The sequence below is a fragment of the Cheilinus undulatus genome, linkage group 18 (assembly GCF_018320785.1).
Source record: "Cheilinus undulatus linkage group 18, ASM1832078v1, whole genome shotgun sequence".
Taxonomy (NCBI): domain Eukaryota; kingdom Metazoa; phylum Chordata; class Actinopteri; order Labriformes; family Labridae; genus Cheilinus; species Cheilinus undulatus.
This window is the reverse complement of record NC_054882.1, coordinates 13,632,226-13,920,583: the sequence shown is the minus strand read 5'-3', so window position 1 is coordinate 13,920,583 and position 288,358 is coordinate 13,632,226. Positions and strand designations below refer to the sequence as shown.

At 40.1% G+C, this 288,358-nt stretch overlaps 4 protein-coding genes and 2 long non-coding RNA genes across 10 annotated transcripts; 4 read left to right on the top strand and 2 right to left on the bottom strand.

Annotated features, from left to right (window-relative positions):
- Positions 1–36,720: 36,720 nt before the first annotated feature.
- htr1d (5-hydroxytryptamine (serotonin) receptor 1D, G protein-coupled) lies at positions 36,721–73,271 on the top strand. The gene is made up of 2 exons (XM_041813062.1): positions 36,721–36,840; positions 71,000–73,271. The coding sequence occupies exon 2, from the start codon at positions 71,751–71,753 to the stop codon at positions 72,897–72,899; it is 1,149 nt and encodes a 382-aa protein (XP_041668996.1). The 5' UTR covers positions 36,721–36,840; positions 71,000–71,750; the 3' UTR covers positions 72,900–73,271.
- A 53,807-nt stretch (positions 73,272–127,078) lies between these two features.
- On the top strand, positions 127,079–160,791 carry ppp2r5ca (protein phosphatase 2, regulatory subunit B', gamma a). Of its 3 annotated transcripts, none has more exons than XM_041812833.1 (14): positions 127,079–127,260; positions 140,036–140,235; positions 144,827–144,937; positions 147,539–147,631; positions 147,722–147,852; positions 147,935–147,994; positions 148,080–148,188; positions 148,461–148,514; positions 150,050–150,220; positions 150,312–150,439; positions 151,811–151,912; positions 152,083–152,155; positions 155,334–155,450; positions 157,949–160,791. In XM_041812833.1, exons 1-14 carry the CDS (start codon positions 127,167–127,169, stop codon positions 158,081–158,083), a joined length of 1,578 nt encoding a protein of 525 aa, XP_041668767.1. In that variant the 5' UTR covers positions 127,079–127,166; the 3' UTR covers positions 158,084–160,791. The 3 variants fall into 3 exon arrangements, with proteins under 3 accessions (XP_041668767.1, XP_041668769.1, XP_041668768.1); XM_041812835.1 differs by having other exon boundaries at positions 155,369–155,450; positions 157,949–158,080; XM_041812834.1 differs by lacking the exon at positions 155,334–155,450.
- A 519-nt stretch (positions 160,792–161,310) lies between these two features.
- Positions 161,311–176,755, bottom strand: LOC121526312. Its single transcript, XR_005993307.1, has 3 exons — positions 176,677–176,755; positions 173,948–174,046; positions 161,311–161,444 (listed from the first exon to the last, which is right to left on the bottom strand). It is a non-coding gene; the product is annotated as an uncharacterized LOC121526312 (long non-coding RNA).
- A 30-nt stretch (positions 176,756–176,785) lies between these two features.
- Positions 176,786–251,743, top strand: LOC121526311. 3 transcript variants are annotated; one of them, XR_005993305.1, is made up of 5 exons: positions 176,786–176,902; positions 178,701–178,770; positions 179,163–179,228; positions 199,728–199,756; positions 249,794–251,743. It is a non-coding gene; the product is annotated as an uncharacterized LOC121526311 (long non-coding RNA). The 3 variants fall into 3 exon arrangements; XR_005993303.1 differs by having other exon boundaries at positions 178,701–178,779; XR_005993304.1 differs by lacking the exon at positions 249,794–251,743 and adding an exon at positions 211,101–211,357 and having other exon boundaries at positions 178,701–178,779.
- On the top strand, positions 234,711–236,254 carry dio3a (iodothyronine deiodinase 3a). The gene has a single exon (XM_041812837.1). The coding sequence runs from the start codon at positions 235,095–235,097 to the stop codon at positions 235,881–235,883; it is 789 nt and encodes a 262-aa protein (XP_041668771.1). The 5' UTR covers positions 234,711–235,094; the 3' UTR covers positions 235,884–236,254.
- A 1,221-nt stretch (positions 251,744–252,964) lies between the features above and the next one.
- Positions 252,965–268,265, bottom strand: LOC121526309 (protein delta homolog 1). The gene is made up of 7 exons (XM_041812836.1): positions 268,111–268,265; positions 267,971–267,985; positions 267,682–267,762; positions 267,418–267,481; positions 266,840–266,970; positions 262,834–262,975; positions 252,965–253,949 (listed from the first exon to the last, which is right to left on the bottom strand). Exons 3-7 carry the CDS (start codon positions 267,731–267,733, stop codon positions 253,160–253,162), a joined length of 1,179 nt encoding a protein of 392 aa, XP_041668770.1. The 5' UTR covers positions 267,734–267,762; positions 267,971–267,985; positions 268,111–268,265; the 3' UTR covers positions 252,965–253,159.
- Between the last annotated feature and the right edge of the window lie 20,093 nt (positions 268,266–288,358).

Below are 288,358 nucleotides of genomic sequence, written 5' to 3'. Positions count from 1 at the left end.
AAGAGAGTTGTGGTTCTTCTCCAAGCTCCCTCTGTCCTGTATTGCTGAGGCTACACCCAGCAACCCTCCCCAGGAAACACAGTAAAGTGTTCAATCTGTAATGTCATTCTTTAGGTTACTGATGATTGTGGAGGAGGGTTGAAATATAGACATCATTTCCCTGTTGGTCAGCTGTTTTTTGTTTAATTTTGAGCAAGCGACCTAGAAACCAAGAAACTAAGAAACTAACCAACCAAGAAACCAAGAAACCAACCAACCAACCAGCCATCCAGCCATCCAGCCAGCCAATCAACCACTCAACCTGCCTAGAACCCAACCAACTGTCTGGCCAACCAACCAACCAAGCTGCCTACAAACCAACTTACCAACCAGCTAACCAGCCAACCATAATCAACCAACCAAAAAACAATCAAAAACCAACCAACCAGTTAACAACCCAGCAACAAAGTAAAGCCCCTTTATCTGAGGATGGACTTGTAAGGTTTTGCCTGGACTGTTAGACTTGTGGTTGCTTCAGGAGCACCATTGCCTCAATAGATGGTACAGTTTTCCTAAAATGATAGAGTTTGAGTCCTGGTTTACTCTGTGTTTGTAGGAACTTGTGTGTCCTGCATGACTCACTAAACGCCTCATCCAGAAAATACACCAACTCACAATAACATTTTCAGTGATTTAAAAACAAAATTCCCTTCAGCCTTTAAACGTGGTCCTCAGTGGCATGACTATATCTTACAAACGGGCAAAAATATTGTATTTGAGCTGCTGTGCTCTTAGCTAAACCATCGGCGCCAACAAACTAACCCTCCTGAAAACCGTAATTGGTGATAGTTGCAGGAATGGGTGAAAGGTTGAAACAGCTTGACAATGACAGGTATCAAAGCCTCTCCAGCTCTGGCTGCCGGCCCAACATACTGCTGCTGACAAGCATACGGTGTCGTTGTTATAAATGGGCCCTGAGTGGCTAACCTTTGATCTCACTGAATTAGTGATCGCGCTCACAGAGCCAACACACACCTGCCTGTGGCGGACGGCTCTGCCTCCCACATTCACTCACACTGGTATTTGGATCATGGAGAAACAGTGAGAGGGTGGGAACAGAAGGTGATAAATGAGTTAGGGGGAAAGAGAGGTGGTGGTGGGGGGTTTGTAGAGGCTGACACATAGGGAGGTACAAATATAAGCTGACATAAATGCATAAAAATGCACTCCACTTTTCAGAAAAGTAATTAAAATGTCATCCCCTCCATGCTTTTTAGCCTCTACAACATCGGTCTGCTCAAGTGAAATATTTACACCACTACAGCTCAGACTGGGTAGAAACTTTACAGAAATTCAGAGGATGAACCACAGAGATTCCAGTGATATGACTTTACCTGTGGTACCACATGTCAAACCTTTCATTTCCAGTTAATTACCCAAACATCTACCTTTTAAAAGTTGTGCATGAACATCCATGGATTTTATAATTCACTTTAGCTGAAGAAAGTTCAGAATGTCAAATGTGCAGAGTGAGTGAGTCTAATAAAGAAGAGCCTGATATTTGGAGGCTTATTTCTCATGGAACTGCTTTCAGACCGGGTGTGTTTTAAATTTAAGTAGATAAATAAATAAAAAAGTGAAAATAACATGAAGGGGCTGTCTTTAAAGAAACCTACTGGGAGTATTTGGTGCCACTGAACACTACACCAAAAACCTCTCTGACGCTCACTCCTCCCCATGAGATTTAAAGCTTCATCACTTCATGCAGAGCAACATAAAAGCCAGACTGCGGATTTGCTGAAATACCTCTTGCTGAAATCACCTGCTGCGTGCTAAAACCAGTAATCTGTGCTGTATGGCAACGAATTACCCTCTCAAGTCATGTGAAGGAGACAATTTGATGGCAAAATTGGACTAATTTAGCTGTCAATGTGCTTTGATTCTTGTGGCACTAAGTCTAACCTTGAAGACAGCCCGGCTGTTAGCAGGAACACGGAGATCTTTGAGCTTACTCACTGATGGGATGTGACACTTCGACCAGAGAGTCACAGAGAAGAAGAAACACCAAGAGTCGAAAATGTAGATATGGTACATTGAGATCATAAAAGAAATCTGCAAATTAATTCATAGGGTCTTAAGAGACGCACGCTACAATCTTTCATGCAATCAGAAATGTTATTTGGAAAAACAGACGGTCAAGAGTCGGTGGAAGAGCACGATAAAAACCATTCATTTGACATTTTCCTACTCTGCTTCCATTCTTCAAATTATTATGTGTCCATCCAGGGATTTTAAAAGGTTGCTGAGGGTTTCTCACCAGCGCTTTAACCCCTGACTCCCTGTAGTGACTTAAATTGAGTTCAAGACCCTGATCCCAGTCTACAGAGCCATAATCCCTCACCATAGGACTCCACCAAACATGCATGTTCCCTCTCACTGGTAGAAAATCTGCAAGATTCCTCACTACATTTTCTCATGAATGGATGGGAACTTTTTTTTTAAGCACAGTTCCTTCAAATTTAGTGAACTAAATCCAGGACTTTATTTGTGTCGAGTCATGCCAAGACAGGATTTGGACCCTGCCTGGCTGGGAACAGCACCAATAACTTTGGCACACCCTTTGAAACTAATAAAATCTGTGAGTTATTTTTGTAAAAGTTGAAGTCCGCATTCAAATATCCAAATAAAGCACAGGCTGGAGCTTAATCTGGATCTTAATCTGGAGTTCGATGAAAGTACAAATTTATTTCTTTTGAATCTTTAAAATGAAAGCTTTATCTACAATATTTGCCATATGATCTCTTTTTAGGCCTATTAAAATGGAAAATGATGTTAATAAAACAGTTTCTTTGGAGGTGCTTAGAGCGAACAGCTTGCTGAAACAGATGCCGAGGAGAAACACCTTTGCCTGTTTCGTAATGTGCATGAAGTCAGTGAGTGGGATCCACAGCAGGTGCTTGAATAAATTTGAAATAAATTATTTGTAAAATCACTGTTTCTGCAGCAGGTGTATCCCTCCTTGTTAAAAGGAGTCTTCCTTCTAAAAGTCTCAAAGTTTTAACTTACTGTTTTACGTGCATTCATTTATGCAAATAGGATTATGAATGGGATTAGCTAAAACAGATGGCCAAGGCTGACTATGGGGGAAAGCTTTCTGGGGCCCAGCTTAATCTGGAGCCCATGGACATGCATCTGAAATACAGAAAAAATAAAAACAGGGTTAATGCATCCTTTTTAACAGTGGCTCTCAACTGGTCAGGCATCCAGACTCACCACCTCCTCCTTAAGAGAAATCACGACCCAAATTCTCAAAACATTCTTGATTCATTTCATGACTGTCAGTTAATCAGTATTCTTGGCTACCATTACACCATGAAGACAAAAGAACGCTCCAAAAATGTTGATATTTGGACACTAAATAGAAAAAATTTTTGACCAAAGAGATGGGACAAAACAAACATGGTTTGCATGCATCTTATTTCACTCCATTCTCCTGAGATAGCGTGGAAGTTTGGTAAATTCTCTAAGAATTTCCATGTTATCTTGGGTAAACCAGTGTTATCTCACAACAAAAGTGAGATAAATAGGTAGAAATCTTGAGAAAAATACTTAATTTTACTCATAATCACAGGAAAACCTAAAAAAAATTCATGTATGATATGTCCAATTAGGGCTTCTGTATGTTCTGTTCCCGGTAGACTAGTCATGGTTTAGGGAAAGCAGAAGGGAAACAAATTCAGAAATATTCTAAATGAAATCCTGTTTATCAGCGCTCAGGACCTCCAGAGCCCTACCCTAAACCCAGTGGAAAATCTCTGGGGAGACCTGAAAATGGCTGTCCGCCGACGATCCCCATCCAACCTGTCTGAGCTGAAGAGGAATTGCAAAGAATGGCAGAAAATCCCCTAATCCAGGTGGGCAAAGCTTGTCATATTCAAAAGACGCAAGGCTGTAATTGCTGCCAAAGGTGCTTCAAATGGTCTGAATACTTATGTCAGTGTGATAATTCAGATTTTTTATTTTTAATTAATCTGCTAAATTTCTAAAATTCTGTTAGTACTCTGTCATGATGGAGTACTGAGTGTAGATTAATGAGAGAAAATAGATTTAAACAGCTGTAGCATCAGGATGTAACATCCCAATAAATTAAGAGGGGTCTGAATAATTACTTAATGACTTTAAGAATGGGCCAGTTGAGCCTGTCTCCCATTCACTGTTTTGCTAAACTGAGCGTACTGGTTGCTCACTCTGGCTCTGAATTTGTCATATGAAAATGTCTCATATGCCATGTTACTCTCGGTTATAAAGAAACCCCTTCTAAATACACAAACACATGCACACTCACAAACTATTTTCATAAAACCAACTGTTCTCTTGGATGTAAATCATAAGTCGATCCTGTGGGAGCTGCAAAGTGCTGGAGTGAGATTTTAAGTGATTTTGGATCACTTTACCAACAGCCTGGGGCCAGTCATAAATGTGGGAATATTATAAATGTGGTAAATGTTTAATTGAAATACTCAGTCTTTTTCTTTAAAACTTCTATTTCAGACTTTTAACTGCTTTTACAATAAATCTCTGGAGTACAGCCCCGCCTGATAAAAACTATTTCCTAACGCCTTCCGTCAATCTCACACTTACTTATGCATTTTATCTTTCTCAGGCTTTCACTCCGTCTTCCTCAAGTGACTGTGAGATCAGATAGAATAAACTCAGGAAGCATATGCTGATTTATTCACCCACCCCTGCTGTTAGCAGCTTGCTGTGCCAACAGCACATTACCAGGGAATTACAGTATCCTGTAATTACTCATTCACATTCATAACATTTCCAAATCATCTCTCCATCTGTTTGAGGTCACAACTTCAGGGCTTTGAGCAGAGATTTCTAAATATCCATATCCTTTAAGCATCAATAAAATGCATTATAGTTTTTCCAGCGTTTCACACAGTCTCTGTGTTAACAAAGAAGTCATTAAAATTCAGAAAAGTAAGAACAGCTCGGCCTACCAGAGGACAAGGCCACTGCACTAACTTTGGGCAGAATTTGCAACTGGTATGATGCAATGGTCAGGCAACATAATCACACTAAATACTTCATGAAAAATGCAATGATCACTGAAGTATTGCTGCACAGGTGTTAGTAGCAAGGACACACAAACACAAAGAACAGTGCTATGATAGTGTAGAGTGAAATATTACCTAAAAGAGCTCTGGATAATGGGTTTTTTTCTTTTTTATTAGGGAGAAAGAAGATGTCTAGGATGGAGAAGAGAGCAGGGACAAGGGCAAGATGAAGATGATGGAATAGAAGAAAGCCGGGATTTAGAGCAAGACGAGGATGATGGAGGAGAAAAAGCAGGGAACAAGAACAAGATAAGGATAATGGAGGTGAAGACAGCAGGCAAAGAACAAGATGAGGATGATGGAGGAGAGGAAAGCAGGGGTAGAGAGCAAGATGAGGACGATGGAGTATGAGAAGGCAGTTACAGAGAACAAGATGAGGATGAGGAAGGAGTAGAAAGCAGGGATAGAGAGCAAGATGAGGACGATAGAGGAGAATAAGGTAGGGATAGAGGGCAGAATGAGGATGATGGAGGAGTAGAAAGCAGAGATATAGAGCAAGATGAGGATTATATTACTCTATATTATGTGGAAGTTGTAGTTAAAAAAATAAAATGCATAGATATTATCAAAACTGCAATATTTTTTGCTTTGCTGGCTGGCTATGGGGGGTCCGTGTAGCTTTCTTTCTGGGAGCTCAAAACCCCTAGCTATGCCCCTGTTATGAGCACTACATACCTATATGTTGGTGTAGCTTTGCAGTACTTGGCCTAAATGCTAGCGTGAAGTGGGATTTCTATTCTGGTCCTGCCACATTCTGCTTGTTTGTATAAAAAGTTTGCAGGAGGCGAGGCAGCCAGTATATCTCCACCTTTACAGAGAAATGTAAGTGTTCATGTATGGCTTAATACAGCATAATGGAGGAGTATCCTTTAAACTTAGCCCTGAACCAAAATACAGCAGGAAGTACCTGACTGCATCCCTCACACTGAACATGGCACATAAACAGCGTGTGGATGAGGGCCAGCGCTCTGCTGTGACAGTCTGTCTTGTTTTAACACCCTTCATCAAACTCAGGCTGACACCTTCAAATGTGACTATTACACCTGTCGTCGTTCATCTCTGGAGCTGCAGCGTCTCCCCTTGAACTGAGAGTCACAGGAGTAACAGACTGTGAATGTACCCACACAGAGACTGCACAGCAATATGAAGTCACTTGAGGTCGTTTTGTCAGCCTAACCTAGATCTGCCTGAATTTAAACCCTGAACATGATGGTGTCGGATGTCTTTGTTTCATATGAGATTATTTGCAAAACTCTGGAATGGATCTTGGTTGCAGAAAAAAAATAAAAATAAAAACATGAGTTGGAGATCGACTGCAACTGTAGTTTCACTGGTGCTCTAAAAGTAACATTATTTTAATCTAGTGAAAAATTGATGGTCAGCACTGTAGCTCAGGCTAATTTATCATTATACAAGTGAAAAAAACCCATCATCAATATTTAGCTGTTTTTTCAAGGACTACAGAAATGCAGCACCCATGAAAATGTAAAAGCATGTAAATCCTGCAGAATCACACTCATTAAGTAAACCTACAAATACATCCACAGGACATCCCACTGTGAGAGGAGTTCCTCCTGTAGGCTCTGTTATTAGTTCATGCAGTTGGGATTTTAGCTCATTAAAAAAAGATCATGGAAGCTCTGTTTTGACTTCGGCTCTCATTTATCTACAGTAATAACCGTGCATGACTTAAAGCTTATATGCACTGTGCTGCACTTCTATTAACAGCTTCATAACTGTCCTGAAAGACTTGTGTTGCTCTGCAAGGCTGGTTGTGCAACTTCTCCCAACACATCAATGTTCAGCTAAGCAATTTATTCACTGGCTGTAGAGACATGACTGGGACCTCTCTGTTTACTCCGCCTTCAAGCCAAGAACTTCACACTAAATGTTCTTGTGTTTAGATTTTTGTCTGCACATTCTCTAGTTTGATGAATAAGACTCTTTAAAAGTGAAATGAGTTTAAATCATCCTCTCACTCTCATAAATACCCATCATTTCTAACTGTTATAATTTCTCTCTTGCTCTTTTCTAGCATGCAGACATTTTATATCTACACACAGCCGGAGTAAACAAATCTGTGTTTGCAGACAAACGGCAGCTGTTTGGTTAGCCAGCAAGTAGCGACGAAGCTAATCTGGGGGCTAACATCTGTGTTTACTTGTGTTTAGATTTTGGGAAATGCAGGATTTTTTTTTAACTTTTAGACAGGCTCATTGCCTGAGTAGTGCAAAGTTAGATGCAGTCAGAATGCCACATTTATGAAGTCCCAGGTTGAAAAAACATCTTTGAATTTCATCCTGAATTGGTCAGGTGTTATGGTATTGACATAATTTTTATTCAGCAGAGACCAGGTCTTCCTCGCACCCACAGCATTTCTCCAGGTTTAGTCAGTTTTCTAACAGTGACACAATCTGTGGGATTTTTACTTTTATAATAGGGGCCCTTCTTTTGTAGGTAAAACTAATATTTTGATAATGCAATACTTCAAAGTAATCTGACACGCCAGACAGACTCTTTCATATCTCCATGGTATGGATTTTTTTTCACATAAATCTGGGAAAGCTCTCATAGAAAGCATGGGAAGAGCAGGACATTTAAAACAATTCTCGGAAGGTGATTGGAGGAAAATTCTTTCGGAGGAAGGTTTATTCTGTCACATTCATGACGGGCCAATTAGAGCAACAAGACAAAATGAGGTTGTACGTATGCTCTTCTCTTGAGCTGACAGGCTATTGCTGCAATAGATTGCTAACGGCGGAACGTCTAGGTGAATAAAATGTACCCTGAGGCCGGTCAGGAGACGTTCAAAAACGTCTTCTCTGCAGAGACAAGCTCTCGGTGTAGCTCTGCGCTCTTGTTTTAAAAATAAATGTGGTCAAGTTCTGATTACACTGCTGCTTTCCTACATCCAAGCTAACGGCTACTAACCTTGCAAAGCAGATGGATATGCCTGTTTCCTTGTTTTTCACTGGCGAATCCATTCTTCTTTCTCACTTGTTAAGATATTGTTGAAGACCGCAATCACAGACCATCCTTCTGATATATAAACAGGAAGTCATGCCCATTTGAGACACAGTAAATGTCATAGAATTAAAATACTCTATTCAACATCACCTAAAAATAGAGAGAGTCAAAAGAGGGTGATCCAGAGGGTGAATGCTGCAATGCTAAAGTTAGCTTTCAAAGTTAGCATCACAGAAAGCTAATGTGTTCACCGTCCCACTGCGTAAGCTTCCAGCCAATCATAATGTGTTACATCATCAAAAGGCACAGGACCCAGTCTGTCAGCACAGACACACCATCATATGAAATGCTCCATGTGCTCAAACTACAATACTGAAATGTTGTGAAAAATAATACAAACACTGACGTAAAGATTAATGTCAGATGGTCCCTGTATACTTAAAAAGTTTATAAAGCTTTAATTTACAATTAATCCACAAAATCACCATGGATCGTTGGATGCACAGTCATGTTTCTTTGCCTTTATCTGTACTGTTCAATGTTATTTTTGCAGGTTGTCGTCTTGGTATTGATATAAGGATTGCATGAATGGAGGATCTGAACGGGGAAATTTATGTCCGGAAGCTGAGCTGCTGAAAAAGTGTGAAGTCACTGTTGAATCTATTAGAGGCAACAAAGATGACACACTAGAAGTTACTACACACATCACTGATGCTGTGATATTTTTTTCATAGGCAGGTAAACTCCCCTTCTTGTTATGACCTCCTGTATTTTACACTGGGGAGAACATTGTTCTCTTTTTAATGCGGTCCTCTGATGACATTTTTATTATTCTGCTGACGCATACACAGATTATTAAATAATACTTGTGACTCATTTATTTGCCCTCTGTGTCCAGTTCTGCTCTAACTGCAGCCTCCTCTTCTCCTCAGACTCCAACAGGATGGTGAGTCTAGGAGTTGAGGGAAGAAAGCTGTTCTAGGCTGGTGACTTCAGGATGGAGGTTTAATTTCAGTTTGATGAGATTTAATGGAAATACCAGAAAGCCACCTGTTTCTAGGGAAGTGTGAGCTTAGCCAATCACATTCAGTGCTGAGAGACATGTGACTCTTTTTAAATTGGACCAAGGCTCTGAGTCAAACTGGGCATGACCTGAGGTTACACAGCATAAGATGGGGTAGTCAGGCGTTTGTGTGCTGTAATGCACCTTGAACCAATCTGAGCTGAAAGCATTTGGACAATAATTCCTGCTGCTCTGCATCTTTTTAATGGTTGTAAGGGTTTGGAACAAGCAAAACCTCTGCAGTTAAAACCTAAGCTAATGTGTAAGTGCTTAAAAGTGCAGTCCCATAAGTGTCTACTAGAGGCTGGCTGCAGAAGCACTGCAAGTCACATGCCCACTCCATGTTAACATCCAGTTTTATACTACAGAAACATATTTACAGCCTGGTTAAATAATCAATTTTGGTTGCAATAGTTTGGAATAGATTGCCTCTTTTTGGGCCCACATTACATTTTAATCACTTTCCTTTGGAGTCATTATTGTTACAAAATTCTGTTTGTGCTCTAAATGTCTGCTTGCTCTTAAATCCTCTGATACTGAATGAAATGTAACAGTCTTAGCTTTCTGCTCATCTTGTCCTGTACTTAGAAATGCTGTCAAACATACTACAACCCCAGTTCCAAAAATGTTGGGTTGCTGTCTAAAAGGTAAATAAAAACGGAAATTAATGATTGTCAAATCTCATAAACCCAAATTTAATTCACAATAGAACATAAACAACATACCAGGTGTTAACCCTGAGACATTTTACTATTTCATTAAAACATGAGCTCATTTTGAAATGGCAGCAAGTAGGGACCGAGCCAAGTTTACCATTATGTAACATCCCCTCTTCTTTTAACAACAGTAAACGTCTGGTAGAGAAATGTTGTCCCATTCTTGTCTGATGAAAGATTCAAGCTGCTGGGTCTCCATTGTTAGATTTTTCCTTTCCCACTTCTCCAAATGTTTTCTGTTGGATAAAGGTCTGGACTGCTGGAAGGCCGGTTCAGAAGCCATGTTGTTGAGATGGATGTTGTATGTGGTTCAGCATTGTCTTGCTGAAATAGTCAAGTCCTTCCCTGAAAGAGACGGTGTCTGGATAGGAGGATATGTTGCTCTAAAATCTCTATCTTTTCAGCATTGATAATTCCTTTCCAGATGTGTAAGCTAACCACGCCATCGGCACTAATGCAACCCCACAGACCTTTGGCCTCTCTGACAGAGATAAGGTGACAGTTGTTTCAGGAATTAAAAAAAACTGAAATCAATAATTTTCTTTGCTGATGATCTTGTTTGCTTTTGTTGGTCTGATAGACGCATCAATATCCACTTCTGTGTGTTCATTACTAACTAAAAACCCTCCTTATACAAGCTTTAAAGGAAAAATCTGCAGATATTGTACTTCTTGTTGCCATCTTTTCAATCCAGATCCAAAACCAACACTGCCTTGATCCCTATAACAAATATCATCTGTGTACCAGAGCCCGTTGTAGCTTAATCTGTCCTCTCATAAAGCTTCATCATTTCTAAGACTTAATAAGACATTTATGTGGCACACTATAGTTTATTTGAGTCCATCTGACAGTGCTCAGCTGCTATAAATACAGTAGGGCACCAAATTATTCCACAGATGAAACTAGTCCCCGACTAATGTTTTACTTTCTGCTTCTTTCTATGGTTTTATTCTTTATTTCCTCATTGAAGCACCTTATTAATCCAGTGACCTTTTGAGACCTGCCTGTGTATCTGTTGGATTTTACTGTGCATTTATTTCTGTTGACTATTTGCATTTTCTTCTTGTTTTTCCCTTTTGATGTCTGATTTTGTCGACTGCTGACTGTTTGGCCTGACTATTAATGATGATGATGTTGTTACTCTGAGAGGCTCTGGAAGCTCACTGCAAGTTAAGGAGACATCTTTTCCTGTTTAATTGGATATGATTTGGAACTGATCTGGTCTCATTGGAGAGAATTCCCACTTATTTGGAATAGGGGTTGTAGTGGTTAGACCTCCATGCTAAAGCTGGGTGTACATTATGTGATTTCAGGCTGACTCTGAAAGTTATTCCTGCTGTTGTCATGATGACTTGTGAGGTGGTCTTACAGTTTTCAAAGGCAAAAATACCCCAAAGTTGAGGATTCTGCTCTTGGTTCTTTCTGTACTCACCGTAGTAGTGTCTGGAGTCGTATGACCAAAATATCAAACATGTCAGAAATCTGTCTGATCAGTCAGCAGTCAGAGCAACTGATTGGGCCGTTGTCAGGTTGTTGTCAGCCATTGTAGCGTCCTGTTCACAGCACAACAGACGACGCATAGTCTGACAGTTGGTGCGACTTCCAGGTGAGTCGTGTGACTCAAAATTCATGGCTGAACAGCAGACCCTAAAAAACAAAACAATGAATTCAATGAATGAAGAGCATGTTTTTACTCTGATGGTAAAAAATACACTCAGGAAAAACAAAATTAGACTTTTTAAGTAAAATATTTCTAATTCTGCAGGAAGATTTTTCCTGTGCAGGGACACATTCAGGCAAAGTTTTTAAAAAGCTCATAGAGAAACAGCACAAATTAAAAGCCTTCGCTCACAGTGAATGAGTGGTCTGCTTCTAAAAAGTTGTCCAGCTTGGTTCAGTACAGTTCTGCAACCGTTTAGCACATCAAACTTTGATCTTGCCACAGGAGATGCCATCTAGCCTCGCTGGTAGTTATTTTACTCCATTTTCTTGAGAAAACATGACATTGTGATAATTCCTCTAAGAATTTCCTTGTTATCTAGGGTAAATCAGCTTCATTTCCCAACAAAAAAGGAGTTTAGGTGGAAATCTTGAGAAAAATACTGAATTTTACTCATAATCGTCCCTGGCCCACATTCGTGATCCACTAGAAAGAGCTTTGTGACCCACTTTTGTGTCCCAACCCACCAGTTGAGAACCTGAGAACCACTGCTCTACAACAAAGAACGACTGCTGTAATGTGTTCAGAGTGACATGTTTATTATGACATGTGTATGACCTCAGATCAACGCGTATTTGCGTGGGTCATCAACTACATTTGTACAAGGGCCAGTTTTTAATTGGAAGACAGTGAATGGGTCGGGCTTCCCGAAAATTCAATTTAAATAAATATTTTGGCTCAATTAACAGTTAATTGTTATATTAATATTTTTTTCCTTCAAAAATGTAAATAATGTTTTGCATTTGGCTGTGAGATCCATGTCAATGGCCTAAAATACAGCTGCCACTAGGGGGCGATTGTGATATCTTTTGGCTGTACACTCCTAGGGTTGGCATGTTGTCATCACTGGGTTTGATGCTAAAATGCTGTGTTGTGATTGGTGGGGAAAACGGTCAGGAAACCAGCCTACTGTGGGTCTGTGGCAGGAAAAACAGAACTCTAAAAGTGACTGAATTAGAAAGCTGACATGGAAAACAGCCGCTTTTATCAAGAACGAATTCACGAGTATGTCTTTATCATGCTTCATATTCACTAACTAACTAACTAACTATAATGACTGACAGGTGGATTTCTGAAAATGGATCCAACATTTAAAGCCAAATATTTTTTTTAGATACCCTTTAGAAAAACATGTAAATGTAGCTCAGGTTCCTCACATTTCTCTGGATCTTTGCTGAGATGTTTCTACATTGATTGTAGAGATGTGTTGCTGCTAGAATCAGCTGTTTTTCATCAGTACCACTTACTCTTCTAGCCTTAAGTCCCTACTTTTTTGAGATGTGTTGCTGCCAATAAATTCAACATGAGCTGATATTTTTCATGAAATGGCAAAAATGTCTCATTTTCAACATCTGATATGTTGTTTATTTTCTATTGTTTTCACGTCCCCTGGCTGACTAAGTTAAGTTTTCTTTATTTTCTCCTCATGTTTCCCAGTCTTGTCATTTCATTTTTATTTTGTATACTTACCTTGTGTCTCTCTTCCAGATCACTCCTTGCTGTCCATCTCTACCTGTTCCCTGCAGCTGTAATCACCTCATGTGTTTCACCTGCACATAATTGTCTGAGTGTCTCCACCTGGTGATCCTCATCTGGGCTTGTCTTCCCTCTCCTTGTGTATTCAAACCATTCACTCCCTTCCTTCTGTGCGAGATCGTCTTGTATTACTCCCCGTGTGCATTACTTTCGAGCCTCACTATCCTGATAGGTCCTTCATGTTTTGACCCAGTTACTGTCCTTAGTTTGTGAGTTTTGCCTGCCTTATTTTTGTACTTTTGCCTGTGCTGACTGACCTCCTGTGAACCGAACTTTGCTTTCATTGAACGGATTGAGACTTTTTCCCTGTCTTGAGTCTACTTGTTGGTCCTTTACTTGGCATGTTGTTACAATTGTGAATAAATTATGACATTTGAAGATTGTTGACTTCTATTTTTATTTGCACCTCAGACAGCTACCCAACTACTTTGGAATGGGGGTTGTAACATTACAGTTATCAGCGCTGTGAAAAGCAGCTTTGTATTTAAGACTATTTCTCAGGTTTTTGGGTGAAAAATACAGAATATGACTGAAGTTCATTCTAAATGAGGAGCAAATGTGAAAGTGTTTGCATATCAGCATAAAGTCCTCGACTCAAGAGCAATCACAGCAGGAGGACGTCTGTGTTTTTTTTTTTTCCTAGAAAATCCACAAAAATTATTCATGGATTTTTTTTTCCTCAACAGGAAGAAGGGGAGGTGGAAATAGGAAAGCGTATTAGCAGTATTAATTTGAGCCATAGGTTGTGAGGTGGAGCCTGCTAATGAAAACAACAGGGGGAATTTAATTTGGATAATCATGTTTTGCTGACATGAACATTTGTTTAGGCTTGTTACTGAAACTTAACTAAAGCTGCAGTGGAAAAGGAAGAAAACCAACATTAAAAGCCTTCAGGATTTAAATCAACTCTACTTTTAGAAGATCTAATACCCGGCAGAGTGTTGATTTTTGCTTATTCATATAATTTTATCTCAGCTTTAAGGATAAGAAGAGCTTTGTCTCCTGAGTTAATCAGACATTCTGACTGCAGCGGCAGCATCCTCTGGAGATTAAAGGCTTTTCCACCAACGGTTAGTGTTGCAGTGCTGAACTCTGGACAGATGATTTAAAAAGAGCTTTCCCATTAGGAGCTAGTGTAGGAGTTGACTCAATACGTGGCCGGTGTCTTGCTTCGTCACCGTGTCTGCTTCACTAAAACAAACAAACTGATAATGAGGAAAGCGGACGATAAATCTCAGGGTGCACTTTGTTTGAATACTTCCTCAAAGTAGAAGGAAGTTTAAAGATAATGAGGTGAAGTTACCTGGATCTTGGCGGCAGACGATCTGTTTATCTAACAGTCGGAAAAAAACAGCATGCACTCTGGGAAACGGAGACATTTTATTTCTTTGTTACTGGTACGAAGCAAATCAGTGCCTTTGTTCCTCCACGTACGGGGCATCAGTGTGTTTCTTTGTCCCACTGCTATTTATATTAGAGATTAGCATAGCAATGGTCAATAGTTATTAGCATAAGATGCTCTCAGCTGCAGGAATGTTTTCTGTTTCAGCTCTGGGGGGATCCTGAAGAGTTTCACAACAAAGAAAGGCAGAGATATTACAGTTTTATGTTTATTATTTGGTTCATAAAAGATTATTTTTAAGCATATTCGTATAGAAGACAAGACCCTGTCTACATAAAGTATTACATCTAGTGGACAGCCTCATGCACGCTCATCCATCAGTCATTGACATTCTACACACACGGTTGGCTCCAGTGAGGAAAACAAATGGCTCCAAATCAAGACATCTTTTAGAATCGCCAACAGTCAATATTCTAAATGAACAGCACAAAAGACAAGAAGTGTTGGTCAAGTTTGATCCCAATTCCAAAAAATTTGGGTTGCTACCTAAAATGCAAATAGAAACAGAAGTCAATGATTGCCAAATCTCATAAACCCATATTTTATTCACAATAGAACAAACAGAATAGCAACACATCTCAAAAAAGTAGAGACGATGCAACAAAAGGCTTGAAAACTGAGTGGTACTGATGAAAAATAGCTGGAGGAGCATTTTGCAACTAATAAGGTTAATTTGCAACAAGTCAGTAACGTGACTGGATATAAATGGAGCATTTTGGAGAGGCAGAGTCTCTCAGAAGTTAAGATGGGCAGAGGTTCACCAATCTGCAAAAGTGGTGTCTTTTGCAACCCCATACCATCAGAGGCCATACCATGCAGGCTTGAGAACTGTGCCAGGATAACAACGTGACTGTCCCTCTCCTCTTTGGTACACGGGACTGTGGTTTCTGAAAAGAATTTCAAGTTTGAATTCCTCTGACCTCAGAACAGTTTTCCATTTTCTTAGCCCATTCTAAATTAGCTTTGTTGGTGGCATGGTCAGTAATTTCTGAAAGTGTCCCTGGGCCCATGCAGTGATTTCCAGTGCAGAATCATGCCTGTTTTTACTGCAGTGGCCCCTGAGGGCCCCAAGATCACCAGCATCTAATACTGACCTTCAGACTCGTCCCTTGCTCACAGAGATTTCTCCATATTCTGTGAATCTTTTAATGATTTTAAAGACTGTAGATGGTGGGATATTCAAAGTCTTTATAATTTTACATCAAGTCATTTTATGAAATTGTTCCACAATTTTAAGATGCATGAATGTGATAAAATATGGAATTATGAGATTTGCAATTCATTTCGGTCTTTTTTCATATTTATATTTTACACAGCGCACCATTTTTTTTAAAAATTGAGATTGTGTAATATGTTCTCAGGCTGGAAGCAGCTCCCCTCTGCTGGGAACTCTCCCTGGAGCCTGTCAAGTAAAAAGCATGATGCCAACACAGACCAAGACACCAGGCCTTGATTTTAAAGTCAGAGTTTTCTGTGTCACAAACTGTCTAGACCTTACCACCTTCTTACCACTGTTTTTTTTTTTAATGTATTACCTGTGAATGTGCCTGCAGCCCTTATAGATATCAAGCATGTAGCTTTAGCTCAGGCAGGCCATGGAGTCAGGCGCTGCCATGTATTTGAGATCAACTGATCACACAAAAGCGACTCATCAACTGATTTGCTTTTGACTAATTTCAGTCATGCTGCCATATTTAAGCTGCTCTATCCTGGCCTCTACAAGCTGCTTTTTGCAACCCTCCTCCACCCTAGCCCCTCTTTTATGCCATATCTGACTTAATCAATGCCATTCTGTTGTCACTGATGCCTGCTTTGCTCTGGTTTTATTGCTGCTTTTCTCCCTGTGTCAGGCTCTCTTTGTAGGTACAGGAAGGGCAGGGAATTATGCTAATAAAGTGGGAAAAAAAACTTAAATTATGAGTGTTTCTTGATAGAGTATATTGATTTGACTTTGCTTTGATCTGGCCAAATACTAAATATTGACACTCATACTTATAGCTGTCTCTAATCAGCCAAACCACATCATTAATACCAGGTGTAGATTGCCTCTCACTCTTTACCCTAACATTGGTCTTCTAAACCAGTAAAATATCATCCATAACCTCTAAAAATCTATTAAACTCCACTGATTGAATTCCCTGACTGCACAGATGGAGCTACAGTCTAATTTGCAACTAATGCAGATTCATTTAAGTGTAAGAAGATACACAAAACACCAACAGGAGAGTGTTTACAGAGAGCAGATTGTTTCTGTGAATGTGCTGTACCCACAGCTCAGCTCTGTGCTGTTCAATGACATAATGAACAGATGCTGACAAAGTCAACACAAACAAAACACAGTGCGAATAAGGGCACGACTAAAATCACCATCATCGCATGAATCCATCTGGGAGACCACATATAAACCTCTTTACGCTCACCAACCGTTTGATTATATCAAGATATAAGATAGTGTGTCAGGAAATAAACGCAGCTAGTGGAAAATCAGCATTTTAAATACATCCGACTGATCTTTTCCAGTAGTAAATGCACAGTATGATGTTAAAGGCAATGTTTCAGTTATTTATAGCAGTATTATGTGTTTCATCTGTGGTCATTTTTACATGACAGTGATTTCACCTGAAAGCTATGACCTTTTGTTGCTGGTGTTTTGGGTGCAGGAAAATGGAACATTTTGAAAACTGGTTCCAGGGTGCAAACTTGTTTTTGTTGTCTCTGGTCAAGATGACCATCAGTCCTCATGAACTTCAGCTATTTAGAACTACCAGACATCTGCTTCAGATCACATAGAGTATGACAATAATCTGCATTTAAAGGGATACTTCAACATTTTGGCAAATTCGTCCATTGCCATAATCCCTATAGTCTTAGTAATAGGTTTGTTACCTTCAGTTGTCGGTGCAAGCTGTTTTTAGATCAGCCGCTGCCGAGTTCGGACCTGCTGTGCCAACTCAATGTAAGCAGACGGTATTCCGGCTTTCCCTCATCAAACTCATCAAATACACAATCCAACAACTCCAAAACGCTCTCGTGGACAAGTTGTGACCTGCACATTCACCACGCTATGAAATAATAACGTACAATTATGTAACATTATGACGTGGAACTATTTCTTGAGTAAACCACCGGGCGGAGTGACACAGTGCAGCAGCCATGCATGGAGTATAGTTCTGGCTTTGCATTTAGCTTTAAAACATCTCCGTCTGGTAATGTTCCATGATTATTTCATAGCGTGGTGGCATTGCTCCATTAATTATACACCACCTTTAAACTCCAATGAAAACTGAGTCTTACCATCAGTTGTCCCATAATAGTCCTCACAGACTGATGATCTCAACTGTAACCTTCCCTAAAACAGTAAATCCAACCATTATGGTTTCTTTGGAATAGTCCTGAAGAAAGACACCGCATCCACTGTGGATAGTTCACATCCATGGCTCTTCCTACATTGCTGCTGATTAGCCAGGACCTCCCAAGCACGAGCATCGAGATTCGCATTCTCAGACCTAGCCTGATGCAATCTAGCCAATCCATATGCTTTGTAAGATAAGCTTTTAATACCAGGGATGCACATCACCAAGGACCTGATCCCCCATAATAAAGAAGCTCCATCACTGCTTGTATTTCTGACTTAAGTATACTGGCCTTACCTCATTCCACAGGTGTGTGATGAGGGAGTTCTCAAGTCCTGCATAAAGGTGTGGTAAACCAGCTGATCGGATGCAAACAGGTGAAATTTTCACAGAGGATCAGCAGCAGCAGCAGCATCCACTATTAGTGGCATGTCAATAGCATGTGCAGGAGTAAGGCTCCCTGTATCATAAAAGACCCCACCGTGCAAACAGGCACTCTATCTCCATCACCTCAGGCAGGAGATTGAACAGCATCAGGACATCAAGCTGCACACACAGACTTTTCAGACTATTGTTTCAATTGTTTTTTGGTATTACCTTATGCTGCTACCTGGTTTATGCATCCATCTTTACTGCTAGTGCACAATTCAAAACATGCAAATCTGGGCACCAGTGTTTCTCGGCTGGTGGAGCATGTGTCCGTGTACAGAGGGTGGAACCCACAGCCTGCAGTCACAGGATCAGGTTCTGGTCTTGGTGCTGTTTGGTGCATGTTTTCCTCTTCTCTCTCTCCTGGTGTTTCCTGTCTGTCTTCAGCTGTCCTGTCTGAATAACGGCAAAAAGACAAAAAATATCATTTTTAAAAAAGTGCAAATCACAATCATTATTTGTGACTTGATTTTGTATTATTGAATCTATTTTAGTGTAGTGTTGTCCTTAACTGGGATCCTAATGCCTCCTTTTCTCCTTTTCTCTTATGTACCATATGATTCAGAATGATAATAAACCTCCTTGATTCCTTTGTTCAGCCTCAATAGAAAATCTCTGCAGCTATAGGATAGATTTTAACAAGAGCTCTGTGCCATGCAAACGTCCAATTCCTTGTCCAGTCAGCATTTAGTGGTCGCTTTGCTTGGTTGGAGTTGAACTGACAGACTTTAGGTTAGGAGCCAAGTTCTCGGAGCCTTCAGTGTCAGCTGGCGTACGGATTAATGAGCTGATCCTGATTCCATCTTTTCCACCACCCAGCACAACTGTGAGTTACAGGAGCCACACTAGACCTAATGCCTCAGTTTAATGTGTGAGAGAGGGCAGGTGTGCATGGCTTTGTGACTGATTGGACTCGACAGTGTTAACTACATCAGACAGGCGAGTCATGTGGAGTTGGCTTGACCCCAGGGCAAACTAAGAGGAGGAATCCTTCAGGGATCTAGATTCATGCATTATATAAAGATTCTGGTCATGCATGTGTGAAATATACTCCTCTTGGTGTTATCTTCCTAGTTTATGGCTTTAATTTTTACAATAGGTCCAACATTTCACTTGGGGTTTTTAAATCCTGTTTCAGGGACAGCCTTAAAGCAAATTAGACCAGATCATGTAGCTGTGGTTTTAACCCTGGGTTAAAGAGAAGCGTGTTCACCATCACCTCAGAGGAGTTTAGTTAATGGGGCCCTGTCACAGTTATTTATAATCCATTCAGCAAAAGAACACTCATTAGTGGCTTGCCATGGAGACAGGTCCCATCATGCATCCTGTGGACACAGAGAGCCACTAACTCCAATCACTGTCCATGTGTCAAAGCTGGGAAAGGAGCATGGTCTGTCTGAAAGCCTGGCATACACTAAACAATACTTAAAATCTTAATTTTTAGGCACATAGTGACAGGTTTAACAGTTTTGTTGTTGCAATATGTGCAATATGATGACTACCAACAGCACACCACATACTAGCAGATAAAGTTGGAGGGGCAGAAAAGGAGAACAGATGTCGAAAACATGATTTACTGGACTCTTTATCAGAGACAAATATAAAGAAGAAACTGGAGCAATTTAATAAGGTACAAAATTAAACTCCAACATTGGGGCTTGTATTGTGTCTTCATCAGAGATGCAATGCACGTTGAAATGTGAGGCTATTTTACCCTCAAAATTTCACATACTCCACCTGCACAGCAACTGGCGTACAAAGCACACATGCATATTGCTCCTTTTCTAATGAATCTTTGCAGTTTCACAGCACATACTCTGGTTCACATCCACTACATGCCAGAAGCGCCTTTCTGCTCCTCTATGCTTGAGACAAGCATCTTCTCTGTGGAGGTGACAGCTAAATCACATCACACAGAGCTGGTTAAGTAGAAAATAATGCACAGACTCCTTAAGGTGAATGATCACTATATATCCACATGATGTCCCAAACAGTGGCTTGTGCCACAGGTCATCAGATGCATTAAGCTGTGTTTCTCCGTGCATCACTTTAGAAATGCATCAAGTGGGTGAGGGTGCCAGCTGGAGCAAAACTGCAGGGCACACGCAATTCTGTGGATTGTAAATATGTGGAATAAGTGGCCTAGCACCATCAGAAAATCTGATCTTTCTCACTTTGGTTTAAAGGGGGACTCAGGTCTAACATCATTCAGATTATCTTGTTGTGTGTAACACACCGTAGGTTATCTTATGAAGTAGGCTTTTCTTTGTACATCTGACCATTCGTTACAGGACAAATGCTTCTGTTGAAGCAATAGACTGTAGAAAGAATTGGACAAAGCCTATGTGACGTCAGCTTACAATAGGTGGACTCAAACTGCTTTTGAAGCCAATCTGCAGCGGCTTCCATATTGAAATCGCTGTCTCAACCGAACTTTGGATCAACCTAACAGCATGCCTACTAAGCTCAACTTCCTGAGGTCTTTCCTATATATAATTTTAACAGTTGTGGTGCAACCCCCCCCCCCCCCCCCCCACAGTGAGAGCACATGAAGACATTAGCTAATGAAACATGTTTGTTTTTTAGAACAAGGCTGCAAAACAGTTTATTTCTTGTGTAAAAACCGGCTTTTAACAGGTGTTCAGACAGGACTTCTGGTGTTCCTCTCGCCAGCCTCAAGTGGACACTCGCTGTATTACAATATTTTTGCACTTCTGTATTGGCTTCATTTTTCAGGGACAGAGGTTGCGAGAGGTTAGTTCAAGCCCATTAAGTGTGAGTAAAATTTCTCCTAAGGTTAAAGTGACCTCCAATTTCCACATACACTAGCTGCACCACGCTCCACAGTGTAGCAATTTAACTCAACCTGAAGAAAAGCGACCTCACATACAAGAAGCGTGTCTGGAGTTGTGGCATGCAGCCCTTAACAGCTTGAGACAAGAGGGCCCAAGATCACGGAAGAACTATCAGTTCACAGTATGTCAGCATGATGATTCCATGATCTTATTGATTCTTCCGTGGGTGAGTGCATTATGCGATCAAAAGGTTTGTTTGCTACAGAGGATGTGTGGTTTCGTGTAAAATTTTGTTTTTCACCTCAAAAGTTAACTTTCCCTCATCAGTGGCATCATAGCAGCTCTGTGACCTTCTGACCTCCAATGACCTTTTGTTTGTGCTGCACAACGAGACATGATATTGATAAAGTGATGATTTAGGAACACAAGTCTGTGCATTGTGTTGTATTTTGAAGCTGACCAGATACTTTGCATGTTGGTTGGATCAATTTGCTCTTTGTGGATTGATGCAGTTGGGCATTTTCCAATACCTGCTGCATAACTCCAACAAAGCAGAGCGGCATGGCGCTTCTGGGATGCACTGAAGCCGCTCTGGAGCGAAGGCAGTGGAACTGCTCTGATTGATTAGAGAGGGAACAATTTACTCGACAGTGCTTCACTAGTGGATCATGGTGAAGCTGTTGTATGTGGAAATTGGAGGTAAGGTTGGGAGTCCTCTGTCAAAGACAAAGCTAATGAGTATTTGTTGGCTCCCTTTTGAACAGTTACAGTAAAGCTAACCCCCCTGGAGAGCAAGTTGGCTCACCCTATGGACAAGTTTGTAAGTTTATCGTAAAGTTGACTTGCACGGAGAATGGCATGCCTTTTTAGAGCCAGCGTATGTCAGCCATGTTATTTATTACCCAGGTGTGGTTGCAAGCCCCAGATATTTATTTATGTGCCTGCAAACAAAAATAGAAAGCTGGCATAACCCCAGGATATAAGCATTGAAATAGGGGGAAAAGTTATTTTTTAAGTTTTAAGTAAAAATTTAAACCAGCTCTGAAATTTTCTGCACTCTCTTGAGGTCGTATTTACACTGAGAACATGTTGTTCTACACGGTGTTATAAGAGTAATATTTAATGTCCTTGTAGGCATGCATCAAGGAGTTTCATTACCAGGAAGACCACAACAACCCTGAGGCCACAGCTTAAATAATGGCTGATGTGAAATCCTGGTTCATGTGAAGGTGAGGAGACAGAAAGGAGCTGGACTGGTGTTGTGTTGGGATTTCAGAATGTCAGAATGAATGGACAAAACACATCCTTAGACACTGATGCTTTTTACGCATCATTACAGTAGAGTTAGAGTTAAATACAGTAAATCTGTTACAGCAGTTTTAGCAGTATTTCTAACATATAAGCAGAGAAATAAGAGACACATGTAAAACACAGTGCTGTACAGCTTCAACCTTCAGACTGATGTTACTGTTGACATCAATATCAGAACAAGGATGTAGTCAAGACTGTGAGTTTCCACACAATGAATGATGACAATGTGCTTCCGTAGGACAAGGTGTTTTTGTTTGCAGCCTTGGAAACCACAACAGAAACACAGTCCTGTATGAGCATCAGTCTAGTGCTGCTTTGCAGACTGTCTGTGGTGTAACTGTCCTTAATTCCTTCTACAAATATCAAGAAACAATGTCCTTACGTTATCAGTCTTACACTAAACCGATTGCTAATAGCAGACATGAATTCATACCTTATTTTAAACAAAATCTCATATCTATCACATCAGAGAACACCGTTCTCCTGCGCAGAAATCCTCTACCTTTACTACCTCAAGTTTTCTCTGATATTTTCCTGTGAAACGCCACGCTCTGTCTGCACATAAACTTGAAAATGACACGTCAAAAGACGAATGCCCTGTGATATCATGACAAACAGCTTTAGACAGCCATCTTTAATCTGTACTCCATTTGCATGATCCACTAAAAAGCAAAATTTTCGCTGAAGTACCGCTGGAATACAAAGCAGCTTATTTACTCAGGCTCTAATACTCTTGTATTCATCCTCTCTACTTCATAAATAATCATTTGTTTTTGTCATCGTGTGCACCAAAAGTTGCATTTTGCTGTTTGACTCAGTGTTGTATAATAATCTAGTAAACCGCGTAGGAAGCTAGCTGTCAGCTACCCTCAAATTAACTGCTGCCAATCTTTGTGCTGGAAAAGCTGCTTTTAAGACTTATTTAGGATTTAGGAGAAGATAGGTGTTATGTAAGAAAAACAGCAGTTTGACAAAGACGATATGAGTTGTGATAAATACACTTATTTGTATTACATAGAATATGAGCAACATATAAGGATGGGTGTGACCTGGGTGTGTCCCTATAGAGGTTGTACAGTTTGTCTAAGTGGGAAGAGACCCTGGGGTAGATCAAGAACTTCCCTAAGGGATTTTATAACTCTTCTGGATTGACAACACTGGATGATCCCCAAGGAGGAATTTGGAAAATGTCACTCTGGAGAGGAATGTCTGGGTTTACCAGCTTAGCCTGCAGAAGAAAATGAAGGGATTTATAGATATGGATAATTTGGGCGTCAGAAGATTCATCTCCTGTTTTCTGGGCTGTTTTGGCAACAGTTTGCACAAAAAATTAAGTAAGTAAACATGGAGTTTTGGAGCAAATTTTTAAGTTAGCTGTGGACTGCTGACCCAATCATGTTAGGAGCTTTTATTGAGCTATAAGCTGCTATTACAGACCAGATAGGCTGCTTTATATCTCCATTGCATGGATATATTTCACAATCATCTGGGAAAGCTCCCATATAAAGCATTTGGAAAGAGCAGGACTTTTAAAGAAAATTAACAGAAAATGATTGATCAAACATGTCGTCACATTCATTAACAGCCAGTCACAGCAACAAGACAAAATTAGGTAGTATGAAGTAACCCGAGATGGCAGCCATGTTTCTAGTATACATACAGCGGAGCTTGTTGGTGGATAAAACTCATGCCGAGGTCAGTCTAGAGAAATGCAAAAATGTCTTACCAACTGTTATCATACGAGTGAGTCATTCTCTTGGTATTGAAATTTCTTTCTTTGCAGTTGTCACTTAACAGATATATGCCTTGGAAAAAATGCCTAGGTACTGACCTTGGTGATCTTAATTAAGGCCCAAGCACTGACCCCAGAGCGAGGGCCCTATTGATACTGTGAGTACTTAGTTTAGATTATTTCAGCCCTTTGTGGCTTGTTTTTGGAGCCTTAACATGCCTAAAAAATCTCAATAAAACCTTCCAGAAAATTGACCCCCAGTGGAGTTTTATTTCTAATAGTGGAATTGTGCAAGAATATGGCACAGGGGCCCCAAATGTGAGAGAGGGGACTGAGTAAGAGCTATATGCATGAAAATTGGTACAAGTATGTATCATGACAAGGTGAAAAAAAAAAGTCTCTTTGAGCCATCCTCTAAAATGTACAGGAAACACGCTATAAACCATTTTTGTTTCATTTTTGGTCAAATTTAGGCATTTTTTGCTGATTGACAAGTTTCATATTTTTTCATACTCCTCTGAGGGATTTAACCCAATTAATTCAAGACTTTTTTTTTTTTGCTCATTCTAGGCTAGCTGGAGATCAAATGTTATTAAAATCTTGCGTTTTCACCATAGGGCGGGGCCATGACCAGGGGCCAAATTTGGAAAACTGTGCTTCTGCTTTTTTGCTGTGTTGCACGTTAAAAATTATACATAACTGTGCAGTGCTTACCTCAATTATCATCAAAATTCACAAGGATGATCTGACCTTGATCCTGAATACATTGGTTCATCAATTTTATTACTTTGCCACAGCGCCCCCTTCTGATATTGCAACACAGCAACACCAAAGTTACTCTTTAGACTAACGCTGCTCAACACTGGTTATCACACATCCAATATTTTTTAGATTGTCCAGGTGTTGCAGAAACAGGATAGACTGAAACAAACAATTCAAGCCCACCACCACTTATTCTTACATGTGTTTAAACAGATAGGTAATAGATAATGGGTACAAGCTTGAGGATAATAATAAATACTCTATGGGATAAACAGGTGATATTTCCCCCCCTTTATCAGTAGCATTATGAGGAGTGATGTCCAATAAAACCCTGACACATCTTTGTTTGGCTCGGTGATGTATGACTTGATGAGAGAAGAAGCAGGATGAGCGTGCACATTACCGTCTGTTGGAGACTTACCAAGAGGGAACCAGATATCTTTATTGCCTCTCCAATTTAAACACTCGGCCCCTCCCTGTTAGTAAAGCTCAGAACAAAGGCATTATTGTGTTATTACAAGATCCAACAAGCCAAACACATCCCTCAGTGCTGGCTGCGTACTGGACAGAGGAGATGGAAGGTTTTTTTTATAAAACTCTACATTAAAGTCAACTTTTAGCGGAAATCCATAACTTTCCCAAATGTTTTCCACTTCTGGAAAGTGCAGCTTGTGGATCAATGCAGAGCTATATTGAACAGCACACATGCGCCATGCTTTGAATATAAAATGTCAACGCATAAGGGATTACTAAGAATTTCTAGAGTTCATTGACTCTTTTGATTTTCTTCTCTTTGCACGCATGCGAAGCCAAAAAGGCGACTTTACTCACAGTAAATAATTCAGCATTTTGTCTGCTGAATTACCAAGCTCCTGATCAGATCCTTTCTCAGAAAGTCTCCATGCTGTGCATATATGCAAGTTTTATAACAGGTGAAGGTGTGTATAGCTGATGAAATGTTCATTCTTCACAGTGCATTTGCAAGAAAAATAGTGACTTCACCATCTTCAGTCCATGATATCATGAAAAGATTCAGAGAAGCTGAAGAAATCTCTGCATGAAAACCAACACTGAATGCCTGTGACCTTCAATCCCTCAGGCAGAGCTGCATTAAAACCCAGCATCATTCTGTGATGGATATTACAAAACTGACTCTCAGAAACCACAGTCAGATAATACAGAATGTTGCTGCAAGTATTAATGTAAGGTAAGACTCTATTGTTCAAAGTGAAAGCCTTATAACAACGATATCTAGAAGCAAGGCCATCTTCTCTGGACCCAAGCTCATCTGAGATGGACTGAGCTAAAGTGGGAAAGCTTGATGTGGTCTGATGAGTCCATATTTCAAAGAATAACAGCTGCCAAGTCATCTGGGCTGAAGAGGAAAAGGTCCATCCAGACTGTTAAAAGCCAACATTTGTAATGGTGTGGGGGTGTATTATGGCTGTTTCAGACTGGCAGTGTGTTTTGCAGCATGCAGCTGTGGCGTGGGTCCGCTTTGCATGCACCATCACGGCTTTCATACCAGGTATGAGTGTGTGGCATGTTGGCCGCATCTCTGCTGTCAGGGCTCCAGCATTCTTCATAAGTCTAACCTTAGTAAACCTCCTTACAAGTAACTTGATTCAGAGGATAATGGAACTTTGCCAGGAACCAAAATAGAAGCATTCTGCACAAATGATGGGAGTTTCTCCAAACAAATGCAAAACCAGGCTTTTAATTTAAAAAGTACATACCAGAAGTGTCCTTACTGTGTTTATCTCACCTATGGTGTATTGTGGACACAGAAAGTTTCACTAATAGTGGAAGTTTAGAGAACAAGTTTTCACAGACACATTTAAGCGTGTGTCCTTCATCAGGGTCCTCAAGGAAAAACTGCAAACATATGTGGACGTACATATTTGCTACAACAAGGTAAATGTGGCTCTTTTGTGTCTATTTAGCCACGTCCAGAAAAAAAATTAATTACAAACTTACGAATCATGACCCAAATTTCAAATAATTTATTTTTTCAATAATACATGTTTAGTTAATAAATAATGTTGCAGTTTGGATCATGGCTGGAATAAAATATTTGAGTGAAGAAGAGATGGGACATAACTAACCTGTTTAACATCCCTTTTCCCCACAATTGCATCTAATTTTTTTTCCCAATTTACTGAGATCTTGAGAAATAACCTCATCCTGGGAAAAGCAGCTTTTTTATTGCAAGACAAGAAGATGAATGTGTTGAAGTATTAAGAAAATATATAAATCTACCCATTATTATAATAAACAGAGTAGAGGAAATGTACGGATGCATGGCCACTAGAAAGGCAGCACTTTATGGACCTTTTGCCACAATTTTTTCCAGACACACATTCCGAATGACTGAAAACAGCTTCGGGACTCACTTTTGGGATGCGACCCACCAGTTTGGAACCACAGCTCTAGATCCCACGCCCATAGGGCGTGCATATCAGGCGTGTGAGACGCGACACTCCCACAGGTGGTCAAAAAGCCCTGACCTGTTGACATGCAAACAAACTGAAAATCAAGTCATGTCGCAGCCAAGACGTGTGCCTGAGAAATCTGTTAGTACCAGTGGCATGGGTAACATGCAAATATGTAATGGCACCACTGATACTGACAGGCAGGTTTTGAAGCAATACATGCTTCCATTCAGATGACATCTTTTTGCTATTTTTTGCCAAGCAACATTCCGCAAGAGTTACAACAGCACAGTCAAAGATTGCAGACATGCCTACATGCAGTCCTGACCTGTCTCCTATTGAAAATGTATGGCTTGTTATGAAGTGCAAAATAAAAAATGGAAACCCTGAGCAACTTAAAATGTACGTCAAACAAGAATGTGAGAATCCCATTTGCATTACTTTGACCGTGTCTTCAGTTCTCATACAATTAAAGAGTACTGTTCGAGGAAAAGGTTTTGTAACACCGTAGTAAACATGCTTATGTCCCAGGTTTTTTGGAACACGTTGCAGGAATCAAATTCAGAATGTGTATATGTTTCTACCAAACAATGAAGGGCTTTGTGTGGTATTCAGTTGAAGGTGGGAAATTGTAAATTGCTGTGCACATTTTGCACAACGTCCTAACTTTTTTGGAATTTGTAGTAGAAGACAAGGAAAATGATAAATACAGACTTTATTTGGTACAGGAAGAAATAATAACTGCCCAGCTGAATATAAACAGTATTGCAGTGGAGAATAATATTGCACTATTAGAATGGAAAGTATTACAGTATTGATTGGAGGAATGTGCTGGTGTGGGGTGGATGAGTGCATGCTGGAGTTCAGTTTGGTTATGTCTCTGGGGAATAAATTCTCTTTAAACCTGTTTGCTCTTGTTCTGATGGACCCATAAACGCCTGCCAGAGGGCAACAGGTCAAACCGAGATGTGGGCCGTTCCTCCACATGCTGCCCCGCTTAACCATTGGCGGTTAGAAATGTCATTCATGAGACTTCATGTTATTAGACATGACACCATGTAAGCCTGGCTTTACACTGATACCAGGGTGCATGGTGCATGGATAAGCATTATTACATTTATACTGCTGATCGTCTGATTTGGTATTCTGGTTTTCAGGAACTCTTATATTATTACGTGCCACCTCAGATATTAAAGATCTTTTATTTATAGCTCCAATGACATGAGTGCTATTACTCTGAAAAAGTGCAACGAAAGCTGAATGGAGAAGTTGATTAATGTTTTATCTTTTAATGGGATTTGTGACAACATATAAGAAAGTTTTAGAGTCTGGTCAGCCTTATTCTATCTGAGTTATATTTGATTCTCAGATGCAGAACTTCCTACAGACTGCTGAAGTTCACAGCTTTGTTTGCTGAAATCAGTCAAAAGAAGACGCTCCCTCTGGATCCTCGCCTGAATGCTAATGTCCGCTTGTTTTTGTGAACTGTGGCTCTCCTCCCAAAAATGCACCAACTTCTCAAACCCTTTATAAATTTTAATAGTTCTGAGAGACAAAACAAAAGCCTTTGCAGCTTCCAATTTCACTGTTTCCTGTTGGCTGCATCACAACACAACAGACATTTCTGTTAATAAGAAAAGGAGCTGCTGTACAGATAACCCAAAGGCAATATGGCTTCTGAGATGTGTTGATTTCCTGATTGTTCACCATGAAAACAAATCCTTACAGCGCTGGTGAGGTACAAAGGCCAACGGGATGAGAAAATGCTGCAAACGTGATAAAAGCAGAGGAAAGACTGTTGTTAAAAACTAAGAGGAGGAGACAAAAACACAAAACACAACATCCTGAGATGCTGAAACAGTTTTAACATTAAAATAAAGGTTTTAGATGTCAGTCTGCCTCTAAACAGCCTAAAAACGCTCATTCTCTACTAACCTGTTGTTCTCCAGTAAAACATATTACAGTTGTTCAACTCCTGATGCAACAAGAGCAACTATACAGAAACTCTGACATTGGAGACGTCACTTTAAAATATTAACAAACCCTCAGTTAGCTCGGTATGTTGTTTTGGTGGCTTAAATATAACCTAACCTTTCTTTTTATAATCCATCCGTCCATCCTCTTCCGCTTATCCAGTGTCGCAGTGACAGCAGGGGAAGCAAGTCAACCTAGACGTCCCTCTCCCCCGCAACACTTTCCACTTCCTTCCTAGGGATTCCAAGGTGCTCTCAGGCCAGATGGGATATATAATCCCTCCAGCAAGTTCTGGGCCTGCCTCAGGGTCTCCTCCCAGTACGACGTGCCCCGAAGACCTCCCCAGGAAGATGCCCAGGATTCATCCTGATCAGATGCCCGAACCACCTCAACTGACTCCCTTCGACATGAAGGAGCAGCGGTTCTACTTCATGACCATAGGTGAGGGTTGTGATAGCTTGACTGGCAAATTGAAAGCTTCGCCTTTTGGCTCAGCTCCTTCTTCACCACAACGGTACAGAACCTGCAAAACTGCTGACACTGCACCAATCCACCTGTCAATCTCACAATCCGTTTTATCCTCACTTGTGAACAAGACCCCAAGATACTTGGACTCCTTTACTTGGGGAAAAGACTCCCACCTTTTTCCAGCAGAGGATCATTGTCTTAGACTTGGCCTCTTTTTATAATACTAAACTTAATCTCTATAGATTTCTATGGCGGATTTCTATATCTTATCCAGAGTGGACATTTGTGGAAAGTAATACTCATTCTTGAGATACCACGCTCAAAGATGAAGAACAGACATTTAGCCCAATGGCATTGACTACACAAATCTAATCACTTCATCTGTGCGTAAGAGTGGGCGTTTGTGCAATGTGCACAAATGTCCCATGATGCAAAGATGTAATAAAAAAATCACAAAAGTGTTGTAGTCAAGATCATACTGTCCGAGTCCAGAGCGCACCAAGACAAGACCAAAACTTTTGGGGGTTGAGATGAAGACTGAGACACATAAAAAATAAATTTTAAAACAATCATCACAAAGTTGAACAGTAAAAGAGCACTCTTTCTTTAATTCTCATTTGCTTTTAGATAAATCTGACAGGAAAAAAACAAGGTGTCTGCAACTCTGTTTTCAAAGCCCCACAAACCAAAAATCTCAAATCTTAGCAAACTAGTTCAACTAACTTCTTGTCAAAAATAAACACTTGTATGTATTAAAAAGCCACTGAAAAGTCTGGAGTTGTTATAAATATCTTAAAATAAGATGTTTATCTAGATTTGTCAGGTGAAAGGAGCCTAAAATAAATATTAAGAGTGATTTCTGAGCAGAAATAAGATAGACTGGTTTAAGATCCGAGTTTTTCAGGTGTCTGACACATAAGGCACTTTAATAGATTTCCAAGGAGGCAGAACAGTCAGAGACCTAACAGCAGCTGTTAAAAGTCAAATTACATTATAAACCAATCAGGAAAAATTCAATTGAAAATGACATCATACGCCCAGCTAGAGCAAAATTCAGTGAAAAAATTCTCAAAACTCTGAGCTCACCACCATGAGTAAACAAACACATATGGTTGCTAAAGACCACAAAACGTACTCTCAGAAGTCCCATTTCTTCTCATGGGAAATAAAGATTTAAAGAAGAGCTTGGTTGCATTTAAGAAACATACCAGACTGCAGCATTTTGTGACTCAAATGTGCAAGGTGGGGTCTCATTATACAGTAGCACCCCCTCTACTGAAATCCCTCTAAAATGGTGCAGAGGAGGCAGGAACTGACAGCACCATGAGTGCCAGGTTTTGTGGTCTCGTGATGGTGGTCTTGCTCTTGGTCTTGATAGAAAATCACAGAAAAGCCAGTCTGAGGCCAAGACAAGGCAGAGATATCCAAAATGTGGTGTCAAGACCATTCTCAGGTACTACAACACAAGCTTTGTTGTTGATTTTCTAAATCTTGATCACTCCATCCTTGAGTCAGAGCGGACATTTGTGCGACATATGCCAAAATTACAAATTGGATTCTTGAGAGAACATGCTCATAGGCAAGGGATGTACATGAGGCTCAAAAACCTTGACCCATGGCCCCTGATCTTGAAATTTAGTCATTTCATCCATGTGCCAGAGAAAATTTGTTTGCATAGTAGAAGTAAAAAACCCTTAAAACATTATATAGAAAATCTGTTTAATACCAAGGGATGAACATGAGGCCCGATGATACTGACCTTTATCACTGACTACACAATTCGCCCGTTTCCGTGTTTCTCACTAACGAATCCATCTTGCAAAGCACCCATCTGAACAGAGTGGGCCCTGTAAGAAAGTAACAGGACCAATCAGGAGTAAGAGGCAGTACTCCCGGCGTGGTGGAGTCGTAACATAAGCCAGCAGCGACAAGAGGCCGGTGCAGGTATGGCGGAAGAGATTAGTGTAGATGCAGCTATAGCGTCAGTTTTATCCGATTTTGATGACATTGGATTCAGGAAAGGTCTAATCATCACGTGTTTTGTTGCTGTGATTGGCCCATAAAGAAAAGGCCCTGTCCTTTCCCAAACACCATCTATGGGAGGTTTTCCAGATGGATGTGTCAAACAAATCCATCTGACATGTCAGGTTACACTTGTGCAATGTTGCACAACTATTCCCCAATGCAATGGCGTGATATTGCAAGCCCAATGACATTAGGCTTTGTCCTTGACTTCCCAAATCTAATGGGTTCATCCCTGACTCAGAGTAGACATTTGTGCGAAGGTTGACAATGATGCTTGCCATGATTTTGCAAGCATCAACAAACAAGGGATGAACATGAGGACCAAGGACCTTGACCCTTCACTTAGGTTGATTACCAAGTAAGAGCAATTTTTGTGTGCGAAGTCTAGAGACAAGATCCTGTGATATTTCATTCACACACAGCCTGGATAGATAGATAGAGGGGGAGATATGAAGACAAACATCACCAGCAACGAGGCATAAAGCCTCCACACAGACAAACTGTGACCACCCATTTAGAGAGAAATACACAGATCTAAACTGCAGAACAATCCTGTGTGTGCTTCATCTCATTCCTGTGCAGTCTCTGAATAGGATCAAAGACAAATCTCTCCATTTAAAACCTCAGCACTTTTAATTTCCACTTAAAACAGCCTGTAGAGTGTGTGTTTGTGTGTGTGTTCCGACATGTGTGCAAGTGATGTGCACCATTTCTCCATTAACATTTTCTATACTTGGAGAGCCTGCTAATTAGCTTTCAAGGAGCTGGTATCGATTCAATTAAAGATAAAATATACAGAAGATGTGCGAGAAAAACAGACGCTCAGTCAAAGCATTTAATGAACTAACAAGTTCACTTGGTCCTGTGAATTAAAATGGATGGTGTTGTATTAATTTAACATTTATTCACTCTTAAAAGTACACTGTTTCAGAGGGGATAAATCTTCTGATATATCAACCACACATAGTTTTTTCATCAACATATTGACTGCTGCATTCTCTATTGGTGTTTTTAGCTCATGTCTGCATGTTACAGGGATGTGAACTTCATGCTTCAAGAAGAAGCTGTTAAGGGCTGCTTTAAATGTCGGGGGGCTCTTTGGCTGTGCGCTTAGTTTGTGCCCCCTCCATCCATCCAGAAACTTCCCCAGGGGTTCGAATAGTTTCCTCACGGCTGCTGAGACTGGCCCTGAAAAATCTCACCACATAACTCACTAGTGATGCAAAGTTAACAGAAGAATAAATGACAGCTGGGTTAATCACCCATGGCATTTTATGGATTTTCCTCCACAGGAAGTTATCCAAATCTTTTGGAAAAAGAGCTCATGGTAACATGAAAAATTGCCGTCAACACAGAGGTTTCTGCTGCCTTTACCAATGGAGGAGGGTGGGAGGGCATGAAAACTAACAGGTTAAGTTTTCTATGTGTCTACAAATGTGTAAAAGTGGAGAGGGATTAACCTGAGATCATGGAGATCCAGGATAGATTGTTAAGGCTTGGAGACATGGTGGTAAGCAATGAGGGGCAATAAAATAAACTAAAGGTAAAACTACAGAATAGTAAGTATGGTGTTTATGAAAAATGTGTAAGATTATAAAATATAGGCCTATGAACCTGACAGTCACTGGTGGACTCTGGCCTCTGGTGCCCTAATGTTCAGAAACCAGCACAGAAGCACCATCTTCGATGCCCCCTAAGACGTATAACTTGATGAAGCACACTCAAGGAAGAGTGATCTTCCAGTGGAAAAACACATGACTAAGTGCCATCCAGAGTGCCCCTGCAGTGGACAATATGTGATAAGGGGCCTCCAGGGGACCTTTCCAGGTGAAAAAGTGTCTTCCATGGTGACGTTCCAGGTGGCACTGGCCCTCAATGGTGCCCTTTCAGGTGGCAATGCAAGACAAAGAGCAATCCAGGGACCCTTGAAGATGTCAGTGCATGATAAGGTGCCCTTTCGGTTGCCCTTCCAGGTGAAGAAGTGTCCTTTAAGGTGGAAATACATCATAAATGGTGCACGAGGGTGCCCTTTTTGGTGTCAATAAATGATAAAGTGCCCTCTAAAGTGCCCTTTTAGGATGCAACACTAGAGGATGTGCCCTCCAGGGTTCCCTCTCAGGTGGAACAATGCCTCCCAGGGTGACCTTTCAGGTGGCAAAGTGTATCCCAGGGTGCTCTTCCCGTGAACAACTCATGACAAGGTGCCAGCCAGAATGCCATACTATATTGCCAAAAGTATTTGCTCACCACCCTTACTTGCATATGAACTTAAGTGACATCCAATTCTTCATCCGTAGGGTTTAATATGACATGGGTCCACCCTTTGCAGCTATAACAGCTTCAACTCTTTTGGGAAGGCTTTCCACAAGGGTTAGGAGTATGTTTATGGGAATTTTTGACCGTTTTTCCAGAAGTGCATTTGTGAGGTGACGCACTGATGTTGGACGAGGAGGCCTGGCTCTCAGTCTCTGCTCTTATTCATCCCAAAGGTGTTCTATCAGGTTGAGGTCAGGACTCTGTGCAGGCCAGTCAAGTTCATCCACACCAAACTTTCTCATCCATGTCTTTATGGACCTTGCTTTGTGCACTGGTGCACAGTCATGTTGGAACAGGAAGGAGCCATCCCAAAACTGTTCTTACAAAGTTGGGAGCATGGAATTGTCCAAAATCTCTTGGTATGCTGAAGCATTTAGAGTTCCTTTCACTGGAACTAAGGGGCCAAGCCCAGCTCCTGATAAACAAGCCCACACCATAATCCCCCCTCCACCAAACTTTACACTTTGCACAATGCAGTCAGACAAGTACCGTTCTCCTGGCAACCGCCAAACCCAGACTTATCCACCAGATTGCCAGATGGAGAAGCGTGATCACTCCAGAGAACGCGTCTCCACTGCTCTAGAGTCCAGTGGCGGCGTGCTTTACACCACTGCATCTGACGCTTTGCATTGCACTTGGTGATGTATGGCTTGGATGCAGCTACTCGGCCATGGAAACCCATTCCACGAAGCTCTCTACGCACTGTTCTTGAGCTACTCTGAAGGCCACATGAAGTTTGGAGGTCTCTGCAGAAAGTTGGTGACCTCTGCGCACTATGCACCTCAGCATCCGCTGACCCCGCTCCGTCATGTTACGTGGCCTACCACTTTGTGGCTGAGTTGCTGTCATTCCCAATCACTTCCACTTTGTCATAATACCACTGACAGTTGGCTGTGGAATATTTAGGAACGAGGAAATTTCCCAACTGGACTTGTTGCACAGGTGGCATCCTATCACAGTACCATGCTGGAATTCACTGAGTTCCTGAGAGCGACCCATTCTTTCACAGATGTTTGTAGAAACAGTCTGCATGCCTAGGTGCTTTTTTTATACACCTGTGGCCATGGAAGTGATTGGAACACCTGATTTCAATAATCTGGATGGCTGAGTGAATACTTTTGGCAATACAGTGCAGCTTAACAGTCAGATTGTTCTCTCTAGAAAGTGAACATGGAATACACAGAAGAATCTTTATGGGGTTTTTATGGACTCTGCTGAGTATTGGATGTTTTTTTCGATCCCCATATCCAAAGCACTAATCAGCTAATGGACACCTTACCAGACCATATCTGTTACTTTCTCTTAATCTTTATTTATGAGTCTCAAAATTCAGTGGTCAAATAAGTTGTTTTAAAAATAACAATTTGTCTCTGTAAGTCATTAAAGATGTTTGCTCTTTGGTTTCTTTCACTTTAAAGTTAATCCAAGCCTTCTTTGCAGACATGTCACATTGCATTGTTGAGAGCGTTACCCTTACATCTATTTCCCCTGTAATAATGTATGCTGCATCAGCATTACAGCAACATTACAGCTTGTATCATGTCAACACTGCATCCTGTATCATGCCAACGCTGCATCAACATATGAGTAAATTGTGTGGCCAAAGTTTTTACAAATCATGAAATTTTGATGAAACTAAAGCAGTGCAAGTTCTGTAAAACACAAGACTGCTGATGCTGCAGGTTTAGAGGAAAGAGCAGAAAATCATTGAGGTAAGTTTGTGCTTTTTAACCCCACTGCAAACACACAAAAAAACACTGTAGCCTCTTAGAATCTAGATTATCACCGCTTAGATTCTGTGCAAAAGCAAAGCAATTCCTCTTAAAGTCTTCTCTGGGTCAGACTGTTTTTGGAGCATTACCCCTTTAAGGTCTGGAATAAAGAGGAAACATCAAATCTGGAAAATGTGGTGGAAAAAAGGTGCCAGGAGAACAAACCAGATAAGAAAATATGTCAAATATCATTAATCATGTTCAGTCATATGTATGTAAGAGTCCTAAAGAAAGGAAAAGTTGCTGTGGAACAATTTTAACCCTTAGTGCCCTCCTAGGAGTCCATGAACCTGATCCTGGGAACATCCAGTCTACATCCTTTAACACAAACAAGGCAGAGCTGGCTGATCCAGCGCGCTGATACAATCCGCACCCAGTATGGATCCACCACGTAGCCAGTCCCAGTAAACCGACCCAGAAACGCAGATTTAAAGCTACTTGTTGACGTCTTTGGAGTCTCCACAGGAGCAGGCTGAACAGGAACACCGGGAAGCAGCCATGCGTCTCACCGTGGGGGTTTGACAGCGGATATCACAACTCACAACGAGCTGCGCCCTCATGGATGAAATGGATCTGCACATTTTTTACACTCTCCGCACATTTTTACGCTTGAACTCGCCGGAAAAGGCTGCTTTCGAACTAACTGTTGCCATAGGAGCGGGATGTCATAAATCAGAGTTGGTGGGACTTCTGAAATGAGAGGTCTTAAATGCGTTTGGCTGCTGTGTTCATACACAAACACGCACGCGCCACCTGCTAGTGGAGACGTGAAGCAGCTTCAGCAGCTACACCTCCAGAAGCTGTCCGCTGGTTCCCTCTGAATGTAACCACTCTCTGCTCCACTCGTTTCGTATCGGACGTGCGTAAAAGATGGACATCGCTGCCAGGATTCCCTGAAATATTTTGTGCTCCGTTTCTATCAAAGAAAAGAGAAGGGCATCATCAACTAATGGGAACATTTGGTGAGTTTTGCGATATTTTCCTCTTTTATACGCCTTTTGTATGTTGCCATTACGCACGGAACTCAGTGCGCAGAGATGCTCTTATAGGGTAGAAATCGATACAGAATCAACACTTAATTGTACAAGCAAGGTAAATATGTGTAATAAATGTGCCAGAGAAACAACAGAGCATGAAAAGGTCACTCGTGATGACTTTTGATGGCACTATTCAAGTCCCATGAGGTCAATTTTAAAGAAACCTTCAGAGGGGAACACATGTCAGCCAATAAGAAGGTCACTGAAAGTGCAGATTTACACAAGAACAATACTGAGTCCCTATGGGATAGCAGGAGGAGCTTTATAGGGGTCTGAAGTGAAAGATGCATGCGTAAAAAGACAACATCAAGCAGACAGAACCCTACATGAAGCCGGGGTGTACCAAAACTGAATGATTGCATGAGATAAAAGTTGAAAAAGATGCTTCATTATAAGGAGAATCTAAAATACAAATTTCAGCTATTTAAGGGTTTTAATTGCAGCTTGGGGAAACTTTACAAATCTGCTTGTTTGCAAATTTATTTTGAAGCAGTATCAGAATAAGGTTGACTCTAGTCCTGGTATCTCCTTACATCTGGTTGGTAAAGAGGTCCATGAGGAGTAAATCGCAGTGATTCTGCAATGTATGAGCACATTTGTGGCACATGCAGCTGGATTCATTTAATAGATGTGGGGTAGCAGAGTGAAAAGTCATAGTAATATTGATCATAAGTCAACCAATAATGCTTGGATACCTTTGGGGCACTATTAAACATACATGTTGTGCTACATTGGTGTTAATTGGCTGCTTGTGGATAAGATTCAAACAATCCAGAGAACATGAAATGTTGGAATAACAGCAGAATATGCTTTTCCTGTGTTCTCCTGAGGTTTAAACAAACTCATCATCTCTGGTATTTCTTTTTCTGTCCTTGGAGCATGTGTGAGAGATGCTCTTTAAAATCAAGGAGAATCAGCATGACCGTGCTCTGATGAAAGGTATCTCTCAGCACACAATGTCCCTTCAAGAGAGAGGGGTTTCCTCTCTCTCCCCTATCCTCTCACACTCAAACACACGCAATCCTGCACACATGCACCCTAACTACCAGGGTGTGACAGAGGACGTAAGATTGAATCAATTGAAACTCATATTCACACCCCCTCAGCGTGTTTAACAATACCACTGCCTTTAAACAAGTGGAACAATGAGTGTTGGCTCATGATCAACTGAATGTGTAATTTTCTGACACAATGATGGAGGAGTTTTCTCCCTCATCTAGGGCACGAGAGAGAGCGCATAACAAAAAGAGGATCATTTGTAGCTCATTAGGCAGAAGATGAAGTTCTGGTTTAATAATTGATGTTGGAAAAGGCAATTAATGACTGAGGGCTTCAAGAGTGCAACCAGAGTTACACAGCTCTCTCTAATAATGCCTTTTAAACATAGGATGAAAAAGAAAAATGCCATTACCCTAACTCTCAGTCACTCGCCTGCAGCAGCATGATTTCTAACCTACAGAAAATTGAGCTGAAAGTGAAATCCAGAACTGCTTTACTAGCTAACTACTGCTCTGGGCTGCAAATCACTGAGCGGTAGAAATAAGTCAAGGGGTGTTGGTTTAGGAGGGTGTGAGATGGTGAAGTCATATTTTATTCACTTTAAAACCAAACAGAAGAGATACACTAACAATCACTCAGAAATGTGTGGTTTTACGGGTTCAACTGGAACAACTGAGGAGAGTTCTGAACCAGAAACAAGAGGGCAGAGGTAAGTTACAGGCGGTTTGTGATCACGTGATTCTGCATTGGGGTCAGGAAGTGTGTGTGTGTGGGGGGGCTGTTAGGAAGAATGGGAACGGAGGAAAGTTAGTACTTTACAGCTCTAAATGGATTGGGTTTGCATGCAGTTTGCATGACCCTACGCTTTAAAAAACACTGATTTTTTTCTACACGGTTTACCAGATTTACCAATCAATATCACAAATACTAAGTCCTGCAGACCCCCTAGCATTGCCTAGCCAGATGAAAGAAGACCAGAGTCTTGACAAGTCTAGTACTGAGCTAAGAGGCCAGTACAAGGCCCTTTAACCCTCTGAGCACTAATTTTTAACCATTGTGTTAAAAATGTCCTGGACTTTTTGTCTTAAAAGCCTGTAAAACATCAAGTCAAGCTCTAAACATCCTTTTTTTCAGGACGACCTGGGCTTTAAGAATATGTGTGCTGCATTAATGTCACTGGAATTAAAAAAAAAGTTATGGGACTATAAAGACAAAACAAAAAGCTGAAGATATTCAGGTATAACTCAAAGTAAATATTAATTACTAAGAGGTTTTGTTTTACATACTTGTTCTCCTATCTTTTGGGGACCTTAAAGTGAATGAACAATCATTCTGTCTTTGATAAATTTACATATCTATAAAAAAAGAAGAAGAAAAAAAAACAGTCCTTACACTTTTGGAATTTGAGTCATTATTAAAAACAGCTCCTGTCTGTCGTGTCTTGTGACTTTTCAGGGCATTCAAAGATTAAATACACATCAGTTAGTCCAATACCGATTGTCTTGTCATTTAGTTTCAAATCCATTTTTGATCATGTCTTCCACTAGCTACCATATCAAGTTCCCAAACAGATGTCACATGGGCTGTGACAACCGACTGCAGGCTTCTCTATCGTCCAGTCATGCTTTCCCATGTGTAAACACTTAAAAACTGAAGAAGAGAGCCTGAATGACTTTTAATGGAGAGACAAAGACACAGAGAGGCCGTGACATGTCCCTATGTGTCTCTGCAGACAGGAAGTGCTTTGAATGGCACATAATCAGCCAATATGAAGATATGTCAATATGAAGAAGTGCACAGACATTTTTTGTGAAAATGTGATTGTTTTAATATTTTTTTCCAAAGAATGACTTTTTTTCACATTTAAGTTCCCAAGAGATGGGAGAACTAGTTTGTGCAAAAAAGTCTTAGTCATTAACGTTTACCCTTACCCCCCTAAGACATCTCAGAGGTCCCCAAAACATGCCCGTGACGTTTGCTGCAGAAAAAAAACGCTCCAGTATTGGATTTTTGCATGTCTTGAAGCCCCTCTGTTTCAGCCCTGCTCAGAACGAGCTGTTTCTGTGTCTGTGTGTTTAAATGTTAATGAGCTGTCTGACTCCGCCCCTCTAAGGAAATATATGTGGCTTAATGGAATGGCTGTCCTGACAGGAGTATCAGGAGAGAGGACAGGACTTTCTTCCAAGTGGGGGGGCCAACTGAACCTGGGGCTGGGCTAACTCCCCACATGACATCATGAGGGGAAAAGCTGACAACGGCTTGTTTCAGCACACATTTTCTGAAAGGTGGAGAAAGAGAGCGGGGAGGGAATTGATTTTTCTGATTGTTGTGGGGATTATGGACAGGCCAAGGGCACATGTTTTTGTTAGAAAAGCCTGAAAAAGTGTATTTGAATTATATGTGACCTTTAATACAGAAAAATCTTTAATTTCCGCCTAGTTTCTTTGTTTGGCTTCATAGTCCCATCACTTTTTAAAATTCCAGTGACATTAATGCAGCACACATATTCTTAAAGCCCAGGCTGTCCTGAAGAAAAGGATGTTTAGAGCTTGACTGTTCAACAGGGTTGATGTTTTTCAAGCTTTTTAAGACAAAAAGTCCAGGAGAGACTAAATCATTGGAAAGACCAAATATATATTTGTCATGTTTAGAATACAGTTGCCATCACTTGATCTGAACTCATGGACTTACTGTTAAAAAATTACAAAGAATTTTGAGTGTTTCAGACCTGGAGGCATTAAAGGGAGGACAATAATGAGTTACATTACAGAAAAAGGTCCTCTGACACAGCAGGTAAAGGTTTCTTATTATAATTCACAGGCAGAACCTCAGCAGCACACACTGTGATCATTAGAGTGTAAACTTTCAAGACATTAGAGTCTAGTGTTCTGTATATTTGCTCCGCTCTGACTGTGTTAGATGAAAGTTATCATAACTCAGGACCTGGAGGTGATTCACCGACACACTGCATCAAAAATGTGTTTTTTCCAGACTCTTCTCCAACACATCACACACCAAATACACTTGAGATAATTTAGCACTATGTGCTTCATTATTTAGACTCTTCTGTTTACAGTAGAGCAACACGTGAGCCTCAGCTGAGCAGATGGTGAGGCAGAAGACTTTACAGTTCAGCTGTTAAACACCTCGCCGCTCTTTTTACCTTTGTCGAAACACTTTGAAGGATCCCAGCAGACTAGAATGACACCTTATCAGCAGCAGGACATACCAGTATGGGGCTAATAACCAGGAGCTACCAGTGATGCAATGAGGAAGAGGAGAACTCATTTATTTGTCCAACTGCTGATATGAGGGAGTGCAAACACTTACTGGCAGAGTAAATGTGTTTGAGTCAATAAAGAGGACTGAGACAGTGTGACAGGAAATCTCAATGCCACTTACTGTTCTTTTATTGAAGCCAACATGTTTGCAGTAATAGTACACGTGGTAAGAAGACAGAACACTCCAATCAGAGCAGAATAAAGCTAACATACTAAACTGTTCAGTATAGGTGTTTTAAGTTTCAGGCTATTAAAGAGTGAAACTGAACAAGAGCCAGTAGTTACCTGATTAAAGGCATCTAAACTCTGAATTGCCTTTAGGCAGGACTATCTGATTTCTCTAACAAGTCACCTGGGACTCACAAAGCTGATTGAATTTAACAACAGTTTTAGTCCTGGAGTAGAAATGGGCAGAATAAAACAAACTTCACTGCCATCTATGAGGAGAGCCTCACCTCTGTTTATACTAATGGCTTCATATTTTCTGTTAAACCATCATTGGCTCTGAGTTTGTAAATATGACTGTGGTACTGACCTGCTAATGTAAAAGCACTGATATAGTGCATTTTCACCAAGTGATTTAATGTCCATCCAGCTTTGCCCATAGTGATGGGAATTTCATCTCTTTTCAGAGATCTGGATCATTTGGCTCTGCTCAGTGAGTAGAGATGGTCTTTGGCTCCCAAATGACTCTTTATTTAGCACAATTTTGATTTGTTAATGTCCAAAATGAAAAAAAAGAAACTGGCTCATATTTACATAAAGGAGCCAACTCTTATTATGAATGTTTTGTGTTTGTACATACTGTTCAGCATCTAGATCCTTGATCCAGGCTTTGCTGATGATGCTGTGATCCTTGCAGAAACTCTAGATGGGGGCTCTCAACTTTCTAGGTGAGGAGGCTGAAGCGTTGGGAATTCATGTCTCCTGAGGCAAAACAAAGAACCAGGCATAAAGGGATGCCTTAGATGCTGCCATTGAATCTGTGAATGGTCTGTGAATGGAAGTTGTAGAGCAGTTCACCTGTCTTGGCAGTGTAATCCATCAGTGTTAATTTCGTCGACTAAAACTATGATTAAAAATGTTCGTCGACAGCCATTTTATCCATGACCAAAACTAGACTAAGATGAGCCAATGATCTGTGATGACTAAAACTGACAAAAAGTAAATTTAGTTTTTGCCGGACATTAAAAATCCATGATATTTCTCCACTGTAGATAAATCTGAAAAAAAAAAAACAATCAATGCAGCTGGGGGCGCAGGTGGCCAAGTGGTTAAGGCGCGCCCCATGTATGCGGACGGCCCGGGTTTGAATCTGGCCGGAGGCCCTTTACCGCATGTCTCTTCCCCGCTCTCATCCTTGTTTCCAACTCCACTATCCACTATCCTCCTCTATCAAATAAAGGCACAAAAATGCCCAAAATAAAACTTAAAAAAGTACTCTTGTGGGGCCTGAATGCCCACTGATGGCCAGTGGTGCCAACTAGACTCCTTTGTGATGACCTCTCTATGGCACATTTTTGAGGGGCTCAGGCGAGCAGGAATGGGAAGGGAAATCTGTCTAATGCAACAATGGCAGCAACACTTTTACAGGCACTTGGCACGCAATCCTGGGCCTGATCCAGCTCACTGCATACTGGGTGGCTAGGTGGCCTGCTGGTTCAGACACTGGAGATGGCCCCTACAGGGGGCAGCTGGGATGATACCTGGAGAGCACAGGCCTGGAGGATGGCCATCAGGACCAAGGTTGATGTGGTGAGGTGCTGAAACCAGCCTATGCTCCCATACCTGAGCTGACCAGTTCAGTGTTGTGTGTGAGCATGTTAAATAAGCGCTATCATTGGGCGGTGCTCATATTTATGGTGAACTTTGAACTGATCAGTTAATTTTCCAAAACATGAACAAAAGTTTGGATGTGGTTCAGTCTGAAGCTGCTGAACATCTCTTCATAACCTGAGAGATGCAGGAAGTTGTTGAGGTGAGAGTACTTGCATTTTCACATGATACTTCTGAAATATTTGATAGTTCCTCTGTCGCTGCATTAACTTGAAAAGCTGCTACGCTTTTTCTCTGTACCTGTGCTAAACTTTCATTTCTACTTTATCTAAATGATGAAAAACATCAGAGAAACGTTTACCTTTAAAATGTATCAGCATTGCTAATATCACTACTTTACATCTAGAGGATTTTTAAAAACAGAGCAGAGATGTTTGTGAGAGGTAGAAGCTGACGTGTCTCGTCCCTCCGCTCTCATTGCACCTATAGCAACAATCTTTCTTCATGTGTTTTGTTATGCCTGCTTCTTCCTCTTCTTTGTTGCTTCTTTAAAAGTAGTGGGTAAACAGTTTTGAGCTTTTCTGCCACCTAGATTGGCAGGTTATATTGTTATTGTGGGGATGCTGAGCATCCACGCTATTGATGTTCGCGTTGGCAATTTTGTTTATTTTTCTTCTTCCTTGTGGCTATCTCCTCCTTCAGACTTTGTTGTATAGACACCGTTGAAACTGTAAAAAATTCTGTTTCTTCGTCATTCGACTGCTATGACTTTTCTCATTTCTATTATACTCATCTCATCTACTATTATAATTTTTTAGAAATAGCTATCTATTTATACTTTTTTTCAGCTATTTCTATGCTTTTTCGGCCATTGAATGCAATTTTTAGCTACTTTAAGGCCAAAATCAGCTATTTCAATGCTATTTTCAGCTATTTTAAGGCTACTTTCAGCTATTTTTTGGCTATTTTCAGCTTTTTTGGGCTACTTTCAGCTAATTTTATCCTTTTTTGAGATATTGAATGCCATTTTCAGCTACTTTTATGCCATTTAATGCTATTTTTATGCTATTTTCAGCTGTTTATATGCTTTTTCAGCCTTTGAATGTAATATGCAGCTACCTTTAGGCCACGATCAGCTATTTTTATGCTATTTTCAGCTGTTTTAAGGCTACTTTCAGGTATTTTTAGGCAATTTTGAGCTTTTTTAGGCTACTTTTAGCTATTTTTATCCTTTTGTGAGCAATTGAATGCCATTTTCAGCTTCTTTTATGCCATTTTATGCTATTTTAATGTTATTTTCAGCTATTTTTGTGCTTTTGGCTATTTCAGCAGTTCTTCCACAATTTAGCTCTCAGCATCCCCACGCAATTTCAGCTGAAATTGCAATTTTGATCTAGTTTGTGATTGCCATTTTTTCTCATTCAGACCAGAGACTAGAAGGAATTCAGACATATTTGTCACGTGACTATGCGCACCAAACCTTGGCACAAATACTAGCGCTGAACACCTCCACCATTTTTGTTGTAGTTGGCAGATTTGAAGGTCTATACCCAGGCCAAACCATAGGATATGATCCTAATATTTAACCAATCAGCAGTGGCATCCAGATCAGAAATGAGCTACAATCAGAGCAAGAATTATAAACATAGCAGCATCATGGTCCTTAATGACAAACAATCATGCAGCTGGAGAAATGTAATCAATGTCAGGATGAAGTAGAAACATGAGGCAGGACAGTCTGCTGTTGAACAGCTGTGAAGATATAAAGATATTCTGTAGATTGAACTGAATAAAATGCAGAAATATACTGTAAGTGAGGAGACATGAGAAAAGACTCAACTGTGACACAGAGCCAGGGGTCACTTGAGATCTAGAGGCACAATAAAACAATCAGGAAGCATTAAATCCAGAAACAAGAGCCATAACAGAGAACCAGAGGTAGAACACAACATGTTTGCTGCACGCTCCGCTGATCATCAGTCAGCTGGTGTGGAGTCAGCCAAGAGGAGACTGAGGAGCTGTTGTTATCTCGGTTGAGATTACCCTCCAAATGCTCTGGAGATTACTCTGCTGAAGTAGTGCTTCAACACAAAAGCTCAGAGATGCCAAAACATCCCTGGTTTCTGCAGTCAGGGCACCTGAACTGAAATACAAATTTTCAGAGAAAAACATCACATTTTTAGGAACATTTCAGGTCTGAAGCATTGAAAAGAAAGGTTATAAATAATGGGGAAATATCCTTTAATCATTGACACCAACTGTTATTTTAAGGCACAATATGTAGAATTTATGCACTGAAATGTCTACATTCATTCATTACCAAAATATTTAATAAATGTACATGCAATGCATGATAATTTGACGGTAAATAACAACAACTAAGGAAATGTGCAGGAGAAGCCATAGCAACCCATATGGGCTTGCCTAGTGACCCTCCTAACTCCAAATATGTTGTAAGGGAACAGCTACTGTAGGCCAGAGGGCTGCTTGAGCCGAGCACACACTAAAAGACTTCTTAAATATTAATTTAATCCCTGCTGGATCATCCACAGTCAACTGTAAGTGATATTATTAGAAAGTGGAAGAGTTTAGGAACAACAGCAATTCAGCAAAGAAACAAAAGACCATCAACAAATGCTAAGACGCATGGTGCATAAAAGTCGTCAACGCTCTGCTGATTCCAGAGAGTTCTGAACTTCCTCTGCCATTAATGTAAATACTAAAACTGTGCGGTGGGAACATTATGCATAGTTTTCCATGACCAGGAAGCTGTATGCAAGCCTCACATGACCAAGGCAAATGCCAAATGTCAGATGGAGCAGTGGAAATGTGTTCTGTGCAGTGTTTGACAGTTAGATGGGTGAGTCTGGGTTTGGAGGATGCTGGGAGAACATTACCTGTCTGACTGTGAAGTTTGATGGAGGAGGGATAATGATATGGGGCTGTTTTTCAGGGTTTGGGCTCGGCCCCTTATCTCTAGTGAAGGCTAATCTTAATGCTTCAGTATACCAAGACATTTTGGAACATGCTATGCTTCCAACTGTGTTGCAACAGTTTGGAAAAGCCCTTTTCATTTCCAACATGACTGTGCCCCAGTGGGACTATAAAGCCCGAACCTGAGTGGCTCGCATCGAGCACCTTTGGGATGAACTGGAACAGGGACTGCAAACCAGTTCTTGTCCAACATCATAAACGCCCTACAGCAGGAACGGGCACAGTTTCCCACAGAAACACTCAAAAATGTTGTGGAAAGCTTTCCAAGAAGAGTGGGGGCTGTTATAGCTGCAAAAGGGGGCAACTCCATATTAAAAAACATGGATTTGAAGACAATATTACTACAGTCCCAGTTGGTGTAATGGACTGCTAGTATTCTCTGTCATTGGTGCCCCTGTAACACGGACCTCCGCCCCAGCCTTTTATTCTGGTAATGTTGTGGCCCCACTAGACATTTCCAGGTCGATTAGAGACCAGACATATGGCTCAGCTCTGTAACATAAAGTATATGTACCAAACAACAAACCACCATTTTTGGTTCATTGATGAATTTCACATAATGAGGGAGAAAAGCTATCAAAAAGTGACTTTCCTGCTGTAAGCTACTTACAAAGTGTCCTGGAATCATCACTTGTGCAAGATTTGTGATGTATGTGATAGAAGCCTTGCCCTCCGTTCGCTCTGCTTCGACCCCTCAGAGTCTTTATTTCACGTTTCTCTGAAATTCTTTCATCAAATCCTCCTGTCTGTGTTTATGCTGCTTAGTTTTTGCTTCACACTGGAATTAAAGCTTTACAGAAAAGCAAGACTGTATCAGTGGTAATCCCACTGGATTTACAGCCAGGATTATTCCCAAGGGATTGAACTCAGTGAGAGAAATCAGTCTTCCAGTCACCAAATAATAAATCTGTCTCCTTCTCCCCCTCTATCATCATTCATACCTCAGCTGAGAGGACAATCCACTTTATTATTCTGTCTCAAAGAGATGTTAATCATGCTTTGTTTTTATTCTGGATGATTTCCTCTCAGAGACCCATGTGTGAGTGTTTTGATGTTTTTTCTCGATCTTTCTGTCCTTTCCCCATTCCATTCATTCTCCAATCTTCCTCCTTTTGTGTTTTCATTTCCGTATCCCTCAGTGTCTGACCAATCAACAGCAATGAGACTCATTAGAGCTGACCCCTGCAGATGAAAATCATAATTATAGATTATCTAATCATGATAATGCATGAAACAGACTGTGGGGCTTCATACCAGAATATATAGGACACTCTTGACTCTCACAGCCACTCAGACCATTAGTGGTCAGTGTTTCCAGATTGACTGCTTGTTGAAAGGTGCCTCTTTCCATTACTTAAAGCCAGGAAGCTGTCTGCATCCACAGAGAGTCTGTCACAGGGAGAAATGTTGAGAGAATACAACCTTTATTTGCACAATTTCCCTGTTTGTACTTTGGGCATGGTTCAGTGTCTACTTTAAAATGAACTGATTGGATTTTGGTGCTCAAGAGACGGTTGATGTGACCCCGTGTTATCTCAGTAATACATGAAAGGGATTTAATAAGATCTGGTTTGTTTTTTATTCTTTATTCATCTGTGAGACCGAGGCCATCCATAATCAATTAGAGGACAATCTCCCTGGGCTCAGCCCATGACAGATGTTTTCTGCTATCATCTCCTCCTGTTAATGATTCAGGTGCATCCTCCTTTGTGTGGAGGAAGTCTGCCACTGTTCTGTGTCACAACTCATGTATTCTTTCTTATATTTTCAATACATAAAAACATCTCCAAGGACAGCTGAATTACCCAGTATGTTTGCATGTTGTTAGAAAAGAAGGATTTATTGTTATTCCATTTAAAACAGAATTTTATAAAGCCGGAATAGTTCAGCCTTGAATCTATGCTCTCGCCTACATCAGTGATCATCAACTCCATTCACACAAGGGCCAGCTTTTTCTTGACAGATGCTGTGGGGGGCGGATATTGAAATAAATTAAACTAAAATCAATATATTCTTGTAAAAATATTGTTCCTTTAAAAATGAACGTAACTTTTAAGAGTGAGGCAATATACTTATCACCTGTCCTGAAGCCAGCCACAAGGGGGCGATTGAGATATTCTAGCTACATATTTCTGGAGCCCTCTTGATGTCTATCGCTGAATTTGATGCTATTAAGCTGTGTCCTGATTGGTCAAATACACACGCAGGAAACCAATCTTTTGTGTAAATTCTCAGAAAAAAAAAACCTCTCCAACATGCCACTTTAATCAAGACAGGATGGAAGTATTTTTTTCATGCCAAATTACAGAAATCCAAGGCTATTTGCTTCTTGTTTGAAAAGTCACTGAGTTGAATGTTTTATTCAAACTTATAAAATAAAATAAAGTATAAGAATAAGAATGCATGCCATATTTTTTCCTTCTCAGATTTTTGTGAATTTAATTTTCCTCCAGGGGCCGGATGGGAAGCCATGGGGGGCCTGATGTGGCCCCTGGGCCTCCAGTTGATGATCACTTGCCTGCGTCTTTGTTTTGTGTAGCCTAAATCTATGCAGAGGTGCCTGATGTGCACGTGCTTGAAAATGTGCCACTGATGCAGACTTCAAACCCTGTGATTGGTCCGCTGGGTAGCATCGGTTGACAGCCAATCTCCAAGTGTCTACATGCATATTATGTGTGCTTTAGTGTCAGATAAAGGGCTAGAGAAGACCAGTCAGTTCATCAAATCCACCTGCTGACATCTAGAAGTTGTGTGTTGGAAATACATTCCTTATCAATGTCTCTGAGTGGCTGAAAAAGCTGGGAAAACTTCCCCTCATCCTCAGCCTGAACTGATTCAGTGGCTGTACATTCCATATCCTCCAGTGTCCTCTCGTTTCTTTTTTTGTGATAACTGCAGTGAATCAACTGCTGTCTATTATTTACAAACTCCGACATCATGTGCACAATTTTGGTTGCCAGACACGCCAACACACAAGTATGTAGTGCTCACAGTGGCGGAGGCCTCTCTGGTCAATATGATAAGCTGTTAGTCCAATTTAAATCATAAACTCAGCCCAAACAGTAAGGAAAGTCATGTTTGGTAGATTATTTCTTTGTTGCAACAATGCTTCTTGTCAATAATGTCAATCTTGTCTTATACCATTGAAAAGTCCCCAGGTGCTGACAGTCAGGTACCTGTGAGCAAGGGCCCTGCTACAGTTGTCTTCAGGTGCAATTCAGAGAGTGTCATCTCCTCTGTTCTCTGTTTGTAATAGAAAATTCAATGCCAGAAGAAGACGAGAAACAGCATTTAATGAGTGAATTTTCATAATTCACTGCTGCTCACTCTCTCTCTCATTGTTGAAATACTTTCTTTCTTTTTCAAATTCTTGATTCCTTTGACACCATTAATCAATAAAAATTTAAGATTATATTAATTAAAGGTGTGATATGAAGATAATAATGAAAAACCTCAATCAGGTTAAAGCTCACCTGATAGTTTGTGATTGTGCACACAGACTTGAGCCGATAGTTGGTTTGAAATGTGTTATTTCTCCTTCCTTGTCTCTTCTGTTTAGCTCACACATGGACACATAACAGAGAGGTTTCAAAGCCTCCACTATTTTTCCCAGGATTAGATTTCAGACGCTTCTTTGAACACAGGGCTGTTGGCGCCCCTCTGTCACTTCTTAAATCTGCCCATTGACTTAATTGACAGCCCATTTTCTCTGTCAGAAACTTGAGCCTAATTTTGTTTTCAAAACACAGACTCAAGATGTCAGGGTTTTTAAACTTTAAAATAAGGTTCCACACAATTTCTGCGGGGTTCTGCAATGCTTGATGGATCTATCTAATTTAACTGACAGTTAAATCAATATTTCAATTCCATGAGGCCTTCAGCTGTCTGTGGTACACTCATCGACAGGCCTTTTCCCCTTTATTAAAAACTTCAGTTGGTTAAAAATACAAGGAATGCAATAAAATGGATAATTTTGGAGCTTTAATTTATGCAAAACTATTTGCATACGTGTACACAGATCTGTACTCAAATCTGTAATTGTGTGCACAGATTGGCAAATGTGTAGACCCATTTCTTTATTGTGTTCTTAGTTTATTTTGGTTGAGGAAACTTACTCTTTTGTTTTATGCTGTCAACATACCCACAAGACATCAATAAGAACTAAATTTGCCTCTCAATTGACTGTCATAAATACGTGACTTTAACAACACTTCAGCCGTGCATAATCTGCAAATGCGTACTAAGATCTTTAGGTCTAAAAGGACAGGGTTTTGTTGTCCTCAGTGCAGCCTTACAGGCAAGGCTGCCTGCCTCATTGCACATGGACCAGTATTTAATGCTGAGCCAGGCAGCAGTTTACACCTAATTAAATCTTTTTACTTATTTGCAAATTTTTCACACATTTGTGCATGCGTATGCAGATCTGTACATGGGTTTGCAGATGTGTACACGCATTTGCAGAACTATACATGCTTTCGAGGAACTTTGCACATATTTGCATATCTGTATGTGTATTTGCATATCTGTACATGCTTTTGCAGATCTGTGTACGTATTTGCAGATCTGTTCACACATTTGTAGATTTGTACATGCTTTTGAAGGTCTGAACATGCGCTTTGCACCTATTTGCAGATCTGTACATGCATTTACAGATCCGTACACACTTTTGAAGATCTGTACACACATTGCAGATCTGCACATGCATTTGCAAGTCTGCACATGCTTTTGAAGCTCTATATACACATTTGCAGATCCTTACATGTGTTTGTAGAACTGTACACACATTTTCAGATCCGTACATGCATTTGAAAATCTCTACTCACATTTGAAGATCTGTACATGAATTTTCAGATCTGTGAATTCATTTGCAGATCTGTACACACATTTGTAAATCTGTGTAGGCATTTGCAGATTTGTGCACAGATCTATGCATGCATGTGAAATACTTTTTCAACAGTAATAGCTTCACAGATAAGGGCTACAATGAAAAAAAAATGATAGCAGATGTGTAGTGATCTGAATTAATTTCAATGTAAGAAATAAGTTTAATAGTGCAGAATGACTGCATTTTTAAAGAGCACTACTTAAAGCCTAAAATGCATAATCTAAGTTCTGAAAGTAAAGGAATAAAACAACTGATAATCAAAACACAAAGTGTTTGTTCTTGGCACGGACCATGCAGTGGGTTGATGAGATTGTTCACAAGCTGCTGAAAATCAAATCAGCCCACATGTTCGTCTCTGCTGAGATTCCTCCACACCAAATCATCTGGTTTTGTTGTAGGTAGACAGAAAAATCTCTCCCTGCTGCAGCTCACTGCCCTCACAACATGTATGGTGCTGCAGGACTCAATTCACGTTCCAATTTCAGCAAACATGCTCACCCTTCGGCCATACAAGTGTTAATGCTTTTTTTCACTGCTATGTCGATGACACCCTCGTATTTCTCTGTGAAAACCCCAGCCTCTGTGTAACCCAGTCTGACTGACAGTATGTTACTTCTTAGCAGTAGTAATTTAGAATATGGATAAATCAAATGATAGGAATCTGAAGTGCTTGGCCTGTGCACTCTACAGATGAAGGAAGGGGTTGGACTAAAAATTTCAGCCTTCAAACAGGAACAGGTCTCCTTTTTAAACATCTAAAATACTTAATTAAGTCTTTGTAGTGTTCTTTATATTGAAAAAGAAAACCATTAACCCCTGCTGCAAGTTTATTTCTCATCTTAATGTATATTCACTTTTACCATTCTCATGTTTCCATGTCTTTAGATTTATGTAAAACAGGATGTTATTTTCATCATGTGTCATCTTCATTATCCTTCTCTGCAGTCTTTGTATCATTGTTTCTCGTCAAGCTGTGAAACATGAACCTCAGAGAGGCTTTCATGTTTTCCTTTTCAGCTCTCGTCTTCTGGACAGATTTTTTTTTCCAACTCATGATTTTATAGACAGAAAAGATGTTTCTGCTCAAGCAGTGATCATGCCATTGTTCGGAATGTTAACTCAGTTTAAATTTAGAACATTTTAAATCTTTTTTTATACTTTGGGACCTGGCTATTCTGGTGAAAAATGTATAGACTTATGCACAGTTAAGTAGAGCAAAGGTAAGGCCCTTTAACTGGACTACTTTTATAAACTTTTCTAATGGAAATAAGTCAGACTCTGCAGCAGTAGGTGGATATTTGCCCCCTTTCAGCTTGTTACTATTGTACCTTCATTGCATACCAATTATTTAGAAGATTAAGGTCCACGGGACCTTCCTGGACGTGGCCGCAAGAGGAAAATTGGTAACACATTGGAGATGGATACTAGGAATGGAAACCAAAGAGCCCAGAATAACTTCCAAAGAGATTAGAGGTCAACTCCAAGGTCAAGGTACATCAATGTCAGAACACACCATCTGTCGCTATTTGAGCCGAAGTGGACTTAAGGGAAAAACACAAAAAAGGACTCCATTGTTGAAAGAAAATCATAATAAAGGTGGAAACGAATTTGCCAAAATGCCCATTGGCAAGTCACAAAGCTTCTGGGAGAATGTCCTTTGGAAAGATGAGACAAAACTGGAGCTTTTTTGACAGTCGCATCAGCTCTAAGTTCACAGATGCAAACATGAAGCATCCAAAGAAAAGAAGACTGTACTGTAGCTACTGTGAAACATAGAGGAGGCTTGGTTATGTTCTGGGGCTTTGCTGCATCTGGCGCAGGCAGTCCTGAATCTGTGCATGAAATGTCAAGACTATCAAGGCATTCTGGAGCCAAATGAGCTGCCCAGTGTCAGAAAGCTTGGTCTCAGTCTTAGGTCATGGGGCCTTCAACAGGACAATGAGCCTTAACGCTCCAGACTATTCTGAAGTGGCCCTCTATGAGCCCTGTTCTTAATTCTATTGAACATTTGTGGAAGGAGCTGAAACATGAAGTCTGCAAAAGAAATGCCTGATTTTTATCAGTTTATTTTCAGTACATTTCAATTTATCATCACTTGTCAGTTTTAGGTTATTTCAGTGACTATTTTGGGTTTTTCTTTCTTTAACCGAAGGGTACAAACTCTTTAGTCCATGTGTGTATGACTTCTGTCAGCACAGACTCCAGGGTCACATGATGTCAGCTCCTACAACTCTACTGTCTGAGATGGACCTGACACAGTGCAGGCTCACGGGAGAGAGTAAATGGCCCAGGGCTACACTACAGTCTGACTCCTCTTACAGCACGAGTCAGCAGAGCCAGCATTCACCTGTCTGAACACTGTGACTTTTGAAGACAGCGCTTTGTCAGCAAGAGAGAACTGTGTCCCTACTGCAAACTTAAAATACTGACTATATTTTATTTTCTTATGTGGTGTGTAGTTGGAATGAAATAAAACTATTCTGTATTGGGATATTTTGGAAAACACTGCTAATTTCAGTGGACAGTTCAGCAAGGGCAGAGGTTTTATGGGAGCTCTAGCATTTTGACTTGGATTTTAAACACTCTAAGCCACAGACCTAAACGTCAGAGGAACAAGGGAGACTAAACAAAAGAGGATAATGGAGAAAATCTATGAGGTAACATTTAAGAGCCTAACTCATCAAAGCCGGGAACGTGTTGAGAACTATTCAAAATAAAATCTTTCTGTACAAAGAAAGGGAGTTTCTTCAAAGAAATGCTAAAGCAGACTTTTACTTTGAAAAGCACAAACTAGAACTGCACTCATACTGTGCTTGTCTTTCCTGTGACATAGTCTATTGGTGTGAAAACAGAAAGCTTCACTGATAAAAGTTTAGAGAACAACTTTATTAAACAGGCGCATTTAGACTTGTTGCCTTCATCAGGGTCATCAAGAAACACGCCGTAATCATATTCTACCAATGTGGACATGCATATGTGCTACAACAAGATAAAAGTCTCTCTATCATTTTCCTGTCTATTATGGTCCACAATCACGCAGAAAAAATAGGTGATAGGTAAAAAAATAGATTCTCTGTGCCTGAGCTACAGGCACTTGAGACACGGTGCACATGCAGGCAGTCTGAAAGCCTTGTTAACATGCAAACTAAAAAATCAAGTTGTGGCGCAGCTGAGACACGCTAGGAATGCTTCCAGTCTGAAATGGGCTAAAGAGGCTGTGCCAAAAAGACTGCATCTGAATCACAGAGCGTGTACAAACGGGAAATACACGGTAACTGCACACAAAATGCATGCAAACTATTCAGCCAATTAAACAGCAGCCTATCCTTTTAAAATAAATGCTAATGCGGGTAGGGGAAAAATTTAGTGCAAAATTTCTTGACTAACATGCAAATCAGCCTCATGACAAACAACACCTAATCCACAAAGGCCAGTGATAACCACAACAGGGGGTAGAAGTGGTGCAATATAACACCAAATGAAACGAGGCATTACACTGTGACCTGCTGTTAATTCTCACAGTAAAATATTGATTCATGCAGCCAAAACTAATCTAAATCACACACTTTTATCTAATGATCATCTAATGCAGTGTTTCCCAACCATTTTTCCATGGCGCTCCCCCTACATGTACCTCAGAAAAGCAGCGCCCCCCCAGGACCAGAGAGAGAAGTAAAAGTGACATACTGCTGCCAAAAAAAAAAGGCCTATGCATGTGTTTCTTATCAAAAGAACTTATCAGAAGAACTCCTTAATAACTGCTTTATCATGGTTTAAGTCAATATTTGCAAATCTAATTTTGGCAGCCTCAGAGCAGACAAAGCCTTGCGCCCCCCCTAAGATCTTTGGTGCCCCCCCGGGGGGTCCCAGACCCCCGGTTGAGAACCAATGATCTAATGTGCCAACAGGTGTGCATTTCATAGCTTGTCTCTGCACAAACAAGTTCCCTGTCCAACTTTAGTTTTTCTCTATCTCAAGCTGTCATTGTGTTGTTGGTGACCTAAACACACAGTGACTGATACGCCACTTGGCCTGCAGCAAAACATGCAAAATGTGTGCTCCGTTGGCAACATTTATCAATAGTACATATCATCAGGCTTGCAGGCAGCACTTTCAGGACTGCAGATTCAGGACCACATCTCTTGGACCCAGGTTTTTCCACCCAACGAAGTGGAGGAGCATTGCAATTAATCAAGTTGCAGCAGTTAATGGACATCAGATTGAGGACTTGTGTTTTTAGCTGGAGTTGGCACAACTTTGATAGGCAGAAATCTAAAGTTGACTCGAAGTACTTTTTTAATGTTAGTATTGTTTTTCTTTAGTTTATATAACTGTTGTTTAGTTGTGTATCCATATTCTTTCCACTATCATTTTGACTGCTAAAAAAATATTCTTTTTTGGGTACAGACTCTCAAACTCCTTTATTCAATTTGACTTGTTTTAGTTTAATAAGTTTTTGTTCTACTAACTCTATTGTCTTGAAAAACCTCATTCTGAAAGACTTGAGCATAATTAACTCATTAAGTACCACGCCCTGATTGTCATCCATCGCTGTCGTGAGTTGTAGCAATTACAGTAGCTAGCAATCTGTATTTAAAAGAATGCCCATAAACAACGTGCATATGCACAAGCAGGGTCCTTGATCTAAGGTCCTGAATCTGCGGTTCGGAAACTGCCGCCCGCAAGCCTGCAGATACACCCTTCTCAAATTTCTGGACATGTTAGTGTCTGCGTATGATCATTGCAGATTCTTCAGAGGATTCTTTGCAAAAGAGAAGCTGTAAGGTGTAAAGCTCCCACTAGAGTTGGCGCTATTAGCACTGTGCAAAAAATCTGAATGTATCTGCTCTTAAGAGCTAAAACTTACATAGTCAGGGGCGTGGCTGAGTTGACTGATAGTAGGGTGATTTGCAGCTGAATCAGCATTTCTAATATGGTGATGTCTCAGAGTTTGTGTCTGGTGTATGGTTTTCCCTGCTGCAGTGTTTCTCTGCTCTCTGCCTGTGTGGAAGCAGAAATAAAAGGTTTACTTTCAGTCCAGCTCTCTGAATCAAAGGCCTGATGGGAGCATACAACCTAGTGATTGTAGTGAGTGTTGTTTCTTCACATATATGTTTGACCTTCGTGTGTATTGAATTTTGAAGTTGTTTGAGACTTGTCAACTTTTCTGGCAATGTTAACAATTGTTGGGGCCTTGTTTTTGGTCTTCAATCCAAGTTTTTATAAGCATCTGTAAAATTTAAGCTCCTGTGAGGAACTCTCCAGCCAGCCCTCCTCGTATCCACCACATACAAAGCAAGATTAATCCTCGCTGTTTTCCTGGACGGTAGTGTCTGCTGCAGACCCAGCGGTGGGGTATTCACACCAAACGGACACTGGCTGCTACACTTCAGGCTCCAGTGGCTTCTTTACTGGTGTAGTTCTCAGGAATCACTGTAAAACTCTCTCTAGCTCTTAGGTTTCGTCTGCATGCTTTCTCTGCTGTGTTGTCTCTCACTACTTGGCTCTTATCTTCCTTTTCCACCCGCGTCTCACACCTGTTGCTCGCTCGCTGCAGCCTGAGGCTCGTCACTGTGTGCTCTTCGGGGGCAGTAGGAAAAACAGATGCATGCGATAACACAGTAATCTTCGGGACACAATGATTGAAAATGCAATATGCAAACAATAACGCAACTAAATCATTAAAAAAAACACGCAAACAGGCAGTAAAATACAAAAAAAATGCAACAAAAGGAAAAGTAAAGATGCAAGCAGCACATCAGCACTGACCCTGTGACACTTCCTCATCATTCAGAGTCAGGAGCTCCTGAGATTCGTTCTTTTGTCTGTGTGCATTTATTCACTCAGGTTCTCACATGTCCAAGTGGCAGCTGAAGTAAGCTTCCTCCTGTGTGGCTTTCAGGAAAAGGCAAACAACATCCATAACATGAGCATATTTGAACAGCTTGACATAACTGCTGTTACAGTCATTTTATTTGTGTACACAGAAAACTGCAGAGTGGCCGGCCCTGTGGGGCCCCTGTGTTCAGGAAAGCCTGAGACTTTATCATCAAAGCTCTCTAAGCTGAACGTAGGCCTCAGATAAGATGGTTCAATAGAGTTACACGAGGAGGAATTGTTCTCTGAGACAAGTGGATGTTCCTTCATCTGTACAAACGAAGCATCTGTATGTAGCTGAGTGGACATGCAGGTCATTCAGAGTGTTTCCAGATCCCCTTCACTTTCTTCTATTTTCTTATATCACAGCCTGATGCTGCAGTGGAATAAATTAATTTTTATTCTCAATAATCTCCACTCAGTACCCCAACATGACAAAGTGAAAACAGAATTTAAATAATGCCAATTTTACTAAAAATAAAAACCAGAATTATCACATTGACGTCAGGTTTTTATATTAGTATACAGAGCTCAGGCTCTGCCCATTTCTCTGATCTTTGCTGAGATGTTTCTGCACCTTGATTGGAGTCCAGCTGTGCTAAACTGAACTGATTGGACATGATTTGGAAAGGCACACATCTCTCCATAGAAGGCCTCACAGCTGACAATGATATCAGAGCAAAAACCAAGACAGGAGGTCAAAGGAACTGCAGAGCTCAGAAGAAGAAGTTTGGACTAATCAGGACTCTTCCAGAGCTGGTCACCATCGGGGAGAAGGGCCTTAGTAAGAGAAGAGACCAAGAACCTGATGATCACTCTTACTGAGATCCTGAGATCCTGTATGGAGATGAGACAAAGTTCCAGGAGGACTACCATCACTGCAGCCCTCCACTGATCTGGGCTTTATGGCAGAGTGACTGGACAGTAGGGTTGGGTATTGTTTGGGGTTTTTCCGATACTGGTGTTAAATCGATGCTTTTTATACACTGCTGGTGCCTAAACGGAGCCTGAATTGTACTTCTGAAGATAAAGACTTTAAATATTTAAAAAAACAAACAAAAAAAAGGGTTAGACTGGCAAGAAGGTCACAAAATTATCCAGATAAAGTGGTGAAAAGGGGTTGGAGAGTGGCAAAAATGGATGATAAGTGTACAAAGAGAATAAAACATGCAGTGAAAGTGGTTTAAAGGGGTTAAAGAAGCCCAAAGGGGCAAAAAATATCAGAAGTGGGTTAAAACTGGCAAAAATACAGCAGAAATAGCCTGGCAAAGTAGTGAAAAGGGGTCAAAGGGTGGCACACAGGGGCAATAAGTTGCAAAAAACTGTTAAAGAGTGGCAAAATGTCCAAACGTGTAAAAATGATCAAAAAAGGGTTTAGAGTGGCAAAAAATGTTGCAGAAATGGCCAAATGAAGTAGCGGTGAAAAGAGGTTAACAAGTGTAAACTAGAAAAGCACTTGGTGAGCGCAGACCTCCGCCATAAGCCCTATCTCCTAATAGTGAAGAATCTGTTAAAAACATTCCTGGATCTGTCCCAATGTGCCTCCCACTACAGTGAGGCAAAGCATTGGCTTTTCTGTGGGTGGACTGTCATGGTGGAAGCATTGCCTGCCCGTGCCAACAGATGCACTGACAGTCTCACCCATGGTCTCACTGGATGACTGGAAGTCATGGCAGAAGGTGAATATTCCTCTATTCCTCCCAGCATTGTGAGAAATCTTGCTACGATTTGCTGTCTTTCTCTCTTTTACACTCCGACCCGTCTCCTCGACCGGGCATGCGTCTTTCAAACTCTATAAACTCCAAAACTTTGAATAGAAACACACCCGAAATACTGCTGGGATTGAAGTTACTCATGTCCGCCATCTCCTGGTGTAAAGCGGTAACAGCGCAGCCCTCCGCCATTAGTCCTATCTCCAAATAGTAAAGAATCTTTTAAAAATTTCTGGATCCAGACGGTGATCCGGATCACTCCCAAAATCTAATGAGTTTTTCCTAATGCCATTACTGCCATTTCCTGAAAATTTCATTAAAATCCGTCCACAACTTTTTGAGTTATGTTGCTAACAAACTAACTAACAAACTAACTAACTGACACACCAACCCGATCACATAACCTCCTTGGCGGAGGTAAAACGAGTTAATACTGTTATAAATCACAACTGGGGAGGGCTCATTATCTGGGATTATCAGGGGCTCAGCCAGTTCTATGGCAGGCCTGTCTCTTTGTGGCTGGCTGCTTCATAGATAATAGGGATAGATCTCACTGGTAATGCCTGAAAATGACCTGCATTTTGAAAGAAAATACTCATACATTAATATGTTAATCAGACCAAAATATTTGTTTAATTTTTGTTTATTTGAAAGTCCAGCCCCCAGAGTCTCTGTCAAAACTAAATCTGGCCCTTGTGCAAATGGACTTGATGACCCGTGGTCTATAAGTTTTGATATCCTATATAGAATAAATGCATCAGTGTGTCAGACTGAAATATTTTGCAACTATGTAAATCCTTCAAAGCATTCTTGAGATGCTGCATTCAAAAGAAAGGGATGAACATAAGCCCCAGTGACTTTGCATATGGACAAACAACCTGAAACCATAAAGCCTGGCTGCGGCCAGCACAGAGGCAGAAAAACTTCAGGGAGCAGACATGAAGAGCCTTATAAGTAATTTAAAGACTTGTTGATTCTTAGTCCACTGCTGTGATCCAACACAGGACAGACTTCCTAGAATGTATGTTTTATTTAGTTAAATCACAGCCTACACTTAAGAATTTAAAGTTCTTTATCTGCACTACAGATTTGAACCAGATCCATATATGTCCTGTCTTCTCCCCTCCTCCTCCTCCTCCTTTTCCTCACAGATACATATATTTTCACATAGCCAGCTGTGACAGATAATCCCTGCATCAGCTCTTCCCAAGCCCACTCTCTATGAAGGGCCTCTCAGGTGTCCTAGATCTGCACTGGACCGGTTTCCCTCTTAAAGGGTCATGCATATATAGTGAGGAGTATGTACCAGTGGAGTGGAAAACATTGGTGGGAGGGTTGTCTCCGCAGTGGGAGGCTTTGAAAGTTTATTTTAGTCAGAGATGAATGCTGCAAGAAAATGTCATAAGCCACACTGTTTAAACATGCAGCTATGTTTCCTTAATTAAATGCACAACTTCTTATAAAATCATTATTTTTCTGCTAAACTGTGCAGTTAGTAGCAATCTGCTGGTTTTATACGTGCTTCCAGAGGAGCTCAGATTATCCTTCCAGCCGCTTTAATGAGTTCTATGTTTGTGCCCAGAGGTTGGTGCAGACCGCTGTCACCACTGCGCTCCAGTCCCTCACAGCCTCGCTGCAGTTCATTTACCCACACAGGAGTCCGTCTCCATAAATCAATGAACCTGTGAAGCCCCTTTAGTGTCCCCCTGTGTTCCTGCGAGGATTAATTTGTATTTTATGCTCATCCTTGCTTACATTTGTGTGTGTGTGTGTGTGGGTGGATAGTTGGAGGGTGGTGCAGTCAGTGCATGTATGTGTGTAGTACATGGGCATGTTTGTGCACACATGCAGCCCACACGGCTCCAGAATAACACCCACTCTTAACGCTCTGAGCCATCGGCAAACAACAGAGACGAGATAAATCTCCTCCAGAAATAATGTGCTTGCAATTTCCTGAATTGCAGCACAACGGGGCAGCATGTCGCAATTCACACACACTGGTCATTCAAAAAATCCATTATTCTGTTTTACTGCCAGTGTAACATCCATGGACTCTTATCTCTCCTCTGTCTGCATTTATTGCATTTACTCTAGCTATTTTATCTGTATTTTGACAAACATCAGCCCTGAAATCATGTTCAAACATTCCCACTAATCCATATTTAATAGTTTGATTTTTCCTACATGATGCAGCCCAGCTATCTATTATTCAGTATTTGTCGGGAGTGTTGCAAACTGCATTGAAAAATGTTATTCTGTCATAAATCAAATAACAGTAAACTGGAATGAATGCTGAACCTAATGGTGGGAAAAGCGAGCCAAATACTTTGGCAGTGCATGCTTGGCTGTTGAACAATAAAACAATTCAGCTCACCATTTTGCATCAGTTGGACAATTGAATATATTCTGCAGCCATGAGGGGATTATATTCAGTTAGAAAATTCATTTTAAATAAAAAATGTAGACACACATTTTTAAACAAACACAAAAGTAGATTTTAAGCTTTTCATCAGTCCCATTATCCTTGATTAGTGAGGAGGAACTACACTATAAAGACAAAAGTATTCGGCCTCCAACAGGGAATGTAATGACAATATATATTTAAATACTTTAATACAGAGTTGGCCCCCTTTCACAGCTTTAACTGCCTCCACTCTTCTTGGAAGGCTTTTCAAAGCAAGAGCTAAAACTTACTCACGAGTGTTTCTGAGGGAATTTGTGCCCATTCAGTCACACACTGGGTTATGGCTGTTTGGTCACAGGTGGGTAGATTTGACCTAATTTTGGATTAGAAATGGTGTCCCAGCAAAATAGGTTGCTTAATGGGCAGGGGAAAGGGGGAGTGACACTGCCATTCCAAATTTTGGGGTGAATTTTCCCATCATGCTTTAAGTGGGCTGTTTCACGTTGTTTAAGAAATTTTAGATGCATTTGTGTGTTTAGATTTTCTGTGTTGCACACTAATCATTGTTGGGACTATTTGGTCATGTTTTTAAGTTAAGATAAGACCAAGGGGCAACCTCTGGTCCTGAAAAATGAAGCCAGTGTTGAAGTGCAAAAATATTGCAGTACGTCGAGTGTCCACTTTAAGTTGGCTGCAGGAACACTGGAAGTCCCGTCTGAACACATGTTAAATTTTTTTTTTTTTTACACAAGACATAAACTGGTTTACAGCCTGGTTCAAAAAACCAAACATGTCTCATTAGCTAATGTCTTGATGTGCTCTCACTGTACAGGGTTGGAATGTTTTGATCGATTGGCACATCTCATTTGATTGACAGATAGCTTGACAGGCAGACACTACCTCCAGAAGGACAGCTTTAGTGCTACCTGAGCTGACAGGAAGTCAAGCTCAGTGGGCAGGCTCTTGTCTGCCATTAGGTTGATCCAAAGCTCGGGACGAGCGATTTCAATATGGAGCACGCCGGCTTCAAAAGCTGTTTGAGTCCTCCTATAGTAAGCAGGCGGCTGACGTCACACAGGTTTTGTCCAATTCTTTCTACAGTCTATAGTTAAGATTTTCTTTATTAATCTCTAAGGGAAATTCACAGTTTACACTCTATTGTTGAACATGCTACACACACACATACTGTAGGCCGAATCACATGCAAATGCACATGCGACAGTACTCACATCTCCAGCTACCAGACCAAAGTAAGTGGTCCAACCGGGACTTGAATCAAGCTACTGCTGCCCCCTTTTGGTGAATTATTGTTGTTTTTAAGTTAAACACTTGTGCACCATGAATGAGATCATCCACTAAGTTGATCACGTTCTGACTGTGGAAGGAGAAGGGTACTTCAGGGACAACAATGAAGACTGCAAACTCAGCCTGCTACCACAGCCTGGCCTGTCATTTATTTAGAATTTATTTTTGTACTCTTGCTTTTACATTTACATTTTAACCCAAACAGCCTAGTAAGTTTGACCCAATTTTTGGGACAAAAACATAACCCAACTGGCTGGGTCAAGCCCATAACCCAACCCCGTTGAGTTGAAATAACTCCGGGTTGGGTCAGACCCATTTGGACTCAGCATTGGGTTACCTAAATAACCCAGATTGTCATTTTTTTACCCAGCTGTTCGAAGAGACTTCTGTAGAACATTTATGAGGTCAGGCACTGATGTTGAACCAGAAGGCCTGGCTCACAATCTCTGTTCCAGTACACCCAAAAGGCTACCACATTCATTTGGCCTTATAATTCACCCACAAAAACCCATGGATCTGTAGTCTTAGTCACATGAATAACCACATTTCCCTACTCTGGGCTGAAGAAGCAAAGAGAAACAGTAATTTTTCTGAGACTCTTTAGTGAAAATCAGTCTGATGGTCTATGGTAGTCAACGAAAACCTGAAACACAATCCCAGGAAAAACACTAACTCCTCATTTAAGCTTATCTGATTAGAATAAAAGGATTATTGTGGAGCTACAATGGACTGTTCTCATACCTCCTCCTTCTCCTTAACGTTTATTAGATAATCAATCCTAAACCTCCCTCCTCATTGATGTAAACTTCCATCCCCCACCTACCCACACACGCCTCAAAGTGCGTGTCCGTGCTCACCCACCGTTTCAGGCACACTTGAGCAAACAACAGACATTAGCTGAAAGCTCTCCCTCCTTTGAGTTAAATCAATTAGCCTTTTTTTCTGCAGCATTGTTTGCAGGTCTGGCGAGTACAGGGGGGTTTAACAGTCTCTCCAGACCAACAAACAGACTGTGTTCATGCTGCAGCATCTGCTGGGATTTGGTCCAGACCTGAGGAGGATGAATTAAATTTGTAGTGAATGGGGTGTAATGCAACTGAGCACAACAAGGGAGGGCTATGTAAATATTTTGTGTATGTTAATTGATGATCTGGCATTGTACAGAATTTTTTTAAGCTATCTCTTAAATATGATAAATATTCATATATTCATCTCATCAGACTGGGCCATGCAATGTTGTAATGAATCTTCAAAGCCAGATGTAGAAGTTTCGCACAAACAGTACAGAGCCTAAATTAGGCGAGGCCTGTTCCTGATTGAGCTTCTTTTCCTCTCGTTCATTCATTTATTATGAAGAACATTATCTGATTTTGTTGTGAGCCAGACCCCGAGGAGATTGGCCTCGTCCTCAACTTGTTTGATGAGTAAACAGATAAGCTCTTCAGATCATTGATCATGTGCGCTACTGTAAACGTGTTTGGGAAATGAGAGGAATCAGAGAGCAAAGTATGGCTGCTTCAGATAGAGACTAGTGAAGGAATTGGTCTTGCTTTGCTTTGTTCTAAATAACAATACATATGGACACTTTTAATTTCCCCTTCTAAAACAAATTGAGTGGTAGAAACTCACTTAGTTCAAAGTTGAAAGGATGCTGCCATCCATCCATCCATCCATCCATCCATCCATCTTCTTCTGCTTATTCAAGGTCGGGTCATGGTGGCAGCAGCTTAAGCAGGGAAGCCCAGACTTCCCTCTCCCCGGCCACTTCGTCCAGCTCTTACCGGGATCCCAAGGTGTTCCCAGGTCAGCCGAGAGACAGTCCTGGGTCCTGGGTCTTCCCCGGGGTGTCCTCCCAGTGGGACCTGACCAGAACACCTCACCAGGGAGGCATCCAGGAAGCATCTGGACCAGATGCCCGAGCCACCTCATCTGGCCCCTCTCGACGTGGAGGAGCAGCGGCTCTACTCCAAGTCCATCCCGGATGGCTGAGCTTCTCATCCTATCTCTAAGGGAGAGCCCAGACAACCTGCGGAGGAAGCTCATTTCGGCCTCCTGTATCCACGATCTTGTTATTTCGGTCACAACCCACAGCTTGTGACCATAGGTGAGGGTAGGAACGTAGATTGACTGGTAAATCGAGAGCTTTGCCTTTCGACTCAGCTCTTTCTCCACCACAACAGATCGATGCAGAGATCGCATCACTGCTGATGCCGCACCAATCCACCTGTCAGTCTCACGCTGAGATTGCTGCGTAAAATGAAAATAAAACCAGAATAAACCTTGGGTTAAGGGTTGAGTTGAGCCAATAAAAAATGTTCCAAATCTTCTCTGTCAATGCCAAGCTGCTGTCTCTTGTTTTGGGCGTCTGGTACCTGCTGAAAATCAGTAGGATAGTCATTTGTTTGGATTGCAAAGTGCAAAAAATTGCAATACTGCGAGTGTCCACTTGAGGCTGGCTGCAGGAACACCAGAAGTCCCATACACAACACATGTTAAAAAGCTGTTGTTTTTTTTTTACACTAGAAATAAACTGGTTTACAGCCTGGTTCAAAAAACCAAACGTCTCATTAGCTAATGTTTTCAAGTCCACTCACTGTACGGGGGGGAGAATTATTTTGTACCACAATTGTTTTGATTATACTGAGGAAAAACCTCACTGCGCACTGATTGGCGCTCCTCATTTGATTGACAGATAGCTTGACCGGCAGAAGCTACCTATCTGTCAACCAGAATGCTAGCTAGCTAGCTGAAAAGGAAGTCAAGTTAGTAGGCGGGCTGTAAGATTGATCCAAAGTTCGGTTGAGACAGCTATTTCAATATGGAAGCCCCCCCAGATTGGCTTCAAAAGGTGTTTAAGTCTGCCTATTGTGATCAGATGGCTGACGTCACACAAGCTTTGTCCAATTGTTTTTATAGTCTATGGTCCCTCTCCGCAGGTTTGTCAGGGACCAGCTCTTGGAAGAGTGTTAGTTGGTCCAAACTCCTTCCATGTGATCATTCTTGAGGCCACTGTGCTCTTGGCAACCTTCAGAGCAGCAGAAATGTTTCTGTAGACTTCCTCAGATCTGTGCCTGTTCTGCAGCTCTGCAGTTCCTTTGACCTCATAACTTGATTTTTTTCTCTGATATCATTGTCAGCTGTGAGGCCTTCTATAGAGAGCTGTGTGTCTTTCCAAATCATGTCCAATCAGTTCAATTTAGCACAGGTGGACTCCAACCAAGGTGTAGAAACATCTCAGCAAACATCCAGAGAAATGGAGGAGTCTGAGCTACATTTACAGAGTTGTTGCAAAGTCTGAATCCTTGTGTCAATGTGAGATTTCAGTTTTTAAATCTAAAATTCCATTTTCACTTTGTCATGATGGGGTTCTGAGTGGAGATTAATGAGAATAAAAATGATTTGTTTTCAACTGTAGCATCAGGCTGTTTATTCATCTAAACTCCACCATCCAAACAAACATGTGCACCTCCGCTCTCTTAATAACCCAGCTCTTCTGCTCAGCCTCCTGCAGCTACAGTCATAAAATCAGTGCCTCATCATATGTCAGTATTATTTAGCTGTGCATTTCATGCATAACTCAATTTACGTTTAGAAATCTGTCAGATAACATCAACAGCTCCATCTGTAGAAAACTATTTAAAGACATAACTTTTTTCCATACACTAATAATAACATACTCTCAGGTATATACAGGCAGGTACACACAGGTCACAGACATACGGGAAAAATTTAAAAAAGGGATTTATCAGTGTTTTGCATATCATCATATTCTGTTCCGTCCCAACTTTCCAGGAATTCTGATTGCACAGCTGCACTGTAATACTGTCAATATAAAACAGGATTCCTTTAAAATGCTAAATACTTGTAGGTAAGCTTGAGCGTAATTACAGCTTAGCAGCAGGACAGAGCATTGATACCTGTCTGTATCACTCCTGTCTCCACTGATGCAGTCAGATGCGACTGTACTGTAGTCAGACTCAGGGAGGCTTAAGGCCGGCTCAGACTACACGATTTTTTTGGTCGTTCACGACGGCACTATGTCAGACTATGCAACCAAAATCTTGCCCCATCTTGGCTGACAGCCTGGCCACACAACAAGAGTGATCCAGATGGCTCAGCGTGTGCTGACGTCACCACTGTCTCCACGACTGAGTGTGAGTTCACAGGTTGTCAGGGGGTGGGCCAAAGAGTGTCAATCACTCTACACCTGAAGTGCTCTGTGTGATTATAGCGGTCTTTTGCTCAAAAAAGGAAAATAAGAAGCGATGATGGATTGGATTATTGATAATAAGTATGGATGTATCAAGAGAAGGACAATATGGACTGGCTGTCCTTCAGGTAGAACTTAAGGTATGCATGTGATAACGTGAAAACAAAAACAAAATTTACATAGTTTTAGGAAATAAAAGGGGATAAAAGTGGTAACTCTTGTAAATAATGATGCAAAGATAAAGAGCAAATGTTCTCCTGTTGTTAGACGTCAGGATTCATGTCGTTGACGTCAGGTTAGGGTGTCAAACTAAACGACGATGTACGAAAAATTCTGACATGCTAGTCTTGTAGAATCGTGGTCGTGAGGAATTGTAAGGAGTGTTGAACGCGTCGTTAATTACGTCACACTACAAGACGGTTTGTCGTTCCCGACTCTCAAAATCGGGCCCGAGTTTTGATGACGAGCTGCGACGTCACAGTCGGGCTTAAATCTGGCTGAATTTGTGTAGTCTGAGCTGGCCTTTAGTCTATCAGCTCTATAATAGAGTTTCAACCCATGTTTTCTCCCTGGAATCCATACTACATTGGAAACAAACAAAAAATGAGGAGCACAGATATTTTTGAGCAATATCCAGCAGTAAAAGATATAAAAAAATACAAAAAAAAACAGGTTGACGTGCTTTTTCTTTATATAAACAATCATGACAAGTAAACTAAATTATAAAGTACTAAATAGAAATAAATTTCTAAGAAAATTGAGGGATTTTGGGCACTTTCATTAGAATTTTTCATCATTTTATCATCAAAGATGTCCTGTAAAAACTGAAAACTGTAAACAGAGCTGCTCCCCCACCATGCCTGCCCATTACACAGTAACCATACAGAGCTGTATCTGTCTTGCAGCATTATTAAAATTCATAAAAGCTGCAGTGCAGATCAGCAGAGCTCAGTTGGACCAGCATTTATGTGTTTGGGTACGTGTGGATGTTCAGCACGTGTTTGTCTGCATCGGGACTCTGTGCCCTTTTCTTCTGCTGTCCAAGAATATGAGCAGATCTTTGATGTGGGGCTCGTTGTTTTCTACCCTCATGGCCATTTGAATGTCACGGTGCAGGATGAAACCAGAAGAAAGACATGTTTATAGATCATGTTTACTGTACACGATGTAAGACGCTTTCTGCGTGTTCTGTTGTCACATTTCCAGATGATAAGTTGAGCTTTAAAGTTGAATGCTTCAACCCTTTTTAATGAATCAGCTTTATTGTGCAGCATGTTGGATAACTACTGACAAATATTTCATTTTTTATCCCTGAAATTGTTGAATAACAACAGTCATACACTCCTGAGAATCTCTAAATGAATGGCTAAACAGACAAGGTTGTTTTCATCTACTGTTTAATGTTCCCATTATTGCCACCAACCATGCACAACAATCCCCCCTCCAGATCCATGGCTGCCAATCAGCTCCTGATTAAATGAAGAATTGCATCAGGAACAAACAATTAAAAAAAAAATCATCCCTGACAACTGCTAATGTTCTGGTGGGAGGAGGTGTTAACTGTGAAAAAGGAAACATGTGTAATTACTTTGGCAGACATGGATGTTTGTTTTTCAGCAGCCTTTATATTCCAACATCACTTCATAGCTGCTGATGTGTGAAGACGAAACAGTCCTCAGGAAATAATTAACAGCTGTATAAATCATGTTTAGACAACAACATCTTTAGTATTTTCCTCCTAAACCTTGCCTTTTAACAGCAGAGAAAGCAGAGATGCAATATTAGAACAAATACATTATTGCAAAGTGTGCACCGTATATCACAGTGTTCCTCCCTGATGGATGATGAAGTGAGGGGGTTTCTCCTGATGAATCCATCAATGTCACACCTACTATATGTTTTCCTTCCAAACTGAAAGTGGTCAGTATCCGTGCTGTCGGTTTTACATTAATAATACATTAAGGCTCAGATGTTGATGTTGAAGGCTGGAGGGAGGACAAGACCTCTGCAGTGATTAACAGTCATCTCCAGTCTTCATTCCCACCGGGACATGGAGCCGCATTTCCACATTCAGTTCCTTTGATTGTACATGAAACAAAGTCAGCTCATCCTCCCACCATGATTCTGGTTTTCTTAGCCGGCGGCTGCGGGGTCAGGTCGTCTTTCTGATCTAAAGTCTTCTGCACAGGACATTTTTGTGAGAAGGTATTTGATAAGCTGTCCTTTGCATCTTTAGAGCCAAAAATCAGCATTTTAGATTTAGGTCTGTAGTCAACCAAAGAAAAACTTGGTCATCCTGATGTACATCCGATTACTGACTATGCGATTGGCTGTACAGGTAAAAATTTAAATAAAAAACCCTCTCTTTGACCTCCTCATTGCATCCCCTCTGGTAGTCTAAATCAGTGGCTCTCAATGTGGGGGTTGGGGCTAGTGACCAAACTATTCGAGATCAAGACATGCCCGAGACCAGAGTACACCAAGACCAAGACACTCAAAATGTAGTCTCGTCCTTTAACACTAGTCAGGACCACCTTGGGCTCACAAGATGCTGAGAGGGTGTCACTAGATGGCTTCCAAAATATATTATTTAATGATTTTAAATTGTAAATTATACCCATTTTGATAAAATGTATGCATAAAATGAATTCAGTATCAAATAAAAAGATGGTCATTCGGTGAGAATTATGCTGAAATCAAAGTTAGTTTCAGTTAGCGCGACCTCTGTTGTAGTGTGATGGTCTGGATCAGGACCTGGATCACTTGTATAACTGATTGAACCATTAATTCTGCTCTCTACCAGAAAATCCTGAAGAAGAATGTCTGGCCGTCAGTTCATGACCTCAAGGTCAAGCACACTTAGGTTATAGAGCAGGACAACGATCCCAAACACCAGCAAGTCCACCTCTGAAAGGACTACTAAAACTAAATGCAGGTTTTGGAGTGGTCTAGTCAAAGTCTAGACTTAAATCTGAGAAAACAGGCCATTCATGTTGGAAATCCCTCCAATGTGGCTTAATTAAAACAATTCTGCAAAAAAGAATGGGCCAAAATTCCTCCATGGTGATATGAAAGACTCATACTTGAAGTTGTTGTCACCAAGGATGGAATAACCAGTTTGGTCTCGAAAACTCTTTTCATACATTTAACCATTTTATTGCAAAATAGTTCTGTAGTTTTACTTGGCAGAGAAGGCTCTAAAGATGCTCCCTGGGTTAGTCAAGCAGCATGGCTAGAAACCTCGATATGGATAGACACATTCATGACGATGCATACTGAACACAGTAAAATTAGATCAAAAGCAATTAATCCATAGTAGCAGGAATCTGAATATGAAGGTGCAACATGCTTTATGTTATAAAGGAGGAGGCTGGGGTGGAGGAGGTTAAGCTTTGCCAGCAGCAGCAGCAGTGTGAGGCATCTGCATAAATGCATTTAAATACACCGCTGGGTTAAGAGAAAGAGCTGCGATTGGCTGTGGGAACAGGAATAATTAGGATCAGCTGGTCATCAGGGGGTATGACTACTGTGTCCTACATGAACTAATGCTGAGCTTCATTTATTAGGTGTAGGGGACAATGGCTTTTTCACACAGTGCCAGGTAGGTTTAGATGTTTTTTCCCCCCGTAATGAATAAAATTATAACTTAAAAACTTATTTTGTATTCTTTCAGGTTATCTTAGTCTTATGTTGAAATTAGTCTGATGATGTGAAACATTTAAGTGCAAAAACTGAGAAATCAGGAAGGGGAAAATACCTTTTTTCGTAGCACTGCATGTAGAGGTAATGGGCTGCAATCAGGTTGTCCATGTGCATCTGTGGCTTCTTTGCAGTGACTTACTGTTTTGGAGCCTTGTCCTTTGCCTTGCTTAACTTTCTGTTCTTCTAGATTCATTTTCCAGGCCTGTGTGAATGTATGATGAATAAAAATGTATTTTTCAATCTACCTCATAAACCTTAGACTTTGATAAATCAAAACAATAAAGAAAACAGCTTAACAAAGCCGAGTCATACCATTTTTAATTAAATTTCCTTATATCACAATTAGAAACTGTTGCTGGAGGGCCTTCATAGTCTATAAAGAGATTCTTTATCCTCTTTAGAGAAAGAGAAGCAGATTAACACTCTTAGACATTTTTAATTAGATTTTTTTCATTTTATCATACATTCATGCACCTATATTTCTATATTTTTTACCTCGTTGTAAGCGCCATCATATTAGGGCTTCAAAATGAGTCTTTTTCTGTAATCTCAAACCATCAGACAACCAGGGTGATCATTTCTAGTGAAGAAAACTCCAGCAGCCAGGAAATTACCCCCAAAAAAGTTTGAAATAGCAAAGCAGAAAGGTTCTAATTGTTACAAAAGTGTTAAATTTGACTTACATGGAGATGCTAATGTGATAGTTTCTAAAATGCAATCATTCAGAATAACGGTTGGAGGCGTGTGGGTGTCAAGTCTGTGTATGGAGTCATTTTGCTCCATTTACAGGTCGAGGTGCAGATCACGGGTTTGTTCATGTATATTTATTACCCTTTATGTATGGGATTTGTCATGTAGGTGGTTTGTTTGTGTTTGCATGGAGGATGGCAGCACGGTGAACTTACTAATCTTCCTGTTTGTCCTTTTTTCCTCACTCAGAATGAAGATGCTGTTGGACGGTGAAAGTGGAAGGAAACACAAAAGCATTTAACACTGCAAAGCTTACAGCAAACTTCTGTGAAACTGCCAAAAGCTGTATGGATATCAAATTATCTACAAGCTGGATCATTTGTCTTCGTCTGTCTTTCATGGGGGATGTAGCTGTTCTGTTCTGGCTTTCTAATATTTTCCAAGGCGACATCAAGTTTGGTCCCAAAAAAATAAACTCAATTTCGGTGGCCTCACGCCGTCTTTACTAGAGATAAAAGAAAGAGACAACAAGCAAACCTGTGCATCTGTCGTCATCTCCTTCCTACATGCAGCTCCCCGCTCAGCTTTATTGAAAAGGAGGAGCCCATTAACGCATTTGATAGATAGGAAAGGCTCGGTCTGAAGGTGTTGCCGCGTGCTGGCTGCCGGTTGGAGATGAGATAAGAGAACAGCGAAGAGAGAAAAGAAGTGCCAGTCTGACCAGAGCTGAATACAAATTAGGATTCTTGTCCCCTGCTGCAACAAAAGTGAGACGAATCAATATCAGGGAGGCAAAATGGACCAATTAGGCCACTTCAATTACAGGGGCATTAGCTGGGAACTAAAATGATGGAATTAGATGTTTGCTAAAGGTGGATATGAAATCACATTGCAATACAAAGGATGGGAAATAATGAAGGAGGGCGACTGACCACGTGCAGTCTAAGCTAACGATGTTCCGGCGGCTCTGAAAGGAACTTCTAACAGCAGCAGAGGCGACATGGAGCTGGATAATAGCTCGCTGGATTTCTTCACCAGCAACTTCACAGAGTTACCCAACAACAATACGACCCCACCATGGAGCGAGGCCACGCTTCTCGGCCTCCAGATCTCCCTGTCTGCAGTTTTAGCGCTCGTCACGCTGGCTACCATGCTTTCAAACGCCTTTGTCATCGCCACCATCTTTCTGACCCGCAAGCTCCACACACCTGCTAACTTTCTGATCGGCTCGCTCGCCGTGACAGACCTGCTTGTGTCCATTCTAGTCATGCCGATTAGCATCCTCTACACTGTTAGCAAGACGTGGTCGCTGGGGCAGATCGTTTGTGACATCTGGCTGTCATCTGACATCACCTTCTGCACCGCCTCCATCCTGCACCTGTGTGTGATCGCGCTAGACCGCTACTGGGCCATCACGGATGCTCTGGAGTACTCCAAACGCCGCACCATGCGCCGGGCGGCGATCATGGTCGGAGTAGTGTGGGTGATCTCCATATCGATCTCAATGCCTCCTCTTTTCTGGCGGCAGGCCAAGGCCCACGAGGAGCTGACGGAGTGCATGGTGAATACAGATCAGATCTCTTACACTCTCTACTCCACTTTTGGCGCCTTCTACGTGCCAACAGTGCTCCTCATCATCCTCTACGGACGAATCTACGTGGCCGCACGCTCCCGCATCTTCAAGACGCCATCCGCCGGGAAGCGCTTCACCACGGCGCAGCTCATCCAGACCTCAGCTGGCTCGTCTCTCTGTTCTCTTAACTCTGCCTCCAACCAGGAAGCACACCTACACGCTCTCGCAGCAGGAGGAGGCGGAGGAGGAGGGTCGCCTCTGTTCATGAACAGTGTGAAAGTGAAGCTGGCAGACAGCGTGCTGGAGAGGAAGCGGCTGTGTGCGGCTCGGGAGAGGAAGGCAACCAAGACGCTGGGCATCATCCTGGGCGCGTTCATCATCTGCTGGCTCCCGTTCTTCGTCGGCACGCTCGTCATGGCGATTTGCAAAGAGTGCTGGTTCGACCCTGTGCTTTTTGATATATTCACCTGGCTGGGTTACCTGAACTCCCTCATCAATCCTGTCATCTACACCGCCTTCAACGATGAGTTCAAACAGGCCTTTCAGAAACTCATCAAGTTCAGACGATTCACCTAAAAAACAATGGATTAAAACTCTGGAAAAGACAAAGATATTTATGATGATAGAAGTGCTGTACACTTGAATCTCCCTTCTTGTAATCACATGAAAATTGTGGTTTCTTTTTACATCAAACAGCTCTGTGCCATAGCTCTTTACAGACCTGCTCATTTCCTCCAAAGACTCCTGCATGCATGCTAAAAAGAGAAAAACCCCTAATCATCTTAAAAAGATTTGAAGTTAATTTTTGTGTCACATGGACACTGCTGTTATCAAAGATTTAAAAAGAGCAAAGATTTGGTGTATTATTGTATAAAGGGAACAAACTCAGAGAGATTTAATCCAGTGAAAATGAAAAGCCATGAAATATGTGTCGTCTTAATCTGTGTCATTCTGTAAGCTGCTGCTCCCTTATTCTGTGGTACAGTAAAGTACTTGGAACAACAAAGTCTGCAGATTCACTACAACTCTCTCTTTATGCAATTATATCTGAACGGAGCAGGGTGTGAGTGTGACTTTACCGTAATTTATGCCTGTTTAAGGGTTTGAGGGTTGTCAAGTGTTTGACATTTATACACGCTGTCCTTCACTGAGGCTTGTCTCGTCATTACAGAGACTGGAATTGAAGCACCGTCTTCACTCTGAATTTAAAGTAGCTCAAGATGCCGTGACAACAAATAAACCCTTCCAAAATGTGGAGTAAAAGATGGGCTAAAAAAAAGGTGAAGCACAGGAATAGGGGGAAATTAAGAGTCCAGGTTAGTGTGGGAAAACTAACTGGCTGGAAACTGAGTTGAAAGTTATTAGATGTGATTTTGTAAAAGCCATAAATAGTGTTTAATTTAAGTTTATTCATTTATCATGTCAGTTATCATCTGTTCTGAGAGAGGATGTCACAATAGCTGGAGGAAAAGATGCTAGAGTGGAAGTTGTAGGACAGTTGCATCAGATTAGAAGTAGGTCGAGGCAGTGGGGCTGCATTGAAAAAAAGTTTAACCGTACCATATTTCATAATTCATGTCAGGTATGGGAGCATATGCCGGTTTGGCACATTGCCGCTTCAACCTTGGCCTTGCTCTGGACTCCTGTTGGCCATTGTCCAGTCCAGCTCCAAGCCAATCCACCAGGCAGAGTCCTGCACAGGTCAAATTTTGCAAACCCATATCTGCCTGCACCTGTAGAGCTCAGAACCAAAACCTGACCATTTTCCTGCAATTATCCCAATCCACCCACACCTGTGATTAAACACAACTAGAGACCTGCGTGGGACTCTTTTTGTAATCCCACACCTGTAGCATGTGGCGTCCGGCCCCGCCCCCGACCGCACCAGCACGTGTGTCACATGTGACCTACACCCCACACAGATTATGATAATCCATGTTGAACATTCAGAATGACAGACAGTGAGTTTAGTTAAAGGTAATATTGATATGATCCTTTAAGCAGCATCCTGATGAAGTTCCCTCCCTGAATGAGGAATAGCCTAAAAAAACAACCACGTCCCTGTCATGCGTAACAGTGCCACACAAGGATTAAAAAAACAACCAGGGGTTTCAGGCTGATTTAACTCCTGGTTATGGCTTAGTAATGTAAAAGTCACTTTTAGCAACCTTACTTAGACATCATTTATTTTAAAGTCATGCAGATATGGAATCGCTTCCTAATCTCTGGAAATTTTGTGCATCAAGAAAACTGCAGCGCATTTTCATCTGCTCTTACTGGCTAATCTTTACTCTATGCCATGATGTCACCATCCTCATCATTACACGCTTAGTGGGATAAGGCCAGTTTGCAGGGAAATGCTTTTTTCCCTAAATGACTGCATAATGGCTCAATGTCTCTGCACGTTGATGCATATGTGTGTGCCTTTTGACTTGTTTAGAGAATTTTATTGCACACCCTTTTTGCTGTGTGATGCTGGCAACATGGAGACAGACCCATATTCAAACATATTTACACAGCACTTGTAGCAAAACAGCAATTAAACAGTAATTTCTCAGTGGATGATTCTAACAGAGATATGTGACACATCTCCTGTATTATCTTGTTTGATAAGAGCATGGAGAAGTGCTTTAAAGAGAGCTGACTCTGATCAGGGATCATGGAGTAGCTGTATTATCTCATCCAAATACGTTTCCCTGTGGGCGTGATGCAACAGAGTCTCAAGTCTGACTTCAGAGGTCCCTGACTGATAACTTGGAGCAACATTTTGGGATTTCACATTTAGTCTAGACATATATATTTGACATTTCATGGCACCATTTTCAAACCAGAACACCTAAAAAGTCTTCTGAGAGGTATCAAGGGCAATTGGAGCAATGGTGTGGCATACAGGTCAACACAGACACACTGCCAATTAAAGCAGTGAGATATTGGATATTCAAGTCAAGGGCCTGTGTCCAGAGCTGCAAAAAAAAAAAAAAAATGCAGTCCACTCAATGTCCTTAAAGCTAATTTAAGACACAGATATGGGCGGAGCTTCTGTCCCAACTAGGCATTCATTCACCCATTTTCTGCTTACAGATATGGACCAAACATTGCAATATCACCATTAAAAATGGGGGCAGTGGAACTTTATGGAAATTTCAGATGAAAAGCTGTCAAATATTGTGGGAGTTAGAAACTTTGAACACATCAATAATGTTAGCCCTCCTAGGCTCAGAGACAGACCACTACAGAACAGCTGGGCGGAGGATGGACAGCAGGAGAGGTGGAGGTCCTTGGGAGACAGGACCCTTTTAACATCCACCCCAACGTAACAGACACTCATGAATATCTGAGCTGTGATGGTTATCATTTAAAACACAGATCTATTTTTGTGAGCGTAAATGTACAGACAATCTATTAACAGACTAGTGTTGAGTTGGCATCATCTCAATGTGCCGTTTACCCTCCTCTGAACATCCTGGAACTAAAATTATACTTTTTTTTGAGTCCACTTTTGAAAAATTAAAACTGTTGGAACAGATCTAAAATAATATTCAAAGCAGTTTGTTGGATGAGTTTAAGCTGTTGGCTTTTTAACAACACCTCCTCTACTTCAGTGGTACCCAAACTGGGGTCCAGATCCCCCTAGGTGGGGTGCCGAGCAGGCTCTGTCTGCTTAGAGGTAGTCAAAATTAGATTCTCCAGTAATAATTAAATTAATGATAAAATGCTTACTGGACAGTTTGTTCAAGGGTTTGTAGATAAAACTGAGTAAAAATAATGTTTCCTCACTTTGAAACAGCAGAATACTGACATCCTTTTTATTCAGGTGGTGTGGAAATTAAAATTTATGTTAATTTTTACAGAAATGTGTCACTGTTTTGTGCAGGTTTTGGGGGAGGTCAGATATTTTTAGGATAAAAGTAGGAGTGCTCAGAGGAAAACCATTGGCAGACTGTTTGATTGGATGCATGAAAAGAAATGGCTGACCCCATATTTGTCTCTTCATTGGCACACTTCTTAGTTCACATGTAGAAGGTCCATTCATCCATTTTCTATACTGCTTATCCCTTTGGGGGTTGCGGGGGGGCTGGAGCCTATCCCAGCTGGCATTGGGTGAGAGGTGGTGTACACCCTGGACTGGTCGCCAGTCAATCACAGGGCTGACAAATAGAGACAGACAGCGGGTATGCTCATATTCACACCTGCGGCCAATTTTAATTTCATAGATAAATTACACAGCCTGATGCATGAAAATTATACAAATCATACACTATATTGCCAAAAATATTTGCTCAGCTGCCTTGACTCGCATATGAGCTTAAGTGACATCCAGTTCTTCATCCACAGGGTTTAATATGACGTCGGTCCACCCTTTGCAGCTACAACAGCTTCAGCTCTTCTGGGAAGGCTTTCCACAAGGTTTAGGAGTGTGTTTATGGGAATTTATGAATGTTCTTCCAGAAGCGCATTTGTAAGGTCACGCACTGATGTTGGACATGAAGGCCTGGCACTCAGTCTTCACTCTAATTTATCCCAAAGGTGTTGAAGTCGGGACTCAGGACTTTTTTTGTGCACTGGTGCACAGTCATGTTGGAACAGTAAGGGGCCATCCCAAAACTGTTCCCAAAAAGTTGGGAGCATGGAATTGTCCAAAATCTCTTGGTATGCTGAAGCATTCAGAGATCTTTTTACTGGAACTAAGGGGCCAAGCCCAGCTCCTGGAAAACAAGCCCACACCATAATCCCCCCTCCACCAAACTTTACACTTGGCACAATGCAGTCAGACAAGTACCGTTCTCCTGGCAACTGCCAAACCCAGACTTATCCATCATATTGCCAGATGGAGAAGCGCGATTCGTCACTCCAGAGAATGCGTCTTCACTGCTCTGGAGTCCAGTGGCGGCGTGCTTTACACCACTGCATCCAACGCTTTGCATCACACTTGGTGTTGTATGGCTTGGATGCAGCTACTCGGCCATGGAAACCCATTCCATGAAGCTCTCTACGCACTGTTCTTGAGCTACTCTGAAGGCCATGTGAAGTTTGGAGGTCTATAGCAATTGACTCTGCAGAAAATTGGCGACCTCTGCGCACTATGCACCTCAGCATCCGCTGATCCTGCTCTGTCATTTTACGTGGCGTACCACTTTGTGGCTCTGTTGCTGTCGTTCCCAGTCACTTCCACTTTGTTATAATACCACTGACATTTGACTGTGGAATATTTAGGAGCGAGGAAATTTCACAACTGGACTTGTTGCCTAGGTGGCATCCTATCACAGTACCACGCTGAAATTCACTGAGCTCCTGAGAGCGACCCAATCTTTCACAAATGTTTGTAGAAACAGTCTGCATGCCTAGGTGCTTGATTTTATACACCTGTGGCCATGGAAGTGATTGGAACACCTGATTTTAATTATTTGAATGGGTGAGTGAATACTTTTGGCAATATAGTGTATCAAGTCAAACTAAAATGTGTCAAAAGTTTAACGAAATTTGACCAAAAAAAAACATGGATTTATGCATGTTTCCACCCATGAATGTTACACAAGTATGATGACTTGACAATTCAAGCAATGGGTGGCGCTACTCTAGAAAAAATGTAAGAATTCTGCAGAACAAGAGGGCTGAATGCCACTTGCATTCAAACTTGACTCTTCACAGTTGGAAGATGAAGCCAAAATGGAAATCTGTGCCCAAAACCGCTGCTCCTCAAGAGTTCTGGTGAGGCTGGCTGCAGAGGCAGTGGAAGTCACAGACACCCATGTTAAAATGTCCATTTGCACAGCAGGACTAAACATGTTTACAGATTGATGCAACGAAATTACTGGGGTTGCAAAAAATAATTGGGGCTCTGCATCTGGTATCTGGTTTTAAGCAGCTTTATAAAACCCTGCTCCACAGCTGTAACAGGGCTTTGTATTTGTATTTTAACCATAAATCATAGATAATAACTTAGACTATATCATGTCTAAAAACATCGATATTTGAAAAACTCCAGCCCTACGTCAGTGCATACCTTCTATTAGGATACTGAGTTCTGCATCGTTAGGGACATGGCTGATCTGTACATTGTTGTCAGGAGTCTTAAGACCGACTTCAGCTCCACCTCTTTGTCTTCTATTAGTTTATCTAAAGTACCTTTGAGTCTGTGTTTTCAGTTTTAGCAGCTGCCTTGGATTGGCCTCTGGAGCCTCCCTCAGTGACCACATGGCCAATGACACTCAACCTCTGTGTGATATTTTCTACAGTCTATTGTTGCATGATGGTCCAAGGATTTGATCTCGAAAGCTTGTGCAGACAGGAGTATTTCATCTAAGACTAGGAGGAGTTCTACTGACAGACCTGGATGCTTATTTGAGTGTGTTAATCCACAGACGTCAGCAGTTATTGGCTAAATGTTTCACTTTGAAAAGTTGTTCTTTAATCAATAGTCCAACTTTTCCACCTCCTTCAAGCATTAAAACTTACTTTCAGTACCACAAAGTTACGGGATTTGCAGCCAAGTTTTTAAAGCCTAAATTAAAACATCATATAAAGTGGTGGAGGGAACGCCACTAGAGACGTAATGCATTTCATAAAAACTCTGGAAACTTCATAACATATTATATTTTCAGGTTCAATCTTCCATTCACCTTTGAGTATGCAGCAGTAACATGCTGAATAATTTAATACCTAAACTTGAGTCTCTATTGGATTCTGCCATGGAAATAAACAAAAACTTTGGGTTATTATTTCGAGGGTCTTTTGACTCTTCCTGTTCTCTTCAGAGGAGCGTGAGACAAATTAAGCCTGAATTCTAGTATGACGCATCAGAAACCATCCAGGAGTGAAGGGGCGTTGTCTAAAGCCTGAACCAGAATCTGAGCTGATTTTTCCTGCTACAGCAAAGACGTGAGAAAGCATTAGAAATGTGCTGCTTTTGAACAGTTTTTTCCAATAACATAGAAGCTGAGATCATGTCATCAATGGAAGAAATAAAGGTAGAAAATACAAGATACAGACACAAATGTAAAGATGTGTCCACACTAATGTAACAGCTGTGATAGTGAGTGGAAACCGTATCTGTGTTTACTGCAGGTCAGTTTTAATCATCCATCCGTAGAATAAAAATGTATTTTACATGCCTGATTGTCAGTGATAATGTAATATGAGTCTTTAATCAGTAAAATTAACCAAGAGGGCGTCAAAAAGAGCGAGTTGGATGACCTTCACCTGTTTGTTGGATGCAGCATTTTCAGGAAGGCCGCCTGCTGTGGTCACAGCTCAGTGAGTGCCAGCTACCTGAAATGTGCTGCAGGTTTCAGTTTAAGAGGCAGAAAAATATTGTTATTTATGACATTGTAATTTTGTTTGTACTTTTAAATTTGATAAATGACTGAATGGAGATTTGTTTGATAAATGTGCATCTCAACCTGATGTACTTACAATACGTCTGCCCCCGTGGGCATGGGGGGGGATAAATCTGTTTTTCTTTTCTTTTATAAAGTTTAGATAAAGTGGGGAAAGCCATGCCAAAAACATGGCCAGGATCATGCTTCAAACCTTTGATTACTGCATCGAGGACTGCTGTCTCTTTATAGGTGCCTGCACTAACAACAGAGCTAAACTAAATCTCTCCGTTTCTCAACCATCTTTGTGTTTCTACAGGAGCTGCTACTATCTGTCTCCAGCATGTGCCAGAAGCACTTCTTCACTCTGCTCCGACTGAGAAATGCATCAAGTTTGATGACAGCTAAAGGTTTATGCAGCCTTGATTGCTCCGTCTATAGCAGGGGTTTCCAAACTTTTCTGCACTTAACCCTGACAATAACAACGTCAGAGACCGCAGACCATCACCTTACCTGGAAGTGGTTAAAGCATAAGATGTTCAAAGCATCATGCATGAATTTACATTTAGGAAGTTTTTACACACTTTAATTACATGTAAGCACAAATCTCACTGAGCTACAGTTTAAATGTAAACTGGACTACATTTTAAAGTATTTCTTTGCACTATTGGAAACCATATACACTTGAAATCAAGGCAAATTTCTCCTTTTTTTGGGAAGCATCCCACAGCCTCCCCTCAGAGTCTTGTGACCACCCTAGGGGGGCTTGACCCCCACTTTGGCAACGACTGCTCTACAACATCAAGAGAATTGAGAGTCTGCAGACGGCACATCTGGGACGTTGTCTCTGTCAGGATGGAAATATACGTAAAAACTTTCAAAATAGATTAGATCCAACTTCTGTTTAGGGTTAATGTAAGAGTTATGATACCAAAAGTTAAAACCTGATTACAAATAGTTTAATAAAGCTGAAAAACAGTCTACTTACATGAAAAAGCTTGTCCTCCATGAAATCATTCTGATGCAGGAAAGGTTGTTTGTATAATGCCGTTACCTGCATAAGCTAGGAAAATATCGTAGCTTATGCAGACTGACAGAGATGGCGTCTCACACGAATGGTGTGTGAGGGGCTGTCAGAGACGTCGGATCTGCAGTTAAACCATCTTAAGAGTATCAGACCCTACCTGAAAGAGCATCAACTGCTGCAACTCATGACTTTGTACCAGAGGTGGGTAGTAATGCGTTACATTTACTCTGTTACATGTACTTGAGTAGTTTTTTCAAAAAATCCTACTTCTGAGAGTGGTTATTGAGCAGAGTATTTTTAACTCCTACTCTGCTACATCTGTGATGAAAAAACTATACTTCTACTCCATTACTTTAGGCAATACACTGGTCTATAATTATTTCTATTAATCATTTTTTAAACTCAGCTGAGCTCTCACAGCAGAGTGAGGTAAAATCCTCAGCACCACAGAGTAAACGGAGAAGTGACCCCTCCCCCTTAACTATCAACAGTTGGAGATAATGGCTGAAGATGTAATACCTGCGTCGTCTTCAGAGGAGTATGTTCATCCCTGGTCCAACATCAAGACTCTTTGCCTTTCAAACGATGAGAACAACAGCCACATAATGTGCTGCCTACTGTGTCTACCTAAAACAGTGGAAATCTCAAACTTCAAAAATAGCACGTTAAATCTAAGAAAGCACGTTATGGTAAGTAAGCTAAACAAGCTAACAACTGCACTGCTGGTTAGCTAAATGACAGTTCAAATCTCTGTTTTAACTTGCAGACTGCAAAGACACAGTTGTGCCAGTGATAAATGACGTCATGTGTCCAACCACCTATGCAACTCTGCCACAAATGTGATTCTACATGGCATTAATTAACGTTACATCATAGGTGATACTATGTGTGTGTGGCTTATCCCTTATATCAGTGATTATACCTAACATGGTTGTGACGTGAGGCTAGTGGGCCAAAGTTGTCTCTGCAATGCAATATGTTTTAATAGATTGCACAAAATGAAGTTACTCATGAAATTACTCACTACCTGAGTAATCCTTTAATAAGGTACTTTTTTACTCTTACTCAAGTACTTATTTTAATGAGTACTTTTACTTCTACTTGAGTAATTATCATTGTTAAGTAACAGTAATTTTACTTGAGTACTGTAACTCCTGTGCACACACATTTGAACCTCTGCAGATGATCCAGAACACTGTGCACAGTTCTACTGTGACCTTGTGATCTTGTCTCCAGCTGCTCCGAGATGTGCTCCGCTTCAGAGAGAACACCACCGAGCGAGGGCATGGGTCAGTCCATGCAGTCAAACATGAGAGAGGAGTCAACTTTCAGCACTTTTGCAGCACAAACACAGAGTGACCTAATGGACTTCCACCCGTCTCTGTCATCAATTCTTCATGCCCATCTCTCAGCGAGCTTCTACGTATGCATTTATTTATATACTGTATAAATATACAGGTCTCTAGGATACCTGCAGTTCTCTCAGCCTGTCTGCACTGGTCCAAACCAGTGGAGTGATTGAAATAGTCATACTGGGTCAGTCAGACTGCATTTAATACACAGGAAACAGTGCTGAAGACTAGCTTAGATACTGGAAAAGAAGCATTAATTATTAATGTGCAATTTATTCTTTAGATACTGTGTGGTTTATTGATGGCAGTGCAGGTTCACCTCATTGGTCCACACAGACATGAGCTACATCAACATTAACTGGATGGATTGATTAAATGTTTCACCTAAAGATGGAATTCTGCAGACTTCACTAAACACTGGGCTTTTTCCTTTATTGCTAGCATTATTATTGTTTAAATATACCTATATGACTGAAGGGATCCTCTCAAAATTTGTGGTAATTCCTAAGTTGCACATGCAGAAACATACTGCAAAGGAAGTTTTTTACATTTTAATGCCAAATGATTCTGAAATAAGCACCTCTTTGTAACAAACAGGGAATGTGTTGCAAATGAGTAATCAGTTTGAATCACATTTCTATTGTGAATCGACTCATGACCCCCAGAATCAGAATCGAAACTGAACTGAATTGTGAGATATTGAAATATGCACATTTCTAGTCAGTAGGGCCAGGAAATGGAATAAAAGTTGCACAGCATTGAGGTGTAGTACTGCAGAGCAATGCAGACAATCTAATGCACAAGTATGCTCTGTTCTTGATGGCGTTCGCCACTGCGGCATTGTTAGTGCAGAAGAATAAACCAGGCTTCAGGCTGTAAACCTAAATACTCTCTCTGTGGGAAAGTACAAATAGCCTTAAGCCTTCAGAGTCATGCATAAACCAGTTCATACATATATCATACAAATGATTCAGTTCAACATGAGCTAATGTAACCTTTACTATATGCATTTAAGAGCAGTGAATGTACAGATATATAGATATACAGGTATACAGAATAAGCAGATGGCAGATGGATATGCCCCTCTCCGTGTCTCACCATTTTGGCCCGGTTAGAAAGTGACAGGACCAATCAGCCACGAGAGGCATGGTGGAGTCGTGACGTAAGCAAGCAGCAACAAGAGGTCGGTGCAGTTATGGCAGAAGACGTTAGCTTGGATGCTGCTAAAGCTCCAGTTATATCATAACTTGATGACATTTCTTTGTTTAAAGAAGAAGAAAGAACAGTAGTGAGTTGTTTTCTTTTAAAAACGACAAAGGTCGTGTACTGACATATCTATAGTCGCCATAGTTTGCATTATGCACTGCGGTCCTATATGGCGTTTACTCCTTGGTAACGGTGACGACGTCACGTTTTGTTGCTCTGATTGGCCTGTAAAGATGTGACAGACAGAACTCTCATCCAATCACCTCCTGAGTTTTTTTTTGTAAGGCTCTGCCCTTTCCCAAACACTGTATATCGAAGGTTTTCCAGATGGATGCGTGAAAAAAAATCCATCTTGCATGTCAGGTTAATTTAACACAGCTTAACAAAACCTAATTATCAGAATAAAAGAGCGGCAAAAAAGATAATTCTATTAGCTCTGCTGCTATTGATTTACGCCGCTGGGCATCACTGAGCATACAAAGCTGTCTAAACCAATTAGTCTTCAGGAGAAACTGAGATAAAGGGAGGAATATGTCCAAAGATCAGGCACTAAAGAGAAGCAAATGCCACGTTAATGCTACATTTTTGGTTTGGATCAAAATCCCTGATCTCTCGATTTAAAATAAAAATGAAAAAGCATAACAGAAAATAAATGACCGCAGCAGCTAAAGATGAAGTCAGGCTGCCTTTAACAGGGAAACCAAAGGTCAGGATGTGTTTAACCTCGTGGGATGGAGACTGTCACTGCTAGACTGGTGTGAGGAGGAAAGCTGAGAAGAAAACAGTTGGAGGAGGGGAGGTGGATGGAAACAGAGAGATACAGCCCTGCAAAGAAAACAAAACACAGCAAAATTAGCCCCCAGAGACAGAGCCAAAGAGGCGCTGTTAACCATGTCAGACTAAAGGGTAATAAGGTGCCACTTCAACAAATACATGTTACACAGAAAGCTAAAAATACCAAGTCCAAGAGTCTGATGCATTTTTATGAATAAAGAGTATAATGTGACTCCCAAGTCTACATTTTATTCCAAGCAAACAAGCACATCTATAGTAAATACCGAGCTGGCATTAAAACAAGGCAGATATGGAGACCAAGAACACTTCTTAGTAATGAACCTGGATAAAACAAAGCATCTGACCCTGTGTTTAATTGGCATGCTCCATTTATTCAAACTGTCTCTGCTGCCTCATCCTGAGGTTGTCTCACTCAGGTAAATCCATATTAAAATGCCTCTTCACATAAACTCCATCATTAATAACGCTTCATGATAATGTTATACTATCACTGTTTTGACTAAAGGAGCACTGTCTAGTTTAAAGAAGGGAACCATCAGATCCCAGGGATAGAAATATGACATGTAACGTAATTGTTGTTCAGGTAGGGTCTGAAAAATGTATAGTGATTTATATACATTCAGATTTTAATGACAAGAAAAAGAGTTATGTTTGTGGCTATGTGAATCAGTAGAGTCCAGATCTAACACAATAAATAGGCCATTTCTAGCCATTTGTAAATGTATTAACTGTGTAACTTTAGGCAAATTGCTATTGCAAATCTGAGGCCACAGGCTTCAAGTAGGGATGCGTGATATTTGCATCAATGCATAGGCTGATAATAACAGTCGATACAGGCCAATGTGTAGAGCAGATACAGGCCGATTTTTACAGCAGATACAGGCTGATTTACAGCACATATAGGCCAATATTTACAGTGGATATAGGGATACATTTACAGCTGATGCAGGTCAGTATTTACAGTGGATATAGGGATACATTTACAGCTGATGCAGGTCAATATTTACAGTGGATATAGGGATACATTTACAGCTGATGCAGGTCAATATTTACAGTGGATATAGGGATACATTTACAGCTGATGCAGGTCAATATTTACCGTGGATATAGGGATACATTTACAGCTAATGCAGGCCAATATTTACTTACAATATAGGCCATATTTACACCTGATATAGACTGATATTTAATGCAGGTATAGGCGAATATTCACAGTCGATATAGGCCCATATTAACACTTTATAAAGACAGATATTTACATTTAATCTAGGCCAATATTAACACTTTATAAAGACAGATATTTACATTTAATCTAGGCCAATATTTACAGCTGATATAGGCAGATATTTACTGCCATTATAGACTGATATATTTATGTCCAATATAGACAGATATTTATGGCTGATATAATGGGTATAGAGTTCTGCAGAACTGTCCATCTTCGAAGACCCATAAGTATGTGTAAAGCAGCTATGTCTGCCAATACCGATATCATGGCAATACTTTGCATCCCTAATTTCAAGGATTGATTAACATTAACATATAAAATCATTTTTATAAACTGAGATATGGCATTAATGTGTCTTTAATGATTTTTATTTAGAACATACTAAGCTGACCTCTAACATGGCTTTAAAACTGAAAACCCAAATATGAAGCAGTCTAAAAGTTTGACTTTCTAATAATCTAGAACATTCAAAAATTGATATCATTAATAAAAGTGCATTAAAAATTCCAGTAGCTACACCATTAACAATCTATTTAATGCTGCATATACAGCAAAGTGCAAGGAGAGCTTCTTTTTTCAGAATAATTGACCTTTTTTGCTGTTTCTCTCCACACAGTTTGTGATATTTATTTTGACTTTCATAGTGGAGGGCTGTATTGGGACTGGAGTACAAATCTTCTGCTTTTATTGTGTTTCACTGTAGGTGATGGTCTTGAATATCTAGAGCTTTTAATGATAAAATAAATGTAATATGGGGAAAGATTGTGATTTTTAAAACTTGATGCATTGTAAAAGATGAATGCTTCCTGAAGGATTGTTCAGTTTTTCTGCCCATAAAACTATATAAATGAGTTAAAAAGACATTTCAAACAGGGATGCATTTATTTGCTTGTTATTAAAAAACCCCTTCAAATAATTTTGTACATTTGTCTGTGAGGAGTGTTCCATCCAAACCTTCTGGCTATGGGCTTTATTTATTTGTTCTAGTCTGAAGAAAAGTTGCAGAAGGTTTGAAAGCAAATATACAGAGTATAAATTATGTACTCCTTCTCTCCATGAGACAGAGAGCTGTCAATACGTGGCTCACGCTGTGATTAACAAGCACATATAGAATCTGACAAGCTGCTTTCCAGCTGTACTCACTGAGACTAAAACACATGAATATTCAGCCTGGTCTAGATGTATGACCATCCACACACACTCATGAAAAACCCCTGTAGTAACTCAACATACATGATCACAAACATGAGACTTTAAAGATTCATGAGGATGCATAAATATTTTACATTTTATGTGAAGTGTAAGACACTCGAGCCAAGCCATTCAGAGGTACGGAGGGCAGGGAGGAAACATAAAGGCGGGGTAATGAAATGAAAAGAATAAACTGCTTTAGAGTGAAATCAATTCAAGTGAAACAACACCACGCTAGTGTGGGAGTATACAGCTTTCCCTGTAAGGAGGCAGAGCTTTTTTTCTCCGTCCTGTGAGACAAGAATGAGTGTGAGGAAAGAAATGGCAAAACCACCCTTGACAGTAACTTATTTATACTAAATTAAATGTACTCAGAGCTTACAGAAATCCACCGATACCAAGAGATGCAAAAGCACAAACTTTCTTCCCTTCTTAAAAGCAATTGTAAAAACATTCTTTGTGTTTAAATTTACCCAGAGTTCTGTTTCTCTATTGTCTCACATTAGAAGTTGCACCTGTGCATTCATTCCTCTTCTTGACAGGAAGTAGGAACTCCTGAGCACTACGACGGTGCGGCTCAAAGTGCTTTACAAACCTGCCAACAAGGCTTGCACAACACTTCAACATTTTTGGAAGTAAGTTTCATAGGTTTAAGAAATCTATTCATCTAAGCGTCTAACATTAAAGGTCACATATTTTACCCTTTTGAGACAAGTTTATATTGCTCTCAGAGATCCCCATAACATGCCTGTGAAGTTTGTTGCTGAAATAACACTCCTGTATTACATTTTTGCAAGTCTAAAAACCCCTCTGTTTCAGCCCTGCTCAGAACGAGCCACCCCTGACTCCTCCCCTCTCGGGAAACGGATGTGGCTCAATGGAGGATCAGGAGAGGAGGGTGGAACTTTTCTTCCAAGTGGGGAGGGCCAACCGAACCTGGGGGCGGGGCTAACTCCCCTCATGATATCATGAGGGCAAATCTTGACAATGGTTTGTTCCAGCACACATTTTCTCTTCTGTCTTTCTGCATCTCCCTCTTCTCTATTTCCATGTCTACTCTTTTATCTGCATGTCCCTTTACTCTTTTCCTGCATTCCCCTCCTTCCCTACTACATCTCCATCTTGTCCATCCTCCTCTTTTTTCTGCATCCTCCTCATCTGCCTGCATGTCCCTCTTCTTCTGTTCCTGCATTCCCCTCTTACAACTCTGTATTCTTCTTCTGCAGCTTTGTTTTTTCTGTATCTTCCTCTTCTCTATATCTCCATCTCCAACTACACTTTATCTGCATCCTCCTCTCTTTTCTTCCAGCCTGTCCCTCTTCATTTTTCTGCATCCTCCTCTAGTCTCTTTCCTTATTCCCCTCCTTTCCTATTAGATATCTGTCTTGTCTTTTTCTGCATCTCCCTCCTCTGTCATCCTGTATCCTCTGCTTTTGTCTGCTTTTTTCTCTCCCTCTGTCTCTTCACATTTCCAACACAGCTGCAGCAGGTGGCTGTTCAACATGAGTCTGATTCTGCTGAAGATTTTGCTTTGCTTGCCATTGTAACTTTGCTAAATGCTGCACAGTGTTGAGCTCATGATGGATTAGTCTTTGGCCTTTATTAATAACAAGAGTACAGTCTAGACTGGTCCTTTTTGTGAGATAACACTGGTAATGATTGGTGCTATACAGCTAAACATTTGATGATTGAGTTAAAATCACCATGCTAATTGACTTAGCCTGTTAAAGGCATTTTACATTTGTGATAGCATAAAGCTAGTGAACAAAGATGGTACCCACCTGGAGAATCCTGCACCAGCTGCTACTAGTGGGGACCAACATTAGCCAGCTTCATTACTGAGGAGAGAGAGAAACAGGAGCGTTAGGAGCTTGTTTTGAAAGACCTGGAACTTCTGTTAGCTTGTAAATAGAGCACACATTTAATAAACCAAGTAAACCCTGAGATCAGTGTCACCAGGCAAGACTCTTACAGTATCCACATGAAATAAATAAGTGATGGCTGTAGATTGTTTCCAGGATTACTTTGTTCTTTTCCCTCCGTGTGTGTACAAACTCGGCCAACGCCTTCTTAACACAACACAGAATTCATATTTTATGAATGCAGCCCGAGCTGCAGGAGTCCCTTAAAACATTAGTTTAAAACATTTATCAGCTTCACATGGCACAAGGTTAGTCTGAGAGTTTCTAACGTGTCAGGGTTTATCTCTTCAGGTGTGATGGGAGTTCTTACTAGCAACTTTGTGCTAGCTCTTCAACTTATAACCCCGACAAACAACCGTACTAGGACTTTGTTTTGACAGGATGGAGGATTAAGATTCTGTTAGGAACAGTTTGGCCTAAAGGGAGAGCGCTGAGTGTTTGCTGATTCCACTAGAAAATACAGATTGGATTGAAGGTTAACCATGCAAGAAAATCGACTCGGAGGCAGCAGTGTTGTAGAGTAGGGGGAGTATGGCTGGAGGATTTAAAACATGATAAATAGCTGCGAGGGCAGTATCCAGTAAATCAGTACAAAATGAGAATGAGGGAAATCATCTCTCACTCTAGTTATCCTCAAGCAATGCAGAGCTTACTTTACCTCATCAGTTTTTGGTGGAAATATAGTGGGCTATCTGAATGTTTGAAATAAACAGTGACATTCTAATAATCCTAAAAGCAGAGATGAAGTTTAGAAATGTATAATTGAAAAATCTTTCAGGTTTGAGACTTGATAAATTTTGGACCAAACAACTCTTCAGATATTTATAGGCTGTTTTCCCTCTGTTTGCTCCATCTGCCTCAGACGGTGTAAACACATGACTAAGAGGGACACTTCCCAGTACCAGAGGTTTAGCATTTATAACCAAAAATCACCAGTATAGGTCATTCATGCAGGCAGGTTGTCGTGACCAGTGCTCTGGTGCCAGTTTGTAGCTTCACTGTGATTGTCCTGAAGCTTTTATCCAATGAAAACAAACCACTGCCTGCACAACATTCAAACTTACTGTGTGCACACTTGCAAGTGTAAAATTTGAAGTCAGTACTTTCAATAGCATACTTTTAATTGCACACTTACCAAAAACCACTTTAATATGCACACTTAAAAAGTTCATAGGTGAAAACTTTGGGATTCAAACTTAAAAGTGCATTCTTATGAAAGCACCATTTCAATTGGACAGATACAGGTGCATACTTTAAAGTGCACACTTACAGGTTGATAAGTGACCAATTTTAATGGCATTCTTATGGATAAGTATACACCTTTGAGTGCACACAATAAAGTGCAAACTTCCTAAAACAACACAGTGTTCACTTTCAAGTGCACACTCTTAGGGACACACCCTTGAATGCAATCTTTCCATTAGAACTTGTAAGTGTACACCATTATGTTCACATTTTAAGACCATACATCTAAATCTATGAGCACACAATTTTATGTACACTCTTTGAAGAACAAACTCTCACAGTCACGATTTAATGTGCACACTTTAAAATGCACACAGTGTTCACTTTCAGGTCCATTTTCAAGTGCAAACTCTTAAGGGCATGCTCTTGAATGCAATATTTCATTTAGACCTTTGTACACACTTTTGGGTACACACTTTAAAATCCCGACATTCCAGTCCATGAGCCCACAATTCCAAGCGCATTCTATAAAAGGCATGATTTCAAGTACATGATTTAAAATGTACACTTTCAAGTGCGTACTCTTAAAGGCACACGCTTGAGTGCAAACTCTCAATCAGAACTTATAAGTGTACAATTTTACTTTTAAGACCATACATCCAGTCCATGAGCACACAATTTCAAGTACACTCTTTAAAGGGGATAATTTCAAGCATGTACTCTTAAAAGCACACCTTTAAATGCAATCTTTCAATTAGAACTTTTTAGAAGTGCACACTATTGAGTGCACACTTTTAAGACTTTACATTCCAGACTGTGAGCACACAATTGCATGTGCACTTCTTAAAGAGCTTACTTTCTTATACTCTTAAGGGCACAACCTTGAATGAGGTCTTTTGATTGGAACATTTAGAAGTGCACACTATTAAGTACCGGCTTTTAAGACCCTACATTTCAGACTGTGAGCACACAATTTCATGTGCACTCCTTGAAGTGCACATTTTCAAAGGCATGACTTAAAGTGCACACTTGAAAGCCCAAACTACTTCAAGTGTAAACTTTAAAAGGCAAACTTTTAACTGCAAATTTTAATTACAGAATATAAGTGCACTTTTTCAAGTTCAGCACTTATAACTGCACATTTCAGGAGATAAGTAAACAGCTTCAAGTGAAGAAAACTATACTTTTAACTGAACATTTAGAGTGCACACCTTCTAAAACAAAATTGCACACTTTTGTGCACCCACAATGCAAGCAGTGTTCACTTTCAAGTGCATACTCTTAAGGACACACCCTTGAATGTAGTCTTTCAATGAGAACTTTTTAGAAGTGCACACTATTAAGTTCACACTTTCAGGACCACATTCCATCCATGAGCACAAAATTTCAATTGTGCTCTTTAAAGGGCACAAATTAAGAGTGCACACAGTGTTCATTTTCAGGTGCGTAAGTGCACACTTTCATGTGCATACTCTTAAAAGAACCCTTCAATGCAATCTTTTAATCAGAAATTATAAGTGTCAACAATCAAAGCACATTTAAAAGACCATACATCCAGTCCATGAGCACAAAATTTAAAATGCACTTTTTGAAGGGCGCACTTTCACGTACACGATTTAATGTGCACACTTTAAAATACACACAGTGTTAACTTTCAGGTGCATACTTGCACGCTTTCAAGTGCATGCTCTTTAAAGCACACCCTTGAATGCAATCTTTCAATTAGAACTTTTTAGAAGTGCACACAGCAAACAGTTTCAAGCGCACTCTTTAAAGGTCGCACCTTCAAGGGCACCATTTAAAGTACACACTTTAAAGCCCTATGTACACTTTAAGTGGTATACTTTCAGCTGCACGATTTCAATTACATCATATAAGTGCACTCTTTTAAGATCAACACTTTCAACTGCACATTTTCAAGAGATAAGTAAACAGCTTCAAGTGAATAAAAATGCACTTTTGATTGCAAGTACACATTTAGAGTGTGCACTTTCAAAGTAAGCACTTTCGTGCTTACTTTCAATGGCACCCTTTTAAATGGTTTGGAAGTACTTACAATGCTTTACCTTGCTTTTCCCCTGTAATTACCTATATCTGTTTGACCATAATGTGCTGTGCTTTGTGTTATATCAAAATGCTTAATGCTTAAATGCTTACACCATAAAACTTCAAACAAAAGATGACACAGATTAAGTGCTGAGTCTCTTTTATTAGCCAACTGTTGCAGCACATTTCAACATATAAATGCCAGTCTCACTTGGACATGTGTGTCAGAGTGATGTAACACTCCTGTTTTAAATTCAGATTAATTCACTGAAGAACATATCTGTTAGAACATGCCCACTGTCTTTCTAGATAAAGCTCAGCTGAACCTTTCATGTGTGGAGAAAGTTTTTAAATGCACTACTTGTGGGGCACTCACACAGAAGCAATATATATTTTGCTAAGAGGCTTTTCATCTTTGCTATCCCATTTTTGTCTCTGATACTTACAGCACTTACAAAAGCTAGACTTTCTGGTCCCATTTGCAAACAGTTTGGACCTTTTATCCTTTAAAAAGGGTTTCCATAAAAGCTGAAAATTTTCAAGCACTCCCTTGGAGAGCTCTTTGTCCCTCTTTAGCCTCTTTCCTGTCTTTCAAAAAGATCTTTGATGCAGTAGTTTAGTTCTGACTCATGAACTCTGCAGTCAGAGGGAAGTCTCGTGGTAACATTTCTGCAAATCTAAAAACTTAATGGTGTATTTTGTGGAATTAACTGTCAAATTGTTGTACTGTTAGCAGACTCAAGAAATTTAAGACAAATACAGGGTAATATAACCTTTTCTTTATGTGAACGTGTTCGAATTGCACCGAAGTATGAGCCTCCTCAGTCTCACATAAGCAACTTAAGCAGATATTGTACAAATGTTCAAGTGAACAAGTTATTCTTATTTCAACAAACAAACTTGTTTAAAAAAACATCAACCCATTTTCTACACCACTTATCTCAAGGGGGGTCGTTGGGGCTGAAGCGTATCCCAGCTATCATTTGGCGAGAAGCAGTGTACACCCTAGACTGGTTGTCAGTCAATCATAGGGTTGAAATAGAGAGAGACAACCAGAACACTCACATATACAGGCAATTTAGAGCATGTCTTTGGTGGTGGGAGGAAGCTGGAGTACCTGGAGAGAGCCCACACGGGCATGAGGAGAACATGCAAACTCAACAGTTCTAACCCTGCAGCCCCTTCATGTGAACACGCTATTCTTGTTTTAAAAAAAACTGGGACAGACGGTGAAGTAAGTAGACCCAGACGTCCTTATCCCTAGCAGTGTTTCCCAGTTCCTCCTGGGGGATTCGGAGGTGTCCCCAGGCCAGATGGAATATATAATTCCTCCAGTTCTGGGTCTCTTCCCAGTTGGACATGCGTGGAAGACCTCCAAAGGGAGGCAACCAGGAGGCATCCTGACTGAACCACCTTCACTGGCTCTTTTCAATTCAAAGCCACTGTATCTCTACTTCAAGCTCTCTCTGGACGTCTGAACTGCTCCCCCTCTCTCTAAGGCCTTGTCCACATGGAGACAAAGACGATATATTTCCATTTCGTTTTGAAAAAGTTTTCCATAAATATGGGATCGTTTCAGGTAATGTCCGTGTAAGCACGGAACCATTCAAAATGACTGAAAACGCTGTAGTATATATGCCAAGCCTGTAAGTGGTGCTGTAACCCAACCATGGAAATGCACCCAAAGAAAGAAGAAGATTATGGGGAACTGACCCAAACTTTCTCCTGCTTGCCCTTCTGGTTGTTCTCCATGGTGGATTTAAGAACATCTGGTGTATGCTGTTCTTGGTGGTAAAGGAGCATCAGGTTTTGCTGTAAAAGCCAAAATAAGCTCAATAGGTTCTGCAGCACGAACACAACCCTGTAATCTCCCATTGTTGTTTTGGTTTGACCCGCACATGTGGCTTAAGTGGGCTATGCTATAAAGATGTAATCGTTTCAAAAAAGATGCGGTTGGCTGTCCACACAGAGACAAAATGGTAATCATGCACAGATTTTTTTTCACTCTGGGACCCATTTCAAAAAGTAGCGTTTACGGTCTCTCAAAATGCAGTTTCTGTGCGGATGAAACATTGATATGACAAAAAATGTTTGCGTATACTCCAGAATTCGTCTCCATGTGGGAGGGGCCTAAGGTTGAGCCCAGACACCCTGTGGAGAAAACTAATTTCAGCTGTTGTATCTGTGATTTCTTTCTTTCAGTCATTAGAGTTCATGACCATAGATGAGAGCTGGAACATACTGTAGATTGACGATCAGTTGAAAGCTCTGCCTTCCATCTCTGGGTTAGGGTTTGGGTTAGGCTCCCTGTACGGTACGGTACAGCACCTGCAAAACTGCTGGTGCTGCACCAATCAGGGTCTCAATCTTGCAGTCCATTCTACCCTCACTTGTGAACAAGACCCTGAGATACTTGAACTCCTTCACTTGGTGCAAAGACACCCCGCCCACCCAGAGAGCAATCCACCAAATAAAATGCTAAAAGCCACAAAAGCTAGCAACCGGTTGCAACGCAAGTCAATAAACTGAACATGAATTATGCCTGTTGGTAAAACAATGTTTACCAGGTTAGTCCCATTGAGATCTGAGATCTCTTCCTTTAGGAGGATCTGACCAATCAGTGCTCAAAATGTTGTGGTGACCTCAGATCTCAGGAGTGGGCACTGCCACCCTGGGCCACCCTCTGAAAACATCCCTGGTCACTTGTTTCAGGCTGAGTTTTTATCCCTGGGTTTTAGAAAGTGGGCTGCCTCAAAATGACTGCATTTGCAGTTGTACTGTATAAAGCAATGACACAATTAGCCTCATGGTATTCTCTTCTTCGGGGCATCTGTGAGGTGCTGGATAGAAAAAGGTCAAGGGATTAGGGGCAACTTAAGGCTACCGTGACATTTTGGGTGCTGCAGGCTTTGGCAATTAGCAAACACATGGTAGATAAAGTCTTTCTAAAGGAAATGTGCAGTCACAGTGGACTTACTGGACCTATGTTGTTAACAGACATGCCTGTTTATGTTGTAAATGTAATGTCAGTGTTCATGTCAGGCAGCATAACAATGAACATGTGGAAAATGCTCTTTCCTTTTTCTACAAATGCATGTGTTTACATACATAAGGTCATAGGTCAGAAACACAAAGACAGGCTGCCTTGAGGAATCTACAGTGACGGTGCATACGGTTCATAACAATATTAATCATGCCGAGGAGCTCCTGGAAGTCAAAAAGCAGTGTTTTAGACTGAGAGGAGAGAAAAAAAGAGGCCCAAACAGCCCGGAGGTTCCAGTCTAAATTCATCCTTTTGGAGCAGATGAACCACGTCTGAACTCAAAAAGAATGAGGCATGGCAATCATCTTAAATTAATGAAGAATTACTTTCACTCTTCAAATTATTTAAAGCAGATGTTTTCAAAGCCGCTGCATCAGGAGTTGGGCAATATAACAAATTAAATAACCTCCCGGTTCCCTTTTAGCATTATTTCTAATTCATGCTCCCTTGACTGGAGAGGGAAGAAGGGAAACCTGAAGGTGATATAATTTTAATCATGACCTCCAGTTCATTTGAATTTTACACGATGTTAGAGCCATGAAATACTCCTCTCATGGGACAGACACAGCAAACACATGGCTGCCTTCATACTGTTTTGTATTTAATTAACAGAAATTGTAAGGAGGAGACATTTTGCTTCTTATCCTTATTTTAAAGAAACGAGAAAAAAGGCATTAATTATTCAGAGGCAATTATTTCACGCACGTCTTTTCTTAGAACATCAAAAATGTTGCTGCAATATATGAGCTTCATCTTGGCAATATTCTGTCGTATTCCTCTAGAGACATAAAGCATAATGGAAAAAATACATTTCTGAGTTGTTATTTTTGATATAACTTTGATTTCCTACCATGCTTTTTAAATTCTACCAGCTCTAACACAACAAAAGAAAACTCATAATCGATTTTGGAGTTCTTTTCCTGAGCATTGATGTCCTCTTTTATGTCTGTCACCGCTATCGAGCTCTCTTTATCGACGCAGGCAAAAAGCTGCTTCAGTTGCAGCTTGAATTCAATTACAATAGGACTTTGCCATCAGTATTGGGCAACGGCGGCACTGCTGAGTGGACATCAGGGCAGCACTGATCCTCCCACGCTCTCCTGTGACAGCTCCAATAAATACTTCAGCGCTCCTGCTCCTTATCCGGCAGGACGCTCCTCCAGGGATACAGAAAGTCTTGTTTGCAGGCCCACACTGCTGCAGTTCTGTAAATCAAATTTATGGCAAAACTTAGTGGAAGACAAAAGAGCAGAGGTTCTGCTGGATGTTTGTGGTGACACATACAGGTGCTCTTGGAAAACTTTAGGTTTGTTTAGTCTATTGCCGTGGGCCTCTTGCTCCAAGGGGCCTTAATATAGACATTATATGTGCATCACATATTAGATGTATGGTGCTGTGAAAAGTATTTACCTAATTTCTGATCTTTTTTTAGTATATTTGTCAAACTTGAGTATTTCAGATCTTCAAAACTAATTTGAATTTTAGACAAAGATAACCTAAAGAAATACAGAAGTCAGTTATTATGGTCAGTTTTCTAAGAGAGAAGGCCATCCAAACCTACCTGGCTTTATGTGAAAGAGTCATTAACCCTCCTTGTTAAATCACAAGTTAACTGTGATTAACCACAGTTTATTGGAAAGCTGAGTTTAATTTCTCTATCCACATCCAAGCCTGATTACTGCCAGACCTGTTGAATCCAGAAATCCCTTAAATAGAACCTGTCTGACAAAGTGAAGTAGACTAAAAGATCTCCAGGATATCATGGCACCATCTAAAGAAATTCAAGAACAGATGAGAAACAAGGTCATTGACTTCTTTCAGTCTGAAAAGGGTCATGGGGACATTTCTAATGCTTTTGGATTCTAGTGAACCACAGTGAGAACCATTGCCCACAAATAGGGAAAACTTGGTGCAGTGTTGAACCTTCCCAGGAGTGGCTGGTCTACCAAAATGACACCAAGAGTGCATGGACAACTCATCCAGGAGGTCTCAAAGGATCCATAAACATCTATATCCCTGCAGGCATCACTTGACTCTAGTGAAGCCTGCAGGTTCATGACCTCAACCACAAGCACACTTGGAATGGACTAAAAGAACTGAACGGAGGTTTTGGAGTGGCCTAGAAAAAGTCCACAGTGATGTGAAGGACTCACTGACTGCCACCAAGGGTGGAAGAACCAGATATTAGGGTTAGGGGGGCAATGGCTTTTTCACATAGGGCCAGTTAGGTTGAATGGTTTTTTCCCTTAATAAATGAAATTATCATTACAGCCAAGCACAGAGAGAGCCATTATCCACAAATGGAGAAAACTTGGAACAGTGGTGAACCTTCCCAGGAGTGGCCGGCTGACCAAAATGACTCCAAGAGTGCATCAACAACTCAACCAGGAGGTCCCAAAAGAAGCCAGATCAACATCTGAAGACCTGCAAGCTTCACTTGATTCAGTTAAGGTCAGTTTTCATGATTCAACAATAAGGAAGAGACCAGGCACACATTTGACTAAAAACTTTGTAATCCCAAAGACTTTTGGGAAAATATTCTGAGGACTGACCAAACTGAAGTTAAAACTTTAATTGTTTCACCTGGAGTAAAACTATCACAGCATTTCATCTACAGATCATCAGACCAACAGGCAAACATTGTGGGGGTAGTGTGATGGTCTGGACAAGAACCTGGACCACTTGTTGTAACTGATGGAACCATGAGTTCTGCTCTCTACCAGAAAATCCTGAAGGAGAATGTCCGGCCACCAGTTCACGACCTCAACTTTAAGCACACTTGGGTTATGGAGCAGGACAACGATCCAGTACACACCAGCAAGTCCATGGACTGAGATGCTGTGGCATGACCTTAAAAACCCTCCAATGTGGATGAATTAAAACAATTCTGCAGAGAAGAGTGGGCCAAAATCCCTCAACAGAGAAACTGTTGCTTGCAGTTGTTGCCGCCAAGGATGCAACAACTAGTTATTAGGTTTAAGGGGCAATGACTTTTTGCAGTACTGTATATCTATATGGATATTTAGATGTTTCTGTAGATAGATATGTTTTAGATTAATTAAAGAATAAAGAAAGCCCTGCTACCACATTTATAACGGCTGTACCTAGGCAGACCGATCTCAGATTCTTAGATTTTATTGCAACTCTAAGTTACTTCTTGGGAGGTGCAGGTTTATTTACAGTTTCTGCTGCAAAAAAACATTCAATACTGGTGGAAAAAGATGCAGAAGCTGTTGACATAAATACACTCAGGTTACAGAACAATACAGTAGAAGAGAACATATATTAGTCCAGAAGCAGGTTTGTTTTCTCCCTCTGCTCCTGCCACAGTCAACTTCTCAGAGCAAAACATCCTGAACTTTCCTGAAAACCTGCTCTTCCCTTCCAGGCAAGTCACACTGGCACTCACAGAAACACACGAAAACAAGAACACACAGAGTCAACCATCAGAACATGATCTACCTAAAGGGCAACTCAAAATCCTTCTAGAAATTCCTCCCTGCTCCTACTTAGCCAGATAAATAATTTCCTCCTATCTTTGTGAGGCGCTGCCATATAACCATGGGGTGAGATAAAACGGTGGAGTCATTACCACACTCACCACCCTGCCTGCGAAGTAACAGTGGGACTAATTAGTGTGGAATGGCAAAACAAAAAAGCCCGTTATGTGCATATTTTCAAATTCTCCATTAAAGCTTATTATAGGAATCAGTACCTGGCATGAATCATATTCTACATGCTTTAATCTGTGCCTGGAGCTGAAGGCAGTGCCCAAAAAAATGTTCATTTCAGCGATAAAGGGTTTTAAGAATAAATGATTAAACCCTCATTAGCAATCTCCCACACACAGTTTCATATAATTATGTAATTACTGCTTAAAATGCTGCCTATTTACATGCTGATGATTTATGATTAAATGCTCATGTTATAATCCGCTCATGTTCTTTTTTATCCTCAAAGCTGCAGATATGAAACATCCTTTTTCTCCATCAGGCTGAGGTCTGAATGTCAAATTTAAATTCTTCTGTCTTTAAGCTGATTTTGAACTTCATTCAGATGGTGGAGCCGCTCCAGACTTCTGTCTCTGCAGTACTCCAGTACATTTATAGGTCAAGCTGGATGGTATCGGACTGGAGGCACGAGTGCAGCCTTTCATCGATGAGGAAACGCCGGCCTTTCTGCCAACCTCTGTCTCAGTCTGCAGCCGCCTGTATTAGCCAGATTAGCCCGGGCGGCTGGCTCGATTTCTGACCTGGGTAACTCACCAGGAGAGAGGAGCTGAGAGAGAGTGAAGAGGGAGGGAGGGAGGAGGAGATATGACAGAGAAATGTGAACAGCACAAAGAGATAAAAGATGGTGAGATAGTCAGAGGTGCAGAGGAGAGGGGTCAAAGCAACTGCTGACGGACAGCAGGAGAGTGCTTTTTCATTTCACTTTATCTGTAATAACACGAGGTTTATAAAAGCTACTGCAGGGGGAAGACACCACAGAGCAGACACATTAAAACGCTCATAAAACAAACATTTCTTGCAATTTTTTGGGTGGTCTGCATGTGTGAACTCTAAAGGCTGAATTTTCCAAACAAACTTTATTCTGACTTTATCATGCAAGTATAACAGAATTTATAATGCGAGTTATTTCACATGCATAATGTGAGATTTATATTAGCCTGAGTATTTATGGTTTACAGGATGTTTTCTCACACTCCCCCTTAGCAAATGTATTTTAATAATATCAGTAGTCGACAACCCCCTCCACCCAACCACACCTCCTGCTGCCACCTCCATGCCACAGCAATGGCCTCATGTTGTAGGAATCTTTATATAATCCACTTTACACATAAAGGCACAAAATGCCCTTTTATTCTTAGACTCTGCACTACATTTTTAATATCAAGCTGCATGGTGTGAGTGTTAATAAGAGAGTTGAGGACATTTCGGTGGCAGACTTTCCTGAAATTCTCCTCAGGAATGCATGTGTGAAAAGTAAAGATAAACAGCGACTAAAAGGAATCATGCAAATCTAACACATCAAGAGTTACAACAGAGTGTTGGGATTACATTCTTGTGAAATGAAAGCAACCCTTGCTGGTAATATCAGTGAAAGCCCAAAGACAGGGTAATTACTCTCATTGCCAGAAGGGGAAATCCAAGGCTCTAAATGAGTGGTGGTGAAAACTCCCTACTCATACATCTTTACTGAAGTTGAGCTCAGAGAACAAGTTCAACAACTGATGTACCAAAACTGACAACTTTGAACTGAAAGTCCTACACTGACTGGCATGCTGTGTAGAGATGATGCATGAGTGTCAGTGCATCTGTTTCTGTCCAGATACATAAATTTACCATTAGGAAAAGGTAGGCATTGCCTTAGGCCTCATGCACCACAAATGGGGATCAATATAGTCATTAGATTTGTATTAATATGAGATGTACAGTGCTGTGAAAAAGCATTTCCCTCCTTCCAGAGTCAGCACACCCCAGTGAGAGACATTGCCTACAAATGGGGAAAACTTGGAACAGTCCCTTGAGTTGCCAGCCTCACAAAACGACTCCAAGAGCGTATCAATGACTGCCAGACCTGTTGAATCCAGAAATCCCTTAAATAGAACCTGTCTGACAAAGTGAAGAAGCTAAAAGATCTCAAAAAAGCAACACATTATGGCGCAATCTAAAGAAATTCAAGAACAGATGAGAAACAAAGTCACTGACTTCTTCCAGTCTGGAAAGAGTAGCAAAGACATTTCTGAGGCTTTCGCACTCCAGCCAACCCTGGCAAGAGCCATTGACCACAAATGGGGAAAACTGGGAATAGAGGTGGGCCTTCTCAGGAGTAGCTGGCCTACCAAAATGACTCCAAGAGCATGTGGAAGACTCATCCAGGATGTCTCTAAAATGTTAGGTTGAATGGCATTTGTTCCCTTTATAAATGAAATCATCATTCCAGCCAAGCACAGAGAGAGCCATTATCCACAAATGGAGAAAACTTGGAACAGTGGTGAACCTTCCCAGGAGTGGCCAGTTGACCAAAATGACTCCAAGAGTGCATCAACAACTCACCCAGGAGGTCCCAAAAAAAAAAGCCAGAACAACATCTGAAGACCTGCAGGCCTCACTTGACTCAGTTAAGGTCAGTGTTCATGATTCAACAATAAGGAAGAGACTTGACAAAAATGGCATCATGCTGTGGCATGACCTTTAACAGGCCCTTCATGCTGGAAATCCCTCCAATGTGGCTGAATAAAAACAATTCTGCAAAGAAGAGTGGGTCAAAATTCCTCCACAGCAATTTGAAAGACTCCCTGACAGTTATCACAAATGCTTCCTTGCAGTTGTTGCTGCCAAGGATGGAACAACAGCTGTTAGGTTTAGGCGGCAATGACTTTAACACATAGGGCCAGTTAAGTTTGGGTGGATTTTTTCCCTTTAATAAACAAAAGCTTAATTCAAAAACTGACTTCTGTATTTACTCAGGTTACCTTAATCTGACAATAAAATTTGTTTCATGATCTGAAACATTCAAGTGACACAAATATGAAAAACGTATGTATAAGTTAATTTCAGGGATTGAAAAAAGGAAATAAGGGGAGAAAATGAATAAAGTAGCATGAAATTAAAGTTTTATAATCCAAAAAAGCCCCTGAGGATCAGCCAGGTCCGATTCCCTCAAAAAGCTCCTAAATGTCTTCACATCCCCCTACAGACATACTGAAACAGTAAACTGGTGCACTACTGTGTGGTGAAATGACATGCAGTGTTTCTGATTTTTATCTTACAAGCTAGAGAGGTGTTCAAATATTTAGAGGTGCTGAGTCTGAGTTCTGATGCTCTTCTTAGAGGTGATGAGAAAGTGTTGTTGGGTATGTGTGAGTTTGTATTTACATTTGGCTCAGTTTGCTTTTAACCAAACTGGGAAGGGTCTTGCATTGGTCTTGGCCCAGAATCTCCAAATCACCATATAGACTCTACTAGTATATTCTGTATATAAACCAGAATGTTGTGGATGTCTTCAAGGAAAGTGAGCAGAGCTCCAAACTTTCTGTTTCTACCCCAGATCAATTTAAAGTTACTCCAGATCTCACCCTGCTCCAAACACTTTCCCAAAACCCACACGAGATATTCTGATTCCCTCAGAGGAACTCCAAGGATTTTTCATCAGCCTATTTGCAGATCTTTGGGAGTTCCACTGCAGATGTTCAAAGTTTTTTAAGGCTCCAGAGGGAGCTGAGAGAAATCTGAATGAATTCTGCATCTTTTTTTAAAGCCCTACAAAGTTAACAGAGTGGAAAGCTAAATTGGGGGCGTAATCTTTGAAGAGATGGTTTTTGTCTTAAGAAATTCATAACTGAGGCACTCTCAGAGGTTACAGACTTTTTTTTTTCAGACAAAATTCCAGACAGGAAACCACAGACTGTAGAAAACATTGGATGAAGCCTCAGTGATGTCAGCCAGTTGGTTACTGGAGGGGTCTTTTTGAAGCCAATTTCCAGCCATGTCAAAAACGCTGTCTGCCTTTCAGTCAGCTGAGATACAGACACAGAGATTGAGCTGAGGGGGGCCTAAAGCCTCCACACAAACAGCTACATCAACCAAACCAGGCTGTTAACATGTTTATTTCTGCTGTAAGAGTAGAAAAATTAACATGGGTGTGTACGTGACTCCTGGTGTTTCTGCAGTCAGCCTCAAGTGGACACTTGAGGAACTGCAGTTCTCTTCACTGTGTTTTGGCTCTGTTTATAAAGTTGCAGCTTGAATTTTACTTGGTGTTGAGTCTTCTTCTGCAATACTCTTTTATTGGACAACCTACTCTCCAACCTGTTTACTCTTAGCATGCTATTGGCCAGTTGCTCTCATGCTCTCATTTAAACTGCTCTTGCCACGCCATGCTCTGTGACTCTCTCTGCAAGCTGCTGTTGCAGCCCTCCTCCACCCCAGCTCCTCCTTTATTGTACTTCTGACGTGATCCATGTCATACACCTCACCTTGTGGATATCAAAGTGGCCCCAACGTCCTTTATATAAAAAGTTTGGAAACTAAATAAATCAAAATGGGCAAGTTTTTAAAAATCTCCACCTCACAGAAAATCAAGGCTTCAGTTTTTTTAAAGCCATATTTGTGGCCAAAGCTGGTAAAAACTCCTGCAAGTCATCCAAGGTCATTTTTTAGTTTTTTACACATTGTGCTTTCAAATGGTGTATCACCTTAATCTGAGCATATTTTACATAGACATGCTCATTTGAATGTTAACTTCTAGTTCCTGTTTGTTCTGACAAAACCAGGCTCAAAGTTTCAGGACTTCTCCTACCTTCAGGCAGGCCAGGTAATGGGCGCGAACAACAGGGCCACATTTACATAAAGTCCACCCAAACCAAGCTTCTGATTCGGACTGGTGACGCTCATCAAAATATTCCCATAGGAAATCCGCCTTCATCAAACGTTCACTGTCGAGTGATCCTGAAGTTGTCCTAAGTCTGTTGATAATTCTTGCCGCTTCTTCATCATCTTGTCTACTTTTCTTCACTGCAGGGTGCATCTTGAGGCTTGTTGATAAAGGTGATAACTAGAAACAGCTGTATTTACATGCCGGGCGAGGGTGGCGTTTGAGCCATGCGGTGTTTGTTATTGTCCATTACAGGCTTAGTGGCCAATTATCACCCCGCAGTTTTGCTTTCCCCTCCCCTTAATCTCCCCGCAGCAGCTCCGAAAACAGGACATTTTAAAACACAAAATTAACACTTTAAAATATCACATTTGTGTTACTTTTTTCATCGAATCAGTAGTTTAAATGTCGGACTTGCATAAAATGAGAAAAAAACGAAAAATGATCATTTTGAAGAAAACGACTTTCTATCCATTTTTCTCAACCACCGGAATGCCCACTTGCAGGAACTTCATCTGGCTTTGGTCACATTTTTCAACCATGGCAATTGCAGCTTGCAGGAAACGCATGACAAGAATGCCAGGAAATCAAACATAAACTACTCTTTAGACCAGGGGTGTCAAACTCAATCACAGCAGGGGCCAGATTCTGGATTCAGGTCTAACCTGAGGGCCTAACAGGGTCACCTTTTTAATCATAAACTGTCAACCTCATTTCACCAGAAATAAAATATGAAAAAAAAAATCTTAGTACTAATAATAAATGATATTGACATTTAAAAAGTTAAAAAGTGAAGTTTAAGGGCTCACAATCTGAGAAAAGTAAATTTATTAGTTCAAAAAGGTCAAAACATGAAGTTGAAATTGAAAAAAAATTTTTTAAAGGCAAATATGTAAGAAAGAAAGACAAAATCATGAGTTTAAAGGTCAAAATATGAAATAAAATTTGAAATCATGAAATTAAAATTCAAAATATGATTCAAAATTTTAACTTTTGTGTCTAAAAGGTCAAACTATGGGATTATGAAGTCAAAGTTTGGAGTTGAAAATATGAGGTAAAATACAAAATAACTGGTTAAAAAAGTCAAAATATGACTTAAAAATTAGAATTAAGAATCCTAAAGCTAAAAATATTATATGAGAAGTCAAAAACATGAGCTGAAATGCTCAAAGTATGAAATTTAAAGTCAAAATCCTTAGTTCGAGTCCTTATTGTGAGATTCTAAATTGAAAATGTGAAATTAAAACACAAATAACTTCTTTTCCCACATTCCTGACTTCCTAACTAAATATTTTTACTCCTTACTTTTTCAGATTTTGTGACTTATATGATGTCTTAAATCATCAAGTTTACATTTTTAAACTTGAGGAAATCTGCAGACCTCATACTAATGGGCCAGCTATAACAGAAATATAAGATCATCTTGAAGGGCCGGATTTAACTGTTCCATGGGCCGGATTTGGCCCTCGGACCTTGAGTTTGACATCTAGGCTTTAGACTGTTGAAAATAAAATATCAACCTTTGCTATAGTTTTTCTGATCTAAATTTATATACTTGATTTTTACTGCAAATAAATAGGATTTATGAATAGATCTTATTATTAATATAGAACCTCCTTTTTCTCTGAGCCATCCATCTTTCAGATTTCCCTTTTTTGCTCCTTCTATTTTGGTCTCCACACGCTTCAGCTGTGGCAGCCCTTTCCATTCCTTTATTTTTTTAAAAGATAAAGGTTGGTGGACGGAAAAGATAAGACAGGCCTGACCCCCACATAGAGGGGATTCAGTTGCAATGCTGACACGTCTCTATGGTGTTTACAGATTTTACTGAGCAAGGATCCCTGTTCTCGCTGCGGCTGCTGAAGAAATAAGTCCGCTCTTCTGCAGGAACCTAAAGTCCTATATGACATGATAAACCAGTGTAAGGACAAATGTCACAAAGCGATGACAGCTGTAGCTGCAGACTCGTCAGCCGCCAAACGGATGACAGCAGGCGCAGAGCCTTCACCCTTCACTGCACAGTCATCTTTATTGTGTTGTGTTTTACTGTATTTTTGTGGTTGCTTCAGCTGCTCTGTGTCTGTCTCTACAGGCATGTGTAGGAGTGCAGATGCTTTTAGAAATAAGAAAAGAACATTTAGCTCTCTTGCTATACTCTAAAAGCCTTCACACTCAGAGGTCAACATTTACAGGCTGCCAAAAACACAAGGAAGTTGATGTTATGTCTCTGGCAGTGTTTCTCATCATAGAGCAGAAATGACAACTTTAAAGGATGCCAGTTTGGTTTATCTTTGCATTAAAACAGGAGGCAGCTAGTCTGAACATGTAATGCCTCTTTTGTCTAATCTCTACAAACACATTTTATCCTAAGAGCCTGAGCTAGCTGTCCAATCATTCCCAGGTTTACTAAGCTAAACTGACAGTTGGCATACATGGGAAATGTTTGCAATCTAGCTGTTAGAAAGTGTGCAAATAAGTGTACTCCTTCACATCTCCTTAAAAAGTCATGCACGTGTTCCTGGTGTACTCTATTTAATTATAACGCAGTAATAATTTAATACCTGGAGCCTTTCGCTGTGCATGAATGGATGCACGTAGTAGAGGAACACATGCATGAACACTTGACAGTTCCTTTAAATGTTTTATAAGTACCTGACAGATCACAGGAGCTCTCACAGGCTTTTCCTCATCCTTGACATCTCTGACATGCCTTCTTCTGTGCAGCCCTCACAGACAAAGAGCAAGAAAAATCTGCAGGAAAAAAGTGTGCAATCCCAGCTAAAACCCATGTATGCTATGCTACTTAAAGCATTAAATTAAACCATAAATGCATGCAGGAGTTTTAAGCTCCTTGTGCATTCATCTCTGTTTTCTAATTCCAAGGCTGTTGTATAAATGAATGAAAAGCTTATCAGAAAAACAGCAAATATTTAGCACCTTTAAGCCCTAACTTGAAGTCTTTAAAGGATGAAAGAGATGAGAAAATCAAGCCCTGGTGCCCAATAAGCAGTACAATCTGATCCTGAACAAGCCTTTAAATTGCCATGCAGTGAGTCCACTGAAAGAAAGTGTAACAAGTCAGCCAGTCGATAGCTATCGTGTCTGATCCCAGCTGAACGGCTGGTCTAATTGTTTTTAATGAAGCTCTGGATTAGAAGTGACTTGTCTGCCACCAACAACAGTGACATGTAGTGGATGAAAGGGGGAAGGGGTAGCTCTGAGGACTTTAGCTTCACATTCTTTGACTGAAATTGCACTTTAAAAGAAAGAGAACTTTTGAATACAGCACCAAGTTTATATTTTTGGACCTTTTTGTATATATAACTTCCTTTCAGAACAATAGAAGTCATTTTTCAGTGTTGTAGTTCCTGCAAATGTCTATGGCAGTGATGCTTGTGTTAAAATCACATTTGCTTTAGGACTTGTTCAGAACAGTCAAGCTGCACCTAACAATTGACATGGAGAGATGAACACAGCTGATCTTACTGACGCATATCCATACATACCACCAACACAGGAGTTAAGTGCTTCCCCCAAGGATGCATTAACATGTGACTGTGGCAGCCAGGGTTCAACCCAAAGATGTTCCAGGACAACCGCCTCAGCCACAGCTGCCATCGCTCAGTGATGATGAGAAATGAACTGGTATCACCACCATCACTGGTAAAATTTCTGCCATGGAATGGATCTTTTGCAGCATCACCATCATCAGTTTAAATGCAGGTGTTGTGTTGATGCACACACAACACGCCACTGTTGGTGTACCAGAGTGATATGTGACAAGACAACAGCTCAGTCTGAGTCCAGTCATCAGTATATTTCTCTCAAGCATTTAGGGGCTCTATTAACTGAATAGCATCCACTTACTGTTGCATTAAGCACAGTAAACAGGTAAAATGGTCTCTCCTCTTCAACTTTAAAGGTCACATATTATGCATAATACACCTTTTCAGGCTTTTCTAACAATCCCCGCAAGAATCAGACCCCCCCCCCCATCTCCACCTTTCAGAACATGTGTGCTGAAACAAGCCGTTCTCAGATTTTCCCCTCCTGATGTCATGTGGGGAGTTAGCACTGCCCCCAGGTTTGGTTGGCCCTCCCTGCTTGGAAGAAACTTCCGCCCTCCTCTCCTGGTCCTCAAGGTTCAGGAGAGCCACATCCATTAAGCCACATTTATTTCCTGAGAGGGGCAGAGTCAGTGGCAGAGTCAGACAGTCCATTAAACATTTAAAGCCACAGACACAGAAACAACTCAATCTGAGCAGGGCTGAAACAGAGTTTTTTTTAGAAATGCAAAAATCCAATACTGGAGTGTTTTTTTCAGCAACAAACTTCACAGGCATGTTTTGGGGACCTATGAGACCAATATAAACTTGTCTCAAAAGGGTCAAATATGTGACCTTTAATGTCTGTAATAATAGCAACATAGAGCAATTGTGCTCACTGAGCCCAGCACTGCAGCCTCTCATCTTATACCAGTTTAAACAACTTTTAAAAGGTGTGCATAATGGTGCATTCCATTTCATCTTGGATGCAGAAATAGTAAAGAGGGGAATGCAGGACAAGACAAGTGGGAAATGCAGAAAATCTGAGGGGAGGATGCAGAAAAAGAGAGGACGGAGATGCAGAAAAAGGGAAGCGGGAGATCCATCCGCACACTACCCTTAAGAACAGGAATGTTTGTTTGCACATAGGTCTTGCAGCATTGCCTGCAGATATCATCATCTGTCATTTTTTTTCTGTGATGACACAGTAAAAAAATGTACAATTTTACTGCTCTATACATGAATGCAATGAAAACCATCCCTCTATCTTGTATTTCTATCTAAAGACAGACCAAATAGAATGTTCCACGATCTCCAGCTGCAGAATCAATGTCTGTTAGTCCAACTTCAGGAAATTTGGTTTAGTACGATTTCAGATGGGCTAACACGTTTAAATGCATTAAGTCTCTTATTGGCTGACTAAATGTTTCTAACCACACATAAATGAACTGAGTAATTTTAAGACCCATAATAATCTCAGCTGTTTTAACGCATCTGAACAAGCATTATATCATTGCTCAGTATTCAAAATGCTGCTCTTTCTTCCAGGTCAGTAATAGAATTGAAGTTTAAATTGCATTTCCTCAGAAAGTTGATTTTCCTGTCAGGTTGAATGAGAAGAGACGACTACAGGAACAACATGTCTGTGAAAGGCAGAAATCTAAAATCACAGAGGAGCAGTGAGGGATGAGCTGCCTGGGGAGTGTCCAGACACCCCAGGGAGACACAGAAAAAAAGGTGAAGTACGGTGCAGACGGAGAGGCAAGGGGAGATAGAGTAGCTGGCTGGAAGGTAAGGTGACTGTACAACGAAGCTACAGGCTAAAAGAGTAAAAGGTCACCTTGGAGAAACTGGAAAGTTGTATCCCCGAGGACGATGTTCAGGGAGGAGACAGCACAGGATGTTCTTCTGAAGCCATCAAACAACCATCTGCAGGGTCAAGGTGAGGGCGGCAGGATGCTATCTGTGTACACAGTGAGAGAGCTCCATCATACTAAACATAACCATGTCAGCATCCAACAGCTGCTAATGTGTTTGTGAACATACAGGGCTATGCTGGAGAGAAGGACTGTTTTTTATTTTACCAAGCAGCAGGACTCTTTACATTTGTGTAAGACTGACAACAGCAACTTTTAAAAACTACACAGCATAGAAAAGCTTCAGTCCACAACATTTGGACATGGTTCAGACCAATCAGCGTCATTTGAGGAGAACGAGGCAGTAGTTAGGGGCGGGGTTTAGTTAGGGTTAGCAATAGCTGTCACTAATATGTAATAATTAGCTCAGAGTTTTATCAGAATTGTGGCACTTTTCTTTATCTAAACAAGAGTCAAGAGCTACACCATAAGCTTATCTTGGCAGAAGTGTCCTGCCCTTCCCAAACACTCAATGCGGGAGCTTTCACAAATAAATGTGAAATATATCCATGCAAAGACAAATGAAACGGTTTATCTACTGCGTCGGGTTAAATCTTAATGCTTCAGCATACCGACACATTTTGTACAATGCTATGCTTCCAACTGTGTGGGAACAGTTTGGGGAAGAGCTTTCTAGGGGCCCAGCCAAACTAGGGGCCCATGGAGGTTGGCAAAATCATGGTCCCGTGTAAAGTTAAGCTGTGATATCCTGAATAATAACCACTCTTATCAGAGGAACCAATATCATTTTTTAAATTCATTTGTGCCATAGTATATATCCATCTTAAAAAATGTAAATCCTTTTCTTTAACACAGATTTAAAATCGGTTAAAAATGGGTTGAAAGTACCAAAAATGGGTTCAAAGTTGCAAAAAGTAGGGGGGAAAAGTAGCAAAAATGGCTTTAAAAGTGGTAAAAGGGGTTGATATTGTTAATATTGGCTTAAAGGTGATAAAAAATATTTGGAAAAGGTAGTGAAATGGGATCAAAAAGTGGCAAAAATGGTATTAAACTGATAAAACTGGGTTAACAGAGGCAGAAGAATAGGCAGAGAGTGGCAGGAATTGGTCAAACTGGCAAAAATTGGCAGAAAAAGTAGTGAAATTTGGTTAAATGGGCAAAATGGATATAAAAATGTTGGAAATGGGTTAATAATGGTAATGATGGCAGAAAGTGGCAAGAATTGGTTTAGAAGTGGCAAAAACAGGCAGAGAAAGTGGTGGAAAGGGTTAAAATGTGACAAAATGGCTTAAAAGTGGAAGAAACGGGCAGGAAAGGTGGTGAAATGGTATTGAAAATGAGCTAAATGGGCTGAAATGGGTTTGAAATGACAAACATTGGTAGGAAACATGATGAGAACACATTAAAATGTAGTAAAATTGGTGTAAAGCTGCAAGAAAGGCTTCAGGTGGAAAACACTGCCATAAAAAGTGGTAAAAGGTTAAGCGTCGACATTGGCTTTACATTGGCAAAAATGGTTGGAAAAGGTGTTGAAATTGGATTTAATGGCAGGGATTGGTTACACTGGCAAAAATGGGCACAACAAATAGAGAAAAGTGGTTAAAATGGGCAAAAACAGATGTAAAATATGGGGGAAAGGGGTTAATAATGGTAATATTGGGCCAACAACAGGCAGAAAGTGGCAAGAATTGGTTTAGAAGTGGCAAAAACAGGCAGAGAAGTGGTGGAAAGGGTTTAAAAGTGACAAAAATTGCAGAAATGTGGATGAAACAGGCAGGAAAGGTGGTGAAATGGGATCAAGGTTGCAAAAAATGGTGGGAAAGGTGATAAAAACAGGCTAAAATGTGGTAAAATTGGTATAAAGTGGTAAAAAAAAATTTAAAAAAGAGCAAAAAATGGGCACAACTTGTGCAAAATTGATGAAAAAGGTAAAAAAGAAAAGTGGTTAAAAGTGGCACAAATGAATACTTTTAACAATAGAAACCAATGATAGTTTGAAACACTTTTCAGCTTCAGAATTAGGGAAATGTTTAAAAGCTTAAATTTTCATATAGCAGCAGTGAAAAACACCTCAATGAGCTTAAACCAGAGTGACAAGGCGAGGAAATGGCCAAACTTTTACCTGATTATGAGCTCCAAAGATTAATTTATAGTCTAAATCCCTCATTTCAAGCTTACTTCCATGGATCATGATACTCAGCTTATGTAATATGACCACATTAAGTGTAATATTGTTTATACATCCGAGCTTGGCTACCTGAGATTAACTTTCGGCCACCATCATGTCCTGAAAAGAAGAATAAAGCCGCAGCAGATGGAGCTTCTGGCTCTAAATAATGAGACAGTGACGAACGTGCTAATTTTAGACTTCATAAGAGAAAGTTCAGAAACAAATGTGATTCCATCATGGCTGAAGCTTCTAGATATGAAAGGGAAATGTAAAGGTAAACAAAGCTGCCATGCAATGACTGTCCCCTCTCTGAGAAGACAGGCAGGCATACTGGTGCGAGTTTGGGCGTGCCAAATTGCATCACAATCGATCTACATTGACTGTACGTGTTATCATAGATCCTGCACCTGTGATGCAACACTGATTACAGCCAGCCAAAGCAGATCTCTGTGTCTCTCTCTCCTTTGTTCTCTCCATCACAACAAGCCGTCCACCTCTCTCTCCCGCTTCCTTTTCTCCTCCCTGGAAAAGTAAACAAGCTTCTGTTGAGCGGCCCACCTCATTAGCCCCATTGGCTCGACAGCTTTCTCATGAAACAAGCTGGTGTTATGGCAACTCTCACTTCACTGACTGAGCTGCACAGAGTCGGCGTAAAAAAAGGTCCAATTGTAGCAAAGGTTAAAGAATTTAAAGCTTGAATTTCTTCCAAAAACCCCCAGATAATGAACACTTTTCTGAGCCTGATTTTAATGAACAGGAAAAAAGACTTTTCAAATCTGTGAAAGATATTTGATTCAGAATAATGCACATCCTATACATCATTACAGCAGCTGCCTGAGAATTCTCATTTATTACATTTTTTTTGTAAAGAAAAGGCATATTGTGCTGTTTTGCACACAGTCAGCTGTCCATGCAAACACACACACAGAGACAGCAGCCCCTCTGCCCTCCTCCCATGTTGTATTCAGTGCTGCTGCAGAGACAGGAAATGAAGGGAGCTGTATCTCTCAGTAATAACAGCATGCTGATGATGAAGCTCCGACCGTGGACAGAGGGAGAGATGGAAACACAGTGATTCAGAGAACACAGCGCTCTCACAGCCTGATCAATATGCACCAGTATACTGAAACGACAGCCAGAATAGAAAACAATCCTACTCTGTTTGTAGCCCACACATGCATTCATTGCTCATGTCAATATCTACTTTCTTCTCCAATCAGTCCTGATGAAACATGTGGGCTTAGTGTGGATTTAAAAAACAAGGCTTCTGTGAGAGAAGGAAGCAACTTCCTCTGGATGGAGAGGCTGTCAGACTGCAGGTGAAGGTGGAAAAATTCAAGCAGAGAGGCTATAAAGTTTAATGATGATATGGAGGTTTTCAAATTTGCACAAAAAAAAAAAAAAACACTTTTCTTAAAGTTACATTTTCATTCAACAAAATTTCTACTAATCTCTTATCCTGAAATTTGAAGTGGAATCATTGATTTCCTCATCTGCACCTGCCTCCAGATAAATGGAAATAATTTGTGATCTTTTATAGAGCGCTAAAGCATGCAACACTGCCACCATATGGACTCAAGTACACATTACACTGACACAGGCAAAATAAAAGAGCCCAAATCTAAAAACAGGATTCTGGACTTCATCATTCATGTAATATCACACACTAACCAACACCTGGTACCTGTAAAAACTACTCCTTGCATTTGAAATAGCACTAAGCATGCACGTTATTCAGCACACCTTCTTATTTCATGTTTGCACACGGTCAGTATTGTTGTTCTGTCTCTTTGTGCTACCTGCTGAGAAGGTACTGATGTAAATTAGCAGTTTTGCTAACTCCGCCATGTTTACATTTGTCTTTTGGGCTCATGTTCATTAATGTGCTCTGTCCCTTTTAAATAAATAAATACTGGTAGGATGACATTTGTTCTTTTAAGCAATGACTTCAGTATATAGTGCTGTCTGCATAAGTGATTTATCCACCACATTTTTTAAATGTCCAGAAAAGGATAACCACCCCGTCTGTTTAGGACATGTAAGATCATCTTGCACATTTAATTCACCTCAGAATGGGTCTTAAGTCTTCTCAACTGCTTCAAGGTTCATTATGAAACTAACATGCAGCCACCACTAGCCCACCATCTATGCCAAGACAACTTCACAGTCTCACTTTTTCATCCATCTCCCCCTGGCAGTCAGTTATTTAGCTTCAGTGATGCACTAATTCTCCATACTACCTGATTTTTATGCTCTACGCTCTGATTTAGTTTGCATCTACGCAGTTGATGCAGGATTGCATAACTGCAGATCATCCTCCACCTTCAGCCTGGCCTTGTCTTCACTTTTGATCATTGCTGGTGCTAAAAAGTTTCACAGTGCTAAATTTTTCAGGGACCAAAATTCCTTTAATTTCCTGTCAAAAACTCCCCCTGGTCTAGACTTAGTGGTTTTGTCCCATTATGACCCCAGGGTTTACTCAGCCGTATGCTGTCATTAGCTTGTACATCTTTGCTGATGAAACACTGAGGCTGTTGAGTAAAATCCGGACCAATGCAGGGAAATCCTATAGTCGACTCTGTCGTGTACTTTTCTGTTGTTACTATAAATCTGTTCATTTTGCTCCACACACACAGCAGAAGTTAGCAAATGAAATCACCTTTTTCTGGTTTATGGTCCCATACCTCCTCTGAAGTTAGGATAATCTGGCGCCCCCTAGGGGAGGCCTGCTTCAAACTTTGAAAACCACTGTACTACTTCATATTCCTCAGCTGTTTTAGGGGTTATACATTATAAGGCAGTCCTGTAGTGTACTTAGATTACTTTCTGTTGCCTCTGGCTTCCTAGAAGAGGAGATTTAGAAGTGAATATTCTCTATGGCCAGTCTATTCAGGCTATTGGAGTCCCTGGTGCCAGGTCAGGCTGCCAAGGTCATTTTAGTGGTCCTTTAAGTAGACTACCTGTGCTTAAAGATGACATGGGATTGAATAAATTTTGTTTCATTTTTACCAAGTTTGTGCCACTAAATGCGAATAAACTAAATATTATACACTGCACCTTAAAATCTGATCAAAACTAACCCATAGAAAATCGACCACAACTTATAACAACCTGGTGTGGGTCTATATGCTTAAAAGACAAGTGTTTGGTAGTTATGAAGTAGAAAAATATCCTATCAAATTTACCAGTTATTTGATAACTTTTAATAGAGAATGGGTGTTAATGTACAGTTTACTCTCGCACCAACGATAGAGGCTCAAATTTGAATTTGCATAAAAAGTTCAGTAAGGAGCTAGAGTATGAGGTAAGCTAATAGAAATGTCTTTAACCCTCAGATAGTGTAAAATAAATCATTAAACTCAGAATGTTTATGACAAAATGGCATGAATTACAATAATATTGATAATCATTAATATTTTTTTCAATTTCTTTTGCTGTCATTTCTTAATCAAGATCAGACCTGGTCATGAATATCATATCAGTTTTGGGGGAAAATCAACATCAATTGCCAGTTTAAGTAAACTCCTGATGAAATATTTATATAATACATGCAAATTAATTTTTCTTGAATGAGATCATCATGGCCTCAAATAAGTTAATAATGAGCAGCAACTTTGATTTTTATGCTTTTTTTTATTTTAACAATTGTTACAACAGTGCCCCTGCAGGAAACCAGAAAAAAACATGCAATTTTCCCTCAATTTTGAAATTAAATTGAAAAAAACATTACCCTTCAATAAATGTATGTTGTTAGTATGAACACAGTCAAATTAATAAAAAAATCAAACAAAAAGAAAAAATGACCAAAAAAGCCACAAAAATATGTCTTAAATCTAGACTTTCACCACAGTATGCTAATGTTTGTCACTGCTAACTCCGTAAACATCGATATTTTGTCTCCTGGTAGGTCGTGGCCCTTATTAGTGGATCAGTGGAATAGCCTCGACCTCTCTGAGTCAGTCCTGTTTATAGAATCTGGTCAACCTCACTCACTTTCACAGCTTACCTCCTCCCTCTGAGGTACAATACCGCCCTCCAGCGGTGACTATCGCGTATCACAGCCGGCTGAGGATGCATCCCTCTCAGAAAGGCTGGAGGAGACAGTGGGGGACCAGAAAGTGCAGCTACGGCAGCAGTAAGTTGGACGTTTACAGCGACCGTATCCGGTGTTTTCCTCCATCATGACCAGTATCTTTCTGACATCGCATGACTTGTGGGATGTAACCGCTGCGGAAGTATGATGACATGTTGTTGGGACTCGGTCACATGGTGTTTGGATGGTCAGTCGTTGAAGCCACATCGGTGTGTGTACAGCAGCAGAGGCGTGTTAACCAGGAGTGAGCTGTCAGTGTGTGACCACAGCTTCACCGCGACACGCTGGCTCAGGGGGATTCCCATCTCAGAATGCCTCACAAGAGCAAGAAGGACAAGGTAATGAGGGTTTTAATGCAGATATGCTTTAGTTAATGTCTGCATGTTTACATCGGTTTATTTTCCTCCCTATCATCCAGGAATCCTCCAAGACAGGAAGATCTAAAAAGTCTGGGAGTAAAAACGGGCCTGCAGACGACCAAGATGTAAGTGTTCAACTTTTTTCTGTCTCTGAGCCAGCTAGCTGCCTTTAGGATTACATTTATGATATGCAGAGGTGGAAAAGTACAGAACCATTGTATTCTATGTTACTGAAGTAGAAGCACAAGTACTGGCCTATAAATCTACTCAAGTTAAAGTATATCATTAAAAAGTTTACTAAGGAGCTGTCCAGTAAAATATAAGCTTTCCTTATTGTGCAATAACAGCATGGGAATATGGATCTCCAACCTGGTTATTAAGGTAAAAACACAGATTTAAAATGAAATGCAACAGAGACAAACAGTCTGGTATCACTGGCAGACAGCTAGAACCTTCTTGCTTTGACTTTTAGTGTAATTTTTTGCTTAGTTCTTGATGCTTTTAAAAATGCAATCAAGTACAGTACTTCCCCAAAATATAAGCAAGAAAAAGTAAAATTGCTGATTGCAAAATGTGCACATAAAGGTACTCAGTTACTTTAATTTGAGTAAATACAAATAGCTCCCCACCCTACAGTTAAACCAGGTTACAAAATATGAATGCAACTATTGATGCCTTGAATTGAACGCAAAAGGATGCTTTTGAGATTGAAACTGCGACATGTGCTCTTTTCCACTGTTGTGCATTCAAAAAAAAGAAGTTTTTCGCTTGGTTTTAGTAGGTTTCAGTCATTATTCGGAGCACTTTGCAGTAGCATGAGGTTTTTCTTCTCTGAAGACTTCTGTATAGCTTTAAGATATATGATAAATAAATTTGCACCACTTAAACAATTTCAATACTAAAATCAAGTATAACATTTGTGTTAGTACACCCCCTCCCCCTTTTTTTCAAATGCTCCTTTTGATATCTTGTTTCTCTGAGTGTTTTTATCTCTAGTCTCCATGAATAAAAGCCAAAGTCTCTCATGTGTCATCACATCATGATCTTATGACTTCCTCTGAACATGCATTTAATCCCCAGCCCTCTCCACTATGCCCTGCATGGTCTCTGGAGTATAAGAGGATCCATTGTAGCCAGGCTATTTTTATCCTCATTATTTCTGACGTGCATCAGTGATGTGTAGTATCGCACACTGAGATTGGAAGAGACCTGATTGATTGACTGCTGGACCTGCTGTTTGTTCTTATTGACAGCTTTATCAGCTCTATCTGAGCTCAATTATTCCATGCACGCTGGTCCATCCCAAACTCTGTCAGCAGAGTACAGTACACTGCCCGCCATGGTCAGGTTGCGTCACTGAGAATCATCCGATCTGATTCGGAAAGGAACTTGACCCTTATCCGTAACACCCTCACCCCTCCTCCTCCTCCCCCCTTCCTCCACTGAACTCTTTCAGTAAAGTGATTCTTGCGCCAGGTTCCACCAAGCTCTACCTAGCCTTAGTAATGAGAGCTCTTCCTCTGCTACTCTTATTTCTGCAGGGCTCCAATAAGAAAGTGCCTCCAGCGACTCAGCTGATGAGGGTGAAGCAGCCGGGGTCACACTCAGCCGTAAAGAAGGAGAAGAGGTTCAGCACTTCCTCATTCCCCCTCAGCGCTAACAGAGAGCTACATAAGCTAACTGCGCTGGCAGGTACGCTTCCCTTAATGCAAAGTCTCAAAATTAGTAGCTTCACATGCAGCTCCTCTACACATCCCTCCTCTTCAATAACTCCTAAACATATCATGCTTTTATTTTCCTCTTGAAAAGCTGACCTTAACTTGCGTTTGCATGTTTGGCCTATATTGGTGCAGGGAATGGTATTAACAATTCATAGCCTTGGTGGATCCTCATAACCGCCTTTTTAACCTTGAGGTCTTTGCCCACTACATAATTTATAGCTAAGCAGTCTGCCCCATCAGCTTTATCTGTAATGCAAATGATGTGCAATCAGCTGCGTCTCTCCAACCGGACTTGGAAGAAACAGATATTACCCTTGTAGGGCTCACTCATGTAAGATAGATGAGTCAGAATCAAACACACAAACTAAAATCAGACTTACTTTGCAGCAATAGCATGTTAAATTCTTTAAAAGCACTTTAGTCTAAGACGCTGTAGCCTCTGCACCAGGCATGACCTCTACAGCAGGCCAGCTGCTCTCTTAGTGTCCACGTGTAAAGTTCTGATTGACTATATTAGTGAGTAACCCACTGAGGGGGATTCTGTGACTAGACAGTGATGTTGAGGTTTGAACATTTACATCAATCTTTCATGGCTTCTTTGTTTACACACAGTATTACAGGCAGGATCCGGCCTAAGTGGTTTCCTGTAAGCTATACCCCGGCCACGCTTTGTTCTCATAGATGGATGAGGCGGATGACACGGCGGACTGACAATAGAGGCGCACAGGTCAGAGGATTGGCAAGTTTGAGGGAGACAACTACGTGTGACAGATAATTAAATAATTAATGATTCATGTCAGTGTTTCATCAGAGGAAAGTCTTATTTGGGGGAGTTTTAGGAAGGTGATGCTGAGAGGAAAAAGAGGGAGGAATTAGTAAATGAACTCAGTGACCTGTCAGTTGGCTGTGGTGTCCTAAAGAAACCTGAATGGACAGTCTGAGGCTTGAACTTCATGCACTCTGAGATTCACGGCTCTACAGTCAGACATCAAGATAACTGCAGAGCTCAGTCCTCCTTGGAATATGCCCTAGTATCTTTTAAATCTGTCTTTGCAATCAGAAGAGTTAATGCTAACTATTCAGACACAAGCATAATCTGACAATGACTTGTTGGTTTCTCTGTTTCAGCTTTTCCAAAATGGGACTGTTTTGTTTGTATTCCTTGATTCTGCTTTGTTGGCTGCTTAATGTCAGCAGAATCAAGCAACCCTTTTGCCCCACCACTTAGCCCTACCCTTATGTTAGTCCTTCATGTCTAGAGGTAGGGGTGTCCTGAGTCTTCTTGGAATGGGGGAGTAGAGTAAAGTGCTAGGGGGACATGGCCCCACAAGTGTTATGGGAACTCTCTCAGATACACTGTGTACAAAAGGTAGAAAAAGCAATCTTGATGATTGCTTGCTACGTGCATCAGCAGCATCATGTAGCAGGGAAGCAGTACACAAGAGTGGGCACCCATATTTCCACATGTTGAAAAGCCCTTGTATGTGCAGCAAAGCTTTTATGAGAGAGAGGTCGTCTGCATCTTTGTTCTGACAGTCAAACCTGGAGCAAGTGTGACACTGAAATCCACACAGAAAGAAAATCCAGTGCCTTGTGAATCATTGGCAAGATGGCTGCTTAGTAGTCAAAAGGAGTGTACAAGTGTAAGTAGTTTCCTCATACATAAGTTCAGAAAATGATGAATATCATCATATATCTGCATTTAATGTCTCAACGGACTGTGTTTTGAGGGGTAAGGGTGGGGTGGGGTGGTGGGGCAGAGGGTAGGGGAAAAAGGTAAAAGTTAAAAGTTAAGATGGGACTGGCCCATGATACATTTCCCTTAGTAGACATTTAAGTGTAAAGTATGGTGTGGTCTGGTGTGGTCTAGTCTGGTCCGGTCTGGTCTGGTCCAGTATGGTATGGTTGGTATGGTATGGTATGGTATGGTATGGTATGGTATGGTATAGTCTGGTTTGGTCTGGTATGGCATGGTATGGTATAAAGTAGTACTGTATGTATGGTATGGGCTTTAGTACGGTATAGGGGGGTATGTTATGGTATGGTATGGTATAGAGTGGTATTGTAATTATGGTATGGTACTGTAAGGTATGATATGGTATGGTTTGGTATGATGTGGGATGGTATAGTATGGTATCGATTGTATGGTACTGAAAGTATGGTATAACATGTTATGGTATGTTATGGTATAAAGTGGTACTGTATGTGTGGTATGGGCTTTGGTACTTATAGAATGCTATGTTATGGTATAGAGTGGTTTTGTTATGTACAGTATGGTACAGGTTGGTATGATGTATGGTATAGAGTGGTATTGTAGGTATGGTATAGTATGGTACTGTATGGGAGGTCATAATATGGTAGGTATGTATGGTATGTATGGTATGGTTTAGTACGGTATAGCATGGTATTTATTTTATGGTCTGTTATGGAAGGTTACGGTAAAGGCATGGTGTGTTTTCAAGACCAACCCTATGCTGTATTTGTTGAAACTTTATTTTGCAATATTTTTAATTTTCTAGGTGATTAAAACACATTTTCAGTTAAACAGTAAGGAACAGATGGTCTGTTGACCCCCCCCCCACCCCACCCCCCCTTTATTAACGGCAACTGTTCAGTGGAAAACTGCACTGTGCTGAAAACAGTTTCATGCACTGACAGTACACAAGGTTATTAGGTTGTGTAGATATGGTTCAAGTCCCTTTTAATGCTTTATTTCCCCTAATGATCATTTCTAAGGGCCTACTGTACTGTATGATGATGATAAGTTATTTTCTGTCATTTTCTCATAATCTTGACTTATTTGGCATGTTGTTCACTGGCCTATCACAGTGACTGGAATGTTGTTTTGTTTTTCATACTGTCAGAAAAAGATCCTGTAACTAGAAAACAAGCTTTTCATCTTGAGATAATGAGATAAATTGATCTGGAGTAATGGGGAAACAAGCATTGTTATTCTAGGTTAACAAGAATTATAACAAGGACGTACTCATTAGACAAGGAAAAGAAGCAGATAAATGTATGAATTATTGATAGTGCAGGGCTTCTTCAGATTTACTTTTCTGTTTTCTTTTTTTCATCCCTTCAGCCTAAGAATATCTGATCTCATACGTCTGTTGATCTCAAAGTTGTGTTTACATGACACCAGTTAATGACTGCTGCCACAGTCCATGATTAAATAAAAAAAGCTCAGAAACTACTCTAGAATATAACAAAGGATAATGTCAAATACTTGCTGACTCAGAATCAGGGCAAAGACAGAAAACAAGCGAAGTCAGGAGGTTATTTGTAAATGGGTTTTTGCTCGTGGCTTCAGGAGCTCTCCTTTTTTATTCAGACGTTTGGTGCCACAGGCTCTTTTTGTACTTTCTGTGTGCGTGTTTGAGTGTGCTGGGAAAATGTGGGTTATAAATGTCTGCATGACAGTAACAGATGAAGAGTCACATATCTTGATCATGGATCAGATATGACATTTTATCTTCATTGCAGTGTTTTATGCAGAGTGCCTGCAGCTGAAGACGTCTTAGTTTCTTGTAGGAACAAAACCTTGTCAGCAGGGCAGAGGTCCATGTTTGATGAATAAGGATAAGCAGCCTGTTGTTCCAGGTGTTTGTGAAACATTTAGTGGTGGGCTTGTGTTACAGGGGCACTGAGATAACCAGGCTCTGCTGCCCTCTTCTGGCTTAAAGTGGAAATGCTGCTTATTTGTTGAGCGAAGTCATTCATCTTTTCAGTAAAATGTTGAGGATTCAGATGATTTTAATGCATTTTATTGTTGAAATTTTGTTTTTTGGAAGAAGTCCTTAACCAGACTGAAATTTATAAAAACATGTTTAAATAGATTACACGGACACTATATGGACAAAAGTATTTGGACCCCTGAAATCCTTGTACTTATTTGGTCTGATTGAAACATCTGAATTCAATAACTAACAGGTCCATATGGTGTATTGCTTCATTTTTATGACCTTGTTTGCACAGGTAGTTCTTTAAAAGCAAAAAACATTGAACTCTTCGAACTGTGGTAATTACTAAAACAGCTTCAGAGTGTTCCAGCTGCAGATTGATGCATATTTGGTGCTCTGTGAGTATTTAGATGGTGTTGTAACTTAAAAAAGAAAGTATTCATGATGATAGTGAAGATGCATGCTGTTTATTGCAAAAAAAAATGTCCTCATAAATTATATTTAAGGATAGTCTGAAATGCTCCCTGTAGAAGGATTGTTGACAGCATCAGTTCTTGTTGGGTTTTGTTCTCTTAATGGGACTTTTCAACAATCAAAAGAATATAGTCACTGCTAAAGACTCAGCAGTTGTCCTGGGATCCTTCTGAACCAGGACACTTTCCTACCCAGCCAGTCCAACCAGTAAGAAATAAGTGACAGCTTTCAGAAAATACCGCCGCCCGTTGTCATGGCGTTGGAATGTAATGGCACCTCTCAGAGAGGCTTTGGCCCCTCAGTGAGAGAAGTGCTTACTGATACACTTGGACTTCTTTGGTCCTTTCTCTTTCTCCTAGTCAGCATTCCTCTGCAATGTTTGTGTGTAGGGATGCCACGATTTTACACTTCCTTACAATACTTAAATGAATCAAACATCGATGCCTGTTTCTGTATTATAGCAGTAGAAATATAATGTCTAGGCACCCACTACTGGGTGATATCTTATTTTTGAATACAGAAAAATGCAGACAAACCCATTTGCACAGCCAAAAATGCAAGAAAACATCTGAATCATTGCTCCTTTTCTGTTTGAACAAGGAGTGTGAGACATAAATAAAAAAGATTTAGAAACGCCTGAAACTGCAGACATGTGAACTTGAATGAACTAGTTTTTGGAAGTTTTCGTACTTTTGGATACTCATAAAAACTGAAAGTATATCATTATAAACATATAAGATCGATATCATTGTAATATTATTGTCAATATATCTATATCAGCTGATTATAGATAAGAAAATGATGTATCGATACTGGCAGAAAATAGCTTATAAGGTTAATTATAGGTGTTGACAATGATGAAAATGTCAGCCACTGTTTAAAGGGCTATTTCAATATTTTTAAAGTTTAGTCACATGAGGTAGTTGGCAATAGCAGTGGCATGAACCTACAATGATTTGCCCTTTTATGAAGACTAATACCATCATTCAGGTTGTACAGGTGTTCTATTGATTTCTGCTACCTATTGAAATCTGCTACTTTGCATTTTTGCACATGCTCAGAAAGGCAGAAATCTGAACAGACCTATGAAAACTTTATTATTATTGTTTTTTGTCACAAGGCGAAGTGTTTAACAAGAGTAAGGTGAGCATATTTTGCAGCCAAGTCTCATAATCTCCATTTACTAGGGGTTGTGTCCTGATGCACCAGTAGCCCCCATCAAATAATGCTCCCACTGCAAAATCTATTCAAATTACACCACTTCTCACCTCAGTGGCACAGTAATATTGGAAAGAACATATTTTTACACTCCATTATTAAATCTAAGTAATATCTCAGGGATGCCGTTCGTGCTGTGGCAGCATTTTTTAACAAAGTGGCAAAAATAAACAGAACACCTGCAGGGAAGCTTGATATATGCCGAGGTAAAAGAGCATGTAGCTAGTAGCCGAAGCTTGCATTGCAAAATAGTTCCAAACTCAGAGACTTTCAAAAATGAAAAAAAAAAAATTATATTGCGTACAATTGAGCAATACTTTTTTTTTGCCCCATTTTGACCTAAAACTCACTAAATCAGGCAGAGCAAGTGTACAAGTGTCTGTGCGCTATATAACCTAGCTATACAAGCATAACTTATTCAACCAAACTTCAAGAATACCGAAATGTCCCTTTAAATTGAAACATCTGCCATGCATATACTAGCATACAAATGTACCACAGTGCTTCACCTTATACTGTGAAGTATGATGATTACAAAGTTTTAGGCAGCACCAACAATCCTGAAGTTTTATTTGACTTTTTTCATTAACCTTAAGAGTCTGTACTAAAGACTGAAGTTTTAGGTCTGAACTCCAGCTGGTTAAATATTTTTCACAGGAAAGGAATGTGTACTTTTGTTATTTCAAGCACCTTGCCAGGATTGTCTGAAGGGAACCACCCTACAAACCTGCTGTTCATTAAGGAGAAGTAACTTTACTTACAGAGCATACACTATAGAAAGGAGTACACTTCTGTTTTGTGCTATAGAGCTCATTGTCCTTCAGCAGGTTGTTAAAGTTCTGTTTTCAGCTCCCAAAAAGGCAGATGGAATGTGGTTTTACACTTAACAGTTTAAAATACAGAAACTGCTTTCAGTTTCTCATTACTACACTCTATTTGAGCGTATAAACCAAGCACAAAGAGTAAGGAAATGAGTGTCTGGCAGATTATTTTGTTGATGTAACAATGCTTCTCGTCAATAAATCTTATACCATTGGAAAGGCTGTTTATCTACCTTTTAAATGATGCCACATTTGTAGGGAACATGCATCTGTGGGATGAGCAGCAGAGCTGAGTCGGTGGGTTGGTCCATGAAAAATGTTCCAAGTCTTCTCTGCCAATGCCAAACAGCTTATTCTGCCATTGCTATTGACTCTTGTTTTGACCTTCTGGTACCCCCAGGTGCTGACTGTCAATCTCAATGCAGAGAGATATGTAGATGAGATTCTACAGCCAGCGTCAGTCCTATATCTCCACAGTCTGGGACTGAACTCTGTCCTCTAAGAGATGACATAGCTGGCCCTCACAAAGCAGGGTTTATTAGAGACTACCTTCAGAATTTGGGAGTGGAGAGGATGGCCAGCAGTCCTGACCTCAACCCCATTGAACACTAGCTTGATCAGCTTGTATGCCAGAGTAACCAACACAACCACATTGGCTGACTGGTGACAAATGCTGGTTGAACAGCAGTGTGTGACCAGCATGAGGAGGAGGAGGAGCCAGGCTGTTGTGGCTGTGTATGGTTCTTCCTCATGCTACTGATGCTCCTGGTTGTTAAATGATGAAACTGTTAAATTGCTAACATGTCTTGTTTCTTCAAACTTCATTCATCCCTCGTATCAAAAAGTATTAAAGTATTGAGCCGTAGTCATGGTGATATTTTTTAAATTAGCTACTAGCTAGTATTTTCAGTGTCACACTCATATTCCTGTCTTATGACTTAAATATATAATATTCTGTTTCATATAAAGGTTTGGTGTGTACTCAGTGATATGATCATTTTACAGACTCTTAAAAAACTGTGATCATTGCCTGAAAAAAAGCACTGCCTCTTTGTTATCACTTGACTGTGGAATGAGTATTAATTTGGTGTTTTACCCCTCTCTTATGAAACTGTGGTTGGACTTGTGGGGTGATTGTGGTTTCACTCCGCGTGTCTTGAGAGGAATCACATGAAACCCGAAAAAGCTGCTTCATTATGCAAACATGACATGCTCCATTATGCAATTGTCTCCTTGGAGTTGGATTTGTTTCTGTGCACAGGGTTTTGAATGACTTGTTTAAAATAATCCTCTCAGTCTGAATAACCATAACCTATATCACTAAATATACAGAGAAATATGATACTTCTCATACATTCGGAAACTAGATAAACTGTCCACATGGCTCCCATATGGTGCTGGGGCTGCAGCAGTTTCCTCATGTTGACTCACTGCATTTTAATTTTTGGTTCTCTCAGTTTGATTTCCTGTTTACTGCTAATTTATTAAGCACTTGTTTGCTACTCAGATAAAGCTAAATCTGCTATTGCCCCAGTATGCACATGTGAAGTCAATAAGGAGAAGAGCTTGATTTTTCTTTATGAGAGATGAAGTGTAAAATAAACTAGACCCATTCATTTATACTTTAACGTTAAGGTTGTAAGATTTTGGACACTTTTTGATTATTTTCTTTATTTTCAATACTCTCCACTGCCACGTGTACATAACACCGTTAGCATCTGGGGACCAAAAATGCCGACTGTTGACGTATTGAAAGTGGAGTTCTTTTCCATTTTTGCATGATGCTCATCATTAGTTGCTCAACAGTGCAGGGTTTCCATTGTCATTTTTCTCACTTCATAATGCATCATATATTTTCATGTCTGGATTGCATGCAGGCCAGTCTAGTACCTGCACTCTGTTACTGTAAAGCCATGCTGTTGTAACTTATGCAAAAGTGGCTTGGCAGGGCTGAACACTTTGAGGGAAACCCCCCCCCATTACAATTTCAATTTAATATTTAATCACTTCTTTATCTAATGTGTTTTTCAAAACAAAACAACACTAGCAATATTGTGTATAATAACTAGCACAATATGAGATAGATTTAACTAGGGCTGAAAGATTTTGAAAAAGAATATCTAACTGTGATTGTTTTGACTCATATTTTAAATTTAATACACATTTTTGTATCAACTGGATCATTTTTAACAGGAAATGCATACAAAAATAAAGTAGGATAAATTGCAAACCCTTCTTGAAAAAATTGTCACATTTCAGGTTAAAGACATATTCCACCCAAATTGCGATCTAATTTAAATTTAAATTGATTGCCCAGTCTTACTTGGCATCAACCTGCTGAAATAAGCAAGAACATCCTGGGATGAATGGAAGCATACATTGCTCCAAAACCTGGAGCCCTCACAGATGTGCAAGTTACCCATGCCTTTGGCATTAACACATCCCACACCATCACAGATGCTGGCTTTTGTACTTTGCTTTAATAGCAGTCTGGTGTTGCTGTTTCTCTTCAGCCCTGAGGCCATTATTTTCCAAAACAAATTGGAATGTGGAGCCATCACACCACAGCACACTTGTCCTCTTTAGGTCAGTGAGAATGTTATAGCTATGTGGCTTTGCTGTGCATGGTAGAGCCTTAACTTACTTTTAGATGCAGAGACATGCTGTGCCATTTGACAGTGGTTTTCCAAAGGCTTCCTGAGCTCATGTTGTGATATCCATCACAGAATAATTCAGAGCTGCTAAAAGAATTGGTGCAGGTTTTCAGCCTGACCAGAGATTTCTCCACATTGACTAAATCTTGTGATGGTTTTATGGACTGTAGATGGTGAAAAAATTCTTTAAATTCCCTTGCATGTTGAGAAGTGTTCATAAATAATTGGCCTACCCATGCAGCCTTTCACAAAGTGCAAAACCTCCCGCCACCATTGATAGTGAATGACTACCCAATCATCGTACTATCCCCTGTTATAAATAAAACCACAACGTCTCAAGTCTTTTCTTGCCCCTGTCCTGACTTTTTGGAACATGCTGAAGGTATAAAATTCAGCATCTGTATAAATTTCGAAAAAGCAACATAGTTGATCAGTTTGAACATTTAACATCTTGTCTTTGTGCTTTATTCAATCAGGTTGAAAAGGTTTGAAAATCACTGTTTTCGGTTTTTTACATTTTGCATGGTGTCCCATCTTTTTTGCAATTGGGGTGTTTGGTCTGTATAAATTTGCCGGATTGTTTTCTCTTTATGCCTGTATGTCTTGCATTTTTGTTGCTGTCAGATCAAACAGTTATCAGTGTCATTTGACTTTTAATGGAATCGTATCAAAGCTTAAAAATCTGGTATCATGACAGCTGTCATGACCTGCCACTGTGGCTGCTGGATTCACATATCTACCAACTAGAAACATCTTATTCCAGCCACTCAGTCTTAAAAGCAGCATTGTTTAATGAGGTAAAATATGAAAATCAAGCCTTATAGTATTGAAGTTACATGCTGTATTAGAAGAGGCAGTTGTTGCACAAATAATCTAAATGTTAACTCTTCTAATCTTGCAAAGTGAACAACCACACTGCAGCTCTTTGCACAGTAAATGTTTTGAAACTTGCAGAAGGAATCTGTACTCTGAGTCCCCAACAGTCCTCAGCCCCTCACGTTTCCTCCTGCTCCTCATTGAATCTGAGGATTTTCGGGCCCCTTCTGACCCTCTTTTCCTCCTCCTCCCTTTGATAAAGAAGCGAGCAGAGATGACAGGAGGAAACAATGAAAGACTTTGAAGATCCAGCCAGGGCCTCTCTCTCTCTCTCAGAGTAAGTTATTTCCAGCTGCTTATCCTAAGTCAGATTATTGTGAAAACCCAGCTAATGGTTCAACTGAAGTCAATCTGATCTGAGATCCGCAGCACGGTCTGCCTTCAGTGACTGAGGAGGAGGAGCCTGACCAAAAAAATTCCAATCCCCGTCCCGCCCACATTCATTTCCTCGCCCAATCACCCTCCCTCTCCCCGAGCAGCCTTTGCCCTCATTGCTCCAGAGCGGCCGCGGCTCAGCCAATCAGCTGCCTCCCTCACTGCTTACATCACTAACTAGCCAGTTCCCTCCAGCAGCAGAGAGCTTCATTTTCTGATCTGCTTTTGTGCTAAAATGGAGGCTGGCCTCTCGCCCTGAGTGGATCGCCTTCCTGGTTGAGGTTTAGATGTTGACATGCAATAAATCTGGAGACAGGATGGTTGTTGATGCACCGAACTCCAATGGGCCTTTTCAGCCGGTGGCTCTAATGCACTTCAGAGGTATGTACGGACATTTATTCTTCCTGTATTGTCCTGGGGAATTAGAGAGAGAGAGGGAGCTGAGTGTTGCTGTGCTCCTGTTCCCCTCCAGTGCTTACTGCTTGGTTAGTCAGCATTCAGACGTTTGAGATAACATCTGTGTCCCTGTGTGCTTGGAGAGCAGCTCTATTGTGTTTGAAAGGGAGCAGGGCTATTGTTATTCGTGAGGCTTGTGTGCGTTAATGTGAGACACGGGAGCTACATAAAAATCTGGTTTTACTAGCTAGCTGCTCTCTGCCCATCCCCCCGCCAAGCTAGTGATGTCAAAGGAAGTGAGGTCATAGCCTAGGGAAGGGTCTTCTCCTTAGTTTTTCATATGTTTGACTGGATTTCTGCATTTCCACCTTTATTTCTGCACGTCTCCAGTGTAGCCTTTGAGGACAAACCTAAAGAGGAATCAGTTTCTCCCCTCCCAAACCCGCTCCCTCTCAGCGTCTCTCGAGCATTTTTGTCACACTCCAGTTGATCTGGGCTCACATTGGTCATAGTGTGTAGGTTGTAGACAGCCACAGCTCTGCAGTAAGCCCCTTCTCCAGCTCCTCCACCCTTTAGCAACATGCTAATGCACGCAGGGACGTTCCTCTCTATACAAAACACAAGAAACCGAATTTGTCAACAAAAGTTCTGCCGTCAGCATGACCCAGCTATCTCTGTCAGACAGCAGCAATGCTCTAGGACTCCAGCATAGCAGGCCGGGCCTCTTAATGTGTGTACAATGTACTCAGTCATGTTTGAAAGGCCCAGCCTGTTACCACTGTACTCGGGTGCAGCCCAGCGTTAGATGAAGCCTCGGGCAATTATTGATTACACTCTATTGAGCTACAGAGCAGGCTGCCTTGAATGACAACTCAGTGATGGTCAACAATCAGGCTCTCTCTGCCTCTTTCTCTTTCCTGTCTTAGTGCATCTTTGTCATCCTAACCCAGTTCAGACTAGGCTTAATGTTTAATTTAGTCTCTGGATTAAAATGATGTGGTCACGTTTTAGTCATGTTTAATATCAAAAGTTTTAGTCAGTGAAAACTCATGGACATTTTAGTCTAGCTTTGGCCAGTTAAAAGTCCTTACATTTAAGTCAAAACATGTATTACCTTGTACTTCTTTTATTAGCCATATCTTAAAATTAACACGCATTTTTATTCACCATCAACACTTTAAAATACACTGAAGAAAATACCGGCATACTCTGAATGATCTCTTCCCAATCTCTGCTCGTGTTTTACCGATTAGATTTGCAGTGAATAAATCTCTTTGAACGTCCAACATTTCAGTCTCAATTTAGTCTCTGTGATGAAAACTAAACTTACTTTTTTTTAGAGATGCACCATATTATTGGTATGATTTCAGCATCGGCAGATATTAGCTTTTAAAGTGAAAAATGATCATTTCTGCTGATATTTACAACCAATATATTGGCCATAAAAAAGCCTATATCAGCCATACTAATGAATAAGTCAGAGATATTAATATTTAAGTATCTTATGATTCTATTCAGTTCTGGTTCGGGGGGTATTGATGCAATTCAGAAACAATTTTGATTCAAACCCATTCCCGATTCACAACACATCCTCTATTTCTTATAAAGAGATGATCATTTCAGCATCTATATCAGTCTGCTGTGTGCTTAGGGGCTGTAAATGATCATTTAAGCTTAATAATCTGCTCAAGATGATGCTTTTTCGCATATTTGTTGCATTTTTAGCAGCTGATTACAACAATAAAGAAAACAATGTTTGCAAAAATGTCAAAATAATTTAATCTGAATTAAATGTGTGGGCATAAGCAGGAAATGTGTTTATCAGAAACTCATTAGTGGAAACACGTTCAGGAATCTATACATTTTACTGTTGATGATGCTGTAGGACAGTGGTTGTTAACATGGGGGGTAGGGACCCCTTTGGGGGTCATGAGACACTGAGATGGGGTCGCCAGATGCCTTCCACAAAAAAAAGACTATTTTATAAATGATTTAAAACTATATTTTGCCCATTTTAAAATGGTACATGCAGAAAATTAGTTTAATGGAAAATAAAAATGCTGAAATGAAAGTAATGCTTAAAAAAATCATTAAAATATATGTCTGCAAATGACTATTCTTGAATGAGCACAGCTGTGTTCAGCTATGGGTATCCCTGTCTCTGATACTTTTATTTCGGGGTTCCCAGGCTTAAAAGTTTGAGAACCTTTGCTGTAGGAGAGCAGGTGTCATGGTTGAACTAGTGACCGTGTTAACTGTTGAATTTTCAGCAAAGTGGTGCTGTTTTTCATAGTTACATTATAACAACACTGAACATTTTCTGTTGTGTGTACTATATGCTTAGAAGATGTTAATCGAATCTAAAAAAACAAAATAAAGGGGCTCTTTAAGTTGTCAGTATCCGTTGTTAGCCAAGGCGCACTTGGCATGTTGTCACCAATTCACATGGTCACTCATTAAACCTTAACTCCAGTTGTTGAGGTGACAAAGACGATAGATCCTGTTGTTTTTATTGTTTGTGCTGGTCAGTATTTGGTGGCTGTTGTTGTGATTATTTTTACTCCAGGTGAGCTCGTCTGTTTGATGAATCGTTCCTAAAGAAGCTACATAAGTTTAGCACACTTAGCAAACATGTTAGGTCAGGCTGCTTCTTACCTGGGATTATAGAACCGCAGTGAGGCTTGAAACTTTTGTTTTGCCAAACCAGGACAGGCTAGTAACTCACAGCTCCACGGACAGTGCAGGCAGTACGAGGGTGTTTCAGACACAGTAATGTAAAAACACCCAACACTGAGAGCTAGCGCTGCTAATGCTAGAGCAGCATAGAGCCACACATCCACCAGCGGCCAAGACAAGGACATTTAAAATTTTGATTCTTGGAAATTAGTCTGAAATTTTGAATATCATACTTATTAAAATTAATTTGTAAAAGTGGGCATTTTTGATATCCGCAAAAATCCAGTAGGACTATTGTGCATCTGTATTTTCATCAAAGTTTTTATCACCAAAGATCTACTTGTAGCAAATTGAAAGCCAGTTTCGGACTGAGATGCAAGTGTTGGCTGTAACACAGCTTGATTTCCAGTTTGTTTGCATGTTTACGAGTCAGGGCTTTCAGGCTGACAGCATGTGCAAAGTCTCGCAACTTACCAGTTGAATTCTGGGGCTTATTTTTAATGGTGGTGGAGCTCTGCATTGGCTTTAAACATGGTTATTGAATGTGCACCACATTCAAGTCAGCATTATAGGCCTATACTAACGTGTGTAACATCTGAACAACTCTAGTGCAGGACTGTGGGGCTCCTAAGAACATATGTAGGGTAAAACAGATTGAGTCAAACTTGATATGCAAACCTTTCAGTGGGATTTTGATGCTTTCTTCATATAACCACAGTTACAGGTAATGAAACAAGCCCAGCAATCTGTATCTGGGGCTCTAAAACCTTAATAATAATGTCCTCTTCATTGAGACACAAGACTTACCTTAATGACAATCACTTTGAAGCACTCTTCTTCTTTATTAGTCACAAAGGAGACTTTAAACTGCTGCTATGAATGTGTCTCAAGTTCTGCAATGACGCATACCTCTATTTTTTGCAAACAACACATCAGTTTGATCCATTAATTCTACTTTCCAAGTGTTTCTAAGTCTCTTGCTGCTGAAATGAATGAATGTGGCCGACCTAAGTTGATTATACGCCTACAAAACGGTAACGCACTGTCCCTGTCCCGGGCTATAAATAGGAATCAGTCAATGTTTACATTGATCATAACATACTGTCGATACAGCAGATTGCCATGGCAGCCCTGAATGCTGGCTGTTCATTTAAGCCATTTAAAGAAAAAAAAACTGTAGCTCCAATGTGACTCCAGTTATTATTTATCTTTTTTTTTTAACAGAGGCATTAGGATGAATCTTTCTCTGTTCTCCACAAGACATGGTACTTGTGTTTGCTTTTTCCCCTCCCAAGGCTTCTGTTTGCTACTTTAATAGAGGTCACATTGTGGTTAACATCATTTTTAGGATCACAACAGTGGGCCTTTATCTGTTACACAACAAGCCGCTGGGTATTTTCAGAGCGTACAGAAACTTTATAACGCAGGCAGACAGACTTATGTAATAGGAGCAACGAAAGTCTGACACGGTCAGGGTGCGAGGCATGGCAACACATTCCAGTCCAGCTTCACGTCCCTGTGCGACCAGCACAGATTACAAACTTTGTTACAGCACAGAGCTTATGCCAGGGAGAGCGGCGGTAACAGAGAAAAGTTTCACACTGAGAGTTCAAGTTGTCTGCTGCACCTCAGAGGGCTTTCCTGGCTCACAGTGAGGCGTGCAACATCCACTATGGACTGAATTCTTAAGTTAGAACTCAGTTCATTAAGCACTAAACTAATGATGATGATTAGAAACAGCATTAAGGCTAGTTTGAGGCCTCTCACTTGACTCCAAACCACCTTTGTCATCCAGTTAGACCCTTTACAGGCATCTCTATGACATTTTAATTCCTCCTATTAAATTCAAACATGTAAACAACATATTTTAAAAACAGATGAATGTCAGGCCTGTCAACAGAATTGGCTGGGGCCCTGAAAACCCCAGTAGGAGCTCTCTCTTGCAGGCTGGATCAGCAGCACTAGCACTTACCTCCTTAGCCTAGCTGCGATCAGCTTATGGAGTTTGTTTGCAGGTTATTTAGGAGGTCAGGTGCCCTTACTACCTCCATTTTTCCTCTGCTTACCTTTCTGCCAACCAAACTATTGTGCACTTTCTTTAATAGCTACAAACTGTTAAGTTCGATTGACCTCTGCACAACGTACACGTTAAAAAGGTTTCAAGAAGATGGGGTTAACATTCTAAAACAGGCAACATTTCAATGGTGTAACCACAAAAAATGTGTGTATTTCTTTTAATGTGTGATTCCATCTGGGTTAAAAGAAGTGTTCGTTTACTTTCATATAGAGTGAAACCAGTGGTTCCTATCCTTTTTTTCCTTTAAGCCCCCTCTACTTGTATCTAAGAAAACATGAGCCCCAGGACCAACATGGGGAAAAAAATAGTGGTATGTTGTGACCAAAATTAACATAAATTTTAATTTTTTTGTGTAAATCCAAACAAAGTAGCCCTAAACACAATTTTTTAACCCAAAAACCATTGTATGAATTATTTATTCAACCATGTTCAACCATGATTTCTGTTAATATGTGCAAATCTAATTTTAACCTCAGGGCAGACAGAGCCTTGCCACCTAAGGGGGTCCCAGACCCAAGGTTGGGAATCAAGGGAATAAACCACTGGTTCGGGGGGCAGTGATTGTGAAATTTAGATTCACTCATTCCAACCAAACACATAAACACTTATGAATAGTTCGTATTTAGGTCTTTTGGTGTGTTTTAGGATATTTTTGGGGCTTTAAATGATAAAAAAGAAAAAAAGGTTGGGAACCTCTGGAATAGACCATTTTTCTTAACCTCAGTGGGCCCCTAATGATAGTGGAGCCCAGAAAGGACCATTAGAAATGTCTGCTTCTAGGCACTGGGATGCATGGCATATTATAAACTTAAATACACAGAAAAAGGGGTTATTTAGAGCTTAAAAAATTGAAACTGCAGCAATGAGTTCATTAAAAGGCGCACTGTCATTCTTAAATTCCTTGTATTGTATGTCTGATGTAATAAAAGTCCAGCCCCTTGGTACTTGACTTGTTTCGAATTTGGTGAGCTGAATTTGGCAGCATTATGGGTATAAAATTAGGACAACTGGTGTGTATTTTATCCTGTGGTTACAGTAGTGGTGCATTTTCTTTCTATTCCTGTCACCCTTGTTGAATGAAATGTGGAACATGCACAATAAGCACAATGAAAAGGACTGCTTTAACATCTTCTGTTCAACTGGAATAGCATGAAACCATTTGACCTATAAGATAAAGCTCTAGACTTGGACTCTGCAAATAGTCACAAAAATGGTGTTTTTTTTTTAAGATCAGCATCTGCAATAAACATGTTGCATGAGACTACAATTTTGCAATCAATAAGTGAAAATAAGTTGGGTAAAAATCATCATTTCTACTTGGGTGTGTGCACATTTTACCCACTGGAAGAAGACTGAGGTATTTGAAGGTCGTTTGAAGCTAACTACGTAGCTTAATATCAACTCATGTCAGATTGATTTTTGTCCATCAAGAGGTGACCAAAGCTGCGCTGACAGTTTTAGGGTTTTGACACCGGTGGAGAATATGCAGTTTCATGTCATGTAGTCTGTCATAATAAAAAAGAACACGTCTGAGAAACCTCATGACCTCAAGATGGACAGTCTAGCATGTCTGATTCTTGTCCTTCCTCTTACAGTGTGTTTTGTGACATCATTAACACTGGCCAATAAGAGCACGGAGCACATACAGCAGTCATAAATGTAAACAAAACAAACGGTAAAGCAAGAGCAGAGTAAAAACGGTGGTGCTGTGGGATGGAGCAGTGGGACAGAGGAAACCTTTGTCAGGCTTTTGAAAAAACATCCCTGTCTTGATGATGTGTTGAAGAGTGACGACCATGACAGACAGGTAAAGAGAAGACTATCAGCAATCTGGTTAATAACTGCTGTTAGCATTAGCATCAAGCTAGCGTGTTATTCATATCTACACGTGAAGACAGGTAAATATGAAGTGTTTGTTTGCAGTCATCTTTCAGGATATCGTCAAGCCCAGTTCCTGTCCCATCAGTGATATGTTTAACTAATTCTAACTCATTAATTCACTCATGTTTACACCACAAAACAAAGAACAGTTCTGACTTTATAACTGTTATTTTTTTAGTTAAACAGTTGTGTACCAAAGAAAGTACAACATACACAACGACTGGCATGAGTTTTCCCCCTCTTCCCTTGAAATTAATTTGACAAGTGATCAAATCTGACATTTCAATAAACTAAGCAAGAATTCAGCTGACTTTTGTCAAATCAAACATAAAACCAAATGATAACAGGCTGTCGTGCTTAACCAGTGGAGATGTTTGGGGGGTCTGTTTTTTCTTTCTTTCTTTTTTTTTTTTTTTTTTTTGGCTGCATAAGTCAGAAATATGACAGCTTAAGTTTTACATAAGGATTAAATGTATGCACTGACACGTCATATTAAAAATAGGTTAAAAATGTTAAGTACGTTGTGGTCTGTGGCTAAGCTTCTTTTCCTAATGTCATTCAGACTGAATGAAACCACATCAAACAGAGCAGGCAGGTATACGTCTATGAAAGTAGCGGTGGATCAGGAGACTGTCAGACTGATTTTTTTCAAGCGTTGCCTTTTGGCTCTGGCGAACTTTCTGCAGTTTCCAATACCTGCTGAATCAGCACTCTGCCTGGTATTAACCTTTGGCATGGTCCTGGTGCCCACGGCTAAGGCTAGCAGCTACTGCCGCTTCGTTTTAACATTGTTAGGATGATGACTTTTAAGTGACTTATAAGATCCATTGTGTGAAAACTCAAGGACTATTTTTCGCTCTTCGGGATCTTTGCAGGGCAAATTTTGCAAACGCTGTCGTGTCATCCTCCCCGTAAATTCTGAATAATCTGCCAGTACCGCTGTGTTGCTAGCCTCTATAGAGTGGTGCAGGAATGAGTCATTCAGCATTTTAGCACTTCCAGTTCCCTCGTCTGAAAGTCTATGGGATTTTTGAATGAGTTTTAGGTTAAATGCCTGAAATAAGGTCTGTGGTGAACACAAGCTCAAGAGAATTTAAAGTTTTATCCTACAACATAAAATACATCTGAAACATGCCCCACCTTTGAATTGTGCATCTTTTCACATCTTAATAAAGGCGGTTGCTAAAAGACAGCTAACAAGGACTACAGTGTACTATACGTCATCATCCGAAGCGCGGCAACTGAGCCTGCAGTTCACTTGTATCTGCGCGTGATGCCGTTGAATTCAGCTGACCGTGTTGTAGTTCAATATAGCATGACGTTAGCTTTTTACTTTCCAAAAACCCATTGAAAAAGCCCATAGGCTAGACGCCGAGGGAACCCATGCAACGCTAACTTCCAGGTTTGCCTACAAAATTACGTCACGACTGCACCACTCTATCAGCCTGTTAGCTCTGAGGATGCTTCCTCTTCTTCTCTGGTGCTTAACAGCAGGTCTTGTACTGCGGCGCCACTGTTTTGGAATGTGTAGTCCCATGAGAAAGAAAACAAACGCCTTTGTTATCGGTGGATTTTATTGGTTAATTTTTAGTATCGGGATAATAAAGATATGTAAAATATATGCAATATCAGCCGATAATCTATCGGTACCAATAATTAGCCTATCGTGCATCACTAATGGAGACCATTGAAACAGACAATTGTAAAGTCTGACCTTGACTTGTAGATTTTGAGGTTTATTTTTGATGCAGTAAGGGCAAGCTGCAAACAAAGGTACTGTGCAACACATGAAGACCTTAAGAGTGACAGGGACACTGAGTTGGAGCAAATACACAGTCCTTAACATGTATTCATCCCATATTATCATAGCATTGAATAATTTATTTGCACATTGCTGTTCAGGCTTTAATATGGGCTATGCATTTATGAATCAGAATCAGCCTTATTGGCCAGGTATGCTTTCACAACAAGGAATTTGACTCCGGTTAGCTTTGCTCTCAAAGTACAGGAAATAAACATCAGGAGCATAGAATATGCAAGGATGTGGGCAGTTTTACATTAAGTAGATTAGATAATTTAATATAGTTGATTAGTGCAAATATGCACCTGAGGTGAGGTATTTTAACCCAGCGGGCTTTCTTACTGTATCTGAGTAACAATAAATAAGATTAATTAGTGGGAATGTGTAGATTAGGTAAGGCATTTTACCACAGTGAGCTTTTTTTTACAGTGTCTGAGTTACAATGATTGAGTGCAGATGTGCGTATGAGGTGAGGCTTTCACCACAGAGGGCTTTCTCACTTTATTTGAGTAACAATAAATAGGATTAACGAGTGGAAATGTGTATATAAGGTAAGGCATTTTACCACAGTGAGCTTTCCTGCAGTATTTGAGGTCCGTGAATAGATTAATTAGGGCAAATGTGCACATGAGGTGAGGCTTTTACCACAGCGAGCTTTCTTACAGTTTTTTTAGTTACAGTAAACAATTAGTGCAAATGTGGCTTTTACTGCAGTGAGCTTGCTTAAGGTACTTGAAAAACAATAAGACAGTGCAGGATATTTTAAATTTACTTTACATGAAGTGCAAGCCAGCCAGAAGCAAACACAGGTCAATAACGTGGTGACTCCAAGTAAAACTAGAAAGATGGCTGCAGAAGAAGACAACTCTGAGAAAGTCAAAGGTTGTAAAAAACTATGTAATATGGCATATTAAATATTCCTATGACATCATTTGTGGCAAGAAGAAAACAAGTGTTGGGATCCACGAGCTAACTTCAGTATTGTGTTAGAGTTAGGTCTGAACCGTTGTCTTCTACAGGCCTGAGTGACAGCTGCTCTGCTTTTTGCTGTCAGATCTTTCAGTAAATGTCCGATAATTGCCGCTGTCACTAACCCTCTCTCTCTCCTCTGGAATTCCCAACTTCTCACTGTCATCAGGATAAACTGGCCAGCTTGAAACTGACACTGCAGAAGTGTGTGTGCTCATGTGAGCCAAGTCTCCATTATGTCTGAATAGGATCTCTCTCCTCTTACCTAGAATCTGCCTGTTGGCGAGACTGTCGAGCACCTGTGTGTGCGCCTGTTAGCCTCTGTGTCTGTGTGTGCATCCTAGGGCATGAGGATAGGTTCAGCAGGCTATTGTTTTCCATTAGGTGTCTGTATTAAGCTTTTCCTGATGTGTGTTCCTTCTTATTAAACACCTGCATAACTGAACTGGATAGCTCATTTGGTTCCAGTTTGCTGGTTTGCTCATTATTTTTGAGATTAATTAAAATTAAACTAAAAGCAGCATAACACAGAGAATCACACTTACTTTATCATATAATCAAGTGGTTTTGTGTACAATTCTACATTTATATTGAGTCTTTCCAGCTCTTTATAAGCTCTCAATTGGTTATTTCACACCCTTTCTCCTGATTTGAACCCTGCACCACATTCATTAATCACCATTTGTTGCACTGCCTAATTTCCTTATCTCAGTAATAAGACGAGTACAGCCCAAAGGTTACAGCACAGCCATAGAAGAATAGGATTCATCTCTTTGGTTTCCTTTTGACGTATACGCCATGTATCCAATTTAATCTGGATCGCCCAATGGTGTCGACATCCTTCTCTTCATGTACAGACAGCCTCAGTGCCTGCATTGTTAAAGCCACACCCTTTACTGATGAGTAATTATAGGGTATAGAAACTGCAGCTTATGTCTAGTTTCATAACACCGTATGAGCTGTGTGTATGGCATACATGCATTTCCTTACCATATGCCCATCTGTTAAATTAAAACCGTGGATGATGATGTGCAACATATTTATAAAGAATATAATTTTAGTGCATGTGTGTTTATCAGAGGCTGTCCTGATTGCAGACACTCCAAATTCTAATGTTAAACAACCACAAGTCTCATGCTGGATGCAGGAAGTGATTACTGTAAATACGACTCTGGCACATTTACAGCATTAAAGTTCATGCATTTTATTCACTCCAAGTCAAACAAGAGCATTTAATTATGACACATCTCTTTTAGATGTAAGCAGCGGCTTACATCAGGAAAATGAACCCACACCTGTGCATGAACATGCTGACATTATACATTCTCCCATAATACAGCAGCAGTTCGGATCATGTCGTGATAGGTTTACATCAGGCCGTCAAGGTGGGAGCGCTCGATAATAATTTTTAAACGGTGTGACATTTTATTGCAAAGATGCCTTATTTGCATCTCACAGTAAAACATCACGTACTTTTTATGCCTGCAGATAAAATGACGTTTGCAAAGTTGGCTCTGGCTCAAGATTTTACACAAAAAAGAAAATCTGCATATGTATATCTGTTAAAGGGTTCTAGTTATTAATGTGATGAATGTGCCTGTTTGTTCTCATGCTGAGAGCTGGGTGAAAAAGGCTGATACCATTCTCACATTTAGTGTTTTAAACTTCAATACCATTAAAAAGATAAAGACACCTTCATTCAGTGATACGCAATTTGTGGCTCTTTTAAAGGTCTCATATATTGTCCTTTTAAGACAAGTTTATATTGGTCTCAGAGGTCTCCAAAACATGCATGAGAAGTTTGTTGCTGAAAAAACCCTCCAGTATTGAATTTTTGCATGTCTAAAAAACCCTCTGTTTCAGCCCTGCTCAGAACGAGCTGCTTCTGTGTCTGTGGCCTTAAATGTTGGTGAGCTGTCTGACTCCCCCCCTCAGAAAATGGAATTGGCTTAATGGATGTGGCCCTCCTGATCCTCTTCTCAGCTGGCCATTGAGAGGAGGACTAGGAGAGGAGGGCAGAACTGAACCTGGGGGCGATGCTATCTCCCCACATGACATCATGAGGGGAAAATCTCAGAACGGCTTGTTTCAGCACACATATTCTGAAAGGTGGAGAGGGGGGAGGGGTGGATTTTTCTGATTCTCGTGGGAATTGTGGACAGGCTAGGGGCACATATTTTTGCTAGAAATGCCTGAAAAGTGTATTTTGCATATGTGACCTTTAAGTCTAATTATCCCTATTTGCATGGGATTCATATTACCCAGGCACCTCAGGTAATTTGTAATAATCACACAGGACGTCTGTTGTTAATCCCATACAAATAAGCCATGTCTGTGATTTTTGGAGTATGAAATTGTCAAGAAAATGTTGAGAACTCCTAACCAGGAGAATTTCTGGTAGAAGGCTTTGAAAAAGAAGCTTCTTGTGTTTTGGACTATTAAAAATAGTCTGTTAGCTGTTCCAATGTATTTGTAGTCTTTATGCCAAGCTAAGCTACCTGCATGTGTGGCTTCATATTTAAGGGACAGATCAGCTGGTGGATTTAAGGGAATATTTAAAGTGTTTATTAAATGACTTAAATATCGAATAATGTTTGTGAATCTTCAGGAACTCAAATTAAACTCTTGTTTTCAGATCCTGAATTCATATCTGTGCTGTAATAAGAATGAGTTTTTCTAAGAGAGGTGTGCTCCCTTTCATTAAATGTGGCATATCTGACAAAAACCCCAAAAGATATAAAAGAGAGTAAAAAACAAGGCGCACCAGCGTTAGCGTCTCCTAACAACATAATTATGTTGTTGCTCTGTGTTGTTGTTTCACCACATCAGCAGGTAGGAATTTGGAGTCACATAAACGATTGTTTCCTCTTCGTGTTGTCATGTGTGTAGCATTGACTCAGATTGTTTGTTTACATGCCTGTGCTGTCGAATGCTAAGGTGGAAATGAAGCGGAACAGGAACTCCTCAGACTAGTGTGGACAAATATAATGACAGACTTAAATAGCTAGGTTTCCTCTACAAAAATATCTCCTTTTCCCTCTCAGCGTTTGTGTCAAATATTGAGACTGTGACCATTCACCTACTTCCCAAATCCTTCATCCTCGTCTCCCTCCCCTTCTAGACTTTTCTCCTTCACACTAATCTGGTAGACCATCCCAGCCTCTCTCTTTATGCTCTTTAGTCTTCATCATTCTCTCTCTGCCTCAGATTTCTGTTTTAACTGACACTCTTCACTCTTTGGCTCCATTGTCCCACATTCTCAACCGCTCTAATTCATCCCCGCTTTGCTGCCCCTCTTTCCCTGAACTCTCCTCTTTGCTTCACCCATCTCACGTCAGTCTAATTTGTCTCCTCAGATGTGGCCCCCGCTGAGCAGGAGAAGCTCTTCATCCAGAAGCTACGGCAGTGCTGCGTCCTTTTCGACTTCCTCTCCGACCCGCTGAGCGACCTGAAATGGAAGGAAGTGAAGCGGGCGGCACTGAGCGAGATGGTGGAGTACATCACCCACAACAGGAATGTCATCACAGAGCCCATCTACCCAGAGGTGGTGCACATGGTCAGTAGTCGTGTGAGGTGTTTGTGGTTAAAGCTGAGGATGAGGGGGAAAATCGGGCTGAAAATGGGCGGTTTGTGTCCCAGCTGATGTTTATCATTAGATTTTAATGCAGCTTTTGAGGGGAAGAGCAGCTGGTTCTCTTAAGGTGTGACATTAAAATGATCCATTTTTAAATAAACTGTTCAGTCAGGAAGCTTCCATTTCATTTTAAATATTTGTTTAAGAATAAAGCTGAAGCAGAGAGGGAATAATGGAACATTTGGTTTTTAAGATGTGCATTTAACACCGATTTTTCCATTAAAAGTGGGTTACATCACATTATCTGTAAAACCAATACTCAAGTAAAAAATGCTAAAATGTGCACCGTCATGACTGCAAATGCAGCCACCACCATCATTAGCTATATTAACCTGACTGGATTAAAATAAACCCCCACTTATTGTGTACTGTAGGCATCTGCTTTAATGTGTATAGCAGATACATCCAGGCTTGTGCCACTTTTTAACTGCTTTTCTCCCTTATTATCAAATCATTAAAAGAAAATCGAGGTATACCATTAAAGAAAAGCCTTATGGAGTGCTGGTTTGATTGATCTCTTAAAGACAACAAGTTACCAGCAAAGGCAAACCGTGAGGCTCTAAGCAAAGTGGTCAAAGGCTGTGAGTCTGTACTCTATTAGAGAGTTAGAGCTCAGTGACCTCACTAGTAGTCAACTGAAATGCATTCCTGTAGAAAACAAATTGTATCAGAAAGAGCTTCATGGCTCCACTAAAACGGTCTGTTGTTAATTTTGCAGAATGCAATGAAAATCTTGATGCAAGAAGAAAGACCTTTTTTTTTTTTTTTTAAGACCTTTTTCCTCTGGGAGAACCCCCCCAAAAACTGCATCTTATATTACATATTCTACAGAATATGATGCTAAACTTTTAACATTTGGCTCAAGTCCAGCCCACAGAGCAGCTAGCTTGGATTTAATCCTCAATAAGTAAGGACAGGGTAATCTTCTTGATTGCTACTTTTTGGAATATTAAAAGTTTTGAAGATGATAAAGCTCTCAGAAAATTGCAATGGCTAAGGATGTTCCCAGCCTGCTATTCCCCTATTTGGCTAAACATAGATTCAAATAGTATTTTATCGACTAGTCTGAAGTGGAGTAAATGCTCAGAAAATGGTGAAATTCATCACAGGGTCACTGTGGGTATATGATGTGAGGCTGTTATACAGTGTGGCTAAAGTTAGCAGCTCGCTCCTAACATTCGTCATCTCTTTTGCATATTAGCACTGTGCTTAATGTGGTCACTCATCATTTTGTAATTATACATGAGTATATCTTTAAACCTTCGTCATTTTCTAGTTAATAATATTGCCATATGACTCTGTTCTTATGGCCAATAACCGCTAAGCTTTAATTTCTGGCTTGTGCTTATAAAAAAGAGGAAGTAAGTAGTGTAATCGACTCATAATTCTTATGTTGGCAAATTTGATATCCAAATGTAACCATTAAGCTTGCTAACAGCGCACATCCCTAGTAAAGATCAAAGATTATTTTATACTTTGCATTCCCAAATGACATTCATCAGTGATGTTCCTCAGTGAATAATTCCCCATCTAATAAACAGAAATAATGATTCAGTTTAGCCAACTAGCCTGAAGTTAAGTAGATAGATTCTGTAAACCAACTACACACTGTGACAATGCAGAACAGAATGTGGCTAACGTTGGCAGTGTTAGCATCAGTGGCCTTTAATCCTCATCGCAGGTTAACGTCCACATTTCTGTGCTTGATGTCATCACTTAATGCTTCGGTTATATATGACACAACCTCTGGACAACTTCATCCCCATTCTCTAGATCAAAACGGAGCTAAATTGTTCCTATGAGATGCTATCAGTGCTATTGGTAAGCGGTTGTTTATGTCAGAGTACAGAGCAGTGGGGTACAAGAAAGTAGTCATCAAGAACAAATACAGGGGCTACTAGAAGTGGGCCACTGTGTTATAGTATGGACAAAGTGTCTGACGAGGATTGTGGGCCTGAAATGATAATAATGTTCATAATTAGACTCATAAAGGGATGTAGTGACCTAAACTGTTTAGCCCGCTAATCGCGCATATTCCGAGTATCTGATCGGAGTATCTGTACGTCAAATTCTTTTATATTCAGTCACCATTGGCAATCATTTTAAAGATTTATTATCCCTCTGTAAATTTTTACTTTACCTCTGGTGAAGCCAGAAGTTTGTGTTCAATGACTGCAATATTTCCTTTGAGATGAGTACCTCTATAATGTAAAGGATGTCAATTCTTTAACCCCTGAAATAGCAGCGTTCATCTGACAATACTAAGTTCACATTAAAATGAGTGTCGCTGAGATCATTTTAGTGTGGTTTACTTCCAACTGAAGGGAATAAAGTTTGCCAACACAACACCATGATGCAGAAAGACGAGCTTTATCAGGTCTCTTATTAAGAGGAGAAAACTTTTAAATTGCATGTCAAGTTCAGTATGGTTGTATTCTTTCTGGTGTGTTTCAGGTAGTGAGGGACTCTAACTGCTGATGCACACAATGTTAAGCAGAAGTTTCTGGTCTATAATGGATTGTTAGCCATACTCTGATGCAGATACAGTGCTTAACAAATTTATTAGACCACCACCCAAAGTAAGGTTTATGCCACAGCTGCCCTAAATTAACAGCATTGGTAATTACCAAAATCATTTTTTATGTTTCTGCAATGGTTAATACACCAATATGTAGAAGCTCTTTAACCCAAATGATATTTTTAATGCTAAAATATAATTATTATTGTTATCCATGAATTTTCAAATTTACGGATTTATAAAAAACCTGAAAAAATAGTAAAGCACATTAATATTTATTGATTAATATGTCAAATTATAGTTATTTACTTGCATTCCTGAAGAGAAAAATGAGTTTTAGTGGTTGACTGTTATGCTTGATTAATTTCTGACTTCTCAGAGAAGCCCACTGAGCCGGCTCAAATTTAGGTATAAAAAGGTGAATTCAGTTTGAAATTTCTCATTCCTGTTCAAAATGGTAAAATGTGGAGTGCTCAATGAAAATGACAGAGTCCGCATTAAAGCATTTAATGATGCTGGATGGTCTCTGAGACAAATATGACAGGTGGTCTAATAAATTTTTTAAGCACTGTATTTGTTTATAAAGACAAGAAAATCATAGAATACTACCAGTGGGAGCTGGTCTGTTAATATGGACAAAGTTACCCCTGTTTGTTGTTTTTGTTTTGTTTTTTTTTTAACCCTGCTGATACATGATTGGTCAATATTCTGTCTCCAAATGGAAACCAAAGCACTTAGCATCCTGGGAGACACCACCTCTGTGTAAAGATTCTGCATCCATATAAAATCTGCAGAGATTAGAGATTAGTCATCCAACATGTATAAGGGATATAATACATTTTCTATTTTCAGCAGAGGCAGTAGAGATTTATTTGAAGTTAGTGTGAAATGCTTTTCCACTGATTTATAACCAACCATCAATAACCGAATCAAAAGGAACCAGGCTTGTCATCATGATAGATGTTCCTCAGACCATCTACAATCTCCAGTGAGTGGTTATTAAGCTACAAACACAATGAAAACACAGTCGTCTCTGCCTGTTCCTCATATAAATCTATTCTCATATCACTATCAAAGGCAGCAGATGAACCGCTTTAATCTCTGTTAAAACATTTCTTTTTAAATGGTCTATTGTGGACTTGATTCAGTCGTCCTCACCGCATGTTCAGGGCTGTAATGCAGCGCGGCACACACAGTCTATCCACCTTGTAGCTTGTCTCTTCTAACAAGGCTCCCAGTGTTTTAGTAGGCCACCTGCACTGTCCCATGATCTGCCTGGCAGGGAACAGAAGCCCACAGGGGAGTCAGTTGACACTGAGAGAGACCAGAAACACAACATACTTGGATTATTGTGGACCAAACCCTTGGAGGCCAGTAGCAAGGACAAAGTTAGCATTAACCTCAAAGAGAAGTTATTTTGGAATACCTAAAGAAGTTCACACCGCAAAGAATTAAATTTAAAGACTTTGAAGGTTTACTAATTTCCAGACTATTTGCTTCTGTGTTTACTGACTTTGTGCAGAAATTTGATGAGGGGCTTGCAGGAAAAAGATGCATGCAGACCTTCTCTAAAATTTGGGATATTTTCTGCAGTTTTGAGAAGTTTGAACTGCTTCAATATGGTTCAAACTAAGTCTGAAAGGAGGCTGTGCTATAGTAGCTTAGTATGTTTCTTAGTGTTTGCACTGATGCTATAAAACTGCACTATTTAACAGAAATATGACATAACGGTGCATTAAAACCATGCAGGATACATTATCTTAAAGGGGTGTTGATGTTGGTTGAACCACGTGTTGTGAGAGTAAACCTCTGAGAGGAAGTCCAGTACCAGCTGTGTGTTTTTCAAACATGTAACCCAATCTGGCTGGAGCTATCGAGCCATCACAACATGAACTCTGACTCTCGGTTATCACAACAAAAGAAGGAAGTGAACTTAAACAGCATCCTGCTGCTGAAATAAACATTCATGGTATGTTTTCATCTCTCTTTTTGCAGTTTGCAGTGAACATGTTCAGAACGCTGCCTCCATCGTCCAACCCTACTGGAGCCGAGTTTGATCCAGAGGAAGATGAGCCCACACTTGAAGCTGCATGGCCACACCTCCAGGTTGGTTTTTAAATCACTGAATTATCTGCAGATTAGTAAGAGGTTTTTAAAAATTTATTCAGCCATGAAGAGCCTTGAAACGTGGCGGAAGCATTCAAATCTGGATAAGAGAAAGCAAAGGCGCTATTCTGGCTGGAAGTATTCAATCAGTTTAGTTCATGGTGAAATTCAAAAGAATATTGAAAATGCATCACAATGATTTTTTTAATGGTTGAGCCTTGAGTTTATTGCAACCTTAACTCCCTGATTCATTCCCTTGAATGCATTTGTCCTCTATGTTCCTTCCTGCTGATGTGATTTTCAGCTGTTCTGTCAAAACCATCCAGTGTAGGCTTACATTAGTGTGAAACAATGGTATATACTCTGGTAGAAGACATAAATTCATGTTTTTAACCTCATTTCAAGAAAATGTGGTTTATTCACAATCTTAGGGGAAATTACAACACTGCCAGGGTTTTTCCTGGCTCATATTAAGGCGGTGGTGATACCATTTTGATCATATGTACCCCGACCTTTCTAGGGGGGTCCGGGGGCATGCTCCCCCAGGAGAAAATTTTGTATATTTTAAAGGTAATCAGATTAATTTAGTAAACTTTGAGAGTGGAATTAAGAGGCTAAATCTACTGAAAATGTTTTTCTTTTCATAAGTTCGTGCTTTAATTTTGAACGGTTTCCTGGTCTGACCTGATAAAGGTTATAATGAAACAAGTTTTGTGCCTGAAAAGCTGTTATTAACATCAAAAAGCTTTTTTAATCTTTGTTCAATGAATGTTTAATTTTATGTCCATAACAACTAATTGTCCACTTAAAGAGGTCATGTGACCTGCATAATCATCTCTGATTTTAACTGACACTAATTTCCACCAGAAATTTGTCTGCCACACCCTTTATGTCATTTTACCCTTATTCCCTTAATAATGCTGGTGTTGTGTTTAAGGTTTGTTATTATTTTATTTATTAACTATCTATTATAACAAATTATCTATAATAATATATGAATAATATAAGTAATATGTAATGTGATTTCTGGGTTAAGTTCAGAAGGATCTTTATTTCTCTCTGCTTATATTTTTGATAAATAAAATCAGTGGAACTGAGAAGTTTACTGCAGCTTCTGCCTGGAGGAAATATAAAATATCTAACAAAAACATACAATCAGTGACCGGTCAGTTCAGCTGTTGCTTCACATCGCAATTGGCTAGTAGTGGTGCTCTATCCAGGCACATTATCATAAATATGAAGGTTTGCATGAAAAATGGACCCCAAACTAGTATTGTTTCCATAATATTTTACCTCCATGAAGCATGTCTCGCATATGGCCTTTCTTTCATCCAGCTTGCCTCTGTCTTGATATCCTCTTGAAGGTTTAGTCGTGCCATCAGTTAAGCAGATCTGCCTGGCTCCACCATGTTTGCTTAATGCAAAGATATGTCACTTATTGCACGTCCAGGTTAAATCTCTTGCAGTTAAATGAATAGAAATGAATCTGGCTGTGTCATACAGGTAGTGTATGCTAAAGGCAGACATTTATGCTTGTTAATAAAATGACAGAAACCACAGCTTTGATAAGAAAAATCATTTTATTTTTATTTTATTGTTGTGACTGTTATGTTAACTTAATACAAAATCAACATGAGAAGTGAGTTTATTACTCATCTCTTTTTATATAATTCAGGGTTTCTCTTATTTCTGGGTGCGCCGTCATTTTCCCGCAGTAAACGGCGACAGCAGACAAGGCTGTAAGACCGAGGAAAATTGGAAGCAAAATGAAGCTTTTACAAAACTCTCAGGGTTTGAGACAGCGCTCCTTGTGCACGTAGCACCCCAGGGGGATTACCTGTATTGTGAGTGTGAGTCAGCCCGGTCTGTAGCAGCTGTGGCTTAAACGCTCTCCATCCAGCAGCTTTAGCACTCTCCACTGAGTCACCTGTAGAGTTTGGCTTTGCGCTGCATAGATGGAGGTTTACACATGGTGTGAGAGAGAGATATCCAGCTTGTATTGATAATGAGCCCAGATATCTGAAATAAAATGATTGGGTGTTAGATTCAAACCTTGAATCGGAGTTCAAAGGCCTCTAGAGCGACGCAAGTCTACGACTGGTCATGTAAGGAGCTGGCAGGAGAAAGAGAAGGCCTGTATGTAAAGATTGATGTCTGGATTAGGTTCTCCTTTTTTTAATGAGGCTTTTTGTATATATTTTTTTGCCTTTATTCTTGAAATAGGACAGTTGATTGAGCCAGAAACAAGGATATGAAAATCAATTTTTAAAACCCAGTACTGAATAACACTACCCACAATCCTAGAGTAATACTGGGGCATTTCTGATTGGTGGAGCCCACTGTTGCCTGTTACATACATCACCTGCCACATGATCAGCCAATAGAAAAATTCTCCTGCAGTCGCCCAGTTTCAACTTGAGAGCAATCAGCATGTTTATTTCTAGGGATGCACAGATGCATCAGTTTAACAGTCTGACAGTTTAGTTATGAATCAGAAAAGTTAAGAACTAAAGTTTACAAAAAGTACGTCTGCATTAGAATTAAAGTATTGTATCTGACTGACTTCCATTCATTCCTGTCATTTCCTTGTTTCTCTTCCAGCTCGTCTATGAATTTTTCCTTAGGTTTTTAGAATCGCCTGACTTTCAGCCGAACATAGCAAAGAAATACATCGACCAGAAATTTGTTATGCAGGTAAGAAAATAAACCATTGCATACAGCATGATTGGTGCATACCAAATAACAGGATGATGTTGACCGACTTTGCAACTTTGTTTTGTGCAGCTTCTAGAACTATTCGACAGTGAGGATCCCAGAGAGAGAGACTTCCTAAAAACTACCCTCCACAGGATCTACGGGAAATTCCTGGGGCTCAGAGCGTACATCAGAAAACAGATTAATAACATTTTCTATAGGTCAGTGCAAGCCTTTTTGAAAGTTCTTACATGGGTGGTAAAATTGTGAAATGCTCAAAGAAGTCCCTGTTTGTTCTTGCAGGTTTATCTATGAGACAGAGCACCATAATGGTATAGCTGAACTACTGGAAATACTTGGAAGGTATGACTTCTGCAGCAGCAGTGTACCAGTAGCCATAGCATCGCTGTTTGAGCTGCTCTGATTCTACTTCTGTTTGTCTTTCTAGCATAATCAATGGATTTGCCTTACCACTAAAAGAAGAGCACAAGATTTTCCTGTTGAAGGTTTTATTGCCTCTGCACAAAGTCAAATCACTCAGTGTCTACCATCCACAGGTACATTCTTAAAAAGCACAATGGTTTCATAAGCAGCTTAATTTTCTACTGTGAAGCTGAACAGAAAGACAGATATATGTATTTAAATGTTCTTGTCAGAACCTGTTAGAACACTCCTGCTTTTACGTGGGTGCAGCGGGTCATTCTGCAGGTTTTATAGAAAAATGGTATTACGTGTTCCAGCCAGTCAGACCCTGGGGCATTCCCCACCTGAGCGTAAATTTAAATACTTCTGACAGTTTAATGATTGTGTTTGTTTGTGTGTTTTACAGCTGGCCTACTGCGTGGTACAGTTTTTAGAAAAGGACAGCACTCTTACTGAGCCGGTACGTCACATCAAATGTTTGAATCATTTTCATCTGCGTTGAAATTCTTTATTAGATGTTGAAATTTTACACTCAGATCTGACACTGAGGATTAGGGTGTCCACAGAATTGGCTGGACCCCTGAAAAACCCAGAGAGTTGGCCCTCCACAGTTGTGATTTACTGATGGTATCAATGCACGTGTTGGATCAGTAGCATTGGTGCTTGCATCCTGGCTAACAGTTCCTTCATTATGGAGCTGAAAGAGTGTCAAGCTATTACTGAGTTCTGATGTTGAAATCATTTATTTGTGGCACTTTTAAACCACTTTTTCCATCCATTCTTGCCACCTTTTTGCCACTTTTAACCCATTTTTGCTTCTTTTTGCCCTTTTTCACCCATTTTTACAACTTTTTTTTTAACCATTTTTTGCCATAATTGCAACATTTTTTGACTTTAATTGTCTTTTGCCATTTTTTGCCATATTTTGCTGGGCTTTATACATTTTTGTCAACTTTTATTTTCATTTTTGCCATTTCACCCTTTGTTTTTTTATCCTTTTTCACCCATTTCTGTAACTTTTTTAACCACTTATTCCCCTTTTTTGCAAAATTGTGCAACAGCCGGTCACAGCTTTTTCCAATTAACCTGCTTTTTGCCAGTTTTTGTCCATTTTGCCATTTTCTACCATTTCTGGCACTTTTTTAAACATTTCTCACCATATTTGCAGTTTATTCATGTTTTTTGCCACTTCCTCCTTTTGTTGCTTTTCACCCGTTTTTTTTTTTTTTCACTTGCTGCCCATTTCTTGCCACTTCTCTACCACTATTTGCCCAATTTTTGTCACATTAAGCCTATTTATGCCAATATATTTTACTTTTTTCCACTATACACCCATTTTTGCCCTTTGCAGCAATTTCTTTTTGCCAACTTGAGCTGCTTTCTCCTAGTTTATGTGGCATTTAACCAGTTTTTGCTGCCTTTCACCCTTTTTTTGTCACTTGTTCCCATATCTTGCCACTTTCTATCATTATTTTTGCAACTTTTAATCCATTTTGCCAGTCTCCACCCATTTTTATCAATTTCACCCATTTTTTATCCCATTTATTTTGCTTTAGATCACTATATTTACAAAATAGTTGCCCCAGTTCTTCTTCTTTATCCCCTGACATCCCAACATTTGTGCACATCATGGCTTAGGTATAAGGTCTGACATTACTTTCCTAGTGTCTCCAATACACACTGTAAACATTACCAAAAAAAGGGGGTATATAGTTTGAAAAGGCTATGTTTTATTGCAGCATAAATGAATAAAATTAAATTTCTGTTTCTTTCATAAGAGTGGGGTTTATTCTGGTTGAATAAAAATATGGTTATCACTGAATAACTTAACAGTGGACCATGGCTTTTCTGACCTCTATGGGCACCTGGGTTGGCTGGTCCCCAGAAAGCTCTCCCCTTTATCCCCCCTTATGGACAGCCTTACTGAGGATTATTTTCTAGTCCTTACATTTTTGGTTTGGTTTGTAATATTTGCTGCTATCTTTTACCATCCAGGTGGTAATGGCTCTACTAAAGTACTGGCCAAAGACTCACAGTCCCAAGGAAGTGATGTTCCTCAACGAGCTGGAGGAGATCCTGGACGTCATCGAGCCCTCCGAGTTTGTCAAAGTACAGGAGCCTCTTTTCAGACAGCTGGCCAAGTGTGTGTCCAGCCCGCACTTCCAGGTACTATTAACCGGTCTAAATCTAAACCTCATAACTCCAGCTATGATTTTCTCTGTGTATGTTTGACTGCGGGGTGTTCGATTTTCTGTAGGTGGCAGAGAGAGCCTTGTACTACTGGAACAATGAGTACATCATGAGTCTGATCAGCGACAACGCAGCGAAGATTCTGCCCATCATGTTCCCAGCTCTGTACCGCAACTCTAAGACCCACTGGAACAAGTAATAAAACACGCCACCTTAGTTCTTCACATTAGAGAAACAATGTTCATAAGATCTCTGTACTTCACACTGCATGTCACACCAGTATGATACAATAACTCCCACTATCTCACAAGTGTGTGAGACTTGAGCCTGGTCACAGAACGTACTCAGAACTATTCAGCCACACTTCATCATAAATAATCTTCCATTGGCTGTTCACCTCAAGATGCTTGCCTCGTGTTTGCATTTGCACAAAGATCTCACTGGTCTTTCACAGGCTGTGGGGTAAAAATGCCTTCCCCTTCAGCTTGCATGTGGTGAATTTTCCTGATAATTATTATACCCGTAGGTGCAAAAATGTCAGTACATTTTTCTAAATGTGTGTACTCGAACACAATTACATAATTATTTTTTACATGAAACTGCTCTATGGTGTTTTAGTTGTGGGGTGTGTTTGTTCCTTTTCAAATTATGACAGCCTCTGCAAGTGTAGGTCTTTGGCACAGACGATGATCAAAAGCAAGTATCAGGCAAGGCTGAAGGTGGTGGACGCATTATGCAGTTTTGCATCTGGTGCCATCTGCTGGCTTTTTTGTTCAGTGCATCATGGGGGATGTATATTTCAAAACTGTCATGTGCATGTGGCAATATATTGCCATTTTGTTCACAGGCCTATGCTTTATCTCCTAGTAGATCCAAACTACTTGCTGCAACAGTCGCCATTGTTTACCGGCTCACAGTTACAGATGCACAATCATTTCAGTTTGGAGCTTTGCCAGATAGATCTGCCTGATGATAGACATGGAATCTGGACCATCCATGATCTTTGCATACTTGACATTCTCCCCTACAAATGCATTTTTGTCACTTGAGAATTTACCTCAAATTACTTCTTCCCAATCGTTTTGAACCCAAAGTTTCCAGTCGCAGCATAAAAGGATTGCAGGACAGTTAAAGCGATGACACATGAAGCCTCAGCTTTAACATGACATTACAGTTCAATCTGTGAATTTACTGGAGAAATGGACCTGCTGACTTATTTCCTTTCTTTCTCCCACACATGCTTGCAAATGCAATCATGTCATCATTATCAAAAGTTTGAGAGTTATACTTAAGCATCTATGAATATAGAACCTAGGTGGCCCACCAGAGTATCATCTATCTGTGGGAAACACTGGTGTATTACCTGCTTTTATCAGGACCTTGTCTTTCATACTGAACCAGGGTGTGTATACATGCTGATATAATCCTTATATGCTGCTGTCAGTCCAAGCAACAACAGTTAAACACATCAAAACCTGCAAATGTAGTCAAAAGTCAGTCGTTTTGAGAGGACGAACACTGGCGTCTGAGTATTGTTTAGTAAATTGTGTTTGTGTATGTCCACAGGACCATCCACGGCCTCATCTACAACGCTCTGAAGCTTTTCATGGAGATGAATCAAAAGCTTTTCGATGATTGCACACAGCAGTTCAGGGCAGAGAAAAACAAGTGAGCACCAGCATCTCCTCTCACTCTATTCATCTCTTTTTTTTTTTAATTATGCTTAGTTATAATTGCAATCATTCAGACGTTGCAGCTTAATTTTGGTGTTGAGTTTTCACATTTATCTGTGCAGTGAAGCAGATCAGTGATGTTCAGTTTGGTGTCTTGTTTAACAGAGAGAAGGCGAAGTCGAAAGAACGTGAAGAGGCTTGGATTAAGATCGAGAACCTCGCCAAGTCCAATCCACAGGTGAGCGATGATAACATTATTCTAAAGGCATGTTTCCCCTCCCTGTTACTAAAGTGTGTGTGTGTGGGTGTGTGTTTGTTACTAATAGAGTAGAAAATGAATGTCATTAGTTCTGTTGTTGAATTGTAGTTCCTTTTTCCTAATTTAAGTTTGCATAGACTCTTAGTTCAGACTTTCATGTGGTAGTGATTGCTTTTCCAAATTAAAGTGCTGCTAAAGATGGAAAGGTCGTAATGAGCAGCTCTGCTCTAAGAATGTGCTTAGTTGTGGTGAGTGGTTGAATCAGACATCTCTTAATGAATCGAGTGCTAGTGTAAATTCTGGTTCATGATACGCTTAGATTTCCTCATCCAAACTGATACTGTAGCACAACAACACACCAATCCTTAGTTTTACAGAAAAACTTGCTGATTCTCTTTGTTTCTGAGAGTACACTAATCAGATTTATTTCTTATTGATTAATATGAAGATTGAGTTAGCAGTTAGCTTACATAGCTTTAGCACAAAGCTTGGATCATAGATATCTATTCTTGATGCTGTGTTCAGGCTTCTTGACATGTGCAAAAGATGCATTCACAGCTGACAATGAATGTAAGTCAACGACAGTGAGAGGCCCATCCACGATTAAAATGCTCGTAACTCACTGAAAATTAAACGATATTCAGGTGGTTTGTTTTGTCACAGACATCAGATGTGCATTTATGATCCAGGATAGCTGATCCAATGAAAAATGAAGGTTTTCATACTGCATTTTCTAACGAAATATAAGGTTGCAGTTATTCTCTATGGATCAAACAACAGCATACTAAGTAAGTAAGTAAAACTTTATTATATAGCACTTTTAAAACACTCAGTTACAAAGTGCTTCACAAAAAGAATAACAAATAAATAAAACTGATAATCCACAAAAGGAGATAATTAAATAACATATTTCTCGAGATCAAACAAGACATAATAATAATACACTACAATATCGAAGAACTTCAAGTTACAAGATCACAAGAAAGCCTGTCTAAAAAAGTGAGCTTTTAATTTTTTTTAAACATTCCAGTGACTCTGCTGATCTGATGGACTGTGGGAGTTTATTCTACAGGGTGGGAGCTAGAGCAGAAAAGGCTCGATCACCTTTAGTTCTGAAATTAGAGAAAGGGATGTACCGAAGGCCAAAATTAGATGATCGTAGTGGGCGAGAGATGATAAGAAACAAGGAGGTCAGGAATGTAACTAGGGGCAAGGCCATGTTGTGCTTTATATGTGAGTAACGGGATTTTGTAGTTGATTCTGAATTATACTGGAAGCCAATGGAGAGATGCAAGAATGGGTATGATGTGGGACCGGTGGCTTGATCTAGTTAACAGTCTGGCTGCAGCATTTTGAACTGATTGTAAGCGGCTTAGGGAAGACTATGCCAGGCATCTGTATACACCCAGCTCAAAGCTAGCTCCGCCCACTTCAGAATTTGAAAAAATGCACAGAAAGTGGGCAGTTTGGTACTGAGAGGAGGGAGGGGAAAAGGATTTTTTTTTTTTTTAAAGGACAGGGTTTTCCAGATGAAGCGGGAGTGACAGTGACTCCCCTGCCAGTAAGTGATACAGAGTCCCGCAGCACTGCTGCCTCAGAGCGATCTTTAGAGGTGGAGCATTTTACCCCTCCAGAGTCCCTTGAAGCAGGTTGTAGTGTGCTGGCAGGCCATGGTGGTCCTGAGCAGTACCTGTTTGGGCCATTGGTAGTAATGCTGCACCGGCGTTACTAACGCCGGAGATCTTGGAGCCGAGGCAGTGCAGATGAAGGCAGGAGAGGATGGGAGTGGTCTCTGAATGGTAAAGTCAGTTAGAGGCGGTCACATTCTACCTTTTATATAGAGTAGGATGGTAGGTTTCTTTGTCACATAAGTCCCACCTTTTAAGAAAAAAAAATTCAAGGCAGATGTCCGTTTGAGCTAATAAAAAGATGTAAAATGCAGATTTTTATCAGTTTGGTGTAAATGTCAGAAATAACACCAGCACTGATGTGTTTTATCATAGTTCAGTCAGATACTTCATTGTGCAGCTGAAAAACAATCTTAAAGTGTTATCTACTTCTTTAAATTAACTTTAGAAATACCGTACCAAACACTGACACCAGAGGGTGTTACACAGATGATCAGGGGTCCACAGGTAATACTAGTTCTGTGCAAATAGTACTTTAGACTTATTGATGTCCCGCAAAGACTTGCTGATGTTGTTATTAATTCGGATATGTTATCTGCTGAGAAAAAAAAAAGTGAGAAGAAGTTCAAAAAAGAGAGAAAAAACAAAAAGAAAACCTGCACTTTTCATTGGATCAAACATGCTGCATCATAAATTCATGTCTGCTATCTGTGACAACAGCTTGGAAATTGGTTCATTTTTCTGTGAGTTACGAGCATGTCAATCCTGTATAGACCCCCTTCTGTTAGACTTACATTCATCATGCACCTCTTTTATATGGTGCCCATGTGACACTATCTTTCCATGCTGTCCCTGTATGCTAAGCAGCCATTAAATTATCCAGAAAGCTACAGGGAATCATCAACAAGAAACACTCTGACATGTCACCCGCTATGAAAGAGCTGTAGTTGTTTCTATTAGATGTTTTCATTTAAAGGAGCTGCTTAAGGAAAAAGTTAATGTTGAGGATAGGTTTGCTGTCCATTTTTTGGGCTAAGTAGCTGTTTATCTATTTCAATCTCAGTCTGAAGGCTTTTAGATATTCTTTACAGTGTCAGTCCTCTCTTTTTGATCAGTAAAACACAGTGCCTTGAATGATTGAAATTAGGGACGTAGGATATTGTCGGTATGATGTCATTCATACTGGCTTAAAAAGTCAATATTTCCAACCAACATATAAGCTGCAAATATTAGCAGAAATGTTCACAACTGCAGATGCAGATATCATACCGATAATACTGTGCATCCCATCCTTCACTTCAAGATTTGTTGCTACTTGTTTTAAATCAAACGAATCAGAACCAGAAACCTCCTGATTGATTTTGATCCCTACACCACAACAAATGCATATTCCCCTGATAACTGCCGTGGGTTGATTGTTGCTCCTCTGATCAGTTGAGAGCCTGATTCACTCTACTTTGCATGCCACTGAAAGCCTTTTCTCCATCCTTTTGTGTTTTTGTTTTTGTTTCCCTTTGTTTTCAACATAGTTCTCTGTGTATGTTGATTCCTCTGACCTCAATAGTCCTGTAGCAATGGAGACGGATATCCCTTTGATAGAAGATGTTCAGAGGTTAAAAAAGACAGTTGAGGAGGGCGCGACTCAGGTAAACCTGGCTTTCTCTCCGTCTCTGTTCATCTTTCCTCTCTATAAGAAAGGCCTTAGGACTTTTAGCAACTTAAATTAATCAAGTTTGTGCTTTAACTGTCCTGTTTTATGCCTGTTTTCTCTTTTTGTGATGAGCCTTTTTCTGAATGAATAATCTCTAACAGAAATGAATTTGGCCATGGACTAAACACTGGAATCAAAAGCTTCTTTTTTGTGTGCCGTCTTCAGCCCTGCATGTTCTCTTAGTAGTGGAGCCCTATTGTGTTCATTATTATATGGATAAATAACATTTATCACAACTGGACCTGTCATAGTTCCATTTACACCTAGCATTACTGCAGATTAACATCCATTTTAGGCATTTTGATACCAAGTGGTGATTCTTAACAGTAGGTATGGATGCACCTAAATGCATTATAAAGACGATCTGATATCCAACAGCTCAGACTGAAGAGGTTGTCTAGTACAGTGGTTCTCAACATGGGGGTCGGGACCCCCTGGGGGTCGCCAGATGCCTTCCAAAAAACAAATCATATTTCAAAATTATTTCAAATTGTAAATATTACCAATTTTTAATAAAATACATGCATAAAATTTTATAAATACAACATAAAAGCATGGTCATTTGGTGAGATCTGTGCTGATTTCAAATTAATGTTTAAAAAAACTTAAAATGTCATCTGCACATGACTGTTCTTGACTGCGCACTGCTACTTTCAAGTATGCCTCAACCACCTTCAGGTGAAGTGGGGGTCCCCGGTCTCTCGTACCTTTATTTTAGGGGACCGGGGCCGAAAAGTTTGAGAACCCCTGGTCTAGTATGCCTTCATCCAGACTGGTTTGGTAATGTAAATGCAACTTGAAATGTAATGCATTCAAGATGTCATTCAACGTAATGTGGTGTGCCTTGCCAGTCACCTAAGGCTTTATGCATGTCTGACTGAAGAGGCGGCGAGTTGGCTTTCAAATCGTTCTTATTCTGTACCTTTTTGGCAACAAAATGGAAGCTAAAAAGGCTCCTATCATTCACATTTAAAAAAAACAGCAAAGAACCGGCGCAGAGCACATAACTTCTCTCTCATCAGCTGTTGACTTATATTGAGCAGTCGTTCTAATGGAACAGTAAGTCGCAAGATTTATTTACTAAATAGTTTGTCAGAAGCTGTGTTTCCATTACAGATTTTCGTAAAATTGAAGTGATATTTCTTAAATTTCATCTAAGTACAATTGCGCTTTGAATTTGTTTCCACTGGAGTGAGTTTTGGGCATGAGCCTTGCAAGACTCTGCTGCAAGGAAGGTGGACGCCAAAAACCTGTTGCTTGTTGGTACGATTATGATTACATCTACAGCGGTTGCCTTGACAATTTTGAACAAAAAACAAAGGCAACGGATGATAATTCAGAGGCAAAGTCTGATTTTGGCTCGTATAGCAAATTCGATATCGATTTCTGTACTAAAGGCATGATCTTTTTTTTTTATGTTTTTCTCATTTTAATCAAGAAAATCAAATACATGAACATGTAAAGTAGGATTTTATTAAATTATTTTGAAAAAAAGACACCTGTATATATGTAAAATGTGTAGAGCATGACATTTCTGCTGCAAAAAATGGTATTAAATTGGTGTTTTGCCACATTTCAGGTTAAAAAAAATATTGCACTGTCTGCGATTTGAAAATTGCTGCAGGCTTTATCGTGATTTAATCTAATTTGCGATTAATTGCCCAGCCCTATTAGAAACATCTTAAAGTTTCCTCATGAGAGCGTGAAAACTTGATATCTGAGAGGTTTTACAAAATTCAGGTGTTTCCATTACCAGTTTTTTATTGCGCTACTCAGATTTTGTGCATTTTTAAGGGTTATGGAAACGCAGCTGCTGTTTTCCTTTGAAAGTAAGTTTTACGGCACAATGAGGAAGAAAAGCTGTAAAAGAGGTGCCTTTTAGTCACCTCTGAAAATGAGAGTTGCAATCTAAAATCTGACCACAGATGTCTCTAATATTCCCAGTTTTACACACTGTACCTTTCATTAACAGTGAAAAAACTACAATGTCACAGAAAATGTTAAGTTTGAAATGACTTCATACATCATTCACCATTTAAACTCGGCAGACATTTTTGAAACATCTTTAATCCTTTCTAGAAATCATTTTGATAATTTTGGGATTATTACTAGTTTAAAATAAATATGATCACATTAAAAATGTCATTGCATCTCTTGAATTGGAATATTGAACACGTGTGGGCTCCAGGCATTGACTTCAGGACTCTGTGTTGTGTGTACTGTATTTGTTTTTTCTGATCCATATGTGGTTGGCTCAGTCGACCATGTTTTCACTCAGTCTTGCTTTTTCTCTGTTAATCTGATTTTGCTGTAACTGAATAGTGCTGAAGCTTTTGTGCTTCATCTCAGAAATATGTTTAGAGCAGAGACAGTTTGACATGTTGACAGGAAGAGATGAAATGAAGAGTTGTAAGTTGTCCTGTTCTCTCTCAGTTGCAGCATGACCATCGGAAAGAGCGGCCTATGGTGCGACGCAAATCTGAGTTGCCTCAGGATATCTACACCACAAAAGCCTTGGAGTCCCACCGCAGAGCTGAAGACATGTTGACCACCCACGATGGACTCTAGTTATCCTGCTACCTGCCGGCTCTTTGGTTCAACTGCCCCCCTTACCCTCAACAGCCATGGACATCCTCTACGCCCAGGAGCCAGAATTTCTGGTTAACCTCACTTGGCTCTCCATCCATCCTCCTTCACATCAGTTTACCCACAATCCTTAGTTCTCCTTCATTCCAAACGCCCTGAATCCCCATCCCTCAGATTTCTGCTTTCTCAGGTTTTTGTTCTTTATTTGGAGATGAGCGGGAGTGTATTTATGTGTCTTTTAGCCCACATTCAGTGTGTCCTTTAGTTTACTCCCCACAACAGTCCCTGGTTTCTTCATCCGCCGCCCTGCACTCACTGTTAGTGTGGAACCAGGGGGTACAGACGTTACAGAGCTTCATTCCTTCTCACAAACGTGTTCACGATGGATGGAAACATAGGAACTGACTGACTCACTGTCTAAGGATCATCTCTTGGTCTCTGCTTGGTTTTCTTTTCTGTCAAAGGGAACAAAACCAGAACCGGTTGGTGAAAAAAGAAAGACAAGACTTTCCCGTCATCTGTTTTCTTTTTGCTAACGGACATCTTGTCAGTGCCAAGACCGTTGTGTTCTTTATGTCTGTCTGTGTCATCTTTTTATGTAATGGGGACGCCTGCCTTTGTTTTCTGCTGGTGTTTAAGGGTTTTTATTTTAGGTTAAAGCACACCAGACCAAACTGAGGCCCGTCCTCGGCCTTGCAATGTCCGGGAAAGATGGCAAGGAAAGGAGACGTTGTCCTGTGGACATCCAACACTTTCCATTTTATTGTTTTGTGCCATATGCCGCTCTTTTTATATGCTTGCTTCCCTATGTTCATTGGCAATATTTGACAAACCAGACCATCGTGATATAACAGTTCAAACAATGGTACTCACTGTGTTTCAGTTCAGTGGATTATGACGAACATGAATGCATGCATTTGCTACCTTGGGTGGAGGAGAAGAATCCGAAGGCCCTTCAGAGGGCGGCTGAGTGGTGGGTTTTATATTTACTGTAAAATGCATAGGAATGATTATCTTTATAAAGGAAGTCTAATCAGAAGTTAGTTCATGTTGAATAGGATAGAAAGGTCTCCCTCTTGTTGATGGTTTTAAGCAGTGATTATGTGTTAAAGAGTCCTAATTAAAAATAGTTAATTTATTATCAAACTCAAGAGCTTGTAACCTCAGTAGTTGTTAAAAGACTGATCAGAATACTCAAAGTACTTCATGAGAGCAGCCAAAAACTCCTTTAAGTTAAAGGTGTGGCATGTTCATGTTGCTACCGTATGGAGCTACTGTTGCGGAACTATTTGCAAATGCAGACAGGGATTTGTAAACAGTTCTGCAATTGCGTGGATGGTTTTTGCAAATGCGTGCACAAATCAATGAATGTGTGCACAGATCTGCACATGTGTAGGTAGTTTTGCAAATGTGTGTTGTGTTGAAATTATTTCAATATAGACAGCAATTCAACCAACGCAGTAATAGGAATTTGGAGAAGTGCAACTAGGTCATCATTTTTTTCCTCTGTCTTCTCCTGTCATGTAGACATGACAGCTTTAATTGGGTCTAAACTGCTGCACGGTTCTGCATTGAATACTGGTCAAGTGGATGCATAAACTAAGAGGCAGGCAACAAAACTCAATTCTCTTACACTTACAGATCTGAGTATTCAGCAGAAGTGTTGCAAATGTGTGTATGGTGGACCATTGAGAGGCAGACTTCAGTTCTAATTGGCTTATGAGTATAAACCAACATAAACTAAGTCCAAAATTTCAAATAGGTCTGCACATTTGCAGGTTTGTGCACGGATCTGTAGACTGTGCATGTATTTGTAAATCTATCTTTGCATTTGCAGATCTATGTAAAAATCTGTGTATGCATTTGCAATAGTTTTGCAACAATAATCGCCCCATACTACCACTCCTAATTTCAGGTGTCTGGTTGTATAAATCCTGAGTGACATTTTAAGGAAAATCTCCTCCAGTCAGTACCATTGTTTCAACTCAGGAGGTCTGCTAGATTCTTCATATTTGACGTGTTGTATTTCTTTGTCTTGTCTCTGGAGGTTCGTAGCGTGGGTGTCAGGTTTTGGGTTTTTGTTTCACGGCCTTTCAGGATGCCCAACGTTGAAACACACTGGTATCAAACGGCCACAAAAATGCCAGATGCTGAAAATAAACAAATAAAAGACATTGTGACTTGGCTTGTTAACTGTATTAATACTGTATTTGCTTGAATGCAAAAAGATGTAAATTAGAACTACCATGTTAAACATGTACCTTTTACCCTGGAGGAATGCCATTCACCAAACTGACTGATTTCTGTCGTCGAGGTTGTTGCATTTATGAAACAGTCCTGCTTGCTGGGAGAGATGTTTTATGGATTTTATGAGTTTGAGTCAAGAGATGTTTGAGGTTTATTTTAGTGCTGAAAAACAAGTCATCTGTGATAAGAAGAGATGATTTAAAACTGATTTGGTGGCTTGTTCTCTTTCTGCAGGATCTTTGCAGATCTTTTAATTTTAACATATTATTTCCAAAACATGATAACTTAAAGTGTCCTTTTGTATGTGACCTGTACTATATGATTCATTTAATATTGTATATATGATTTACCTTGTTTCATGTAGTGTTATATATCTAGATTAATTTTGTACAAATTGTCCTTCTGTACAGAATAAAACATCAATAGCAAGTGAAAGAAGTCAATCTGGCACATACCGTCTTATTTCTCCTGTTTTTGATGTACTTTGAGCAACAAGAGGATTTAGAAAATGTTCTTATTTTTATGATCAAATCTGCAAAGTTTCCTCCCTCCTCTATATAACTGAAAATGTTCATGCCCGTTGTGTGCTCCTATCACTGTCTTTAGTGGTGTACAACTATATAGAATGAATAAAGAGATTATTTGAATATATATTTTCAACCATGCATCCATTTTGGCTTTACTTGACTGGAGGGCTAACTCAACAGACTCAGACACTGTTGCACTAAGATGATTCAATAGTCCATACATGCAGTGTTGATTTTATAACAAAAATATAACAGAAAAATGTTAGTCTACGACCTTTTGTTCTCTAAGACGAGACAATGACCAGACAAAAACAGATCTTTGATCGTAAAAACCCTGATGAAAAGTAAGTTCAGAAAAAACAAGACTAAAATGTTAGGAATGGGCTGATGGACATTCAAACATCTTACTACAACTAATTACACCAAAACACATAGACTTACCTTTGGCTGAAAGAACAGAGCTGCCAGTAGCAGGCAGATGCATAACCTGGAGTCAGGACCCACTACGATCTCATTGTTGACCAATCACGGCCCACGTTTCAGATTTGTGGGGTGAGATTGGTCGTTTCCTAAAAAATAGAGCATAATATAGCCATTTTGCCATATTTTTTTTCCAAGCATACATCCACAACACACTCAAGATGGTTTCACAACACACTTGTGGGTCTCGACCCACCAGTTGAGAACCAATGCACAATTTTCAAATGAACAATTTTTAAAAACGTGGGAGACCACAGACATCAGGACAATTTCAAAAAATTTTCATTGACCAGGGGTCCTCAACCTTTTCAGCCCACGACCCCCAAAATAAAGGTGCGAGAGACCAGGGACCCCCACTGTACCTGAAGATGGTTGAGGCATAGATGAACGCAGCAATGCACGGTCAAGAACAGTCATGTGCAGATGTACGGTTTAGGGTTTTTTAAACAGTACTTTGATTTCAGCAAATTGCCACGTTTTTACAGTACATTTAACTAATTTCATGCATCTATTTTTAATAAAAATGGGCAAAATATACATTTTGAAATAATTTTTAAATATTCTTTGTTTTTTTGGAAGGCATCTGGCAACCCCCCGGGTTGAGAACCACTGCACTCAGCCAGACTGTCAGATCACTGGCGACCACCCTGTCAACGACCTTGCATGATCCTTTGACTTCAGAAAAAAACAAACACGAGTGTCTGTCAATGCCCTCTTTCTACTAAGTACTCAAGAACAGTCTTGAGACCAGTCTCAAGACCATATTTTGAATGTCTTGGTCTTGTCTCAGTCTTCGACTGGCTGGACTCAGGATTTTCCAGCAAGACTGGTCGAGACCAGCACTGATCTGCTATTCTTCAACTTCATTAATGTGATAATAAGGAGAAGTACTTTTTGCAAAAAAAAAAAAAAAAAAAAAGACAAATAGCTACACCTGCAAAAACTCGGACATCAGTCCATCCCATTTCTAGTCAGAAATACCTCTGACCACTTACTTTTGGCCTTATTCACCTAAGAAAATCTGGATAAACATCTCATTTTCAGATATTAAAATCATTCCAGACTTGTCAGTGGCTTCTGAATACATACAAGGATCTTTTTTTTTTTTTTTTTTTTACAAGTTAGTTAAACAAATTTAACATTTGAGATTTTTGCATGTTGTGCTTCGAAAGAGTTGCAGACATCTTGTTTTTATCTGTCAAATGTATTAAAAGAAAAACAAAATTAAAGAGATAATGCCCTTAAACTGTTCAATCTTGCCATGTTTTTTAAAATTGATATTTCTTGTCTTGGTCTTGTCTCGGTCTCGACTCAGTCTTGACCCCAAAATGTCTTGGTCTTGTCATGGTCTCGGTGCACTTTGGTCTCAGGTAAGTCTTGGTCTTTGATAGTGTGGTCTTGAGTACAACACTAACTAACACTGTAAACTTTTCTGTTTATTTTACTTTTTACAAAAGTTTGACTTTACCCGAACAACCTAGTCTGAGATCTATTCTCTTGTTGTGTTGCCAATTAGGAAAGATCATATTATACTGTACAACTCTGCAGTTGTTGCTCAGTAATCAGTACTTAAAGTAAACTTTAGATGAAATATTCTTTACTTTTACCTGAGTAGATTTACAGACCAGTACTTTTACTTGTACTTCAGTAAATTTGAACCAGATACCTGTACTTTAACTTGAGTACAATAGCTGTGCACTTTTTCCACCTCTGCCACGGAGCTATCCAGCTGTTCGACCTTTGACTGCTGTGTTTTTGATGTAAGAACAGAGATTGATTCTGAGCTCAGTTAAGACTATTGAAACCTGATTGTTTGAGTTTGACCACAGAATCTGAGGTTTGGTGAAAACTGAGGTTTGTGTTCAAGTTTGAAAGAAATGTGCCTTTGCAAAAATGTAACAGTAGTTTTGTGAACAGCAAACAGCCAATTTGGCAGTAGCCTGATTTGAACACCAGGGGGAGCCAGATACTCATAAAAGGACTTTTCCTAACAGTATCTCCAAAATGCAGAAGGTGACCATGCAGCAGCACTTGTAGTTTTCATCCTGCAGGTCTTGAACATCTAACCTCTTATTTATCACAACTGTCATGCTAGCGTCAAATTTAAATCCCCAGTTATTATCCCTGCCTCACATACTCTGAAATTTAAGCATGAAACATCAGAATATTGTTGTAATTTGACTTTTTTTAACCAAATATGGGTAAATATCCTAATAAATAGCCAGCAAGAACTACATGCAGTTTATTCTCCTCTTTAAACTTGCTCAGTCTGCACCATTTCATTCATATGTGCTTGTGCATTTTGACACAAAATACTTTCAAATATTTCTGTTTACTTTTACGTATTTTCTTTATTATGCTTTATGGTGTAAATGATCAGAGATAGCCAAAAACTGCATATTTACATTTCTTTGCACAGTGGTGGTGTTTGATTAGGTTTCAAAAATCCCCATTAGAGTATTTCTCAAAATAATTTAATCCTACTTTCTGCAATAACAACAATAATAGTGATCATATTGTATAATAAATTAGGAAATAAATTAGATTATTTGTTGAAATCTAGTTTGAGGGGAAGGAAATACTAAAGAAAACTAAAATAACAAACAAAGGTGGTAAGTAGAACAATATTTAGCTTCTTATGCTCTCATGTGATCATGTACTTCTTATTTCTATCATCTATGAAAATAATCTGAGTTTGGTGGTGGTTCAACTTTTTACTGTTTAATAAAGAAAATAACTGACAAACTGATCATAAACTTCAGCCCTAAATTCAATTCAAGTATTTCCTAACATTTATAAAGTATTTCTATAGACGAAAAAGGTGCATTACACTTTTTAAACATTATCATGCAGTGAATAAGTGCCTTTAAATTTTGGTAATCAAGACATGAGAGCTCCAAATCCTTGATAAAACTCCTTCATTCCCTGACATGAAGCAGCTTACATCTGAGTGGGCGATATTGGCGAACAAAGCTCCTTCGTACGTAGAGCAGGAATTAGGTTTTTCTCTGAAGAGGAGGGAAAAAAGCATCAACTTTTTTTTGTGACAACACGTGCTTGATGGATTACTTCCTGTTTGAGTAATGAGAGTGTTTTTTGTTTTGGACGTTGGCCTGATATTTCTGTAACAGTTGGCTGTTGTAGCTTATCTCCCAGTTTGGAGAGTATTAAATCTGGATGTTACACGAGGTAAAGGTGAAGCAGAGAGTCACAAAGGATTGAAGAGCGGAAGGCCAATTGTAAACAAGTGTTTTCGGAAGTGGATGATTTCAGGGAATTTATCCTTTTGCTGATTCCTGAGACATTTCCGCAAGGTCTGCTGCTTTGTCCTGATCTGACATGGCTGGTAATAATCCTGAAAAATACATTTAGATGGAAGAAAATTTAAAAAAAAACCTTACTTTTATCTTAATTTCATCACAAGATAATTGATGAGGAGTGATGATTAGACTTCATGGTGAGCTAATCTGATATTTTGAGTTGTAGCAAATCACATTTTCACACATGCAGCCCTGAAGTTTCAGGCAATTTGCTTGTTAACACTATACTTAGAAGGAAATTGCTTCATTTATTCAGTCTTTCTTTCCACGCAAATGCATGAAGCACAGCTCCACTCATCTGCATTCAAGATGTCAAGTAAAATCTAATTTTGACCTCAGGACAGTCTCTTGATGGCAAGATGTTACACAGACTACAGATAAAAGCCCTGATGTGATAGTTGGATGGCTAAAAACTCCTTGATCTCATGATCTGAGAGGCTGAGCTTTGCTGTACAGTTATAAATCAGACCTGTTCCCATGTATGTATAAAATCATCAACTAGCCATGCAGTCTCAAACATCTGTGATCCTAAATGGGTCATTCTGAAGAGCTCAGTGACGTCAAGTATGGTACTGTGATGGATGCCGCCTTTGCAAAAAGACAATTCATGAAATCTCATCCCTGCTGGATATTTCCCCGTAAACTGTGAGTGATATCATTAGAAATTGGAAGAGTTTAGGAACAACAGCCATGAAGTAGAGGACCACATTAAATCACAGAGCAGGGCTGAAGAGTTCTGAACTTCCACTGGCATTAATGTAAACACTAAAACTGTGCAGCAGGAGCTTCATGAATATGTTTCCATGGCCGAGCAGCTGCTTGCAAGCCTAACATCACCAAGTCCAATCCCAAGCGTCAGATGGAGTGGTGTAAAGCACACTTTCACTGGACTGTGGAGTGGCAGGAATATGCTTTGTGGAATGACCAATCACACTTCTCTGTTTGGCAGTCAGATCGGTGAGTCTGGGTTTGGAGGATGCTGGGAGAAAGTTACCTGCCTGACTGTGAAGTTTGGTGGAGTGATAATGGTATGAGGCTGTTTTGAAGGCCAATCTTAATGCTTCAGCATACCAAGACATTTTGGGCAACGCTATGCTAAGGCTGTTTTCTATTCCAACATGACTGTGCCCAAGTGCACAAAGAAGGACTATAAAGACGTGGTTGGATGAGTTCAGCAGGGAAGAACTTGACTGGCCCACACAGAGCCCTGATCTCAACTCCATTCAGCACCTTTGGGATGAAATGGAAGGAAGACTGTGAGTCAGGCCTTCTGGTTAAACATCAGTGCCATCTTGAAGAAGCCTTCCAACAATAGTGGAAGCTGCTATAGCTGCAGAAGAGGGGCAGACTCCATATTAGAGTGCATGGATTTGAATACAACTTCATTGCAGTCCCTGTTGGTGTAATAGTCAGGCAGCCAAATACTTCATGCTGCAGCATTTTGAACTGCAATAGTAGAGTCTGGAGGATATCAAAGCATAGATGACTTTTTTTCTCTGTCAAATTTCAAGTTATTATCAAAAACTACAAGCAGGGTAAAGACTGCTACCAAAGTCACTCCCTTGACAAATACACTCCTGATCAAAATTTTTAGACCAGTCGAAAAATTGCAAGAATTTTCCTTTTGCACTGTTGGATCTTAAGAAGGTTCTAAGTAGAGCTTCAAAATGCTAAAATAAATGGGAGTGAGACAAAAAAAGTGTGAGTAAGCAAATTCTTGAAAACAACAATTAAACTGAAATAGGCTGTTCATCAGCGGATCAAAAATTTAAGACCATAGCTAAAAAAAACAAAACAAAACAAAAAACTGAAAACCCCCTAAAAACAGAAATAAAAGTTTCAAAAAAGGACTCAGTAATGAGTAGCTCCACCATTCTTGATTATCACTTCAAAAATTTGTTTGGGCATGCTTGTTGCGAGTGTTTCCAGAAGGCTAGTGGGAACGTTGCTCCAAGTGATAAAGATGGCTTCATGAAGGACATCCACTGTCTGGAACTGATGTCCATTTTTATAAACTTCCCTTGCCATCCATCCCCAAATGTTCTCAATTGGATTTAGATCAGGGGAAGCCAAAAGAGTGACATTATTCTCCTGGAAGAAGTCCTTTGTCATGCGGCCATTGTGAACTGTAGCATTGTCCTGTTAAAAAACCCAGTCACCACACCACCACACAGACGAGGGCCCTCAGTAATGAGGGATGCCCACTGCAACATCTCCACATAGCCAGCCACTGTTTGACACCCCTGCACAACCTGAAGCTCCATTGTTCCACTGAAGGAAAAAGCAGCCCAGATCATGATGGCGCCCCCTCCACTGTGCTTCACAGAAAACATCTCAAGTGGGATCTCCTTGTCATGCCAGTCACATTGGAAGCCATCAGGACTGTCAAGGTTACATTTTTTTCTCATCAGAGAATAAATTGTTCTTCCACCTTTCAATGTCCCATGTTTGGTGCTCCCTTGCAAAGTCCAAATGGGCAATTTTGTGGCATTGAAGGAGACGGAGCCTTTGAAGACGTTTTTTGTTTTTTTTAAGCCCTTCCCTCTCAGATGCTGTCTGATTGTTATTGGGCTGCAGTCGGCACCAGTAATGGCCTTACTTTGGGTCCAAGATCGTCCCACTCGACCACTTGACTTTTTTGTTCCATAATCCTCAGGATCTTTTAAGAAATTTAGAATGACTGTCTTACAGCGTCCACCCTCAGCAGCGATGGCACGTTGCGAGAGGCCTTGCTTATGCAGCTCAACATGTTCAAAGACAGAAAGCTTTGTTGCCTTTGCCATCAGGAGGTCATGACAGCGTGAAGACCTGACAGAAAATGACACTGAATCCACATTTTTGCGTAGATTTTTGCTTTTAAAGGCTGTAGTCCTAAAATTTTGATCAGCTGATGAACATATGAGCTGTGGTTTATTCTGTTTTGCCCAGTAAAAGATAGAAATGCACTCGCCTGCTACAGTGTGTCTGACATAATGTGTTCCAGTTTCAGTTCTATCTGCTAGAATGAGATCTTTTCCCTTTACCCCGACACTGATGACGGCAGATGATTTATCACAGTGGAAGTTGTTCGCACTTAAACAGTTGCCAGACTCTGAGGTCTACCATCATGTCCCGAGTCATGGTGTGTGATGGGTTAGGCAATCACATGCAGCCCCAAAATAGAAGATTTCTTTTTAGAGAGCAGCTGCAGGCCTGACAAAACCTGAGTTTAAACATCTGACTGTGCTTTTTCTTTCTGTTATCATGTGATTTTTCCTGATGAAAACATACATTTTATTGTTAAATGAATGAAAAGATCAAACTCAAATTAGGCTGAAAACCCACACAATATTTAAGCATTTACAAATTCTACATATGAATGAACACAGATGGTAAGACATAAACAACACACTGAAGAGCCTTGTTGATAATGCAGTTAACTAAAACATGTGCTTAATGAAATGTGAGGATTTATATTGATGTGACTGAAGTCAACAATAAGCTAATACAACTCTAGGCTGTGAGTCAGATGTCATGATGCTGCTGCTTAAAGTGGAGCTCTGTAATGTGCTGTGTCCTCAGTAATAATGAAAGATTATCAAAGCAAGTCCTCCCTCTCTGTCTTTCCGCATATTAGCCCTGACCTGAAATGAACCTGCAGCCTGGATGTCACTCTGGTTACTTATTGAAGTGGCGCTTTTTGGGACGTCTCAAACATCCTCAGTGAGACTGCTAATTCAGGCTTTTACATAACAGTTCGTCTGCTAAAAGGAATATAATGACCATGCTGACCGGCTTTTCTACTTTTCAGATTTGTACTGTAGACAAAAGTCCGTCACTGTGACTATTAAGGTGTCCACTTTCCAAAAAAATGCAGTTTTGTGAAGATGAAGTAATGTAGATAAGAGCTAAAGTCAACAACTTTTATTTGCCATTTATGCAGCAGTGGAAGGATTTTTAAGATACTACACTTACATGTGTCGTGCATTTGTTAAATTGACAAACATGAATGGTTATAATATTTTGTTTTTAGTGTACTTCATCATAAATGTTTCAACAAACAAAATGAATAAAGAAAAATAACAAAAATGACATTTGAGAAGCTGTGTTCACACATGCACCCCAGATAATTTCCAGAAAATTTAAGGAGCTCTGCTACTTGAATTTCCAGTGTTGTTTGTCTCACATTTGTCCCTCACAACAGGAAGTCTTCCCTGTCAGACGAGGGATGGGTAGTGGTGGAGAGGAGAATTTACAAAGGTAGCAAAAGTTGGAAAAGTCAGGTTAAAGTGGAGGTGAAAAAAAATGGCCTGTTTGCATTAAAAACGTGCAGCTAAACCCATAAAATCATGACAGTTTTGGTAGTTTATGCATGTGTGGAAGTGTTATAATAGAGTGGGGTGAAACTGTTTAGTTGAGCTAACTCTATAAAACATTCGACTAGAACTACTGCTTGGCAATTACAGAACATATCTCTGTATGATCTACATATGATCTTAATCTCTGATCTATGACTTCTAAAATCTAGTAAGTACATCCTTGAGTCAGAGTGGAAAATGGTGCTAAGTTTGAAAAAGCCTCAAAGGTCCTTTAGATGTCACATTTACAAGCAAGAGATGAACATGAGGCCCAATGACCTTGGCCTGGAACACTGACCTCCAAATTCTATTCAGTGCAATCCTAAATCAGAATGGATATTTGTGGAAAGTTTAAAGAAACTTCCCCAAAGATATTTACAGATATCAAATTTACAAGCAAGAGATGAACATGAGGCCCAGTAACCTTGACTATTGATTTCCAAAGTCTAATCAGTTTAGCGTTGAGTCAGAGCGGACATTTCCTGGAGAAAGTCCTCCAAAGAAGTTGCATTCTCAAGAACGGCCCAAATCAATGTATCTGCGTATGTATGGATAATTTAAAACATTATGTCTCTGCTGGTACTAATGCAAAGGCATCACACAATTTCTGATTTGGCTGGAAATATTTTGATTTAATATTTTGTGTTAAAATTGAAGCTGCATAAATATTGCATTATCTGCAGGAGTTGTGTTAATTTTGTATTATTTTTTCTCCTTTGACAAGCTTAATCAGTAGCATTACTTTTATCTTATCAGATCATAAAATGTTTAAAACCCCCCTGAAAAAACAGCCCTATTTTCAGTTATGCAACACAGCATTAAAAGCAGTAGCACTGGAAAAGTGCATTAATTTGAGGGTCAGTTGGAGTGGAGGTAGAAAGACATATGAAATTAAATGACTTGAAGTCTATCTAAATTAAATGTATATCTATACACCCACCGTTGCTTTGGTGATGCACACTTCCTAAAGATAATCCAAGGTGAAAGTGCAGAACACTTTCCTATCTCTACAACTTCATATCTTTAAGAAATTTCTCAGCACATCAGCTGATTTTGTTGAACTGCAGCAGCAGAGAAATAAAGGCAATACCAAAATTAATTCTCACTGAACCAGGTCAAAGTCTGGCCTGCCCTTTCAAATCCCACATCTCCTGGGCTTGTGTATCGCAGTGCGTTGTTGCCAAGCTGTCCTCACTTGCCCTACCTGACTCACAGGTGGCAAAGAGCCAACACTGACAGACTGCTGGAAGGGAAACCTGCCACCATCTGGAACATCACAGGCTGCCTGTAACAGCAACAGCCAGCTCATAGACTCAATGTTAACCCCCCCCCCATGCTACATATCAATCTATCCAACAGGCTTTTGCTTAAAAACAATCTTTTATAGGCGAATGTTGTAAACCTGACCTGCTGAGCTCCTTTATATTCTTGTTTTTTTTACACCTCAGAGCCTTTGTTATGTTTTATTTTAACTGTTTGACATTTACTGTTTAAGGGTAAAGAGAGGATTGTTCTATTAACAGGAGGAGGTGCAGTATATGTTTAATTCTGCTGGGTTTACTGCCAGACTCGCACAATTTCCAAGAACATAATTAAATAAAAAAAAGCAGTACTCCAAGCAGAATAAAGTTGTCGTGATGTTTGATACCACGTGTTTAAAGAGATCACAATCGCTGTTATGTTATTATTGATATTAGGGATGCACAGATGCATGGGTTTAACATCAGTATCAGCTGATATTGGCCCTGTTTACTGCACAATTATGTGGTTTGAAAAGACATCAGTTACTAGTGTTTATCTGTTTTGCCTAATCAATTTTACACTGGCATCTGGTATCAGCAGCTGCTGAATCAAATAAAAGAGTTTTTACAAGCCAGAAGCATGGACCTGTTGGACAAACTCTAAACGGATTTCAAGGTTTAAAAAAAATGTTGGCATGCTTGGTGTTACGCCATGAGAAATGATGGAAAAACAGTGGTGTCAGCATCGGTATCAGCTAAACTATCATGTTAAACGATGCATTGATATCGGCCCCAATTTTACAGTCTGTGGATCTAATTGATATTGCAAAATACAAACACATGAAAACAAATCTGGATTATATTTTTAACCTAAAAAAGCTAAAATGCTCTAGCCTCCACTAGAAAAAGAGTGAAAGTTCTGTCTAACTTGAACCACATTTTTTGGGGGGAAGTTAGACAATTATTTGTGCAGTTTAGACAGTGCAAAGAAGTTTGTTGTTAATTCAAAACAAACAAAATATCTATGAATAAAATTCAAACTGAGTGATGTTTTGGGCTGAATCATATGGAAGTGAGTTGGCAGGCCCCTTTAAGGTGGCTGAAGATGTCAAAATGACCTCAGCTAAATATGTGGAGTTCCTGCCATGGTATAAAAAGAAGAACTGTGCCTTCTGGAGTAAGCCATTTTCATGCAAAACAACACACCATCCCATGCTGCAGAAAATCCCCTGAGGCCTTAGCTGCAATGGGTATAAAGGGAGAAAAAATCCTGACATGGCCACCATCATCCCCTGACCTCAACCCTTTTGAGTACCTGTGAATCGTCCTTAAAAGGAAGCTCTAAGAGGGTGGACGGAGGACATTTACCTCCAAACAGCAACTCTGGGAGGCAATTCTGGCATCTTTCAAGGAAATACAGGCAGAAACTATACATGCAATGGATGAGAGAGTTGTTAAGATGATGTCAAAGAAGAGCTCCTGGAACTGGATCTGTAAAGATGTTTTTGATTGAAATAGCTTTGATTTGAGAAAAAAGACCTCCTAATGCAAAAAAATTCAAACAGAATTCTGTTTCCAATGCTTTAGAAACTATTGATTGTTTTCAAACTCTGTTTAGCATAATAATTTGGGACACTGCATTTTAAGTTATTTTGCAAAAAAAATGCCATTGCCATCAGTGGCAATTTAGTTTATAATATAATAGTTGAGGAATAAAAATCCTATTGACTGCCAATTATATAGACCAGTGGCTCTCAAATGGTGTGGCAAGGCACACCGCTGCCAAGTCTTGGTGTCCCATAGGAATTTGTACAACCATACATAATCGCTGCAACTATACAATAGCTTACCACTTTGTCAAGAAATTTGCAGTCATTAATATTTTTTTCTTTCTTATCAGTTGTAAAATTTGCACTTATTGCTGTTATTCATATGTGGCTGTTCTGGGAAGGAGGAGCTGGGGTGGAGGAGGGTTGTAAAAAGTGGCTTGGAGAGGGAACAGCAAAGCATAGGCAGGTTTGAGCAGTTTAAATATGCAGCATGAGTGCGATTAGCCAATAGCATGCTTAAAAGCAAATCAGCTGGCCATCAGCTGATGAGGGCTTGCGTGAGATCAGCTGATCTCAATTATAGGCCTGCCTGAAATAATGCTATATGCTTGATTTACTGTAACATCTTTTAAGTAGGCAATTTTGTAAAGATAGGATTTGGTGTGCCTTAAAATTTTGACTTGATCTTTGTTGTGCCTTGGGCACAAAAAGGTTGACAACCACTGATATAGGCTATTAAGGAAAAATAAACAAAACCAGTACATGCATAATAATCTGGAACACAGCATATTTGTTTCTATGGTATCAAACATGTATAAATATTGTCTAATTACTACTAGTATTGTATCAAATATTTACTATTTTGTCACCATGAGCAACCCTGCAGAGGTTAATTCAAATAATTTAGTGATTCAAACTACTTGTGTTTTTTAAAATCATTTTTGTAAATCAAGCCAAATCCAGCCTTTTGTGAACAAAGGATTAACACCCAGGAACTGAAATAAAAAGTTTATTTATTATTTATTTACTCAATGCCATGTTAGCATCTTGAGCCTCCGGCGTTTAGAGCAAACAGTTAACTGTTTAAGGTTGTAATTGGTTTTAAGGTAGAGTTGCATCCACAAGGATTATCAAGGCTTTAATCTTATTGACTAATTAGTAGGCTAGAATAAGGCAGCACTCTCTTAAATTGCACATTATCACCCATTCATGTCATATGGATTGTTTTTATATCATTTTACCTTGATTTTAAATGGTAATGGCAGCTGTTGTTAAAGGCTAAATGTGGATAATCAAATCTAACATATCTAATATTGCCACTGCCAAAAAAGCCCTTTCTCTTCTGCATATTTAAAATCTATATCTATGATTAAAATAACCAATCATCTGCAGGATCTTTAATCTTAATGTCTATGAACCATTGACTAATGCATAAAATGCCAGAAAACTTTACAACTTTTTATTCTTTTTTGAACAAATTCATGTAGGGATGACATATGCTGCTATACAGACATATTCACGTGCTGTATATATCTATTTATAAACTATTTGTGTGATAAGTGAATGAGCTGGTATGTCTCAGTTATCCTGACTGTGCCCAACTGTCATATATTGATTTAAATGACTCATTTAAAGAGGACATGAGTCACTCTGGCAGACCTTGGGAGACCTTTGGATTAATTGGCAGTGACTCCAAATAAAGCCTCACCATTTGGTGCTACGTAGCTATAGAAGGCACACAGGGGCACACAACCTACCAATTAGGATCATGAGGCAGGATGATTCAGGACACTCTAATTTCTAAAAGTGTAATTCCTTTCACTGGCATAGCAATGTGGTTTCTCTTTCCTTCCAGGTTTCAAAACTAATCAGACTTACAGGATTTTGGAATAAGCCTCTCTTTTCTGTTAGTCTCAAACACGTTGGTCAAAATGGTCTCACAAGGATGCACTCATCTTCATGTGAAAATTTTACAAATAGGTTTTTAAGGGGAAAGACTGTAACAATAGAGATCGAGAACATGCACCATCTGTCTCCTGCAAAGTCTCAGACCCACTGCCGAAAATCACTATGATTTCTTTCCTTGCATAAAGGAAATCAAAAAAATAATCCACTCAAAACATGTGCCGCAGCAGTCTGCTCACCTTAGAAGACTTCCTGAGCTGCAGCCAGGCGTTTGAGGTTTCCCGGTTGAAGTCCTGCCTTGATCCTACAGGGGGAGGTGTTACTCTGCAGGGACCTGACTGTGAGCCCGGGATGAAGGGAAGATGAGAGACAGAGGAGAGGGCAGCTGAGGTGAGAGTCGGCGGTGGCAGGCGCAGCCTAAAACCTCACCACAGCCGCAGCGGGGTAATCTAATCAGCTGTTTCAGAGACGCTGTTGGCCTCTGACGAGCTCTGCATCTTTCTCCCTCTCACTTTATGAGGCAGGAGAAGAGTTCATTGCTCATTTCTAAACCATGCACCTCATATTACTATGTAAAATCAGGTATGTTGACATTTGAAAACATCTTATAAAACAGCCTGATTTCCCTGCAGGTAGACTTAGTTTATGGCATTTTGGGAGGTTTTCTATTTTATCTTTGCTTGGTGAAACTGACCTAAAAATGAGGAATTCTACCTTCCTCATGCAACCTAATTTTAATGTTGTTATGCATTCCATTTAAAGCCAATTTATAACAAATGCAAATGTGCAAATGAAAATAACCCTCCAGTCGCATAACAAAACCTTAAAGATTGCAAACATTTATATAATAATGGTTTTTAAGGCAATTTACACCATGTTGCAGGGAACTCTCATACATCACATCTATAAATCGCATTTGGTAGAGGTAAAAGCTACACAGAGCATCAGCTGTGCAGTTGATGCCTTGCTATGGCATTGTAATCTCTCAGAAAAGAAAATGATAAGAGGATACAAACATCATCTAAAAACAAACTTAATCCATTGATAGGAAATCCACTAATGATTTGATAAACGGTGAAGCAATAGAGGAGGTAAGCCAAAGAGCAAAGATCCAGGATAAAGAAGTGGACCAAGCTGGAAAAGGATGCAAATCTGTCCCTTTGACATCAATGCCCAAAGACATATTTAAGGTAACATGGATAAAGTGACCTTGTGGCATTGTTGGTCCACCAGAGGGCAACGAAAAGTTTTTATTTCAACTATTAAATTCTATGCAGCATAAATATTGTTCTATTTAATACAAGGCATTTGTAGAAAATGTCTGTTGCATTTACATTGAAAAAGCTGGCCAGCTCTCCGATGTTACTGATATTATCAGACTTATATTTAGTATTGATTAAGCTGATTTAGGGCTTAAAAAGGCATTGGGCCTCTGGTCAGGAGTTCTTTTGGGTGAGGCTCACAAATGTAGTTCTTCTCCTGAGACGTTTGCAACTGACATGACAGTCAGAGGGAAGTAGGTCCTTTAAACAGCAGACATTTTGACATAGCAAGAAGCATCTAATGATCGCAACAATGGCTAAGAAGTGTCTGAGTCAGCTAAATTTCAGGACAGGGAGAGAGAAATGGTCTAAATAAATAACATCAATCCTAGGAATGCATGATATTTTTAGCATGATAACAGTATAGGCTTGAAAAGTTAATAAGCAGAATCAGCAGATATCACATTTTTCAACAATATTTCCAACCCATATATCAGCTGTAAATATTAGCTGTGTGCAAAGATAAGTTTGTAGAAGTTTAGGTAGAACCAACAGATCAGCCAGAGATTTCAGGGGGATATGAGGCCCTGTCTCCCCTGAGGCTGGTAAAATTAGATGTGAACTAACATCATGATGTAATACTTAGAAAATAGATCATGTAAAGGTGTTTGAGTAAGAAAATCAGTGTTTAGGGTTGTTTTATTTGGATTTAAACAGAAAAAGAATACAAAAATGATGTCAGTTTTGGGCCCAGATGATTCACTTTTTTATATCTCAGCCCTTGGGGGTCTCAAATTTTCTTGGATACAAGGGGGGAAAAAGCTGCTTTTGGGTATAATGTGGAATCATTCTCTTGCTACATGCTAATGACCATCAGAATTTTGCATCAAGATTAACACCAAAAAGTGTTGACATATTTACTTTGTATGAGATGAATTTAGAATATATGGAAGTTTAATTTTCTGGAAAAAAATGAACTTTTTCATGATTCTATTTTTTTTTTATATGAATGATTTTCTTTTTTATGATTGTGGGATGCTGAAATTGTGATTGCAATTGAAACTTCATTAATAGCCACTAAAAGCTATATTCATTATAATAATAATAATGATAATAATAACTTTATTTGTTTAGCACTTTTAGAAACATGGGTTTACAAAGTGCTTTGACAAATGCAAAAGCAAAGCCCAGTATTTGCTTTTATAATGTCCATATCCATTAAAACCCTCATTTCCTTAAGCAAATTGTAATTTCAGGACTCTTAATTTTCAAAAACATTTATCTTCCACAGCATTTTGTCTGGTCAAGTAAAAGGGGATTGCATTAGTGCTCTGCTCCTATGGTGTTCTGTAATGTATCAGGAAAGTGGAAAAAAATACATTTTTAATATCTATTAGAATCGTAGTGAACATATATATATATATAAAGACGTGCTAGCTTATTGTTGGCCTTTGAGCTTTGAGTGCAGGCCTTTATTGGTTTAGTTAACAGCTTCCGTCAAAAAAATGAACATTACACAAACCGTCAAGGCCGCCTTATATAAATATAGGAGCAAACTTTTAGGCAAGCTGTAAGAAACAACCAAAAATATGAAGGTTTATTTAAGGACAACGTTTTAAAAATGTGGGCTGATTTAACTGTCTCTGCTCAGTTGCTCACTCTCTCTGTTGATAGGCAATGCACCGTTATGTCCTTATCAAGCTCACCTGTCGACACAGCGACCGGGCCATTCCAGACGATCTTGTCGGCAGTGTATTCGTGTTTTCCTTGACTTGCTGTCACCGCCCTGTAGCTCCAATAGGTCAAACGTTTCCCTTACCAGCTGTCAAACTCAAACGCCACCTCTACTGACTACAGACAGAGACCAGTGGCCTGTAAATGGGAGGCTCTCCTGCACCATGGGGCAGCAAACGCATTAGCTAAACAAGCTAGGTACGTTCTTTAAGCTAATTTTCAGTACAGACGTTATGCGCTTTTTAAGGTAATATAAGTGAGTTAACTTTGAATGAGCTTATTTCTATGTAAGTGGGAAGATTTCTGCTGCTGGTTATTGTATATAAAAGCCAATATTTGAATGAGAGTTATAGACTAGCCTTTCTACGGATGTTTCCTCCATGTCGCCTCCATGTCCTCTTCACAAAGTAGTGCAGTCATGTTGTTCATGCTGTTGACCCACTTGGCTAGAGTCTACATGTCTGTGTTAACCCTATTATCAAGGTTACTCCTCACTGTTTACTTTGCCGACTTTGTTCAATGTATGTGAGCTGAGGGGTCAAAGCTTAAGCACCAAATATCAACATTATATTTAAAAACCAATTTCCCATGTTAGATAAAACAATAACTTTGATTGTGAAATACCATAACAAAGCAGCAGCAAGTTAACTTTATTTTATGGCATTATACACTATATGGACAAAAGTATTTGGCCACACCTGTTAATTGTGAATTCAGGTGTTTTAATCAGAGCTGTCACCACAAGTGGACAAAGTCATCAACTAGCCATGCAGTCTCCATGTTCAAACATTTGTGATACTAAACGGGTCGTTCTGAAGAGCTTATTACTTTGTGAAATTTAATCTCTGCTGGATATTCAACAGTCAGTTGTAAGTGATATTATTAGAAAGTGTAAGTGTTGAGGAACAACAGCAACTAAGCCACGAAGCGGAAGACCATGTTAAATTGCAGAGTGGGTTCAACAACTGCTAAGGCATATGATGCACTGAAGTCTCCAACACTGCTATTTCCATGGCTGAAGAGTTCTGAACTTCCGCTGGTATTTATATAAACAAATTGTGCAGAAGGAGCTTTCAGAATGGGTTTCCTTGGCTGAGCAGCTGCGTGCAAGCCTCACATCACCAAGTCCAATGCCAGGCGTCAGATGGAGTGGTGTAAAGCACACTGGACTGTGGAGCAGTGGAAACGTGTTCTGTGGAGGGATGAATCACAATTCTCTGTTTGGCAGTCAGATGAGTGAGTCTGGTTTTGGAGGATGCTGGGAGAAACTTACCTGCCTGCCTGCATTGTGCAACAGTGGAGTTTGGCGGAGGAGGAGTAATGCTATGGGGCTGTTTTTCAGGGTTTGGGCTAGACCCCTTATCTCCAGTTAAGGCCAATCTGAATGCTTCAGCATACCAAGACATTTTGGTCAGTGCTATGCTAAAGCCCTTTTCTATTCCAACATGACTGTGCCCCAGTGCACAAAGAAGGACTATAAAGACGTGGTTGGATGAGTTCACTGTGGAAGAACTTGACTGGTCCACACAGATCCCTTTCAAACCCATTCAAACCTTTGGGATGAACTGGAGATGATGGAGATTATGATTATTATTATTACTATTATTATTATTATGATGATGATTATGAGATTATTAGCCAGGCCTTCTCATCCAACATCACTGCCTGGCCTTATAAATGCTCTACTGAATGAATGGGCTCAAATTCCCACAGAAACACTCCTGTGGGAATCCTTCCAAGAAGAGTGGAGGCTGTTATAGCTGCAGAAGGGGGGACTCCATATTAAAGTGCACATATGAATACAATGTCATTATAGTCCCTGTTGGTGTAATGGTCAGACAGCCAAATACTTTTGTTCATAGTAATACTTTTGTTCATAGTGTAAGTCGGGATGGGTGGATTACTTCTTCAACTGAAAGGTTTCTTGGGGTGGATCCTGTAAAGTGTTACAGCTGTTTTTAAAAATGTGGTGTCTGGATATTTCTCATCTTCTCAGGTGGGTGCTGAAAGATGATGATGTGAACTGCCAGAGATTTTCTCAAGGATGCCTCTGCCCATTATTGATGGTAGGAAAGGTATTACAAGCCCTCTAAACTGGAAAACATTTGGGTTGGACCTAGAAGTGGGGCTAAAAACAATTTAACAACTGATATATTTGAACTTAGACACATTATAGAAAGAAACACAGTAAAGTTTTGCCTCTTATATATTGAGATATGCTCTCAAAGTCCACTCACAGGTAAAACAGATAGTTTGGGTCTTTAACATTTATGCAATAAAACATTGACCTTCACTGTAAAATACCATGAGACAATTAGCTGCTAGCTGAGTTTATTTTATAGCATACCAAGACAGAATTGTTAGATTAACTCTTCAACTGAAAGGTTTCTTGGGGTGAATCCTGTAAAGTGTTACAGTTTTCAAAAATTTGGTGTCTGGATATTTCTCATCTTCTCAGGGGGGTGCTGAAAGATCTGTGAACTGCCAAAGACTTTCTCAAGGATGTCTCTGTCCATTGTTAAAGGTAAGAAAAGTATTACAAGCCCTCTAAACTGGAAAACATTTGGGTTGGACTTAGAAGTAGGGCTATGAAGATTTTAAGAACTAATGTACATGGATTGATAAGCCTATAGACTAGAAACATGGTGATGTTTTGATTTTTATAAACTGATGTATGCTCCCAAAATCCACTCATAGATAACACAAGTGATCTGGGTAGTTTCCTTTGGTGTATTGCACTTAAAACCTCAATACTCAGTAGTGCTGCTGTTTTTTAAACAACATAAAGTAAACATGAAATAAGAGGTAAATATGAATGTGAGTTAATGTACTTGCAGCAGCTAGCAGATTTGACTTCAAAATCAGCATGCAGAATACAGAAACTATTTGAACTCCTTTATGCCATGTTTACGACAATAGGACACTATTTTTGTCATTTGTAGCACAAGAGGCACAGAGCAGATTATGTATTGGTTGTTTTGAGGTGTATAAGCTATGTAGCACAGCGCTACAAGAAAAAATATATCTAAATACCTTCAGGTTGTTTTCCTATTTAGTATTTCTAACTAGAGCCTTACTATAAAAGGGCCAATGTAGTATATTTTTCAGATAGGCATGTTGTTCTTTAATATGCCTCAACAAAATCACATTTTAAAATAACAAAAACATTTTTTTTCTAATTTGCCCGTAGAGATCTCTATGGCTGTACGTACTGTAGTAAGGTGGGATGAGTGCCAACTCCAGTCAAGGCAGCTGACCTTACCCCATCTCTACTTCCCCTGGCCACTTGCTAAGCTTGCTCGACATACTTTTCTCTGCCTGTCCTCTTTCTCATCTTTTCAGTTCTTTATCAGAAACAGTAGTCTTTTTGTGGTGGCAGTTATGAGTCATGTGTTACGGTGGGTAGTATCAGCATTGTCACTACCTGGATCTTGCAGAGCCCGGGTCTGTTGAAGGTGGCACTGCAGTTTGGGCTGTGATGGCCGTGTGGTTGGTAGGTTAGATAAAGAAAGTCTGTTGGCATGGAGGGGGATGACTCTGGGACAAACTGATCAAAACACCAGTGAAGGGGGGCTCCCAATTGACAACACTGGTAAAGTGTTTGGTTTGTCCTGCCCACTGCACTGCACAGTCTTGACTTGTTTGGGCGGATATGACTGGGTTTAGAGATTTCTTCACTGAGCACTTAATCATTCAGAATGGCACAAGTATCCTGTCCATCCATACATTTTCAACATGGTTCATCCCATTGGGGGCCGCAGGGGGCTGGAGCCTATCCCAGCTGTCACTGGGCAAGTGGCAGGCTACACCCTGGACTGGTCTCCAGTCAATTGCAGGGGTGACATATAGAGACAGACAACCAGGCACGTTCACACTCACACCTACAGGCATTTTAGAGTCACCAGTTAACCTAACAAGCATGTCTATGGTGGTGGGAGGAAGCTGGAGTACCCGGAGAGAACCCACACATGTAGAGAGGCCCTGACTGGGTGAACTAGGAACCTTCTTTCTGTGAGGCAACAGTGCCAACCCCTGCACTGCCATGTGGCCCACAAGTGTCTTTTTTTACTTAAAAAATAGCTGCAGAGTTGGTGTATCAGGAGTTCAGAAACTCATAGTGTTAGCCTTATTGGTATTTTTTCCCTCTATAATCTGTATTGGATTTTTTTTTTAGCCCCAGAGGTCTAATATTGATTGTACTCAACAATCCCTGTTGAGTAGAAAACTGTCAAACAGAAATGTTATTGGCTCATGCAGTGCAGATTTTACTGGAGGAAATATTAATTTTTTTATTCATAGAAAATTATGTTTTTGTTCCTGAGTTTCTGCATTTGACGTCACTGGCTCCGGCCTTATCCCGTTGCTATAATTCTGATAATCATGTGAATAGAATTACTTTATTATTTCACTGCTGCTGTTGAAGCTCTATAATCATAATTTCCCCTGAACTCAAAGTGGGTTTCATCTAATTAAAATCAGACACCTCTTTGTTAAAACCTATTAATATCTAGTAATTCTTCAGATAAGCATAGCAGTAATAAAAAGTGAGAAAATGTTCACATCACCCAAAGCTTATATGACATTCACTCCTCCTACATACAAGCTGTTTTTCTGACATTTACTCTTCTATTGCTTTCATATTTTAATGATGCCTCCATATGGTTTTTGATTACTAATGATATATTAACAGCCATGCACTTGTATCTCAAACATCTCTTCCATCGTTCTCCATTTAAGATGAACTTGAATTTTATAGGAAAGCATATTTAAAAGTAACTGATCAAAAAAGTTGGAATCTGTAATCATATGGAAGCTTGCAAACTTTACAAGCCATCTATGTGGCAAACACCTGAAGGTGTAGTGTGATGCATTCAGCTTTATGAATAATGCTTGAATGTGGGAGGTTAATTGCATGAGCTTTAATTATCACGTTGATGATAAGGCAAGATGTTCATGCTGACACCTCAGTAATGACCATGTTTGCAGAATTATATACATCCACATCCTACATGGCGTGACATACTGATAATTTAAGTTTGGGTGTGAAAGTTGCACTGAAAGCCGGAGTTTGTTGAAGTATTCAGATGCCCTTCTGTAACCAGCAGTTTCCTCTAGAATATGAGGATGTGGGTTAATTTGTGTGCTTTTTATTAGGTGCAAAAGGGTACCATTTTCTTTTTTGAGCCAACTATCCTGGAGATTTGAATTAGATTTGAGACAGCTAATGATGGGAAGGATGTAAAGCTCATTTATCTCCAACAGTCGTCTTGAGTCTTGTTTATATACCTCTTTGAAGAACAGGACAGATGCACACATTCTTTAGTGTAATTGCTAAAGCAGCCAACTCTCAAATCCTTAATAACAGAGGACTTCATATATCTCCAGTGTATTTACATGCTGAAGGCTTGCCTGAGCACTCACAAGAACATACACAAAGAAATTTTACTTAAATTTGACAGGCAGTTTTTATTTGGAGCTGTTTCCAAAAACAGACAAACAAACCTCTTGGCTGGCAACGACTGGTTTAATTCATGACAGCATTCCCTCAACAACTTAGCATATAGTCATTGGCATTTTCATGTTGTCAACATAATGGCAGTAAACTCCTAATAAAATTCAACATGTTCTTCTACAGCTGTTGAATATGATGCTGCAAGCAAATACCTGGGTACACGCAGTGTCTCCAGGTGTGCTCAATTACTGTCCACAGCATTATCACTGATGCCTTATGTAAGCACGTTGGATGAAGTGTTGAAAACAACATTGCTAATTGCTTGGTAAATTAGCCAAAAGGTGCAGGTTATAACCTTGAAATATGTTCAGCGTTAGTGTCTTTTTTAGCCAGGATGTTACATGTGGGTGGTGGAATCATGCTCGTGATGTGGCTCTAAGGATGGCACTGCAGGTTGCCCGGTCCAACACTGTGGTCCAGACAGCTGTCAGGTGGTTTGCCATTAAATTAGGAGCAGGCACATGTTTTACAAAGATTCGTACCCAATACCTTTAGCATCAAACACTTCTAACTGGGATAAAATCAGCTTATTCTCTGTTAATGTGCAATTCTTTGAAATAGGACAGACATGCTTCCTGATCATCTAATTGGGGATAGGAATTGATAATATTTTATTGCTATCGATGCCATTATCAATTCTGATCAATTTAATTCTTTATCGAACCCCTTAGTGAGTCCTTCCTGTGAATTTTTTTATAGCTCAGATTTTATTGAGTCTCTTTCTCCATGAACACTAAACAAGATGTCTGCCACCTTCAGTGAGAGTCAATGAAAATAACAAAAATGTCTCTTTTTTTGTTGTTGGAAGTGTGTCAGTTAAAACAAACCGCTCTCTGGATCTTCAATCTCTCAACTTGATATAGAATACAAAACTCCTATTCTTGTGCAAAAAGATGCATGCCTTGCATGAAATCACTCTTCGAAAGATGTTCCATGTCGTGCTGTTCGCGTCAGTTTTTGAGAAACAAAGCCACACTTACACAGGTGTAAAATCCCTATTTTCTGTTCTATTATCAGCTTTGAACCCAAACTAGCAAAGGCTTCATGCTGTAGTCCAGTTGAGTTTTCCAGCTAATACCTACCTCCTAGCCACAGTCATCTACAGACCTCTGTTTCGCCATACAAATTCAGATGGGGGGAAAAAAATAAGCTTGTTTTGTATTACGCAATACCAGAAGCAACTGCAGTGAGTCTGACAGTTTGTGAAGAAACTTCAGAGTGTTACGTTTCTAAAGATACAATGATTGTGCTTTTACCCCCAATGGTTCAAACACAGCATTCAGTTTGGTTTGGGTATCCCTGGATCCCTGACTGATTTTAGTAGGTGATCTGAGGGGTTAAAGTTTAAGGAATGATAATGAATGAAGAGAAAGACTTCAGCTGAACTAGGTCTGTTTGTCCAGTCTAAAACTTCACTTATTTATTCGTAGAGCCAATATTTACCGCTGATATGTGCAGATTTTCATAGTCAGTGTATCGATTGTAAATATCAACAGACCTGCTGATACTAATGTCATGCATCCCTGCATCCCTGATTTGTTACTGTTTAAGAGAACAATTTCATCTGCTATTAGAGTTCTATCCTTGTCTCCCTGCACACCTGTTAGTTCTGCAGGCCCTACCTGCAGTGACATAACCTGCAAAGAAACAGAGATAGATTAAGGGTAATTTATTCTTCTCTGTTGTTAAAACTGTGGGTATCATCTCTGGTTGGCAAGGCAAACCCCTTGAGGGGATCATTCTTGTTTTGTTTATTTGGGTTTTTGTTGAAAACAAGTTGAAGAAAAGGGTTATAATTTACACCCAATTTTGGTCAGTGGTTCAATCATTATTTCTTCAACATGAAAATCCGTTCTTTGCTTGAGGGTATTTCCTGTCACTATTAGAAGATAAAGAGGTGTTTGCCTGACAAAATAGACTTTTTATTATAGTACTGTGGTGCCCTTTTAAATTCTGCTTCATGTTTCATAAACCATAGTTATTATAAAAATATTTAAATAAAAGGGAAAACAACTTCTTTAAGATGTCTGGTGTGACCTTATCTGCCCAAACAGAGACAACTGTTTATTCATTCTTTACTCCTCAGGGCAAAATGAGCAGAGAGTTTGATGTATTTTTTTGTGATTTGTTCTTTAAGGCTTGCATTTAGTAAAGTATAAAAAAATGCCAATGAATGGTTAGGCCAAAATGTTTGCTGAAGTTAGATTGTTTGAGAACTTTTACACAAGCTCTAAATTGCTCTCATCTTCCTATTTGCTCCTTTGGTGGCACACAGATGTTTATGAACCATACATGTGGTTTTAGATTATGAAAAACATGATAAATAAAACATTTTATTACAAAATGGATCTACCGTTTTAGTTGGCAGAGAAGGCTCTGATCTAAAGATGGGTTAGTCAAGCAGCATGCTTTGGCTTTCCAGGGAGCCGATGGCTAGAAACCCCCATATGGATGGACACATTTATGACAATGCGTACTGAATACAATAGAATTAGTTAAAAAACAACTGATCCATAGTAGCTTGAATCTGAATATGAGGGTGCAATAAGCTTTAGGCTATGAAGGAGGAGGCTGGGGTGGAGGAGGTGAAGCTTTGCCAGCAGCAACAGTATGGTGCATGAGTATTAATGTAAGCAGAGATTAGTCTGAAGTACATCATATTCAAATGGATCACTGTGTTGAGAGATAGAGATGTGATTGGCTGTGGAAGCTGGGAGGCGATATTTGTGATCAGTTGGACGTCAGCTGATCACAGCTGGGCGAATGACTATCATGTTCTGCACGAACTAATGCCTAGCTTCTTTAGGAATTTGGTTCTAATCTACATGTTTTTAGAATATTTTCTTTTCTTTTAAATGCATGCTATTTTTAGCCTCTAAAAGAGAGATCAGAACCAATACAGTAGCCAGCCACAAAGGGGTGATTGTAATATTTGAGCTGAATATATCTGGGGCTGTTATGTTCTCCAACACTCAGTTTGATGCTAATATGATGTTTCCTGATTTGTAGGAAAGATGTGCAAGAAACAGGAAGTCAAAAGAAAAGAAGACATTTCATCAATAATGAACTAGTAAAACTGTGTTTATCAGGCATCATATTTGCTAATAATGGCAGGCGGATTTCTGTTAAATGGAACAAACATTAAAACCAATCCAGACTTATTTTCTAAAAAAGTTTTTTTATAGATGAAGCTCAGCATTAGTTTGTGCAGAACACAGTAGTCATACACCCAGCTGTGATCAGCTGACAGCCACCTCGTCCCAATTAAACGCCTCCCAGCTCCCACAGCCAATCAACACAGTTGTCCATTTAAATACAGTATGACTTCCTTCTCATTGATCTCTGCTTGCATTAATGTTGATGCACCAAACTGCTGCTGCTGGCAAAGTTTCACCTCCTCCACCCCAGCCTCCTCATTTATAGCATAAAGCTTGTTGCACCCTCATATTCAGATTCATGCTACTATGGATTAATTGCTTTTCAACTAATTCTATTGTATTCAGTATGCATTATCTATCCATGGGGGTTTCTAGCCATCGGCTCCCTGGAAATTTAAAACATGGTGGTGACTAACCCAGGGAGCACCTTTAGAGCAGAGCCTTCCTGCCAAGTAAAACTGTACATCCATTTTGCATCTAGAAAAGCACTCAGAGAGCGCAGACCTCTGCCATTATCGCTATCTCCCAATAGTAAAGAATCCTTTAAAAAATTCCTGGATCCAGACGGTGATCCAGATCAGTCCCAAAATCTAATCGGTCCTTCCTTATGCCATTTCTGACATTTCCTGAAAATTTCATCAAAATTTGTCCATAACTGGTTAAGTGTGTGCCAAGAGTGTTCCTGGATGAAATGTAGGAAATTAAATAAAAACAAACCTGATACACGTCAATACAATTTTTCCTCTGCATATTTCTGAATTTGATAATGTTAGGAGCCGCATGGGACATGTGGGGGGCCTGTCAGGCCCTCAAGCTGCCAGTTGATGATCACTGATGTAAAGCAAATTTCCTGGAATTAAATGTGAGCTAATAGAAAAAGGATCAATTTTCATTATTAACCTTCAATTCAAATTGATAAATTATCAACTATGCAGGCTGAACTCATCTTATATTTTCTCCATTTCTTTTTGACATTCCAGAAGCACATAAAAGGAGCATAGCACTTCAGATGTCCTTAATATTTTGTTATAAATCTAAAAATTCCTTCAGAAATTTGCAAGAAATTTCAATCTTAAATTACTAACGGTTTTGTTGCTTCCTTTGCAGGCAAGTAGAAAAAGTTCTCGTTATTTCTATATAGCTGTAAATCAAGTAACAACACTTAACAGCATGTAAATGTACTGTAATTTGTTCCAGCTGTACTCTGGCCAAACAAATTAGATAAAAGACTTAAATCCTTTTACCAGAGTTCATGCTGATATGCTACGCCTTTTAATGACTACAGCAAGATGTGTATTACATCCTGAAATGAAAATCTTGTGTAATATCTTCTTTCTCAGACATACAAAGCTATCAGCAAATGCTGGAAGAAGCGTGGTGCTTCAGAATTCAAATTAAGTTCACAGCAGCAGAGCCGCCTCTCTGTGCAATGGAGCCATCACCAAAACAGCAGGGGTATTGAACAGACATTCACTCTAATTATAAATCAACCTCTTACTGCTCAGTCTACTCAGATAGCTCACACAGGTCGCTCTCTCTCTGTCTCTGCCTCTCCGTTTCTGTAGCTCTACCTCTCTTTATCCCTCTCCCTGTCCCCCCTCCACCCTCCCTCTGTCTCTATCCCTGTGTCTCTCTATCTCTCCTTTTCTCGCCCACGTCTACCCGCAGCCAAATACTTTGGTTCATCCAAGGTAAATCTGCACTGGGTAAACAGTCACCCCCATAGGAGATGCAGTTTAAACCAGAAGTCTGCAGAGTTTTTTGGAATAAACCGTCCTCAGATGAACAAACATTTTACGTTTATCTAATACCCTTTTGGTAAAGGAATATCTGCCTATGAAGCGCACATGATGCCATTGTTTTAAATGCAATTTCTGGGATAGCGTGGTAAGGCTCCTGACAAACAAGAAAGCACAAGAGACAAAGCTTAAACACTTACCGGTACCACAAGTAGAGTAAAAAAGGATGGCCTGGAGGTGGTGCCAGGGGAGTCGTTACCTAAGACTCAGATTCTGAGTCTCAGCTCTGACAGAGTTGCTTAACTTTCATTGGTGCTGTGACTTCCAAAGATGCATATCTGGGTCAATGAAATAATGTTGGATTCAAGGTGCTATGTTTTTTATTTGCAGTGAACAGAATTATCAGAAGTTTCTTAGTGCTATTGGAAGGATGCTTTCTGCTCTTCTTGTTGGTAGAGATGATGGCAGGACATTTTTGTGAACACAAACAAAAACCTGGAGTAGATTAATTTTGTCTATAAGGACATTCCAAAAGAGAAGGATCCCATCCAGGTATGGCAGATGAAAGATGGTCTTGCAGAAGTTAGTTGGGGTATGAAAATCCAAATATGGATCAAGAAATCATTTTCTAGAAAAAACATCCCAAACATAGGATCCTGTCTGCAACAGTCTAGCATTTTACAGGTAATGGATCAAGACTAGGCTGCCTGATTTCTCCTTTTGAGTTCTAGCAACAAAAAAATGTGTGTGCACAGTTGTGTTCGTTGTGTCAGTTGGTATGCATGTATTCTCTGTAACTGAGCAACTGGTTAATATTGAATGAGTTCTTTCTGCCAGGTTTAGTTGAGTCAGTTTCTCTAAGAGTATAGCTCTAAATAAGAAAATTGTTTAATTTGGTTTACAAGATCTGCAAAAAATTTCACAGCAAGCCACCTCATAGCATCCATATGTATAAAGTTAAACCAAATATTTAAATACGGGGCCATTTGAACCAAAGGGTGATATTGCCATAGTTTGTTTCTTGAGGCTAGCTTTCCTCAAATGTGCACAAAACTGCTGCAAGCTGGTCTGAATATAAGACTGCTATTCGTAAAGCATGTTCTTTGCTGTTGTTTAATTTTCATTGAATCTCTTGCAGTAGTGATATAGGCCCTGTTTTACAGCGATTCCTACCACTGTAGGTGTTTCTCTGACCTGAAGGCACAGCTCTGTAAACCAGGCCACCACCCCAATTACCTCAGAGATCATGCCTGTTGTGAAGGATGCCAAGATCTCTGATGTAATCTGCATCTTGACTAAATCTGTTCTTAATTACAACGCACATCAGCTTTGCAATGTGGCACCAGGTCCCTTTTATTTTGAAACGAAAAATGAACACCTCTGCATTGTAAGAAAAATTGTAGTGAGGAAGTGTTTTATGTTTTATTAAATGTTTGTCTGAGTTGCTGGTAGCTGTTGTACTACATTACGCCTACATAGAAAAAAATCTGAAAAATTAATGTTTTCCACCTTTTTTATTTCATAGGTAAGTTATGCAACAGAAGGAGCCCTTCTCCTGTCCTTCAGTTATCAATGACCCACAGTCACACTGTGGACAGAGAAGCAACGTTAGCTAATGACACAGCTCTAAGCCCCTGGAGTTGGCGTAACCTGAGATAACCCTGGTAGTAAACAAGCTTGGCTGATCAATTAAGTCAAAACCAAAGCACCACCACTAAAACTACCACACTCATCGGTAATGCCACTCATTATGTCATTCAGCATAGCAGGAGATCCTGGAGGAAGTGCTGACCTACACATGCACACGCTTTAACCTTCCCCTCTGCTTTTCTGGGTTGTCGACACCACAACCTGAGGTGAAACGAGTCCAGCGGAGTGTGGGGAGCCAGCATTGTGGTGGCTGAGCTTAGGAAGGATTTAAACACTACTACTTAACGGCTCTTAACCTCACTGACCCTTTTGGGACTAATACAAATCCTGTTGTGCTAGAGAATTACATTAAGCTCTTGCTTTGAACTGGGGCCTCAGTGAGCACATGGACTGGAGCATTTACGGTAAATTCTCAGCTCTTTTACTTTGTAAGCTATGAGCTTTGAGTCTAATATGATAACTAGACCATAGACTGATTTTGCCCAGGATGCTGGAGATGGACCTGCTTTGATTGCTGGATCAGGGCCACAAACTAGAATCATTATTATCTTTAAGTTGAACAGATAGAAATTCAATGTTTAAGAGCAGCACCAATAACTGAAACAAGCTTAAAATCACATGCAAAGTATGCTAATCATTTGGTGCATCTGCATCCGCCAGTGCCTGTCTTGTATTCTGGATTTGTCGGCCCCTAAACTTACACATTATTCAGATAGCTCCCCACTGCTTTCTACAGACATCCTTTGAATGTCCTGGTCTCACCTCATTCAGCTCTGACTGTAACAAAGCGAAGCCTGCGCTGCAGGTGCTGAACGTGCTTTTGTTTACCTTGTGGATTTGTTTGAATTTTCTTTTCCATTGTCTTTTGTTTGCCACAGAAATGATCTGGATGTGATTTAGTGGATATGTTTCAGTCCTTTTCCAACACCTACTGATTGCAACAACAAGAACTATGACAGCTTATAAATCTTACACAGATCACTTTGTTTCCTTGTAATTCCTGCACTGAAAACCACTCAACCATTTAAAACTTGCACATTTTCCAACAAAACCTACTGTTCTTTTTAGATATACTATTTTCAGTTGACAATTCTAGATGTCAGATCTGCAGAGCGTACTCTAATGTCCCTCCTCAGATTTGGCTCCTATTGAATATTTGACCTTTACTCTGCAGAAAACACATGTTTAGCGTCTGTAACTAAAAGTCTGTCATCAATTTAGTCTTCTGAAGGCAAACACATTGCTTTGTAGTTGCCTTTCCTCTGACTTCAAAACTGGTGTCCACGTGATTTTTGTGACATTTAAACAATTTTGGAGGCTAATCATAATTCAGTGTTTGCAATTTAAATGAGTGCTGCATAGAAACTTGGAGCCCTAGGGGACTTAACTTTTGACAGACATCTTGTTTCCAGGTGTTATAAAACATTCATAATGGGAATTAGCTTGTAAGGGGTAAGACAAAAGGGATTAACTGTGGCAGAAAAATATTCTAGTGGGTGAAATGAAAATACCACAACAGAGAGAATTGATGCAATATTGTCTAAATAAAAGTCCAGCAAAATGAGGATAAACCCCAGCATGTTTTGAGACCTTCTTTTAAATTCTAAGGATCAACTAGGAATGACATAAACCTTAATAAAATCCTAAAAACACTGAGGGAACCAGTATTTTGAGGCTGAATCAGCAGCCTGTATGTGTGTAGATTATGTAATGTTGACCCTGGCTCGCCCCTGGCGAACCCAGACGTGATTCTTCCTCTTAGATTAATCCTTACCTAAAGGTTAAACGTATAGACACCTGTAGAGTGCCTTTGCACACGTAGGCAAATAAGCAGACGCTTGAGGTCTTCTAGTCCGTCTAGCTTTATCTTCCCTGACTGTCGTCCAGCAGCTTCAAGCAGCTCTTCGGTTTCGAACAGCATGAATCGATAGAAATCAGAATATAGAAGCCAGATTAAAAAAAAACAAAATAAGACAAAACAACTCAGTTTAAACAAATCCTCACAGCAAGGTTGTCATATTTTACTAAAAGGAATGAAATAACTAAAATGTAAAAATGTTTTAAATTATTTGAAACTTAAATGGAAGTGAAGCTTTGCAAGAAAAAAACATTCTTGTGCTCTTAAAATACTAACTTAAACAAAGTAAAATTAGGGACAAAACCTTTATAGTGTTAGTTTTGATGGCAGCATACCGACTGACATGTCCACCAATGGGGGAGTGAAAAACAGCCAAATTTGATTGGTCAAGACTTCACAGAATGTTAACTCATTGAGTGCCATTGACGTATATATGTCATTTAAAAACCAACGCTTGAGTGTCATAGATGTATATATGTGTCAAAGTGTTTTTTTTTTCGGCGGCTGACACAACGGGGCGCTCTCGCGCTCTCTGTGAGTAATTTTGGGGCTTCTGGGATACGTAGTCGGAACACTACAGCCGGAAGTGACGGTAGATCAAACGTCAGAGGTGGAGACCCTGGGGTCAAAGAGCAGAGCGATCGTTACAGAGGTAATCTAAGCCAAAAGTTCTAACTTAGACGCTGGAAGAAACTTTAAACTTTTGCCTGAGAAATCGCTTACTCACTGAAACCGACACTGAATCCATGGATCAGCGCTTTAATTCATCTGTCTATGCGGTCAAGAGGCTTAAGAATGCCGCAAGGTTCCCCCCGTGCGTCGGAGAAATAAGGCAGCCTCTCGCCAGCTGGATGCATACAGCAACAAGCAGGAGAGGACGTGGGCATATAGGGGGGTCCTGTGGAGGCTGTCCAGTTCCAGAGTGTTAATGGCATGATAGTGACTGGAAGCATTATTTATTTTACAATAAAATAACATTTGTAATACAATTTTCAGATGTCTTTTATGTTATTGCAGGCAAAATTATAACATTCAAATCACTGTTCTGCTTGACAGACTCTCTTTCACAAAAATGCATTTTTCTCAGCTTTCTAGAAAAAAAATGATCTTTTTGATGAAACTAGCCTTTATTCAACTTCAGATAAGTCAAGAACAGAACAAGCTACAAACAAACGTTTTTTCCATGATGAAACAGAGAGATTCTTCTTTCATTTGAGCTATTTGGTGTTTTCAGAATCATAGTACAAAATATTCTGTGGGTCTTGAAAGATGACTCAAAATGGCCAAAAATGCTGGCACAAGGCACTTTCCATTTTATAAAAGGGCTGGCACTCAGTGAGTTAATTTAATGTCTTGAGTTTAATTCAAATGTCAGGTTTCTAAAATTTAAAGTGAAGACTGGCCTTAAATCGTGTATTTTTAAAATGGTTTGATTTTTCACCTTTTCTGGCTCTTTTAGGTTGGTGGCCTTAAAAGATGAGGTCTCAAAAAATGCAAATTCAAAACACTTTGCATTAACAGAAAACAAAAATGCAAACAATTTAGATCAAAATAAGATTACAGTACTTTTCAGAAATTTAAGGCATTTATGGGCCAAAAAAATTAGGATCCATTAAGGTGTATATCTTGCGAGTAAAAGGGGCCTTTGACTTTTCATCCGATTTCAGAGTCGCAGACAAAATTCCAAAGTCGGAGTAAAATCATGGCAGTCTTGTTAAAGTCACAGCTCACTCCCGTCGATTTTAGCCATTTTAAGGCGGTCTTTCTTCAGTCTTGGCATTACGATTGTATCAACCACGTTTGATTGTCTGAAGTCTGGTAGTATGCACATTGTGTTTCTTAGTGACGCGAGCGTCATCCACAACCAATGGGAGCCAGTGTTGTGTGCAAGCACATTAATTCACTTCAAAACATGACCATGAGTGTAGCTCAATCTACAGTTGCTGAATGTCAGCTCAGAACTCAAGAGATTGAAAAACTTTTTTGCTCAGAGCTGCAGTCAGATCTCAGAACCTGGGTGTTTGCGTGCCTTGTCTGTCAGTTCATTCCAGGCTGGCATGACCAGTACGGTAAACTGCCACTGGGATTGTCAAAGTAAATGCCCAACCAGTATGTTTCTGTGGTGAGATGACTCACATTTCCATATGGTACTTTTATTCTGAAGTGTTTCTGGGATAGGTCCTTGGTTGTTGCAGTAACATGCAAAGTTGCCTCAGTGTTTAACTTTCTTTTCATTTCTACTCAATGTAAATGATTTAAAATGGTCAGATTATAGAGATATTAACTCTGATGCGATCTCCATCTTGTCTGCTCAAAATATGTTGTTGTGAAGTTCCACCAGATGCATGATGGGAAATAATCTCAAAAAGAATTGTATTCTAGTCTTGTAGTTAGTGACCCACAGTCTTTGCAAAATCTTAGTCTGGGACTAAAAACTCAACGGCTTGCCAACAAATTACCTTTAGATGTGAGAGGGTCTCAGATGTCAGTCTTTTTATAGTCTTTTTAGAGTTTTAGCAAAGTCCTCTGGTGTGAGGCCAGCATTAGTCTGGCCTCACACCAGAGGACTTTGCTAAAACTTCTAAAAGAAAACACATTAAAAATAAAAACAAATGAAAGTTTAAAACTATATTGTTATACTCTTGTCTCACAGTCTCTTTCCTGCTGAAACAAATAAACGAAATCCACGTCAAATAAACAGACAGTGGTTTTCAGGAATGGAAAAGGAATAATTCCCTCACAGATAAGAGATGTGGACTTCTCATTTTTGGAGGGCAAAGCAGAAGCTTTTTCTTTTACCAATAGTTATATTTAATTGCTTTCAGATAAGCTAAATGATATTTAATACAGTGGCATACCTTGGAAACTGAATTTACATTAATTCCTTGTAAATCCCCGGCTAGGTTAAAAGGTATCAGATTGCTTTTGAGCAGACTTGGCTGAGAAAGAGCCGATGCATCACACAAGTACCAGTGTTTTTTCAGCTGATCTGAGTCATCATGTTGTCCACACCGCATGATTCTTCCAGTAAAGGTCTTTGACTGGTTCCCTAGCCTTGTACTGGAAATGCATCACCTCAGCACTGTGGCTGATGCAATCACAAATCACAAACGCATGGCTCCTTCTCAAGAGAGAACCCTCGTTGTCTGCTGAGAAATACTGGATTTCATCCTGGCTGTAAAAAGAATTAGTCATGACTTAGCTCTTTATTTGAAACTGAATGTAATTCTCAGAGTTTACCTTTGAACTGTATATATGAAAGAAAGATGCCCATTCAGCTGTTTTGTACCAAATGTCTCTGTAAACTTTCTATCAAGTAGGTCAGTGTATTCTTGGCTCACGCTGGCTGTTGCAAATGAATTTGCATCCTTCTTTATTTGCTCATCCTCTCATTTGACAGCATCTAACTCTCAGTAAAAAGCCTTTTACAACACATTCACACCATAGTATCTGCTGCATTGTACATTTTGACAGTGTTTTTGTTTTTTCAAATTCTCCTCATAAATGAAAACTTGAACACTTCCTGGTGAAAGGCCAACATGGAAATCAACCATGGGCTCTCATTGTCTTCCATGCTTTTTACTGGTTATTTTAGGGGCAAACTGTTTGGCTCATATTCAAAAGTTCTTTTTTGGCAAGGAAGAGCTGTTTGAGGTTAACAGATTCTTGGAGAAGGCCAAACTGTAGAAAGAGAGCCTCAGCACGCACAGTTTATGGCGACATAAAGGAAGCAGTCCACTGTTAAAAAGTAAATGCAAGAATCAAAACAAAAGCAGCAAAACGGAAGGCTAACTTTGTGCATGGAGTGTCAGCGTTTGAAATGAGAGGAGATAAAGCTTTAACATACAAACATCCTTTGCAGGCTCTTGCACATGCAGATCACGTAGGAGCCCTCCACATACGTTCTGCTTCTCATTGTGCTCTCTTACATGCTTCTCATTATGTTGAGAACATCCTTCCTCCAGGCCTATACCCTTTTTACCATTTATATGTCAACAGAATTACCACGGAGAAGCTTCTCTGTCTCAGTTGAACGTTCTCTTCTTCTTTAGGCCTTTTGTCCTGCTCTGATGGGTATCTCCATATGTTCTCCCTCCCCAATGCCTGATGTGCCCTAAAGGTCCCCCTATGGGGCCTATGTTCACTTTAAACTTACCCTTGCAGAAGGGGGGTAGTCAGAAAGGATTAGGATAGTGTTTTAACGTGTGTGTCATTGCATAATTTCTTACATATTAAATATGGTTGAAATCCATTCCTTCCCTCCTGTCTGCAGCCTTCCGAAATAACTGTGGCTTATCTCAAGGCAGCAAGTCTATGAATCTGTCCTTGTCTGAACTTTTTGGGTGGATGCAAATACACACAGCTGAGTCCTGCCGCTGCACAGCCTCTCTCTCTCTCTCTCTCTGCTTTGCTCCATTGCCTCCCGCCTGCTCACAGCATGTCAACAAGAAAGATCTGAGATGTGACTGTGTCAAGTTGGACTCATATCAGGTCTAAATATGTGAGAGGAATGTCATTTGAAATCCACAGCAGAGGAAGGAGAGACGGAGCTGCAGAGAAAAACAAAGACAGATGCAGAAAATCAACAGATGCATGTGCACAGATGTACGTACACTGAATCACACCTGCATTGAATAAACAGTAGACAAAGCCATCCAGTCATCTGACTCCTTATGAAAAGTGCTCCGATGACATTGATGTAAAAGAGGGTCTTCATTTCCTTGGCAACAGATGCAATGAAAGGAGCAGGAATAACCAAAAATACTGCATTGCGTCAAAGTCTTACATCCCAGCCACTTGTATTTGCAAGGCCACAGCCACCTCATGTCTTCACTCTACTTCTTAATAGGAGGTTCAAAATAAGGAGGAGGATTCTTATGATCCACAGAGTTTGATTTGGCCTGCAGCTTTATAAGCAACCAGCTAAAGTGATCTTTTTTCCCTCTGTGGGAACAAAAGGCCTCAGTGACACATCAGTGATTAGACTCAACTGTTCCCTGGGTAATACTGAAGAACAGAGTGATGGATATCCAGATGTTCTTTATGTATGACACAGCAGGGCAAAGAGAGTGTTTATGGACCATCTGTCTATATCAGAGTTTCATCTAAAGTCATATAATCCACTTGGTAGGTAACCAGGATACCTTATTAACATCTTTGCACATGAGGGAGTTGGCCAGACAGTCTCCAGATTTCTTCAGTCCAAATGTTTGGATTGAAAATTAAGATTAATAAAAGATTTGTACCTGCAATGATGCATGAAAGTGCATTAAAAAAGTATGTTTGAATGAGGTCATGAAAAAGCATCTCCTGGTTAGTCTTCTTCTTGAGTTTATTTTCATTAGTTACTTTAATATCCTGTAAAATAAAACATGATTTCTACGATTCTACAAGATGTTTTTCTGATTCATGCATAAAAATAAAATCTACCAGAGCTTCCCAGATGACAAGTGCCTGATATGCCAAAAGTCATGATACATTTTCACCATTAAGATTTTTAGTAGGCAAACATATGGTCTAGTCCAATCCAGACTTCACTGCAAATAAATAACCCTTAATGGGCCAAACATGGAAAGAAAACAGGACTGCACACCTCCATCACATTTTTGAGTGCTGTGCTTTGCTTTCTTTCCAGCTGCATATTGGCGTTGAAAACCTCCTGTTCCTCGAATACATCCAATTAAATATTCAGTCAAGGCAAAAATAGACATCTCGAGCATACATCTGGAACTAACACCACTGAGACATCACAAACACATTTGCAAATTCCCAAAAAAGGAAACATGCTCTGAACTGCAGTCAACTCTAGTACTCCAGTTCTTTGCAGATTCCAGTAAACATTTGGGATAAAGACATCGACCCTCGTGCCAGGAACCACTTCAAGACACAACAATGTAACTATAAAAACATCTCAGTACGTCCACATGAGGCGTTTTCATCACAGAAGACACAACACAACAAACAAATATGACCTATATCAGAGGCACCCACTCCTTTGAGACTTTCTTTATAATTGAAGAGGCTGGCTGAGGTTGCTCTCCTGATTTATATTCATAATTGCACATGAATTTCCCTGTGCATTGGTTGTGATCATGAACATGTGGTATACAGGGCTATACATGCACATGATTGATGTATGGATGCATTATGAATATGCATACGTGCAGGCATTTGTATGTTACATATTTCGGTATGTGGACGCTATATTCTCTACAACATACTGCTGGTAACAGGTAAACAGGCCACGATGAATCATATTTATCAGCTTAATGTGATAAAAAGTCAGATTAATCAGTTTTAAAAGGAAATATGTCATGATTATTAGTCGATGTAAAGTGCTTTCAAATCTTCTTGGCAGTTGGAAATATATCTGTACAGTTCCGTAAAAACTTGGATGGCATGATTAGATTAAAAAACAGGTTTAACATACAAACAAACATTTGAATGGCTAAAGAAGTTTGCATAGCTTTGCTTGTTCCTGTCTTCATGCATTTTTTTAAGAAACATTTTTCAAACATGGTCTCTTTGTGGGTGGGATGCATAATATTGGATTTTTGCTTATAGCTGATATGTCAATATTTACAAATTAATTTTAATTGATGACTGATATCGATATTTAAATGTAGTTCAGACCTGAAACTTCAATCCTTAAAACACGAAATTTAATAGGATGAACAAATTAAAATATTTACTGTCCTTTAAAGAAAGTTTAAAGTGTCAGGAATGATGCTGAATAAAGAAGACTTCAGCTGATGTAGGTCAGTTGATCCAGACTAGAACTCCAGTAACTTATTTGTTTATATGACCAGTATTTACAGCTGATATAGGCAGATTTGTATAGCTGTTAATAGTTAACTTTTTAAGTTTATCTGCCAATATTGATATCTGAATGGCAGAAAATTGACAAAAGCTTTCTCTCTTCATGGCTACAGGTAGTTTCTATCAAGTTTTAAAGAAATGCTCTTCACTTGTGTTGGATGCTAGGAGGCAACATCCATCATCCAAAATTCTGATCCCAGTATCATCTCTACAACCCGTTTAGTTTTCCCATCACTCCACAGACTGGTTTGTTGATTAACTCTTCTTCTGCAGCGGCTTCATAAGGTTCCAGTCAGCTACCGTATTGACTTTAAGATTCTGCTCCTCACCTGAATATCCTGTTTGTAGTGTACATATATTTGATGTCAGACTTATAGGAACAGTTAATAAGCTCAAATGGACAGGCTTCACATTGGTTTTGTCCAGTTTAATGACTTGAGACAACAAAAAACAGTGAGTTAAGAGATAAAAGAAGTGCCATTATTCAGAAACTGAAGCACAGTAAATTATCAATCTGATCAAGCCATCTACTAGTGAAACGGGGGGGGGGGGGTAAACATGATATTGTTTTCCATGTGAAACAGAGAGTCTCTATTTTTATGACTCTTGCAGAAAGCTGCAGAAATGATGAAGAGTCTTTTGTTGCCATAAGAATGTTTGCAGCTGCGACTCTGTGGATCAGATCTTTGGGGTCTGAAAGGAAAACAAAAACTGGAGCGTGATTTATGATCTGTGAACTGACTTTGTAACAAATGTGTGAAACATATTGTATGGAGTGAATTAAATTACACCTGGCAGTCTGGGCTGAGATGTGTTTGCAGTGTGAGCCAGACCACCTCTGGATGTCTGGCAGGCTGGATCACATTCTGATCACTTTTAAGATTTAGATTCAAAAAACACTTCAATACCAGGTGTAAATACGGTGGAGCCAGGTTTTCCTGTTTTCTTCTCTGCAGATTAACAGGCGCAGTGTGCTAATGCAGTATTCTTTATTGTTGTGGAGGGAAATTCTGCATTAGTAAACTGCGCAAATTAAAGCTTTATGTAAACCTCATTCACTGAGAGATAGTCACAGACAAAATGATGAAAGTGTTTGCTGTAGAGCTCAATCTGTGCAGAAACAAGTAAACCTCTATGACAGAATATTGAATGAATGCTTGTTAAAGTTAAGGCTTGCAAATGTCATACAGAACTATGACCATAAATTAAAGCTATTAAAGTTGCAGAATGCAAGTAAAAATAAATGCAAGACCTTTGACTTCCCTCCCAATTTGTTGCAACAAACTTTGTCAGTATGCATTAGCAAACATCGGTTATGCAGCCCAGCCAGGGTTATTAAGACCGTTTAATTCAGGGAGCTGTGCCATGTACAATTCTGAAACCCTTGTCTTATATTATCTCATCTTCAATATACTTCAGTCAAGAGCATTTTGTCAAGAAACACGTGATTTGGGGCTGTAAATATGTCTTTTGGAGCAGTTATTTATTAGCTCTTATGGTGTTATTTATTAATTTTTTTTATTTATTTATTTATTTTTTGCATTGTGGCTGTTCTGGAATCCCCCTACCCTTCCACGAGCCTACCTGGAAAGCATTAAGCAGGAACAACATAAATTCCTGCTCTTCGTATACCAATAAAGAGGCAGTAAAGCAGCAAAATCCAGAGCAGGCATCAATGAAAACACAGTGAAATTGATTAAGTAAGAAGCAGAATAAAGGGGGGGGGCAGGGAGGAGGAGGGTTGCAAGAGCAGCTTGCTGCTTAGTGTAGCCAGGCAAGAAAACAACTGGCCAATAGCATGCATGGAGTAAATCAGCTGATGAGGATCGTAATAAATGAATAAGTATTATTTATTATGATATGTGTTGCTGACCTCTTGGCCAGTTTACCTGTGTGAAAGAGATCTTGATCTCAATGGGTCTTTATCTGGTTAAATAAAATGTGAGATCATCTGATCTTTACTATGGCGGTGCTTGACTCCGTGGCCTGCCTGAACAAACGCTATATATTGATATATTGATTTATATATTGATTTGTGAAAATGCAAGCCTATTTCCTCTCCACTTTCTCTATCCTTGGGATAATCTGCATGATAACAGAAATGCTACTTAAATCCTCAACTCTGTTTCCCTAGAAATCTTTCCCCTAAATCTTACCTTCATAAGTTGTGTAAAACATTTTATGATCTCTAAATATGCTCTGACTAGGCACAAAAATTTCGGCAGTCTGCTGCTTAATTCTGAGTTTGCATGTTGTCTCATAGCTCTCTCTCTCCTCTCCTTTCCAGACTGCTCTGACACATTGGCTGGTACGTAGGTAGGTGTTTACTCCTTAAAAAACCTCTCACCTCCCCCACAAACACATTAAATATGGAATAACAAATTGAAAGTACACTTTGATGGCTTCTTATGTAACCAGACTGTTGGATGTCTTGATTTGAACAAAAAGTTCCTTAGTACTGTGGAGGAGGCAGAGGGCATCAAAAACAGCTTTTGCCAGACTGAAACTGAGATTTTTTGTAAGACATCTTGTGGATGGAGGAGATACTTAATACTTCTTAATCTCTGGAAACACTGTAGGCCCACTTGTTAATAACCTTTCTGGATGCATCTTTTCAAAAACAAACTCAAAGAGGCTACTCTTCTTGGAGAAAAACTGCTTTGGCTGTATATTTAAACACTAAAAATGACTTGTGTTCTTCCAACAAGCAACCCATTGTGGTTCTCAGAAAATGACTATCCTCTCTGGGAAACAAGGCAGAAGCCATGTATGGAGGAAACAGTGCAGCAGGGATAAAGTGGATGGTTATGTGGTCAGTGTAATTCAGAGTAAGCCTTTTTTGTTGCAGCAGCTTCCTTTGTTAAAGTCAAGAACTCCATCTCTATCGCAAACAGCGGGTTCCTCTCTTGTTAGCTAGTTATTCACCTTAAGAGAGTGCAACTTTTTAACAAATTTAAATTAAGTTTGCAAAAGAAAATGCATTTGCATTCAGTGCAATTTCAGGGTTATTAGGAGTCGGTTTGTTAGGTAAATGGCTGTTGGTGCTTAGCTCCAGTTGGGTGCCATTTCACCATGGCAGCGACAAGATTTCCCAATCAAAGCATCGGTCAAATCTAAACAGATCACATTGTCTGCATTGCTGCCGTTAAAGTCTGCTGTAGTTTCACCTCTTGGACATTTTGAAGGTACTGATGTAGATTTAAGAAGTGGCAGACAGAAAAATGCATGGCCGGTAGAAATGTGACAGTGGCAGGTGAGGAAAAAACTTAATTTCACACCCTGGTAGGCTCTGCCCTAATTAAATGTGTTGAGTGATACTTTCTTCTCGAGGCCCCGAGCTAATTCTCTCTGGTTCTTGTGAGCGCTGTTGGCTTCCTTTCCCTTTGCCCAGACAAGCATCTTTTTGTAGGCTCTTTGCTCGTTTCTTTCCCAGTTATCTTTGCTTTCAAAGCCTTGGCTAAACCTGGGTCCTCTTAACCTCCTTTTTATTGCTCCAAAGTCGGATCCAAAACACCTCGCCCTTTCTCTTATTGGCACTGGCTAAAAATGTGCTAAACTGTTCCTCGGGGTCTTAGACCATAATGTTCTAATTCTGCTGTTTGGATGATTTTTGGTCTTATTTGTTCCTAATCTTCACTGCAGTGGAGGCTTTCTGTGTTTTATATATGTCTTTTTCATAAAACTGAGTTGAATAGGATTTATTTGGTTGTCTAATTCTTCTTTTTTAACAGCCCTATTTATTTATTTTTAAAAATTCACCATATTCCCACTGAGATACAAAAATCTATTTACAAGAGAACCCTGGCTAAGATTCCACACATTTGACTAAAAAAACAGAACATAAGAACAAGGTGACATCGATCAACAAATCAGCTGCTTTCAGTAGAGAAGCACATGCATACACTGGTCAGATGTTCCCTAATTCTGGCTTTAAAGTAAAGATGATTCTGTAGGTCAGACCAAGATCAAGAGCAAAAACATTTAAAGCTCTTTCACTAAAGACAGAGCGAGTTTGAGGAATCTTGTATGGGATAATTCCATGAGAACAAAGGTTACAGCTACTAACAGTTTCTGAAGTCTGTGGGAACAAAGAAAAGAAGGTAATTCATGTAAAATGGCCTTATAAAGGGAGATATACCAATGTTTCATCCTTCTATTGTACAAGGAAGACTAACTTAATACAAAACACCATGATGGGTGAGAAAACCCAGACAAGAGACAAGTCACAGGGTGGTACAGTACACTGAGTCCAACATTTTCATAGAGGGTGATTTAGCATGCCTGTAAAGACTACAACCATAATCAATAACAGATAGAATTGTTGCTTGAATGAGTTTCCTTGTTACATCTAAAGAAAAACAGCATTGAGAAGCATAGAAGGAACCCAAGTTCACCTTCAGTTTCTTTGTAAGACAAACAATATGTTGACTAAAACACAGATTTTCTTCTAGCAACAGCCAAGGAGGTCATGTTAGAACACACTCAGCTGCCTCATTGTTTAAGTAAAAACCTGAGCTCCACCCTAAACTTGTAACTTAGACCATGAGAAATGTATCATTTGGTCTTGTTGGTATTAAGTACAAGTCTTGACTCCATGGTTTCTCTGGACAACTTTAAAAGCCTTTTGCAGTTTATTTTTTGCACTTTCTATGGAAGATGACGATGCATATTTCACAGTATTGTTGGCATGAAAATGAAGCTTTGCATTAGTACCACTGGTACAAAATGTATTTATTTAGATAATTAATAAAGTCGGGCCCAAAAATGGATCCCTGCAGGAAAGGCCGCTAATAAGGAGGGATGAGGGAGAAAGCTTTCTGGGGTCCAGCCAAATAGGGGGCCCTTGGAGGTCAGCAAAATCATGCTCCATTGTAAAGTTAATCTGTGATAACCATAGTTTACATTTAACCTGAATAATAACCACTGTTATCAAAGCAAGAAAAATTATTTTTATTCATTTATTCTGTATAGTGTAATGTAATTTTTTTGAAAACTATAAACTCATTTTCTGAAAACAAAATTACCTTTTTATTGATGATGTTGACAGTGTGGATGGGCACGCTGACTAATTAAATGATTGCAAAATGAATGCAAAACTGGAATAAAAGTGGCAAAAAAAGGGTTCAAAGTGGCAAAAAATGGCATCCACTGGATTTGTCAGGGGCCCGGCCAATTCTATAGGCAGACCTGCCAGTGGGATGTCATTTTGAACATTTGAAAAACTAGATAACAGACCATCAACTTTGACGCTTTGCTTTCTACTTCTTGAATAACTTGCAAAGCATTTTAGTGGTGTTGGGGAAACCCAGATATCAGCCAACTTATTATAGGAAAGAGTGCTCATTGGGATTGAAGGCCTTCAATAAATCTGCAAAAAGTGCACAGTGTTCTTTAGAGTCAATGGCATTTATAAAATCATGTGTAACCTTTGCTGCTGCAGTGACTGTAAGATGTTTCTTACAGAAGCCAGACCGCAGTTCGTTTAAAATCCATTTAACTGATTAAAGATCAGCACTTCCAGCTCTTATGGAAAAATTGAGAGTTTATAAATCGGTCTATAGTTATTTAGGCTAGAAGGATCACCAGCTTTCAGAACCTGAGTAACAAAAACAGCTGTCCAAATCTTTGGTATTATCCCAGTTTCCAGTGTCAGATTGTAAATATATATATGTCAAAGGCTCAGCAACTATTTTGGCTGCAGTTTTTAGAAAGTAGGCTGTCAGGACCAGCAGATTTATTGAAGTCCAGCATTTTTAATTCATTCTAAACTTCACTGATATCAAAATAACATATTAAAATGTAGGTTTAGAGGCACAACTCTGGCATTTGAAGAGCTATCAGGGAGATGTAAGTGTTTTAAGCTTTCATAAAGGCCAGAAGCTACAGATGTTAATTTAAGACTTTTAATTGTTGTAGGACACTAATTAGAAATGTGTCTCCAGCCTTTGATGATGGATTTTCCTTCTAGACTTCTATTTACAGTTAGGGCTGGGCAATTAATCGCAAATTAGATTAAATCACAATATGGCCTACTGCAATTTTCAAATCGCAGAGGGTGCAATATTTCTTTTATCTGAAATTTGTATCAAAATACTAGTTTAAAACCTTTTTTTATCCGGCAGCAGAGACATTTTACATTACATATCTTGGAATCATTCTAGTGGCATATTTTTTTAAAAAGGGACTAAAAAAATCCTATTTTCTTCATTTTACCATGTTTTTCTTGTTAAATATGAGAATTAGCTATATAAAATTATCGTTTCCTTTAATCCAACAGTTCATATCCAATTTACAAAATGAGTCAAAAAATATCACAATTAGATATTTTTTCAACATTTTTTAGCCCTAGTTTAATCTAATATCATCTTGGCTATAGTTTAGAATTAATTATTGCTTGTTTTTGTTGGAAAATATTTAAGATAAGGAACTTAAGAAATAATCGCGTATTAAATCACAATATTGGGTAAAAAAAATTGCAGTTAAATTATTTTCCTAAATTGTTCAGCCCTGTTTACAGTGTTACAATGTCATTTTTAACTTTGCAGTTTTTTTTTTTCCAAAATGGCATCCATCCATCCATACAATGTAGTAGAAATTGCATTTATATAGAACTGATTTACAATATCAAACTCTGGATTTGGATAAGATTTAATGTGGAAAGAAGTTATTTTCCTTATTTTATATCTGTGTATAATGCATAGATGCACCCTGTTCTTATTTATTCAGGTTGTTAGCAGATCACAGACGCCTAATTGAAGTACAAAGTGTCCTTTGAAAACAAGGACTCCAAAGAAGCAAATGTTGTGCCCACAAAAAAATCGGCCACATGACCTCTCTCCCCTCCAGCCTCTGTTTAAGTTGTCTCTCTGTCACCACGTCTTGCCTCTCAGACTTGCTCTAACTTAATCTCTCTTGCCCTCTCATCTGAAACGGGACCTGAAATGACCAGCACACGTTCCCACTGGGGGGCTTAGACTGATTCATGTGGGAGCTGCTGCACAGCTTCACATTTCTTGTCTTAATATGTCCAGGCAGATGAAAGGGGGATCAGAGCAAACTGATGGCACAGACCAGTGCGGCGTTTTCATTCCTTTGAAATGGGAGTGTGATGCCAGGATTCGCCAGGGGGTCTTACAAAGCCAAGGAAATAATGAAGAGAAGAGGAGGGTTACGGGGGAGGGAGGAGGTGTGTAGTTGCAGAATGGCAAGAAAGAGGGGGAAATACGCAAAATGAGGTGGAAGGGCCAATAGAAAAAGAGATATAAACTGCAGAGGCTCTATTTGAAGAAATGTACAATAATACTCTGTTCTGTGAGATGCTGTCCTCATGACTGTGACATTTTCTAAAACGGTTTCTCTCCTTTGACACAGAGAATTCATGACTTTAAATTCAGCATTTGATCAAATGTTCACATCAACCATTAAATTTAAAAGTGTAGTTGTTTTTACTCAACAATGACTACAGTGGTCATGATATATCACAGGAAAAAAGTTATTTATTAAATCATATTTATCAAATTTTCTAATTCAGATTTTCTGTTCTTACGAGGCTCAGCACCAACACTGACTGCCTTCAGCTGTTCTAGAAGTAAAGATATGTTCAAATAACGTGATTGCTTGGGTTTCATGGATATTTACAAGGTTTAACCCTCTGAGCCCTAAGCTATTTTTCAACAATTTTGTCTCATCTGGACTCTTTGTCTTAAAAGCTTGTTAAACATCAACCCTGTGGTCCACAGTCAAGCTCTAAACATCCCTTTTTTCAGGAAAACATTGGCGTCAACAATTTGTGTGCTTCAGTAATGACACTGGAATTTAAAAAGGTTATGAGACTACAAATGCAAAAAAAAAAAAAAAAAAAACTAATCAGAAATTAAAATTTAGAGGTTTTTATGTATTAAACACAGTGAACACTAATGGCTGAGGGGAAAACTTGCTCTCTCATCTCTTTAGGACTAAAGAATTTAAAAAAATGATCATTCTATGACAATAAGTCTTCATTATATCCACGTTTTTACTAAAATAAGTTCTTGTGCTTTTGGTAATTGGAGTAATTATCTAAAGTGCAGTGACTCTGAGGGATACATCACAGCCTTTCTATGTCTATTTCTCTCTATTATGACACATTCAGGCTGTCCTCTGCAGTTTTAAAGTCTTTGCACATGCACTGTGCGGCAAACCATGACATTACAACTCAACAGCCTGCCATTGGTTGTCACAGCCAGTCACAATGCATTCTGGGATACAAACACACAATATGGTGGTGGGCTAACAAGCTAACTGCAGGAATGATCAGAATATAAATAGATAATAAAAAGACGTCCAGCATCGGAGTAACTGTTGTGGATTTAATCTTTAATGACTCAGAAATTCAGCCAAGATCCAGGCTCGCTGGAAAACATTCTATAACAGCTACAAAGGTGTGGAGAGTATCATTAGAATGGTACAGCATGGTTTATTTATGAGCATGCACATGTATGGTTCAATAGTTATGTAACTTTGAATAGCGTGTGTCTTGCCATATATGACAACACCAGCCACAGAGGTTTATTGATGTTTTAAGTTAATTTAAAAAGATGATGTGCTAAAGTGCTCATGACAGCGTGTTCATGTGATGTGCAGATAAAAACAGCATGAAGAAAAATGAAACAGACAGATGTGGCTTTCATCATTTGACTTGTGTGAAATGTAAACTTAATGCACCCCCATCTGATTGTTCTAGCACAGACTCTGCTGAAGATCTATGTTAGTTTTCAGTACCATCAACCATTAAATAATCAAGTATTGTTGTGGTTCCAAACAAGTTTTGGATATTTTGTCGACCTCAGTACAAATTTTAACTAATTTCCTAAGATTAAAATTACTTAGAAGTTAGCCAATCTGGCAAATGAAACACTAGAGCTAATGATAAATAAACAATTTTTTCTCTGAATGCAGCCTACTAAGTGTTACTGTATTCCACTATTTTCTGTTTTGTGTTAATGTTGATTCAGAAGCCCTAAATTTGACCTGATTTGAACACTGTAGGAGACCAGACAGTGGAAGCGACTTGGCTTGTGTGACTTGGACCCAGATTGATCCTTTTGTCCTTGAAATTAGTATTTTGGTGAGATCACATTTCACAAAGATCTTCCATGAAGGACTTTGAATCATGAAGAAGGACACAATATTTCTCTTTCCTAAACAGCAACCTTGACAAGCTGTTAAAGACCAAACCAAACAGTCAAACAGAATACTGTCCACACTCAGGCCACGATGTTTCTGTTCACATGAACAAAAGTCTTCAGTCAACCTCCTCAACCTTATAACCCCAGACTACTGAGGTCATGGTGTCATTTCAGCCCCTTGTCTTGTCCAAACCATTGCAATGACTCTCTCCCCATGCTGCCCTTAACCTGTGCAGTCAACAAAACACCTCACGTCATCCTCCAGCACCTGGACTTTTCAGGAAACTAAGCCAGGATCTTGTTTGTGGACTTAAGCTTTGCATGTAACACCATCATCTTGGCACTGCTACAAGGCAAACTCAACCAGACGAATGCACCTGACTCCACCTGCAGGTGGATCACAGACTTCAGGTTCAGGAGCAGGGGAAACATATCATGGATTTCCAGACAGTCAGTACCACAGCCAAGTAAGACTGCATCTTTACCCCACCCAACCCCATCTACTCCTAAAATCAAAGCTCTATCAATCTCCTGAATTTTGACAATAACACTGCCCTCACTGGCTACGTCTCTACTGGGGAATCCAACTACTGGGGAGAGACTCACCATCTGGTGACTGGGTGCAGACAAAACAACTCTGAGCTAAGACAGTGGAGATGGATCCTGATTCAAGGAAAAGCCAAGCCCCTTATGCCCCCATCACCTGGGGTGACTCCCAAATTAAGGAACCGCAGCTACTAAGCTCAGAAAACAAGTAAATTAGGGTTTCCCTGCATCTGTTGACAGACCTCAGGAGACACTATGAATCAAGCTGCCTCTTATCTAGCACACCTTATCTTTAGTGTGAAGCTTTTTTAGGTTAAGCATCCACAATGTGTCTGAATCTCTCTCCCAAGTTATGTGAACATGACACCAAACTTTGGAGCAGTTGTTTGCCGGGCAGTTTATATGTCCACTGAGATCGACTGCTTCTGGAAATTATTTAAATCCTTTGAAGAGGTTCTTTTTTGGAATGAAGGAACATGTAAAATTCTGTCCATTCTTGATTCAAAGTCTTGCTTCCCCTTTCTACTTGTGCTAATTAAGAGCAACTTTGATCAGATTTGTTTATTCCTTCAGCCGTTATCTTAACTCTATTCTAGTGTGTCTCAGACAAGACTCAGGCGGCAAAGCATGTCATTGGTTTGTAAGTTTTCTGTGCTGCTAAAACAGTGTCATGCAGATGAGAAAAGCTCAACAAGTTTAACTACAATGCCCTGACAGAATACGTTTGGCAGTTTCTGCTAATGTTGATTAACATTTGGATTGACTAATCAAAAGGGAAAAGTGTGAATAAAGAATACCTTTCATCACACTCTGCCATCATCACGCAACAGTCCTAGTAGTAGTGCTGCATGATTTGGAAATAATGTTGCACTGCACAATGTCATGCATGCAAAACATTGCAATTTGCAGTTGAGATAGAATCCATAAATGATCATCAGTCTGCTTGCTTGGTCATCAAGGGATATGCAGAGACTACTGAGAGTTCTAAAGTAGCATAAAAAGATCAAAACCTGAAGTTTTTATATTACTGTTTTTCAACATAACTTTATATTTACCAAAATGTCAAAGTTTTAGGTGATGCACAATATTAGATTTTGGTCAATATCTGAAATGCAGATATTTGCAAAATAATTTCAGCTGATACCAAGATAACATTATTTCAATGTAGTACAGACCTAAATCTTTAGTCCTAAAAACACACTTTAAAGTTTTAGCAGGGTTCTTGCAGAGCCTTGAAAAGTCTCAGATAGTCTTAAATTTCACATTTAAAACTTAAAGTCTTAAAAAGTCGGATTTTAGCCATGGAAAGGTCTGAAATTTTAGCAGACACCTTGAGTAAGATGTGTCCTTATCCAATTTTCCTCCACCAATTGTTCCATAAATATTCTCCACAATTCAGACAGTTCAGTGTTGGATGTTCTAAATTTCCTGAGGGAATTTTATTTCATCTGGCTTACTGTGCTCCAATAAACCCTGTACTGTTGTGAAACTCTAGTCTAGTTCTCTAACATCTGGGCTACCAGGTTTCCCACTTGAAATACTTGCAGCCTACCTTTATTTTAACAGGTCTCTCTGACAAAAAGCATTGTTCTGCCCTTTAATAATAAAACTGTTAAGAATCAGCTCAGCACACCTGCAAAAATAGTTGTGATTATTATCAATATACTGTATACTGATAGAACAGAGGCATTGAATGTGCAGGAAATGGTCAAATTTGGGTGTTTATGGCCAAAAAACTCTATTGTTCCCTTTGCAATTACACATTTCATAACCAGTTTGTTAAATAAGAAAAATCAGCCCTGGTCGAGTGTACTGAGGATTTTTTTTTTTTTTTTTTTTTTGACTGTTTGGTCTGCAAGAAGTTTTTATTTTACTTTATTTCTATCAGTACAGGCCTCAGAAAGATATTTAAAAGTTTGAAATTTTGATTTTTAAAAGTGTGTAGGAACCCCGTTTAGGACCAACACATTTACAGATTTCATACCTGAAAACAGACTTTACAGTGTAAAGATGATGAATAAAGAAACAGACTTGAGATGACGGAGGTCTGTTGGTTCAGCCTAAAACTCCACTAACTTGTTTGTTCATACGGTCAGTATTTACAGCTGATAGAAGTTTTCATATCTACTCATATGATAATTCACTTTATTAGCTGGTATCTGCAGATACCAATATCATGCAGATTATATAATGCATCTCTTAAAGGTTCTTCTGCAAAGTGCAGTAGTGGCTCTGTTATAAACTTAAAGGCCTTTCTGCATCCATTTTAGTAATCCTTTCAAGTACTATATAATGCAGAAATAGTAATAATTGAATGTGGGATTATGTAATTGCACAGCCTGACATGATAATTGGGATTAGATAAACTGTAAGGTATTTCTGAGTAGCTAAGATCATCACAATGTAAGATTGATCAATAGGTGGGCAACAAGTACCTGTCTGCATCTACCAACACACACACACACACACGTGCAGTCTTTTCCATTTAGAATCAATGTCACTGTTTCAAAGTCTTTCAGTGCCATTCAGAAGCACATGATTTCAGATCATTTCATTATTATTGGTATCAAATCTACATGTAATGCAGTCCTTCACATATTCCTGCATAGATTTGGTTAATTAGTTATAAGATATTAAGCAATACCATCTATTTAAAAAGATTTGAGAATTATTAACAATTGCTATTGTGTCCCAGTCCATGTTCACACACTAGTCCCCCTCCCAGCATCATCATCAACCAGGACCTGAAGTGTGATCTCAACAGAAGCTCCTTTACCAAGATGGTACAACAGAGGATGTTCCTTTAGTCGCAGGTAAACAAGTTCAACCTGCCAAAGTCAATGATGGTGTTGTCCTATACTGCCAACATCCAGAACATTCTCGGCTCCAAGATCCCAGTCAAGCACACTGATGCAGTGTCCAAAGTCAAGGGAAGACTGCACCCTATCATTCCTGATTTGCAGTCATCCCTTTAAGGCATGTTTGCTTCCAAGACTCAAGCAAGCAACAAAGACCACTGTATATCTGACCTCTGCTGACTTAAACCTCATGCCACATGGCAGTTTTAGCCTGCTGCAGGTAACCTCAACATTTAGGCTGAATCCACATTTGACGCTAACTCTAATCCTGAAAGGACAAAACAGATTTACAGTTGTAAGACTTAATTTCTAACTTTAAAAATTTGACAAATGGGGAATTTAATTGCACTTTTGCAAACTGCACAGTGATCCTACTCTGATCAAACACAGCACTGATATATTAATTTCAAGTCAGTCTTCTTTATTTTGATGTTACTCTAAGCACTTGCATGCAAATAACAAAATTACAATTCCTTATGCGTATAAAACTTATTTGGCAATAAATATGTTCTCAAAGCGTCTTGGTTAATGTTGTCTGTTTGCTAACCTGCTCTGCCCCCGGCTCGCCTGAAGATCTTAGCCATCAGTGTTTCGCTTCACCTTCCTGTCCAGCATCACAAATGCTGCCAGTTGATGTTTGTCCCACTGCTTTAGTGGTATCCCGCAGAGACAACTCGGGGCAGAAAACACATCCTATTAAACACTGTTGAGTGCACAATGACCTTATGAGGACAGCAGCGCTTTGATTCTCCTCCTGGGGATTTGTTTTTTTGGTAAACACATACACCTCAGAGAAACCGAACGTCTTCTCTTCAAACGCGTTCACCTGAAAAAATACATTCTGGTTTGTTAGGAAATAGCACAGTGCACTTTATGCTTTAAACATTTCTGGCAAACAAACCTGGAGCAAACATTGATTTGTTTCCGTTCTGTGCACAGTTTAAATATAAAACTTTCTGCACTGGAGCATGAATCCTTAAATTAGCAAATAGCCAAGGCTTTACAACATCTGCAGTCAAATTTAACTAGACGTCCTGAAATAACAGCCACCAGTTTGCCCTTTCAAAGTTAAAGAAATGTCACCCACAGATCAGCAAAGACAGTTGTACGCCAAGGTCAAGCGACAGAGAGAGAGGAGGGTACGTCTGAGGTTTTCTCACTCGCCCTGTCTTGCCACCATCTGTCCTGAGGACTGGCATCAATGAGTGTACAGACGGGCCCTCACTAATAAGCTCAACCAGGCAGCAGTGAAAGAAGCCACATGAGGACATCTGCAGACATGCTCACCATCATCATTACTCAGGGAGTGCAAATAAGGCCAGACACGACTGGAGACGCTCGCCTGTGTCAAGACTTGCCAGGACTCCTCGAAAGACAACATATTTCTAAGCACATTCCTTTCTGTATTGTTCTGGAGGCTGTAACGTATTGAGTGAATAAAAGAACATCTTTTTTTAAACACCAGGGGATGCTGCACATAATCACATGAAGGCTAATTCAAAGCAACTTCCCTTTCTCTCTTCCTTTTTTTTCAAGAAGACATCAATATTTTTAATACTGTATTTGTTTAATGATTTTTTTAAAGAATGAGATACACAAAATAATACAATAGTAAGAAAAAAGTCAAACACAATACATTTATAAAGCTGATAAGGCACTTTCTTTAAGCATTAAAAAGCCTTTATTTTCACGACATGACCATGCTGTGAAAATTAAGGCATTTTAATGCTTTAAGAGAGTGCCTAGGAGTTTTTTTTCTTGTTTATCAGCTTTATGAATCCCTTTTTCAAAGAGCACTTGACCCCTAGAAGCACTCCTTCCTATGGCTTTTTACAATACATTTATACTCATTGATTAAAATCATCAAAATCTTGGCAAACACAAAAAAATCAAGTAAATTTTTTTTATTATTTATTTAACAAAACTCTGTTAACACACAGCATTGCCTGTCATGTTGGAATAGAAAAGGGCCTTCCCCAAACTGTTTCCACACTGGTGGAAGCATAGCATTGTCCGAAATGTCTTGGTACGCTGAAGCATTAAGATTGGCCTTCAATGGAGATAAGGGGCCTTGCCCAGACCCTAAAAAACAACCCCATACCACTGTCCCTCCTCCACTCATCTTTACAGTCATGCAGGTAACTTCTCCCAGCATCCTGCAAACCCAGACTCACCCATCTGACTGCCAAACAGAGAAGAATGATTGGTCACTCCACAGAGCACGTTTCTGCTGCTCCAGTCCAGTGTCAGTGTGCTTTACTCCACTCTGTTCAATGCTTGGCATTGGACTTGGTGCATGCAGCTGCTCGGCAATTTTTCTATGAAAGAGAAAACAAGTTTACATTCCCAAATTGCATATATAAACACTCCTGTTCTCTTCTGACATTTCCAACATAGATATCCCATCAGACCCATCCTGTGGAGCTTTGAAGGACTGAAATAAAACTCCAAAATCCTTGTACAGGTCACTTATCCTAGCATTTATGAGACAGTGATCCCAGCAAACAGTTCTTTTCCTGTTCGGGTGGATGGATTATGCCACAGAGAGGCATAAGATTGTCTTGATGTGACACCACAGATGTTGTGTTTCTCAGTCCAAATAGTCTTGGAGTGTGCCAATTGTGGGTTTTCAGAATAGTCCTGTCTGTTAGTGACTGCTCCATGTGAGGGAACATCCAAAGTTCAGTGTTAATACGTAAGTACTCACCAGTCCTATGTGTTTAACAAGGAAACAAACCTCTGTGATTTAATAAACCATGGTTATTGTGTGTTTTAATCAAATCACACAGGTTAAAAAATACCTTAGCATTAAAAAGGTAAGCTCTTCCAAGTCATAATTTAACCCAAAATCTGTCACTAGAAAAACATAGTAACTTAGATAAGTAAGCATATGATGTTTCAGCACAAAAACATTCCCATTGTGTTGCCATGTTAGATTTTATTTTCATTACAAATAAGAAGTTACCCAAAATCAGGCTACCTGGGCTTGGACTTTTGTTGCCTTGGCATCGATACATGCAGAAATATTGTAGAAGAATATTGTCAAAGTTACAATCTTGATAACCCATGGTCTCAACTACAAGGATTTTCTGCAACACTTGTCACATTAGGTGTTGTTACCTCCACCAAGGAGGTTATGTGATCTGGTGGGTTTGTTTGTTTGTTGGTTAGCAACATAACATAAAGTCATGGACGGATTTTCATGACATTTTCAGGAAGTCAGAAATGGCATAAGGAAGAACTGATTAGATTTTGGGACTGATCCGGATCACCGTCTGGATCCAGGAATTTTTTAAAGGATTCTGGACTATTGGGAGATAGGGCTCAATGGCAGAGGTCTGCGCTGTTACCACTTTACACCAGGAGATGGCAGACATGAGTAACTTATTCAAAGTTTTGGAGTTTATAGAGTTTGAAAGACACACACCCGGTCGAGGAGACGTGTCGGAGTGTAACAGAGAGAAAGACGGCGAATTGTAGCGAGAATACTCACAATGCTGGGAGAAATAGAGGAATATTCACCCTGTGCCATAACTTCCACATGTAGCGAAGCCAATGCTTTGCCTCACCGTGTCTCCAACCCACTGGGGAGTAATCGGCGAATTAGATTTTTGGAGTGATCCGGATCACCGTTTGGATCCAGGAATGTTTTTAAAGGATTCTTCACTATCGGGAGATAGGGCTGATGGCAGAGGTCTGCACTCTCTGAGTGCTTTCTTGTTTCATTATGTAATTTGTGTAATTTCTAGGGCTAACACCTCCAGTAAGTTGGTCAGTTTGCTGGTCATTGAGCTTGCATTGCAGCAATGAATGATCAAGTAAAGAGAGAGAGAGAGGGGGAGCATGCAAGCATGTAGGAATGAGAGAAGAGAGCATGCAGCTGTGGGCAGTTCAGGCAGTGAGAGAGTAGTGGCAGACAAAAGCACTGTCAAAGTATATTTTATTTTCTACAGCATTTAAGCTCCAAACAGTGCAAAGACACATCAACATAATTGTGCAGGAATTTATTTGTACTGCAGTGGGGCTAGTGTCTCTGCTTCACCGTCGATCACAGCCTTTGCCATGCTGCTGACTTTATTCACTAGCTGGAAAATAGGTTCTTTTTCTAACTTCGTTCGGTGTTTCACTATGGGAATCACTTAGGCGTGACCTATTTGGAAGCTCCAATGACACAACTTCTGTCTCTGACAGACAGGTTGGACTGTGCTTGGGGCACGCCCCCTCATACTATCACGGTCGACCCACCTCTGTCAAATCATTCTCGCTTTCTTCCCGTGAGAAATTTACGGTAGCTCCCTTAGCTTATCTAAGATAACTATATACGGGCTATAACGTAATGGTGCGCCTAATTCGGCTTACCCTTTTTCAGTTTTCCCTCTGGCAGTCGTGTCTTCAGTCTCCACCCCCACCAAAGGACTGGAACCAAAAACCAAAGAGGCTGCATCCCGCCTGTGCCCCGCATCATACAGGTCATCTATCTCCAGCAGGGACCCTCATCCGTTGTGCATAGTCTGCATGGGCGCTAAACACGCTCAGACATCCCTGGCTGACCCACAGTCCTGTTCTAGTTGCACTTCAATGCCGGAAAAAAATCTGGAACGGAGACTGAGAGTAGTGGTGTCTGACAGTCAGGATCCTTCCCTGACCACAGCCCCTCCGCAGGCTACAACTAGCACCCGTCAGCTGCAAGCTAAAAGAGCTGGGTGGGCATGATGGAGGAAGAATCCCCAGATTTACCTCCACTTTTCGAGGACCTACTCGGAGTGGAACCGGGCATGGAAGAGGCAGAGGGCGTTGCTAACTCTGACCTACTCGACGTGGACGAGATGGAGGATGTGGAGGATGACTCCACCTTCCCTGTCCAGCAGTCCAGACCCCCCAGTGCCTCTGACACTGCTTCTGCTGTGGACAGCAGCTTGTATGATGTTTGTAAGCGGCCTACTTCTAAGCTAGGGATCCCTTGGCCCACAGCCATGGATGCCGAAGGGACAGAGAGAGACTTGTATGACAGTAAGAGGCTCCCACCAGGTCAACTGCCAGCAAAACAGCTCCTACCTGCAGTACCAGCATGCATGAAGGAGATGAGAAGATACTGGTCTAGCCCATTTAAGAGTAAACTCCCCACCAAAGGTTACTCTCAGCTGGACATCCACGGAATGGGGGAACTGGGGCTGGCTGAACCCCCAGTTGTGGAGCCTTCAGTGGCTTACCACCTCCACCCTAACCGCCATTCTCTTTCAGCCTCCAGCAACATTTCTCTGCCTAACAAAATGGAGCGTGTCACTGCCTCCATTTACCAGAGAATGTATAAGTATGTGGCTCTCAATGCTGTAACTCTGTTATCTGCTTATCAGGCTGAAATCATGGAAGAAATGGGCCATCACTTGGACTCCGGGACACCTAACCCAGTCCTCTGGGATGAGATCTGCATTGTCAATGATCTTATCTTATGCTCCTCCTGAGGTGCAATGCAGGGCAGTGGCCGAGTTCTGGGGCTTGCTGTCGCTGGTGAGAGAGCCTTGTGGCTGAACTTCTCAGGCCTGAGTGATGCACAGAAAGCTGACATTATGGATGCAGCATATGACCCCACTAAAGGCCTCTTTGGCCCAGCTATGGAGAAGATGAGGGAGACCAGTGCCCTCAGAAAACAGGAGGGTGAGGCCTTTGACCTCTGCTTCCCCAGGGAGTTGTTTCTCGTCCTGCTCAGGCACAGAGAGTTGGATTTGCAGCTGCTGCTGCCGCTGCACGAGGGAGACAGGGAGGTGTAAGGCCACAGAGACAGGTAGCGGGGCAGCAGCCTAACCAGCAACCTAACTCCAAGCCATGGGGAAAACACTCATTTGCAGCTGTAGATGGAAGAAAACGTCCCTCTAACCCCGGGGACATGAAGAAAAGAAGTCCTCCTAACCCTCCTTTCTTTTCCTACTCCTCCTCCTCTAAAAAAGGCAAGAAGAGAGGAGCAAAGCCTAAAAGCTCTGTGTTTGGAGACCCAGGCTGTTCCCAGTTACCCAGGGCTCCTTTCACATGTTCTCCTCCCTCATGTTCCAGAGGTGAAATAGCAGCAAACAGCACAGTGTCACCAAGCACTCACAGTTTGCACAAAAATAAAGCTTTCAGCCTCGCAGCCAGGCCAAGGGCCAAGGGTGAGTTGCAAACAAAAAATAAAACAGAAAATATGCCATTCTCCCTTGATGCCAACAGAGGGCGCTTGTGCCCCTCTGTTTGCAGACAGCCCTCGTCAGGCGCAGGGAGTGATGTCATCAAGGTACGACGACCTGGGCCCACTGTCAGCACGGGCAGACAGATGGCGCCCATGCGCAGTCCCTCCTTGGATTCTGTCCACTGTTTCTCAGGGGTACAGACTACAGTTTGCTATGAAACCACCCAGATTCAACGATGAGTTTGTTTCGGTAGCAGAGGGAGATGCAGCACTCCCGATACTTTCTCGTTCCAATAAAGGAGAGTACATCTTTCCGTCCCATTTTAGATCTCCGTGTGTTAAACAGACACCTACAAAAATACACTTTCAGGATGTTAACACACAAAGTGCTCTGCCACTCGATCCACCCGGCTGATTGGTTTGTAACGATTGATCTGTCAGATGCATTGCTATTCATCCCACACACAGAAAGTTTCTGAGGTTTGCCTTCCTGGGCAGGGCTTACAAATACAAAGCTACCCCGTTCGTGCTGTCGTTAGCACCAAGGGACTTCAGCAAATGTGTGGAGGCAGCACTGTCACCATTGAGGAACAGTGGCATCAGAATATTTTCATACAAGGGTGCTGCTTTATGCATTTCCCCCTCTCAGCCTGATCTCTCCCACCCTAGCCAGGGTGAGGGAACTGAACCTCTCACTCATCCTGGTTGCACCACGGTGCCATCCAAGCATTGGGTAGCAGAAATAATTCAGCTTCTAGCAGACGACGGGATCTCCTATCTCAGGTGCGAGGGGAGATCTACCACCCTCACCCAGACTGCATAGCACTCTAGGCTTGGCCCCTGAGAGATGGAATTTGAATGCCACTGGCCTGCCTGAGCAGGTTATTCACACCATTCAGAGTGCAAGAGCCTCCTCCACTCATGCTCTCTACAGTGGAAAATGGCAGGTTTTTGAAGAGTGGTGCACCTTGAGGCACACAATCCCTTTTCAGTGTTCGGTGGCTGACCTGCTGTGTTTTCTGCAGGACTTAATAGACAAAGGAAAGGCTTTTTCAACCATAAGGGTTTATTTAGCCGCTATTTCTGTGTGTCACATTGGTTTTCGGGACAAGCCCATGGGGGAGCATCCTCTAGTAAGCTGTTTTATGAAAGGGGCTCGGCAAAAACTACCAGTTTCAAGACCCCTGGTTCCATTGTGGGATCTGTCAGTTGTGTTAGAGGCCCTAACTCAACACCCATTTGAACCTTTGGAGGCAGTGGAGATGAAGTTTGTATCCCTGAAGACTGCATTATTACTGGCCTTAACGACAGTAAAGCGTGTAAGTGATTTACAGGCTTTGCCGATTTGACCCTCTTGTTTACAGTTTGCTCCTGGGTTCTCTAAGGTTTGCATGCGGCCCAATCCAGCCTTTGTGCCTAAAGTGGTCGAGGCGGCCCTACAGTGGAGTTGATGGCCTTTCATCCTCCTCCTTTTTCATCAGGAGAGGAGCAGAGACTTAACACTCTGTGCCCAGTACAGGCTTTCCACATGTATGTGAATAAAACAGCAGTGTTCAGGAGAACTGATCAGCTGTTTGTGTCTTGGGCTACTCTTCATAAGGGCAAACCGCTATCTCGTCAGAGGCTATCCCACTGGATCGTGGAAGCCATCTCTCTGGCCTGCCATGTAAGGGCCCTGCTGCCCCCTCAAGGCCTGAGGCCCCATTCCACTAGGAGCATGGCCACCTCTTGGGCTCTGTTTAGAGGTGTCTCAGTGCAGGACATCTGTGATGCTGCGAGCTGGGTGTCACCCCACACCTTCGTCAGATTTTACAGACTTGATGTTTCAGGGCCATCTGTGGCACAATCAGTGCTGGTGACAGTCGCACCTGGGTCACTTTGAGAACTGGTCCTAAGTCTGTAATATTTTATGGCTTTGGGATGCTCATGCAATCTGGGAGTTGTCTATATCTCCCATAGTGAAACACCAAACAAAGTTAGAAAAAGAACTTTGGGTTACTTGACGAAATCCCTGGTTCTTTAAAAACAGAGTGACGTGTTTCACCTTCACATCCCTCCTTACATAGGCATGGTAAGAAACCTGCCTAGAATGATTTGACAGAGGCGGGTCGACTGTGATAGTATGAGGGGGCGTGCCCCAAGCACAGTCCAACCTGTCTGTCAGAGACAGACGTTGTGTCATTGGAGCTTCCAAATAGGTCACGCCTAAGTGATTCCCATAGTGAAACACCTCACTCTGTTATCAAAGAACCAGGGATTACATCAAGTAACCCAAAGTTTCATTAAGTCCCTTTTTCATCTCATTAAAACACACACCATGATGTTGATGTCAGTTACAGACAGAAGACAGAGGTGGGAGACAGTGATGTCTCATTGCTCCTCTAAGTGTTTTACATCCCAACCTGTGGACTAATTTTCAGTTCAACTTAGTAAACAGGCTACACGCTGCATGCTGTCAGGGCAGAATTTGTTTGGAAATGACACAGCAGAGGCTAGAACAAGTGGATCCTGTTTATTGTTTTCCTTATAAACAATCAAAAGGCAATCATCTGGAGTTAGTTTATATTAAAACATGATGAGGTTAACAAGAATAGGTAAAAAGCTTGTATATGGATGACCGCCACTATCTGGGATACCTGTTGAAATGCCTGACTGAATTGTGTGTTCCGCAGTGATTTTTTTTGACAGTTAACCTGACACGCCAGCTGGACTCATATCGATTGCATGAATATATTTGAATCTGGAAAAGCTCCCATAAAAACATTTGGGAAGGGCAGGACTTTTTCCGTTACACCCCTACACCGTTTTGCATCAGAGAGGACTGAGAAGATTTCCCTGTATTAAAACTGAAAACACCTGAAGTATACACTATACTGTATATGCCAGGACTCTTAGTGAGCTCTGATCTCAACACTAGATTTTTCTCTTCACTGTCTTCTTTGTTTTTTTTGCACATATGACACCTCATATACAACCCTAATTCCAAAAACATTTGGGCAACGTGTAAAATGTATATAAAAGCAGAAGTCAATGATTATCAAATCTCATAACCCATATTTTCACAAAAGAACATAACTTATCAGATGTTGAAACTGAAAAATTATGTTATTTTGTGAAAAATATTAGCACATTTTAAATGTAATGGCAGCATCACATCTCAAAAAAGTAGGGACGGGCTGGAAAAAGGCTGGAAAAGTAAGTGTTACAAATGAAGAACAGTTGGAGGAGCATTTTGCAGCTAATTAGGTTAATTGTCAACAGGTCAGTAACATGACTGGGTATAAATGTAGCATTTTAGAGATGCAGAGTCTCTCAGATGTAAAGTTGGGTAGAAGTTCACCAATCTATGAAAAACTGTCTAAAAATTGTGCAATAATTTCAGAGAAAAATGCTCAGACTTTGAATATCCCACCATCTACAGTCCATGATGTCATTAAAAAAGTCAGAGAATATGGAGAATTCTCTGTAAGCAAGGGACAAGGCTGAAGGGGCCCTCGGGGGCCACTGTATTAGAAACAGGCATGATTCTGTACTGCTCCACTCTGAGTGGCTTTGTTTTGATATTTACACACATAATGACTTTCATACCGGCATAACTCTGTCTTTTGCCTTTGGCTCACCAGGTGTTGTTGTGCTTGATATCAGACAGACAGGAAGATTCCTATCAAGGTCATGGTAATTTAACCTTATAAGGTTTCTTATTATAAAGAATCCTGGGCAATCAGGGAAATCCCAATGCTATCAGAGTCACTAACAGGGAGTGATCATAATATCAGGGACAGGTAAACAGAATATAGCCATTTCAAAAATAGAAGTAAAAATTTGGCTTTCCTCATTTTTGGATTTTGATTATTTTATGTTGACTTTTGAAGACAGAATTAAATGTCACTTTTTCAGTAATTTTCTCACATGCAGCAATAGTTGAAACGGTGCTTTGACTGGCCTAACATCTTCACATGGAGGTCACAGATTCCATATTTGATGGTCTATTCTTTCCCTTCAAATCCTCAGGTGAGCGATGTGACCACAGAGATGAAACAGAGTAGTGTAGCGTGTTAGTCTACACTTCATTGGCTCGCCAGTTGCTGAGATACAAACAGCCAGCGGGGCAGGCAGCAGCGGTTCATTCAAGTTGAGCGTAAACACTACTGCTCTTTGATTTAGAAGGGGTCATGGAAGGTGAAGCGAAGGATAGGTTAGAGGTACATTTTTATCCTCATTTTTAACAGCTAAAGAGAGAGATATCAGTGACTGAGAAGAGAAGGAGCCAATGTTGAACTGATCATAAATCTGTTTGGGGGTTGCTCTTTATGATATTCCATCAGTTGTGGTTTCTGGAACTCTGCCACTTCAATAAGTAAGCAGCCGAAAAAAAGGGCTGTTTTCCCAGATCTGCATTGTCCTCAGATGAACCGGGACCTGCTGCCAAGAATCCAGTGAAGTTTATTGGGGGGTAAACGTGAGCAGGTTAGAATGCATCTCTGGTTTATAGCCACAACCTTAGAGCAAATGCAGTCCTCTCTTGTTTGCATATAAACTCCACTATCTGTTTGCTGTAGTAAAGTTTAAATAAGAAAATAAAGTCTAAGTATGCCTAAAAAGGCTGAGGGGCTGTGTAAGTGGACTAAACAACAAAGACGCTAAAGTGTCGGTTGAAACAGAGCACAAGAATGAGCAATACTGAGTCAGCTGCTAAAGTCGCTGCAGAGACGACAGACATCTTTACCACGGTCATAAACAACCAGACTGTCATCACATTCAGCAAGAGTACAACTAAAGAACACCAGACACCAAAGACAACGTTTAAGTCATCCTGTGTTCAAACAAACAACATGCTGGTTTTAGATCTAGGCAGAGACAGCTGAGTACCACGTTTCACAGCTCACAAACTAAACAAGATTTAAAGAATTCAGTAAAATTAAGATGACAAGGATGTGTATATGAACTAATCAGGAGCTGACACTGAGGTTGATTTTGCACAAACAACAATCAAAAACTCCAAAGTGCTTTAACTCTAAAATCAAACAAGAAATTACATGAACTTCTCATTTGGAAAGGGTTCACGTTTGGCTGCAGTACTGGGTAGAACTCATTTACATGTTTGGGCCAAAACCTGAGGCTGAAGTAAGGCGTAGATGTTGCGAGTACGCTGCCTGAGGGCACCATCAGGAGGGAAGGAGGGCTGACACTACCCCAGTCCTGCTCTGGATGTCCTGCATATTATCAGGGGTGCGGGGAAATAAGATGTTGAACAAATAACAACGTCCACACCTTTAGGGTTAAGTAGGGGTGGATGTGGCCAGTAAGCACAGTCTAGGGCAGTGGTTCCCAAAGTAGGGGTCGGGACCCCTAGTGGGGTCATGAGTCAGTGAAGGGGGGGTCACGGGTGTTTCCATGAAACAAAGAGAAATTCCATGATTTAAAATCAGACTTTTTATCTATTATTTTAAAGAATGTTGTTAAAACGAGTTCTAATTAAAATCAAAACATAGTTAATAAGTGATATTTGTACTTAAATGCAAGTAAAAGTTACAAAACTTCGTAAAATGCAAGTTTTGTGCATGATGCTTTGTGCAATATTGAGTGCTTTATCCCCCTCAAAGGAAGATGTGGGTTCCCAATCTCTGACACAGTTTTTTTTTTTTTTTGGGGGGGGGGGTGTTACAGACTGAGTAGTATGGGAACCCCTGGTCTAGGGTACCATCCAATCAGACAGTAGGATTGCCACATGCCCCTGATCATGCTGTGGATGTCCCAAGGGCCTGAAAGCATCTAGGTGTATAACCAGATGTGAGAAGGCCTGGACAAAATAAGATGAGTTGAGCTTGACATTGGCTGCCAAGCTACACACATGTAGTGCTGGACTCTGGCTGCCCTCTGCCCCCTCTCAAACCCTGGGACCTCAAGGTGAATCCTTAGCACCCCAAAACTTCTTTACAAGATGGTGCATGCCTCTGATTGATTATAGTGATGTTCTCTACAAGTATTCATCTCCTTGATGCCTGAAATCTTTGGATACTGTTTACCTCGGGGTGCTGAAGTTTATAGCAAACCTTAAGCCCTTAAGTCATCATTGTATTCTATATGATAAGGTTGGGTGGCCTTCTTTGGCCACACATCATTAGCATATCCTTATCTATAAGGCTTTACTAAATCTGCTTCCAACTTGTGTGATTTAATTCATGTTAAAAGTGCTGGGAGCTACAGTTGTTGCTCTCTGTTCCTAAAGTCCATCTGTAAATGAGTTAATGAAGTTTCACGTATGCTGCTTCTGCAGACTCTGTTACAGGAGACCTGATGTCTTAAAGGATCTAGATTGAAGGACTAGAGGAAGATGCATCAGATGGTAGATGTTTTGACTGCTGACTTTCTGCTCTCTGACTCAGAATTTGGTATTTTTGTGATTGTCACCTCTGTTTTTTATTTCTGTGTCCTGTTTATTGTGCTGCTGCCAGGACGCTCTTATAAATTAGATTTTTAACCTCAATGAGGTTTTCCTGGTTAAACAGATTTAAATAAATGATCCCTTTCAGCACATTCTGGTTAAGCCATGTCAGCATCTCCCTGCAGCCACAGTGGTGTTAAATATGTCTACCCTTTACCTTTTAACCATCCCCAGTCCTCTCTGCTTCTAGTTTCATGTATAAATATTGGTTGAAAAACAACGACTGACCTCAATATGAATCTTGTTGATTATGGGATCAGATTTGTGTGTTGACATGCATACTGATACCTTATTTTACCTTATAAACCATATGGAAGGCTGATACTGATATCAATAACTGTCTATATAAAGATGTGAATGCAATCGTGTCCGGATACGGGACAGAGCATTGTATGAGCTATATGACACCACTGAAAAACTAAACTTCTTTCCACAGCGTGGCTGTTTGGTCATCTCGGTTGAGATGCAAAGGCAATTAAAGTCTTTTGTCACCTCATAAACCACTGTGTCCATGCAGCCCCAGCCCATTTAATCCTCTGAGCTGTAGTCAATGTGTAATACGTAAAGCAACATGGTGCAGTTCGAAACAACCGGGTCTTGTGTACATTGTCCATTGTTAATCTTGCAGAAACTTCATTACCATCTTTGTTAATTGGATTAAATTTCATTGATTGTTCTGGAAAATACAGCGACTATTGGCCTGGCATTCTCTGGTTTTGTAAGACTCTATAGTTTTAATGATTCTGTTTAGTGGTTTATTTATCAGCAAACACAGTTTGATTTTGAAATCTAACCTCCTCTAGAAAACAGACTAAATCCGGTGCTTCTGGCCCTTGTCATAAATCCCTGACGGCTAGTCCTCACAAACTTTCTGTAGGAAACTGCTTTGGTTTCCTTAACTCATTTACCTCATGTTTTTGAAACACATAATAAGAGGGTGCTTTACAGTGCAATGGTTTGAATCATGTTAATGAAAATGTATACTATATTCATGACTTGTGAATTGCAGCTTCATGCCTATAAACCCAGACTAAACTCTGGCAGACGTATCGTCTTCCAGCTGGGCTCCCAGTCGTCTGTAGTCTGAGTCATCACGACGACTGCGAGCTGCAGACAGATGACATCTAACCTCCGCCTCTGGTTTACGGCAACCCCGCTCTCAGATATGACATGGACTTACTGTAATAGGAGATTAAGGCTTAACCAATACACCATGTGCTCACAGGAGCAGGAATGCTTTTGTTGAACATTCACACCAGTGAGTGGCTGTTAGCCAGTAAGGGCTAATATGTGTGGCCAGATGTTGAATCCCTGTGGAGTGCAGAGACGCTGAGAAGAACACAAAACCAGAGCCGGACTCTTTAACATAAATGTCTGTGTGGGTGTTGGTACTTTAACATAAAGTCCAGTATCCATTTATACGGTGTGAATAAGAAACACGTTCATTCTTAACCATCATTTTTCTCTGTCGTAGTGAAAGTTTACATTAGATTAAGGTTTTACCTTAATTTTATTTTTACAGAAAACCTAGAAAAGACTGAAAATACACAGAATATTTGTTAAAACAACTGGAAATTCCAGTACAAAAACTCATATTCATGTAGAAAGGCCTGGACAATGCTTTCAACAGATTTCTCTTCAGCAAATTAGGCTTATAATAACTTAGTTTTCCTAATATTGATGAAGATGCGGTCCTCCTACAGAAATGACTGGGCAGCTCAAAGATCCAGCACAGTGGTTCTGAACTAGATCAGTATCAGGACCCCTTCGCCACCTCCTTTACCATAAAAAATCTCAACCTAAATGTTTCTAACAAGAAGAGGTTCTGTTTGATATTAAGATGTAACAGAAGATGTGAAAAGAACAAGCAGATGGTGACGTGTCCTACAAAATAAAAGTACATCCTAGACGTCTTGCCTCATTTTTTGTCTTAGTGCTCACTTTACCCACCAGAAATGGCTTTGCAAACCACTTTTGGGTTCCAGCTCCTGACCAACCAGGTGAGAACCAAGTTTTCAGCAAAGGAGCATCCTTCAAGTCTAATTTACGCCCAATCTGTCAGCATGCTCTTGTTAAATTAACAAACACTCAAAGTAGAGCTGAACGATTTGGGAAAACAATCTAATCGTGATATTTTTACTCAATATTGGATTGCAATTTGATATGCAGTTATTTCTTTAGTTTTTCATCTTCCAACAAACCTAAGCAATTAATCATTCTGTATCACAACCAACACAATATTAGAAATATAAGAAAATTGACAAAAATGAAGAAAGTAGGATATTTTTTAGATATTCTAAAAAGAACTGGCACTTAATTAAATGATATGTAATGCATAGCATCTCTGCTGCAAAAGAAACAGTTTTAGACTGGTATTTTGACGCAAACTTCTGGTTAAAGGAATATTTCACCTTCTGAGATTTGAAAGCTGCAGCAGGCCGTGTTGGGATTCAGTCTAATTGTTGATTAATTGCTCAGCTCTAATCTGAAGCTATCTGGACATGTGCATATACAGCGAGGCTGAGCAGATAATCAAAGTTTAGACTGAAATGCCTAATACACTGCCCATCCAAAAAAAGTCACACACTCTAATATTTCATTGGACTGCATTAAGCTTTGATTACGCCACACACTAGCTGTGACATTGATAAGCTCACAGTGCAGTGTCACAACATTTATTTCTCTCCATAGTTGCATTCATTTTTTGCCAAGATCTTGTATTGATGATGGAGAGTTGGACCGCTGCACAAAGGCTTCTCCACCAGCACATCCCAAAGACTCTCAATGGGGTTAGGCTCTGGACTCTGTGGTGTCCAATCCATGTGTGAAAATGATGTCTCATGCTCCCCGAACCACTCGTTCACAATTTTAGCCTGATGATTCCTGGCATTGTCATCTTGGAATATGCCCATGCCATCTAACCTGACACGCACATCCATCTGGTAAACCTTCCATAGACGACGTTTGGAAAAGGGCAGAGCCTTTGAAAAAAGAACTCGGAGAGTGATTGGATGGACGTTCTGTCACATCTTTATGGGCCAATCAGAGCAACAAAACACACGGACAGATAGACATTTCATGGTCTATTTAGTAAATCTCTCTTTTAGAAATAAATAAATAAAACAGCCCACTTGGCAGTAAGAAACCTTCATGAGATAATTGTACTGAAGATTTTGGAGAGTGATCATTAAATACTTCCTGGAACATAAAGATGACATGACCTTAATGGTAAACGATTCCTTCCTGTCCTAGTTGATGAACATTCAAGTAAAGTCAGGAAGAGACAAGCAAACCATTTTTAATTCTGGTATTTTGTAGGAAAAGCAGCTTACAGTAGCACATGTTAAACCTTTTGATTGAATGCTTCCTGGAGCAAAAAGCTTCTGTGGATCATTAGAGATAAAACTCTAAAAAAAAAAAAAACTGGAATCAAGATTACAACGAAGTGATTTTTAAGGACAAGCAGCCACTCGTGTCTGTGACCGCAGGCTTGAAGCCTGGAATATTTAAAGCCAAAACAACTCCAACAAAGATGGGAGGATTTAAGAACACTGTCTGCTCCACCTTGGTTTGGGATTTGTTCAAACTACAATTACAGGAAGTCTTTTAATCTGGGCGAAAATGTAGATAGAATCTGACAGGTAACCTTAGAAACACATCTGTTATCAGACTATCGCAGTAGATTCATCATCTATTCAAAACTCATGCTTTTAAAATGTGACCTTAACATCTAAACATGTTACCAGCTTGTTCCTTCCATCATTGATGTCTTTTGTCTCTCTGTTGCTACTCTAAATACCTCCTCGCTGTTGTGCGCTCTATTTAGTCATCTGTTTAGACTCACGTGCATCAGCTGAAGTGTGCAGCTGACTTTACTGAGTAAAGAAGGAATGATTTCTTCATTCTTCTCTGTATTTATGAAAGTTCCTTTAGCCGCTCTCAGCTTTTATCTCTGTTGTTATTTAGCAGCAGCATTATGTGAATGCATGCTTCTTTCAGTGGGAGGATCATTAGCACTGTTTTAACTGTTGTCCTTCATCTCTGTAAATCTGCCTCTACAGTCTTTTTAAAGTGTTGGGAAGGTACTTTGAATAATTTTTCTTTCTGGTCCTTTTGAACAGTGTTGCCTGGATATTTCCATTTGATGAGAGGAAGTGCTTACCGTCAATGTGAAGCTATTCTTTGTATGAGAATCGAATAAAAGATGTTTTAGGTTTATTATTTAAACTAGTGCTGCACTACTTTGGTCTACAACCATGGCTTAGAGGATGAGGGCAGCGCTTATTTTGTTAAATACATTGTTTTATGATGTAATAGAATGCAGGAGTGCATGTACACAATGACACGCTCATACTACAGCTGTATTAGCACCTTTCAGGAGGTCCAGCTCAGTTATTTTCTCGCTATTTTCTTAGAATTGATAGGGTATGAGATAATACCAATATGATATTGGTTTTCACTGATGTGAAAATTTCTGTTGTTGTTCACTACAGAAATATTAGCTGCTCATGTATGATTAATAGTGGTGTTATGGTATTCAGTATTTGTATCACACGATGAATACGTCCAAGCATTAAAAAAATGTGACAAGGATTTACCCTCCAATAAATATAGCAGGAATGTACGTACGTTTGCTAACCACCATTAGAGAACCAACAAAGAAGAGGCCACGAAGAAGAAAGTTAGCTCCTGTTGCAAGAGAAGCAGAGTAGTCTCTGCACTGTTTTGAAGAAGTCTCTGGATGTGAAAGCAGAAAGGGTCAAAGATATTAGCGCTGCTAATACATTTTAAAGACTAAAAACAGACCCAACAGAGTTTTAAAGCGCTCTGCTCGGACTCAGTTTCAACGTCCCATCCTGTGTCAGTGATTGTTCACTAACATTAGTCGGGATTTTGCACGAGAATTGCACCTAACCTGACACGCCAGATGGATGTGTTTCACACATCCATCTGGGAAACCTCCCATAGAAGTTGTTTGGGAAAGGGCAGAGCCTTTGGAAAAAAAAACAAATTGGGGGGTTATTGGATGAATGTTTTGTTTGTCACATCTTTACGGGTCAGTCAGAGCAACAAAACATGTGACGTTGTAGGTGTGCGCCACAACTGAAGAGTAAAACCCATGGAGAACTGAATAACGCAACTGTAGATGTCAGTACACAACTTTTGTCGTTTTTGAAAAGAAAACTCAATGCTGTTCTTTGTTCTTCTCTTAACGAAGAAGAGTCATCATCTTCTGATAAAACTGACGCTATAGCAGCATCCACGCTAATCTCTTCCACCATAATTGCACCGGCCTCTTGTCGCTGTTTGCTTACATCACAACTCCGCTGCACCCGAAAGTTCTGCCTCTTACTCCTGATTAGTTCTGTCACTTTCTTACAGGGCCCAATCTGTTCAGATGGGAGCTTTGCAAGATTGATTCATTAGTGAGAAACAAAGAAATGGCTGAATCCATCTGCTTTGGAGGTTACATTGCACCGGCTTTTTACCAACAACGGACTCACAGCACACTTCATAAAATGTACACATGATACATTGCTAGAAAATGCACATATTTTAATTAGCATTTTATGTTGTATCTTTATTCTTTCAAATCAGGCTTCAAAAAGGCTGTAAACTGCGTTTTATTTAGTATGTTTTTTTTTTTTTCCTCTCTTTTCTTTCATGTTTAATACACCATAGGCTGTACAAACAATCACTGATCGTTAATATACTGGATGGAACCAAGTTTTAGCTACACTCATGTAAGTTTGACAATAATTAGTGAGAGCAGAATTATAAACGTGGGACTTTGTGGCCCCTGCTGAACCGTGACACCAAAACTGAGGTATGAACCGAACCATGAACTCTTTTTATTTATCTTTATCTTTCTTTATCTTTATCTTTCTTTTATTTATTTAATTATAAAGTCTGTGAGGTTGCAGGACAAAATAAACCCTACATCAGCTTTTCGTCCTCATTATTTAAACTTTAATGTGTTTTAAAGGCTGAGGTTTTTGGTTCAATCAACACTTATCAATACTGGTCAGAATAAATTAATATTAATACAAATCAGATAACTGCAAACACCCACTTTTGTGCATTCATAACAATGAAGCTGAGAAATTAGCTCAAGAAACTGCTCTTTATTAACCTTTACTCCATATTTTCTACTGTGTTAGGATAAAGGTACAAAACTTCCTGTTCAGATGAAACCTGCCTTTATTTTCAAGGACAGGGTAGAGCTTTTCATAGATAAAATGATATGTTATCTAATGAAGAGACAAGTAGATGAAAATATTCAAAGAGGAAAGTAAAAATGAGATGTTAGACTTCTCTTTTCCAGCAGATTTCCAGCGGATTTGTTCAAAGAATTTAGAATATTACAGAGGAAATATTAACAATGGAATGTCAGCACACACTGATGAAGTGTAGGGTTGTAACCAGATGGCATTAACTCATGATGCCTTAAGACCATTATGTACATAATTTAAACAGAAGTACATTTGATAGATAGAAAAATTAAATCTTTATCTTATGCGTTAAAGCTCTTGTGAGAAACTTCTGGTTTCTTTTGATTTTGGCGCCTCCTGTGGATGAAGTAGTACCTTTTATCTTCTGCTGATTTTTTTTTTCTTGTGCAAAGATGACTTCATCTCAGGCCTACAAAAATAATAATAACAATAATAATAATTCTGTGTGCTTCGATGATAAAGTCGAACTGATGAGGATAGTTTGAGAATTTTTGAATAAAGTTGAAATTTGGAGAGCAAAGTCAAACCTTATCAGACTCTAACAAACTGTCAGTCAGGGCTGATAAGGACCTGATGCCAATCTTAGCATAGCTCTTGACTTTCATGCCACAATTGTATTTCGGCTTTATTATCAGAGAGCACAGCATTATTTCTGTCCTGCACCCACGGCACTAATTCTCTTCCAAAATTTTTTCTTATAGCCAGTCACATGTTCGTCATGAATATCTGCTGAGGCTGTATCTGTGGCATGCTTTAGATCATGTCTAACATACTCTCCTGCAGCAGAAGTTTCTGTATCTAAATAACTTCATAGATATAATCAAAACTCTCTCTGATAGTCTAGTTAGCTTTGTGGATTCTCTCGAGACATCACTATTAATTCCAGTCAGTGTCCAGTTACAAACTCCTCACAGAGGCTTTAAAAACTCCAAACTATCCTATTTTACCACAAAACAAATCAAGGTCATTTGTTAGGCAGAGCTGTTGTTAATGGGTAGGTTATCTACTACAGCTGTCTGTCTGCTGAGTCTTGTGGTTTGTCACAGAGCGGTCGTGTTGATGGGCTTTCAGTGCAGTGAATCTGTGGGACCAACAGGTGGCTGTTCCAGGGTTACTGAGTCCTTAAAGAAGGCTTTCTTTGATTCTTTTATTATATCAAAATATTTGTTGGCATTTTTTGCAGAATCTTGGCAAAAGTGTTCCCCATAAAGTGACAAATCCCATTAAAAATTTCAGAAGTTACTGCATCATTGTAAAAGTAAAATACCTGACAAATAGAGGCAACAATCTTATTTCACTGGGATCAAATAATGAGTTCTACCAAATCAAACTCTAAGTTGATCAAACTATTTTTAAGATTTAACCATTTAAGTCGTTTTTAGATTTAAATTCCACTCCAGTGCCATAACAATGCTCCACTGTCATTACTGTTCTACCACCTTTATACTGATTCCATAACATTTTAATATCAGTGTCTTCATCAAAGATCTCATGTTTCACATTGCATTAAAGTGTTGCATAAGCTCCACATGTAGACAACTATTGGAGCTCCACACTCCCAGAGTGCTGTTCTCCACTGTTTCACAGTGCCCCGTCTCATCCCTGCAGCACCATTACTACCTCATGTACACTCTTCAAGTTCAAGCTGATTCTCTACCTGGGGGTTCTTAAATGGAGCAAAAAGAATTGGTTAATAACATTATTTGTGCAAAAACAAAGAAGATCCTCACAGAAGCTTTGATTTATGAAGGCACTGACTTCTCCTGATTTAAGGTAATGAGCTGAACCTGACCTGTAAAATAAAGGCAGCCAGCTCGACAGTGTTTTTTTCTTTTTTTTTTTTTTTTTGGCAGCTCTGGTTTTGTATTTCTCCTTTCAGACTCTCCACTGGCATCTTACAAAATCCTTCTATTAGATTTGAAATCCTTTAAAACCAAGCTAGCTGGCTCCCTGAAGTCATGTGACTATGAAATATTTGATTTGGTGCAGAAACATTAAAAATTTGACAAAAAAGCAAAGATACAAGATTGTGTGCATGTTTTTCTCCCCCTTTTTTTAGGAACTACACATCCCACAATCCATTGCAATCCCCTCAATTCATTTTTAGTGATAGTTTTTGAAACATAGAGATTTTAATAGTCTTTACTGAAGTGTTTATATTGTTCATATTTATGTTGAACTAAAATGTAGTTTGCATTTCATATACTGCCACCTGCTGATGTTTGATTTCTATGATAACAGCAGATCCACCAATCAGGACCATCCATAGGGAGGGGGTGGGGCTTTCTGGGGTCAAGCTGCTAAAGGTGGCCCATAAAGGCCAGAATTAACCTGGTTAATCCTCAACATAAGCAATCCAAAATCATGTTTATTAAAACTAAAATAATTTATGACATTTACAGCAAATTTACATTCTCTATTCATTATGAGTTAGTTAGTTAGTTTCATGATAAAAATGATTGGAGACTTCAGTTTTCCTTTAGTTTTTGTCAAAATGTCCAAACTCCACAGACTTTTCTGGGCAGAAAGATAAATAAAAATATATATATTTTTTTGTTTTTGAAGAATACCAGTGTGAGTTTAAATGCCACTTTGACCAAAGTTTGTTTGGTTTATTTACTGCTGGAACTGAATATTACTGAATCTGTTCAATATTTCAGAGGAGGGTCTGGGAACCATCACCTCACACTGGTGTGTCTGCTGTCAGTAACAGCTACAAACATGTAGACCTGCCACACATGAGCTTAACTACTAGACTAGCTATGTAGGGGGAAACCTGTCAACTTAAATCAGGCATGTATTTAGATTCATGTAGAGGAGAGCAGAGAGGAAGAATAACTTAGACACTAAATCAATATGGCCTGCTGCAGGTGCAATGTTGCTTTAACCTGAAATGTCTAAATACAAATTTAAAACTTCAGAAATTTAAGATATCTCTGAAAATGTGTGTTTTACTTTGCACACTGTTTTTCACCTAATGATAATAAAGCATCACAAATATTTGATTATACTCAAAAATGAATTAGGGCTGTCAGAATTAATGCATTAATTGTGATTGATTAAGGCCCATAATAAATGCAGCCATTTTTCAATTGCATTAATCTCATGCTTTAGTTAATCCATCTCAGAGTCTCCCTGTAGCCACAGTGATTCAAAATAAGTCCACAGCTGCACCTTAAAGCCTCATTTACCTTTAAAATCTAATAGACAGCTCTGAGAACAAGTCAGAAGTCATCAAACATTTACCTTTTACTGTTCCCTTATCTTCCATTTGATCCATAACAACTTCTTTTTCCCTAGTTAAATTCATGTCATAATCTCTAATCTGTCAGAGGTTCCTTATAGCCTTTCAAAATAAAAGCAGGTCATACTCTAAGGACGTTTTCAGTCCTGATAGTCCGGGGGACTCGGTCCATTTTGGAACAGAAATTGCAACATTTTTGCGCTTTGGTGTGGTTTGGTTCACATTCACATCGCTCTTGGTCAAACGAACTAAACCATAAGTGTGTGGCGAACTACACTAGGGTTCGTTTGGAAGCGAACCAAGACCCCCTGTTTTCAACCAGACCAGAGTCCACTTGTTCGGTCTGCACCAGAGTTTGTTTGAGCTTTCACGCCACTCCAGACAAACTGGACTATACGTGAAAACAGACCAGAGTTCGTTTAAAGCCGGCCAAACAGCTCTGATGTGAATGCACCCGAACAAGAAGTCAACCACCCTTAGTTTAAAATCCAAAATGAAACAAAAACAGTTTAAATGTGAAGAAGTGAACGACGGAAAGTCCTAGATTAATTACAATTTAAAAACGACCTGTTTGACAGGCCTAGAATTAAATAACTAAAGCTTGATTGTATTTTTTACATGCTGATTATCAATTAACTGGCATTTCTAAATCTAACCATCCTGTTTCTAATGCAGTCCATATTGACAACCAAAATCCTCTCAGTATCCAGAATTGCTACTTTCTATTGGATCCCAACTTTTATGAGGTCTCTGCATGGCTGTATGAAGTCTGATTACAGAAGGGGGTTTCACATTTAGAAACGGTACATTTTTAACGTTTCTGTATTCTCCCCTTACCCTAAAAATGACTTGTCTTCACTTCACTTCTAAAATAAAGCAGCTGAAGTGTAAACCTTTTAAATCTGCTGTGCATGAAAACATAACCTCGTAATCATCACAAACGTTATTAATATCTGTGTTTTTTCCTCTTTATCATGCAGAAAGACTGCAGTCAGTCAGTGGACACGGCCTGTTTTTATTTGAACACACCTATAATAAGTATATTCTTGATTAAATCAGATTTTATTATTATGATTGCTAAATGAATGCATCCTTAGAATCAGGATTTTTGTTTGCATGTGATACGTGCAAAACCTAAAAATTAGCTAAATTTATGCAAATGCTTTGTAATAAATGAACAAATGAAGCTTTCAAACACTTCTATAGGGACAGTGATTTTATACAAGCTCCCTTTTTGACCACCATTCAAATAAAACAAATTAAAACATTAAAAACACTCAGACTAGGATGACAGGAAATCACAAGGGTCAAAAGAATAGAGGGGAAAAAATGCTCTTTTGTCACTTTGATAAGTCGTAAGTATTTCTGTTATAATATTGTTTATTATTATTCACAATGGACTGTTTTTTTTTTTTTTTTGCCATTCTTTATGGGTCCTCCATTGTCACTGGGCCCCTGAAAGCTTTCCCCTGTACCCCCCCTCATGGGCGGCCCTGTCTGGTGCCATCAGAGTTAAAAGACTGGTAGCTCATGGTCAGTCTGCAGTAGATGCTTCTGATTTTCATGCTAATAATCAGATTTACTCTGGGATTTTTACGTCTGGATCCACATTGTTAATCTCTGATGTTAGTAGGCCACTTTAGCAGCCATGCTACATGCTAACATCATAGAGCTGAGCTATTAGCGCTACACAGCTGTTACTGCCAGCAGACAGATCAGTGTGATGCGATGGTTCCCAGACCTCCCTCTAAAATATCAAACTGATTCAATCACAGTCAGTCTCAGCAGTAAATTATCAGAACTAATTGTATTCAGAATGATATTTAAAGTCACTCTGGCATTTTACACCAAAGCCAACGCTTTGTTTTTAACTCCCAGCCTGGGAAAGTATTTGTGGAGTTTGTTTAAAGAGGGCAGATCGTCAAACACCTCACAAGAAACCAACAGAGACTGTTTTCAACATTCTTTAAAGTTTTACGAGGCTGCAGACATCCGCCAGGACACATTTTAAAATGAACTTAGCCCCCTGTTAGGAAAAAAAAAAAAATGAAAATCAGGCTGATTTCTGACCACAGGAGGAAGAGGAAAATCTAAGTTTCTTCGGACCTTGGATGTAAAGTTCCTCTGGATTCTGATTTATATCCTGAGGTGCAGAGAACATAGTGTTCCTGAGTGACAGAAGTTCCAGCTGAGACTGGGGATCAGGGGCACACTTCAGAGTTTTAGAATCTGACACACACAAAAAAAGTCTGAATTCTGTGGGGAGAAAATGTACATATTTCATTTTTATCTCTAAATTCTTTCATTTTAAAGCTCTCTGACTGTAAAAATCTGATTCCTTGTGCTGAGGAACAAAGGCAAACCCCCTGAAATGATAGTTTCCACAGATTTCTCACTTTTTAAATCTAACCCTCCCCCCTTATATTTCCTCTAAATGTGACCAATGTTGTTGCACAAGTGTAACTTTAGCAGCTCTCACGTGAGCTTACATATGAACTGCTGTGACATTGCATGAGGACACACTGTCCACTGTTCACATGTGTTGCAGAGATCAGCTGAGGACAGTTTGGTGGCAGAGCAGAGTCCTGTAAGTGGGTTGAAGGTAATTAGCATCTGCTGAAATGGGCTCCACTAAAAACACACAGCCACTGCAACTGCGGAGGGAAAGTCTGCGGCTGCGCCACATTCCCAGCTGTGTGCAGAAACTTTTTGAACATTTTCTACGCGTGTAACGGTGCAAGAATATGACCGAGCGTCTCCAAATAACGCGCCTCTGTGCCGCACCCTGTCCTGCACCCTTGGCTTTTGGCTGTAACTCAAAGCTGTGGAGTTGACAGAAGGTAATCCCCACCATGTGAGGCCTCGGCCCCAGTTTGGAGGCGGGGTGTGATTCATTCAAATCTGCCGGTGCTATAAAAAGAGGGGAAGTTGCAAGTAACCCAACTTCAACCCACAGGACCGTGGCACCGAGCAGAGACCACAGTGGCAGTCCCTCCAGGTGATGATGAATACCCTCAAAGCCATTAAGAACGCCCTGGTCTGCCTGGTCCTGCTGCCACGCTTCCTCATGGCAGCTGTCATGTTCTGGCTGCTGGACTTCCTATGCATAAGGAAGCGGGTGTTTTTCAGGATGAAGGAGCAGGAGGGCGATGTCATCGATCCGCCTCTGTGCGTGTCAGACTCCAATCGCCTCTTCAGCCTGGAGTCCCTTAAGGCTGTGTGGCACGGCCACAAACTGGACTTCCTGAAGGCTGCGCATCTCGGACACGGCGCCCCCAACACCGAAGTGATCCAGCTGGAGGATCAGAAGCGCAGCCGCATCCTCGATTACGCAAACGCCAAGAGACCGCTCATCCTCAACTTTGGCAGCTGCACCTGACCGCCGTTCATGGCGCGGCTCAAGGCTTTCCAGGGAGTCGTGCAGCAGAACGCGGACATCGCGGACTCTGTGGTGGTGTACATCGAGGAAGCGCACCCCTCCGACGGCTGGATGAGCACAGACGCGCCGTACCAGATCCCCAAACACCAGTGTCTGGAGGACCGGCTGCACGCGGCGCAGCTCATGCACCTGGAGGTGCCCGGCTGTCTGGTGGTGGTGGACAGCATGGAGAACTCCTCCAACGCCGCCTACGGAGCTTATTTCGACAGACTTTATATCCTACAGGAGGGGAAGATAGTGTACCAGGGGGGCAGAGGACCTGAGGGGTACCGGATCTCAGAGCTTAGAGACTGGCTGGATCAGTACAGAAAACTGAGGGATCAACCGAATAACCGAGTTATTAGTGTGTAGATGAATTCTACTTTTAGAGCTGCTATGATGAAACAAATGCTGCAGATTTTTCCAGTATTATAACCCTTATTAGACACTTTATCTCCGTCTATAATGTTTAATTGTATTTATTTTTGTAATTTGTCTGGATGTTAGACTCCTGCCTGTCATTTCTGGACATCAAACATCCTGTTAGGATCATCCTCAGAGGTTAGTTTGTTTTTTTTTCATGTGCGTCAAAAGTTTTGTTTTGTTTTTTCCTCGCGCCTGTGAAGAATCATCCAGGATGGAGACGTGCGCATCTCTGCTCCTCGGTGTTGTTGTGAAGTTCGGTTTTTAAATGGCTCAGCCCACAGAACCGACACTGATGTTTGTAACACCGGGGAGCTCAGAGAGGCTGCACTTCCCTGCCCTGTTTGGTGCACATGTTTTGTAAATATTGTTCCGTTTTATGGATATATTTTTCATACAATAAAAATACTTTGATCTACTCTGTTATTGCAGTTTTTGTACTCTCACATTAATTTTGCATTTTCCTGTTTGCATGCAAAGAGCAGAGCTTATGTTTTGTTCTTTTATTCCTTGCTCCAACAGCATGCTGTGCAGCAATTTGACAGTATTTTTTCTATTATGGCAAGAAGATAAAAGGATGCATGTTCAATTTCCTGCAGGAAAAAAAAGCACAAAAGGCCTTTTTTATGGAGTCTGCCTCCAGAAATGCAGACCCTGAAAATAAAAATGTTCAAATCTTCAAATGGAAAAAGTCATCAAGAAAGCAAATCTAAAGCAGATGTTTTTATTTCAAACTTCTGAGCAGTAAAAGGTTTAACATGGACTAGTTTCTGCAGGGATTTTTAAATTTTTGAGATTTTTTTTCTCTTTCTGAATCAGAATTATTCTCCTGTTTTCCCCCTGATCAGCTTTGTCCTGCAGTCTAAATCAAACTTTTAGTCTAATTGGCTCCCTGGCACGGTTTCACCCTGCACAGTTGGTGATTTTGGGTCTTTGGTTAACACCGCAGAGAAAAAGCTGTGCGTTTTTTCCCTCCGCATCCCCTTCCTAAGCCTTTGACCTCTCACAATTAAATGAGGATAATCACTCTTGATCCTATTATGCTGAGTGATATATCCACCTATAAGGGTCTAAACACACAAATGTTTTCAGGGCTTAACACACCGATCCCCGAGCAGAGGCTGCATTGGGAGTGAAGGATAAAACAGCAAAACTAGAATGGCTCAAACTCTGCAGGGATTTAGCACAGAATTAGCCAAGTGGCTCCTGTCAGCTACATAAACATGAAGTAAAAAGCATTAAAATCACCTAGAAAAGGAATGTGGGCTCTTTAGATACCACTTTTGTCCTACACAGCATCAATAGAAAATCCCATCAGAGGCTTTAGGTTGGAGGCGGTAAAGACTCAGCAGGGGGGGCTGTGCCTCAGTCACCGATGACTCAGGAAACCAGATAAGAACGCTGACACAAGCCTCTATATGTGGAGCAACAGCTTGTCAGACACCTCAGCTCCCTGTGTCCTCGGATTCCACAGAAGCATTATTCATCACCAAGACAACCAACAAATATGTGAGGGTATACACCAGGGTCAGCCCAAGCCTATATCAGGCCCCTTGCCGCCTCAGCACCATCAATATTACCCCCAATCAGTGCTTGATCATTCCAGCTGTAGTGTTCAAACAGCAGCAGAAACTCGAATTGTATATTTTACTTAAACAGCATTAAAAAGGATAAAAGTGAAACTGAATCAGCAGACTCCAGATGGGTTGGAAATGATTTCTGCACAGAGAAGAACTATCAAAAAGCAGAAGTTTTGTGCTCAGTCTCACAACTTGCGCCGAGCATTTACGTTGCAAAAAATAAAGAGGCCACATTTGTGCCCCAAAAGTATCAAAACATCTGAAAATCTCAGAGAAGCAGCAGCAAACATGGACGGAAAACCTCTGGCTGCATGTTCTTTCTGCACGTTTGTGCCGCGCATGTCCGCTCCGGCACGCACCCTAGCAGCTTTCACACCAGGCGCAAGTGTGCTGCGTGTTGGCTGCATCTCCCTGCTGTCACAAAAGACTTGATTCAGTGTTTAGTGGAACCGTGTCGGGATTTATTCAGAATAAAAGCATTCTGTCCAAACGAAGGGATTTTCTCCAAAGAACCTTAACCCTAAAGCAGGCTTTTACTTTGAAAAGCACAAGCAAGAAGTGTTCCGGTTTTAATAGTTTTGGATTTTTATCTTTTGTTTTAAATTTCAGTTTAGTTTTAATTAGTTTCTACTTCTGCTTTGTTAAGTTTTCATTTTGTTAAAATTCCTTATTTTAGTTTCGTTTTTATTAGTTTTAGTGTTATTTTAGTTTTTTTTGACCATATGGGATGCCGGTCAGGAGTGAGACCCAAAAAGGCCCTTCACTTCTCATTTTTTTAGAACTTAAATTTTAATATTAATATGCAACTCAAGGCCTATAATCACGACTGTGTGAAGTCTACTACAATCTCTCTCCAGGCTTGGGTGTACATGTCATTAAGCCTGGTGCTGTCAGACTCAAACTAAAGAGATTTTGTCACTAATTTCATTGCATTTTAGTTAGTTTTGCAAGCACAATTGAGTTTTAGTTATTTTTTTTCCTGAAAAGCTTAGTTTTTATTTGTTTGAGTTAACAAATTATTTTTACATTTAAGTTTTAGTTATTTAGTTAGTTATAGTTAACTTTAATAACCTTGGTGTGCACACAGAAAACTTCACAAATAGTGGAATTTAGAACTTTTTTTTAATTTAGTTATTACTTGTGCATTTATGTTCAGTTATTTTGACTTTTACTTGTTAAATTGCACTGTGAAAATGTTCCTGTACTTCTAAGTTCTGATTAAATCCAACTCTAAAAGACGTTTTAAATACTTTTGGTAAGGCTTCATGTTCTCCATCCACTCTAATTTTCCTTTATTTCTATCACAGACTTTATTCGTGAACGTTAACACCAGCCATGGTGGCCCAAGTTAAGAGTTAAGACTTCTCTAACTGAGTCAGTAACTTCACTCATGGTGCAAGAGTGTCTAATGCCCAAAGGCATTCTGGGAAAACTCTGCAGATTAAGGAATGATTTGAGCACAGTGAACAAACCCTTAGAATGATTGAGTACTGTTTACTTAAAAGAAAAATGAGTTTAATTTGCTCAGTAAACAGAGCTGAAACAGCTGTTTTGGATTTTAAAGTTAACACAACTCAATTTTTTTAACAACCTTCATCTGTTCGGTCTTACATTGAGAACAGCTTTTTTAAACATTTTAGGTCATGGCCTTCATCAAGGTCATCAAGAAACAGATTGCAAACATACTCTGCCAGTGTGGATGCACGTATTTGCTACAGTGGAGTAAATATGGCTTCCTATTTTTCATTCTCCAGCCTGTCTTGGCCATGTGGGGAAAAAGTCCATGCCTATCAGGCACGTGAGGCATGCTGCTCGCGCAGGCAGCCTGAAAGCTCAGACTTGTTCACAACTAAAAATCAAGCCGTGTCGTAGCCAAGATGCACGTCTAATGCGTCCAGTCTGAAACAAACTTAAAACAGCGCTCACATGGTCTGCTTCAACCAAGCGGTCCAGTTCTGTTCAGTATGTCATAGTTTGGCACAGTAAGCCCTAGCCTTGCTCGCATCTGTCCTCGATTTTGCAGTGGGAAATCCATCCCTTCTTAGAGATCTGGATCATATGGCCCAGCTCAGTACTAAGAGCCAGTCTTCAGGCTCTCGAACAGCTTCATCTGGTGTCAGTTAGGCTTTTTAAATGTGGATCAATGAACGACAACAATGGAGGAAGGAAATTTGCTTTCAAACTGGACTCAGACTGAAGGACCAGCTTTGTGATCAGCACATCAGTATTTGCTTACACCACAAAGTGGATTTTCCTACTAAATTAAAAGTGTGTTTCTGACAAAGCAAGGGAGAAAAGCTGTTTAAGAGGTGCAGCTCGTGAAGGGTTAGTTAGGCCAACGGCAGGAATAGGATACCCCTCTATGGAGTCTAAACACCGGTGGTGGTGTTGGTGCAGGATACAGGATCAGATGAGAAGTAGACTTCAAAACTGATTCTTAGAATCAGTGGTCCTCAACATGAGGGTTGGGACCCCTTGGGGGGTTGCGAGACAGAGAGGGGGTCACCATGAGCCTTCTAAAATCAAAGAATATTCTGACATGATTTCAAGTTGTATATTTTACCCATTTTTATAGTTATATATGCATATATGAGTTACATGTAAAATAAATACATGGTTATGTGGTGAGATTTCTGCTGAAATCAAATGTTAAAAATCATTAAAATGTGAGTCTGCACAGGACTCCTCTTGAATGTGCATGTCTCTGTTCAACTATGCTCCAGCCACCTTCAGGTAAAGTGGGGTACCCAGTCTCTAACACTTTTATTTTGGGGTCTGAGAACCCCTGCTTTAATGACTTGGAAGTACGTCGTGTAACTGCCTGATAACTAGGACAGAATGTCCTTGGATTCTCCCAAGTTCAGTCCTGGAGATTAACACCGGCTCCTGCTGGGGAGAGTGGACATTTGTGGATGGTCAGTGACAGAGATTTAATTGCTTGAGGATTGCTGCTTATAATTTCTTTAGAATAAAAAAGTGTAAAACTTTCAGGCGAGTGCCGATCGGTTTGTTTTTATGCTTCTCAGGGAATCCTTTTATGCTCACTGTACCTGGCCAGTGCCTCACACCAGCTCTCCTGCGCACTCAAGCAAAGAGGCACAACTGTCGCATAAATCACTAACAGGGCTTAAAATGCTAACACAAGGAGGCTATTTGTTGTTAAAGACCCAGAAAATGGTTCTCTAAATTGGTCTCATCCGCTGGAAATGTTTCAAAAGCGGTTGTGGAGATAGAGGTGACTGAAAGGCCTTTTGTTACAGGTCAGGAAAACATTTTTGTTTTGTTTTGCAGACTGAGATGTTTGAGAAAAATCCATCTGGTCCCTTACCATCATTTGTTGATGTTTGTGCTATCCCAAACAGCCATCTACTCATTATCATGTAATGTCCTGAAAAGGACAAAAATGCAGTTTTAGCAGATTTATAGTTGTTAACAACAAGACAGCAGCTTTTTGCAAGAGGATCTGGCCGCAGACTTCTATGGTGGGGCTCATCTGATGTAGGTCTCTACAACAGGGCGACCTTGGCCGTGGGGCGGGCAGTGACGTAAATTACACAAGCTTATATTTTCCGCTGGCTGTTAGAGGTCGTGGTAAGTGGCTGTTTTTCACAACAGCAGAATCTTATGGATAACTAGAAAAGCACTCAGAGAGCACAGACCTCTGCTAAGGCAGCTTAGCCCTATCTCCCAATAGTAAAGAATCCTCCAGACGGTGATCCGGATCACTCCCAAAATCTAATCAGTTCTTCCTTATGCCATTTCTGACATTTCCTGAAAATTTCATTAAAATCCGTCCATAACTTTTTGAGTTATGTTGCTAACAAACTAACAAACCCAGCCGATCACATAACCTCCTTGGTGGAGGTAAAAATCTGAAATTTTCTCAAGGGGATACATTTAAATAGAACACACTAAAAAACAAAGGAAAACCCAAAAAGGATTAGGATTAGGCACCAGAACCCCAACCCTACCACAAACTAAGAAAAACCCAAAGAGGGTTTAGGGAAGTGAATCCTAAAGGCTTGGGTTGGGGTAAGGGGGTAGGGGATAACTTTAAATATAACACACCACAAACCAAGGAAAACCCAAAGAGGGTTGGGGTTAGGCACCCTATCCCTATCACAAACTAAGGAACACCCAAAGAAGGAACAACCAAATCCTAAAGGTTAGGTTTAGGGTAAGGGGGAGGGGGATAAGATTAAAAATAAGACACCACAAACTAAGGAAAAGGTCGTTTCATTGTAGAGATCTGCAACAGATGAGCCCAAAGTGCACCACCATAAAGCTCTGCAGCCAGATGCCTCTTGATTTTTATGCTTTTGTTGCAGACAGATATTTCAGCATATTTGTGCTAAAGCAGTCTGGCAGTTTGGATCCTTGAGGGCATCACCAGGAAGCTCAAACTAAGTTCTTCGATCATAAGAAAAGTTGTACCATCACACTCTCCTAACCATCTCTTCTTATCAGTTGCATTTCTGCATGGCAGGGAACAGGAAAGCAGACAGAAATGATGCTGTGATTTATACTTTTTGATTCCTTTATGAAGGAAAATCCCCGCTATATCTCTCCTGGGATGAACTGATCATGATATGTGTGCACATAAAGAAAACTTTATTAAGAGGTCACAAGCCTAAGATGTTTGTAACCTCAGTAAGACATCCAGTGTGATTAAAAAACATGCTGCTGGTTTGCCTGCAGGAGGTTTTTCTCATGTTACTCCTCATCTGGAAAACATTTGCACGAAAACCTGTATAATGTACAGCATGATAGCTGACACTGGGGTACGTATACAACAAGAAGTTAAACCCTAAAAAAAAGAGAGAAGTAACCTCGACTGATTTCTGGATCTTTTCCACATGTGATTTTCCATGGGTGCTGAGTTCTGTCTGTCAGAGTGAGGCAGACGGGAACAAAGGGTTAAGGGTCTCAGTCTGAGGGGAGAGATTTACCTTCTCTGCTGTTTTCTTTTATGAATAAGAGAAAGCAGATATTTTACAGCGTCGCTGGTCAGCTTTGAAGCCTTAGCCCATCGGGCCCCAGGGCCACAAAACCGGGGGCCTCGCTGCAGCACAATAAAACCCTTTCATTGAAGCCTGAAGAGTTAAAATGAGATCAGTCTTCTCTATAGTGTTATAAATAAACGCCCCGAGCCTCCACTGTAAGAGTTGTTATGTGTGAACGTTTATTCGGGAGCTTAATTGGGGCCTCGATTACAGCATTGACTGAATTAGCCACGCTAAGAGGCGTTCAGTGCCAAGATGGAGTGTTAAGAAAAGATTGTAATCCATATGTGCTCCTTGCTGATTAAGATTCAGTTTAACATTTGAACTCCTTTAACTCACATAACTGAAGCCAGATACTCAGCTCTACTGGACTGACAGAGGTTTTTAAGGCCAGTTTTATAGGTCAGAGTGCAGTCACATAGCAGGAGGTTCCCAGACATTTTCTAACAAAGATCTGTCTGAGGTTACAAATGATTTTGGAAAAAATGAAGGCTGTGTCTAAAATCACATCCTCTTCACTATATAGTGTAACCCTCCAAAGCAGATGGATTTTGCAGATTACAAGTCTGGCAAACATCAGACAGACCCATCTTGCAAAGCTCCAGAAGCAGGTCTAGCCAATCAGCATTGTTTGAGGAGAACGAGCCAGTGGCTATGGGTGGGGTTTAGTTATACAGTGGAAGCCGAGTGTAGCAGGTAGCTCAGATGTAGCTATAGTAAAGTGAGTAATGTGATCAGAACTGGATCACATTTCGCTTTTCTATTGACCAGCTTTGGCATGAGTTTGCGATCATTACAATGGGATATAGTCGGACTGTAAGCCAGAATAGTCAACAGCTACCTTCGGTGTAGCATTTAGCCTGGGTGTAGCTATAGTACGGCTGCTGTTTTATCAGAGCTGGACCACGACCCAACTCTAAAGCCCAAAACACACAGTACTGTGTGAGACATGTCAAAAGGATTGCCTTCATTATTTTAAAACCTACAACGGCAGTGGCCATGGACTCGCCACACCTCTTTAGGACACTGCTCTATTGCCGATGCCGCCACTACCAGCTATTGGAGTGTTTCCCTGAGAAGCAGAGCCAAAGTGGCAGCTCTGTTTGAGAGCACAGTCAATGAAATTTAGCGCCATCTTTTATTAAACAAGTAGAATAAACAGGAGGCCTCAGCTGCTGCTCTGATTGTTTTTTTCAGTAACCCTGTGAGGCAGGGAGGCAGTCCTTGAGTGGGCTTTCAGCTCAGGTATCAAGCATCTGCCCATGCAGTGGCTGGTGGAGAGTTCTGACTGTTGACGCGCTGCTGTCGGAGTGTGTCAAGCATAGCAATTGAGGTGACGCATTGGTCAGGCATTGGTGTGTTTTGGGCTCTAAAAGCTTTAAAAAGCTCTGAAAGCTTTTCTTGGCAGAGTAGATGTTATTGCATATTTTCCAACCAGCTTCACCATGAATTTGATCCACCAACAAGCTCCACTGTTCATAATGTACGGCAGTGCTAGCCTGTAGAGCAAGGTTAGGACACTATACTATAAATATGACATTCTGTGGTTGTGTCCCATTGTTACAATAGTCAAAGGTCTCAATCACAGCAGTATTTCCCATCATGCATCATGGTTCATTCATTAGTAAGTACAAAGTGACATTGGACTGTGTTCATACATGACAGAAGGGAAAGAGGAGCACTACCACTGAAAATAGTACAGTTTATACTGTATTTTGATGCATTATCACTACAAGATATTCTCCCAAAAGCCAGGGGGCGCTGTCTTCAAAAATCACATCTTTAGCATGTTTTGATATTCGGTGTGTCTGTAAAAATTTCACAGATGTGCGCTGCCAGGTGAAAATTCGCTGCATGGGACCCCCACAAAGGGGCCTGTCTGAAGATTTTATGTTATGTATGGCCGTGGCGGGGCGCACCCACACAGGATCAGTTGGCACCATTCAAATTAAGGGGAAGCAATCATTTGGGGGTGCAAGCAGGTGTGTTTTGGGCTTAACTGTAATGCCCAAAATAAAACAGCTTCCTTTGAAAACTACCAGGCTATGCATATGCTGCATTTTGCACACTGACAGACACCCATGGTGAAAATGCTGACATACAAAGCCATATTAAAACTAGCAAACACTAATGGAGGGGACAGGCTGGAGGAAGTTAGTCACGCTCTGCAGCGAGACAAATGCAGATTACAACCATTAATAGGGTAGATGTGCTCTATTACACCAGAGCAATCGTTGTGTTTGGGTTTACTGGTGTTACATGATTAAAACTTTCACATAAAGTTTTGATAAGTCTTAGAGAAACATGATAAAAAAAAATCAGTTTACTATTAGCTCATACATGTAGGTTTGCAGTAAATTTAACATGTCTCCTTTTGGGGGTTAGAATATCTGCTCACCCTAAGTCGTATTTAAAAGAAGACACATTATTGAAATGTCAAATCCCTTTATACTGTCTTCCTTCTGTCATAAACTGATGCTTTAGAAATACTAAATACAAAAATCTCCAAAATTGTTAAAGTTGGCATCCTTCTTAATCTTCCTAATCCTTTAACAAACTGCAGTCTGGTTAAATACAACACCTCAGGCTCTATTCCTAAATATAGACAGCCTTCCTCTGAGTCCTTTTAGATGGGTGACACCTAGTGGTCTTAGTGTGAAACTGCATGATTTCATTTATTTCCTAAGATGCTTCTGCACTGCTCTCTATTGGCTGAAAACACTTAGGCCTAATGGAAAAATGTAACTGCTGACTCATTTAAAGCCAAATGTTCCTCCTTACTAAAGTTTTTCTGTTATGGAAGATTCATAATTTCTTTCATGTATCTGCACAGCAGTTATAGCTAAGGCTAAGCTAACATCATCAGGATTTAACTAGATATGTTGGATTTCATCACTGAGCGTTAGTGAGTGAACAGGAGTCACTGGCTGACATCACAAAGAATAATTCTGTAACATAACAAGAAAAACAAAACTGCATGAGGTGATCATGATGCATTTGCATGAATTCTATAGTCAACACAGTCACTTTAAACACCAATGCAGCTCATTGCAGGTTCATCTTGTTTTGTCCTTCTGGCATGCTGCCCTCTGAAATAGTGCAGTGGTGTGCAGATTGACTTACTTTAGAGAATATAGTGGTCCAGACTCAGAGCAGCTACCTTACCCTGTGCTCGACCTCTCATGTCAGAGCCAGTCTTGAGCTGTTTTCTCATGTTTCACAATTATGGACTCTTCTTAACCTTGCAATACAAGCCGGCATATCTCAGGACAAATGATGTATCTTAATGCAAGCAAAAGCACATGGATTAAAGGTACAATATGTAGATTTTTTTGCAATGAAATGTCTACATTAAAGGTCACATTATATGCAAAAATGCATTTTCAGGCTTTTCAAACAAAATATGTGCCCCTGGCCTGTGCACAGTCCCTCAAAGAATCAGAACCCCCCCCCCTTTTTTTTTCTCTCTACCTTTCAGAAAAAGTGTGCTGATCCCTTCATGATGTCATATAGGGAGTTTCTCCTGATCAGGAGAGCCACATCCATTTCCTTAGAGGGGTGTAGTCAGGGGCGGAGTCCGGGAGCTCGGTAACATTTAAAGCCGCAGACACAGAAACAGCTAGTTCTGAGTAGGGCTGAAATAGAGGGGTTTTTAGACCTCTGAGACAAACTTGTCTCAGGAGCCAAAAATGTGACCTTTAATTAAAAAAAAAAAAAAAACATTCTCCTATGTTGTTGTTGTAGTTGAGTCTGTGTAGTAGATGAGGAGTCTTTTCCAAAAGAAAAACAAAAATTCAAAATTCAGAAACTCAACTCCAGAAGCTGTATTTTAGTTAACAGTGAACCCCCATTTTATGATGAATTTCACATAAAGAGGGAGAAAAGTTGTTAAAAGTGATCTTTCATGGGTGTTTTTTAGCTCAGTTGTGAGCAGCAGATCCATATATAGAGGCTAGAGTCCTTGGATCACTGGTCATAGGATCAAAATCCTGATCTTGACTTTGTTTGTTGCATGTGTTCCCTCAGTCTCTCCCCCATATTTCTTGTCTCTCTTCTGCTGTCCTATCAGATACCTGGCTACTGTGGTTCCACAGGCAGAGTTGGTCTTCTTGCAATTGGAAGGTTGTGGGTTGGTCTACCCCTAGGGACTACATTATAGGGAGAATTATCTTATCAAGCTTGTAGGACTGTATGCGAAAAGTTAAATCAGCAAATCTGGTTCTGCTAATGAAATAGCATTTGTGTTCTTAAAGACCGTAATGCAATGTAATTGTTCAAGAGGACCTGTCTGCTCTCATGTCAAAATGAGATATATATATATATATATATATATATATGTGTATATATATATATGTTTATATATATATATATATATATATATATATGTGTATATATATATATATATATATATATATATATATATATATATATATATATATGTGTATATATATATATATATATATATATATATATATATATACACATATATATATACACATACACATTTTTTTTTCTAATCATGATTTGAAACATAATGTGTTAGGGCCAACCTAAAAAAAAATTAAAATCGAAGATAACTGCCCTTTTTTTTTTTAGCAAAAACATAAAAAAATTTTATGGGGGAAAATTGAGACTCTAAAATTGTTCATTTACAATGACACAAACTCAGCATTTCAGAGTTTAAAAAGTCAGAAATTTACAAGAAAAACTTGGAATTTCCTGATAAATTAACTACATTAAACTTGAGAATTTTTAGGTTTTTCTTAAAAATTAACAATCCTCTGAAGTGTTTTTTCCCCCAATAATAGCTCCACTGTAAGGTCGTAATAATGGATAATTTATATATCAATCTTTTGTCTAGGGCAAGTGTATTTAGGCCCATTATGTTTGGATTTTGTCAATGACAACAATTAAAGTTTGCTTATTTTTCTAAGTGGGTCCTGGAGGGGCTAAGCTTTCCTTAGATAGATAAAGATTTTAGCCCGTGACCCCCCCAAAGAATGCCATCAGAGATCAAGGGACCCCCATCTTCCCTTTTGAGGTGATAAAACACACATTATTGCAAAAAGCATCACGAAAAAAACTGGCACTTTAGTTTTTATAACTTTCATTTGCTTTTAAGTAAAAATATTACTGCATTTTGATTCTAATTTAAACTCATTTTAACAATATTTTTTTAAAAGAATAGATAAAATTTTTTTTAAATCTTGAAATTTTTCTTTCTTTTATGGAAAGCATCCTGCCACCCCCCTTCACTGTAATACGACTCCCCTTGGGGTCCCGACCCCTACTTTGAGAACCAGTGTCCTAGAGGACAGAATTTCCTGACTTTACATGCACAGCTGGTTTTCTCCATGCCGCTCTAGGCCCAAGGGTGAAATACCTGACTCTGACCACATGGTGGAGACAGAGACTACTCTGACGCTGAGGCACCATCAGGGACTGTGGAGTTGGATCCTGCTGTGATCATGCAGCTGATAGAATCAGACATGGCTCAGGAGAGAAACGTAGATCGCAGATGTTTGACTGACCTGAGATCAGGTCAGTGGTGATGCAAACAGCATGTGGATCTGTGAAACATCTGATGTTTCGGCTCTGCTCATCTCACCTGCACTTCTTTTTGTGTTTAGATTATAGCAGCTTCAAGAGAAGGAGGAAAAAGAAGCAGGTGGTTTTAAATATTTTATTAAAAGCAATAAACAGACAATAAAACATTATTTAGCCAAAATACAACAGCAAATAATCTCACAGAGGAACAAATACTGGAAAGTACAGCACATTCACAGGCACTGCCTCCTGAAGAAACGTCTATGAAATCTTAATATTTAATAATGGAATATAAAACCTTAAGTTATAAGTACAGGATAGCCAGTGAGAAAATGGTCACAAACTGGAACAACAGATTCAAAGTCTCCACACAGGCTGAAGGCGAGTCTTCGTTATCAATTCTCCAGCTCTGATCTTGCTAAAATCCTTTCTCTCTTTATATTCAGTGCCTTAGACACACTTGTTCTTCCTGTTGTCTACACATTTAGTATTCATGGATTCATCTATCAGCAGTGGGTGACCATCTCATGCATGATAAGAAACCAAAAGCATTTAACAGATGTCACACTATTGATTTTCTGATGGATCAGAGAGCCACGGGAGATTCTGACACAAAGGGAAGATACTGTGTTGGAAAAATGTAAAAGAAACTGCAAATGAGTCTGAGGTTAATCCATAGACGTCTTCATGGCACAGATACAAACTGGTGATGGAAATAGAAGGTGACATTTTTGCTTATATAGCTTTAGACAAAAGCATAATAATGTATCTGCAGAGAGGGGTGGATGACATTTAGAAATGAAATGACCTGTTCTCTACAATAATAGCTTTTATACAGGAATGATTAAACTCCTTAGAATAGTGACCCACAGGATTTAAAGGTACAGCCGTAAAGGCTGAATGCACACTTTAGTTGCACACTATAAAACCCATAGAAGGCGTCTTTGCATTCATCACACACTGGCTAATCTAGTGAAGGTTGTGGCTATTCCATTTTTACTGCTTATAATTGTTCAAACTTGATCTTTTTGACTTAAACTGACTCTCGGAGCAGATGTCCACTAGATGCTGCACATTAGCACCCATCTCTCAAAGCAAATTCAGTCCCTAGGCACAACCCCTCCTCTTTGCCCTAGGTTTCTCCCCTGAAGTGCAGCCGTTTGTGCGACTGATCTTCACTCAGAAACACAGCCAACATGGAGTCCTTTCTTTGGCTTGGAACATCTGTTGGTTCTCCTTGAATTGTACTTCTGCAACAGAACTCCACCACTCCTGCAGGACTCTAAGGCATGCAGGTTAAATTATGACTGACAGCTCTCACCAACAATCCAGACTTTTGAGGCCCTTCCCTTTTGGCAAGAGACTGCAGTCCATCAGGACCAAAACATCATTCTACAAGAGCATGATGAACAGTACTCTGGCCCTCCCCTCCCCCAACATGACAGAATCTCTCTGAGCCCCAAAGAAATCAGACATGACTGTGATGCACATTCAAACAGACTTTATGCATTTCATTAATGCACATCTGGACATGATATTTTCTGTTACCTTAGCACTCAGTGTTTTTTTTAATTCCTGTAGACTTGTGCACTGTATCAGCAGCATACCTGCACATCTGGAAATCTCAAGTGCACCCTTGTACATACTTTTTTGTGAACTTTATATTCTGTTTCATGTTGCTATTATTATTTTTAAGTGAATGTTTGAGGTCTTTTGCCTTTGTTGATAGGACTGCTGAGGAGAGAAAGGAAATATGGGAAGGGTGACCAGGGAGAAGACATGCACCAGACAGCACCAGGACAATGCCTCACTGCAGGGAGGACTGCAGCCTCAGTAGATAAACATCTGCTCTGCAGAGCCAAACTGGCGCCTGCTATGTAAGATATTTTCATACCTAAGTATTGAGGTTCCTGTTTTACGGCCTCTAATTTATTTTCTGTTGTTTATTTGGCACCAAAACACCAAGTCAGATTCCTTATACTTGAAACTTGTACTTGGCAATAAACATCAAGGACGGGGGTCAAGTTAAAAAAAATAGAAAAGAAAATCATGTATGAACACTTTTGAGCCTCTGAGCAAAATACACACGTGTGTGAAGTGTGAGCAAAGAGCTGAGAACAACAAACTCAGAGAGTCTGACTTTCTTCTTTTTTAGAAAGTAAATTCTCAACAATAAACTGAGCTGGAAATATTTGATATCTACTATTTATGTTAAAAATGAGCATATTATGCCTTTGAAAGGAAATCATACAGCAATGCTAAATTTTTGTTAATTGGTTTAAATTAATAACTTCTAAACACACTAGAGACCCATGCATGACAACAAATACTGACAGATTTAACAGTTTTGTTCTCATGGTGAGCAACACAGCAAACCACACTAACAGATGAATTCACCAATAACCAGAGCTTACAGTCCCAAGACTTGAAAAGTGTGTGGTCAAATGCAGGTAGGGTAGTCAAGCTAAATGTGGCTAGCTGTTAGCCACCTTCTACATCCATTACAGTCCAGCTCCTCCTTTTTGCCAGGTGGCTTAGGGCATGCTGTATGAGCACTCCTGTTAAAGCCACAAACCAACCATTTGCCTCCATTTCTGACGTCCATTGAAGTTTTTGCTTCACATTTACTACCATGGCTGTGTTTGTTGTGCTTCCTCCTTGCTTTCTCCTTGGCCAGTGCCCTGTTCCACGTAGCAATCCTGCTCATGTCTGCTCAGGTGTCCTCAGTTCCCCACACAACAGGATTTTAGAGTGTAAATATCGAGCACGTTTGATATTTACGATCTCAAGTCAGAGCGGCTCTGATAGGCCAATCAGATCAGAGAGGGAAAGATCACTCTTAACACATCACATCCAGAGGAAGATCTGTCACAGTAATCTTCATCAATCAATAATCAGGCCTTTGCTGACTTTGGTGGGAAGGGGGAAATAGGGTTAAAACTGATTTTCTTGTAGTGTGCGCCAGGCTATATTCAGGTTCTCCACACAATCATTCTCTCATTCAAATTCATGGTAGATAACCAAGTTAAAGCAACTGTGAGGAATTTTAACTGATCATGAACCAGGCTGAAATTAACAGTGATGCCTGTATACCACCAAAAAAAACAACAACATCAGACTGTCAGCAGATTTATTGTTTTTTTTTTTAATGTTCCAATTCCGATACCAGTATCAGAAATCCGTCCGATTCTGCTGTAAATGAGGGTACTAGCACTGGCCATTACACGTGCCTATGCAATGATCCTAAAGTTTTAACTTTATATTTTGCTTCATTTATGCTGTATGTTAGAGTTATACCCTCCTGACAGCAGAGCTTTGTTTTGGAATGCAATTTCCTAAAAAATTATTAGAGATTTCTAAAACATAAAAATAGACTGCCTCAAATTTCCTAGACATTAACAAAAATTTCAGTGAAAATTAATTTAATTCTTTTTCAATCCCATTAAACTATCCCAAACATTCCTCAAATATCCCAGTAAAACTTTCTGGATAAAAGCCTGCACATTTAAATGACATTTCCCCCAAAATTCTATGAAAATTCCTGAAATTTTAAGCCATTTCCCCAAATATTCAAAGCAATTCCATCCAAAATTTCAAACCAAAATCCCCTAAATTTACAACTAAATTACAACAAAATGTCAAAAATGATGGAAACTTTGCAAATTCCCTAAAATTTCCAGAAATCATCAGGACACCCCATCTCCCCAGTATTTGCAGACATATCCCCAAAAAGTTTGAGGAAAGATTTGTGAAAATTAAAAGCAACATTTCTGTAAATTCTCATAAAAGTATCTCAAATTTCCCAAAATATCAAATCAATCTCTAAAATAACAAGCATATTACCAATATTTTATAGGAAAAATTACTGAAATTGAAAGAAAGTTTCCCCAACATTCAAAACAGAACTTCTGTGGGCTCCTGGGTGATCATCTGAAACATTCTCATAGCAGAATTTATTGGTTGTAATAAAGCCAGACTGTAATGTCCTCATGTGTACACGCAGAGTCTCTGGAGGATATAAGGGAGAGCAAACAAACTATTACAGATGAAAATACTGCTGCAGAGACTTTTCAGGACTTTTGCCTTTGATGGAGTATTTTAACAGTGTGATAGGAGGACTTTCTTCATTCTTCAGACCACAGGAGAGCTACAGATTTAATCTCAAACTTGTTTTCTCTTTATAAATGGAATCTACAGCCTAATGCTCACTCACCCACTGCTTCACACTTTTAATGCTCACCATGTACCTCAGCTACCTGTCTCAACTGCCTCACCTGTCCCGTGTTTTGTCTTTTCTCCTCCACATAACACTGCATGCAGCATCAGACCACATGTGCTGTAGGAGTTACAGACTGCACAGTCTCTCCAGGTTCACTTTCTGCCAGATTCCCAGTCCAGCTCTGGTATCAGAATCAGTATCAGCAAAGAAAAAAATGGTACTGGAACATCTCTACCTGTGATCACTGTAGCAGGGTAGGTGTCACACAGGAAGAAGCAGCCTCTGATTTTCATTTACAACTACGATTCACAGTATTAATATGTTTGACTATTAAAAGCAGCACGATGACAGTTTAGATCAGAGAAAACTACATGTGCATGTACAAATCAAGATAGTCAGAGAGGATAAGATGGTGCTTTGACCACAAGGGGGTGCTAAAATTAATTCAAACCTAGAGTTTCTGCAGGAGCTTTAAAAGATGCTGAAGGAAATGTAGGTTTCTAGTTAGTTTAACATTATGTTCCGTTTTGTGATGGCACAACTAGAGTATAAAAAGTCAGCATGTACGAAATTAAGAGAGAGGTTAAGTGACCATAAAAATACAACACAATCACATGATTTTACCAGCCATAAAGGTGCTATTTGTTGGAACATTTTCTATAAATTTGTACATTTGGGCAGTTTTCAGAACACTGACAGGTTTAATTTACAATCCAATGTCACTGTAGATCACTTGGTCCTGTATACATTCAGATAAATCCCAGCATAGTCACGTACGTCTCACTTTATGAACACAACAGTCATAGCATTTCCTTCGTGCTGTTAGACATTCATCATAAACTCCTCTCAGAGTGACGCAGAGAAGAAACCATTTATTTATATCGAGGTGTAATGTCTCCCAAAGCTGGTGAGTCTAATCTTCTCCGGCAGGATGATATTTACCGAGTGCTCTGGCTCCTCCTGGCTGGCGGCACCGGCCTCTCTCAGCAGGTGTTCCCTCTGTTGTCGAACAAGCTGGCTGTACTTGGCATTAGCCATCCATGTCTCACAGCGGCCAAAGAACACGATACCTGTGGTTCCCAGGATGACCAGGCAGGTAAGGAGGGCCAGCATGCCGAAGCAGATAATCTGACCGTGGGTGATGAGGAGGCCCGGGGAGTGCACCGTCTCCTTCAGGGTAATCTTGAGCAGGTCCCTCTCGGGCGGCCGGAGGAGCTTGTGGAAGGTGTGAGCAGGGACAGAGTAGTGCTGAGGAGTCAGAGCGAACACTCTGTGATCAACAGGCCTGACGCTGACCGGCTTGGGCTTCGCCTTAGGTCTGTGTTGCAGGGAACACGTGGGACCCGTAAACCATTTCTGGCAGACGCAGCGGAAGGTTCCATCTGGTTGGCCGACACACGTGCCCCTGTTGGCACAGGGCTTGCCAGCGCACGGCGAGAGGCTGCTGGTGTCATTACAAGTGAAGCCAGTGAAGCCGTGCGGGCAGACGCAGGTGAAGGCCAGGCCGTGGTTTGTACAGTTGCCACCATTGAGGCAGGGGTTAGGCTGGCAGCTGTCAATGCTGATCTCACAGAAGTCTCCAGAAAATCCAGGGGGACATAAACAGGAAGAGTAACCTGCTGAGCCATCGACATCCGTGCATGTCCCTCCATTCTGACAAGGAGAGCTGGAGGGCAGAGAACACTGTAAATATACAGCAGGGGGAAAAGCACACAGTCTGCTACACAGCTTTATTATGGCCTTATTAAGCAAAAGAGACCCAACATGGTTTACAGCTGGCTTTTTAAAGACCTAGATCAGCCGATTATGGACACTAAAAGGTTTCCGTATTTGTTTTCATTTCTTTCAGAGCATCGTCATAGGACCATTTCACTTTCTTATTTTATAATGTCTGAGTCTGCCTTGTAGGTTTTTGTCCTCTTCTGCCATCCTCCAGGAAACAGGAAACAGCATTACCACCAATCAAAGCAAATGTCATAAAATTGTTGAAATATCAATGAATTGTCACTAAGCTGGTTTTGATTAATGTGTCATGAATGTTAAAATCAAACTAAGGACATGGGGTGATATTTTTGAGACTATCAAGTCCTATTTTTACATGCAAACAAAGTCAAAATTTTAGAAATTAAAAAGTCTTAAATTTTGACATCTGAAGTCAACATATAAATTAAATTGTGAATTTACAACAGTGTATAGTCAAAAACTAACAAGAACCCAAACAGTGGTAGGGACAGTGGTGACTGGATTTTTGACCAAGTAACCTCAAAAATGTTAAGTTTTGTTTAACGCACATTTATAAAATTGTATTTTTCCCCAAAAACAGTGGCAGTGAAACACTGTCATATTTAGATAGTTTATACATAGATTTTTGTCAATAACAAGTGTATGTAGGCCTATTATATCTGGATTTTGTTAATAAAAAAGGTTTATTCTTAGATCAAATCCCCAGACAGTGCTCATGGCACCCCTCAACTCAGCAAAAACAAGCTTCAGACTGAGCGAAATCATCAAATTAAGTTGTACCTTGGTGACATCCACATGCACACCTGCACTATGAATAATGCAGGTCATTAGCTGTCAAGCACATTTTTATTTCATTATTTTTTGATTGCAATCACAAAAATGGCACCAACAACCAAAATGCTGGACTGAGAGGGAAGTGAGGTCTTGTTAGAGCTGTACTTCTAATAACTGATCAATTACAGCCCGTCCCCCCTGACTTGGATATAGCTATCTGAGTCTGAACTGAGTACTCGCAGTGTTGATTTACTGTTCAATATAGTTCTGATAAATATTGAATTGCTGCTGAAACTCTACGGTCATATGTCCCAAATAATTTCATTCAAATTGCAGTTACAAAACTATTCTGGTTAGAAAAATGTTTTTTTAGCATAGGACAAAATATAATCAAATACACTGAAAATAGACATTTCTGCCACACTGATATACATCAGGACTGCTGCATGCATTCATGCATTACTCTAAAGCTCTTTTGTGGTAAATTTTGGAATGGCCAGATTCCACATCTGTCATCAGAAGTGAAACCACCTTTCCTAAGTTCTAATTTGCTAAGTCAGAGGTGTCTCCTTCTGCATGTCGTTCCCCACCTTCCCTCCTAACTCCTGTCTAAAACTAAGGCACAAAGCCTAGAAATAAATCTTGAATAAAAAAGAAAAGTAAAAAGCCAAAATGGCCTTAAGGACTCATCATAATGTCTGAAAATTGTGCAAAAATGGCACAAAAGCCATTATAACTCTTTGAAATGTAAAGCTGTTGAACTACAGATACCCAGCCAGAAGAATGGTTTAATAAAGCTACTTCTGCAGCTAATTAACTCTCTTGATCAATCAACCAATCTCTCAGCTTTCCAGTGGTAAAGTTAATAATAATGTGTCATTGATTTTAGTCATTTAAATGAAAACAGCGTGCAGCTCATTTTCTGCACAGTAAAAATCTTTAACAGTACCGAGAGATAAAAGGAGTCAATGTTTTCCTTCTGCAGAGATGTTCCCTCTCTGACATCAGCTGCAGATCTGATCAATGCAGCCATGATGCACAAACAAGGAGCTGGGGATAAAAGTAATCGATAACTCTAATAGTGTTGTGTGTAATTACAGAAGTCCTGAACATTTTGTCTGTGGGAGTCAAAAGAATAATAGCTGTGGCACACTTTTCAGACGTCTCCGGAGCCTCGTAAAGGAGCTGATTAATGAAACCTGATGAATTCCCGTAGCAGGAAGGAAGAGCTACACTCATCTTACTCTGCAAATATAACAAGCCTTGATTTTTTTTTTAAGAGGTGGGGGAAGAGTTATCCATCAGACACCAAGCTGAAGGTTATCAAGAGGGTGTGTTTTCAGGTCAATAACAAGGCAGCCACACAGAGAGGGAACATGGGGGGGTTCAGAGTCTGGGGTGGGTGGGGGGGCTGTGTCAGCAAGTCACGTCCCTTGAGAGTCTTTGATACGTGTCTGATGGACAGGATGAGGTTTTCTCCACAATCAGCCATGTCCGTAATCCTGCAGAGGAGCTGAGGGACGAGGGAGGCATGCTGGGAATGAGCCGCTGTTTGTTTTGGTGTTGACATGGACAGATAAAATCCACGCAGCACTTTAGTTCAATTATGAATGCAGTGGTGTGTATTCCTCTATCTAGAGATTCTTTAACTGCGTGTCTGCTCCAGTGAGATCATTTGATGGACGTGACTTCTCTTGGGTCCCTCAGAGGACCTGAAGGCCTCACTGAACAACATAATGAGGCTTTCAGGTGTCCCTCATCAACCGGTTCAGTCAGACGTTTTCAGAAATGTGCTCTTTGGTGGTTTAAGCAGCGGTAAATGTCACAGTAAATGTCGCTCGTTTAGTACAATGTGAGCATTCGTTTTTATATTTAACACAAAATTTGAAAAAATGACAATGTTTACAGTAAAGTGTTTGAAATCTGTATAAATCTCATTCATAAATTCACCAAAGTGGACACTCTCCCTGCTACCCAGGGTTCAGTTGTTTTCCTTCGACATGCCGCTGCTGGGAAATCTGTTCAGCCAATTTCAGGACGCCTCTTATAACCGGTATGCCCAGTTCAGACCAAGAATTCGTGATGCAACGAGAACAGCATCGGCATCAGCAGCTTTGTGAACTGAGAAGTCACAGCTTACATCAGGCTGACTGATGGTGTTGCTGGTTTTTGGATACTGCAAGCAGATAAATGTGAAGTTGGGAATGGTAATTTTGTTTTGAATAGTTAAAGAGGCCAAAGGAGATTATTTGTTAGATAAACTCATGCTGTGATTTTTTATTTTTTATTAATTCCTAAATAAACTTTTTGGACAGAAACTTGAGCCTGATAAACACTCCTGCTCCCTCCATCAGCTTTGCAGGTAAGGCCGGCCACACACTACAGGATTTTAAGCCTGATTTGGGGCAAGATTTGCCTCCCCCGTGGGGGCGTATACCAACTGGAGCCTCATCGCAAAATCGTCTAGTGTGTGGCCGGCCTAAGCAGGACGCACAATCTTTGTCTATCTAATAGATGAGAAGTTCAACACTGTAGTGCCTAAATTTGCCTGATGTTATGCATTATTATGGGAGACTCGTGATATTATTGGCACAATATTGGTATCAGTAGATATTAGCTAAATATGTATGATAAAATATTTAAAGGGGGTATATTTGCTGTAAATATCAGCTGTTTGTACAAATTAGGGCTGTCAAGATTAATCAAGTTACTCATATAAATTGAGGTCTGCAATTAGTGCATTAATATTTTTCATCACAATTAATCGCATGCTTTATTGCCTCTTTAAGCACGCTCTGGTTAATGTGTGTCAGTGACTCCCTTCGGCCACAGTGATGTAAAATAAGACCACCACTGCTCCTGTATGTCTCATTTACCTTTAAAAACTCAGACTGCTCAGTGTACAAGTCAGGAGTCATCTGAATCTTTTAATAAGCTCTTATTTCATTTTCAAACCATGGCAAGTCCCTTTTTCTGTGGTTAAGCATATGTTAACATATTTGATCTACCTCTAAAGGCAGGTCTGCACCAAAACAGGAAATCACTTACTCTCAGTTTAAGACAGTAGCAAAGTCCAAAATGACATGAAAACAGTTTAAATGCAAAATAGTGGAATTTTAAAATGCAAGAGAGAGGGTGCGATTCATCATGATCAACTACAGACATTATTTGATAAATCACCATTAAAAATTGTAATCTTTGGACAGCCCTAGTGCAAACACATTAGTAGAGATTCAGGACCAACAGACCTACGTCAGCTGAAGTCTTCTTTGTTTATCCTCATTCCTTAAACTGTTAAGTGCATTTAAAGACTTAAGTTTAAGGTCTGAAGTGAATTTAGATGTCAGTAATAATTAATTTGGGAATATCTGCATATCTGACATTTGCAATAATCCAATATTGGGCATCCCAAATTATGATGATAAAAATAGACGGTCCTTGTAGAAACAGACGGTAACTTCAGAAATAAGTCACTTTCAATTGAATGAGTGTGAGAGTTGCTGCTCTGAAAATGCTGAATCATCTCTTACAGTTGTGTGAACTGGTAGGCTTTCAAAATACTGACGAGTGGCCCATCATGAATAGCTGCATGTTTTAACTTACTGGAAATCTTTGGGCTTAATGCCGATGACACTCTTGACTTATTTTTAACCACATACACTTAAACAACTTTCTTCTCTGTATAACTCCTTAGCTGCCATCAAAGACTTGATGTCTCCTCATTTCATCCATTTTAACCCTGATAAATCCAAAGTCCTTCTGATTTGACCCCATAACTTCATCAGTTCAACAGTTTACTGTCTCATTTCCGTGTAATATTGTAATACAAAGCTTGTACAGACATTTGTCCTACATGTATAAAATCAGAGCAACTGGAGCTTATAAGCGCTTTCATTTTCTCCTGTCTCGATTGTAATAATTCTCTGTGCACATGCCTCATCATCTTTAAATGATACATCAAAATATGACGGATAGATTATTGACTCGAACCAGCCACCGTACCACACTCGCCTATTCTCACATCTCTCCCCTGGCCTCCCATGAAATTCAGAATAAACCACATGATCCTGTTACATGCGTATAAAAAATTGCATGACCACAGTTCCATGTCTGACTTCCTTGCTCCATATTTCAACCCTTGTCCAGTCAGATCCTCTACTCACGGCCCTTTTCTATTCCTCGCTCTAACTGCAGAACTAAAGGTGATTGTGCTTTTCCACCCGATCCATCAGATTTTCAGGATCTTTAGAATGCTTCAAAACACATTTAAAACCTCACCTGTCCATTTACCGTTACCTATTCTATGCTGCAGTGCCCTTCTGGTGTCCATTTTCTATTTCCTGTGATATATTTGGTGGTGGAGATTTTTCCCGACATATTTCCTATCAATTTAGGAGAATGGACTGTCTCACTGTATCATTATGCTGATGTGTGGGTTGCAGTGCATGTGGGTGTTGTGCTGACACATGCAAAGTAAACATCATTAGTGTGTCCTCCAAACACAGGCGGACTTTCTGGTCACATAACGGCACAGAGAATCTGACATGTGACAGCCCAAGGATAATGATGTATTCAACTTTGAAAGGTAACTTCAAGGGGATTCAGCCCCTGAATTAGGATGCAGCTTAAGATGCCACACAGGTACGCACCGCTAGCTACAGCACACAGGTGTCTGCTTGTCAACAAGGGACGAGCACAATAAACACAGCTGCTGGTGTGTTTATGACAGGAGGAAGCTGGGGAATTCCTTCTCTGAAATTCTTTTGTTCTACAGCAGGAGAGGCATGTGTGACATGAAAGCAGAAACGTGGTTTTGGCCGTGTTAGCATGGGGGCACGAAGTGATTTGAAGTCGCTTTTTTAAGAACCTGTGAGGAGATTTTAGCTGGTTATGAAGCAGGCTTGAATTAATTCTGATGTCTCTGTGAAGACAACAAGACCACCAGAAACAAGATTAATACATCCTCTATAGTTATTGTTAATGTAATATATCACTGCAGGGGGGTCAGTGTCAGTCAAAGTGATTACACAATCAGAGACAGAGGAGGGGGAATTGACTGATTAAGAACAAAACTTAAACATGTGCAAAGAGATGTTCTACTTTGTCCACAGAGGTGAAAACTGAGACAAATAAACAGTTCCTCAATGGAGCTTCAAAGAAAAACTGCCTTTAACTATCCTGACATGTTTCATATCTCCATCACATGGATGTATTTCACATGAATTCAGGAAACCTCCCAACCAAAGAGTTTGGGAAGGGCTGGACTTTAGAAAAATTCTCAGAAGGTGACTGGACAAGTCTTCTGTCAGTCACATTCACGACAGGCCAATCAGAGCGACAAAAGAAAATAATGTTCCTCTACATGTTCAGGTTCCAGGTTGTTTTCACCACCACAAGAAGGACAGTCATGGCCAGACTCCTGGCAGCCCTATGAGACCAGAGATTGACTGTGGGACATCTGTTCTGTATTGTCTGGGTAGAGAGCTGTCGACCATATCGTCCTGAAAACCTTGACTGTAAATCTGTAGAGGCCTACAGTTCCTTAGCACAAAGGGTGAGGAAATGGTCTTCGGGTGTAATCTTCCTGGGACACCTACTTCGGAGCCCGTCTCTGACTTCCCCCGTTGCCTTTCAGTATGGAGATGGCATTCCAGCTCACTCCAAGTAATGCCGCAACTTGGTTTTGCAGAACACTAGCTTGAAGTTGCCCTATTGCACAGGCCATATCCAGATCAGTCAATCATGGAATGCCGATTCTTAGAGCAGACACCTACTGACCACTGTAGCAGGGCCCATGCCAATCAGGCACCTAATTGTTTGGAAATGGCAGAAAAGATTTGGACCATTTTTCATGAGCACAACCCACACACTCAGCTCTGCTGCTCATCCCACAAATGCATGTGCCTTACAAATGTGGCTCAGTGTAAAAGGGAAAAATAAACAGGAGTTCCAATGCTATAAGACTGACTGACAAACAGGCCCGTCCATAGAAACGTCTTTATTGATAATATCAATGGATGTGTGTTGGTTCGGTAGCATTTATGCTAGCATCCTGGCTAACAGTTACTTCATTTTGGAGCTGAAAATTGTGTCAAGCCAAGGTCTGATGTTAAATAAATTGGTTCTGCCACTCTTAAACCCCTTTTCATCAGTATTCCTGCCCATTTTTCAAGGTTTTTCCACATTTTTCCTCTTTTATCATAGTATATCCAGTTTTTAACTGCTTTTCACCATTTCCCCACCCATTCTTCCCCTTTTTTGCCTTTCTTGCCGCATTTGTGCCTCTTTTATACCATTTTGACTCTTTTAAACTGCTTTTCACCATTTCCCCACAAATTCTTGCCCCTTTTTGCCTTTCTTGTCCCATTTGTGCCTCTTTTATCCCATTTCTGACACTCTTTAAACGCTTTTCATCATTTTTCTGTCCATTTTTGCCCTTTTTTGCCTCTTATCCCATGTTAACTATTTTTAACCGCTTTTCACCATTTCCCCACCCATTCTTGCCCTTTTTTGCCTATCTTATCCCATTTCTGATACTTTTTAACTGTTTTTCACCATGTCCCCACCCATTCTTGCCCTTTATTGCCTTTCTTGTCCCATTTGTGTCTCTTTTATCCCATTTCTGACACTTTTTAACTGCTTTTCATCATTTTTCTGTCCATTCCTGCCCTTTTTTGCCTATCTTCTCCCATTTCTGATACTTTTTAACTGCTTTTCACATTTTCCCCATCCATTTCTGCCTTTTTTGCCTTTCTTGTCCCATTTGTGTCTCTTTTATCCCATTTCTGACACTTTTTAACTGCTTTTCATCTTTTTTCTGCCCATTCTTGCCCTTTTTACCCATCTTATCCCATTTTGACACTTTTTAACCGCTTTTCACCATTTCCCCACCCATTCTTGCCACATTTGTGCCTCTTTTATCCCATTTCTGACACTTTTTAACCGCTTTTCACCATTTCTCCATCCATTCTTGCCCCTTTTTACCTCTCTATTATCCCATTCTTGCCCCTTTTTATCCCATTTGTGACAATTTTTAACCACTTTTCACCACTTTCCGATCCATCTTGCCCTTTTTTGCCTTTCTTATCCCATTTTGATACTTTTAAACTGCTTTTCACAATTCCCCCATCTATTTCTGCCTTTGTCCTAATTGTGCCTCTTTTATCCCACTTCTGACATTTTTTAACTGCTTTTAAAGATTTCCCTGTCTATACTTGCCCCTTTTTAACCTTTCTTGACCCATGTTTGCCTTTTCTTCCACTTACCTAATATTTTTTCCATTTAAGCTATATCCCTTCTCTTTACTTTATTCGCTGAAAATCTGACATTGGTCACATCATGGCTTAGCTATGAAGCCTGACATTACTTTCATAATATCTTAGTCAATTTGCACATGCACACTGTTAACATTAGAAAAAAAGGAAATTTCAGTTTAAGAAAAGGAGTTTCACTTAATTTGTCATTGATCTATAGACTGCTATTTTGAAACTTATTTTTATCTATAGCATAATTTCTTTTTCACATAAGAAAAAATAAATGTATTTGTACAAGCCTTGAACTTGAACTTGACAGAGCTTGAATTTAAGCTCTGAGAAGATGTTCCTAGAATTCCTAATGTGCTTTTACCTCATTCATGTGTCGTTTCCTCCAGAGTGTTGGAGAATGTCCGTTGAACAGTCTGTCAAACTGTCTGTTTGTGTTTGGACTGTATCAAAGTAAGCTTTTCAGCTCATCTCACAAATCTTCAAACACTATTTCCCTCCAAAAAGTCACAGTAAACATACTGGCATCATTTTGTCCTGTAAGGAAGAACATCCAATATTTTCTCTTCTGAAAGCAAAGCGCCCATTAGAGGCTCCAGATTCTCTCAGCCACAGTGTGAGGTGTGATCGATCAGCTGTCTCTGCTACAGAGGGAGCTGACAGGTATCGAAGCAGGTATTGATTATTGCTCCTACTGATAAACAATAGCAGATAAAAGCTTAAAGCTTTGGAGTGTTCCTTTACTTAAAATAGAAATGGTATTTACAGTACCTGTTCGTCTGGCACAGTCCTTTCCTCTGCTGGCAGTTCTCCCCGCTGTAGCCTTGGGGACAGATGCACAGGTACCCCCCCTCACCTGTCTCTATGCAGGTGGCATTTCCAGTGCAGGGTCTGGATGAGCAGAGTCGCGTATCTGTAGTTAAAAAAAGAAACATGCTGTTTTTAGATCCGGTGTGCTCTCTTTCTCTCTCTCCGCTTGTTGTTGCCTCTCTGATTCACACTCTGCTCCACAGCTTCCTGTCACCCAGAACAAAACTGAGAGCACTGCCAGCCATGTTACAACATCTTGTATGCTCCAACAGAATAAGAGATGAACTCTGTGTGCTGATAAGGAAGAAGAAGCCAAAAAAAAATCTCTCTTTTATCTTTTCTTTCAGCTGCAGGGGCAGGGAGCCTTTTTTGAGATAATGTACATTGTAGATATTAAAATTATTATATAAGAGCTTCATTTAAACACTCTTTGAAGTGGAAGAGTGACCTTTAGATGACTTCAACATTTTTCTCTTTTTTGCATAAAGTTTCCAAATTTTGCCTCCATCATAATTCTTGCTTAACAGCACAAAAGCAGCCGTTTCTATTGAGCCTTTCTGTAATTATTGTGATGCTGCAGCTGTCCTCCTTGACCTAGTTTTTCCAGCAAAAGCAAAGCCATGGTTGGTAGCCATGTAGGGTTAAGGCTGGCCACACACTAGCTGATGTTAAGCTCAATTTGCCCCTCCCATTAGTGATCGGGGGTGTGCAGTTTGAGGCTTGTCACCATTGATTATTTTTACCAAATAATCCTCAAAGGTGTGCAGTCAATGAGATTATTTTCCAGTTCCTGATTGAGTCTGAGCCTCCTCGATGCCGAAACCTAATAATCAAACATGTTTGGCATGGATAATCCAGGTCAGGCTGTCGGTGTACCGTCACATGCTTTTTTTTATTGTCATCTTTTTCTTCAAGGAGACGAGCCAGTGATACTTCTGCAGAGCTTCATCAGATAGAGTAAGCCCAGAGAGGAGCAGAAAGCAGATTAATTCTCTGTAGTTCTGATAGACCATACAGACTTTTTATAATCACATCAAATCACACTTGATCAAAATATGACTGCCTTTAATCAACATCACAGAGCCAGAACATAGACTGAAAGTGACAGCTCTTTATAATACTGTAAAGTAATGTGAACTCGCCAATATGAGCTAATCAGCAGGCACATTTGATCATGAATTTCTTCACTTTCAACACTAAAACAGCAGCATTTTTTGAAACAAATGCATTAAACTGTTCATATTTTTTGCAGACTTTTCTCCAGATTTACAAACTTTATGCAGATATAACATTGTCTACACATCAGTGAGTCAAGTTTATGTGTCTGTCAGGTGATGCAAACATGCCCTGTTTTAAAGAGACTAAGAAATAAACGCTGATGCTGCAGGACCACTTAGCTGTATTGATGTGTTGGTCACATGGCTAAAAGCTACATAGTTCCACCAACCGGATGTTGCAGACTTTTACAGTATACAAACATAAACACAACTACGATTTTCTCAGCCAGGGTTTCACCGTAGTCTTTTCCTTCTTTTTGCTGTAAAACATACCAAAACAGCCAGCTGAAGATGCTGATGCTGAAGTCACATTTGATCGTGCACATTTTTATTAGATCTCATGTCTGTGGAATCACAACTACAGCTTTGTGGTGCTATGGTCTGGCTGATTTGTTATTTTTACATACAGATAGTACAGAAAGAAACACATTTTTCAAGTTAAGACATTTTTTTTTTCAATCTGAAGCTGCTGTGAGTGGAGAGGGAGATACAGCATGCAGCAATGGGTGATCAAGGGAGAGTTAGGTACTGGCATCTAGTTGCTAAAACTGAGCAGTAATACAGAGAGAGGATGTTATTTCCTGATTGTTTCACAGTGGTTTGTTAGAAATGCTCCAAATCGCACGGACATGAAAAACTCTATTTTGTTTGATTTATACTGAAGTTGCACCCGTCTCTGCTCTGCAGTCACAGCCTCTATCCCTGCTAGAGCAGAATTCATGCAGACTATTCATCCGGTTTATTAATGATAGTTCAGCGGAAATGTGTGATTTGAGGTCAGCACTATAAATTATTTTACAGAGAATCTTTTTTTTTTTATTGGGAGTGTTTTTTACTAACTCCTGCACAGTGTAGGGGTTAGCATGGTTTCCTCACAGAAAGAGGGTTACAGGTTTGAATGGCAGTCAGAGCCTTTCTGTGAAAAGCTTGAGTGTTCTCCCCGGGTATTCCAGCTTCCTCCCACAGACCAAAAACATGCTTGTTAGGTGCTCGTTGCTCGTTCATATCTCTCTCTCCTTTGTTCCATTCTTTGTCTCTTCCTGCTCCAGTGATTAGCTGATTATGGGTGTTTGCTCTCTTAAGTACTCAGCCAATCAGATTGTGCCACAACCTTTTCAACCAATCATCATGCATCTGTTATACTTTAAATCTGTCCTGCTCTCTTTCACATCAGCCTATTGTTTCAATGTGGATGCTGCAACCCTCCCCCACCCCAGCTACCTCCATTCAGTTAATCAGCATGTAGTCCAGATCCTTACAGGTCTCTGCTCATCTCATCCTGCATATGTCAGTCTCGTCCTCCAAACCACCTTATCCTATTCCTGCCATTTACCTCTTCACCCCTTCAAGTACATGAAGTCATCTTGATGGAGTCTAATCACCAGAGAGTTTGCACATTTTGAACTCGTATCAAGCCTCTCCTGATTGAAATATGTCTGCCCTGCTCTTAACTGGTGACCAGTCCAGGGTGTACCCCACCTTTTGCCCAATGACGGCTAGGATAGGCTCCAACCCCTCAAGTCCAGAACGGTATAAGAGGTGTAGAAAATGGATGGATGCTATGAACAGTATGTCTTTTTTGGTATGTACTTAGTGTTTAGTAAACCTTTTTAATGTGCAGTTTGGAAAAAATACAAAGCTATAAATGGAGCAGGTTTGGGTGTCCAGGAGAACATTCTGGTACCATGACAACTCTAGTTTTGAAGGATTAGACCATTAAAATCAGCGGAAGTCTGGTCTCTCATGTTTTTACTAATTGACCAAATAACTGAGCCTGGATTGCAATATAAAATCTGCTCCAGGGCAGAACCCTCTCCCCTGGGACTAGTCCCCCCCTCACATGTGCACACCTTAAACAGGCTGGATCCCCTCCAGAGGAATGGGGGAGGCTGCTGTTGTTTGAACTGACCCAATGGGATTCCTCCTATGAATCTCCTCGCCCCCTCCCTTCATCTTCCTCTCATATTATGGGCAGCAGAACTCGGCTCATAAAACTCCACCGCAGTCCCTTACCACACGACATAAAGCCAGCTCCAAGCCTCAAACCCTGGCTAGAGTAGACGCCTCAGCTTCTTCATATATGAACGCTTACACATATAAACCTTCTTCTCAGTTCTCCCTCACAGTACCATCAAACAAAAAATATCTGCTCCTTTTTTCCTTCTTCTTTCTGCTTTTCTCTCATCATGGTTGATTATTAATTTTTAAAATTTGTTCTGCTTTTTTTGTTCTAGCCTCAACTGAAACTGATCTCAACATCCTGGATCTACTGGATTTGTTTTCATTCTTTTGCAAGATTAAGAGAAGACTTGAGCATTAAAATAAATGCAGAAATAGAATTTAAACATTTAGAAACAAAGAAAAGCAGTGCTCTTAATGTTAAGAAACATAAGAATGATAAAACAGACCAAATATATCACACAGTTTAGGATAAAAGCTAGAAAATCTGTGCAGAAATGTGGGGGATTTTGCCAAGGATGTGTGCAGAAAATAATTAGGATTATTATGCATTTTGAATATGCATGTTTTTCAGATCTCCTCTCTAACTTTGCCTGTCTTTACTGTTAACTTTATTCTCCAGACACGGTTTCATTCCTTGTATCCCTGAGGCTCCGTGACTCACCCTAACCCCTGCTGTAAGGAGGCAGGCGAGGGAGGCGAGTGTCTGGAGGAGACTTAATGAGACTCACCTTGGTCACAGAGGCTGCCCACCCAGCCCTCCTCGCACAGGCACTGCCATGCCCTCTCGCATTTCCCGTGCAGACAGCCGGGGAAGGGCACGCACCGATCACAGTTCTCTCCTTGCCAGCCTGGTTTACACCTGAAAAGAGGAGAGAAAAGGGGACGGACATGAACTATTAATATACCACCTACAGAGCTCTGCAGCCCTGCTCTTGCCCCCTTAATGCATGCTGTACCTTTCACAGTAAGAGCCCCGTTTGATTTAGCAGTAAATGTTAAAGTAGTGGCTTGGGTTTAGAGCCAGAGAATCACTCCAAACCAGGCATGGCTTGTGACCAAAAGCTGCACAGCTATCAGTCAGGATAACAGTGCTTTGGAGTGTTCAAACACAGCTCTGGTTTGGCTGTTGACTTCACACAATTCAGGGACGCCAAACAAATCACAACACAAGGATCCAGTTGGCTGCTTTATAATTGCATTTCTCCAAGGAACAAGCACTTACAGCTGAAGCGATTTATGGAAACAAGGTTATCAAACCCCCCCTTAGGATTTGATCTACAGAGGAATCTGAGGTCTTTTTTAGTACCTGCACTTCCCTGGCTTCTCACAGAACCCATTTTCTGTGTTGCACCCTGCACCGCAATCCCAACCTTTGGAGAGAGGAAAAAAGAGGGACAGCAGCATGTTTGCATCAGAAATCTCCCCCAAAAACACATTAAACATTTATAGCAATGAAATATTCACCCGGTACACTTTCTTTGACACGCAGAGAGTGAGTCTCCAAAGAAAGAGTTTGGGTTTCATGAACTGACGCACATCTTTGGCTCACATGAAATTAATCTCAACTTACCTTTTGCGAGTCCAGTCACGACCACAATTAGGATGACCGCTGTGAGATGCATCGTAATTTCAAGCGAGACCTCCTTTTGTCCTGCAAAAATGAAGCGAGTTAAATCGAGCTTTCTCTCGGTGGACAAAAGCGACGTATTTTCACTAAAAACGTAACACAGCACTTGCAAATTCATTTTAGATGACAGGAAAAGCAACAAAATATGAACGTGTGCTAGATTTTAACATTTTAGTGAGGTTAGAGCCACTCTTGCTGCATATCCAAGCCTTTTGTTCTTGAATTGACGCACCTGAACACCACGCGTCTGCTCCCAAAAGGTGTCCATTACGCACACGCACACGGAGAAAGAAAGGCAACATTATTCCAGATTCCACGTTTTTTTGAGTAAATAATCTTTCAGTTTTGATCAAATCTAAGCCATTTTCTTACCTATGTTGCTCCTGCACCCTGATTCCAAGCAGCTCCGCTCATATTTGATCGATCTGATGACTTGTTTTAATCCCAGCCTCGTGCCTCTCTGAGTGACACTACAGGTGTACTCGGGGCTGTGACGGGACTGCAGCAGCGCGCGGCGTCCCAGTGAAAATAAGCCCCTCCCCTCTTTCATAGGGAGAGATAGCTCACCAGTGTGACCCCCGGGGAGAGGAAGGATGTTGCAGGAGAGTCATGGAGCACATTAGGTGTCCGTGTCTTCTAAACAAACTCATTAATGCTCTGAGAAAAATCACCAGGGGGGAGTGAGAGGACTCCCTGCAGACCAATAACACCTCCGAAACAGCTTGTTTCCGCGATTTTTGAGTGTGAGTTTTTCCTTTTAATTATTCATGGAGCACATTCAAACCCACCTACTGTTCATAAGAGTCGCTGCAATGAGTGGGAGAAAGGTTTGGAGAAGTAAAAGCTGCAGTTGTAAAAGATAGAATACCACATTTAAAATCAAAGCCCCTTTTCCACTCTTTTACTCACTGTGAGGATTTTTAGCAGGTTCAAGCAGACTGAAGTTAACGGAGATGTTATTATGTGACATTGAAAACCATCAGAGACAGCATTCTGAATTTCTGTATCCTAAAAAATAATGTTTGCTGCAGGATAGGAAGGACTGGCTGGCTAATTAAAAGCTGCTGATACTGACTTTGTTTACATTTCCACAGCAAAGCACTGAGTTATTCCTTAGTTACAGAAAGCAAGACTGTTTTTGATAGAGAAAACTACAGGCACCACGCAGGGACAGCGAAGAGACGAGAGGAGCCAGTTGTCCACAGGGGGCGCCAGAATCGGCCCCAGCTTAAAATAGAGCGACACCTATCAATGCACTATATTGGATTTTTGCTGATATTTCTGAACTTAAATGTGGAGCAAGAGTGTGGCTTACAGTGCTAAAGCCCTGAATGCCCTCAATAATTCACAAAGAAATCATTATAGCAGTGGTTCTCAACTGGTCGGGCATCAGGACCCACCACCACCTCCTTAAAGGTCACATGTTTCACCCCTTTAAGACAAGTTTATATTGGTCTCAGAGGTCCCCAAAAACACTCCAGTATTGGATTTTTGCATGTCTGAAAACCCCTCTGTTTCAGCCCTGCTCAGGAGGAGCTGTTTCTGTGGCTGTGGCTTTAAATGTTAAAGAGCTGTTTGGCTCCGCCCCTGACTCCACCCCTCTCAGGAAATGGATGTGGCTCTCCTGATTCTCCTCTCAGCTGGCATCTGGCAGTTGAGAGGGATAGGAGGGCGGAACTTTCTGCCAAGCAGGGAAGGCCAACCGAACCTGGGGGCGGGGCTAACTCCCCACATGACATCATGAGGGGAAATCTGAGAACTTCTTCCTGAAAGGTGGGGGAAAGAGAGGGTAGGAGGGAATGGATTTTTCTGATTCTTGGGGGGATTTTGGACAAGCTAGGGGCACATATTTTTATTAGAGAAGCCTGAAAAAGTGATTTTTGCATAATATGTCCCCTTTAAAAAAGGAGACATATTATGGGGACATAAACCACTTGAAAAGGGGACATAAACCACTTGAATTTATTGAATGAAAAATGTCACAGTTTGGAACCCAAAAGGGTCCAAACGTGATTAAACAAAAGCCAAGGTGAAATAAACACATTTAAAAAGCTCATATCAGCAGGAAATGCATGCATATGTTTTATTTTAACCCATTTTTGCCAAGACATCATGGAAATGTGGTACTTCCACAAGAAATTTGTTGATAAATTGGAAAAACCAGCCTTGTCAATCAAAGAAAATGAGATAAATTAGTAGAAATCTTGTGACAAACACGTAATTTTACTCATTGTCATTGACAAGCCTCCAGAATGTATGAATTCAGCGTGTGTCCACTGAGGCCGCCCATACATAGACTTTTTGCCAATGTTTTTTTCCAGGCACACATTTCACGACTCAATTGAAAGAGCTTTGCGACACACTTTTGGGCCCCAACCCACCAGTTGAGAACCACTGATTTATCGTATACACATGGATGTGGCATTTTAATTCATGTAGGCAAACTGCATCAAATCAAACTTTTTTAACTTGAAAGAGTTTATACAACAATATTAGAAAATGTGAAAACATATCTGAATCCAGAACCCTTACTACTAACTAACTTACCTTACATTATTTCTGAGAGTAACTGCATCTAAACTAAATGATACTGGCTGTAAATGAGGCTTTTATAAAGATGTAAATGCATTATTACTAAGGTGATATCTGCTCATGCCAATAATATCGTTCAACCCTGTCCGTAAGTGCATGTGTACTTGGATGTTTGTTGGCGTACTTTATCACATCAGCTGTTGATCAGTAAATCCTGAGGACTCTTCAGCATCATTTGCACAAGTTTTAAGACTAGATTTTTAGAGTTAAGAATTATGTACTGAAAAGTTTGTGATCAATTTGGATATTTAAAACTGAGAAATAGCGGTCATAACAGATCTTATAAAATCACTAATTTCAAGTGACTTTTAATCATTTTGTTGTCTTACTTCTATTCCTCTCCCTGAAGCTCTGGTTTAAAGCAGTGGATGGTGGTAAATCCAGATGCTGCCTGCTGCAGCTGCTGCTGCTTGGGTTCAAAGACAGGCTGCTGGGAGCTTGCTTGTGTGTCAGGCCATGTTGCTGAGTTTGTTTGGGCTGGTAGCTGGACTTTTGAGGCTGCTGGGGAAACTGTGGCATCTGAGGCTGCTGCTTGGGCGCAAAGTTGACTAATATACCACCTGAAATCAACTTACAGAGGTCCACTGCCTGCAGCCAGGTTCTCTTGCAAAATTAAGACTACTATAAGAAATGTGTTCTTTGTATCAACTCTGGCACGCTTCTTAAACTAAAAGCCTGATTCATGCTTCTCTATTGAATCTATACTGTAGCATCAAGTGACCGCCAGTAGTGTTGAAAATGTAGCCAATGCAGAATTTAAAAAAATATGTTCCATGTGTGTTCTCTTGAGGCTGCCTGAAGAAGCACCAGACGTCTTATACACATCATACAACCATCTATCCCTTTTTTACTTATCAAGAAAATAATTTGCAATGTTTTCCAGGGAGATTCTGAGGCACGTGCATCAAAACATTTGTCCTTTGCTCCTTACCAAATAGCAAAAAAATGACTTGTGTACTCCAGTTTCTTAACTGAATTTGCCTGTTAGAAAAAAAAATCAATTGAAATCTCGTTTATATGTTGCTGGCCTTTTTCTGAGAGCATCAAGAGAGAGGTTGGAGTGCAGGAGACTCCTTCTGTAAAAGCCTGACAGTCATTTCAGCCAAAATCATGGAGCCTTATTTTCTGTACACAGAAAGCCAAGGCTGTGGCAGAACTAGCACCCTGCACTTTAACAAGCATAAAAACTGCAGTATTGCAGAGGTAAACAGACAGAACTACAAATGCACAAGTATGTAAGGGCAAAGCTGCAGTGCAGACACAGAAGAATAAATCAGGCTTGTACATGTTATCTATATGCTCATCTTGCTCTTTTCTTGCTTATTAAGTGTTTTGTTTTGTTTGTTTGTTTGTTTGTTTTTTTCAAAATTCCCCTTTGCATTCTTGTAGCTGGCTGAGGTACTTCTCATTGTGGATTTTTTCTACTGCAAATGTCTGTCTATTTTTTATGCTGTCTGCATGTTGTCTTTCTCTGACACTGGCCTGGTAGTAACAGTCTTTCAAAATCACTCTATAGAAATAATATATTTAGACTTATTTGATTTGACTTTTTTGTTTGCTTTTATTGGTCATAGATGGGCATCAGTTGTCATAGTTCTCTAGCACACTGAATAAGATCATCCTCCAGGATATTCCTATATTTTGCTGCATTCATTTTTTCCTCTACCTTCCTTCAAGGCCTGCTGAGAAGCATCCCCACAGCATGATGCTGCCACCACCATGCTTCACAGTGGGAATTGTGTGTTTGTGGTGATGTGCAGTGTTTGGCATCTTGTCCAAGCTCCATTTTTGGTCTCATCAGACCAAAGAGCTTGCTTCCACTTGACCATGGAGTCTCCCACATGCTTTTTGGTGAACTCTAGTCCAGATTTAATCTGAGTTTTCTTCAACAGTGACTTTCTCTTTGCCACTCTCCCATAAAGCTTTGACTGCTGGAGACTGCTGTTGTAATCAGAGTCTCTCCCATCCCAGCTGCTGAAGCTTGTAACTCCTTCAGAGTAGTCATAGGTGTCTTGGTGGCCTCGCTTACTAGTCTCCTTCTTGCATGGTCATGCAGTTTGTGAGGACAGACTGATCTAGACAGATTTATACATGTGCCATATTCCTTCCATGTCTTGATGATAGATTCAACAGAACTCTGGGGGATGTTCAGAGCCTTGAAAATATTTTTGTATGCATCCCCTGCCTTATACTTTTCAATAACCTTTTCTCTGAGTGTTCTTTTGTCTTCATGGTGTAATGGTAACCATAAATGCTTATTGACCATTGACTGGACCAGACACAGGTGTCCTTATACTGCAATCACTCAGGTGATCCCCATTTCACTATTTGGGTGACTACTAGCACCAGTTGTCTGCTCAAACTTCTGTTAAATTAGGTCAGTAACTTTAAAGGGTGGATTTTTATGCAGTCACTTATTTTACACTACAGATTTTTGTTTAATTGGCATTACAGTGTATAAATCTGTTTCCACTGTAACATTAAAGAGGGTTTTTTTGTGGGGGTTTTTTCCCAAAAGAAGCCAAATTATATTGACCATGATTCCATAAGACACAGCAAAAACATAACATTAAAATATAAGAAATATCAAAATACACATACTATAAATGATAGTGCTCAAGAAGAGGACCATCAGTGATATGCCTTCACTGATTTCTCCAGTCGGTAATTTACAGTGCCTTTTTAAAACCCTCCATACCATTAAAGACTACTTATTTAAAAAAGTTGACCTGTAGGCATTCAGGCCCTTCCCTTATGAGATGATATTGAATGACTTCCCTTAGACAGACGATCATGCCATACATAATAATTCCCCTTTTCTATTCTTAGTTCACTTATTGCTGTCCACAGTCTCCCCTTCATACTTCCCAAGGGCAGGGAAACACATTTTCCCACCCACAAACTATACAGCTCACAGTCCAGAGACCTAATAATGAGTCTCACCTCGGCAGTAAAGATCTTAGACGGCAGATGAGCAACAACCAGGGGAACAGCTTTTCGTTTTAATCTTCTCTGCTGTTTGTGTCTGTGTGTACATTAAAGAGATGCATCCTGAGGGTTTGACAGCTTTTATTCCTGCAGAAAAGAAATTCTTTTTGTGTATTATTTAACACAGCAGCTGCATTTATTGAGTTTTGGATGTGGAGGGAAGGACAAAGTCAAGTGACCTTTATCTGGTAATCTCTGTTGTCAAGGTAACAGTTATCAGATGATCTTTGTGGTCATAGTCCTACAGTATACTTCTCATTGAAGCCATGATAAACAAACATTTTTACCTTTGAAAAGGCAAGGTCGGGCACCAGTTTTGCTAAGATGATAATGGGTTTTTTTGTTTGTTTTTTGTTTTTTTGCAAGGGAAGTGAAATGAGGAAACGGGCTGACTTAAATCTTTAAGGTTACTTGAGCCAGTGTTGTCTGTTAGGTTTTATATGCATAGACTTGTTTTTTCCTGTCTGTTCAGCCCATAGGCAACTTTACTTAAAGTGAAGCCAACATATAGAGCTTCCTCTTCTGCAGTGGTAAAGGTTATTACACCACCTCCATGTACACTGGTCATTCTATAAATCAATGAGAGTGTGACTGGATCTGTATTTGCCCTGACTGCACAGTCACATGATGAATGGAGAAAAAGGCAAATACACTGTCTATGCATATCTAAACCCAAATCCAGGTGGCATTAATGCTCTTAACTGTGTGCTAACCAGCAAGCAAAAAAGACCCAACAATGCACACAAAGAAGAAAAGTTACATGCAGTAGCAATTAACAAGAAGACACAACAGAGCTAAGAGACCAACAGGCTTTTATCTCTCTACAACTCCTCTGTCTGCTCAGGTATGGGAGCATATGCCAGTTTTGGCATTTCGATGCATCAGCCATGGTCCTGTACTACTCTGGCCTCCTGATGGCTTTCCTCCAGTCCTGCACCAGGCCCATGCCCCATCTCTGCAGGTATCCTCCACGATGTACTGCATTAGACACGGTCTCACAACAATACCCAAAGATACAGTGAAGAGAAGTTGTCTCAAAGGAGTCCAGTCAGCATCTCTGGCCATCAGTCAATGTCCAGGCCTCACAAGAGTATGGTAAGACCAGGAGGACCAAGGGCTGAAAGACTCTGGCGTTCATCAGCATGCTCAGATACCTGGAATGCCACACTGTCTTACTCACCGAACCTGTTGCCCCGTGCACGAGTTCAAGTCTGCGGTTGAGCTCAGCCTTGCAGTCCGCAGATTGACGGACTATTCATTTGCAGCATCCTCAAATGCCTGGGTCTTTGTTTGGCCCAGGAGACAAGCATTCCCAACGCTTCAGCCTTCTCACTCAGCAACTTAAGAGCCCTCACAAGGACATCGTCTCCACGAGAATCACAACATCATCACCGAATGACACTTTACAGTTCTCTGACTTGTCACCTGCCCCATTATCCAGTCCATACCGGTACTGAAGAGCGAAGAGGTTAAGGTGCATCCCTGCCTCACCCCAAAATCACCTGGGAAGAAGTCAACGGTGGAGCCACCACACTTCACAGCACTCTCTGGGCAGACATCAGCTGATTAACCAGCATGGGATCCCATGGAGCAAACACCCTCTGAAAGTCAACACAGGCTGCAAGCGACCCTCTACTGAATTCATGAAAGTGCTCAGTTAGGCCCCAAAGTGTAGGGATGCAGTCTACCGTAGATCTCTTAGTTGTGAAGCCAGACTGTTTAGGCTGCTGGTGTTGGAGCAGCAATTTTAAAAATGAGCTCTCTGCTGTGGGAAAAGAGCATGATTGATAACTGTTGACATATGTGGCTCCATTGGAGGAACAGAGACAAAAAAACATCAGCAAAATTTCCATGAGCATGAACATTTGCTTTAAAATGGCACAAAAATCAGTGTAAAGCACTGACCTGTAGGATCTTTATGCTTTTATCTCCAAGTCACATTTGTGTTTTATCATTGGTGGAAGCAGCCAGTCATCATCAGCTCTTCTAGGTAATCCCCATTGGCTCTAAAAATCGCAGTATGTCAAAGCCTCTCATAGGTGTATTATGGCTCCATCTTTGTACAAAATGGGAGGTTTAGGGCACATTGTTCTCATGTCAAAGTCTATAATTCACTCTAATTGCTACTTAGTGTGGACGCTGCTCTTTTGTACTTCTGGTGTATGATATAACACTGTTTCCTTGATGGTATTTCCATTTCAAAGGCTGAGCCACCTTTAGGAGTCAGTAGGAGGTGTGAAATGGCATGCAATATAACAAGAGCCTAGCACGTAATTCATAACCCTTTTACTGAGCCCAGGGTCGGGATCTAGAACAACCACTTCTGGATGTATATGGATGTCATCTGTACAACCATAAGGGACACATACATGAATTCAAAGCAGCAAATTTCCATTTTCTCCCAATTTAAAGGTTTAAACAGAATGCAGAAATCTCCTTTTTCTTCTCCCATGTAATCAATCTGCATTTGCCTGAGAAAGGCAGAAACAAGGGCACCCCATGTTCTGAATAGAGCACTCTTAGCAGCTGTGACTGAAGGAGAAACGGATAAGTCCCCTCAGACTGGATATAGTCTTCTGAGAGGTCTCCGGTCTCGTATCCTTGTTTCAGTTTGGCTCTTGTGTTTATTTTCAAACCTCCAGAGATGCAGCTCATAGCCGAGGCGTAACATTACAGCGCTGATGTGATTGTCTGCCTCCGCCACCAAGCAGATCCACATCAGTCAGTCCTCTTTAATGAAATGTCGGGGGTTTGTTTCTGCTTTATTAAAGTGAAGGAGTTCCCCATTGATTTATTCTCTCCCAGCTCTGATCTAATCTGGTTTCTGATCTTTAATCTGCGATGGACCCTAGGGCTCCAGATATTGGACATTCTGGATCTGAGGACATGACTGTACCCCTGTGTTTTTGTCCATGTCATTAATGTATGTTAGTTTGACAGATTCATGTTATATTTTGTTTTCACACAGAGGGAAAATGCTCTGCATGGAGGTGCGAGGACTTCTTCGTGTTTGTCCAATCATTAGCTCATTGATCTGTGGATTGATTGAGAAGCAAAGTATAGGAGTTTCCTGCCATGCTGGCAGCTTTGTGAGTCTGTAAGCTATAAATCACTTTAAGCATCCTTACATACCCATAATGATCCTAAAATTTGCCCGATATTTAACATGGTAACCACATTAGGTTAGCATGCTAACATTAGCTACTTAGCACTAAACACAAAGGCCACCAGATGCTTATGACAAATAATGACATGACTAATTCATGGACATGGATTATTGGTTAACGGATGAGCAGGTGTGGAATGCACAATGGTGCAGTGGTTAGAGGTATTGACTGATTGCGAGAGGGTTCCTGGTTTTGGATCCTTGTTGGACAGGGCCTCTCTGTGTGGAGTTTGCATGTTCTCTCAATGCATGGGTTCTCTAGTACTCCTGCTTCCTACCACAGACCATGCTGCTACAGCTGATTGGTGACTTTAAACTGACCATATGTAAAATGGGGATGCTTGTTTGACTGGTGACCAGTTCATGGTGTATCCAGTCAAATAAGTATCCCACCTCTCAACACACAGCATTTGAAATTGGGTCTCATCTCCTGTTACCCACATCCTATGGATGGAAGCCTGGCTGCATGGATGAATGTGTCCATGGATGCATGGCTGCAAGGATGGATGATGGGATGGATGCATAGATGAATGGTCAGATGGATGGATGGATGGAATTGTGTTGTATTTCTATTCAGATACCAGTGCTATATCAATACTTTAAAAATGTTACCTTCCCCCAAACATATTGGGGTGGTTGATACCATAATCTTTTCCAGATCAGCCTGTTTGGTTGCAGACATGTTGGTACTGGATATATGTACTCATCTCTAAATACCCATGCCCTTTAGGGATGTGTATTTCCTACACCGCCTTACAATACGATATGTACCAAGATACAGAAGCTATGATACAATAGATATAGCAGTATATGTTGATTTGGGATAATAAACATGATATTATAAACATATCCTATGCTGAATTCATTACAGCAGTTGTTCTTTATTGTAGAGGATAACAGAAGAGGTGTAGATTAAAGTCACTTTAAAAACTCAAATTCATATACTAACAGATCACGGTCTAGTCTATCGTAGCTATTAAGAAATGAAAATACAGAAATATTCATCTTTGTACCTAAAATGGCCCTCTGTATGTTGTCTTTCTTGTTGCTGTTTTTCATACTTTTCATGTAATATTCTGGTTTCACTTTACTATAGTGAAGCCAGCTTGCTCATTTCAATAAATCTCAGAAAATTTCAGACTACAAAGGATTCATTAGATGGACCGTTTATTAGCTGGAGTCAGAAAGACTACATAGATAACATTCAAAATGGGACAGTCTTTGAGACTCAAATGGATGCTGCAGCCCCTGAAATGAGACATAACGTATGATTGCTGCTGTGCTATTTCAAAGGAATGACACAAACTACGTTAATCACCTATCGTATCAGAGGCACACATTTACAACAACCTGCAGCAGTTTTTTTTTTTTTTTAATTCTACCAAAACTCCTTTCTGCAGAGCAAACTGACCTGTATAAGTACAAATAAAGAAACTTTGAACCTTAGTTTAGAATGGTTACATGAGCTTAGAGGTGATAAACACTGAGATCACAAGAGGGAGGTTCACGCAAAAAAACTCATTTTTAGATGATTTAAGATGTTGACCTAATGATGAATTAGGTTTAAAGTTCACATGATTTTCACATGTTACCCTAAAGATGGGAATATTTGGCTCACCAAAGTGATTTAGGTTAGTTGTTTGCGTACTGTGAGCCTGTTCACACATTTGTTAAGAGCATATTTTAGACTGCATGGTGAAAATAGGATTTTTTCCAATGAAATGGCTTGAGTTTGTAAAATAGTTTGATATGTCTTATTTGGTGTTCTTGCAAATTTTTACTGATGTTTTGATTTGGTCCAAAATATATTTAGTAATTCTATAAGTAATGACCACGATTTCAGCTCTTCCGCTGCTTTATTTATAGGACAAGTAAAGTCTTAAACCTCTCTTCAGTCAGACTTCATTTCTTCTAATTCTGCATCTGCAGGGATTAGCCGCTTCCCTTAGATCTCAATAATACAGCAGCAGTCTTTTTTCTAATCACTCTGGAGGTTATTCCCACACCAAGCAGTCTCTCCTGTCTCCACAGGTGAGAAAACATTACACACCACAGAAGCATAGTTACATCTGCATATTACCAGTGTAGATCATTTTCTTTCAGATTCACTTGAGATTGAACAAAATTTAATCAGTTCTCCACACGCTGAAGCAAAACCTGGAAAATCCTATCAGCGCAGGTTCAAATCTAATTAAAGAAATCCCCATCCAGTCGGCATTTACCTTCCATTTAGCAGGTTTTGATAAAGATCATCTCAGTACTGCTCTCAGATGACACACAGACGGGTCTGCAGGAAATGAATCCTGAGTATTGAATTCTAAACACAATTAGCTGGTTGATAACGTGTGATGTGGCTGCCCAGCTCTTTGTTCAGCAGCATGCATCATTAGAGAGGAGCTCAGGCCAGGTGGAGCTCGATAAGAGACATGATGCACTACGGTAAACCTGCCAGTGCACAAAATATATGACATACAGCACACAGACGCAGGAAGCTGATCAACTAAACAACAACATTATTGTTTAGACTGCTTAGAACATCTGGTTGTACTAAAAGGAAGGCCTGTAGTGTAACAAAGGGGTTTGCTCCGTTTACCTTTAAGTTATACCTATAGTGCTTGACAAATCATCATAATTCGGTTTCAATTATGATCAGTAATGATCATGACAAGAAGATGATCCAGATTTATGGATTGCTGTATCTCCTGCCCTGCTGCAGCCATTGTGTCTATAGGTGTTGTCCTGCTTGGTAAATGGAGCACACCCTCCCTTTCCTTTACAGCACATTTGCTTGGCCACTCCCACTTAAACAGCTCTCCTCTCACACATAAGGAGCGAGGAGAGCTACGGCATGCACTTCAGTTAGTTTGAGAAGAGCTGAGGAGCTCAATTCAGTTTCAATTTATTCACAAAATCCACAAAATGCAGAAACAGTCAATCACAATTACTCATGCACCCGGCTCCAGATGCCTTTATGCTTGATTGGAGTGGAGTGGGCTGGGGGGTTGGGGGGTTGGGGGGTTGGGGGTTTCTTAGTTCTTACAGTAAATAAAATATCACATATATTGGCAATGACACAATAAAATCAGCAAGTATACTTAATAACCAACAAATCAAAACAAACAAAAAAAAAAAAAAAAAACAAAGCACAGGTGGGTGCAACTATACACAAAGATATAGGCAATTATCCATTTTATGCTTTTAACAGGTCACAATACAGGCTCAAAAAACTCCCTGTATAATAATGGCAGAGAGATCAAGCCCAATATAATCTAAATAAGACTGCCAGACTTTGAAAACAGATCTTTCTTTGCATGCAAAATGTATGTCAGGTTTTCTAAGGGAACCATTTCAAACACAAGTTTACTCCATCCTTTATCAGAAGGGCTCTTATCACTAATCCAGTGCAACAGTATCTTTTTTCTTGCAGCAAAAGTGAGAATGTTATACAACCCTTTTATTTGCATCAGTGCTTACATTCTCAAAGTTTTTATGAAATATTTTCCCCATTTGAAAAAGTATTTCTGACCAAAACTTCTGCACATTACAAGATGAGCATAAACAGTGAGTTTGAGTGCTAATATCTGTTTTGCATTTGACACACAGAGGGGAAAGGGATGGATTAAAAAGGGATGGATTAAAGGAATGCCTGCGACTGGGAGATATATGGGTTTGATGTATAATTCTGAGTTGGACTGACTTTGTTAGTGAGCATAGTGAAATATTTTTGGCATATTTTCAAATACTTTCCCACGCCTCATCATCAGTAGTCACTGATAACTCCCTCTCCCACACACTTAACCCTCTCTGTATTAGTAGGTGAAATATCACACATTACATTATAGAAATAGCTCAAAGACACTTTCTCTGGATGCTTTAGTAACATTTTCTCAATAACAGATACTTCAGGGTGTTCTGTAAGGGTAGTACTCTGGGTAATATAATAACTTAGCTGTAAGACACGGAAAAAAATCTTGCTTTGAGAGTTGGTGTGCATTTATTAATTACCTCTGCCGAGGAGGTTATGTGATCAGGAGGGTTTGTTTGTTTGTTTGTTAGATTGTTTGTTAGCAACATAACTCAAAAAGTTGTGGACGAATTTTGATGAAATTTTCAGGAAATGTCAGAAATGGCGTAAGGAAGAACTGATTAAATTTTGGGACTGATCCGGATCACCGTCTGGATCCAGGAATTTTTTAAAGGATTCTGTATTATTGGGAGATAGGGCTAATGGCAGTCTGCGCTCTTCAAGTGCTTTTCTAGTTTTTCAAATGTTATTGGGCCATTCTTCTGAAATATGTCCCCTAGTATACTTACATTTTTGTCACACCAATGCAGAAAACCAGAATCCAGTAAGCCTGGCAAAAAGTCTGGATTATTAATTATAGGTGTAAACATTGAAGTTAATTTAGACCTTCCCTCCAGATGTGGCACTAACCTCCATGCCTTCAAAGCATTGAGTATTATCGGATTTGAGTATTATTGGATTAGAACAATTATCTGTAATGCATGAATAGCATGTTTTGTAATTTACATTTTGATAAAGATGATTCAGTACCTAGCCAGACATGTTCTTCATCCATTCAGATATAAACTTCAAGTGAGCACCCAGTTGGTATAATTTAATGTTCAGCAAATCCAAACCATATATTTGCAACTTGGCAGTTGCAAAACAGCCAATTTGATTCTTGGTCTACACTTGCTCCAAATAAAAGAGCTCAGCCAGCTGTTCAGATCCTTTAGAACCCTTTTTGAGAACAATACAGGAATCATTCATACAGGATAAAGCAGTCTGGGTAACACAATCATTTTTATCAAGGCTACACGGCCCAGCCAAAACACAGGAAGTGAGTTCCAACGTTCTAAGTCTTGTCTTATTTTGCCAAACAAAGGATCAAAGTTAGCTTAGTACATTTGGTCATTGATGGGGTAACAAAAATACCTAAAAAAACAAAACCTGAGGGAAACCATTTAAACAGGAAAGATGGTTTAGTCTTGGGTGTGGTGGCAAGGCTTCCCAGGGGCATAGCTTCTGACTTATAAATTAATCTTCACATCATCAGCATGTAAATTTATCTTATGACAGAAATCACCAATTTGTAATCCATGGGATTCTTTCTAATGGCCTCAGCCAGCAGCTCAATAGCCAATGCAAACAAAAGGGGGGAAAGGGGACACAAGAGTAGTCTTTTTTAGTTATATAGACATTTCAGTGCAACACTCTTCATATTCCATCCGTCCATTCATTTTCTATACCATTTATCTCACTGGGGGTCACGGGAGACTGGAGCCTATCCCAGCTGTCATTGGGCAATACACCCTGGACTGGTCGCCAGTCAATCGCAGAGCTGACATATAGGCACTCTCACACTTACACCCACAGCCAGTTTAGAGTCACCAATTGACCTAACAAGCGTGTCTTTGGTAGCAGGAGGAAGCCAGAGTACCTGGAGAGAACCAACACATGCACGGGGAGAACATGCAAACTCTGCACAGAAAAGCCCTGACCGGGAGGTTAACCTTCATGCTGTGAGGCAACGGCGCTAACCCCTGTGCAGCCCCAGCGCTGCATATTGTCCCTTTAAAACTGTAGCTGCAGAGCTAGGTCCTAGCTTCTCAAAGCACTCCATATTAGACATCCAAACCTCCCAGCTTGAGTTTAGTTAAATAATTGAAATTAATAGAACCAGGTGCCCTAAGTTATGGCATTGCAATATTTGCCTTTTCTTTGTTGTTGAGAATAATCCCTCTGTGCTCTGTAATTGTGAACTCATTTATCAGGCTCATTATTTTTGATTGCCTGCAGTTAATTTACCTCACACCTGACCTCATTACCTTTTTAAGGTCTTTATTATTTATTGTTGTTGTGCATTACTGCCTTTCAGTGAGTAAATACCAAATAATTCACCTAGAATTTCCCATCATTAAAGCATTTATCAGTGATACTTCACATCTTATCCCTGTATGAGATGAAGTCTTGTCATTTTCTTTCAGTGATAGACAGTGGAGTTTTCTCAGCCAGTTTGGTCTCCTGACTTCAGTGTTCATTGTCATGAAAACTGCATAAAGCTTCATGTCATGTATGACAGTGTCATTATCTCAGCGTCAGTCCTCCTGTCTCTCTGGGTAACATGCGGAAGAGGAGATATGAGTGTGATTCGTCTGCTAATTCTATTTTTTCACCTCTCAAGTTCAGAATCCACACAGTAATTAGTCACACAGCAGAAAGTGTGTCCACCTTCAGGGATGAGCGCCTTATTTAATTGGCTGTCAGGGTGAAAGGTGAGAGATAAAACTGTGCCGTCATTTCATCTGCTCTTAATTTCTCTCTGTTTCCACAATGTGATTCCGATTACAACATATCGGACAGGATCCAGGGCATGCTGTATTTACTCCAATAAGGCCCTGGGGTGGTTCAACAAATGCTACATTACTCATGAGCAGAAACACCTCAGCGCCTGAACAATGCTTTTAGAGCCATACAGTAATGACAAACCCGAGTCCAGGTGCTGATGGATAATGCATCACTCTCTTTACTGCCAGCCGGCTGAGCAGAGGAAAAAATAGCTCCTCTTTTTATGCTCCTACATGAATCTGGGAGCACATTCTCCCCTTTCAACCAATTACAGTGAAGAAGAGGCAGACATGATCCGTCCCCAGCTGACTGGCACCATACAGTGCATTTCATGGCTTTTTGCTGGCGGCTAACGGTTGGCCTCCAGGGGGCTGGCAGAACAAAAAACACCTTCAGCTTGGGTTTCTCTCCTGAGCAAAACCTGGTCCAGGTTATTCTCCACAGACAAACAGGTGAGATTATATTTTTGGGCCAAACGGTTCAGTCCAAGCTTCTTCTTTTTTTCCATTCCTGCAGCTAAAAAAAGTCCTCTTTAAATGCAACCAGTCATGCAAGTGTTACACATCGATCCTGAGTATTGACATCATATATTAATGTCAGCTCCTTAACCTGGTGTCTCTTTATGCCCCCTAATCAATAAAACACACATAACCTCTACACAGTGACCTGAATGTACTTCAGTCGCCTCTCCTCTGCTGCTCCTGCAGGACTTATTCTGCCTTCCTCATACAGTGCTGTATTGCTTTTGCACTGGTGTTACATCAACCTGGAAGCTTATTCTCTGCAGAAAAGGGCAGTTTAATCTTTCTTTTTAATGAAGAAGGTTTCCTTCAGGTTCTTTTTGAGCATCTCTTTGAACAAAGTGCTCTCCAACCTCCCAACTAGAAACCGACTCTGATTTTCTGCTGCAACATCAGGCCACATTTTCATTGTTCTTCTATCATTAGTTATTTCAGGTCTATTTCTGTGATTTTCTCTCCACTTGTTAGAGTCTCCACTTCCTGTCCACCTGGGTTTCCTACCTGGTTGATTGTTTGCTCTTTGCAAAGTTAACCTTGCAAAGCAGATAGATTTACCCGACTGTCATCAGGCAAATCCATCTTGCAAAGCCCCACTCCACAATATCTGTGCTGAACCGAAAACAGTCCGCACCAATCAGCATCATTTAAGGAGAACGAGGCTGTAGCCACAGGCAGGTTTAAGTTGTACTGAAAGCCAGTGGCAATAGCTACCATCATAGGCGCTGATTCCGTGGATGCTTCGGCGCCTGAGCACTCAGGGAGAATGCAGAGTACCAACTTCTGCCAATCGTGTCATGTAAGCCTATGAAACCCCTCCTCCCAACATGCATGTGCGTTGCAAATTAAACGAAGACAAACCACCTAAATGGCTAGAGGGCAACTTGTTCAGTAACATAAACTTTGACAGTAAATGGATAAATTTGTAATTAAAAAGACAAAATTAACCAGCAACATTGTCATCTCCACTAGTGAAGCTACTACTACCAATTTGCCCCTACCTGCCCCCCTTAGATGGGGGGCAGGTAGCTGAGTGGTTAAGGCGCCCCATGTACGCGCCTTTAAGCCTTTTTATGATTTTGGTTGCTGTGATCATTACTTTTCCAGCCTGTCGCTATAAACTTTAGTTTTTTAATCATGTCTGGCTCCTAAAAGCTCTGCGGTGAGCAGTACGAGCGGAATTGATATGAGTAATTCATGAAAACTGTTGCAGATGCTGATAAGTAGCTGATTGGGATGTCTTGGTTTACAGCATTAACTTTCAGCACCGCAGACAGCTCCATTCTTGATGGCCTATATAAAGTACAAGTGGTGAGTGTGCATGTCTATCTGTGTGCTTGTGCTGCTTGTTAAATGACATAAAATGCTTAAACACACATTTTTCACTGCTTAAGAAAGTAGCAGTCATGTAAGTTTTTAGCACCCACTAGCATAAACATAAATCGGTGCCTATGGCTACCACTAGTGTAGCAATGAGCGCAGATGTAGCTTTGGTATAGCGGCAGTTTTATCAGAACTGGACCACGTTTCTATATTAAAGTGAGAGCAAAGAGTCACACTGAAAACTATTCATGACAGAAAGGATGTTATCATTCGTCTCCCGACCTGCTTCAGCATGAGTGTGCGTTTGTTACAGGTGAGGTTGAGTTGTACTGTAGGCTGGTGTACACAATGACTCCTGCCACAGCAGCCATGAGCTCAGATGTAGCCATAGCCCTTTTGCATATGATGTGACACAGTTAATTCCATCCAGCCCCGCCCCCACCTGGATGGCAAAAAAGATGTTTGTGCAAAGACAGACGTCAAAATGTCCAGATGGAATTGAATGAATAAATAGAAAAAATTGCATGTGTTGTCCAGAGAGCTTAAACCTCCTCAGACCCTGCATGCACATATGAGAAAATACAATTTTGGCTTTCCTACAGTATAGTAATCATTTCTCCCATTTATTTTTTGAAATAATTATTTATTGAAGTTTAAGTAATTTGCTTGAAATGCTGGGATAATTTGCTGTTTGTTTATTTTGGACATCTTTTTTAAGACTCAGGGAAATTGCAGTGATTTTTTTTTCTGTTTTTGTTTTTTGTTTTTTTGTTTTTTGCATTTTTCGTAGGAATTTTGGAAATTGATTTGTAAATTTTGGTAAATTTATTGGGAATTTTAGGGGTTTAGGGCTGTCCTTTAAAATATTCAGGAATCTCCATTAAAAAAAATTTTTTTAGGGTTTATTTTGGGCATTTTTGTGCCTTTATTTGATAGAGGAAGACAGTGGATAGAATCGGAAACAGGGATGAGAGCGGGAAGAGACATGCGGTAAAGGGCCTCAGGCCGGATTCGAACCCGGGCCGTCCGCGTACATGGGGTGCCTTAACCACTCAGCTACCTGCCCCCCATCTCCATTTAAATTTAAGGGAATTTGTTCCCTTAACAACATCCCTCGGATGTTTGAATGTTTCCGTCATTTTCATTGAATTATTTCTTAATTTCTATAGAATTTACTAGGAAATTTAGGGACATTTTAGGGGTTATTTTGCTTTGATATTTGAGGAATTTTCTTGATTTTTTTCAGGAATGTGCATGGAATGTTTTGGGGAATTTCATTAGAATGTTTAAGAGGGACCTGGATGCAGCCGAGGACTTCACTTCATAATTGAAGTCTGACGAGTGCCACTATATCTCGTCTTCTTATACCGGTAGTCGCTTTAACTGAACTTTAATTTCATTGTTTTCTTTGTGCATTGCCACAATGTTAATAGAGGAGTCTGCCACTTTTTGCAGTAGGTTTCTGAGATGAATGTGAAATATATCAATGAAACAGATCTATGAAACAGTCTATCTGGAGTGTCAGGTTAGAATGAATAAGGATAGCTGCAACACGGTGAGGCTGGACAAACAAATGGGAAATAAATGTGATAGGTGACATACAAATATAATAAACTTACATTATTTTATCCAACTAAAAACTTGTGCGGACCATCTTTAAGCATAGATAGTCTAGTTAGAGGGCTGCTAAAGATAACCATGGGGCCTGATCCAGCCCTAGGGCCTCCAGGTGAATAGTCTGGCTCTAGATCTTCTTAATGATTGAGAAAAACTGACATGCTGTGTGATGTCTGAAGCTCTTATGCTATTAGGACATGGTGTGATGTTTCCTCTTTAATTAAGAGTAGTAGTACTAGTTATATTCTTGCTTTTATTTACATTTTCTTGCACCTATAGCTTTTTACTTTCCTTTTTTTAGTAGCTAATTGGTCAAAAAAGGGGACATGAATTGTCAGAAATTTTACTTTTATACGACTCAAAGCCTTGAGCTTAGCAGGACAGCTTTATAGTAGCAACAGCCACCCTGAGCATGACCTCAGCTGTGTTAATATTGTCAATTATAGACGATACTGCTGTTTTTCACTGAGTAACATTGGTTAACCTTGCTGCCTCATTAACCCAGTATAGCTCCGTGAATGTCCAGCATAACCACGGTTAAAATCGTCCAATCATATCAGAGTATCTATCACGCTCCTGTCCTTGAAGCTGCACCAGCAGCCGCTACCTGAAACATTAAAACCATAAACATTAGCTAGGATCTGCAGGAGGCAGGAAGTAAATGATGAGACTGAAAGAATTTACCATCTGCTCAGACGGGCCGCCTGTGTGTAGACACGTTCACTAAATTTCATTAACAGAGATGGTGCTGTAGTTATCTCCATAGCAACTGTAGCCTCTCATTTTGAAGAATAACAGCGAGGTCGAGGGAAGCAGATGGACAAGGCCGATAGCAGAAGAGAGGAGTAGAGTCAGAGATTAAATGAATGAGAGAAGAGTCGCAGTAAGAGGGTAGAAACAGCAAATGTAGAGGAAGACTTCACCTGACGCTGCCTTCACCTGATGTCAGTTAAGTCTGTCTTGTTTCCATGGGAACGGGAGGAGGATGCTTCTGTTTTTGGGGCGTGTGTCACCTTGCTAAAGGGTTTGTATCACGAAGATGAAAAAAGAAATCGCCTTTTCTCGCTGGAAGAGGAGAGAGGTGTGATATTGAGGAGTGACCGTGACAGTGAGGTTATCAGAGTGTGAATCACACATGAAATAAAGCAGAGAAAGCTACAAGCGAGGTTTTTTGATAATAAAGATGTACTGTTACCACTGAATGTATGCAGTCTATGAGGTTGGATTTAACACAACATTATAATATCAATAAATGAAAGACATTTACCTCTGACTTACAGTAGAAGAAGTTTTCTACAGAGAGAAGTAATCAATAAATCTGCTCATATGGCTGTGAAATTATGTGATTTCTAGAACAATTTGAGCCTCAACAAACAGAAACATGCTGTTTAAATTAAGCCCAAAATGATATGAGAAGAGCTACGGTTGTTAAGGCTGGTTGCACTTTTGCATTTCTGCAATAAGAGAGGGAACAACACATGTACTTACACATATAACAACAACATAGAGATACACAGTAAATGAATTATTCAGTTGATCATTAAAGGGTTCAGCTGTCCTGAACAGGGCACACACCTGCCTGAGAATAATAAAACACAAAGCTTATAAATGGCTAGATTTCTAAGAAATTTAGGGATTTTTCCCCCTAGTGGTGAAAATTCACCCTGCTCATTAGAAAAACCAGGTGCACCTGTGACGGCTGCTCCCAGCTGATGGCTGTTACTAATCAGTTATTTTATCGGGAGTATCGATATTTACACAGCACTCTTGGTATTCATCTCTCTAACAAAGTGTGGATACCAAATGAGTACTTTAGAATACGCCTTTCCACCAATTGCTTCTCCGCTTCTCTCTCCCCCAGACTTTGGCTGTTTTTGAATCGGCCTCCTGCATACTCCTGCCAAACACAGTACGCAGTATGTATTGCACACTGTGTACTGCATTCGACAGTAGTATGCAGTATGACTGCCAGTCGGACGTTATTGTGTAGTATGCTTGGCCAAGTTTAGCTGGCTTCTGGTATACAGAAGTACGTCATACCCTGGTCAATATTTAAACGGCGCT

Excerpts from the sequence above, each read along its gene's own strand:
- LOC121526309 (XM_041812836.1), bottom strand. The coding sequence starts at position 267,733 with ATGCATCTCACAGCGGTCATCCTAATTGTGGTCGTGACTGGACTCGCA. Across the intron at positions 266,971-267,417 it reads GAGAAGCCAGGGAAGTGCAG|GTGTAAACCAGGCTGGCAAG; the intron begins GTACTAAAAAAG and ends TCCTCTTTTCAG. Across the intron at positions 253,950-262,833 it reads GGACTGTGCCAGACGAACAG|CTCTCCTTGTCAGAATGGAG; the intron begins GTACTGTAAATA and ends TCTGCCCTCCAG.
- ppp2r5ca (XM_041812833.1), top strand. The coding sequence starts at position 127,167 with ATGTTGACATGCAATAAATCTGGAGACAGGATGGTTGTTGATGCACCG. Across the intron at positions 127,261-140,035 it reads GGCTCTAATGCACTTCAGAG|ATGTGGCCCCCGCTGAGCAG; the intron begins GTATGTACGGAC and ends TTGTCTCCTCAG. Across the intron at positions 140,236-144,826 it reads ACCCAGAGGTGGTGCACATG|TTTGCAGTGAACATGTTCAG; the intron begins GTCAGTAGTCGT and ends CTCTTTTTGCAG.
- htr1d (XM_041813062.1), top strand. The coding sequence starts at position 71,751 with ATGGAGCTGGATAATAGCTCGCTGGATTTCTTCACCAGCAACTTCACA.